At 41.1% G+C, this 246733-nt stretch overlaps 1 protein-coding gene across 2 annotated transcripts; it reads right to left on the bottom strand.

Moving 5' to 3' along the window:
* Nucleotides 1-7701: 7701 nt before the first annotated feature.
* Nucleotides 7702-189394, bottom strand: mboat2b (membrane bound O-acyltransferase domain containing 2b). 2 transcript variants are annotated; one of them, XM_063038088.1, is made up of 14 exons: nt 188176-189394; nt 141588-141733; nt 116645-116722; nt 79345-79440; nt 73918-73973; nt 57851-57905; nt 32467-32650; nt 25497-25689; nt 21750-21853; nt 21189-21253; nt 20142-20274; nt 18372-18523; nt 16538-16742; nt 7702-10140 (listed from the first exon to the last, which is right to left on the bottom strand). In XM_063038088.1, the coding sequence occupies exons 1-13, from the start codon at nt 188257-188259 to the stop codon at nt 16562-16564; spliced, it is 1527 nt and encodes a 508-aa protein (XP_062894158.1). In that variant the 5' UTR covers nt 188260-189394; the 3' UTR covers nt 7702-10140; nt 16538-16561. The 2 variants fall into 2 exon arrangements, with proteins under 2 accessions (XP_062894158.1, XP_062894165.1); XM_063038095.1 differs by lacking the exon at nt 188176-189394 and adding an exon at nt 159120-159284.
* Nucleotides 189395-246733: the final 57339 nt, after the last annotated feature.

The raw sequence follows: 246733 nt of genomic DNA on the forward strand, positions 1-246733 counted from the left end.
GATACAACTATTTCCATGCTGAACACCATGAACTATGGTCCAACAGAGGACAAACAGGTGTTGGTGCCAACCTCTGTGCCTCTGGTTGGAAAGCATATTGGACATAGGCAGGACCATACTACTCAGAGAAATCATGAAAGTCACAAAAGCAGTGGTCTGACAACAGTTTTTGCCGGCAATATATCTGAGAAAGCTTCTGATATGTTAATTACTTGTGAAATGTGGCTTAATTTTTAGCTGGAAAAGAGTTCAGGGAGCTTCAGGAAGTTCGGCTTTTGTAAGTATAAACAACCAGAGCCTACTCTGTGTGCATTAAGGTTATTGCATGAATTTCAAGTGGGAGAAAAAAAGCTGTTTGTAAAAATAGATGTAAAGACCAAAGTCCAGCTGGATGAATGAATGGAAAGCCAGGAAGAAAGGAGTCAATGGAGACATCAGATGATGTTGTGGATGAAGAAATCAAAAGGAGAGGTCAGATCATAAAGGCAGCAATACAAGGATTAATAAGAGAGTACTCCAGTGAACTAAATGCACCTTCCAAAAGGAGAAGAAAGGTATCCAGAACTTCCTGCAGTCTCAGAGTCAGCTCCTGCAAATGTCATGAAGGAGCTCCAGAACCTGAGGTTGTTTCACAGCCACAAGTCTCATCTGCCAAGTAGAGTGATCCCTTTTGTCAGGAAAGATGTTATCCCACATGAGTAGGAAAGCCTCCTAAATCTTTAGGCCTGAATGGAACAATTTAAAATTTACGATGACTGTAAAGGAGTTGTATTATATAGTATACTATGTATATGGATGAGATGCATTATATATTGAGTTGGAGTTTATAGTAAAGCAGGGAGGAGTGTTGTGTATTTAATGTTTCAGAAGTATTTGAGTAATATTGAAATATCTTTTGATTAAGCATTCTTGTTTGTTTAAATAATTCATTATGTGTTATATGTAAAAATATATTAAATTGCACATGTCAATCACACTACCATGTGATATGTGCATTCCTTGCTTAAAAGTAAAATGCAAAGTTACCCACATTTTGGAATCCCATGTCTTCCTTTGAATTAGCTTAATGTTTTGAAGTTATAAAACAACTACACTTTTCAAAGCAAAAATTACCAGTCACAAGTGGGTCACATGAGCTATTAGTGTATAAAGCAGGTAATATTAAAACTGAAGTTTACAGTGAAATTTCAAGCAGAAGTTAATCTGATAATAGTTAGCCAAAATTTGGTCACTGTCAGTTTGTTAAACATAAAACAAGCTACAATTTAAAATAACATTCAAATTGTTTAGGGCAGCTATTGCAGTACCTTGAAAACAATGTACAACATTGCTAGAGGCTATACTAGATCAGCTCAGGAAGTCTCACACAAGTATTCTCCCTATTCCCCTCAACAGTTTTAATCCCTTGATGTTATAATTGCTTTTGGCAATATTGTAAAATTTCTACATGGAGGACTTTGAGGAGAGAGTTCTGAGTTCATCGCCCTTACACCCCAAATGCTTCTTCAGATATATCAATGATATCTCCGTATTGTGGCCTCATGGACTCCAGGCACTCTCACAGTTCTGTGACCATCTGAATAGCATACCTCCAAACGTTCAGTTTCCGATGGAGATGGAGAAGAATGGATGCTTCCCGTCCTTGGACATTCTAATACAACTGCAGCTGGACAATAGCCTTGGACATGGAATCTATTAGAAATCCACTCACCCGGACTTACACCTCAACAATAACAGCCACCATAATGCCTCCCAACATTGAGTGGTTCTTGCAGCAGGCCAGGCAGCATCTCTAGGAAGAGGTACAGTCGACATTTCAGGCCGAGACCCTTCGTCAGGACTGACGAAGGGTCTTGGCCTGAAGCATCGACTGTACCTCTTCCTAGAGATGCTGCCTGGCCTGCTGCGTTCACCAGCAACTTTGATGTGTGTTGCTTGAATTTCCAGCATCTGCAGAACTCCTGTTGTTTGATAGAGTGGTTCTTTCTACCTTGATTAACAGTGTGAAAACTATTTTGGACCCGGAGAGTCTCACTGAGGAAACAAAATGATTACGCACAACGTTCCTACAGAATGGCTACAAGGTGAAGGAAGTCAATCAGACCTTTAAAAGGGCTGAAAGAACAACCAGGAAACCTAAAAACAAGGAGGAACCCATAGCTACTGTCTATCTTCCTTATTCTTCCATGGTTTCTGGAAGGATCGCCAGGATCCTGAAGAAATACCAGATTAATACCATCCTCAAACCTGTATGGAAGTTCAGTTCACAGCTTATGTGGGTCAAAAATGACCTGGGACTCAGGTCGGCTGGTGTTTCTCGGATTCCCTATGAATCTGGAGCAGTGTATATCGGCCAGACAGGACACACAGTGGAAAACCTCATCAAGGAACACAGGAGGCGTCTCCATTTGGGTTACCCAGAGAAATCAGTGGTAACAGAACACTGCATTCGCAATGGCCATAGGATTGACTTTGACAGCACAAAACTACTGTACTCTGCCAATGGCTTTTGGGACCACCTGGTAAAGGAAGCCATTGAAATAAAACTGGAGGAAAAGAATTTTAACAAAGACGAAGTTCTCACTCTGAGAAAGAACTGAAATTCAATTGTAAACAAGGTGAGAGATAGGAAACTTTATTAGATGAGGACTAACTAATCAGGAGGGACAGACTACAGGGGTACAAATAACACAGGTCTAGACATGCCCAGGCATCGTCCCTGATGAAGATGGCTGAGTTTGTCATTGAAACGTCAATTATAATCGATACCTGTACTTGGCTGGAAATCCGAGAAGCATTTATTTGTAATATTGTAAAAAACTTGCAATTTTACTCAACTCTCTCATCACACACAAATAACAGTATATGTTTTCCTTTCACCAAGTTGTAACCTATTTACTAACATTTACTAAGATGGTTGTTAAGATGAGGAGATTACTAGGATAGATAAAGGGGATGCAGTGGATGTTGCATACTTGGACTTTCAGAAGGCCTTTAACAAGGTGCCACACATGAGGCTGCTGACCAAGTTAAGAGCCCATGGGGTTGACTGTGACTGCAGGTCAGGTTAGGAGACAGCTGGAGAGACTACATCAAGGAAAGGCTGCTGGACCGGACAATCTCAGTCCCAGGGTACTGAAGGCCTGTGCGAGCCAGATGTTTGGTATTTTGCAGCACATTTACAATCCCAATCTGAGTCAGGAAAAAGTCCTGATGAAGGGTCTCGGCCTGAAACGTCGACTGCGCCTCTTCCTATAGATGCTGCTTGGCCTGCTGCGTTCACCAGCAACTTTGATGTATGGTGCTATGGAAGACTTGGTTCCTGCTTGGTGCTTGTACCCAAGAGGCCAATCCCATCTGGACTTAATAACTACAGACTAACTGCCCTCACATCTCATGAGATGAATGTGCTGGAGAGGCTGATCGTTCTATGGTGGTTGGGTGCATCGGAGATGGACAGGAGTCAGAGTACAGAGGACTGGTAGGCAAGTTTGTGGAGTGGTGTGGGAGGAATCACCTGCTCTTGAATGTGGCCAAAACCGGGGAGGTGGTGATCGATTTTAGGAGGAAGAGGACTGTGACGTGTCCCGCACACGTTCTGGGAGAAGAGGTTGCGGTGGTGGAGGAGCACAAGTACTTGGGAGTTCACCTCGACAACGGATTTGACTGGCAAACCAACACCATGGCTGTTTATAAGAAGGGCACGAGCAGACTATTTTCTAAGGAAGCTGAGATCCTTCAATGTCTGCAGTGGGATGTTGGGAGATCTTTTACCAGTCTGTTATAGCAAGTGCAGTCTTCTTTGCTGCTTTATGTTGGGGGAGCAACATCGGTGCTGGTGATGCAAAAAGACTAAATAAACTCATCAAAAAGGCTGGATCCATCCTTTGCTACAACCTGGACTCATCTGAGATAGTGGTGGAAAGGAGGTCACTAAACAAACTGTTATCCATTATGGACAATCTGACACATCCTCTCCATGACCTACTGAATCAGCAGCAGAGCACCTTTTCAAATAGACTCATTCAGCTCTACTGTCACAAGGATTGTTACAGAAAATCTGTCCTACCAAATGCAATAAGCATATACAACAGTTCATCTCTCTGCGACAGGAGAACACACATCATAGTATGATAGTCTCTGCTTTATTATTTCATACATTGGTACATTAATATTGTGTATATTATTAATCTGTACATTATTATTAGTTAAGTCTGCACACTGCTAAATGTTTTTAAATGTTGCTGCTGTAATGAGAGGATTTTCCACTTGGGATCAATAAAGTACTTATTATTATTAATCAAACATGATGGGATGGCAGAGCAGACTCCATGGGCTGAATGGTCCAGTTCTACTCCTGTCTTATGGTCCAGACAAGTAACTTTACAGAATTACACATTTACAGTGATAGCACATCCCAACTAGCATAACTACTTTGAATATTCAAATACTGATAGGAGGTCCAAAGAGTTTGAGCAAACTCCATACACCCAAAATAGACCTCTTACTGTATTTTGGAATGGCTTCCAGAATATTAAGTGAAAACAGCATATCTGTCCTGAATGGCACATTAAATGGCAGGATATGTTTTAAATACTCCTAATATTGGAGATGGTTAATTTACACCTTCCATGAACTCACCTACGACCACCTCTTGAAATAATCTTCATCCATGTCCATGGCCTCCTCTACTGCCACAATGAAACTAGTTTGCAGCAGCAACATCTCATATTCCATCTGGGTAGCATCCAACCTGATGTCCTGAACATGGACTTCTCTAACTTCTGGTAATATCTCTCCCCTCCCCGTTCTCTTTACCATTCTCTATTTTGGCTCCCCTCTTATCTCTTTCTCTTCTCCTCACCTGTCTATCGCCTTCCTCTGGTACCGCAACTCCTTCTCTCTCTGTCATGGTCCATGGTCCTCTGTCCAATTCCTCCTTTTTCAGTTTTATCTTTTCCTCCTATCAACTTCCAACTTCCCACTTCATCCCCCCCTCTCCCAGTCACCTTACCCTTCACCTGGATTTACCTATAACATGCCAGTCTGTACTCCTTCCTCTCCCCCCCCCCACCTTATTCCGGCTCTTCCTTTCCTTTTTGGTCCTGATGATGGGTTGTGACCCACACCATTAACTATTTATTTCTCTCTGTAGATGCTGCCTGACCTGCTGAGTTTCTCCAGCATTTTGCGTGTGTTGCTCTGGATTTCCAGCAAGTACAGAACCTCTTGCGCTTATAAATCTCCAACCGTTGTGTTTGTCTGTGTAGTTTCAATGGTTTTAGAATCATTTCTGAAGATTGGTTTTGATAAACTTAAAGGATCAGTTAAACTGTGAACAGTATTTCCTGAGGACTGTTTCTCATTTTAATTAACACCCACCATAACTCCAGAATAAACTACAACAAGCTAGAAGTTTGCTGGAGAGGGGTGTGAAATACAGTTCATTTTAGCTACACCTGGGGCTCTCCATCTCCACACCATGTCCACCGCCAAACATACTTCCATGGTTTGTTTCTGTTGCAGTGTTTTACATACACAACTCCAAGTCCTATTTTTCCATTACTAAAGGTTTGAGTGTCCTCACATCTATCTATCTCAGTATTGTCTTCCTTAACCCATATATCCCACACACAAAACACCATTTCTGGCCTTCTGAGGTCTCACTTCACACTTTTGTAGTAGTTTCAACAGGCAGGATTCATAGAACATAGAACATAGAATAGTACAGCACAGTACAGGCCCTTCGGCCCTCAATGTTGTGCTGACCCTCAAACCCTGCCTCCCATATAAGCCTCCACCTTAGATTCCTTCATATACCTGTCTAGTAGTCTCTTAAACTTCACTAGTGTATCTGCCTCCACCACTGACTCAGGAAGTGCATTCCACTCACCAACCACTCTCTGAGTAAAAAAACTTCCTCTAATATCCCCCTTGAACTTCCCACCCCTTACCTTAAAGCCATGTCCTCTTGTATTGAGCAGTGGTGCCCTGGGGAAGAGGCGCTGGCTATCCACTCTATTTATTCCTCTTATTATCTTGTACACCTCTTTCATGTCTCCTCTCATCCTCCTTCTCTCCAAAGAGTAAAGCCCCAGCTCCCTCTGTTGAAATTTCTTATTGCTTTCTGAGAAGCTTTTAAACTACATCAAATCACATCTATCTATCCAAATAGGTTTTAGCTGTCCATTCAGATGTCTATAAATCTTTATCTCAACAGTTCATTTCCTTCACATCTTTGTGAGGAAACTTCTGGCATTTCTCCCCAGTGCAGTGTTTTATATAATGCAATATTTTAGAAAACAAAGCTTATGTATAGCCAATATTTTACCACTTAATACAATGTAGTCAGATTGGAGTGGGGAGGGGTTGGTTGAATGCACATGAATTACTTTTCTACATTCTGGGGCACATTCTCCATGCAAAGAAAGTCCGCTGAGATTTTATTTTATTATTTGTCTTGTTATACAATATTTTGTACAGTATTTTGCTATACAGTAGATTCTGATTAATTGGGTCATCGGTTAGTCGGGGCAGGCGCTTATTTGGGTCAACACTTAAAAAATCAAGAAAATAGCTGGAATTCTGTTTGTTTGTTTGGGACATTCTACCGCTTAATTGGGACAGGAGACTGTTGCCAAACAGTTTCTAACTATCACATGAAGTTGTGAGTTTGTTAGACACTACACCATGCTTAGAGCAAACAGTTTTTAAATAGTGTCAGTTGTGTGTGTTTGTGTTCAAAATGATTTTTGTCACTGATGGTGAGAAATAAGCAGTTTAGACAATGTAGAACTGTTTTGCTCACTGTGGTTTAAAGCATTGAGGCTTGTAGGTGCTAGAAACAGCTTGGAGTGAAAGTGAAATGATTTCATTACTTCAACAATTTAGGAATACTAAGGATTTGAAGGTATCGACAATCATCTTGAATGTTACAATGAATATGAAGATTTGGAGGATGCAATTGTCAAAAGCATTATATGAAGGCAGTCCATTATCTGCACTAGCTGTCTGCACTGATTTTGTTCTTACAGTCAATCAAAAGAACACAGCAGCATACACTGGATGAATTCTTCCATCGATAAGTATTAAGAATGATGAAGTTTTATAGTATAACAGTAGTACTGGTCGTGTTCTAATTTGTTTTGTATTTCACTTAAAGACATACTGTAATTTGTTACTCAGTTAAATGCTATGTTTTTAAAAAAAAATACATTTTTAACTATTTCCATGAAACTTCATCTCATTAGAGCAGCCACTTAATTGGGCTAAAATATACTGGTCACAATTTGTTCCAATTAACTGGAATCTACTGCATTTTATAGAAAACTCACTTTGCCATAATTATCATCAGCCATAACTACATTATGATTTCTAACAATATTATTCCAATAAATCTGCCCATTCTGTTCTTTCCTAGCTTGTATCGTTCCTCACACATTCCAATTAAAAATCCATTTGGGAGTTAAGGTGCTATGGCACACAATCCATTGAGTAGCACAAGTTTCTTATAAACTCTACAATTCTATAAATAACATCAGTGAGAATAAAAAAAAGCTCCCCATATTATCAGTATAATGGATCTAGAAGATTTTGACAATCATTCGGCAAGACTATACAACTCTGGAAGCAAGCTAACATCCCTCATTCAGTATGCATCCATCTCTTCCAACAGCTATCCATTAGATAAAATTAAATCAGGCTCCCAAATTATTTTGCAGAAACAAATTCTTAGCAATTATTTTAATCAAATTTTGATCTCACAAATTAAACATTACATATGATTATACAATCACTTCAACAATCACTTAACAGCTGGCATTATGTATCAAAACAATCAAATATAGCTTCTACAAAAGGTGAAGAAGAATCTCTGAAATGACATCAGTGCAGCTCTTTAAGAGTAATCTTTTTCCCTGCAAATTACAGGTAGAAAATACTTTACATATTTTGATAAACAAAAAATAGTTCAAAATATTGTATTATAATTTTGCTACAAGAATTAAAAATAGACAACATTGTGAGAATTGGAAAGGCATATTTTGGTGATTTCTATTCTGTTTAATCTTGTAAGGTTTTGAAAGCCCACAGCCACTGAACACTTTTTCATAATGGGAAAATAAACTAATTTATGTTCAATGTAGCATTAATAGAAAAATAAAATTGTTTGCAAAGTCAGTATTAAGAGGAATTTCCCCTTATGTAAAACATTTTGGAAGCCAATCCAAATTCATTTATAGTGGTTAAATTCAGAAACAAATCACAACAGGTTGAACAGCTGATGTTTAAAAATCTATAAAAACATCTAATATTTCATTTTTTGACATTAAAAGTTTTTTTCAACCATTCTCCTGAAATGAATTGCACTAGGATAAATTTTAATACAATTCATCACTGTGCAGATAATACAAATTTAATTAAACGTTTCCACATTGTAAACTTGATACAGCTAATATACCATTAATTACAGTGCAATGTTACAAATACATGGAATAAAAATGCTATCATCACTCTACTTTAAATATTCTAATATTCATATCAACCATGGATAAATGGCCATGCCTAGAATTGTTGAAACTGAGGTTGATTAAAAAGAACAAAACCATAGTCTTAAGTTAAGCTTAGCCTTCTGGAAACTAAAATTATAATGAGCATTGAACATTTAATCATTTTTATTTTATTTATTTAGAGATACAGCGTGGAATGGGCCCTTCAGGCCCTTCGAGCCATGCTGCCTAGCAACCCCTGACAACCCCTACTTAACCCTAACCTACACTGGACAACTTACAAAGACCAATTAACCTACCTGGTATGTCTTTGGACTGTGGGAGGAAACCAGAGCACCCAGAGAAAACCCATGCATTCCATGGGGAGGATATAGAAAGACTCCTTACAGAGGACACCAGAAGTGAACTCCGATATCCCAAGCTGTAATAGTGCTGCGCTAACCGCTACACTACCGTGGCCCCCACATACAACTAACAAGATTTATGACAGATGTGATTTTCTTGTCTTTCTTCACAGAAAAAGATAATTGTTGTTATGATTTGCTACATACCAATCTCATTCCATTCTTTGAATCTGTCATTTAAAAATTTAGACAGCAGTTGTATAGAAAAATTTAGTGTAAAGGTGGTTAAGGATTTGAATAAAAATTATACTTGAGGTTATTTAAATAAAACAACGTACAACATGAATGCATTTTTAATCAATTATTGCTATATTTTTCAGATGAGTCAAATTATTTTATTTTTTCTCCAAATAGCAATAATATTCTTATTTAGAGCCTGATAAATTGGAAGTTTTATTTGAAGTATAAATATATTGTGCTTGGTATTTATTCACATTAAAAATTTGTAAACATCGCTGATTTTACAGTGGACACCCTCAAAGAATGATTAAGAATATTTTGTCACAACCATGCACCACCTTTGTTAAATGACCAGTTGTTGATCGCAGGAGCCTCAAAATTTTCATGATCTTTAGTAGCATAAGCTCCAGTTTTGGCATTATTAACACTAGTACAATTTCAAGTACTTCTACAGTTCCTTATTGATTAACTATAAAACTATTTCTATTTCTTTTAAAAGCTTCAAATTTGACACATAGAAATTCAAGTTAGAAAAAAAATTAGTGCCCAATATCTACATATAAACCACTCTACTCAAAACAGAAAAAAAAATCCAAAACTGAATGCAGTCTATCATTAGGATTGGCATCGTGGTCATTGATACTTTTTGCTACAAACAAGATATTATCCCAATTCGAGTGACTACAGAAAAAAAGTCAGAATTCTTGCACTAAAATTCTGAAAACAATAAGTTATAACTTACATATTACCAACCATCTTAAAGCATAAAAATAAGTATTCAGCGTTTCAAAATGTAGATGATCATGTTTGAGGTTTTCAGAATATCCTTTCTTTCTCTGTCTACAAGTGAGTAGTATGGAAATAACTATTTCCTGTGTAGAAAACAAGAGGTTCCCCTCTCAATATCATAAGTCTTTGTCGTTCACATCTGTCGTTTATGGTTGCATTGTTGCTAGAAAATTAGAAGTTCTGAAATCAGCCCTTCAGATGAATCTCCAGGAAGTCAAAGGTCAAATTTATCCCCTGCAGATCTTGCATTAATAGTGTATCTGCAATTGAAATGAAGCACAGGATAACACTTAACTACAGGTTTCTGAAGCTATTTCATTGACAGCACAAACAGCGGTTAGACTAGTGACATGAGAATTCCATTGTACGTCTACAATTGCACAACATGGTAATACCACTTTATTCAGGGCTCAAATGACGAGGAAATGTGGATACATGAACAAATAAGATAATCACCAGAATCAGCTTTGCCTCAATTTTTAAATGGGAATAACTTTAGCTGAACTCCAGTCTTCAGAATCAGAATCAGGTTTATCATCACCGGCATGTGTCGTGAAATTTGTTAACTTAGCAGCAGCAGTTCAATGCAATACATAATATAGAAGAAAAATAACTAAGCAAATCAATTACAGTGTATGTATATTGGAAAGATTAAAAATTGTGCAAAACATTAATATATATTTATAATATTAATAATATATAACACACACAAAGACTGGAGTTCAGCTAACATTATTTCCATTTAAAAATTGAGGCAAAGCTAATTTTGGTAATTACCCCATTTGTTCATGTATCCACACCTTTCCTAGTCAAGAGAAAAATAGTTGGAGATGAACCGTAAACACTCCAAATGCCAAACCACAAATAAACCAGCCAAAATTAAGTAGATGTAATCAATATAGATCTCAGTAAAGCTGTTGTACAACTCATCATCAGGTTAATAAATACAGTTAGATGTCTTAAATTAAAAGAGAATTTCAAACTGGATTAAACAGTGCCAAAGAGCAAGAAATGAGGATATGGGTTTTAGAACGGCGGGAAACAGATAGTGGTGATATCTCAAGCTTTGGATATAGACCAATTATGAACAATGTATCTCAATGAGTTGATATAAACCTAGAAAGGAAAGAAGTGGGTGAAAGGGATTGATGGGATTGTTCTGAGACCAACGTAGACTTGATAGACCAATGGCCTTCTCCTCCTTTGTAGAAGATATGTAAACATCTGAATCACAACACAGGAGAACAAATTGGCATACCAGTGAAAGACACACAAAATTCTTACTGCAAATTTCATCACAATTGAGTTAGCATTCAGAGTTTAATGCTGCTTGTGGGTCTAACATAAACAAATCCAGAGTCTTGGGGAGAGGTTAACAACAGTTAGTTTGAGTCAACATTGATCAAATACACTTAAAGTGGAGGTGGCTTGAGGTTTCCTAAAGGTTAGTGATAGTCATTCCACAAAAATAATAAGGAATCAGCCTTATTTCTGTGATACATCCTTTGAGGTCTCTGTGGATGATAGACATTTCCCTCTCACAGGTGGGAAGGAGGCAGGAAGCTTGTTCAAGGATATGGAAAATCACAGTCAGAATCTAGATCTTGCACCGTAAGTATTTTAATGTCCTCAGTGCCAAGGACCATGAACCATCTTCTTTCTTCCCTACATGTGGCATAGGTCCACGTGCAGTTCACTTCAATGCACCCCCTGAAGCAAATACATTTTCACTTCCAGAACTTCATGTATGCTACCACAATTTCATATATTCATAAGAACACTGCATCTAGTTACAGCATATTGTCCTTCTTTAATCATGCAGACACACTGGAACACTGGGCAACAACAATGTTCCTCCAACGTTATATGATGATATGGCCAAAGAGAGCAGGAGTCTTACAGAGATCAAGTCCTGATCCAACAGATCATAGAGGAGAGAGTACCTTCTACAGTTGGAGCTTATTTCAGAAGCCACTGCTGCAGGTAATGTTGACCATGTAAGATGACTATATTCTCTGCCTAGTTTTCCTCCCCACTCATTGCATTTCCTTTCACTACATAAGCTTTCTTCAATTCTACACCCAGTGGTCACTTCATTAGGTATAGGAGGTACCTAATAAAGTAGACACCAAGTGTGTGTATGAGCCTTCTGCAGCCCATCCATTTCAAGGCTTGATGTGTTGTACATTCAGAAATACTCTTCTGCACCACTGTTGTAACTTTGCCATCTTCATCAGGGATGATGCTGAGGCATGTCTAGTCCGGTGGTAAATCATCTGAGCTCCTGATAGGTTTAGGACTAAGCAATCAGGTTTCTGCTGTCCTACCTTGTGTAAAATCATATTCCAGTTTTATTTTGAGCATACATTCATCTTTGTTAAAACTCTTATTCTTTAATCTTATTTCAATAGCTTCCTTCACTAGGCGGTCCTAAAAAACCATTGGTGCAGCACAGTAGTTTTATGCCGTCAAAGTCAATCCTGTGGTTATTGTGTATGCTATGTTCTGCTACCGCTGATTTCTCCAGGTGACCAAACTGGATACACCTCTGATGTTCCTGACGTGGGTTTCCACTGCACCCCTTCTGGCCGACATACACTGCTCCACATTCACAGGGAATCCTCTGATTTCCTTCTTCTGAAGTCAATAATCAGATCCTTGGTCTTGCTGACATTAAGAGGCTGTTGTTATGGCACCACTCAGCCAGATTTTCAACCTCCCTCCTACATGCTCATTCATCACCACCCGTGATTTGGACTATGACAGTGGTGTCATCAACAAACTTGAATATGGCATTGGAGCTGGGCTTAGCAACACAGTCGTAAGTGTACAGATGTAAAGCAAGGGGCACATAGCCTTGTGTGCACCTGTGCTAATGAAGGCCATGAACGAAATGTCATTGCCAATCCAAACTGACGGGGTCTGCAAGTGAGGCAATTCAGGATTCTCTTGCACAAGGAGGCATTGAGGCTCAGGTCTTGGAGCTTACTGATTAGTTTTGAGGGGATGATGGTATTGAGTGTTGAGCTGTAGTCAATAAAGAGCATCCTGATGTATGCATCTTTGCTGACCAGTTGTTCCAGAGTTGGTGAAAAGCCAATCTCAGGAAGGATTGATATGTTTCATCACCAACCTCTCAGAACACTCATCATAAGACCATAAGACCACAAGGTATGGGAGCAGAATTAGGCCATTTGGCCCATGGAATCTGCTCCACCATTTTCCTCTCGGATGATCCAGTTTTCCTCTCAGCCACTGTGGATGTAAGTGCTACTGGGTGATGGTCATTAAGCAGGTCACCACATTGTTCTCAGGCACTGGTATAACTGAAGCCTGTTTGAAGCAGGATAGTACCACACACTGGCGAAGTGAGAAGTTAAAGATCTCAGTGAACACTCCAGTCACTTGATCAGCACAGGTCTTTAGTACTTGACCTGGTACCCCATCTGGGCCGGATGCTTTTTGTGGGTTCATCCTTATGAAAACTGCTTGTATGTTGGCTTCAGAGACTGAAATCATAGGATTATCAGGGGTTGTGGGAGTTTGTGATGGTTCCTCCATGTTGTGACAGTCAAAGTGAGCATAGAAGTCATTGAGCTCACCTGGAAGCCCACAGAATTGCTGCTCACTGGATGCTTCTTTTTTGTCTTTTTTGCACCATTCTCTGTAAATTCTAGAGACTTGTGAGTGAAAATCTCAGGAAATCAACAGTTTCTGAGATAATCAAACAATCCCATCTGGGACCAAAAACTATTCCAAGCTCAAAGGTAATTAGATCACTTTTCTTCCCAATTCTGATGTATGGTCTGAACAACAAATGAAGCTCTTGACCATGTTTGCATGCCTTCATGCATTATGTTACTGTCAAAATCAGATTTATTTTCACCGGCATTTGTTGTGAAATTTGATTGATGATCACATGAATGACTGTTTAAATATTTGTATTAATGAGCAGGTGTACAGGCATACCTAATAAAGTGGCCACTGAGTTCAATTTCCAACTCCACCATCCTCCTGAATCCTGTGATTCTCTCTTTATGACTAATTCTAATACAGGTCAGGTCTGAGATTTGCTTTAATTTGATTGTCTTTTAGAAGTAGGATTGGCACATAATGTCAGCATGGATAAAATGGCTGCCGTCCAGAATGGTTGACCAGGAGTATTAAGTCATGCACAAGTTCAGCTACAAAAGGCTTAGTCAAGGCTTTCTACAGCAAAACCTAAAGAGCAACATTAATGTAAACGTGCAGGTGGCATTGGAGGCAGTCATTAGTCTTACTTGAAGCAGAGCTTGATAGGTTTTTGATTAGAAAGGGCATTGAAAATTATGAGGAGATGAAGGGAGAATGGCATTGAGAGGGAAAATAAATCAGCCATGATCAGATGGCAGAGAAGACTCAAAGAGCTGAATAGTCGAATTCTGTTCCTTTGTCTTACGGTCCTAATGCTGGGAATGTTGGCCTCAGATGGATGCTGACATTTAGTTTGCTTATCCTTCAAATGGACTTGCATGGATGGCAAGCAGCACAGGATATCCTCCAGTGCCCCACGTTGCTTTGTTGAGGGAAATCCACGTCTAAGCAGCATCTGAGGGTTGGATGACACTACATGATGGACCATGATTCTTGTGCCAGCTTTGAGGCATTGATATTCAAACACCCTTCTCCTTTGAAGGTCAAAGGTTGTGCTGGTGCATTAAATGTGATGCTGAATTTCATAATTGATTATCTGCCTTCACGAGGGGTGGCTCACTGGATGTAGAAAGTGGTTCACATTTTAGCTTGCCCACAGAAGGCAAAAAGTGGTTGTAGACGGGTCATATTCTGCATGGAGGTTGGTCACCAGTGGTGTGCCTCAGGGATCTGTTCTGGGACCCCTACTCTTCGTGATTTTTATAAATGACCTGGATGAAGAAGTGAAGGGATGAGTTAGTAAATTTGCTGATGACACAAAGGTTGAAGATGTGGATAGCATGGAGGGCTGTCAGAGGTTATAGGAGGACACTGATATAATGCAAAACTGGGCTGAGAAGTGGCAGGTAAAGTTCAACCCAGATAAGTGTGAGGTGGTTCATTTTGGTAGGTCAAATATGATGACTGAATATAGCATTAATGGTAAAACTCTTGGCAGTGTGGAGGATCAGAGGGATCTTGGGGTCTGAGTCCACAGGACACTCAAGGCTGCTGCGTAGATTGACTCTGTGGTTAAGAAAGCATACGATGCATTGGCCTTCACCAATTGCAGGATTGAGTTTAGGAGCCGAGAGGTAATGTTGAAGCTACATAGGACCCTGGTCAGACCCCACTTGGAGTACTGTGCTCAGTTCTGGTCGCCTCACTACAGGAAGGATGTGGAAACCATAGAAAGGGTGCAGAGGAGATTTACAAGGATGGTGCCTGGATTGGGGAGCATGCCTTATGAAAACAGGTTGAGTGAACTCGGCCTTTTCTCCTTGGAGTGACGGAGGATGAGAGGTGACCTGATAGAGGTGTATAAGATGATGAGAGGCATTGATCGTGTGGATAGTCAGAGGCTTTTTCTCATGGCTGAAATGGTTAGCATGAGAGGGCACAGTTTTAAGGTGCTTGGAAGTAGGTACAGAGGAGATATCAGGGGTAAGTTTTTTTTAAAAACTCAGACATTGATGAGTGCGTGGAATGGGCTGCTGGCAACAGTGGTGGAGGCGGATACAATAGGGTCTTTTAAGAGACTTCTGGACAGGTATACGGAGCTCAGAAAAATAGAGGGCTATGGGTAACCCCAAGTAATTTCTCAGGTAAGGACATGTTCAGCACAGCTTTGTGGGCCGAAGGGCCTGTATTGTGCTGTAAGTTTTCTATGATTCTATGATATTAAACAGTGGAAAAATGAAAGGGAAATTATACTTCAGAATTGCACTCGGCCATGAAAACTGCTATAAAATACAAATCTTAATCAATATGAACTATCTTGCAAACTTTGCTGTGAAACTCAGCAGTGCAGACTGAAATCCCTTATTTCAAACTGTATTCTTTCAAAATTTCCTAAATGAGTGCAGGAAGTAGTTATCTTTAGTAAAATGAACTATATAACCAAGGCTGTCAAACATGGCTTTATTTCCCTATAAGCAATGTACAAAAATATCTTCATTTGTGTCATGTGATATATGAAATATTAGTACAAGTGCCCGTCATATTAACTCACAAGTTTGGCAGGATTAAAGAGAGTTGTGTGATATCACCATTACATGAGAATCAAGCTAATTTTTTACAAATCTCTATTTTGGGATTGGCCAAGACTAAGGTGTCCTTAATGTGCTCTGATATTTCATCATCTCCAGGATCAGATACAATTTTGCTTTGTTTCAAAGATCCTAATCGGCTGAACGTGGCTTTATTTCACAAAACGTCATGGTTCTTCATAAACTTATTTAATACAACTTCTCAAAAGCAATATTTTAATTGACAAGAAATCAAATCATCTCTGGACTGGGTCATACCTCATATAGAAGAATTCTAACCAGCTGACGTATAATGTGGCTGAAGATTTGTTAATTTCAATCTGTCTGCTTCTGTTTGGCGTTTTAAAAATATGTAATTTAAGCATAATTTGCACAAACTCTCATTAAATAACTCACACTTGTTAAAAACAGTAAAGAATTTATTTGCAGTCCTAACCTCCTATTCAAATGCACTTGGTGTTCACGATGGTCTTGGTATCTGGTCCAAGTTGTTGTTCAAAGCAGAATAATTGTTCGAGGTCAATCGTTCTACCAGTGATTTCTGTTTTGAATGGTTCTGTTCATTTTCCTTTCGTCTTGGTTTAATTGGCAATACCAATATGACCAACAGAGGAACGACATGGAAACAATAATACCAAGAACTAGGAAAGAAAATAATTAAATGTTAGACAAACATAAAATGATAGAATTGCAAATAAATGAATAAACAGTTAATTCACCTGAAGTTAAAAATATTTTTGGCACCCAGCAGCATGAAAGAAAAATATATTTCATGGTAACAGAGATGAGCGTCAAAAAGAGATAATATGAAATAACAAATGCATCTGATTAAGAATACTTGGGTCTTAATTGAAAACAAACAACTTAAAAAAAATTATCAGGTCCTGATGGAAGTCTTGGCCCGAGATGTCGACTGTTTACTCTTTTCCATTGATGCTGCCCGGTCTGCTGAGTTCCTCCAGTATTTTGTGAGAGTTGCTCTGGACTTCCAGCATCTGCAGATTTTCTCCTATTGAAGGTACTAGATTAGGTTCTCATGTAAAGTAGAATTTTTGCCAGTGGTGCATGCACCAACTGAAAATGCATTTCATCATCAGCAACACCACTCATGCCTAGACTTCCTATTTTTAAAAAAAATCTTTCCTTGATGGAAACCTGGAGGAATTTAATCAAGATAGTCAGAAATTATTTTCTACAGGTAGCAAATTTTAAATGATCAAAAGTGTTAGACCCATTCACTGATCATCTTCAGACAGAGAGAATCTGCTTGGCTTTTTGGAGCTTCTTTGCAGAGGATTAGTCGAAAATGACAATTCAGCCTTGGAACTGCTGCTGGTACATGTAGAGAGGGCTGTGTTCTGATTTCTACACTCAGGTAGCTCAGAGTTCAATTTGTGCTCTATGTAATTTGTGCATAAAATTCTCATATTCATGCTGTTTATAAACACATTAGGAAAATTACACCAAAAATTATGTAGCAGAAATTCTGTTTCCCTTTTTATCATGCTCACATATCTCATATATGATTGATCTATCACTGAACTGAAGTACTTGCTTTTCCAATCAAATACCATGGGTGTTCTAAATCGGCATCACTGCACAATATGGCAATGCAACAGCACTAGTTTGCATATATTGCTTGTGTATTAATTTAGGAATGAATTTTAGTTTCTGGTTACTTCCTGGTCCTTTTGCTCCCAGAAGATTAAACTGTTTTGCTCAGTAGATGGCAATATGATTCTCAACTGTTTCCCCTTCACACCCACTCCACCGAACTCCAAAGTAATGCATTAGGATTTTTAATATCCATTGTACAATCTCGCAGGCATAATTAGATTGACCACTTTTCATCTTGTAAAAGTAGGGTATTGGTTACGAGTCAAGAGGAAGTGTTCAAACCCAGTACCTACACCCAAATATTGATTGCATTACAATTAAATCTTATTCACCATAGTATATGATAGCATAATAGATCTAGTTTGTATATCGCATCAGAATGCCTTTGCGTCATTTTATATATTGAGCTCACAATCAGCTGGAAGATATGGATTTGATTAATAAAACTGTCCAATTCCTGCAGGTATTTTGCCTGCATCAGAAATAACAAAAACTAATATTGATAAAAACTTATTAATGTGGGTGGCAATATTATTCTCAAGATCTTTTAAAAGGCATATCTAGCAAGAAAAGGTTTTTTCTTGTAGCAAGAAAGTATTTTTCCCCATTTCACTAAAAAACTATCAGAAGATAATCAGATATTTTCAGCTTACCGGTAAAATTTTAGGGATGGCTCCACTGAGAGCAAAACAAATGGCGCAACTGTGTAGCTTATTGCTATCATGGTTGCAATCCAGGTGAAAATGTCATAAAATAATTTGAACGCTGGTGTCCTAATAAAAGAGTTTCTAAAGTTGTTTCTAATCTGAAAAAAAAACACACCAAGGCAGTTAATACTCTGACAAAACTTGCTTTGGAAGTAATCTAGTTTGTTACACTCATCCGCTAAGGATTTCTTAGTAATTCACTAATCAGAAAAGCATGGGAGCTGTAGCTGCATCTCAGCAGTGGGGAGAAATGACTCTGTTTTACCCACTGAGCACCCAATATATGCTTATTCTGCAAAGAACAATTGCGACTTTCCATCTGAATAGCTACCAGAAATTCTGACATCATTTGATTGTTTTGAAGGCTAAAACAAGGAGCTGATTATTGGTTTCGGGAGAAGGAAACCAGAGGTCCATGAGCCAATCTTCATTAGAAGATTAGATGTGGAGAGGGATAACACCTTTAAATTCCTAGGTGTTATTATTTCGGAGGACCTGTCCTGGGCCCAGCACACAAGTGCCATTACAAAGAAAGCATGGAAGTTCCTCAACTTCCTTAGAAGTTTGCAGAGATTCAGAATGATATCTAAAACTTTGACAAACTTCTATGGATGTATAGTGGACAGTATATTCGCTGACTGCATCACAGCCAGGCGTGGAAACACCAATGCCCTTGAACAGAAAATGCTACGAAAAGAATTGGATATGGCCCAGTCCATCACAGGTAAAGACCTCCCAATTATTGAGCACATCTACATGAAACGCTGTCGCAGGAAAACAGCATCCATCATCAGGGACCCCCATTACCTAGGACGTGCTCTCTTCTTGGTGCTGCCATCAGGAAGAAGTTACAGGAGCCTCAAGACTCACAACACCAGGCTCAGGACCAGCTACTACCCCTCAACCATCAGGCTCTTGAACCAAAGGGAATAACTTCACTTGTCCCATCACTGAAATGTTCCCACAACTAAAGGACTCATTTTCAAGGACTCTTCATCTCATGTTATTGATATTTATTGTTTATCTAATTATTATTTTTATTTCTTATTTTTCTATTTGTGTAGTTTGTTGTCTTCTGCACTCTGGTTGGTTTTTCGTTGGTTCTGTTATGGTTATTATTCTGAAGATTTACTGACAATGCCCAGAAGAAAATGAATCTCAGGGTTGTATCAGATGACATGCATGTACTTTGATAGTAAAATTAACTTTGAAAATCCAGTATCTTTGGATAAATTAAATCTAAAAATATTTCTAAATTCTATTGCTTTCTGCTATTTATAGACAGATGTTGCTTTTATCAGGTCAAAGAATGACCAAAAATTGTTTTTAAATGTTGCTTTGCTACCGTTACACCATATTGAAAAGGCGTAAAATGTACTGAAAGCCCATACTGTGTTTTTCTTGTCCATGTTGATTATCTATAGATTACTGTCTATGGTTAGACAGGGTACATTTATCAACCAACTGTACAGATCATGACAAAGATTATTCTGAAACTGTCAATTACATATGTAAATGGAGGCAATGAATTGAATTTGACAATGTATCAAAATGCAATTTCTATAAGAAAATGTATCACACACTTGGCTGCCTCACAAAACAGTGCAAGTTTAAGCACTTAAATAAATTTTTGTCAAGGCAAGGGAGAACATACAAGAATGTAAACTATACTGTTACAAAGGTTATATGAAAGGAGAAATCCAAATGATGACTTACTGCGCGAGCTGCTAATGTTATTGGTATTGCTGTAAGAAACGTCATGTAATAGCCTGGGTACACTCCATGCCACATTGCAGAGAGGATAAAAGTTGCTACTGTTGGATGATAATGGCAGCGGTCATAGCAAACTCTGAAAGGGAAAGGCACAGTTTAAAATTCATGAGCTTTCATAAACAACTTCCTTAACTCTATTAGACCAATATCCCCAAAGCATCAATTCCTTGCCGAGCTTCTTTCCACAGGGATCAAACTTATACTTTTCACATTATTCTTATAAAAATTAGTATTAATTAATTGATCTCAAATCATAGTCCCAAATTGTACTTGAGTTGGTCTGCGTCTTGATTATACTTCCCATGTTAGTCTTAAAGTTGCATTTATCCTTTATAGCCACATGACTTTCCATGTCCTGGAGATTTCTAGTATGCTATCACACAGCTGTTTTGTTGTCTCTAAATGGCTCTGACATTGTGATACTGCAATAGGCAGGCACAGAAGTCCTTAAAGCACACTGCAGATATCTGTCAATTCTCTGAAAGTTGGCTCGTCATCAATGCATACCTGGCCTTTAAGGATCAAAGTATTTTTACTGATACGATAACCTTGGTTACAGATTTCAGACTTTGGACTGTACCATTCACATTTGCCAAATACTTAAGTAAAACTATTCTAAGAATCAATTAATATTTTCTGAATGTTACAAAAGTTGGTGATCTGATGTAAACTGGGGTATTCAAACAATTATTTGATGACAAATTAGGCTCAATGTTCACAAAACAAGCCTTCAACAAGATTTGCACCTTACAATTGCAATCATGAGGATACAACATAACCTATATTGTTTTAATATACAAATTCCAAATCACAAAACCTAAAGACAACTCTATCTTAACTGCAAGCAAGAGAAAATCTGCAGATGCTGTTAATCCAAGCAACACACACACACACACAATACTGGAGGAACTCAGCAGGTCAGGCAACATCTATGGAAAAGAGTACAGTTGACAGCAATAAGGTTAAGAAAAAGTCAAACCAGATTTTTACCTTTTAAACCAGCGAGCTGTTTGTATGTTCCAGTTATCAATGAACATTTTAAAACTTGTTGCTGACTGCAAAAAGTAAGCATTGAAAAAAAAGTTACATTATCTGAAATTACTTTCACTTGAAGTAGGTTAATAAAAGGCAAGAAAGCTCCAAAGCACTGTGGGAAGTGGAGGTAGAGATTATATTTGTTTAAGATAATATCTCAAAGTCTGGAGCAGATAATCTGGTTCTTTTAGAACACACAAAATCTACACAAAATCTAAGCTAATTATAAGAATCAAATACAAACGTAGAACACAGTGTGAAAAGTAGAAGCTTAACTTTCTGTCACAGAAGAAAACAAGTTAAGTGCAAAGGACTGCATAAATCATTTTTTGCCATCTATACAAACTTTTCAGATTTAGATTTTATCCTCATCTTGTGCTTGAATATCTTAGTAAAATGTAAAGATCCCAGTGGATACAGTCTCAAGGAAACAAGCATTGCATTTCTTAGAGAAACTAGAATTGGGGATGGTGTCACATAAGTGTAGTTGTCATCAAGTTAAAGAAAAATTCTCACCTCAATGTTCACAATATTTAAATTTGAAATCAAGTCCCAACGTGCATTGCCTTGCTCATCATAACCATTGAAGCCAAATCCTGCAGCATTGTTGATAGCGTCAGCTATTGAAAATAAAATTTAATAATAATGATAAATTTTTAAATACATGAGTGTAGTTATTAGGTTTTTTTCACTGTTTACTCACAAATATTCACAATTACTTCTGTGAGATAAAGTTCCCCTGAAGTTAGAATTCTATGCCCTCTAGTTTTTGATTTCCCAACGGTGCGAAAAAGACTGAGTTCTGTTATTGCTTTTCCCTTGTCCTGATGAAATAAAATTATCTGTAGGGAGGGAATGCTTAAAATTTTTTTTGCTGTAACACAGCACGTGACAATAATAAACCAATCACCAAATGTAAATACAAAAGTGGACACTAAGAGACAATTGATTTTGACCTTTCAAGCAGACATCAGATTCAAAGACAAAGTTATTTAAATATTTGATAACTACAGCTCTCACATTGCTGTGTGTTATCACCTACCACCACAGGAATAATGAAGGCAAAATTAAACAAATCAGCCCATCCAACATGTTGAACAAGCCCAAGACTCCCCACATTTGCCCTGATCCCACATGGTTCTCCAGCTTCTGGCCCATCTCTATTCACGCTACTTCTGAATTCATAGTGCACTCAAGATCTTTTTCCTCAGAATTTTACCAACCAGAAGTGCTGTTGATAAAGCTTCCTGAGTCTCATCTACTGTTCTCTACCTTCAGTCCTATCAAATCAATCATAAATGCTTCAATCAAAAAAAAACTTGACTTCTATAACCATACAAAATACTCCTTCACTGAAGCCACTCCTTTACACTTCAGTTTATTGTTCCTTTCAGATAAATACTTAGATTTTTGGTTTCTTGCTCTTTACAGTACCTAAATAAACCCGAATTATAGCTACTACAACTCTAACAAAAGGAAAATCATCCTTCTAGCTTCTCCAGATTATCTCATTGAAGCTCAAAGAATTCTTAAGATTCTGCAGATTTGAGTTTTTCCCTGGCTGGAAAATATAGAACCAGAGTATCACAGTTGCGAAATGAGGGGTTAGCCAGGACATCAACACGGAGATAGCAGTAATAACGGTAAGATCTTGGACCATATAGGAAACTGAAATTTGGGATGGAAAATGTTGATTAAAGACAAGGTACAGAGTATGGTGCTGTAAGGAAACAAATAAGGGAAGGGATACAAGAATAAGGCAAATGCACCCACACATGCATGCAGAGCAACGCATTACCTTTCTTGCAACTAGATTTCCTGACAAAGTTACACCTGTATCATTGTATATTGCTAATGCATGTCACCAACTCCTGAAAACAACAGCAGCATCCACCTTGCCCTCAAATTTACTTGGTCCAACTCTGACACCTCCCTTCCTTTTCTTGATCAGAATCAGAATCAGGTTTATTATCACTGGTGTGTGTCGTGAAATTTGTTAACTTAGCAGCAACAGTTCAATGCAATACATAATATAGAAGAGGAAAAAACAAGTAAATCATTTACAGCATACATATATTGAATAGATTAAAAGTTGTGCAAAAAACAGGAATAATATATATAAAAAACATGAGGTAGTGCTCACAGGTTCAATGTCCATTTAGGAATCGGATGGCAGAGGGGAAGAAGCTGTTCCTGAATTACTACGTGCGCCTTCAGGCTTCTGTACCTCCTACCTGATGGTAACAGTGAGAAAGGGCATGCCCTGGCTGATGGGGTTCCTTAATAATGGATGCTGCCTTTCTGAGACACCACTCCTTGAAGATGTCCTGGATACTTTGTAGGCTAGTACCCAAGATGGAGCCGACTAAATATACAACCCTCTGCAGCTTCTTTCGATCCTGTGCAGTAGTGTCCCCCCTACCACCCCATACCAGACAGTGATGCAGCCTATCAGAATGCTCTCCATGGTACACCTATGGATGCTTGTATCTGTTAACATGCCAAATCTCTTCAAGCTCCTAATGAAGTATAGCTACTCTGTCTCCATCTCTGAAGACAAACTATCTACCAATATCTTTTACAAACCTACTGACTCAGTTATCTTGACTTCTTCTTCCTACTGTGTCACTTGTAAAGATGCTATTCCATTCTCTCAGTTCTTTTGTCTCCTTTGCATCTGTTCTCAGGATGAGAATTTCCATTCTGGAATATCCTCCTTTTACAACAAACGGGTTTTCCCTTCCACCATCGTTGATGCTGCCCTCGATTCTTATCTTCTCTATTTTCCACAATCTGCCCTCACCAATTCTCCCACTGACATAACAGGGATAATGCTCCCCATGTCCTTACATACCACCCCACAAGCCACTGTATCCAGCACATCATCTTCTGCAATGCCCGCCATTTCCAATGGGATCTAGGCACATCTTTCTTTCTCCCTCGCACCATACTTTCCATAGGGATCACCCCTATGTGACTCCCTTGTCCACTCATCCCTCCTTACTGATAACCTTGCTGGCACTTAGCCTCTGCAAGCATATCAAGTGCTACATCTGTCCCTACACTTCCGCCTTCACCATCATTCAGGTCCCCAAAGAGTCCTTCCAGGCAAGCTGATACTTCACCTGCGAGTCTGTCGGGGTTAGCTATTCTATCCAGTGCTCCCGACAGAGACTGAGGGACCGCTTCATCGAGCACCTTGTTCCATGTGCAACAAAAGGCAGGATTTCCCAGTGGCCACCCACTTCAATTCAACTTCCCATTCTGACATGTCAATCCATAGCCTCATCTACTACCACGACGAGGCACACTCAGATTGTAAAAGCAACACCTTATGTTTCAGCTGGGTAGCATCCAACCTGATGGCATGAGTATCTTTTTTCCATTTCTACTCCTTACCCTTCTCTTTTTTTCATTCCCCATTCTGGTTTCCAAATCCTTCCTCTTCTCCTAACCTGCCTATCACCTCCCTCTGGTGTACCCCATCCCCCCACTCACACTCCTTCCCTTTCATCCATGGCCAACTGTCCTCCCCTATCAGATGCCATCTTCTTCAGCCTTTTACCTCTTCCCCTATCATCTCCCTGCTTCTAACTTCATCCACCCTCTCCCACCCATCTTCCCCCCCCACCTGGCTCCACCTATCAGCTGCCAGCTTGTACTCCTCCCCTCCCCCACCTTCAAGTGCAATACCCCTTCTTCTCCAGTTCCGATGAAGGGTCTGGGCTTGAAACGTTGACTGATTATTCCACTCCATAGATATTGCCTGGCTTGCTGACTTCCTCCAGCATTTTGTGTATGATGCTGAAGATTTCCAGTATCTGCAGAACCTCTTGTGTTTATGATCAATTGAGTTTATTTTTAAGTAGCTAAAAATACCAGTACAGGAATTTGTAATTGCTCATGATATTACCAAACTACTTTTTTCTCTCACAATCTTGTAACAGGGTTCCACTTTATTTATTGTAAATATGCATTCAATCACAGCTCAGCTTTTAAGTATACAGTTTCTTTATTCACTCATTACAACTGCTATCAATCTCAAGTATAGGGATTATACATGAATTCAGATGATGAAAAATACAAATTGAATCAAATTCATGTTTTGAACCACTTGAACTTATCATTGTACTTGTTGAGAAATAAAAACATCCATTAACATGCAATTCCAAGGCATTTGACAAGTAGAAATTAGAAAGTTTCAAATGTTTATAACACTATGTCAATGCTTCTGTTTTAGACAGAAAGCATTTGAACACTCACCAAGACTCCAAGCAAAGTAGTATTTTGGCCGGGCAGCCATTAATGAAAAATAAAGGTAGAACACTCGGCTAAGCAAGCTAGCTGTCATCACAAATGTTTCATCAATATTGTATGCAACAGGGAACATATTTGTGACCGTCAGGTGAAAAGCCAAAGAAATCCCGCAGACGAGAAGCTTACACAGTACAGCTGGCTGAAAAGTAAGCAGAAGGAATTTAAACATTAAAGTGTTATGAAACTAAAATAACAAATACCTCAGGTTTACTGAAAATATTTTCCTGGTTCATCATTCATGCTTACTATATTTCTTGTTATAGACCATAAGACAAAGGAGCAGAAGTAGGCCATTCGGCCCATTGAGTCTGCTCTGCCATTTTATCATGAGCTGATCCATTCTCCCATTTAGTCCCACTCCCCCGCCTTCTCACCATAACCTTTGATGCCCTGGCTACTCAGATACCTATCAATCTCTGCCTTAAATACATCCAATGACTTGGCCTCCACTGCTGCCCGTGGCAACAAATTCCATAGATTCACCACCCTCTGACTAAAAAAATTTCTTCGCATTTCTGTTCTGAAAGGGCGCCCTTCAATCCTTAAGTCATGCCCTCTCGTACTAGACTCGCCCATCATGGGAAACAACTTTGCCACATCCACTCTGTCCATGCCTTTTAACATTCGAAATGTTTCTATGAGGTCTCCTCTCATTCTTCTAAACTCCAAGGAATACAGTCCAAGAGCGGACAAACGTTCCTCATATGTTAACCCTCTCATTCCTGGAATCATTCTAGTGAATCTTCTCTGTACCCTCTCCAATGTCAGCACATCCTTTCTTAAATAAGGAGACCAAAACTGCCCACAGTACTCCAAGTGAGGTCTCACCAGCGCCTTATAGAGACTCAACATCACATCCCTGCTCCTATACTCTATCTCTCTAGAAATGAATGCCAACACTGCATTCGCCTTCTTCACTACTGACTCAACCTGGAGGTTAACTTTAAGGGTATCCTGTATGAGGACTCCCAAGTCCCGTTGCATCTCAGAACTTTGAATTCTTTCCCCATTTAAATAATAGTCTGCCCGTTTATTTTTTCTGCCAAAGTGCATAACAATACACTTTCCAACATTGTACTTCATTTGCCACTTCTCTGCTCATTCTTCCAATCTATCCAAGTCTCTCTGCAGACTCTCCGTTTCCTCAGCACTACTGGCCCCTCCACCTATCTTCGTATCGTCAGCAAACTTAGCCACAAAGCCATCTATTCCATAATCTAAATCGTTGATGTGCGATGTAAAAAGAAGCGGCCCCAACACTGATCCCTGCGGAATACCACTGGTAACCGGCAGCCAACCAGAATAGGATCCCTTTATTCCCACTCTCTGTTTCCTGCCAATCAGCCAACGCTCTGTCCATGTATGTAACTTTCCTGTAATTCCATGGGCTCTTATCTTGTTAAGTAGCCTCATGTGTGGCACCTTGTCAAAGGCCTTCTGAAAATCCAAATATACAACATCCACTGCATCTCCCTTGTCTAGCCTACTGGTAATTTCCTCAAAAAATTGTAATAGGTTTGTTAGGCAGGATTTTCCTTTAAGGAATCCATGCTGAGTTCTGCCTGTCTTGTCATATGCCTCCAGGTACTCTGTAACCTCATTTTATAATATGTAACTTATAACTAAAAGTCATTGACTTCAAAATATTTCATAATTCTTCTGAACTACTGTATTGCCAATGTCCATGAATGTTGCTGAGTTCAACCTACTGGCAAGTAAAAGAAGTGGTAAGATTGTTTAGAATGGAAACAAGTACAGGGGGAAAATGCAAAAACTGGGCAACAAAACTCCTTGTAGAATTTTCTTTCTATTTCTGCACAAAGAAGACTTACCAACATTTATAGACACAGGAGACTGCAGATACTGGAATCTGGAACAACACACAAGACAACAAAGGAATGGAGCACGTCAGACAGCTGAGGTCTACACCTGAAATGTGGACTCTCCTTTCCTTCTGCAGATGCTGTCTGACCTGCTGAGTGGCTCTGCTGCTTTGTGCAATACTTAACAATATTTGTTTGATTGAAAATAATAATTTTGTCTTTTTTTGTATACTATCTTCCTTGCTGCAAGATTATTGTGAAAGCACTCAAGAAAAACTCTTTACTGTTTGTGCAGTACCACATGATGGTTACACTACGGAAGGAGTCTTGCCAGCTCTGTACAAGCATAACCTGGCTGATCCCATTCATCCTTCCTCTATTACTGTAATTTTTCTCTGTTTCAATACCTCTGTGCATCTCCATTACCACCATCTCTGATGTATTCCAGACCCCGTCCACTTGTAAAATAAGTTTTTCCCTTATGTCACTTTTGATTCATTTCACCAATTATCTCCATTCTGTTACTTCTTGTTCTTAAATTCACCACCAATGGGAAGAGTTAGTCTATATGCACTCTGTCCATACTCATTATGATTTTAAATACCTCTTTTAATACCCTTCATAACCCTCTGTTCTACTGAGAACTGTTGAGTGTGATTAAAGTCACTGGAGAGACACTATAGAAGTCTTTATTCATCACAACAAGCTGGTATCATTCTGGCGACACACAGTAGAGACTCACAAGCTCAAAAGTACATCACATTTTTATACCCTTAAGATCATCAGCAACATCAGGTGATTTGATACAATTTCAATCATTAAAATGACATAGTTCACTTCAATATTTTGCTTTGACAATGCTTCCTTTGAATTATATATCTACAGTGAGAGACACCTCTGACTGATGAAACACCTTTCAAAGTAATTCACACAAATAACTACAAGTTTCTGAAGACAGAGTCAGATACCCAACATTTATGCTGTTAGGGCTGTCTCTGAATACACAAATGCATAAAAAGCTCTTGATTACCTAATCTTGCGACCATGTTTGATACACTAAGTGACAACATCTGCCTGGTCTGCCAGCTTGAATTCAAGTCTCTGTGGTGACTTGGCCCATGTTACCTGGTTTGTTTTAGCATTTGACTCATGCATATGCAAACATCTCATGTCCACTACTTTGCAAACTACATCTCGTAGTCTCTAGGCTTTTTACTTCAGTGTACTACTTGCAATTTACAATAAAAACTGAAAACTGGTTCTTGCTTGAATTATTATCTACTATATTCACATAACTTCAGAATACTCTCTAAAAAGAACAGCACCAGCTTTTCTAGTTTATTCCCACGAAGAAACCATTAAACACAAAATCATTTTAGTCCATTTCTTTTGTACCCTCTTCAAAGCCTTCACACTTTTTCTAATGTGTGGTGCCCAGAACAAGGTAGAATTCTCTATTTGCTGCCTAAATAGTGTTTATTGAAAGTTCAGCCTGACTTTTTTGGCTTTGTACTCTACCGTTCTCTTTACTGAGGTCAGGATCGCATGTACATTATTTTAGACCATACTGCATGGGAGCAGAATTAGGCCATTTGGCCCATCGAGCCTGCTCCACCATTCAATCATGCCTGGCCCTTTTTTCCCCTCCTGAACCCCATTCCTCAGCCTTCTTCCAGTAACCTTTGATGCCATGTCCAATCAACCTCTGCCTTAAATACACCCAATGACCTGGCCTCCACAGCTGCCTGTGATAACAAATTCCACAAATTCACCACCCTCTGGCTAAAGAAATTTCTCCACATCTCTGTTTTAAATGGATGCCCCTCTATCCTGAGGCTGTGCCCTCTTGTCCTAGACTCGCCCACCACAGGAAACATCCTTTCCGCATCTACTCTGTCTAGGCCTTTCAACATTCGAAAGATTTCAATGAGATCCCTCCCTCATCCTTCAAAATTCCAGTGAATACAGACCCAGAGCTATCAAAGGTTCCTCATACAAAAACCATTTCATTCCCGGAATCATCCTTGTAAACCACCTCTGGAATGTCTCCAATGCCAGCATATCTTTTCTTAGATAAGGAGTCCAAAACTGCTCACAATACTCAAGGTCAGGCCTCACCAGTGCATTGTAAAGCCTCAGCATCACATCCTTGCTCTAGTATTCAAGAACTCTTGAAATGAAAGCTAACTTTGCAGTTGCCTTCCTCACCACCGGCTCTACCTGCAAGTTAACCTTCAGAGTGTTCTACACAAGGACTCATATGTCACTTTGCATCTCAGATTTTTGGATTTTATCCCCGTTTAGAAAACAGTCTGCACATTTATTTGTACTACTAAAGTGTATGACCATGCTTTTTCCAACATTGTATTTCATTAGCCACATTCTTGCCCATTCTTTTAATCTGTCTAAGTCCTTCTGCAGCGTACCTTTTTCCTCAATACTACCTGCTCCTCCACCAACCTTCATATCATCTGCAAATTTGGCAACAAAGCCATCTATTCCATTATCTAAATCATTGTTATCCAGCATGAAAAGAAGTGGTCCCAACACCAACCCCTGCGGAACATCACTACTCACTGGCAGCCAACCAGAAAAGAATCCTTTTATTCCCACTTGCTGCCTCCTACCAAATCAGTCAATGTCCTAACCATGCCAGTAACTTTCCTTTAATACCATGGGCTCTTAACTTGGTAAATAGACTCATGTATGGCACCTTGTCAAAGGCCTTCCGAAAATCCAAATATACAACATCCACCCCATACTCTTTACTATCCTTCGTGTAATCTCCTGAAAGAATTTGAATAGGTTTGTCAAGCAAGATTTTCTCTGAAGGAAACCATGCTGAATTTGCCCCATCTTGTCCTGTGTCACCATCATCTATAATATCATCCTTAACAATTGACTTCAACATCTTACCAGCCAATTGAGGTCAGGCTAACTGGTCTATAATTTCCTTTCTGCTGCTTTCCTCCTTTCTTAAAGAGTGGAGTGACATTTGCAATCCTCATGATTTTTTAAAGGTCCTTGCTAATGGCTCCACAATCTCCAATGCTACCTCTTTCAGAACCCTAGTGTGCAGTTCATCTGGTCCAGGTGACTTATGTACCCTTAGGGCTTTCAGCTTTTTGAGCACCTTCTCCCTTGTAATAGTAACTGCACTCACTTTTGTTCCTTCATACACTACAATGTCTGGCACACTGTTAGTGTCTTCCACAGTGAAGACTGATGCAAAATACTCATTAGTTCATCTGCCATCTCCTTGCCCCTTATTTCTCCAGCCTCTTTTTCTAGCAGTCCTATATCTACTCTCATTTCTCTTTTATTTTTATCTACTTGAGAAAGCTTTAACTGTCCACTTTGGTATTGTTTGCTAGCTTGTTTTCATATTTCATCTTTTCTCTTCTTATGATTCTTTTAGTTTCTCTCCGTAGGTTTTTAAAAACTTCCCAATCCTCCATCTTCCCATTAATTTTTGCTTTGTTGTATGCCGTCTCTTTTGTTTTGACATTAGCTTTGACTTCCCTTGTCAGCCATGGTGTACTATTTTGCCACTTGACTATTTCTTTGTTTTTGGAATTCATCTGTCCTGCACCTTCCTCATTTTTCCAAGAAGCTCACGCCATTGCTGCTCTGCTGCCATCCCTGCCAGCATCTCCTTCCAATTTATTTTGGCCAACTCCTCTCTCATACCACTGTAATTTCCTTTACTCCACGAAAGAAAAACTGCTACATCAGACTTTCCTTTCTCCCTATCAAATTTCAAGTTGAACTCAATCATGTTGTAATCACTGGCTCCTAAGAGCTCTTTTACCTTAAGCTCCCTCATTGCCACTGGTTCATTACATAACACCCAATTGAGTTTTGCTGATTCCCTAGTAGGCTCAATGACAATCTGCTCTAAAAAGCCATCTTGTAGGCATTCAACAAATTCATTTTCTTGAGATCCAGTACCAACCTGGTTTTCCCCAATTGATCTGCATGTTAAAATCTCCCATGGCCATCGTAACATTGCCCATTTGACACACCTTTTCTATTTCCTGTTTTAAACATTTAAGATACCTGGTCTGTTATGTAGCAGTTTATCAAATCTTTTTGAAGTATACATCAACCCTTCTGGTATTTCATCACAAAATTGTAAATAAATAATCGGGTTCGATTAACTTTTAACAAATCCTGCAGGCTTTCACAGATTGACTCACAGTTTTAGTCTGTGAGTGATTATCATTTCCAGAACATTCCTCACAACCAAGGTTAAACTGACAAGTTTGTAGCTATTGGGTTGAACATTCCAGCTGTGCTCCTTACCATTACCCCCTGCCATCTGTTCAAAATAATGCTTTCATTCCCTTCTGAAACTTATGCAGTAATTTTCTTAGGTGTCAGTACCCTGTGGTCTGCTTGCAGAATATCATTCACCACAGTTTACAGCTAACATAGGCAGATCACATCTGTATAATAACTTTTCTATGTAGCAGCAGCTCAAATTTCATGTCATTTTGGTTTCTTCTGGGATCCAAAAACAATTAAATTAGCTTCAAAGCAGAATTTCATCAAGGTGATCGCCAATGTTTCCGATGCTTTAAATTCAAGCACAGATTACTGTGTTGCCTCTTGGCCATGAAAGATCCTCAGTGCTTAGATGTTGAAAATTATGACAAATTATTCAATTAGCTCAGTTTTAAAATGTCTGGTAATTTAAATTCAAAATTAACTATGTGGGGATTGACAATTCAGTCTAAGTCAGACCTAATTCTTAATAACTTAAAATTTCTCTTAAACTTTTGGTAATCACTAGGTTACTATTAACTGCAGTAAAACAAACTAGTATGATGACAGGAAAACTGGGAAATAATGTGGAATAGTACTTATTTGCAATTTTTAATATAATTGCAAGGCATGTCACTTCCCCAAAACATTGTTAACCATAGTGCTGCTTCTGGAGGTTATCAACTGAAGAATTAATTTAGACTAAGTTATATTCTGTGGTCTATAACACACAACATTAAATGTCAAATTAATTCAATAGATCCCTATATTTCAAAATAGCTTAACTCCAGGTTTAAGCAAGATTGCCATTGAGAAAAAAATCTCACCACAGGTGAAGGTTCTACATTATCATATTGTTCATCCCCTTTTCCATTTACTGCAGTACTCTTCCTGTGCAACGTTCTGCCTTCAATGAAAGCAATGTAGTCTTTATATGTGTAGAAGGGTCCGGCTAGGATAGCCATGAAATTACAGTTGTAGCTTAAATATTCCAATATACTTGGCATGGTCCTGAAAGTCAAATCACAGAAAAGATTAATTGCAGCAAGCACATCATTTGCAATACTTCTAACAGCCTTGGTATCAGGTGGATTAATATTTTTTGTGACTTCAGATGAATAAAAATAATTCCCAAAAAAAAGTGAGTGGAAAGGAAACATCAGTAAAATCTCCTGCTTAAGAATTACTGCACAAAATGTATTAAGAATGCAAAGTCTTCACTATTATGTTTCATTAAAATGTTAAATATTTTTAATTATAATTTCAGTGCTAATCTCCTTGTGCCACATGAAGTGAGCTTTGCGATTTATGGACAGACAGACTAATCTGAAATAATCAGGGACAGCTAAGCCAGCAGAATTTGTTTAAGGGCCAAATGATAATCATTCCTGCGGTGAGAAAATATAAAACAAAAGAATAACAGGAGCGTGCAATGAAGTAAATATGACAATCGAGGGGAAGAAATATGTATTGATTGGACAAATACATTTTCATGGAGTTTATTCAGGTCATTTTCCTGGAAGAATACGTACTTCAACTGACCGATGTGTGTTCTATAATGCAAAGATTAGTGACTTTATGATAAAGGATCCTTTGGGCAGTGCTCTATTGATAGAATTTCAAGTTGAGTTCTCTGATGACATTGAGTCCTACGCTTAAGTGATGCCAAGGACACTGGTATGAAGGAAAACTACCTGAAGTGTCTGGGAAATCATATTAAAATCTAGCACAGAGAATAATAATAGACATTTGGAAAAATACATGAAAGTTTGCCAAGTTGTACCCCATTGAGAAATATATGGCTAAAAGGACAGCAATTGATTAAATAAAGGAAACAGGCAGCTGTCTGACAGTCAAACTTACTGAGAGGGAAATCAATTTTACAAATTTATCAGAGATTGAACTGTGGAGGTAGAGTTACAAACCATTGAAACTAGGAAAGTTAAAGTCCCCCACTATAACAACCCTGTTGTTCTTCCTCCTTTCCATAATCTGTCAACATATCTGTTCCTCTACCTCTTGGTGGCTATTGGATGGGGGGGGGGGTGGTGGTTTAGTATAAACCCATCAGCCCCTTTCTTATTTTCGAACTCCATCCAAATTGCCTCTGTGAATGTGCCCTTTCTGAATACTGCTGTGATATTCTTCCTTATCAGTGTCACCTTCCCTCGCTCCAGCATTATGTCTAAAACAACCAAACCCATGAACACAGAACTAGCATTCCCATCCCTCACACAACCAAGTCTCTGTAATTCCGTGTTCAGCTCCAAGCTCTAAGTTAATCTTCCGTACCTGTAATACTCCTCGTGCTGAAATAAAATCATACAGCCCATCGGTCCCACCATATTTATTAGCCTGTCCTTTACAGTCCTTGCTTTCAATCTTACTTGTCATACTATCTTTCTTTCCCTCAACTCTATCAATTCTCACCCTGTTGCTGTAGTTTCCATCCCACTGTCATTCTAATTTGACTTCCCCCAAGTAGCACTAGCAAGCCTCCCGGTTCTACTGGACGAACTACAAGATAAGGATGTAAGGGTTATTTATTTATTCACAGCTGCTGTCCATGCCTGACATACAGTATTGTGCAAAAGTATTAGGCACCCTAGGCATTTTATATAAATTTAGTTTTAGATGTTCTATGTTTATCTTCTGGATTGGTGTGTTAGTAGAAAAGGGCAAATTTTAGATTTCCAAACATCCATTTTGCAAAAAAATTATACAGAATATTTTGTATTCTGTTAAAGTAGCACATTAAGTAATAGACACAAAATGCTGGAGGAACTCAGCAGGTCAGGCAGCATCAATGGAAAAAAGTACAGTCGAAGTTTTGGGCCGAGACCCTTCAGCAGGACTGGAGAGAAAGAAGTGAGGAGTAGAGTTAAAAAGTGGGGGAGAGGGGGAGGGGAGGGAAAAACACAAGGTGATTGGTGAAACCAGGAGGGTGAGGGATGAAGTAAGAGCTGGGAAGTTGATTGGTGAAAGAGGTACAGGGCTGGAGAAGGGAGAGTCTGATAGGAGAGAACAGATGGCCATGGAAGAAAGAAAAGGGGATAGGACCACCAGAGCGAGGCAAAATGCATGGCAAGGAGATAAAGTGAGAGAGGAAAAAGGGGATGGGGAATGGTGAAATTGGGGGAGGGTGGGCAGTTACCAGAAGTTTGTGAAATCGATGTTTATACCAGCAGGTGGGAGGCTACCCAAATGGAATAAAAGGTGTTGTTCCTCCAACCTGAATGTGGCCTCATTGCAACAGCAGAAGAGATCATGGTTTGATATATTGGAATGGGAATGGGAATGGGAAGTGGAACCCCAACAGTAGGGTCATATACTGTATCCAGTGCTCCCAATGTATATCCTATGTATCAGTAAACCCGACATAGATTGGGAGACCGTTTTGCCAAGCACCTACCCTCTGTCTGTGAAAGAAGGGGTATCTCCCAGTGGCCACCCATTTTAATTCGATTTCCCATTCCTATTTACTTTTCAAGTAAAATGTTGATTACTTTGTAAGTATATAGTCCAGTGCATGATTAAACAAAGAAAACAAACGGGTGCTGATGATCAATGACAAAATGAGTTGAATGAACTGAAACAGAAATGGGTGTAGAAGGAATACAACTGGGTGAATTAAAAGGTTAGGGTGTGGCAGATGTGACAGTTTAATCTTCAAATCATCAATTCTTATGCTATGGCAAGAGTGAGCATAGCAACAAGACACCAGGTGGTCATCCTGCATCAACAAGATCTTTTCCAAGCAGAAATTTCATGGCAGACATGAGTTTCAAGATGTGCTGCCTAAGCTCTTCTGAAGGAACACAAAGGACCAGACAAGGTTGAGGAATAGAAACACAGTGGTCACTCATGGAAATAGTGCAGTGGATGAAAGATACATCAAAATGATACTCCCTTCAAATCAGAAGTAATCCAGCACTGATATCAGCTCTGAACTCTTAGAAACCACTGGAACTCAAGTATACCCCTCTATGCTCCAATGAAGTCTTGTCAGAGGTGGTCCTCATGGAAGAGTTGCTGCCAAAAAGCCATTCCTCTAAAGTGGAAAGAAAGCCCAGAGACTCACCTACACACAAGACACAGGGACTGGGCTGCTGAACGATGGCAGCAAGTGCTCTGGACCGACGAGTCAAAATTTAGGGTGTACAAGATGATGAAAGGCATTGATCGTGTGGATCGTGTGGAGAGTCAGAGGCTTTTTCCCAGGGCTGAAATGTCTAACATGAGAGGGCACAGTTTTAAGGTGCTTGGAAGTAGGTACAGAGGGGATGTCAGGGGTAAGTTTTTTTACACAGAGAGTGGAGAGTGCGTGGAATGGGTTGCCAGCAACAGTGGTGAAGGCGGATATGATAGGGTCGTTTAAGAGACTTCTGGATAGGTATATGGAGCTTAGGAAAATAGAGGGCTATGGGTAACCCTAGGTAAATTCTAAGGTAAGGACATGTGTGGCACAGCTTTGTGGGCCCAAGGGTCTGTATTGTGCTGTAGGCTTTCTATGTTTCTAAAATTTGAAATTTTTGGCTCAAACAGGAGGCAGTTTGTCCAGAGAAGAGCTGGAGAGCGCTACATGGATGAGAGTCTGCACCCAACAGTGAAGCACAGAGGAGATTCCTTCCAGGTTTGGGGCTGCATTTAGACCATACGACCATAAGACAAAGGAGCAGAAGTCAGCCATTTGGCCCATCGAGTCTGCTCTGCCATTTTATCATGAGCTGATCCATTCTCCCATTTAGTCCCACTCCCCCGCCTTCTCACCATAACCTTTGATGCCCTGGCTACTCTGATATCTATCAATCTCTGCTTTAAATACACCCAATGACTTGGCCTCCACTGCCGCCCGTGGCAACAAATTCCACAGACTCACTACCCTCTGGCTAAAAAAATTTCTTCACATCTTTGTTCTGAATGGGCGTACTTCAATCCTTAAGTCATGCCCTCTCGTACTAGACTCCCCCACCATGGGAAACAACTTTGCCACATCCACTCTGTCCATGCAAATGGAGTTGGTAATCTTGTCAGAATTAATGGAATCCTCAAATGCTGAGAAGTGCAAGCAGATTCTCATCCATCATGCAATACCATCAGGCCCAACTTCATTCTGTAGCAGGACACTGACCCTAAAAAACATGGCCAAGGTCATAAAGAACTATCTTCAGCAAAAATAAGAACACAGAGTACTGCAACGGATGATATAACCTCCACAGAGCCCTGATCTCAACATCACTGAGGCTGCCTGGGATTACCTGGAAAGACACAGGCAAGCAGGACAACCAAAGTCAGTAGAAGACCTGTGGCAAGTTCACCAAGATTCTTGGAACAACCTACCAGTTGATTTTCTTGTAAAACTGCACAATAGTGTACCTAAGAGAATTGATGCAGTTTTAAAGATAAAGGATGGTCACACAACATATTGATTTTATTTAGTTTTTTACTGCTTACTGCTCTTTCTGTTCTCCCAGACTCTCTGTCAGCCTGGCGAATGTTGAGGCTGCTCGTCCGATCCGTTTGTTGATCTCGGGGTCTAGGGAGAGGCTGTCCGTGATGGTGGAGCCAAGGTATGTAAACTCGTGAACTACCTCCAGCTGGTAGTTGTTGATGGTAATGGCAGGGGGGTGCTCAACGCCTTGGCCCAACATGTTGGTTTTCCTCAGGCTGATGGTCAAGCTGGAGTCCCGGCAAGCTCTTGAGAAGCTGTCCATGAGGCGTTGCAGTTGCTCTTTAGAGTGTGTTGCCAGTGCTGCATCGTCTGCAACATGTCCCTGATGAGTACTTCACGAACCTTGGTTTTCGCCCTCAGCCGGGACAGACTGAACAAAGTTGCAGTCTACAGGGCCTGCGTCCTCAGCACACTGCTTTACAGCAGCGAGACCTGGAGCCTCTACTCCAGACAAGAGCGGCGTCTCAATGCCTTCCGCCTTCACAGCCTGAGGCGCATTCTGGACATCAAGTGGACTGACCAATTCACCAACAATGAGGTCCTGGCCCGTGCCCAGATACCCAGCCTCTTCACCCTGCTCCAACAATGCCGTCTCCGCTGGCTGGGCCACGTACACCGCATGTCAGACGGGAGGATCCCGAAGGACCTGCTGTACGGGGAACTGGCCTCCGGCAAGAGAGCACAAGGCGGCCCCATCTTCGTTTCAAAGACGTTTGCAAGACAGACAAGAAGTCACTGAACACGAACGTCGAGAGGTAAGAGAACATTGCAAGCGATCGTTCTCACTGGAGACTGGAACTACGCAGAGATTTGAAAAGAGGAGAAGAGAAGCTGAGGCTTGCTGCTGAGGAAACAGCATCAAGACTACACTGGAGGACAGTGCCTTCAAGTGCAGTCGCTGCAGCCGAGACTGTCACTCCCGTGTGGGCCTCTACAGCCACAACAGACGCTGCTTTAACACAGACTGAAGCAAGACTTTCCAGGCGCAGATCCATAGTCTTGTGAGACTAATGGATGCCACCACCACTGCTCTTCATCGTAATTTTTGTTGATACTTAGAAACTTTTCACTTGTTATTTTTAAAAGCATCTTCGCTTTACAGAATTTTTTTTACATGTGCTCAAGACTTTTGCCCAGCACTGTATGGGAGCCTTTTAAAAAAAAAAATCAGCTGATCAGAGTTCAGGATCTGCCTATTCCAAGGGAAGGGGATCTTGGTTGACCCGAGAAGTCTTAAATTTAGTCAGGAAGGAGAAGGAAGCACAAGTAAAGTTTAAAGCTAAAATCAGACTAGACCTTTGTAGAACATAAGCAGGAAAGTGCTGAAGCAGGTGATTAGGATGGCCAAAATGAGTCATGAAATGTCCTTGGCAAACAGGATCAAGGAAGGTCACAAGGCATTTTATACTTGAGGCCCTCTGTTGGTCAGAGTCAATCATGGATGTTGCCTCCCAGCTGTCTGTGTGATATGCATCCCAGGGCAGTACGATATGGAGAGCAAGCTATTGCCCATGTAGCAGGCTCCCCTTCACCATGCAGGTGATGAACCCAAAGGAACAGCAGGGACCGATACAGTTTGGCACCAACGGCGTCGCAGGATTTGCCAGTCAGCATTGAACTCAGTGTAGGACTGCCTTAGGGACTCCAGCTCCAGATTTTTCCTTGGGATTTACTCCAAAAGCCTTCCCGTGATTGGGTATAACTGCAAGGCAGCAGAAGTTTGAGATAAGAATTTTCCTTCTCCTAGCTGACCAACCACTGCTGACAAGCCCCATCTGCCCGAAGCGACCGGTTTTAAGGTGCCAATAACCTGCCTTTGTCCCATCTCCTGTCAGTAGAGACAGTTCTGGAGAGGACAATGAGGTATAAAATTTATGAACTTTCGAAAGGCATGGCCTGTTTAAGGACTGTCAGCATAGTTTTGATCCAGGCAGATTGTGCCTTACAGAATTGATTGAATTTTTTTGAGGAGGTGACGAAGGATCTTGATGAGGGCAAGGCAGTGGAGATCATCTACAGGTATTTGATAATGCCCATTATGGTATGTTGATTCAGAGGATAAAGACGCAGGGGATACAGGGTGAACTGGAAGTTTGGGTTCACAACTTGTTCACTCAGAAGACAGAAAGAAGGCTGTTATTCTGGCCGAAGGGCTGTGTCCACGTGGATCAGTGCTGGGATCTTTGTTTTCTATGATATAACTTAATGATTTGGATGAAAATGTAGATGGATGGATTAGCAATTTGCAGCTGATACCAAGATTGGTAGAGCTATAGACAATGTAAAGGACTTCCAAATAATACAGCGGGATATAGATGAGTTACAGTTATGGACAGAGGAGTGGCAGATATGGTTTCACACAGGCTAAAATGGTGTTGCACTTTGGGAGGTCAAATAAAAGGAGAAGGTATATAGTTAATGGTGGACACCTTAATAGTATTGAGGGATCTAGGGGTCCATAAATCACTGGAAGGGGCTACTCAAGTGGATAAGGCGATAAAGAAAGTGAATTCCACGCTAGTCTTCATTTGATAGGAGTGCTGAGTATGAGAGAAGGGAGTTTTAAATGCTAAAAGCTATACAACACTTTAGTCAGACCACAACTGGAGCATTATGTGCAGTTCTGGTCACCTCGGAATGCACCCTGCAGTTTGAGAGGGCGAAGTTAAAATCAAATGCATCAGAATCAGAATCTGGTTTATTATCACCGGCATGTCACGTGAAATTTGTTAACTTAGCAGCAGCAGTTCAATGCAATACATAATATAGCAGAGAGAGAAAAAAAACATAATAATAAATAAACAAGTAAATCAATTACGTATATTGAATAATTATTTAAAAATGTGCAAAAACAGAAATACTGTCACAGTGGAGTAAAGAGAATTACAGAGGCATGAGAGAGGAGCTGGCCAAGATTCATTGGAAGGGGACACTAGTAGGGATGATGGGAGAAAAGCAATGGCTGGAGTTTCTGGTAGCAATTCGGAAAACACATGACAGATACATTCCAAAGATGAAAAAGTATTCTAAGGCAACTGTGGCTGACAAGAGAAGTCAAAGACAGCAAAAAGCATATAATATAGCAAAAATTAGTGGGAAGTTAGAGGCAAGAGAAAATCTGCAGATGCTGGAAATTCAAGCAACACACACAAAATGATGGAGGAGCTCAGCAGGCCAGGCAGCTTCCGTGGGTAACATTGATTGTACTTTTTTCCATAGATGCTGCCTGATCTGCTGAGTTCCTCCAGCATTTTGTGGGAAGTTCGGGAATTGGAAAGCTCTTAAAATCCAACTGAAGGCAACTAAAAAAACAATAAGGAGAGAAAAGACGAAATATGAAAGTAAGCTACCCAGTAACATGATCATTTCTCCTCTTTTCAAGTCTGTAATAAAACCATTTCCTTTCTGGATCTACCCAAGTCTTCGCAATCCACATTCTTCACTCTCCACATTATTATAAATCCATTTTCAACCCTTACTCTCTACCTCCCTTCCTGCCTGTTCTGATAATTATAAATCTGAATTTATACTCCTGTTTGAGTACTGTTGGGGGGGACAGCTTACCCGGGGGAAGCGACAGTGGCCCTGCCTCCGGCACAGAGTCTGGCCCTGTAGCTCAGAAGGGTAGGGCAAGGAAGAGGAGGGCAGTTGTGATAGGGGACTCGATAGTAAGGGGGTCAGATAGGCGATTCTGTGGACGTAGTCCAGAGACTCGGATGGTAGTTTGCCTCCCTGGTGCCAGGGTCCGGGATATTTCTGATCGTGTCCAAGATATCCTGAAGTGGGAGGGTGAAGAGCCAGAGGTCCTGGTACATATAGGTACCAATGACATAGGTAGGAAAAGGGATGAGGTGGTGGGGAAACTGCTGGAGTCAGTTATCAAGGATGTGATAACAGCACATTTGGAAAGCGGTGAAATGATCGGACAAAGTCAGCATGGATTTGTGAAAGGAAAATCATGTCTGACGAATCTCATAGAATTTTTTGAGGATGTAACTAGTAGAGTGGATAGGGGAGAACCAGTGGATGTGGTATATTTGGATTTTCAAAAGGCTTTTGACAAGGTCCCACATAGGAGATTAGTGTGCAAACTTAAAGCACACGGTATTGGGGGTAAGGTATTGGTGTGGGTGGAGAATTGGTTAGCAGACAGGAAGCAAAGAGTGGGAATAAACGGGACCTTTTCAGAATGGCAGGCGGTGACTAGTGGGGTACCGCAAGGCTCAGTGCTGGGACCCCAGTTGTTTACAATATATATTAATGACTTGGATGAGGGAATTAAATGCAGCATCTCCAAGTTTGCGGATGACACGAAGCTGGGTGGCAGTGTTAGCAGTGAGGAGGATGCTAAGAGGATGCAGGGTGACTTGGATAGGTTGGGTGAGTGGGCAAACTCATGGCAGATGCAATTTAATGTGGATAAATGTGAAGTTATCCACTTTGGTGGCAAAAATAGGAAAACAGATTATTATCTGAATGGTGGCCGATTAGGAAAAGGGGAGGTGCAACGAGACCTGGGTGTCATTATACACCAGTCATTGAAAGTGGGCATGCAGGTACAGCAGGCGGTGAAAAAGGCGAACGGTATGCTGGCATTTATAGCGAGAGGATTCGAGTACAGGAGCAGGGAGGTACTACTGCAGTTGTACAAGGCCTTGGTGAGACCACACCTGGAGTATTGTGTGCAGTTTTGGTCCCCTAATCTGAGGAAAGACATCTTTGCCATAGAGGGAGTACAAAGAAGGTTCACCAGATTGATTCCTGGGATGGCAGGTCTTTCATATGAAGAAAGACTGGATGAACTGGGCTTGTACTCGTTGGAATTTAGAAGATTGAGGGGGGATCTGATTGAAACGTATAAGATCCTAAAGGGATTGGACAGGCTAGATGCAGGAAGATTGTTCCCGATGTTGGGGAGGTCTAGAACGAGGGGTCACAGTTTGAGGATAGAGGGGAAGCCTTTTAGGACCGAGGTTAGGAAAAACTTCTTCACACAGAGAGTGGTGAATCTGTGGAATTCTCTGCCACAGCAAACTGTTGAGGCCAGTTCATTAGCTATGTTTAAAAGGAAGTTAGATATGGCCCTTGTGGCTACAGGGGTCAGGGGGTATGGAGGGAAGGCTGGGTTCTGAGTTGGATGATCAGCCATGATCATAATAAATGGCGGTGCAGGCTCGAAGGGCCGAATGGCCTACTCCTGCACCTATTTTCTATGTTTCTATGTTTCTATGTTTCTATGAATCATTAGATAGTTGTCAGCAGTTACCAGCATAGTCTCTACCTGTAAATGAAAATTGAAAGCTAAGCTGTCCAAATATGCAATCTAGTGAAATTCAACCAGGGAGATCACCAGAAGAAACAATAGTAGAGCCACAGAGGAACCTGCTGCTATTCTTAATCAAAAATTCATAATTCTCTTGCTTAATACCAACCCAGTTTTATGAAATTCACAATCAACATCCAAAAAAAAACAGATCTGTGTAGATTATTTGGACCTAACCCAACATTTTGTTTTTTTAAGGTTTCCACACAATAAAAGCCCATAAAACGAAAGATTGGGAGCTGGTCAATAATAACTGAATACTCTGCTGCAGAAATTAAATTCAGAGTAAATTCCAAGAAGCAGGTGAACTATTTAGAGCTGAATAATATGGGGGTCTGGTGTAGAATCTTAGGGAGGCAGAGATTTGCTGAAGAATAAATGCTGGATTTCCTTCAAAGTGATTACAGTAAATTATTAGAGCTACTTTCAACATTTGGCATCAATTTAAAAACCAGTTTTGCTAATTCACTGCAATAATCAGACTCAAAATATATTAATTTAATTTGAAAAGGCACATGGCTATCTTCAAACTTACAGGCCCAAATTCTAAACGAAGAAACATAAATCTATTTCCCTTCAATATATCATTGTGTACCATTTGTATATTAAGGATACTCAAATGTATTTCACCATCAATTCTCAATACAGCTCTATAATCAATACTCTCATCAATTAAGACACAAGCAATGCCCCATATTTCACTTGGGTAGCCTACAACCCAATGGTGTGAACATCAATAAGTTTTCCCTGTTTTGTGTGTCCACACCCCTTCTGCCTGTTCCTTTTCCACACCACAGCTCTACTTAGGTTCTCTCTCCCTTTGTTCACCTTTTTCATCCCTTTCCTCCCCTCTTGTTATCAAGACTCATTCGCTCCTGGTTCCAACTGCCCATTGTCCCTGTCTTGTCCAATTCTGTCTTTCACCAGTTTCCATCCCACCCCTCTATTGGATCCGATTATTTAATTCTTAGATTAGACTTAATTGTTATTTTCTTTGCAGTTTAACAATTATCTGTTTGTATTTTAAGTAGTTCTTATAAGCATATAAGAACTACTTAAAATGCAAGCAGATAATTGTTAAACTGCAAAGTTTAATATACTTCCAGTGGTTACACAAAGTATAATTCTGGAAAGCTCTGAAACCTTCTGACTTTGTCATTGGTTAACTCTTATCTATAAATTTGAATGGAATTCCTTATCTATGGATATAAAACAGCTAAACACAAAGCAGCACCATCTTAATCTTAGTTTCTTTGTCTCCATCTCTCTCTTGGTTTAGTAGACCTTTGTTCTATAATTCTTCACAAAATGATCATGAAGTAACAAGCTTTACATCTCTTTCCTGACACTGAAAGAAGCTTGGTTCAAAAACATCAGAATCCAACAAATGATGTGGTTGGCAGCATTTCAAAATTAAGCACCTGGAGCAATTGAGGTCAAAGGGAGAATTTTCGCAGCCTACACAAAAGGGGTAAGAACTTCTTCTGCTCCTCCATTGTTTGAGCAAAAAATGGATTCTACCTTCAGATATCAGATAGAAATTAGAATTAAAGAATGATGCATTGCTACTTAAATAGAAAAATAGTAGTGAATATATTATTTGCAATCTTTTCGGGTTGTAATCTATTTGGTTATGATCTATTTTGGTTGCACGATGATCTATTTTGCTACCTACTAGAAACATCGGTTGTACAATCTATTCAGTTGTAATCTATTTGGTTGCAATCTATTTGAATGCAGGATCAATCTATTCTGTTACAATCTACTAATATTTTGAGATTGTGGTCAAAGTGATCAGATGTCTGTACAAATTAAGATCAAATCTAAACAATAGCCAAAGTCGTAAAACTTCCTTGGAGCTCTATCTGAACATAACATTAATAAAAGAAGTCCAGGTGAAATATACCAACAATATAGAATAAGAAGGCAGAACTAGAAAATGCCTTCTACTGCTTTAGAGTTAAGACCACGTGGTCAGTTTGATCGAATGTGCAAGCGATTGAAAGAGTTAACAGGATGAGTAAAGCCTTTAGTAATTGGAAGAAACGTGAAACTTGCAATAAGCTACAAAAATAGCACAATAGAGACAGTAAAAAGTCTAAGGGGCAAATGTTTGCATTAACCAAACGAGCAAAAGAAGAACACGGTAATTCAATTGGAGCGCATTGTATGGAGACCAGAAGCAAACTAAAACAAAATGCAAACGTGCAGCTGCAACAACAAGTGGCTTTTTTGCTAACACTGTTTCCAGCGATGTTGCTAGTGACACTACTGTTGGTGCTCTGCCCTGGCAAACACCTATTTCTGAAGCTCCACCCAAGGAATTACAGCCTATCTCTGACAGTCCCTCCATGACAGTGATATCATCCGAACTCTAAGAAATTACAGGATGGACATGACATGGCCACTACAGTGGCCCCTAATGACTCAAGTGAGGATGGCAATGATGGAACAATAGAATTACCAGCTATGTTACAGCTTGCTCCAATAAAGACTAAGGGAGTGAAGACACAAGGGGAACCCATTGTTAATCAATGTATTGACTAGCTGGTAGATCCATCAACTATTTCAATGCCCAGAAGACACCACACAAGTGGTTTACAGTTATTGATATGGCCAGTGGATTCTGGTTCATACTACTGGCACCTGAATGTCAACTATAGTTGGCTTTTACAGTTGATTATCAACAATACCAATGGACAAGGCTACCACAAGGACACCACAACAGTTCCACTGTCCATCACATGGCTGTGAGACAAGACCTGAGAGACTTACCAGCCGTTGATCTGACAATTATACAATATGTGGATGATGTCCTGATTGCATCTTAAGCTACAGACCACCATGAACATGATGAGCTTTATTTGCTCGATTATATATCCTCCAAAGGTCACAAAGCAAATGAACACAAGTCACAATTGCAAAGTAAGTAGTTTAATTGGGGCAGAAAATTTCACAATAAATGGGAAATCACTGAGAATCATTCAAATGTTGTTAGGTCAGCAAAGCCTCCTACAACAGTTCAGCAACTTCAATTATTTCTGGGTTTAAGGAAATGCAACAGATCATGGATTAAATCATATGATGAAATTGCTCAATCACTCAACTATCCACTGAAAGGCAACAAGTACTCTGACAACCACATGACTCTTAATGAAGAAAATCTGAAGGCATTTAATACTTTAAAGGCAACATTATGTACAAAATCTGCATTAAGTATCCCTGATACGGGTAAGCCATCTACCCTGCAAATTAACAGGAAACAGATGGTGGCAGTATTAACTCAAGAACATGGAAACGGACAGTGGGTCCTGTTGGTTATTACTCTGTTAAAGATCCGATTCTGTACACTGATGGCTCCTGAACAATTGAGACAGGAAATTTGAAATGTTGCTTCTGGAACTGAAAGCCCTGATTGTAGTCTGTAAGTTGGCAGAAGGAAAATCAGCTGGTATCTACAATGATTCTCCATATGCTTTTGGAGTTGTTCATGATTTCGTAAACTTATGGGGACAAAGAGGATTTTGTAGAGCTGTAGGAGCCCAAATCAAGTACAAGACTAGTACAAGAACACATGAATGTCATACAATGGCCGAAGGTTGTTGTATTAAAAATATAAAAGACACTCAAAAGTTACTACATTGGAAAGCCGTGGAAATGCATTTGTGGATGAAATTGCAAAAAGGATAACATAGGAAGGAATGAGAGAAATAAAAGTACAGTAGTACTGAGAACAGAGGCAGTGAACCTAACAACTGGAAATATAGAAACAAATGAACTCTTTATTACAGATGAACATACAAGATATTGGAGAGATGCAAGCTCAATGCTGTACTCAGGAAAAGTAGTTCTGGGTGGAGAATGGTGCGTGGTTAAACAGTGCTGGAGTATGGAGATATGGCACTAGTCATCGACTTGTAGCCCCAACTACATTGTCTTCTAACTGGCACAGCAAATACACTCCCTAGGACACACTGGAGTTCAAATAATGATTGACAGATTCTCCAAATGATGGTGGTATCCAAAGTTCCAGAAACATGCTCAACAAATGTTTGAGAGATGCATGGCATGCCAGAAAGCACTAAGCGGGAGCACAAGAAATGAACCACCTTTTCATTTAGGTTCACACTCATGATTAAAAAGGCAGCTCTTTGTGGCAGTTTTTTTGGAGTTGGACTGTGACCAATCACTGGGCGGGATTCATTAGAAAGGAGGAATAAAAATAAGGCAGGTGCAAGCAGAGAGGCCATTCTGGTGAGTGTCTCAGTGCTGGAGGTTTTGGGTCATCAGGCTTCGGTGAGGCAAGTTTCTCTTTTTCTTCTTTATTCTTCTTTCCTTGTCTGTCAGGGCACAGTTAGTGCAGTGAGAATGGCTCCAGGGGGTGTGTTGTGTTCTTTGTGTGAGATGTGGGATTTCTGGGAGACCTCCAGCCATCCGGATGACCACATCTGCACCGGGTGCACTGAGCTGCATCTTCTCAGAGAAGCTGTTAAGGAACTGGAGCTGCAGCTCGATGATCTTTGGCTCATATGGGAGAATGAGGAAGTGATAGACAGGGGCTACAGGGAGGTAGTCACCCCTAGGTTGCAGGAGGCAGGTAACTGAGTGGTTGTCAGCAGAAGAGAGGGAAATGGGCTGCCAGTGCAGAGTACTCCTATGGCTGTTCCCCTCAATAGTAAGTATAACATTTTGGATACTGTTGAGAGGAACGACCAGTTGGGGGGAGGACACAGTGACTGGGTCTCTGGTAATGAGTCTGCTGCTGTGGCCCAGAAGAGAAGAGAAGTGAAGAGGACTGCAGTGGTAATAGGAGATTCCATAGTCAGAGGAACAGAGAGCAACATGAAGGGAAACTTCCTCACTCAGAGGATCGTAAGAGTGTGGAATGAGTTGCTAGCACAAGTGGTGCATGCAAGCTTGATTTTAACTTTTAAGAGATGTTTGAGTAGGTACATGGATGGTATGGGTATGGAGGGCTATGGTTCCGGTACAGGTTCATAGGAGTAGGTAGTTAAAATGGTTCCACATGGACTAGATGGGCTGAACGGCTTGATTCTGTGCTGTACTTTCCTATGACTCCATGAGATTCTGTGGGCATGATAGAGACACTCAGATGGTATGTTGCCACCCAGGTACCAGGGTCAGGGATGTCTCGAATTGGGTCCACAGTATTCTCAAGGAGGAGGGTGAGCAGCCAGAAGTCTTTGTACATATTGATACCAATGACATAGATACAAAAGATGAGGAGGTCCTGAAGAGACAGTTTAGGGATACAAGTGGAAAGCTGAACAACAAGACCTCCAGGGTAGTAATCCCTGGATTGCTGCCTCTGCCACGTGCCAGTGAAGGCAAGAGTAGGATGATTTTGCAGATGAATACATAGTTGAAGAACTGGTGCAGAGGTAGAGGTTCAGATTTCTGGATCACTGGGATCTCTTCTGGGAGGAGGTACAACCTGTACAAAAGGGATGGGTTGCACCTGAACCCAAGAGGGACCAATACCCTTGCGGGTTGCTTTGCTAGAGCTGTTAGGGAGGGTTCAAACTAATTTGGCAGAGGGATGAGAGCCGGACTGATAGTTGAGGAAGGGGCAGTTGGTTTACAAACACAAGCAGTGTGTAGTGAGACTGCTAGCAAGGACAGGCTGAAGATAGGGCAAAATTGCAGTCAAAAAGGTGAATACAGGATTGAAAGTGTTATATTTGAATGCACACAGTATACGGAATAAGGTAGATGAACTTGGCATGTATGATGTTGTGAGTGTCACTGAGGCATGGCTGAAAGAAGATTACAGTTGGGAGCTTAATGTCCAAGAACACACATTGTGTCAAAAGGACAGGCAGGTAGGTAGATGAACCAAATAAGTACTTTGCAACAGTCTTTACTGTGGAAGACACTAACAGAACGCCGGATGTTCCAGAGTATCAGGGAGCAGAAGTGACTGAAGTTGCTATTACTAGGGAGAAGGTGCTTGGGAAACTGAAAGGTCTGAAGGTAGATAAATCACCTGGACCAGATGGACTACACAGCAGGGTTCCGAAGGAGGTGGCTAAAAAGATTGTGGAGGCATTAGTACTGATCTTTCGAGAATCAGTAGATGCGGGCATGGTTCTGAAAGACTGGAAAATTGTAAATATCACTGTACTCTTCAAAAAGTGGGAGGCAGAAGAAAGGAAATTATAGGTCAGTTAGTCTAAATTCAGTGGTTAGGAAGATGTTTTGAGTCGACTGTTAAGGATGTGGTTTCGGGATACCTAGAACACATGATCACGTAGGCCAAAGTCAGCATGGTCTCCTTAAGGGAAAATCTTGTCTGACAAATCCGTTGGATTCTTTGAAGAAGTAACAAGCAGGATAGACAAAGGAGAATCGGTTGATGTTGTGTACTTGGATTTTCAGAAAGCCTTTGACAAGGTGCCACACATGAGGCTGCTGATCAAGTTAAGAGCCCATGATATTACAAGAAAAATACTACCGTGGATAGAGCATTGGCTGATTGGCAGGAGGCAAAGAGTGGGATTTAAGGGATCCTTTTCTGATTTGCTACCAATGACTAATGCTGTTCCACAGGGGTCTGTGTTGGAACCACCTCATTTGACAAGCCACTCAATGGCAATGTTGACATTATTCCTTTAATTCATTATTCTTAAGGAGACGTAAATATATAATAATCATGCTCTCCATGTACCATATGAAACTGGATCATCATTTATGTAAGTATAATCAGCATGACCTGGGGAATATCATACCTGACCCTATTCATGTCTTATCCTCTGATATAGCTATATCTAATGTTCATTAACAAAGCCATTACAGGTTTCCCCCGCCATCCGAAGGTACAGCGTTCCTATGAAAGGGTTCGTAAGCCGAAATGTCGTAAAACGAAGAAGCAATTACCATTTATTTATATGGGAAAATTTTGTGAGCGTTCGCAGACCCAAAAATAACCTACCAAATTATGCCAAATAACACATAAAACCTAAAATAACAGTAACATATAGTAAAAGCAGGAATGATATGATAAATACACAGCCTATATAAAGTAGAAATACTTTTCCACAATCATTGCTGGCACAGATCTCCGTAGCGAAAATCTCACGCAAGCGCCGTCAGCAGAAAATCTCGCACAAGCGCTGTTGGCAAAAACACAGAACAAGTGCTCTCCAGTAATCTTTAAACTATGAAGCTGCCAAATCATACCAAATAACATGTAAGAATACACAGCCGATATAATGTAGAAATAATGTATGTACAGTGTAGTATCACTTACCGGAATTGGGAAAACAGCGCCGAGCACACTGATGATGGTGTGTTAGACTGAGTCGTCGCAGGCTGGGTGGTGCAGTGACCCCCACCCTCCGGGCTACCAACCAATACATTACCGTGAAGCACGCAGGGGTCCAGCGGTAGCCGGGACGCACCCAGCACATCTTTAAGCAAAAAGCCGAAATAAACATGCTAATTAATTACGTGCTGCCCGACACGTAATTTTCGGCCCAGATCAGTGCTGATTGCATCGCCTCTGACCTGGGCCGACAATTACATGTGGGGCTGCACCTAATTAATTAGCATGTTTATTTCGGCTTTTTTCTTAAAGATGTGGTGTGTGCGTCCCAGCTACTGCTGCATTCTCTGCGAATCGGTACAGTATCTGTCCGCGGCCTGGGTGTTGGGGTGGTGGGACACTGGGGTGTCATCTCGTTGCCTGTTTCCATTAGAGCAGGCAGCTCATCTTCTCCTATGACTGCCCGCCTCGATGTCGAAGGTCGAGGTTCGTCGTCTGCTGTGGCTGATGTGGAAGGCTAACTTGACTGCTGAGCCTCGCGCATTTTTCTATCATACAGTTCTTTGTAAGGACTCAAAGAATCTTGCAAATATCCCATAAACCTACGTACCCTTTCAAAATTAAAGCTGTACTTTATCATTACTCATTCGGTTTCGATTGTTATCCTTTCCCCTTCCAATTGCATCAGCTCTTCATCTATCAGTTCTTGGTCATGGGATGCCAAAACCTCTTCAACATGATCTTCATCAGCTTCCATAAGCCAAACTCACTCTGTCCTTGCTTCGTTCACCACGATCGAAACGCTTAATTATGTCTAGTTTTACACTAAGCGTAACACCCTTACGAGCTCTTTCAGGCTTTTCCGACACCATAGAACTCATCTTGCAAACTACTGCTCACAGGCTCATGTTAAAGCAATGCTGGCGAGAATGCCGTTCCGAATCCGGGGAGAGCGGCTGCTCGGGGCGTGCGCTGCTTTTTATCGCGCGCTGAATTTTTTTCTTAACAGTGAAAACACCTTCTGAAAGCGAAAACAGGGTACTAATGTAGGACTTCCGTAACAGTGAGGTTTCATAAAGTGAACGTTCGAAAAGCGGGGGCAACCTGTAAATCTTTTCAGATGTTCACTATAACAGTTACTTTTTGCTTGAGTTCAGAATGTACCGTTCCTGTAGGGCATAGTTCATGGAATTATACTCTACATAGTCCTAAATGGGGTAATGACTCTGGAATTTTCATTGATAAGCAGAAACATTTTACAATTCAACAAATCTCCTGTCTAGTAATAAGAAATGGTCTAAGTTCATAGAACAATATATACTTTATGTGTGGAAATGGAGCACACAACTCTCTTCCACGTAATTGGTTAGGATCTTGTTATTTAGGGCATGTTTATCCTGCCACAGGACTCACACCTTACCTTTACACCCAGAGTCTGGAAGCAAATGAGACATTTAAAAAGGAGATCATTTTGCATGAATTTTATTCCCATTTTATGGTGTTGCATGGGGCATGAGAGGGATTAAAAGTGTTGCTGAAGCCTTACAAAAAGCAAGCAATGACACTACTGATGCCTTGGGAAAAGTAACGACAGAAATGGTCACCATGCATAAGATGGTTCTTCGAAATTGTATGGCATTAGATCTTCTTTTAGCAGTTAAAGCGGCAGGCAGAGGCAAGGAGTGCTGTATTAAATTGTAATGTAACTGGTGGAAATGTATACAGTTCACAGCCATTGACATTGATTTGGGGTTCACTTTAAGAGGCTGGTCTAACACGATGACATAATTACTTTAAGTCCTTTTCCCACGCTTTGTGTTCAGTGCTTGGAGAACAATCAGTTGCAACAGTTTATCATAATTTACATCTCTTTTACTTGTTTAAAGGTGATCATTAATAGAATGGTTCAAACTTGCATAAATGTGCCTACTAATCTGCCCAATCATGACATAATCCTATGAATATGTTGATTAATATGTACTTTGATATTTCATAATTCTAGTTTATTGATTCTTTTATACATAATGTATGTAACAAGTTTTCATGCATCTGAATTTTCATATGTACTGATTCTAAATTTGTGATTTACAATAATAAGGGAGGAGGGCGAAAATTGTTGGATCGGACTGTTTAATTCTTAGATTTGATTATTTAATTGTTATTTTCCTTGTAGTTTAACCATTATTATCTGCTTGAAATTTAAGTACGTCTTCGTATGCATGTGACAGTTTAATATGCCCCCAGTAATTTTCAAAGTATAATTCTGGAAAGCTCTGGAAGATTCTGTGCACTGCATTATTTGGATAATGATGTTCTCATTGGCCATCACATCTATAAATTTGAATGAAATTTTCCCTATTTATGAGTATAAAATAGCTAAACACAAAGCCACGCTATCATAATCTTTGTTCCTTTGTCTCCCTCTTTGCTTAGTAGACCTCTATCACTGCTTCTTCAACTTTCCTTTGTTCTATAGACTTTTCGTAAAATGATTGTGGAGGAACAAATGTTGTGCCTCTTTCCTGATTTGAGAAAGAACCTTGGATTAAACATATCAGGATCCTGGTTATATTCCCCCCGAGCTCTTGGTCTTGGTGCAAAAGGTCAACTCAAAACATAGACTTTCCCTCCATAATGATGCTACGTTCATTCACCAGTGCATTCTTTTTAAGCTTTCAACGAAACTTTATTGACATTCACGAGTGATCATGAGGTCAGAATACAGGTATCTCCGTTAAAGTGTCTGTAGAGATTACCAGATATGAAAACACAAAACAAGTTATTTCAAAGTCAAAGTAATGCTTAAACAGACCTCAACATTGATTTACAAGCGGCTTAATATGAATGAGGAAACAAACACAGGTCGCTGAAGACCGTGTGTATAGAGATGAGGAACGTGGGAAGATATCCAGTCATATTAGAATCGATAAATTTGGAGAGAAAGGCTTCTGCAGGGAATGAGCTGAAACAAGACCGAACTTCAGCCATCTTATGGAGATGGAAATAGGCTGTCATAGTAACTGCATAAATTGGAGATTTGAAGTTAAACTCAACTGCATCAAAATTGTAATCTAGTTCAGTTTTAGACAACTAGCAGAGATAGTTGGAATTGATGACTAAAGGACAGATGTGGGCTTTAGATGGCTTTATATCTACTCAATGGAAATTCTTGCTCATCCTACACTGGATATTGAACAACCATTTAGAATCAATAGAAGAGTCAAGAGAGGTGATGATGAGAAAGCTGGCGATGGCAGTGTACACACCATTATGTTTTTCGATTACGTTGCTAAGAGACACATGTTGAGAAGCAGGCTGTGATTAAGGATAGTTGAGTTATATTTCATACATTACCCTGGCAACTAATAGATAAATAAGATAAACAAATGTGTGTAGTCTCAAATTAAATGGCAATATTCATGACATCTGGCATAATTAACCATGCTTTTCACATCGCAAAGACAAATAGATGTGGGAGAACAACAGGGTAGCTTCAAATGCCAGTTCAGAAATCTACTCAAGAATTATTCTTTTATTTTAATCTATGGTTGCTACTTTGGATTTTTGGCAATAATTTGCAATTTTATTAAAATTATGGTCTTATAAACTAAGTGAGTGATCCATGAGCAGAGAGTTAAGGCGCAGGAATACAGATTCACTTAGAGACCTAATGCAATCCCTCAATAAAATGGAAAAGTAAATATTTTCACTAACTTACCTCAAATTATGATAATTTTCCATCATATTCCAGCAATTTAAATAGATGCTCTCAAATTATTTTTCTTATAAAAGGACGTGGGAACTATTGGGAAAAGTGTATTGATAACTGATATTACTGATTTTAGTCTCCAGATAGTATTTTACAAATTATATGCTACAACTCTAACTTTCATCAGCTTACAAGAGGAAATCTGCAGATGCTGAAATTTCAAGCAACACACTGCTGGTGAACGCAGCAGGCCAGGCAGCATCTCTAGGAAGAGGTACAGTCGACGTTTCAGGCCGAGACCCTTCGTCAGGACTAACTGAAGGAAGAGTGAGTAAGGGATTTGAAAGTGGGAGAGGGAGGGGGAGATCCAAAATGATAGGGGAAGACAGGAGGGGGAGGGATGGAGCCAAGAGCTGGACAGTTGATTGGCAAAAGGGATATGAGAGGATCATGGGACAGAAGGCCCAGGGAGAAAGATATGTGGGGGGGGGGGAAACCAAGAGGATGGTCAAGGGGTATAGTGAGAGGGACAGAGGGAGAAAAAGGAGAGAGAGAAAAAGAAAGTGTGTATATAAATAAATAAATAACAGATGGGGTACGAGGGGGAGGTGGGGCATTAGCGGAAGTTTGAGAAGTCAAGGTTCATGCCATCAGGTTGGGGGCTACCCAGATGGAATATAAGGTGTTGTTCCTCCAACCTGAGTGTGGCTTCATCTTTACAGCAGAGGAGGCCGTGGATAGACATATCACAATGAGAATGGGACATGGAATTAAAAAGTGTGGCCACTGGGAGATCCTGCTTTCTCTGGTGGACAGAGTGTGGGTGTTCAGCGAAACGATCTCCCAGTCTGCATCGGGTCTCGCCAATATATAGAAGGTCACATCGGGAGCACCGGATGCAGTATATCACCCCAGCCGACTCATAGGTGAAGTGTCACCTCACCTGGAAGGACTGTCTGGGGTCCTGAACGGTAGTGAGGGAGGAAGTGTAAGGGCATGTGTAGCACTTGTTCCCCTTACAAGGATAAGTGCCAGGAGGGAGATTGGTGGGGAGAGATGGGGGGGGACGAACGGACAAGGGAGTCGCGTAGGGAGCGATCCCTGCGGAAAGCAGAGGGGGTGGAGGGAAAGATGTGTTTAGTGGTGGGATCCTATTGGAGGTGGCGGAAGTTACAGAGAATTATATGTTGGACCCGGAGGCTGGTGGGGTGGTAGATGAGGACAAGGGGAACCCTATTCCTAGTGGGGTGGCAGGAGGATGGAGTGAGAGCAGATGTGCGTGAAATGGGGGAGATGCATTTGAGAGCAGAGTTGATGGTGGAGGAAGGGAAGCCCCTTTCTTTAAAAAAGGAGGACATCTCCCTCGTCCTGGAATGAAAAGCCTCATCCTGAGAGCAGATGCGGTGGAGATGGAGGAATTGCGAGAAGGGAATGGCATTTTTGCAGGAGACAGGGTGAGAAGAGGAATAGTCCAGATAGCTGTGAGAGTCAGTAGGCTTATAGTAGACATCACTAGGTAAGCTGTCTCCAGAGATAGAGACAGAAAGATCTAGAAAGGGGAGGGAGGTGTTGGAAATGGACCAGGTATACTTGAGGGCAGGGTGAAAATTGGAGGCAAAGTTAATAAAGTCAACGAGCTCAGCATGCGTGCAGGAAGCAGCGCCAATGCAGTCATCGATGTAGCGAAGGAAAAGTGGGGGACAGATACCAGAGTAGGTTTGGAACATAGATTGTTCCACAAAGCCAACAAAAAGGCAGGCATAGCTAGGACACATAGGGTGCCCATGGCTACACCTTTAGTTTGGAGGAAGTGGGAGTAGCCAAAGGAGAAATTATTAAGAGTAAGGACTAATTCTGCTAGACAGAGCAGAGTGGTGGTAGAGGGGAACTGGTTAGGTCTGGAATCCAAAAAGAAGCGGAGAGCTTTGAGTCCTTCCTGATGGGGGATGGAAGTATATAGGGACTGGACATCCATGGTGAAAATAAAGCGATGGGGGCCAGGGAACTTAAAATCATCGAAAAGTTTAAGAGCATGAGAAGTGTCACAAACATAGGTAGGAAGGGATTGAACAAGGGGGGATAAAACAGTGTCAAGGTATGCAGAAATGAGTTTGGTGGGGTAGGAGCAAGCTGGGACAATAGGTCTACCAAGACAGGCAGGTTTGTGGATCTTGGGTAGGAGGTAGAAACGGGAAGTGCGGGGTGTGGGAACTATAAGGTTGGTAGCAGTGGATGGGAGATCCCCTGAGCGGATAAAGTCGGTGATAGTGTGGGAGACAATGGCCTGGTGCTCCTTAGTGGGGTCACAATCGAAGAGTAAATAAAGAGGAGGTATCTGCGAGTTGTTGCTGTGCCTTGGCAAGGTAGAGGTCAGTACGCCAGACTACAACAGCACCCCCCCCCCCCATTGGCGTGTTTTATAGTAAGGTTAGGATTAGTGCGGAGGGAGTGGAGAGCAGAGCGTTCCGAAGGAGTGAGGTTGGAATGGGAACAAGGTCGGTGAAGTCGAAACAGTTGATGTCCCGTCGGCAGTTAGCAATAAAGAGATCCCGAGCAAGCAGAAGACCAGGGCGGGGCGTCCATGAAGAGCAGGAGGGTTGAAGATGGGAGAAGGGGTCATTGGTGGGGGTGGGAGAGTCATTGCCGAAGAAGTAGGCTCGGAGACCGAGCCGGCGGAAGAAGAGTTCCGTATCATGGCAAACGCAGAATTCGCTGAGATGTGGGCGAAGGGGGACAAAGGTGAGGCCCTTACTGAGGACAGAGCGTTCTGCCTCAGACAGTTGAAGGTCGGAGGGGATGGTAAAGACCCGGCACGGATGAGAGCTGGGATCAGAGGGGGGAGGGGGGAGGCTGGGGGTGTCAGTGGAGAGGGGTGGGTTGGGGTGAGAGGAAGATGGAGCCTCTGAGGACCCAGGAGCTGACGGTGGGATCTGAGGGAGACGAGGTTGCAGAGTGGTGGTGGGGGAAGGAGAGACGGGAGTCACAATAGCAGCACATAAAGACCCGGCCTGGAGTTCAAGGCTGGCGTCGCAGTTGGTGGTTGCCCAATCACTCTGAAGGTGTTCATGGTTGTTGCTGGAATCCGGGTTTTGAATATGCCCTGGGGTGTTGGAGCCGGCATGATGAATGGTAGGGGCTGCAATCTGAAGTTCATGCCTGCTAGCGTCGGGGCCAGCAGGCTCTGACGTCTGCAGATGTAAGATCTTGCGATCCTTGCCTAACATGACAAAGTAAAAAAAAACAGCAATTGCAGGCATGGATCCGACGGAGGATGAAATAATGGGCAGGTCCATTACAGACGATGAAGAAAGTGTCCCGAAGATGTGGAAGGGTCTGGGATAGGGACACCAAGTACCTCCTCATGGCGGAGAGGGTCACCTTCAGAGCTTGACGGGAGAAGCGACGGGAGGCAGAGTCAATAAAATGTGAGTACCTGGGATCCTCAGAAGGTCCAAATTGAGAGGCTTGAAAACGAATCCTAAAGCCAACTGGAGTAAGTTGGCGGCGGAGACACATTCCAAGAAAGAATATATGGCTGTGATAGCGAGTCTGAGTCAAAATGTGGTCAAAAAGTTGAAGAACCGAAGAAATTACAGATGGGGAGCAGTGAGAGGTGGTTTCACTGAACTCCCGTCGAAGAGAAGAAACAGCTTGACTGTTTTGAATGAATTTATCAAAAAAGATTTTCTTAAAATGTTTTTGAAGTAAGAACCTGGGAGTATTTCTATTTTTAAATTCTCTCTCTCAAGTTTTGGCACATGATATACATTTAATTCTCAACTTGTCATTATCTTTAAAGTGATCAACATTGAGCAGTGAACTTGCTTTTTATGCATATTTGCTTCACTCATAGAAAAGTGATAGAATGAAAGGTATGGTATTGAAATGCAATTGCAATAAAAAGTCAAAACCACAAATCCCACTGCCCAGTTGATCGCAAATATGGGGGAAATGAGAGAAGAAAAAAAAGGTGTTAAAGGAATATAGATACTATGGTTAGTAATTACACTGCTGAGAGAGCATTTGTTATTTTCACAATGAAGCAAACTTATTTCTACAGTTAAAACTCAGTGAAACAGAATACTACACACTTGCCTCCCACTGTCAGTCCTCAACATGTGCACAACTCCATCCTTTCTGCAATAATTGAAGAAGATCATTGATTTGACCTGCTGCTGTGCTAGGGCAATGAACATTATAGGGCGGATTTTCATGCTGTACAACATGGTGGACAACTGACTGCATAATACCCATGTCCCTGTACTTAATTCATCCCTGATCCTCAAGGCACCACTTCAGAAAATACATGTCCAATATGACCCTTAGTACCGTAATCTGTAATTTTCTTTGCTGTGCTGAAGCAATTGAGACACAAATATATCTTTATAAATGAAATCAACCTTATTATGAAATATGGAATTATTTATAAACTAGCAACTTACCAGACAGCTAAAGATTTCTGTGCTGGAGTCAGATGCTCTTCTTTACGTGCCATACCTAAAATAATTATATACATGTATAAATAGAATATAGATTGATAGACACACACACACACACACACACCATACAAAGCTACATATTACAGGCCAACCTCGGGTATCAGACTGGTTCCATTTTTACGTAAGTCAATAAATCGATTTTGTCCACTAGTTGGAAAATCGGAAAAATACTTGATATGGTGACTTTATCCTCCACAGTACCGCAACGAATGGCATCAAAAGCACAAAAAGACTGATACATGAAAACAATTGCTAGAAGTAGAGAGAAGAAACGAATTCTATAGTTTGTAGGAACAAAGATACACGCACATGTCAGCAATGATTTAATAATATTATGAGAAGTTGCTTGTACATAGGAGTGTCAACAGTTGGGTGATTGTAACCCAGAGGTGGCCTCTGCAAGGACCTGTAGACGTTATATATCCTATTATTTGCATATCTTTCCTTTATCTTTCTTGCTGTGATATATAAAAGTTCTAAGCAGACACTGCCCAAGAATTTCCTAGATCATAGCTACACCAAAGTTATGTAGAAACCTATGTTGGTTTCTATTCGCTTTACCAGCCAAATTACTCCAGGTAGTATGAACCTACAGAAGAACATGAAAATCTGATAAGAAAAATAAGCAAATTAGCATAAATGTGAGGGCTTCTTTAAGTTACTTTATTATGTTAATGTTATTAAAACTAAAATTTGAAACCATCAAAAATCATTTATTCAGATTGTGCAGAGCAAAGACAAATTTCTGCTTTGGTTGAAACAAAAACAAAAAATTAGGTCAAATTTGCTTACATCTTATTTAGAGGAATTTCTTGGGCCAGGATAAACAGATTGTATGACAGATTATAGATGTCTTTCCTTATGTTAAAGAATTCAGAAATTTGAGTTGCATTTTTTCCTGTAATACACCTAAAAAACAATTTATCACTGAAATAAATGTTTTCAAAAACATCTTGTATCCATCATTTGAGAATCATTTAATTTTTTTAAAATCACTTAAAATGATAATTACTGGTTTCATTGTTTCCCTTTAAATTAAATCTCAAAACTTTTGAAATGTATGACTACAAGAGTAAATTTGAAGATGTTTGCTAAATGGCACAATTCAGCAGAAATTGCTTCCTTTGTTATTTCATTCTGAGGCCATTGCCAATACTTTGGTCCAGGGATTTAGGCTCTATTTGTATATATTGCCAACTTGAAATATACATATGCAGCTCCAACAGAAGGATTACTGTTGAGATGATTGCCATTAATTACCAGGGGCATGCACAAAGGAGAATGCAAAGCATTTTAGCCGCCTGGAAGCGTAATGGCATCAGCGCTGGACTTCAGGGCGAGAAGTCCTGAGTTCGGTTCCAGCCTGCATCACTGCACACTCTCTATCCGGGCTGGCTTAAGAGCTGGTGATCTCCTTATATAAAAAAACACTCACCCAGCAGAAGGCAATGGCAAACCACTGCTGTAACTTGCCTTATACACGATTTCCCAATACGTCAGAGCAGCGTGGAAGGAAATCGCCCGCTAAGCGGAAAATTCCGGGTGCGGCATACCTTTTTTTTAAAAAGCATTTTAATAGACAGTACTTAATCCAACATCTCTCTTAGCTGACAATGAGTAACAATCAGGAACAGTTATTATTCCTCAACCACTAGGCTCTTGAACCAAAGGGGTTGCCCCATCACTGAAATGTTCCCTCAATGTTTGGATTCACCTTCACTGGTTAAACATCTAGGTCTTTCATCGATTCTATTTTGGCTATTATTCTGTTATAGACTTATAGAGAATGCCCACAAGAAAATGACTCTCAGGTGTGCATTTGGTGACATATATGTACTGCTATAATAAATTTACTTTGAACAAGTCATTGTCGCGGGGTTATCTCAGAAAGGAGATAGCATCAGTACTCCTACCACCCTGGCCATGCTCTTCTCTCAATGCTGCTATCAGGCAGGAGGTGCAGAGGTTTGGAGACCCATAACTCAAAATTCAGTAATAGCATCTTCCCCATTTTTATTAGGTACTTGAACTAACATACGTGCACGCGCATGCGTATGTGCGTGATTGTTTATTTTGTCAATGGAAGCTCTATATTGTGCATATATGCCTTTGGCAACTAACTTGAACTTTTTCTTGCTGTTCTACTGCTGTTTGAGGTTGGACAAGATTACGTGGACCTTCTTAATATAAAAATAATAATTCAACACTGGAAATTATCAAATGACATCCAATTTAAAATAAAAAGGTACTATGCTGATCTACCTCAAATAGTCACCTGGAGAATGGGAGTGCTGAATTATGACATTTTGCTGGATGTAACCTTGGTCTGCAAAAGGAATTTCAATATGACACACAGATGAGCTGATCAGTACTGGCTCCTACATTAGAAAGGAATAGGACAGAGGATGGACAGGCAATTCTTTCCTTAGCATCTGTAGGCCCAGAAATGTTTTTTTTTAGGTTAGTAGTCCATGTCTGGGTGGGTGCTATAAAGATCTGTGCTTGCGTCCCAGCAATTCACAAACTATATCAACAATTGCCCAAGGATATCAACTATACCTTTAATAAATTGTTCATGATAAAATCTACATAGGATTGACTAGTGATGAGAGCTGAAAGAAGCTTCAACAGGAAACATCCAAGTTTGTTGAGTAGGCAAAGCAGACAGAGAACAACGTGGAAAACAACAAGCTGACTGTTGGTATATTACTGAACATGGATTTGGGTATGATTGTAATGTATCTAGCCAGTAACATTGATATTAGAAGAGAAGTAGTCATTTGGCATAACCCTTATTATAAAAGAATGCATGTAATATACTATAAAATGAATACCAAACTAAAATTATTTATTTTGTTAACATGAACGTCAATGTTGGTCAGAAATTCCTAGATTTATGGAGACATCATTAGATAATTTTGAATTCCATTTTTTTTTATATAAGCAACTTGGGACTAAAATGACCTACTAAGTGTGAAGTGGAAACCTGTATTATCATTTTGGAGGACCTGTCTTGGGCCAAGCATGCAAGTGCAATTATGAAGAAAGCATAGCAGTGCCTCTATTCCTTAAGAGTTTGTGAATATTCGACATGACATCAAAAACTTTGACAAACATCTATAGATGTTTAGTGGAGAGTATATTGATTTGTTGCATCACAGCCTGGTCTGCAAACACCAATGCCCTTGAATGGAAAATCCTTCAAAAGTAGTGGATATTGCCCAGCCCATCACGGTTAAAGCCCTCCCACCATTGAGCACATCTACATGGAGTGTTGTTGTTGGAAAGCAGCATCCATCATCAAGGAGCCCCATCAGGTTATACTCTCTTCTTACTGCTGCCATCAGGGAGAAGGCCCAGGAGCCTCAGGACTCACACCACCAGATTCAGTAACTGTTATTACCCCTGAACCATCAGGCTGTTGAACCAAGGAAAGTAACTTCACTCAACTTTACTTGCCCAATCAATGAACTGTTCCCACAACCTATGAACTCACCCTCAAGGACTCTTCATCTCATGTTCTCAATTTATTGCTTATTTATTTATTATTGCTATTATTATTTCTTTCTTTTTGTATTTGCACAGTTTATAAACATTAAAAAAATTCTGCAGATGCTAGAAATCCAAAGCAACACACACAAAATGCTGGAGGAACTCAGCAGGTCAGGCAGCATCTATGGAAAAGAATGAACAGTCGACGTTTCGAACTGAGGTCCGTCTTTAGGACTTTGTAGAGTTTATTTTCTTTTGCACACTGTCTGCCCTGTTGGAGTCGTCTTTCATTGACTCTACTATGGTTATGGGATTTATTGAGTATGCCCACAAGAAAATGAATCTCAGGGTTGTTTATTGTGACATATATGTACTTTGACAAAAAATTTACTTTGAACTTTGAAGATAAGCTATGAAAGAGGGAACATCCCAAGGATACAACCCAAAACGAAGACAGAGTTAAATGACAAAACAAGAGAAAATCTGCAGATGCTGGAAATCCAAGCTACACACACACACACACAAAATGCTGGAGGAACTCAGCAGGCCAGGCAGCATCTATGGAAAAGTGTAAACAGTTGATGTTTCAGGCAGAGACCCTTCAGCAGGACTGGAGAAAAAAGATGAGGAGTAGATTTAAAAAATGGAGGTAGATGAGAGAGAAATACATGGTGATAGGTGAAGACAGAAGGTCACAGAAGAAAGAAAAGGAGGAAGGAGCACCAGAGGAAAGTGATGGGCTGGCAAGGAGATAAGATGAGAGAGGGAAACAAGGATGAGGAATGGTGAAGGGGGGGATGGGGGCAGGAGTTAAATAACTTCATCATATTTCCATACAAGTTAAATGTTTCAGAAGACAAATAAATATTTTTGAAACTAAAAGAACTGAAAAGTGGTATTAACTGTTTTATGAAAAAAGTTATTTCAATAATTATACAAATATTTTGGTTATAAAGTATTCTTAAGAAATTAACTTTTACAATGCATTTTGTCTCAGTATGAGTACAGCAGTTAATCATTTTAATTTTCAGAACTTTTCTTCTTGTTCTCTCAGTATATAAAACTTCTGTACCTTGTTCCTCGCTTCAACAATTCCCAGTAAAATTTTGTATTTTGGTATTGTAAGAAAATCAAAGGAAGTAAATGGTATTTGCTCAAGAGCACAAGGAAAAAGGTGACTGAGCTTTAGGGTGAAAATTTCAATGCAGCTGAAAAGAACCTCTACAGTGAATGCACACTGCCCAAGTCAAACGGTATACAGAAATATCAAAGGCTTGAAGAAGTGGAGGAGGTTAGAGGGGCTGGGAGGGCAAGACCATAACACTGGTTGAAACAAGAAAAAAATGTTTAAACTGACAAGCTATGTACCACAAAGTTATCCAGAAACAGAAAAGTAGTGTCTTATTTATATAGAGTGATTGGAAAGTAATGAAATACAATCACAACTGTGTTTTTTTGTACCAGTCTCTGAAAACAAAGATGCAGCAAACAGTTAAAAAGAGGGATGGTATGCTATCCTTTATTGAAGGAGAATATTAGCACAGTAGCAAGGATTGCTACAATAATAAAGGCTTCATTTCACCTTATGAGGTAGTATGTCTGTTCTTTTTATTTACAGGCTTTTTTTAATTTCAAGAGAGTTGTAGTGTAAAAGAAGGGAAGTTTTGCTTCAACTGTATAAGACACAAGTACTATATACAGCTTTGCTCCCCCTCGTTTAAGATGCATCATCACTGGAGACAGTTCACCTAATGAAGGTTCATTAGCCAGGTAAGACTTATGAAGCATGGTTGAACAGATTGGGTGTGTATTATTTCAGTTGAAAAGAATGAGAGATGAGCACTTCTAACATCTTTTTTCCAAGGTTTCCAGCACCTTCAGCTTTTTGATTTTCAAAACAGACATCACTCTTCAACCCCAATCAAAAATTATATCTTTGCAAACTCAATAGCTTTAATATTTTTCCCACAACCTGCAGATTTTTAAAATTCTTGGCTCACCAGGTTGTACAACTGGTTTTGACTCAGAAGGTATGGACCCTTCTCCCAAAACTTAAGCTGATGTGAGCTGGATTTTGCTGTCTGAATTGACTGCCCTCAGGGATGAACGCAGATGGCCAAACATCTGACTTCATCCCCACAATCTGGCCAGGCGTAGCAAGAGCTCAGCAGCAAGTAGACAACAGGCATCCTACCACAAATCATGTTCTAGTTCACCCTCAGGACAAACTGACAGGTTTACACAGGAGGCAAGGGCTGTCAAAATGTATGAAAGACAAAGATAGTAAAATTTTATTAAATAATTATATTTAAAGAAATAAACACAAGAAGATGAAGAAATAATAAAAAGAATTTGCTCTGCTGTTGCATTCAATAGTTATCCCACAGTAGGGCAAATTCTTTTCTTTACAGCCCTCCAGTAGCATCAATGCAAAGAGAAACAGTTAATGTTTCAGACTGGGACCCTGCAACAGGATGAGGAAAAAAACAAAAGAGGAGAGCATGTGAGAGGGATAGGGCAAAACAAAATTACTTAGACTACGTCCACACTACGCCGGATAATCTTGAAAACGCCAATTTCGAGTAAAAACGATAGGCGTCCACACTAAGCGTTTTTCAAAATATCTCTGTCCACATTAGACGGATATTTGGGCGAATCTCCTCCTACTGGGCATGCGCAGGACACACAGAAAACAAGCGAAGAGGAAGCGATATACTTTGTGCGCATTTGTCCAGTTACAGAGCAGAAAAACTTAAAAGGAATTGTTCTTGGCTCTCGCGCAGGAGGACTTAAAACTAAAAAAAACAAATACTGGAGCGTATGGAGGCAACCGACAGGGAGTTCACAGACAGTATGACCCGGCTGACGACGAACATTGAAAAATTGACTAACTCTGTTGCATTAATAAAGCACCTTGTTAAATGTATAAAACATGTCTGCATCAGCGTTATTGTGTATTTCCATACAATGTTACATTAGGCTGTTACACATCTATTGTCAGAGAAGTACTTGCATAAATAGGTAAAGCACCTTCATACAAGCAAGGACAGAAAACAGGGCAAAGTGAGTATACTTATTTATTCAGTAAGCTATGGGTCAAAGTATTTGGTGAGCACATTTCTAACTGTTCTGGCTTCAGTTTCGTTGCCGTCTGTTCTGAAATTGTTAGGTTCTGCGAAGCGCAGAATCAAATATCGCTGTGATGATTGTACACTCTAGTATCAATTCTTTGGCGACAATGAAGTAGTAATAATAATAAGAAGAAGAAGAAAACAATGAAATGCCGTGCTGTCGCCATCTGTTGCGGCATGTCATGACAGCAGTTTTAGAAAGCTCTGGTTACCTCGTACACACTGCAACGGATATTAGGCGTTTTCAGATTTATTCACTCTGGAGACCATTTCTGAATTCTCCGTTTTCGGGGGTGGAAACCCCATTTCAGTGTGGACGGAAGGTCAAAACGAAGAGAAAAAGCTTCGTTTTCAAAATTATCCGGTGTAGTGCAGACGTAGCCTTAGTGTGGCAGTCAAATAACAGATTTTGCTTCTTTGTCTGTATAATGTGTTGTTAACAGTTGGGTTAAGTGTCATCAATTGAATGCATCAATAGAGAAGCTTGTGCATGCCACACTCAAAGCCAAATGGGAGATTAGAGATCTAATATATTTTTAGCCCATTGTTTAGAATAGGAGATTATTCTACTGGCAAGGATTGTTTTAATCTACAGTCTGCATTTATCAGCTGTTTATCATTCAGAAACCAAATAAAACCATCGCTCAATGGCAGTAACGTGGTAGTTAACTTTTAAAACCAGTATGAAGAGAGGTAAACTTTACATGAATAACTAAATAAAGATTAGTTTTCTTGATCACCTGATGAAAAGAGTACCCCAATCCATTCTGGAATAAAACAGATAGTCAGAATTTGGGCTATTCTATGCATATTCCTGACATAATTGTTCTTTTCATCAAAATTTTAATGATCTAGAACATCACTATATTACTGTATCTGATTACCAGCAGTCCAAAATACTAAAAATAAACAACCACTTGTCATTTCCAAATATCACATCATGCCAAACGTCTACATGAAACACTGTTTACGAACTTTCAATAATAGTATTCTTTCCATGATAAGACTTTATATTGTAGAGGGTATCCCTAAGCTTATAGTGTCCATGTAGATATTTGGTTTACTCTCACCTCCAGCTCTTGATACACAGCACTTGGGTAGTTTCAAGTGCTCATCAGGTGCCATCATATTTTTAAGTAATGAGGGCCAAACCCTCACACTCTTTTCTCGAACACCCTGTAATCCATCCATTGATTAAATTGACCTCGTGTTTCCTAAACCTGTTATTTTTACCTTTTATTCTAACAAGCACATACAGTACAAGCTTTGTATTCAAAAATTCACTTTTAAAGGCTTCCCACTTACCAAATACACCTTTGCCAGAAAACAGCCCATCCCAATCCACGCTTGCCAGATCCTTTCTGATACCATCAAAATTGGCCTTTCTCCAATTTAGAATCTCAATCCACAGACAAGACCTATCTTTTTCCATATTTACTTTTCATCTATTGATCATAATGCCATTAGTTTCAAAGTATTTCCCTACAAAAACTTCTGTCACCTGCCCTGTTTCATTCCCTAATAGCAGATCAAGTATCGCACATTCTCTCGGGACTTCTACGTACTGATTAAGGAAGTTTTCCTGAACACACTTGACAAACTCCATTTCATCTAGTTCTTTACAGTATGGGAGTCCTAGTCAATATGTGAAAAGTTAAAAATCACAAACTATAACAACCTTATGTTTCTTGTGATCTCCTTCAAATTTGTTCCCCTAAATCCCACGGACTGTTGGGTGGTCCGTCATTTAACCCTATTAACGTGCCATACCTTTTTTACTCCTTACTGAATGAATCCTCCAGTTTGTCCTGACTGAGCAATTCCATGACATTTTCCCTGACTTGTAACACCCCCCCCACCTTTAATCCCTCCCACGCTGTCATATCTAAAACAACGGAACCGCAGAATATTGAGTTGCTAGTCCTGCCCCTCCTACAATATCCTAATTCCAGGTATTGATCCATGCCCTGAGCTTACCTGCCTTGATACTTGCATTGAAATATACACAGCCCAGGACATTAGTTGCACTAAACCCAAACTTTTGATTCCCGACTTTGTCTGAAGTCTTAACAACATCCGCTTCCACAACCTCTCCACTAACTGTTCTGGCACTCTGGTTCCCATCCCCCCGCAACTCTAGCTTAAGACCTCCCGAGGAGAACTAGCAAACCTTCCTGCTAGGATATTAGTGCCCCTCTAGTTCAGATGCAAGTTGTCTATTTTGTACAAGTCCCACTTTCCCAATCATCCAAAAATCTGAAGCCCTCCCTCCTACACAAACTCTTTAGCATATCACACGTCAAACTGTGTAACCTTACTATTTCTGGCCTCACTAGCACTTGGTATGGGCAGCAATCCTGGCATCATAAACCTGGAAGTCCTGCCTTTTAATTTAACACCCAAATCCCTGAACTCACTTTGCAGAACCTCGTCACTCTTCCAACCCATTTCACTGGTACCTACATGGATCACGACTATGTTCACCTTGCCACTTAAGGATGCTGAGGGCTCAATCTGAAATGTCCCGGACTCTGGCACCTGGAGGGCAACATACCATCTGGGAATCTTGTTCTCATCCACAGAACCTCCTTTATGTTCTGCTACTGAAGAATCTCCTATCACCAGAGCTCACCTCTTCTTACCACCCGCCCCCCCAACCCACTTCCCTTCTGAGTCACAGAGCCAGACTCAATGCCAGAGTCCTGACTGCTGTGACTTTCCTCTGATAGGTCATCCCCCCAACAGTATCCAACATGATATACCCATTGTTGAGGGTTGGCCACAGGGGTACTCTGCCCTGGCTGTTAACCCCTTTCCACTTCCTGAGCCCTGCACCTTGGTGCAACCACCTCTCTATATGCCCTGTCTATCACTCCCTCAGCTTCTTGAATGATCCAGAGTTCATCCAGTTCCAGCTCCAACTCGTTTACACAGAGTGTTAGGAGCTGAAGCCGGATGAACTTCTTATAGGTATAGGCATCAGGGACACTGGAGGTCTCCCTGCTTCTCACATCCTGCAAGAGGAGTATTCAACTATCAACTATCCTGCCTGGCATTCCCACCGTTCTAATTGGGAGGGGGGGGGGAGAAACAACTTACAGCTTTTATGCCTTCTAGCTAAAGCATTAAAAAGCTAAAGCCTCAAATGTCGAAGAGAAATTCTCAAAGGATAGTATATGGCCACAAAAATTAGCTTAATGAGATGTTTCAGCTTAATAATTAGTATTTTAGGCAATAATTCTCACTGGCCTTGGTAGAGTAATGTGGATTCAATTTAACATATTCATTATGGGGGCAATTTGAAAAGCATCAGCAGTTGCTTAAAATGTAAGAGTCCACGATCAGGCAGTAAATAGCAATGAAATAAAAATTTGCAAGTAGAATTAAATGGAAAAAGTAAAATTTTCCAAAAGTTAACATAATGTGAGCTGTGTAAATAGACTTGTAGATACTTATCACATTATCCAAGAGAAACTAGATAACAACTGGATGATCAGTTTTAACCTAGTAATAAAAGTAGTAACCAAAATTAGAAATAGAAACAGCTTATAAATTAGAAGGGCATGGATTCAGAGATAGTGGAAAAAACATGTGAAAGGCAAATTATATATGAAGAATTTGACACTTTTGAAAGTATTTCACATCAGAAGATCAAATGTAATCTTGATAAAATTGCAAAAGGCACATCTATACTTCACTCCTATTTTAAAGTAATGAAATAATGCATTTAAAATATTTTGCATTATAAAATGGCAATTGCTATATTTGGTTTTAATGGAACTTGACTTGCAAACTTGTGACACTAATTACAATCTCTTGAAAGTGGTGGCACTGCAGCTTGTCCCCTGACAGAAAGGTATAATTACAAAGTGGCAAGTTTACACAGGCAATTTTCTTTATAAGCGAGAAGTTTACAAGTAGAAAAACTTGACTGGAAAATTGAACAGATTTGATCATCTTAATATTTTTAACAAATTCTTTATGATGTTGCATTTGGAGAATCAAGGTCAAATATGGTGCACAAAAGTAACTAAATAATAGGAAATAATTATGAATTCAAGACCACACACAAAAAGACACAGGCCACCTTGTGCAGCAGGAACAAGAGATCATTCAATATATCATGGTTATTTATTTTGCTTCAGTGTTGTTTTCCCACTCTCTCTCTATATCCCCTAATTCCAATAACATGTAAAACTAAGCAATTTTTTGTATTGAATACATCCAGTGACTGACTCTTCTTGTGTAATGAAATGCAAACACTTACTATTCCATAACTTAGGCAAAGCCAGGATTTTGCATTCATTCACGTTTGAATATCACTAGTTACTTTTTTTTAACCGTTTATCTCCCATGATGCTTTGAGTAATTCATTCATTACGTGCCATGTTGTATGACGTGGGCAGTCATGGTCTTTGACCCTGATTGTTCTTGGCAAAGTCTTCTACAGAAGTGGTTTGCCATTGCCGCCTTCTGGGCAGTTTCTTTACAAGACAGGTGACCTCAGCCATTATTAATACTCTTCAGAGATTGTCTGCCTGCTGTCAGAGGTTGCACAGTGCTTGCTGCTCATATGACCATTCACCACCTGCTCCCGTGGCTTCACATGACCCTGATTTTGGGGGGGAGGGGGTTAAGCAGGTGCGACAGCTTGCCCAAGGGTAATCTACAGGCTAGTGGAAGGATGGGGTGCCTTACGTTCCGTTTACTAGAGACGTAGCTCCACCCTGCCACCCAATAATTGGCTAGGTCAAACATAGAAACATAGAAAACATACAGCACAATACAGGCCCTTCGGCCCACATAGCTGTGCTGAACATGTCCCTACCTTAGGATTACCTCGGCTTTACCCATAGCCATCTATTTTTCTAAGCTCCATGTAGCCAACCAGGAGTCTTTCAAAAGACCCTATCGTATCCGCCTCCACCAGCGCCACCGGCAGCCCATTCCACGCACTCACCACTCTCTGCGTAAAAAAACTTACCCCTGACATCTCCTCTGTACCTACTTCCAAGCACCTTAAAACTATGCCCTCTCGTGCTAGCCATTTCAGCCCTGGGGAAAAGCCTCTGACTATCCACACAATCAATGCCTCTCATTATCTTGTACACTTCTATCAAGTCACCTCTCATCCTCCGTCGCTCCAAGGAGAAAAGGCCGAGTTCACTCAACCTATTCTCATAAGGCACGTTCCCCAATCCAGGCAACATCTTTGTAAATCTCCTCTGCATCCTTTCTATGGTTTCCACGTCCTTCCTGTAGTGAGGCGACCAGAACTGAGCACAGTACTCCAAGTGGGGTCTGAACAGGGTCCTATATAGCTGTAACATTACCTCTCAGCTCTTGAACTCAATCCCACGATTGATGAAGGACAATGCACCATATGCCTTCTTAACCACAGAGTCAACCTGCATAGCAGCTTTGAGTGTCCTATGGACTCAGACCCCAAGATCCCTCTGATCCTCCACACTACCAAGAGTCTTACCATTAATACTATATTCTGCCATCATATTTGACCGACCAAAATGAACCACCTCACACTTATCTGGGTTGAACTCCATCTGCCACTTCTCAGCCCAGTTTTGCATCCTATCAATGTCCTGTTGTAACCTCTGACAGCCCTCCACACTATCCACAACACCCCCAATCTTTGTGTCATCAACAAATTTACTAACCCATCCCTCCATTTCCTCATCCAAGTCATTTATAAAAATCACAGAGTAGGGGTCCCAGAACAGATCCCTGAGGCACACCACTGGTCACCGATCTCCATGCAGAATATGACCCCTCTACAACCACTCTTTACCTTCTGTGGGCAAGCCTGTTCTGGATCCACAAAGCAATGTCCCCATGCCTCCTTAATTTCTCAATAAGCCTTGCATGGGGTACCTTATCAAATGCCTTGCTGAAATCCATATACACTACATCTACAGCTCTACCTTCATCAATGTGCTTAGTCACATCCTTAAAAAATTCAATCAGGCTCGTAATGTACGACCTGCCTTTGACAAAGCCATGCTGACTATTCCCAGTCATATTATGCCTTTCCAAATGTTCATAAATCCTGCCTCTCAGGATTTTCTCCATCAACTTACCAACCACTGAAGTAAGACTCACTGGTCTATAATTTCCTGGGCTATCCCTACTCCCTTTCTTGAATAAGGGAACAATATCCGCAAACCTCCAATCCTCCGGAACCTCTCCCGTCCTCACTGATGATGCAAAGATTATCGCCAGAGGCTCAGCGATCTCCACCCTTGCTTCCCACAGTGGCCTGGGGTACATCCCATCCAGTCCCGGTGACTTATCCAACTTGATGCTTTCCAAAAGCTCCAGCACATCCTCTATCTTAATATCCACATTCTCAAACTTTTCAGTGCACTGCAAGCCATCCCTACAATTGCTAAGATCCTTTTCCGTAGTGAATACTGAAGTATTCATTAAGTACCTCTGCTATTTCCTCCAGTTCCATACACACTTTTTCATTGTCACACTTGATTCATGTACCTAGAAGCCCAGTCCATGTGTTGACAAATTCTGAAAAAAAAATCCAGAACCATTCATTTTCTTCAGAAACAAAAATGTTGTAAAATACAACCTACAGAAGAGGAATGAGCTACCCTGATGTGGCCTCACCTATATGTTGCGTGGGTCCACTAATGTGTTTGACCCTGAATTGCCAGTTCAGTTCACAGATAACTGGGGATAAATAAATACAGGCATTGCCAGTGACATCAACATCAAGGAAAAATGTTAAAAAAAATAAATCACAGGAGCATTCTTTATAAAGACGACTATAATTTCTTTGGGTCAAGTTAAAACTCCTGGTTTAAAACTGCTGACTTGGATTTGCATGTTAGTCTTGTGACTAATGAGTAACCCTTGCCTCAGAGTCCATAAGTTATAGGTTCAAATCATTCTCCAGAGACTGTGTATCTAAGCTGAAACGCAGATCAGGGTCAAGGGATGCTGCACTGAGAGACAGGTAGACGATGTGGTTGACAGAATCCCTTCACGCCACAGCAAACTTCTCCTTTACCAATCTCTTTCCTAACAGTATCAAACTATTTAAGTTTTTTAAAAAATAAGATACAGTGCAGAATAGGCTCTTCTGGTACTTTGAGCCACACCGCCCAACAATCCCCCAGTTTAATCCTAAACTAATCACGGGACAATCTACAATGACCAATTAACCTACCAACCGTTACATCTTTGGACTGTGGGAGGAAACCAGAGCACCCAGAGGAAATCCACGCAGTCACAGGGAGAACGTAGAAACTCCGTACAGCCAGCAGCAGGAATTTAAAATCATTTCCTTAGCTACTCGCAAGTTCCATCCATTCAGAAACCCAGTCCATATTAACAAATTCTGAAAAGCATCTTCTCCAACATCTGCATTAATATTTCGACTTGTTGGCCTGAACCTTTGTCCCATTGTTGGTGTTTAACTTGAGGTTATGCTCTGGATTTATCTTTTCTGCACATTTATGGTTACTTCTTGTAATAAAGTTTGTTCTTATCTGCCTCTTTTCAACAGAAAAATGCTGAAGAACCTGTCATTTCTTATTAAACTTTCCTGTAATCCTAGAATTCAGTCTCATGGCTCTTCACTGTTTTCATCAGTTAAATGAAAGCCATGTATACTGATGGTTTCAGCTGGATAATACTCAAGGTATACAATCATTAGACCGTTGTACACATTATGCACAACTTCCAGACTTGCACTTGTTGGCTCTGGTTACGTTGTTCAATGACAATATTGTTTCAATTCCAAAAGAAACTTTTTCCTGTCTTCTCCCTTCAGTATCATTCAAGAAGTACTTCTAATGGCATTACAAGAGAAAATAATAACATCATAATCCATTTTGTTTGCTCCTCTTGCCCCTCCACCTGAAAGGAGTGGTTTGCAGATCAAACTGAATCCTTAAGGCCCTAAGATATAGGAGCAGAATTAAGCCATTTGGCCTTTGGCGTCTACTCTGATCAAATTTTCCAATCAGCCCTAATCTCTTCCCGTCTTCCCGTATCCCTTCACGGCTTGACCAATCAAGATTCTATCAACCGCCATCTTAAATACACAAAGACTTGGCCTCCACAGCTGCCTGTCGCAAAGAGTGCAGAATTCACCACTCTCTGGCTAAAGAAATCCCTCATCACCATTCTAAAAGGACACCCCTCTATTCTGAGGCTGTGTCATCCGGTATTACACTCTCCTACCAGAGGAAATATCCTCTCCACATCCACTCTATTAAGGCATTTCACCAATCAATGGGTTTCAATGAGATCACTCCTCATTCTTCTGAATTCCAGTGAATACAGGCCCAGACCCATCAAAAGCTCTTCATATGACAAGCCATTTAATCCTGCAATAATTTTCATGAACCTCCTTTGAATCTTCTTCAGTTTCAGCACATTCTTTCTCACAATACTCCAAGTGAGGCCTCACCAGTGCTTTATAAAGTCTCCATATTACATCCTTGCTTTTATATTCTAGTCCTCTTGAAATGAATGGTAACATCACACTTGCCTTCTTCACCACAAACTCAACCTGCAAATTAACCTTTAGGGAATCTTGCACAATGCCTCCCAAGACCCTTTGCACCTCAGTTTTTTGTATTTTCTTTCCATTTAGAAAATAGTCAACCCTTTCATTTTTTCTATCAAAGTGCATGACCATACATTTCTCAACACTGGATTCCATCTGTCATTTCATTGCCTATTCTCCAAATCTGTCTAAGTCCTTCTGTAGCCTCTCTACTTCCTCAAAACTACCTGCCAATCCACCAATCTTCACATCATCTGCAAACGTTGCAACAAAGTCATCAATTTGATCACCCAAATCATTGTAACGTAAAAGGAACTGGTCCCAACACAGACCCCTGTGGAACACCACTAGTCACCGGCAGCCAACCAGAAATGGTGCCCTTTATTCCCACTCTTTGTATTCCTGCCAATCAGCCACTATTTTATCCATGCTAGAATCTTTCCTGAAATATCATGAGCTCATCGCTTGTTAAGCAGCCTCATGTGTGGCACCTTGTTAAAAGCCTTCTGAAAATCCAAGCTTCTGAAATTCCAAGAACACAACAACCACTAATTCTCCTTTGTTTATCCTGTTTGTTATTTATTCAGAGAATTCCAACAAGTTTGTCAGGCAAGATTTTTCCTTGAGAAAACCATGTTGAGTACGGCCTATTTTATCATGTGCCCCCAAGTACCCTGAGACCTCATCCTTAATAATCAACTCCAACATCTTCCCATCCACTGTGTTTATGAAAGTATTAAAGCAAAAAGTGAAAGTACATTTTTAAAGAAGTAAACCCTGTTCATTGGACTTGTATCTCATTTTGATTGTATATATTATACAAATAGTTGATCTTTGCTTACCATCATGAATTTCAAAAGCCAAGCTGGTTATCTTCTGTGTTATTATCATCATTGGACTACAGAACAGAAATAGAAGAGAAAAACAAAACCACTTGAGCTATTTTTAAAAAAAGTTCAGAATTTAATCTGTAGCTGGATTAAATTGGTACCTATTAAGGTGCAGGCTAATGAAGAGGGTTAAACAATGGCCTTTCATCCAGAAAAGGCTGTAAAATTTATTGTTTGGTCTTCTCCATTTGCTGTCTATTGTGGTATTGTCAAAAGCTATATATATATAGCATTTACTCCATGCAATTCATTGGGAATCCATGATAGGCAGGCTATATTTATGATCAGTGAAAATAAAGTAAGACATACACAACATGCAATTTCAATTTTTAGAACAGATGCACAAGAAAGTTACATGCGTAACTGGTAATTGATCATATTCACTGACACATGGTAGATTCCAAAGATGCTGGAAATCTTAGGCAGCACACACAAAATGCCAGAGAAACTCACCAGGTCAGGCAGCACCCACAGAGGGAAATGAACAACCAATATTTTGGACCAAACCTGTCAGGCCCATGCAGACAGCCAAGCACCTCCCAATCTCCTGTCTCCACTCAGCTAACAGGAGCCACTTGCCATTTATTTCCAAAATATCACCTGCAGTCTATTTAAACACAGCTGTCATCCACAGTCCTTGTTCACTCATTATGAACTAACCAGTTGCTCTTGCCTTCTGTTACCTAGTTGAGTGTTCTCTTGCATTCTGGTCCATGCGGCTTGTTTTTTTGCAGTTATTAGTAAAATACTGTTTACTGCTAAATTGTCTCCAGTGCTCTGCTTTTGGGTCAAGCCTCCTCTACATTTCCTGACAGGATGAGTGAACCAATTGACAGATGATCACCTAAAGGAAGTCATCTGTCAACAGGAACATGTGATCCTGAAGCAGCAGGAAACCACTGCCCATCTGCTTGCCACTGCGCCAGAGTGCAGTTGGAATGTGGAAGTGCTGCTGGCCCATTACTATCACAGCCTCTTGGAGTGCTTGAAGAATGAGTTATCTACCTGGGAGATGCCCACTGACCTCAAGAGCCTCATCACTCTGGCCCTCTGAAATGACAAGCATCTTATGGAATGGCCCTCCAGATCACCAGCCAGAACCATTTCAGGGTGCAGGATCCTCATCATCGATGCCTCCAGAGCCCATGCAGGTAGGGAGGGCTCCTTAAGCACACCACTGCCCCCAAGAGCACAAGTGTCAGTGGAGAAACAACATGTGTGCTTACTGTGGAGACAACAATCACCCACACATCAAATGCCCACTGCGTACTGAAAAACGGCACCAAAGGGGCATTCTATTTGGTAAGCTCCCTTACCCTCTCATTCCAGAGCCATTGCCCAATTTCACACTCTTTGTCCTCCTCCATACCCCAATGGCTCTATGCACACAGGAAGTTCTGGCGGATTCTGGCGCAGCAGGCAACTTTCTGGACTGGACTCCACGTGCAAAGCTTGAACTCCTTACTGAACCTATTTCTCACCCCTTCTCCATCACGTGATTGAGGGACGTCCCTTGGGGTCAGCAACGGTCAGTGCATGCAATTGAGTACTGAGGAGCACTGTAAGTGGACTGACCACCAGCATCTCATATCCATTCAAAAGACTCATCACTTAACCCACGCAAGTCCATCCAATTCTTCCTTATGAACTTACTCAACACCCCTCTCAAATTGGGATATCCCTGGCTCACCACTCACGACCCTCACTTTGCCTGGTCATCTGACTCATTACCGAGTTGGGGAGCCACTTGTCGGCCACCTGCCTGCAACCTCAGCTGCCTTCAGCCTTTAAGTCCATGGAAATTGAGGAAACTCTTGACCTCACCAAACTTCCACAGGAATACCACGATTTAGCCATCGCATTCAAAAAAGGGAAGCCAGCGCCCTGCCACCTCACAGCCCATAGGCATCCGTTAGTCTCGTGAGACCATGGATTTGCACCTTGGAAGGTTTCCAGGGCACAGGCCTGGGCAAGGTTGTATGGAAGACCAGCAGTTGCCCACGCTGCAAGTCTCCCCTCTCCATGCCACTGATGTTGTCCAAGGGAAGGGCACTAGGGCCCATACAGCTGGGCACCGGTGTCGTCGCAGAGCAATGTGTGGTTAAGTGCCTTGCTCAAGGACACAACACGCTGCCTCAGCTGAGGCTCGAACTAGCAACCTTCAGATCACTAGACCGACACCTTAACCACTTGGCCACGCCACACGCCAGCACAACTCACAGCCCATACGACAATATGATCAACCTCCCTCCCAAGGTCATCTGTTCTCCCTCTCTCCCTGAGACACAAGCCAGGAATGACTACATTGCCAAAGCACTGCAGCACCTCTTCATTTGACCGTCCCAGTCCCCAGCCAGTACAGGATTCTTCTTCATCAAAAAGATAAATGGGGGTCTTTGTCCCAACATCGACTACTGTGGGCGCAAAAAAATCACCAAGAACTGCTACCCTCTCCACTTGATGGAAATCACATTCAAAGCACTCTGCAGAGCCCAGATCTTCACCAAACTGATCTGCATCTGCCAGGGGACTGAGTGGAAGACCCTGTTCATAACACCCACAGGGCATTATGAATACCTGGTGATGCCTTTCAGACTTTCCAACAATCCAGCCATTTTCTAAGTCTTTGTCAATGAAATTCCCTAAGGTGTGTTATACAGGTATGTGTTCATCTACCTCAATATATTCTCATCTTCTCCAAGACCCCCAAAACCATTTTGGTTCAGTCCTTCAGCATCTCCTCAAAAACCCGCTCTACTGCAAGTTGGAGAAATGCCAGATGCACACCCCACGGTTGTTGTTTAGCCCTGACTGTGCTCCCTCAAACAGCTACAGTACTTCTTGGGCTTCTCCAACTTCCACGGCTACTTCACCAGGAACTGCAGTTAGTGGCACTCCTCTCTTCTCTCTCCACTCTCCAAATCACCTATTTCACTGATAACCTGGTCTGCTGCTGTGACCACATTTTCAAGGAGTTCAAGAGACACTTCACCACCTCGCCTATTCTCTGGTCCTTTTGTGGTAGAGGTGGACACATCTGACATGAGCGTTGGGGCCACCATTTCCCAGCAGGGACTGGAAGTGAAGACACACCCTTAAGCCACCCACTTCTGCAAGTTCAACTCTACACATCACTGTTATGGAAGAGGAAATGGAGATCTACATGCCATCATTGGGCCTTGGAGGAATGAAGATGTTGCTTGCTGGGAAACACTGAGCCTTTGTAATCTGGACTGACCACCAGCATCTCATATCCATTATTCATTCACTAGACTCGCCTATTTAACCCACGTTTGGCTCACTGGGCCGCCTTCTATCAGCAATTCAACTTTACTACCTCCTAGTGACTTGGGCTCCAAAAACACTAAGGTGGATGCCCTGTCACAACAGTTCAATCCAGCTGAAACAGAGATACATCCTCGCCCTGATCAGACCATGACAACTGGATCTGCCAGGCATTACAGTACAAGCCTACCCCAGCCGACACACCTGACAACTACGTGCATGTGCCGGTGACCATGTGCTCTGAAGCATTCCAGTGTGCCCGTTCCTCCCCTCTCTCCGGCTATCCAAACACACAATGGAGTCTGCATTTTCTACAACGCTGGTTCTGCTGGCCCACCATGATCGCAGGTGTACATTCAGTCCATCACTGCCTGTCCTCTGTGCCCAGTCCAACTCCTCCATCCAGTGCCTCCCGGCTCCTGCAGCCCCTGTCGGCTCCTTGATGCCTGTGGTCCCACATTGCCAAGGATTTCATTGTGGGTTTTCCACCTTCTGATGGGCCACAGTGATCATGACAGTGGTAGACCGGTTCTCCAAGGCGGCCCATTTCATTGCCCTCCCTAAACTGCTGTCAGCCATTGAGATGACAGACCTCGTTCTCCAACATGTAGTACATCTCCACTGCTTCCCCCAGACCAATAGACACTCAAGAGCCAAACAGCAACTGGAGAAATTTCTGCAATGCTTTGCCACTTCTACACCTTCCGAATGGAGGTAGCATCCACTCTCGGCCAAACTATCCCACAATCTGCACAGCTGCATCACCTTTTGTGAAGTGCTTCATAGCTACTAACCTCCATGGTTTCCCACAGTGGAGGTCCCGTCTGTCAAGCCCACCGCATCAATCCAGTCAATTACCATCTTCAGCTGCCACAGACCCCCCGGATCACACCTACTTTCCGTGTGTCTGGTCTCAAGCCCGTTGTCCACGGACCACTCAATCCACCTGACCTGCACCTCCGGAACCTAGGATGGTGGAAGGTGATCGAGTGTATGCAGTTTGCCAGTTGATGGATTCGTGTTGTCGTGGATACGGTGTCCAGTACCTGGTGGAAAGGTACAGCCCAGAGGACAGGTCTTGGGGTGCCATCCACTTTTATCTTGGATTCGTCGCTCAGAGGAATTCCACTGGATTCATCCGGATCATCCTGAGGTATTGGATGCTGGTGGGGTGGAGGCAGGGGGGGAAGGATCCTGTAAGGCCTGCACAGGCAGGCTCCACCCAGTTAACAGAAGTCAGAAAGCATCACCTCCAGACCATTTAAACCCAGCTCTCATCCACAATCCTTGTTCACTCATACAAACCAGACAGCTTCAACCAGTTGCTCCTAGCCTTCAGTTACCTTACTGTGTTAAGTATCTGTGCTTTCTTGCTTTGTGGCCTGTTATTTTACAGTTTATTAGGAAAATATCGTTTACTGCCAAATTGTCTCTGCTGCTCTACTTTAGGGTCAAACCTCCTCTATACATCCTGCTAAAAACCCAAAAAACCATGGAATAAAGTCACCTCACCTGTTCACACCAATCACCTCCTCCAGCCTCACCACCTTATTCAGACCATTCCTTCCTTTGCAGTTGTAATCAAGGGCCTTAGCCTGAAACATCACGTTTATTTCCTTTGTTAGATAGTACCTGACCTGCTGAGTTCCTCCAGCATTGTGTGCGCTGTTGAATTGTTCATATTGATGCCTTCCTTGTTGAGTGGTCAATTGTATATTTACTCAATGAACAAGTACATTAGCCTGAAGTGATTGTATGCAAAAACAGCATGGCTAAAACAGTACAGTGCACCCACACCAGGCCAAGCAAGCAATTTCTATCGTGCAGCGCTTATATTTGGAAACACTGCAGGAACCTCATTTATCTAAATTCAGCATCTTCTGGAAATTGTTAACACTAGTAAATTTTACAGAACCGGCACTGAAAATATCGGCTCAAATGTTGGCTGTTGCATACAGAATTTAAAAAGCAAACTCCCATTTTGAAAACTGAATATAATAATCTTCCTAAACATAAAACAGAATTCCAGTAATGTCTACTTTTTCCTCAGAATTCATTTAACTTGGTTTCAAATAGTGTGAGCAATACACTTACCCGGTAAAGTCAGCTGAATATCGTCCGTAATCAAAGAGGTATACTCTGCTAACTTGGCAGAGGGTGAGGTATCCAAAAGCAAAGACAAAACAGAACCTTTTTTAAAAAAAAGGAAAGTTTTTAAACAGTTGCATACATTCAAAATTAGCTTCCAGTAACTGCTTTCTTGTATATTTCATCTTACAATGTTTCTAGAGAGAAGGTAGCTTAATAATTTTTCAAATTTATGGACATTTATTGCCCATTCTACCTGTCCTTAACAAGATGCTGCTGAAATACCACCTTGAAACTATGCATTCCTTCTGATGAGGTACTTTCTTGAAGCTACTAAACAGGCAGTTCCAGGATTTGGTTACAATTAGAATGCAGGAGCAGTGATATAAACCCAATTCATGATGATGCAGGAACTTGGGAAGGAAAAATGCAAGTAGTGATTTTCCCACATGCCCCTCTTTTCTTGATCTTAGTAGATCACATGTTTGGGAAACACTCTGAGAAACCTAGGTGAATAACTGCAGTGCCTGATATGAAGTACACATCCTACAGCATCATGTACCAGTGGTGAAAAGAGTGAATAGTTTACATTGGATGGGATGAATACTGAATCAAAGTTAATATTGGATATTTTAGAGTACCAGTAATATTAACTAAAATCCTTGCATTATACTCATGTTTTCTCGCACCAACTATTGTCTTCAGGGAACCTCGCTAAGTTTACAGATATTGACATCACTGCCCTCTACTGCTACAATACCGCCGCCTGTCCTACTAGTTTTTCATTATTACCCTGGTTCCTACTGGAGTGTTTCACTCCTGACCCAAAGTACTTAAAGTTGATACCCTGCCACGTTTTTCCTGTGTCCGAACTAATTCCCCAACTTTAATATTTATTCAATTCCACAGAAAAATGCAAGTGTAACCCTGAATATCTTCCACTCAAACAGCTTCGTGATCACCATTCACTAACCTAGGAATGCCAACCTTGTATTTTATACATAATGGGCAGCTTGTGAAAAGGGCTCATTCTACCTCACATGAAAAGATCCTATTGGTTTTCAGAAACATCTGCTGGGAGAACCATTCCAAGCCAAGTTGCAATTAATTCAGTACTGGATCAGCAAATTTGTGGATGACACCAAGATTGGGGGTGTAGTGGACAGCGAGGAAAGCTGTCATGGCTTGCAGTGGGATCTGGACCACTTGCAAAAAAAAAAAACAGGCTGAAAAACTGCAGATGGAATTTAATATAGACAAGGGCAAGGTGTTGCACTTTAGTAGGACCAACCAGGATAGGTTACTGAGGAGTGGGAATACAGGTCCATAGTTCATTGAATGTGGATGATAGATGGACAGGGTCATAAGGAAAGCTTTTGGCATATTGGCCTTCAACATATCCCAACTCTTGTACTCATTGCTTTGATTTATGAAGTTGTACATGACATTGGTAAGGCCTAATTTGCAGTATTATGTGCAGTTTCGGTCACCTACCTACAAGGAAAGGTGTAAACAGGGTTGAAAGAGTACAGAGAAAAGAGCCCAGTGGCTCTAAGATCTACTATCATGAAGCGCTTTGAGAGGCTGGTTATGGAACACATTAATGCCAGCACGTGGGCATGTGGCCAAGTGGTTAAGGCATTGGACTAGCTACCTGAAGGTTGTGAGTTCGAGCTCCAGCTGAGGGAACGTGTTGTGTCCTTGAGCAAGGCACTTTTAATCACACATTGCTCTGCGACGACACTGGTCCCAAGCTGTATGGGTCCTAATGCCCTTCCCTTGGACAACATTGGTGTCGTGGAGAGGGGAGACTTGCAGCATGGGCAACTGCTGGTCTTCCATACAACCTTGCCCAGGCCTGCGACCTGGAGAGTGAAGACTTTCCAAGCGCAGATCCATGGTCTCGCAAGACTAACGGATGCCTTTATTATAATGCCGGCCTCCGAGACAACCTTGACCCATTGCAATTCTCCTACCATTGAAACAGGTTTCATGGCAGACACCATCTCCCTACCCACACACTCATCTCTGAATGACACCTATATCAGACCGTTGGTTATTGACTACAATTCCAACTTGAATACAATAATTCCAAGCAAACTCATCACCAAACTCCAGACCCTGGGAGTCTACACCACTCTCTGCAAATAGATCCTTGACTTCCAGTCTAACAGTCCACAATCAATAAGGACAGGTAGCAACACCTCAGCCATACTTATTCTAAACACTGATGGTCCACAAGGCTGCAACCTCCGTGCGCCACTGTACTCCCTGTGCAGTCGTGACCACTCTAATTCCAGTTACAAGCTTGCAGAGGATACCGCTGCAGTGGGTCGCATCTCAAATAACAATGTGTCAGAGTACAGGAAGGAGGTGGGCAGCTTAGTAACATGGTATCATGACAACAACATTTCCCAAGAAATCTTACCAACATCTCTACTTCCTCAGGAGGCTATGGAAATTTGACATGTTCCCAGTGACCGTACCCAATTACTTTTAGAAATCTACCATAGAAAGCAATCCTACCTGGATCATAACTGCTTTGGTTATGCAACTGCCCTATATTTGATTGCAAGAAACTGCTCAGAGTTGTGGACACAGCTCAGCACATCACAGAAACCAGTTCCAAGGAGTATATACTTCTCACTGCCTCGTAAAATGACCAGTATAATCAAATACATCACCCATTCTGGAATTGTTCTCTTCTCCCCTTTTCCATCAGACAGGAGGTACGAAATCTTGAAAGCACATGCCACCAGGCTCAAGGACAGCTTCTAGCCTGTTGTTATAAGACAATGAAATGGTTCCCTAGAATGATAAGATGGATCATTCTGGGTGGCGAAAGGGGAAGTTGGGGCCCCAGCAGATGGGATGTGATGCCCAAACAACTGACTAGGGTGCAAGGTTGGATCACTCTGTACGTAAAGCTGATTTGAAGAGCTTGAGAGTAGTTTTGGGCAGGGCAATGAAATCTGGGCCCAGATCGAGTCGCTAGGTGGCGAAATCTGGGCCCAGATCGAGTCGCTAGGTGGCGAAATCTGGGCCCGGAGGCTTTCAGAGCAGCAATGCCCAGGTCCGAGTGCGAGGTACAATCCGCTGTTTAGACAATTTAAATTCCTGCCAGATCGCAGGAGAGAGCCAATTTTGCTCACTCTCCACGATCTTCATTTCCTCTCTCCAGGGTGTCAGAGCCTTTTACTGTTCTGTTTGGTCAATTTAAACACGGTCCAGACAGACTGAAAAGACGGTGTCGGTTGGGACAAGAGCCAATTTCACTCATTCTCCGCAATGGTCATCTCCATGGTGTTGAGGCTATGAAGACTGCCCTGGCTGCTCTGCTCTATGCTCGCTAATATGATGAACTGATAAGTGAGGCTTTGGGCCTATTCCAAGGTTTGGATCTGAGGACTCAATTTTAGTTTGGAATGCTGTTGTTCGCTTTAATTGTTTTTATGATTTGTATTTCTTTTTCTTTCTTTCTCTTGCGCATCCAGAGTTGGTCTCTTATTTTTCTTTTTTTCTTTAATTGAGTTCTTTCAGGTTTCTTGCTTTGTGACTATCAGCAAGCAAGCAAGTCTCAAGGTTATGTAATTTATTCTTTGATCATAAATGTACTTGAATCCTGAATCTTGACCCTTGAGCTCACAATCGACCATGTTATGATCTTTCACATTGTTCACCTGCACTGCCCTTTATATCTGTTACCATATTTTTCCTTCATTGTTATTGTTTTACCTTGCTCTACCTCAGAGCACTGCATGAACTGCATGCAAGACAAACTTTTCACTGCATCGTGGTACATGTGAGAATAATAAACCAATTTCTAATTCAATACTAATAGCAATCCAAATCCTTGTTGTGCTGTTCATCAATTCATAGCAGTTAAAGGTCAGATTTTCATCACGAGCTCTGCAACATCTTAAATATTAATTCCTTCTCCCACCAGCACATTATGTACCGTTGCTGAAAAGCATGTTTAAAGCACTCTAACTGCAATTCATCCCCTATGAAATCTACCACCAGAAAAGTTTGAAAAGAACAGGTCTGAGAATGGTTTCCAAGTCAGGAACCAAAGATTGCTCATTACTTATTTTTCTGTCAGTCTCTAAGGTGGAGTTATTTCATATAGAATATAACTACAATGCACTGGAGCAGCAGAAGGGATACTAAAGCGAGGGCTCTCTGGATGATAAAGACAATCAAAAACTTTAAAAGTTTTAAAACTTTAAAAGACCTGGAACAATTCCAGAATGGGTGATGTATTTGATTATACTGGTCATTTTACGAGGCAGTGAGAAGTATATACTCCTTGGAACTGGTTTCTGTGATGTGCTGAGCTGTGTCCACAACTCTGAGCAGTTTCTTGCAATCAAAAAGTGAGAATAGGAGACAAAAAAAAATCCCAAAATCTCTCCTAGCATGTCAATAATAACCAAGTAATAAGAGGTAGGGAAGAATAATGTTATCTGAAGAGGTGAAGGGCAAAATCAGAATATAAATAATTACTTTCTATCGGTGTTTAATAAGGAAGCGTTTTCTACAAGTGGTGATAATACTCAGGAGTATTTAAACGAGTTTGACAGGCAAATAGGAACCAGAGCATTCAGGTCAGAAAATAAAGTTTGAGAGGAAGGTAAATGTCATGGCCATTAAGTTTGTAAGGAAGGAAGGGCAGGGACAACATAATAAACACACTTCAATGTCCCATCTTGTCTATTGTAATGATAGGAATATTAAGAATAGGGAGGTGAACCTACAGCATGATTCATTGCATGGATTTATGAATTTGTGGCTATTACAGAGACTTGATTCAATGAGAGATAGGACCTCATGCTTAATGTTCTACGGTTTCAATGTTTTAGAAAAGATAAAGAAGGAAGTAGAAGCAACAAACACAAAGTACTGGAGGAACTCAGCAGGCCAGGTAGCATTTAGGAAAAGAGTACAGTCGAGGTTTCAACCCAAAACGTCAACCGTACATTTTTCCTAGATTTTTTCCTTCAGCATTTTGAGTGTGTTGCTCAGAATTCCAGCATCTGCAGGTTTTCTCTCGTTTGTGAGGGAAGTAGAAGGGCAAGAGTGTTGCACTGTTAATCAGAGACAACACAGTTGCACTCAGAGGGTATATAATAGAGCTCACCTCAAGTCTAAATATATGAGGGGTGATTGATAAGTTCGTGGCCTAAGGTAGGAGGAGTCAATTTTAGAAAACCTAGCCCATTTATTTTTCAACATAGTCCCTCCTACATTTACACACTTAGTTCAGCAGTCGTGGAGCATACGGATCCCCTCTTTGTAGAAGTCGGCGCCTTGAACCTCCAGAAAGTGGTCCACAGGAGATGAGTTATACAGCTCTCGTTACATGCACATGCAGGTCAACTCTTTGAGTGATTATACAGAAAGTTTGAAGTTAATAACTCACCTCCTTCTACCTTAGGCCACAAACTTATCAATCACCTCTGAGTTATTAACTGCTGAGTTATTAACTTCAAACTTTCTGCATAATCACTCAAAGAGCTGAACTGCACTGCATGTGCATGTAACGAGAGCTTGGCCAGGTGACTAACCTTTTCGTTGGAGAACATTGAGTAAACAGTGATCAAAACTCCTTTCAATCATCAATCTTATGAGAGCTTAGCCACGAACCAGGGAGAGTTTAATGGGAACAAATTAAGATTTATGCAAACAGCTGTTATTGGGCAAATGTGCATCTGATATATGGTGGCTTTCAAAAGATCAACTGCATAGAGTACAGGACAGGTATGTCCCAGTAAAGAGGAAGAACAAAGGATGGCAAGGTATGGAATCCTTGGATTACAAGACAGGTGGTGAATTTAGTCAAGAAATGAAAAGAAGGGTATGTATGTTTTAGGAGGCTGAAATCAATCAGGGCCACTGAGGATCATTAATATCATCATCACGTGCTGTGTCATATAACGTGGGCTCTTGTGGTCTTTGCCCATGATTGTCCTTGGCAATTTTTCTACAGATGTACTTTACCATTGCCTTCTTCTGGGCAGGGTCTTTACAAGATGGGTGACATCAGCCATAATCAATACTCTTCAGAGATTTTCTGCCTGGCATCATTGGTCGCATAGCCAGGACTTGTGATATGCACCAGCTGCTCATACGACCATCCACCACTGCTCCCAAGGCTTCACATGACCCTGATCAAGGGCGGGTGGTCTAAGGAGGTGCTACACTTTGCTCAAGGGTGACCTGCAGACTAACAGAGGGTAGGAGCGCCTTACACTTCCTCTGGTAGAGATGCATCTCCACCTGGCCATCCATGAGGATTAGAAAGAAGCTAAAAACAAACCCAAGAAGGCAATTCAAGAAGGCCAAGAGGGCCCATGAAACGTGCTTAGCAAATAGGATTAAAGAGAATCCCCTGGAATCTTACACCTGCTTGAAGAACAAAAGGATAACTATGGAGAGGGATGACCATTTAACGATAAAAGAGGGAACATATACTTGGAGGCAGGGGACAGGTAAAGGTCCTAAGGGAGTACTTTGCATCAGTATTTACAAAGGAGAAGAACATTCAGGAGATTGAAATCAGTATCAGGCATGTTGATATGCTAAGGTATTTTGCAATTAAGGAAGAGGTAGTATTGGGTCTCTTGAAGAACTTTGAAATGGCTAAGTCCCCAGGACCAGTTGGGATAACCTCAGTCTATTGAGAAATGCAAGAGATGAGATCACTGGGGCTTCGACTAAGATCTTTATGTCCTTTCTAGCTAGTGGTGAGATCCCAGAAGTCAAGTGAATAGCAAATATTGTTCTGTTATTGAAAGGAAATAAGGATAATACAATGAAAGGAAATTACAGTGGTATGAGAGACGATTTGGCAAAAGTAAATTGGAAGGAGATGCTGGCAGGGATGACAGCAGAGCAGCAATGGTGTGAGCTTCTGGGAAAATGAGGAAGGCGCAGGACAGATGAATTTCAAAAACGAAGAAATGTTCAAATGGCCGAATAGTTCAAGCATGGCTGACAAGGGAAGTGAAAGCTAATGTAAAAGCAAAAGAGAAAGCATACAATAAAGCAAAAATTAGTGGGAAGACAGAGGATTGGGAAGCTTTTAAAACCTGCAGAAAGAAACTAAAAGAATCACTGGAAGGGAAAAGATGAAATATAAAAGCAAGCTAGCAAACAATATCAAAATGGATAGTAAAAGCTTTTTGTATGTAAAAATAAAAGAGAGAGAGTGGAGATAGGACTGCTAGAAAATGAGACGAGATAAATAATAATGGGGCCAGATGAACTAAATGAGTATTTTGCATCAGTTTTCACTGTGGGAGACACAGCAGTGTGCCAGATGTTGAAGGTGCGAGGGAAAAGAAGTGAGTGCAGTTACTGTTACAAGGGAGACGGTGTTCAAAAGGCTGGAAGAGCTAAGGGTACACAAGTCATCTGGGCCAGATGAACTGCACCCTCGGGTTCAGAAAGAGGTAGTGGTAGAGATTATGGAGTGATTAGCAAAGAGCTTTGAAAAATTATTGAACTTCAGAGGGACTTGGACCAGCTGGAAAAATGGGCTGAAAAATGGCAGATGGAGTTTAATACAGGCAAGTGTGAGGTATTGCACGTTGGAAGGACAAACCAAGGTAGAACATACAGGGTTAATGGTAAGGCACTGAGGAGTGCAGTAGAACAGAGGGATCTGGGAATACAGATACAAAATTCCCTAAAAGTGGCGTCACAGGTAGATAGGGTCGTAAAGAGAGCTTTTGGTACATTGGCCTTTATTAATCAAAGTATTGAGTATAAGAGCTGGAATGTTATGATGAGGTTGTATAAGGCATTGGTGAGGCCGAATCTGGAGTATTGTCTTCAGTTTTGGTCACCAAATTACAGGAAGGATATAAATAAGGTTGAAGGAGTGCAGAGAAGGTTTACAAGGATGTTGCCGGGACTTGAGAAACTGAATTACAGAGAAAGGTTGAATAGGTTAGGACTTTATTCCCTGGAGTGTAGAAGAATAAGGGGAGATTTGATAGAGGTACATAAAATTATGATGGGTATAGATAGAGTGAATGCAAGCAGGCTTTTTCCACTGAGGCAAGGGGAGAAAAAAACCAGAGGACATGGGTTAAGGGTGAAGGGGGGAAAGTTTAAAGGGAACATTAGGGGGGGCTTCTTCACACAGAGAGTGGTGGGAGTATGGAATGAGCTGCCAGACGAGGTGGTAAATGTGGGTTCTTTTTTAACATTTAAGAATAAATTGGACAGATACATGGATGGGAGGTGTATGGAGGGATATGGTCCGTGTGCAGGTCAGTGGGACTAGGCAGAAAATGGTTCAGCACAGCCAAGAAGAGCCAAAAGGCCTGTTTCAGTGCTGTAGTTTCTATGGTTCTATGGTTCTGGTATGGTGCCAGAGGACTGGAAAATTGCAGATATCCCTCCACTCTTTAAGAAAGCAGGAAGGCAGCAGAAAGGAATTATAGACCAGTTAACCTGACCTCAGTGGTTGGGAACATGTTGAAGTCAATTATTAAAGACGAGATTATGGGTATTGCAGAGTACTTGGTGACACAGGACAAGTCAGAACAAAGTCAGCATGGTTTCCTTCAGGGGAAAATCTTACCTGACAAACCTGTTGGAATTCTTTGAGGAGATGACAAGTAGGATAGATAAAGGGGATGCAGAGGATGTTGTATATTTGGACTTTCAGAAGGCCTTTGTCAAGGTGTCACACATGAAGCTGCTTACCAAGTTAAGAGCCCATGGTGTTACAGGAAAGTTACTTGCATGGTTAGAGCATTGGTTGATTGGTAGGGGACAGCCAATGGGAATAAAAGGATCCTTTTCTGGTTGGCTGACAGTGGCTAGTGGTGTACAGCAGAGGTCGGTGTTGGGACTGCTTCTTTTTATGTTGTACATCAATAATATAGATGATGGAATAAATGGCCTTGTTGCCAAATTTGCAGATGATACAAAGATTGGTGGAAGGGCAGGTGGTGTTGAGGAAACAGGTAGGCTTCAGAAAGACTTAAGACAGATTAGGAGAATGGGCAAGAAAGTGGCAAATGAAATACATTGTTGGAAAGTGCATGGTCATGCACTTTGGTAGTAGAAATAAATGTGCAGACTATTTTCTAAATGGGGAGAAACTCCAAAAATCTGAGATGAAAAGGGACTTGGGAGTCCTTGAGCAGAACACCCTAAAGGTTAACTTGCAGGTGGAGTCAGTGGTGAGGAAGGCAAATGCAATGTCAGCATTGATTTCAAGAGGTCTAGAATACAAGAGCAGAGATGCGATGCTGAGTCTTTATAAGGCACTGGTGAGGCCTCACCTTGAGTATTATGAACAGTTTTAGGCCCCTCTTCTGGCACTGGAGAGGGTCCAAAGGAGGTTCACAAGGATGATTCCAGGAATGAAAGGGTTATCATACGAGGAATGTTTGATGGATCTGAGTCTGTACTCGCTAAATTTAGAAGGATAAGGGGGGATCTCATTGAAATCTTTCGAATATTGAAAGGCCTGGACAGAGTAGATTTGGAAAGGATGTTTCCCTTGGTGGAGGAGTCTAGAACAAGAGGACACAGCCTCAGGATAGAGAGGGGTCCATTTAAAAGATGCAGAGAAATTTCTTTGGCCAGAGGGTGGTGAACTTGTGGGATTTGTTACCACAGGCACTGTGGAGGCCAAGTCATTGGCTGTATTTAAGGCAGAGCTTGATAGGTTCTTGATTGGACATGGCACCAAAGGTTATGGGGAGAAGGGTGGGGAGTAGGGCTCAGGAGGGGGAAGAAAGGATTATGATTGAATGGCAGAGCAGACTCGATGAGCCAAATGGCCTAATTCTGCTCCTATGTCTTATGGTATTATAATCGTTACTATTGACCAATGAGTCTTATGTCAATGGTAACAAGGCTTCTTGGGAATAAGATTTATGAGTAATTGGAGAGCCACAGTTTAATTAAAACAGTCAGCATGGCTTTGTACAAGGCAAGTCATGTATTACTGACTCAAGTGAACTTTCAGGAAGTGACAAAGACGACTGATGAAGGCAGAGCTGTGGATATTAACTACACTGATTTTTAGTAAAGCATTTGACAGTCTCTCATGGTAGGCTCATCCAGAAGACTGTGATGCATGGGATCTAAGATGACTTGCCTGTTTGGATTCAGAATTAGCATGATGGAGTAGCAGCGCTTTTACTGCTTCCAACTTGTTTTGAAAAATTACTTTTAAACACAATATTGCTTTATGATGAGTTGTGCTAAAGCTACTAAAAAAGAAAAGGACCCTCCTGTAACTTTGGAATCTATTATGGAGACACTTCGGAAGCATAAAATTGAACTTTGGGAGGAGTTCCAACAACTCAGTGCTGAATTTAAACGAATGGATGTAAAATTGGATTCTATTCAAAAAACTTTAAGTGAACACGATAAACAAATAAAAGAGAAAGGAGACACTTTGACGATGTTCGACGCGAAGATTTACGACCTGGAACAGATCTGTGATAAACAGTTAAAGGTTAATGAAACATTAAGACAGAAGATTACCAACTTAGAAAATAGAAACAGAAGAAATAATTTACGTATTCTGGGTTTTAAAGAGTCATTGGAAGGCAATCAGCCTTCAGAATTTTGTGCAAACCTTTTGGCTAATTTGCTTCTGAATATTTTAAAATCTCCACCTAAAATAGACCGAGCTCACAGATTGCCTATACCAAGACCTCCTCCAGGAGGATGACCCCGTTCAGTGATAATTTGTCTTCCCGACTTTCAAACAAAGGAAGCTTTAATTCGTGAATCTTGTCGGAAAGGTATGATTGATTATGAAGAGCAGAAGTTCAGAATTGTGGAAGATTTTTCACCTGAGATGTTGAATGAACGCTTAAAGTTTAAAAAAGTCATGTCAGAGCTGTATAATAAAGGTTTTAAACCCTCTCTTCGCTACCCCACTCGTCTTAGAATCATTTTGAAAAATGGCTCTCAGAAATAGTTCCGTTTGACTCAAGAGGTGCAGGATTTCTTGAGTGCCGAATCAATTTCAGAAGTTTAACTATTCAATAACTCTTTACACAAATTTATGTTGCGTCTGCCTGATGGATCCTTTTTTTTTAAGAATCAGCAGTCTAACCTTTCATTACTTTCCTTTATGAACAAATGTTCTTTTTTTACTTTTGGTATACCTTCGTATCTAATTTTTTTGTACTTTTATTTCCTTGTTTAGAAAATTAAGGATTTAATATTAGTAAGTTTTCTTTGAGTTAATACTTTCTAAGTTAATATGTTTCGAACTTTCATACTTCTAATATTTTATACTATATTTTTATGAGGTTTTTAAAAATATGATTAATTTTGCTCTGTTTTTTGTTGTGTCTTGTTGGAATGCAGTTTTGCCTTGAATCTTTTTTTTTTGGAGCTCAGCCAGTAGATTGTTTTGGGAGGGAAATGGTAGGTTTAGCTGTCGACTGCCCTTTGGTCGACTTTCTCTCTTTGGTCGGGGGGTGGGGGTTGGTTTTCTTTTTTACTATCAGCTGTTTGGACCTCTTAGCTTCTTTTGTTGCTTGGTTACTTTATCTTAAAGTTCATTGTTTGGATTTAATATGTATTCCAGTGGTTTTTATTCAAACATCTCCTTTAAGCAATATTTAAAATGGACCATATTTTTAATTTACTTAGTTTTAATGTGAAAGGATTAAACCATCCTGTGAAATGTAATAAGATATTTAATTATATTAAGAAATTGAATGTCTCAATTTTTTTTAAAACAAGAAACACATGTTCGTAAATGTGATAATTTACATCTTTTCAGCCGTTGTAAGGGTTTATCTTTCCATTCCTCCTTTTAGGCTAAGGCAAGAGGAGTTTTGATTCTTATAGACAATTCAGTTTCTTTCGTTCAACATAATGTAATGTCGGATACCAACGGGCGTTTTGTTATAGTGTCAGGGAAATTAGATAATAAATTAATGGTTTTTGCTAATTTGTATGCCCTGAATATAGATGATCCAGGCTTTTATGAACTTTTTTTCACTTTTACCAGATTTAAGTTTATATTCTTTGGTTTTAGGAGGAGACTTCAACTGTTGTTTAGATCCTGTTTTAGATCATTCTTCTTCTAAACGATTGACTTATAGTAGATCTGCCTCCTTTATCCAATCTTTTCTAATGAAATGTGATATTGTTGATGTTTGGCGTTTATCCTAAAGGTATCCTAAAGATAAAGAGTACTCATTTTTTTCCTCATGTTCATCATACGTATTCCAGGATTGACTTTTTTTTTTGTTGATAACCAATTGATTCCATTGGTTCGATCCTGTGAAAATAAAGAAATTGCTGTTTCAGATCATACTCCTGTGTTTTTATCTTTAACTCTTCCGGGTGTCTCCCAAATAAACAGATTCTGGCGTTTTCATCCAACTTTGTTATCAGATAAAGATTTTTTTTAAAATTTTTGGAGAGACAAATTATTCTCTTTTGAAGAGAATACACTAGAAGAGGCTTCTAGTCTTATTTTATGGGATGATTTTAAGGCTTATATTAGCGGTCCAATTATTTCTTTTACTGCAAGTCTTAAGAAAAAAGCTAAGAAGGAGAGAATTGAATTAGCCAATCAGTTGAAACAATTAGACCAAAAATACGCTTTGGCTCCATATCCTATTTTATATAAAAGACGTGTTGAAATTAAAACTAAATATGATCTGCTCTTAACTTATCCAATTGAAATGCAAATTTTAAAAGCTACAAGTCAGTTTTATGTTCATGGAGATTAGCTAACCAATTAAAGACCTTTATAGTTAAACGTCAAATTAAAGAAATTTGTAAAGCTAATGGTGATAAAACATTTGATCATTTAGAAATAAACGATGCTTTCAGAGAATTCTACTCTAAACTTTATAGTTCTGATCCTCCTAAAGATAATACTCTATTGAATAATTTTTTAGATCGATTAAACATTTCTACATTTTCTGATGATATTCGAAAATTGTTGGATCAACCTATTTCTTATGAGGAAATTGCTGCGGTTGTTCACTCTTGGCGCTCGGGGAAGGCTCCAGGTTCTGATGGATTTTCTGGAGAGTTTTATAAGGCTTTTTCCTCTTTGCTTATACATCGTTTATATTCAGTCCTTTCCAACTCTTTTAAATTAGGTAAGTTGCCACTATCTTTTTATGAAGCCTCTATTTTGCTTATTCTTAAAAAGAATAAGGACGCCATTGAATGCTCTTCTTATAGACCTATTTCCTTACTTAATGTTGATACTAAAATTTTATCTAAACTTTTGGCTCGTAGGATTGAAAATATTTTGCCATTTATTATCTCTGATGATCAGACTAGATTTATCAAAAATCAATACCCCCACTTTAATATTCATTTATTGAATGTTATTTATTCTCCTTCTAAAGAGATTTCAGAATGTGCGATATCCTTAGATGCTGAAAAAGCCTTTGATCGGGTTGAATGGAATTATTTATTTAAAACTTTAGAAAAATTTAACTTCGGGCCCGATTTTATTCAATGGATTAAATTACTTTATCTCCCTTTGCTCAGGTTCTTACTAACTCTTAGTACTCTAAACCATTTAAACTTCATCATGGAACTAGATAAGGTTGTCCTTTGAGTCCTTAGCTTCATAATTTGGTCTTAGAACCTTTAGCTATTGCTTTCCGGAAATTTAATGATATCACTGGTATTTTAAGGAGGGGTATTTTCCACAAAGTTTCGCTTTATGCTGATGACCTTCTGCTCTACATTTCTAATGTGGAGTCTTCTTTACCTTCTCTACTTTCTTTACTCTCCTGCTTTAGTCAGTTTTCAGGATATAAACTTAACTTTCATAAGAGTAAACTTTTTCCTTTGAATAATTTGGTATTAGTTAATACTAACCTTCCTTTTAAAATTGTAAGAAAATTTACTTATTTGGGCATAACAATTATGAGGAATTATAAATTCCTTTTTAATGAAATTTTTTTTACACTTCTGAATTATGTTAAGAAGGCACTATCAAATTGGTCACCCCTCTCTTTATCATTGATTGGTCGACTCAATTCAATTAAAATTAAAATTTTGCCTACATTTTTATATTTCATTTAAGGCCATACCTGTTTTTATTCCTAAATCCTTTTTTGATTCTTTGGATTCTATTATATCTTCTTATATATGGAAAAATAAAATTTCTTGATTAAATAAAGTTCATTTTCAAAAAGCTAAAAAAGAATGGAGGTTTAGCCTTACCCAATTTTAGGCTTTATTACTGGGCAGTCAATATATGGAATCTTACGTTATGGTTATATTATATTAATCGAGAGGACTGTCCGGTCTGGGTTTCTTTAGAAGCTAACTCTGTTAATAAATTTTCTATAATTTCTCTTCTTGGATCCTCAATTCCTTTATCTTTAAGTAATTTAACTGATAATTTTGTAGTTAAACACACTTTGAGGATTTGGGTACAATTTAGAAAATATTTTGGTTTATTGAGTTTTTCACTTTCCTGTCCCATTTTTTCTAACTATTTTTTTAAACCTTCTATGTCTAATGTAGTTTTTAAAGAGTGGAATAGATTGGGTATTAAATGTTTTCATGATTTGCTTGTTGGGAGATAGTCTCTCTTCATTTGAACAACTGTCAGTTAAGTATAGCCTACCGAGAACTCGCTTTTTTCAATATTTACAAATTAGAGACTTCTTGAGTTCCCAAGTACATACATTTCCTAAAAGTCCAGATAAAAATTTAACATGATATAACTTTTAATTTGAAACCCTTCCATAATGCATCTATATCTAATGTTTATTATGTTGTTGGGAATGAGAAATATTCCTGTAGATAAAATTAAAAATCTTTGGGAAGAAGATTTACAGATTTCAATTTCTGAGGACACTTGGAATGAAATTTTTAAATTAGTTAATATCTCATCGTTATGCCCTCATCATTCCCTTCTACAATTTAAAGTGGTTCTTAGAGCCCACATGACTAAAGATAAGCTGTCTTGTTTTTATTCGGATATATCTCCCTATTGTGATAGATGTAATAATGGAGAAGCTTCACTAATCCATATGTTTTGGACTTGACTGAGTCTTGAAAAATATTGGAAGAAAGTATTTCAAACTTCTTCGGTGCTTTTTAAAGTAAAGTTTAAACCTAATCCTTTGACTACCTTATTTGGTATTGTTGGAGGAAATGATATTATTTTGGAGACACATGATCTGCATATTTTGGCCTTTGTTTCTCTTATAGCCAGGAGGGCATTGTTGCTTCAGTGGGAGGATGCCACTCCGCCTAATCATACTCATTGGTTACATGATGTTATGTCATGCTTAAATTTAGAGAAGATTCACTGTTCAATTTCTGAACATAGACAAGATTTTTTAACATTGTGGGGACCTTTTTTGAATTATTTTCAAAATCTTAGATTTGCTATTAAGCACAGGGGTTGGCTAATAATATGTTTTAATATATGTTAAGGATATTTTCCTTTTCTTTTTTTTAAAGCAAACAGCTTTTTTTTCCTGGTAGTGGGTTTAGATTTTTTGTATAATAAAATTATCTCTTTTCAATATTACGGTTAAATTTAATTTATATGGATATGGGGTAATTACACTTCATCTGTGATTTCAATATATTGTAATCGATATATATTATATATCCGACTGTACTCTATTCTTTTATGCAAGAAATTAATAAAAATATTAAAAAAGAAAAGAATTAGCATGGTCATAGAAGAGAGAAGGTTGTGGTCGAGTGATGTATTCTGCCTAGAGGACCATGGCGCGCGTGAACACACACACACACACACACACACACACACACACACACACACACGTAACCCTCTCACTGTTGGCTTGTAATCATCTAGCTATTACTGTGAATTCGACCTAATTGCAACATAACTTTGCAATGCATGGGAACAAAGATGAAAAGGCCTTTTCCAATAAATAAACATATCTTGGCTGGATATGATTCGACTAAACACAACAGTCTGAGTGTTTCTTCTAAGGAAAAATAAAACAAATTACCTGTATGAATACTGACACACCCATGCAAATTTATCCTTAACCAGGAAGCAATAATTTAGCTCACACCAGTATAAGCTTGGATCAAAATTGTATTGACAAAATAAAACTATAACAAGTAAAATAATACTATATAATACAAAATAAAAAGGCCCATTACATATACAGCAGGTTACATAATTACATATATAGCAGGTTACATACAGAACACATGCAATTGTTGAATGACTTCAGTGTCAACTTTTCCAATACAGAAGACAGTTTCTCTTTTTTTTGCTCCACCTGAAAACTAGAAACCATTACCACAAGAAAGAGATGCACAATCTGCATGCCATGTCTGAGAGTCACATCTTTTCCTGAGGTGTTCCTGATAATCACTGTTAGAATAGACAGCTGAAGATTTCTGTAGCTCCGGTCTCAGTAGCACTCCTGCAGGTATGACTGTCGTTTCTTCCTAATTATCAGGCACATCCACAAGAATAGCTGGGACACTGGGCACTCCTGAAAATTTTGGTGTTCCAACCACTCTAATTCCTCCGCCAGGATGTAAAGTGACTGGTTTAGAGCAGTGGTCCCCAACCACCGGGCCGCAGACCGGTACCGGAACATGTGCTACCGGGCCGCGAGGAAATGATATGAGTCAGCTGCACCTTTCCTCATTCCCTGTCACGCACTGTTGAATTTGAACATAGGGTTGCCAACTGTCCTGTATTAGCCGGGACAACCCGTATATTGGGCTAAATTAGTTTGTCCCATACAGGACCGCCCTTGTCCCGTTTTCCCCCCCGCTAAGGTAGAGTGTTCCTATGAAACCTTTCGTGCCGAAATGGCGTGAAGCAAAGAAGCAATTACCATTAATTTATATGGGAAAAATTTTTCAGCGTTCCCAGACCCAAAAAATAACCTACCAAATAACACATAAAACTGAAGATAATTCTAACATATAGTAAAAGCATTAATGATATGATAAATACACAGCCTATATAAAGTAGAAATAATGAATGTACAGTGTAGTCGGGAAGATTAAGCCAAAACCGATTTGTGGGAAAAAAATTGGCACGCATGCAAACACAGGTGCCCCCGCAAGGCTTCATGGTCATGGTAGTCTGTCTCGGGGTAAACAAGTGTCCCGTCAACACACACAAAAAATGCTGGTGAACGCAGCAGGCCAGGCAGCATCGATAGGAAGAGGTACAGTCGACGTTTCGGGCCAGGACCCTTTGTCAGGATTTGACTGCTACTTTTGTCCCTTATTTGGGAGTGAGAAAGTTGGCAACCCTAACTGTAAAAGACATGTTGCGGTGAGTTTAACCCTACTTGAACACCCACCCCCCACCCCCCCCGGGTCGGCTGGTCCGCAAGAATATTGTCAATATTAAACCAGTCCGTGGTGCAAAAAAGGCTGGGGACTCCTGGTTTAGAGCGAGTATACCACACTGTTCCTCTTTTATTCTCATCATCTTGCATAAGAGAAACTTGCACATTCTCAAAAGCTTCTCTGAATACAGGGTGATTAGACAGGGTTCTCAGAAAGTTCTTTCCGTTTCTCTCTTTACACATGCTCCCATGAGTCTTCTCACAATGCTCGCTCCCACAACGATAGAAGTTTGACCTTTTACGACCGGATCTAGACAGATCAACATTGGTGTATCAAGTCTCAGTTACTCTAACATTTGCTTCTAAGCACTCTAGTTTCAACAACAAATCACCATCACAAGGGTACTCATCAGCACTAAGCCCCCAGATCTCAAGAGCACTGATAGCAGTCAATGGTAAATATGTCAAATGCATATTATAAAAGAACCTGTTGAGTAAAGCAACTTGAGAACTTATGTCAAGTATGGCTCCAGCGTAAATGCCTTCAGCCTGTACGGATACATCAGAGCTTGGCCCCACTACACCTTCAGGAATAGTGATCTGTATTTTAGTATTTCTGTAGATACACTGATTTGGAAGTATTTGCTCTGGGGCGTCAGGCTGTTCCTTTACTGGGTCCCTTGTAGCTTCCCATCCTTTTCTCTTTGATTTACTGCTATTTTACTTTCCAAAGATTTTCCTGTCCCTCACAATGAAATGTCCAGTCTTCTCCACATTTTCAACAGTAAATCCCAGGCCTATCCTCAGTCAAGAAACCCTTTGTAGCAGCATTCCTCTGCTCTATGATTTTCACAGGTGGGTGGGTTTTCCAGCGAATATGTCGCGTTGAGCTGCATCATTAGCAGATATTAACCGAGTCATCTCAGTGTGAATATTCTTCAGAACTTGCTCCACTCTCAAGACAGTTGAAAGGCCCCTTTGGTGCACAAGCAATGCAGGAGTTTATCCAACCGAAATGTTTGCAGAGAACTTCTCTCCTTCCTCTTGGAATGTGCATCTGAACTTCACTACGAGATCAGCTGAACTTTCAGCAAGACAAAAAGCATTTTCCACAGCCTGCATATAATTATTTGACATGGCTAAAGGATTTTCTTCTTTAGGAACGTCACTACGTCAGTGGCAGGAGCATTTAAACTCTCTACAAGTCTCTGCTTCTTTATGTTGTTCGAGCACTGTCATTCATCTAGTAAATGAGATGTCTGCTCAGACCAAGTCCCAGACTCTTCTTCTCTATTCGGTGTGGGCTTGACTCCAGAAAACTTTCTCAGTTTACCACAACCCTGGACCTCAGCAGGTACGCTTTGGCATTTCTCAATCAGTGATGTGATAGCAGAAACCAGGTCAGAATTTAGATCAATAGCTGAAGGACGCAGTGGATTTTTAACGTCTGTCAGTTTTCCCTTCATTCCTCAGAAAAGTGAGCAACTTAAACTGAAAATCTTCACCCTCAGCAGCATCCATACCACATTACCTTAATTATGACACAACTGAAACTGAACTTTTAAAAAGACACTGGTGTAACAATGGCTTGAACACAAACAGGCTAGTCAATCATTACACAGCCATAGCACTGCATTAGATCATATGAGTATCCATCGCACACAATGCCCCAGAAATATAATTCTATCATAGGCTCATAATGAGTTAGCTATTACTGCAATTTCAAACCAACAGCAACATAACTTTACAACGTTTACTTAGAGAATTTAGAATGTTTACTTAGAATTTATTTAAATCTTACACCCATCCCACAACATGAGGGAGTAAAAATCTTTGTGTTATGATGACTCTGTTGCAATGTACAGACATGTTAATTTAAAAGTCTAATGGCTTGTAGAAAGAAGCTGTCCCGTTGCCTGTTGGTCCTGGCTTTAATGCTGCAGTAGCGTTTGCCAGACGGAAGCAGCTGAAACAGTTTATGGTTGGGGTGACTGGTGTCTCTGATGATCTTCCAGGCTTTTTTTCTGCACCTGCTGCTATAATTATCCTCAGTGGAGGGAAGCTCACAGCCACAGATGTGCAGGGCTGTCCGTACCACTCTCTCGGTGCCCAGTGATCAAGGTTGGTGCAGTTCCTGCACCAGATTCTGAATCAGCCAATCAGTACGCTCTCAATGGTGCCCTGTAAAAGGTCTTGAGGATTTGGGGACCCATGCCAAACTTCTTCAGTCACCTGAAGGCTGATTTATACTTCTGCGTCAACTCGACGCCTTAAGTACGGCATCGTCGCGAACCCTACGCAGAGCCTACGCAGATCCCTACGCCATAGCCTGACGTTCACCTCTCCCAAAATTTAACTACGCATCGCGGCAACGCAGACCGAACAACTGTGATTGGTCCGCTTGGTAGCATCGCATTTCCTCCTACACTGCAATAGCTTCCCATTCGACTGAAGGGAAGGAACTCTGGCTGCAATGCTTTCCATAAAGCTTCATAGACCTCCGAAATTATGGAGGACACATTTCACTTTTACGAAAAAAGACGCTCGTTTTAAACTTGTTTACCCCGAGAAAGACTATCATGACCATGAAGCCTTGAGCGGGCAGGTGTGTGCGCATGCGCGATGTGCCCGCATTGCAGAGCGACGCAGACACACCAACGCACAAGTATAAATGCTCAAAACTTGCATTGGCCACGTGTAAGTTATGGCGTCGAGTTGATACAGAAGTATAAATCAGCCTTGAGGTGGAAGAGACGCTGTTGTGCTTTTTCAATGCATGGGAATAAGACGAAAAGGCCAGTTCCGATAAATTAAAATATGATTCGGGTAAACACTAAAGTCTGAATGTTTCTTCTAAGGGAAAATAAGCCAATAACCTGTATGAATACTGACACACCCATGCAAATTTACCCTTCTCTAGGAAGCAATAACTTAGGTCACACTAGTATGAGCTTACATCATAATTGTATTGACAAACTATTTCAAACTATACTATATCATACAAAGTAAAAAAAGCCTATCACACACACACACACACGTATATATAATATGTGAAACCATATTCTGCATGAGGATTTTCTGACATCTGTATCTGACCTCCCAAATTTATTTCTCTGAGCATTTTAGCATGTTCTTCTGTTGTGTCCACTGTTCGGTTTCTTTTCCTTCGTCTTTCTCCTCCTTTCTCCTGCGCACACCATGGAAAAAAAAATAGCTCCCCCTCTTTTCCCACACTCTCTAGAAAAAATGTTGACAAGCCAAATCGTATTGGCTAATTACAACAAACCTAACTTAATCAAACTGAATTTTTATTTTAAACAGCAAAAATGAAATATTCAATTGTATAATGCAATTAAAGGAACACTTTTTTAAAAAAAAATATAGACTAGCATTTTGAGAAAATCTGCAGATAATAAAATGTCCAACTGCTTAACTGTATTAATCAGAATCAGGTTTATTATCATCGGCATGTGACATGAAATTTGTTAACAGCAGCAGCAGTGGAATGCAATATAATATAGAAGAAAAAAACAAATAACTATATCCATTACAGTATATGTATATTGAATAGATTTTTAAAAATCATACAAAAAACAGAAATACAATATAATAAAAAAGTGAGGTAGTGTCCAAGGGTTCAATGTTCATTTAGGAATCGGATGGCAGAGGGGAAGAAGCTGTTCTTGAATCGCTGAGTGTGTGCCTTCAGGCTTCTGTACCTCCTACCCGATGGCAACAGTGAGAAAAGGTCGTGCCCTGGGTGCTGGAGGTCCTTAATAATGGACGCTGCCTAAAGATGTCCTGGGTACTTTCTAGGCTAGCACTCAAGATGGAGCCGACTAAAAATGAAATCCTCTGCAGCTTCTTTTGGTCCTGTGCATTAGCTCCCCATACCAGACAGTGACGCAGCCTGTCAGAATGCTCTCCACAGTACATCTATAAAAGTTTTTGAGTGTATTTGTTGACATGCCAAATCTCTTCAAACCCTAATGAAGTATAGCCACTGTCTTGCCTTCTTTATAACTGCATCGATATGTTGGGACCAGGTTAGATCCTTAGAGATCTTGACACCCAGGAACTTGAAGCTGCTCACTCTCTCCACTTCTGATCCCTCTATGAGGATTGGTATGTGTTCCTTCGTCTTACCCTTCCTGAAGTCCACAATCAGCTCTTTCGTCTTACTGACATTGAGTGCTCCGGATGGCTCTTGACATGAGTTGGCAACAGCAAATGACGAACATCAAGCTCTATGACGACCTACCGATGCTCACCACTAAAATCGAGGCGAGAAGACTGCAACTAGCGGGGCACTGTCTATGCTCCCCCCAGCTACCTGCCAGCCTAGTCATCATATGGGAGCCCAAGCATGGGAGGATGAACCCTGAGCGCCCTCCCAAGACTATGGTCAACACGCTCCTAGTAGAGCAGTGGGCTAGGCACACACTCCTGAGGTGCACCAGTGTTGATCATCAGCAAGGAGGAGATAATAAAACAAAGCATGGTTTTAAACATACTCTCACACACATTTATGTGTGTGACCTGGATGAAACTGTGGATGGCTTGGTAGGTTTGCAGACTATGTAAAAGATTGCTGGTATTGGGGATGGTGTTGAAGATTACCACAAGATATAGCTGAATATAGATCAGTTACAGATATGGGTGTAGAAAGGGCAGCTGGAATTGAATCCAGTCAAGTGTGAGCTATTGCACTTTGGACGATCAAAAGTAAAGATATACGACACTGTTAATGGCAGGATCCTTAGCACGGGATCCAAATCCATAGCTCCCTGCTAGTGGGCGCACAAGCTTTACTTTATTACTTTATATACTTTATTGTCGTCAATCAATTGATACTAGAGTGTACAATCATCACAGTGATATTTGATACTGCGCTTCGCACTCCCTGGAGTACAAATCGATAGTAAATATTAAAAATTTAAATTATCAGTCATAAATAGAAAATAGAAAAGGGAAAGTAAGGTAGTGCAAAAAAACCAAGAGGCAGGTCCGGATATTTGGAGGGTACGGCCCAGATCCGGGTCAGGATCTGTTCAGCAGTCTCATCACAGTTGGAAAGAAGCTGTTCCCAAATCCGGCTGTACGAGTCTTCAAGCTCCTGAGCCTTCTCCCAGAGGGAAGAGGGACGAAAAGTGGGTGGGTCGTGTCCTTGATTATCCTGGCAGCATTGCTCCGACAGCATGTGGTGTAAAGTGAGTCCAAGGACGGAAGATTGGTTTGTGTGATATGCTGTGCTGTGTTCACAATCTTCAGCTTCTTTCGGTCTTGGACAGGACAACTTCCACACCAGGTTGTGATGCACCCTAGAAGAATGCTTTCTACGGTGCATCTATAAAAATTAGTGAGGGTTTTAGGGGACAGGCCAAATTTCTTTAGTTTTCTCAGCAAGTAAAGGTGCTGTTGGGCCTTCTTGGCAGTGGACTCTGCTTGGTTGGACCAAGTCAGGTCATTTGTGATACTGACCCTGAGGAACTTAAAGCTTTTGACCTGTTCCACTTGCGTACCACCGATGTAAATAGATAGATAGGTATACTTTATTGATCCCGAGGGAAAATGGGTTTCGTTACAGCTGCACCAACCAAGAATAGAGCATAAATATAGCAATACAAAAACCACAAACAATCAAACAACAATATGCAGACTATGCCAGATGGAAATAAGTCCAGGACCAGCCTATTGGCTCAGGGTGTCTGACCCTCCACGGGAGGAGCTGCAAAATTCGATGGCCACAGGCAGGAACAACCTCTCGTGATGCCCAGTGTTGCATCTCGGTGGAATATGGCCGGAGTTCAACAGCAAAAAGTTCAATATCCAGTCTACAAACACGTTCCTCGATCGTAATATGACCAGGATTGCACCATCCGTTGTTAACCAGAACAGCAAGCCCCCAACTCCTTTATGCTTACCCCCCGCTCTCAGTGCACTTCCAGTCAGCCCGAATGGTCTGGAAGCCATCCATGGAAAAGTTTTGATCGGGTATGTCCTCGTGCAGCCCCGTTTCAGTAAAACACATAACACTGCACTCCCAAAATGTTCTCTGACTCCTGGCTAGCACAATCAACTCCTCCATTTTATTACCCACCGAACTCCTCTTCTCCATAAGTCTCTGTTGTCTCGACCCAGTCCTCTTTCCTCGCCTTTGTGATCCTTCTCTGCATCCTCTGTGTGTTTTCCTCCAGATTTCAGCAGGGGTGTCCGCCGCTCTGTTCGCTAAACCAGCCGGCATAAGCACAATCAGCTGGACCCTGGAATAAACAATGCCACCATACTGCTGCCCCGCTAATGAGATGTGTCCGAATGTAACTATTTCCAGCGCTAAAAACCCAAATAAAACTCTCTCCACCAGCATGTTAGAGAGGGTGCAGCTTCAACGTGTTACCATGAAAAAAATACAACAAATAACGTAAGTTAAAAAAGTAAGAAGAAAAAAGTAAGAAAACTCGTCAGAACGGCTGTCAGGCTACATGCATGACCGGCGCATGCTCACTTTCTGGGGTCGTGCGGTCCGCTACTCCTTCTGAAGTCAACAATAGTATAGTGAAAAAAGCTGTTTAGTATGCTTACCTTTATCAGTTAAGGCACTGAGTTCAAGAGTCAAGAAGTTACATTGCAGCTTTATAAAACTCTGGTTAGGCCACATCTGGAGTATTGCATTCAATTCTGATCACTGCATTAGGCTTTGGAGAAGGTACAGAAGAGGTTTACCAGAATTGTGCCTGGATTTTATAAGATTATGAGGAGCATAGATATCTTTCTCTAGGGTTGAAAGTGGAGAATCTGTCATCGTGCCCGATGCCAGCCTGAGTTAACGACGTAGTAGTAGTAGTAGTGACATGCCTAATACTAAAGGATATGCATTTAAGGTGACATGGGTAAGTTTCAAAGAGATGTGCGGGGCAGATTTTTTTTTTTTTTTTTTTTTTTTTTTTTAGAAGTGTGGTAGCCTGGAAGGCACTGATGAGTGGTCTGTCTGTCTAGGTACCATATCCAATGTGGACTTTGGTGACCATGGTTTTCCATATAGATCTAGATGGGTGGTAGTGGGAACAAATATGATAGCTGTATGCAGGAGGCTCTTAGATACTTAGATGGGTACATGAATATGCAGAGAGAATGGAGGTATTTATACTGGAATGGCAAATAAAACTTAAGAGTGAAGAAGTTGCTGAGTCCTGGCTTACAGATAGGTTGCTGAGAAAACTTAATGCCATAATCTTTCAGTCGTCTCTGGATATGGACGACATGTTAGAAGATTGAAAAGAGACAAACGCAAGGCCATTAGTTAAGCGAGTATTCACAGACCAGTCAATTTAACTGGTATGGTGGGTAAAGAATTACAAACTAGAATGGGGTGAAGAGCAGGAATTTGTAGAGATTAAATTTAACTAAAGAGAGCCAATTTGTATTGGCAGACATACCTTGATTACATAAATCATTCATGCTGTCAGGAATTCAATAGGGTACACCTTAGGTCTTTTTTAAACAAATGTTTCAGACTATTCATGTCTGTGTGAAAGAATCACAAAAAAAATGACAGCCAGATCTATAAATTCCATTGATTAAGACAACTAGATCCTGAGTGAAAGGGGGTGGGGGGGGGATGATGAGAAGGGGGAGATAGTTACAACTACAAATTCCTGGTGCTATTTTGGGACTTTAGATCATTTTTAAAATCTTTTATAGAATTTTGGCATGACGTTTGTTGAATTTTACTGCAATAGCTAAAAAGGCTTGATGTGCTGAGTGTCCTATTCTTCTGCCAGTCGTGAATCAGTTAGGTCCTTACAGATAATGAATCATTTTGAGACAAGACTATTCCCAGAAATTTCAGTGAACTGGTCTGGAATGAAACAAGCCAACAGAATCTCACTATATGGTTGGATACAAACTGTGTTGATAACTCAGAAATTGCGGGGGCCCTGGCAGAAATATTTAAAATGTCGCTGTCTACGGGTGAGGTGCCGGAGGATTGGAGAGTGGCTCATGTTGTTCCATTGTTTAAAAAAGAATCGAAAAGTAATCCAGGAAATTATAGGCCAGTAAGTTTAACATCAGTAGTAGGTAAGTTATTGGAGGGAGTACTAAGAGACAGAGTCTATAAGTATTTGGATAGACAGGGACTTATTAGGGAGAGTCAACATGGCTTTGTGCGTGGTAGGTCATGTTTGACCAATCTATTGGAGTTTTTCGAGGAGGTTACCAGGAAAGTGGATTTAAGGGAAGACAGTGGATATTGTTTACATGGATTTCAGTAAGGCCTTTGACAAGGTCCCGCATGGGAGGTTAGTTAGGAAAATTCAGTCGCTAGGTATACATGGAGAGGTGGTAAACTGGATTAGACATTGGCTCAGTGGAAGAAGCCAAAGAGTGGTAGTAGAGAATTGCTTCTCTGAGTGGAGGCCTGTGACTAGTGGTGTGCCACAGGGATCAGTGCTGGGTCCATTGTTATTTGTCATCTATATCAATGATCTGGATGATAATGTGGTAAATTGGATCAGCAAATTTGCTGATGATACAAAGATTAGAGGTGTAGTAGACAGTGAGGAAGGTTTTCAGAGCCTGCAGAGGGACTTGGACCAGCTGGAAAAATGGGCTGAAAAATGGCAGATGGAGTTTAATATAGACAAGTGTGAGGTATTGCACGTTGGAAGGACAAACCAAGGTAGAACATACAGGGTTAATGGTAAGGCACTGAGGAGTGCAGTAGAACAGAGGGATCTGGGAATACAGATACAAAATTCCCTAAAAGTGGCGTCACAAGTAGATAGGGTCGTAAAGAGAGCTTTTGGTACATTGGCCTTTATTAATCAAAGTACTGAGTATAAGAGCTGGAATGTTATGATGAGGTTGTATAAGGCATTGGTGAGGCCGAATCTGGAGTATTGCGTTCAGTTTTGGTCACCAAATTACAGGAAGGATATAAATAAGGTTGAAAGAGTGCAGAGAAGGTTTACAAGGATGTTGCCGGGACTTGAGAAACTGAGTTACAGAGAAAGGTTGAATAGGTTAGGACTTTATTCCCTGGAGCGTAGAAAAACGAGGGGAGATTTGATAGAGGTATATAAAATTATGATGGGTATAGATAGAGTGAATGCAAGCAGGCTTTTTCCACTGAGGCAAGGGGAGAAAAAAACCAGAGGATATGGGTTAAGGGTGAGGGGGGAAAAGTTTAAAGGGAACATTAGGGGGGGCTTCTTCACACAGAGAGTGGTGGGAGTATTGAATGAGCTGCCAGACGAGGTGGTAAATGCGGGTTCTTTTTTAACATTTAAGAATAAATTGGACAGATACATGGATGGGAGATGTATGGAGGGATATGGTCCGTGTGCAGGTCAGTGGGACTAGGCAGAAAATGGTTTGGCACAGCCAAGAAGGGCCAAAAGGCCTGTTTCTGTGCTGTAGTTTCTATATATATATATGGCTATAGTTTTAAATATTTTCAATTGTTTCAGTTTTTTTCCCTCATATGATGATTATTCAATTCTGTAGTACAATAAAACAAAAGATACTCCAAAATAATCCCTATTTGGATACAATAGGGTCTTTTAAAAGCCTCTTAGATAGATATATGGAGCTTAGAATAATAGAGGACTATGCGCTAGGGAAATTCTAGGCAGTTTCTAGAGTAGGTTGCATGGTCAGCACAACACTGTGGGCCAAAGGGCCTGTAATGTGCTGTAGATTTTTATGTTCTATGTTCTAAAATTCCGTGCAGCTCTTTTCAGTTGAGTAACCTCCTCAAAATATTATGCTAGCAGAAAGACAGTCACATTGGATTTGGAGACAGGCCATCATCTCAGCTGGTAAAGATGTCATGTGCTATTATGCAGACCAGCCAGTCCACATTTGGCCTCACTCTACTTCTGAAGTTCTGCGATTGGTTCAATGGCTCCTATGCACTCCTGGATATTTGGACAAAACTGCTACTCAGAATAGTAATCAGAGGTATCTGTTCTTGGATGCAATATTGGAAAATCACAAGCAGACAGAATACTTCTTTGTTTGATTAGCGCCCACACCTCCAAAAATAAATACATGCAATACTAATGAATGCGATAATGGCATTGTGCCAATGGCTAATGATCAATGATGGGCTCATGGAATTACTGCCCACCCTTTCCAGAATACTCGTGGATTAGAGTACAGATAATCTGAATGTTGATACAAAAAGGTAATTGGAAAGGAAATAAAAGATCATTTGGGATGGTTATGGGAAAATTATGGCATTACAGGGCTGAACAGTAGACAAATGGTTTCCTTGCACGCTGTAAATTGTATCATTCCATGAAGTTTCTTTTAGCAAATCTAGTATCCAGCATGAAGTGGTTTAGAAATAGTGTCAACCTGCTTGCGAAAATAAATTTTGTGTAATCTATCTGGCACATGTCAACATGTTCTGGTTTTGTCCTATGAAATTAAAGTAGAAATTTGTTTTCGCCTTCAGACAAATCCAGAGAAAAACCTCAGATCAACAAGTTCCAAAGAACGATGGGACACAGAAACCCCAGATACTGGAACCTAGAGCAAAAATCAAGCTGCTGGAAGAACACAGCATTGTCAGGCATCATCAGTAGAGGGAAATAGACCGTTGATGATTGGGGTCAAAGCCCATCATGTGGGTGAAATATGAGAGGAGACAGCCAGTAAAACCATTGGGGAAGGGGTGGAGCAAGAACGAGCAAGTGACAGGTGGATCCCAAATAAGGAGGTGTGATAGCAGATGGAGAAGGAAGGACTGACAGAGGCTGGGAGGTCATAAGTCAGGGAGACAAAGGCCTGCAGATAATGGAATTCCTCCACCATATTGTTTATTACCTCAAGGGCACCTTGCAGCATCAGCCTGCAAGCTTGAAGTCTTCAACAAGGAGCAGAGCCCATAGACACTTGCAATATTCTCCAAGGACAGTTCTAACGGAAGCATCTTTTGGCACTGTACATGAAAGTGTATAGCCACAACTTGGCAGCAAATTGGAACAACTGTGTCTTGCTCCTATTGCCCAGAATGGGGTGATTTTTCCCCCTGCATATTCTTTGAGTGCCAAGCAAACATTTAGCTTTTGCTGAAATAAAAAAAACCAAGAATAATCTTTACATATTGTATTTCAAACATTACTGCAAGTTTGTCAAAAGTCAATGTCAGAAATGGAGAATGATTCTGTCTTCATACTTGCTCCTTAATCTGCAGTGAATTTCCAACTTTTAGTGCTTTCTTATGACTATTTGTGCGGGGTGCAGCTTTGCACTACACCCATGACTATTACACCACTGTGAAGACAAAAGCTGCCTTTGTGCTCCACAAACCAAATTCTGCTTTGAACTAAATAGGACAGGGTTTACATAATGATAATTTTGACTATTTATGAATAATTGCACAAGCTGTCATGCTTCTCACAATAAGTTTTCACACTTTGGTAGGGATTTGTGAAATATAGTTGCAAGGTAACAAAAGTTTTATTTTCCAGAATTAAATACCTTGTGGCTAAAATACATACTGGGGTGCCTCGATACAAAGCCTTAAAATTTGCACAAGATTGAACAGTAACCACAGAAATATGCAGCTTCAGGCATTGTTTTAGTTTGACCTCTAATAATATGGCACAATAATTACAATACAGGAATAGAGGAAACCAGCTTTATTTTATTCCTGACACACTTAAGGAACAGTAATACAAAGCTTCGGAAGTATCACATCCATAACTAGAAGACTGTTTACAGTATTGACATTCACAACAGATGCTTTAAAAAAACAGGTAAGGACAATGGATAAATTCCAAAGATATCATAAGCAGGTCAGGTTTTAATAACATTTATTAAAAGTTAAAGTTATTAGAGTAATGTTGCTTGAATTTCCAGCATCTGCAGAATTCCTGTTGTTTGAGAGTAATGTTTTGAGTTTAATCCTCAAACATCAGGCTAATGCCCATATTATTTTTGTTACATATTTAAGAAAAAGATCGATTAAAGGAATATACATTCTCCCACCACCCCTCACAAGTGGATTTCAGTAGTGACTTGAAGCCAATTAATCACATTAAACTTTTAAACAAAGCATTCAGAAATCACATGAATAAATATGGCTGCTTGAAAAGTTAATGAATGCATACACAAATGTCAATGCAAACTCATTCCACAACTCCACAGCAAGATCCCAATCCTGGCAATCACTAATTACTACACAGACGTCAGACCAATCCAAACATAAGAACCAATTGAAAATCAAATTAAATTCATGCATATCTACATCTAAAGCAAAGGTGATACTGGTTCACGCACTAGAAACAGTACACCCATACTGGTTCCACGAAATTACAAGACAGATAATAACATAAGAAATAGAAACAAAGGCAAGCTATTCAGTCCTCTGTCATTCAATAAGATGTTTAATAATATTTTTACCTCAATACCATTTTCAATATTTTCCCCATTCCTCCTCCTCCTTAATATTCAAAAATCTATTGATCTGTCTTGAATATACTCAGTGACTGAGCCTCCTTAGCTCGATTTAGTAATGAATTTCATAGCTTCACTATAGTATGGGTGAAGAATTTTCTACTTTTCTTTGCCCTAAATGCCAGCCGTTTATCTTGTGACCTCTGGTTCTAGATAACCCTTGCACCCCATTTGTCAAGATTACCCCTCATTTTCCTAAACTCAAAACATATGGTCTGCTTTCTCTCCTGATATGGCAAACCCAACAATTCCAGGCATCAGTCCAGTGAACCAATCTTTCACATACAGGATAGCCAGGAAGAAGCTGAAGAATACTTAGGAGAGCTAGAACAAATTGGTGCTAAGAAAGAAGATAGCACTTTTGAAAAACATTAGATAGGTCTCCGGGGCCAGAAGGCAGAGGCTGGTAGTAGGCAGGAGTGTATTCTGCCTGGAGGGAGGTGATCAGTGGCATTCCACAGTGACCTACTCTGAGACCCCTGCTCTCTGTGATTTTTATAAATAGCTTGGATGAGTAAGTGGAAGTGCAGGTTAGTAAGTTTACAGATGACACTAAGGTTAGTGGAGTTGTGGATGATGTGGAGCTGTTGCTGTAGATTGCAACAGGGTATCGACAGAATGCAGAGCTGAACTGAGAAGTGGCAGGCGGAATTCATCACAGAACAGTGTGACGTGAATCATTCTGGAAGGTTGAATTTGAAAGCAGAATACAGGGGTAATGGCAGAATTCTTAGCAGTGTGGAGGAACAGAGGGATTTTGGGGTCCACATCCATAGATCCCTCAAAGTTGCCAAAATTCAAAGTAAAATTTATTATCAGAATACATAACGTCAGCACAAACAACCGTGAGATTCTTTTTCTGCAGGCATGCTTAGCAAATCTATTGAACAGTGACTGTAAACAACAGGAATTATTAACTAAACAAACTGCAAATGCAGACATAAATAAATAGCAATAAATAATGAGCATGAAGTAACAATATAACAGAGTCCTTAAATGAGTGTAGCTATCCTCTTTTGTTCAAGGGCCTGATGGCTGAGGGGTAGTAACTGTTCTTGAACCTGGTGGTGTGAGTCCTGAGGCTCCTGTACCTTCTATCTGACGGCAGCAGCAAGAAAAGATCATGACCTGGGTGGTGAGGATCTTTGACGATGGATGCTACTTTTCTACAGCAATGTTTCATGTAGATGGGCTCATTCGTTGGGAGAGTTTTACCTGTGATGTACTGGGCTGAATCTACTACCTTTTGAAGGATTTTCCACTCAAAGGCATTGGTGTTCCCATACCAGGCTGTAATGCAGCCAGTCAGCACACTTTCCACCACATATCTACAGAAGTTTGCCAAGATTTTCGCTGGCATGCCGAATCTCCGCAGAATCCTGAGGAAGTAGAAGTGCTTCGCAATAGTATTAATATGATGGGTCCAGGACAGGTCCTCTGAGATAATGCCACCCAGGAATTTAAGGTTACTAACCCTCTCCACCTCTGATCCTCCTATGAATACTGGCTTATAGAACCTCTGATTTCCCTCTCCGGAAGTCTACTATCAGTATCAATTCTATCAAATTGCCGTGCAAGTTGATGGAGTTGTTAAGAACATGTATGATGTGTTGGCCATCATTAGTTGGGGGACTGAGTTCAAGTGCCCCAGGGTAATGTTACAGCTCTATAAAACCCTGGTTAGACCTCATTTGAAATAATTCTGGTTGCTTCATTATAGGAAGGATATGGAAGCTTTAGAGATGGTGCAGGTAAGATTTATCAGGACGCTGACTGGACAAGGGGGCATGTCTTATGATGCAAGCTATGGCTTTTCTCTCTGGAGTGATGGAGGGTGAGAGGTGTCTTGATATAGGTGTACAAGATGATAAGAGGCATAAGTAGACAGCCAGAGACTTTTTCCAAGGGCAGAAATGGCTAATACAAGGCAGCATAATTGTAAGGTGATTGGAAGAAAGTGTAAGGGGGTTATTAGAGGTTAGTTCTTCATAAAGAGAGCGGTGGGTGTGGAATGTCCTGCCAGGGGTAGTGGTAGAGACAGATATATTAGGGACATTTTTGAAAATCTTAGATGGACATGGATGATAGAAAAATGGAAGGTAATGTAGGAGGAAAGAGTTAGTTTGATCTTAGAGTAGGTTCAAAGGTTGGCACAGCATAGTGGGACAAAGGGCCTTTACTATGCTGTAGTGTTCTATGTTCTGTGTTAACACTGAACCAGCCTTGAACCATCTAGTAATGGGAACAATGGTCTCATTTTTTGTCTTGTCTAAACCAGTCATGTTCTGGATGTTCCATTAAACACCTGCCAAGGAAAGCAACCACACTACATCCAGTCTCCACAAAGTTAGCCTTTCCCTGTTCTCAAACCTTTCTGAATAGATCACGAATCCCTAACTTAACCAAATAATTCTTTCATTATCTGTGTGTTCTAATCCATTCACTTGCTACTCATCAGCTCAGCATCCACCTCCAGCCCAACAAACTGCAGAACTCAGGTGACTCTCCAGTTCCTGCGTATTGTGTATCTTCTTGCCTTAAGCAATTTGGGGCTTACAATTTCTCTACATTGTTACTTCCTTCAAGACAATACCCGACATCTGTTCTCCTGCTCCAATGTTCTGCATTCCAAAGAAATAGCTTTCCTTTTTGTCTCACATTTTGACTGTTTATACTCCTGCATTGAAAATCCATTTGGCATACACTTTTTGTTGGTCTTGTGAGTAACCACAGTCTCCCTATTTTTGTGTCATTTCTGAAATCTTGTTTTCTACACACAAAAAACTAGATTATTTGTACACTCATAGTTATGGTTTTAGCAGAGATACCATTGTTTACATCCTCTCATCTTGAAATATATACAAGTCATCTGGCAGCAAGTCAATGCATAAAGCATGCAGACATGATCAAGAGATTCAGTTGTTGTTCAGACCAAACATCAGAAAGGGGAAGAAATGTGACCGAAGTGACTTTGACCATGGAATGCTTGTTGGCGTCAGACAGTGTGGTTTGAGTATCTCAGAAACTGCTGCTCTCCTGGGATTTTCACAACAGTCTAAAGTTTACAGAACAAAAAAAACCACTGAGCAGCAGTTCTGTGGGCAAGAATGCCTTGTTAATGAGAGAGGCCAGAGGAGAATGGCCAGACAGGTCAAGCTGACAGGAAGGCAACTTTACGACAGTGGTGAGCAAAAGAGTATCTCTGAATGCACAACAGAATGAACCTTGAGGTGGATGGGCTACAGCAGAAGACTACAAATGTACACTTTATTAGGTACAGGAGGTAACTAATAAGGTGGCCTCCAATTGTATCTCATCACATTCTTTTTTAGTAACCTACTTTGTCTCTACTTTGATTCTACTACATACTCAAAGAACACGATACCTTATTCAGATAATACACTTTCTTCTCATCTACAATGAATCAAGATATTTAATCATGCAGATGATGGAAATGTGAAGTCTTAATGAAAGAAATAGCAAGAGGTTTCACAGCCCATTGTGCTACCGTTCTATAATTTATGAGCTGATTTTGTGTCTGGTCCACTTCTCAGCCCAATCCCCATTTCCTCAGTTTCTTAAACTTATCACTTCTGACCCCAAACATTATTCCTGACTCCCATCAGGCAAAAGATATTAAAGCCTGGAAGTGCACAACAGAAGGCTCAAGGACAGCTTCTATCCGAATGGTATAAGACTACTGAAAGTCTGTTTGTATGATAATATGGACTCTGGATCCCACAATCTACCTTGTTACGGTCTTGTGTCTTATTGTCTGTCTGCATTGCACCTTATCTGTAACATTTTATTATGCATTTGATTATTGTTTTTCCCTTGTACTACCTCCATGTGCCAGATGTTATGCAGTGATATGTACAATATCGATGGCATGCAGAACAATTTTTCTCTGTACCTCAGTAGGTAACACTAAACCAAGAAGTTTAGAAGTTTCTCATTTTAGACTTCCATGGTTTGTCTATTCTCTTATGGCCTGGTCTTGTTTTGGAGCTTACAACTAGAAGAAGTATCTACCCTGTAGCTGCTCTCAGAATTCTTCATGCCTCCCCCAGTCTCAAACTCCAGCAAGTGTAGCCTTCACACTTCATAAGAATCCCTCATTTTACATTCCAGGAATCAAGATGGTGAATTGTATCTTCCCTAGATACAAACTCCAAATTGCACATTGTACTCAAAGTGAGATCTGACCAAAGCCCTGTATTATCTCAGCAAAACTTCACTAGCAACAAAAATGCTGTTTGTCTTCCGTTCCTGATGGTACAACTTTTGGATCCTGTGAATGAGCATACTGTTATCCCCTTACATCTCTACTCAGAAGTTTTTCTTTAAAATCCTCATTACCAAAATGTGTAATTTCACATTTGACCACATTATACGCCACCTGCCACCTTCCTGTCCACTAACATAACATTAATGTTTTCAATTTTGCAGATCATTTTCTTTTATCTTCCTCAAAGCTCACTTTCTGAAATAGATCAGTAAACTGAATCATTAAGTGTATTACATGCAAGCCTTTAATATAATCTGAAAACAATCAAAGGTCCCATCCCAATCTCTGTTGCACACCATAAAAACTGACTGTAAAAGCTTTTATAGATATGTGAAAAGAAAAAGATTGGTTAAGACAAATGTAGGTCCCCTACAGACAGAAATAGGTGAATTGATTATGGGGAGCAAGGACATGGCAGACCAATTGAATAACTACTTTGGTTCTGTCTTCACTAAGGAGGACATAAATAATCTTCTGGAAATAGTGGGGGACAGAGGGTCCAGTGAGATGGAGGAACTGAGGGAAATACATGTTAGTAGGGAAGTGGTGTTAGGTAAATTGAAGGGATTAAAGGCAGATAAATCCCCAGGGCCAGATGGTCTGCATCCCAGAGTGCTTAAGGAAGTAGCACAAGAAATAGTGGATGCATTTGTGATAATTTTTCAAAACTCTTTAGATTCTGGACTAGTTCCTGAGGATTGGAGGGTGGCTAATGTAACCCCATTTTTTAAAAAAGGAGGGAGAGAGAAACCTGGGAATTATAGACCGGTTAGCCTGACATCAGTGGTGGGGAAAATGCTGAGTCAGTTATCAAAGATGTGATAACAGCACATTTGGAAAGCGGTGAAATCATCAGACAATGTCAGCATGAATTTGTGAAAGGAAAATCATGTCTGATGAATCTCATAGAATTTTTTGAGGATGTAACTAGTAGAGTGGATAGGGGAGAACCAGTAGATGTGGTATATTTGGATTTTCAAAAGGCTTTTGACAAGGTCCCACACAGGAGATTGGTGTGCAAACTTAAAGCACATGGTATTGGGGGTAAGGTATTGATGTGGATAGAGAATTGGTTGGCAGACAGGAAGCAAAGAGTGGGAATAAATGGGACCTTTTCAGAATGGCAGGCAGTGACTAGTGGGGTACCGCAAGGCTCAGTGCTGGGACCCCAGTTGTTTACAATATATATTAATGACTTAGACAAGGGAATTAAATGCAGCATCTCCAAGTTTGCGGATGACACGAAGCTGGGCGGCAGTGTTAGCTGTGAGGAGGATGCTAAGAGGATGCAGGGTGACTTGGATAGGTTAGGTGAGTGGGCAAATTCATGGCAGATGCAATTTAATGTGGATAAATATGAGGTTATCCACTTTGGCGGCAAAAACAGGAAAACAGATTATTATCTGAATGGTGGCCAATTAGGAAAAGGGGAGGTGCCACGAGACCTGGGTGTCATTATACACCAGTCATTGAAAGTGAGCATGCAGGTACAGCAAGCGGTGAAAAAGGCGAATGGTATGCTGGCATTCATAGCAAGAGGATTCGAGTACAGGAGCAGGGAAGTACGACTGCAGTTGTACAAGGCCTTGGTGAAACCACACCTGGAGTATTGTGTGCAGTTTTGGTCCCCTAATCTGAGGAAAGACATCCTTGCCATAGAGGGAGTACAAAGAAGGTTCACCAGATTGAAAGACTGGATCGACTAGGCTTATACTCATTGGAATTTAGAAGATTGAGGGGGGATCTTATTGAAACATATAAAATCCTAAAGGGATTGGACAGGCTAGATGCAGGAAGATTGTTCCCGATGTTGGGGAAGTCCAGAATGAGGGGTCACAGTTTGAGGATAAAGGGGAAGCCTTTTAGGACCGAGATGAGGAAAAACTTCTTCATGCAGAGAGTGGTGAATCTGTGGAATTCTCTGCCACAAGAAACAGTTGAGGCCAGTTCATTGGCTATATTTAAGAGGGAGTTAGATATGGCCCTTGTGGCTAAAGGGATCAGAGGGTATAGGGGGAAGGCTGGTACAGGGTTCTGAGTTGGATGATCAGCCATGATCGTACTGAATGGTGGTGCAGGCTCGAAGGGCCAAATGGCCTACTCCTGCACCTATTTTCTATGTTTCTATGTTTACCATCAGTTACAGAACAAAACTGACAACAGTTCATTCTTTCTTTCTGTCCTTAATAAACCTTGTTCCAAATGTGATCAACAATCCCATGATTCTTTCTTTTGAGGTAGCTTTAAATGCCTTTTGAAAACCTAGACATGCTACATCCACTGGTTCCCCTTTATCAAGCATGCCGGGACTTCTCTCAATAAATTATAAGATTATTAAAAGCAACTTTCCTTTCATGAAACAGTGCAAAATGTTTCCAATCACATTAATCACAAGAGATAACTGCAAATACTTCTATTTGTATTTTCCAGCATCCACGCTTCCCGATAAAAATCAGTGTCTTGGACTGCACTTAAATTAAGACGACTGAGTAGCTACTGTACTTCCCTCCCTTTTCTGAGGAGGCTGAGCCTGCAGTGGGATACATGTAAACCATCTGAGTTAAGATCAGCTAACTCATCACTGCACTCATGACCATGCCTTTAACTATCTCTTTATGAGCATCTTCATAAAGAAGGAAATACTTTGCCTCCCTAACTTGTATAGGGAACTACACGTCAGTCTTGTGATCAATGCACTAATTTACCTTTTTAAAAAAAAAAGACCAAGAGAAGCACTTTTAAATGTCCTACTTTCCAAATACGAAGGCTATACTGAATATAACCTTAATTTCATCTTTCACAACCCACATAAGCAATTCCATGGCTTAAGGCTATTCATCAGATGCAGGCATGGGGAACCCAGTAACCTTCTTCTAGATTTTAGCCTGCAATCATGCAAGTACATTGCAAGGCAGCATGCAAAAGGAGCAATTTTCTGAGCATTCAAATGAACGAATACAAGTCCACCCAATTCAGAAAGGGATCTTTGTTATAATTTTAAAAGCATGTATTTAATGAAATGAATAGATCTTGTCTAAAAGTACTACATCAAAGCTGACCCTTCTCACCACCTGGTACTGCAGTCCAAAACAATCTTTGTTCCTTGCTGACATGTAATGCTGTTTCAAGGCAGTAGCAGGCACCGCATCATAACATTTTTAATACTTTTTTTTCAGCTATTCATATGGAACTTTAAAGAATTTTTGGATTCAGCTGGATGAAAAACAATAATTGATGAACTTTCATAGAAGATACTTACTTATGCATGTGGCCTGCCCCAACAATGACCATAATGTAGTAAGAAATTCCAGTCTGAAGAATAAAATGCAAAGCATACCTGAAGGAAAAATACATCATAATGATTATGGATGAACAATACAACATGGAGTCAGAACAAAACAAAGTGACACTTAGGATAATCAAATAGTTAGCTACATACAAAATTAAATAATTCAATATACAGTATTTAATTGTTAAAACAAGTGCAGAGAAGCACCAACATTTATGAGACTTGAGAAAGAGCATGATATGGTGAAGGCCGTCAAGAAAACATTGTCAACATTTTCCCTCATTATTACCCGTCCACCTCTGGCTTGGATTCATTATAAAATTACCATTGTTTTCTTTCTTCTCTCCATCCTCTTAAGTTTTATATGCTGAAACAGTATGCTGTTTTTAGTGGCTAACATTGGATGTGATTCTGAATAATCTAATCAAAAATCAAATCAGTAGCTTAATATTTCAGCAATGGGTCTAGCCAAGGGATAGATTATTTTGTTCACCTACCTGATCATGATGCAATTTTGTTAGCACTTTTTATGAAAATCATTTCGTTTTGTTAATAGTCTCACTTTATCCTTTCAGGGGTGGTAGTGGGGATAAACTCCAACTACCTATTAAATGCTCCCAATGCCTTGCATGACAAATAGCCTCTGACAAACAAGTCCAGCTCCTGGCCTTCACGTGTGGCTTAGGTACTAAGCCTGGCAGAACTATTTCTACTGAAAGGAAAAACGGCAAGTATGCGGGTTACTGGCGCCTTAAAACCAGTCGCTTCGGGCAGATAGGGTTCACTAGTTGTGGTTGGCAGCTCAGCGAGAAGAAGAAAAACTCTGATCTCAAATCTCTGCTGCCTTGTGCCTATCCCCATTTACGGGGAAGGCTTTGGGAGTAAACCCCAAGGAAATATCCGAAGCTGGAGTCCTTAATGCAGTCCTACGTTGAGATCAATGCTGACGGGCGACACCTGTGATGCAGCTGGTGCCAAAGTGTCTCAGTTTCTGCCTTTCCTTTGGATTCATCAGCCGCAGGGAGAGGGGAGCCAGTTACGTGGGTAACAGCTTGCTCTCCATATCTCACTGACGGAGCTTGTGTATCATGTAGACAGATGGGACATAACATCCTTGGTCAATCCCAACCAACAGGATATTCCAATGTTGGATAAGGATGAAAGCATCCCAAATACTCAATACATTTAAGTCAAATACTAATTTTGGAGATGTCTTATTACAATGCCACCATTTACAAAACACAACGCAGCACTTCAGAAATCTGTGTCGGGTTAGTCAACAGCATGTAAAAGATCATGCGTCCCCTTTAGGTAGGAGGAAGGCAGGGAAAATTGTTTGACATATTACACCCAGATTCCACGCTTGCTCATAGCACCTCAACGGTGAAGAAAGTATGATGATTCATTTCATTAATTGAATATTTATTTCAAAGAAATGCAGAACCAATCTGCCAGAAGCAATTAAAGGGCTCAACAGTAAACTGCATTATTCAATTATCATTTGGAAAAGGTTAACTTTAAAGATTAGCTTTCCTTGTCATACGTACATTGAACCAGACAATGAAATGCATTGCTTGCGTCAAATCATCAGAGTATGTTGAGTGTGGCCACGGATCGGGCACTGACATAGCATGCCCACAGTTTACTAACCCTAATCAAACGTCTTTAGGAATGCGGCAGAAAACCTGAGCTCCTGGAAGAAACCCACATGGTTACGGGAAGCACGTACAAATTCCATACAGACAAAGGCGGTAATCAAACTTTGATCTTACAGCTAGCACTGTAAAGTACTACGCTAGCTGCAATGCTACCATACCATCCCCCTTTGCTACTGTGCCCCCATATACACATGTAAATATTATAAAACCCCAATGCAAAACACTGCAACTCAGTGGGAGAAAGGAAATTATAGGATCAGTATAAACTTCTCATGCATCATAAGGGTGATGGAAAAAGTGTTTGCTAAATTTATTCTATTTTTCACTTGAAAACACCAGTAATTCTTAATAGTGTAATAATTATCACTCCAGCCCATTAAAAATCACTGAATTTAGCAAAGTTTTAATTTATCTAAGTGGTTGGCTACGTCGATTATCTGCTCATTACATAGCCTCACCGAATCATAACATCAAATACAGCAGGCTTTCCAAAAGCTACCTTACCAAAGCCTACCAGGCAAACTGTATTTTGATCATGTAACGCAAAATTGAGCAAGTGATCTGTTTCACGGACATAATATCTGCACTCCCTTTACATTAACCTCTGCTGTCACAAGGGCAGGAATGGCTGCTGCATGATCCAGGGTTTAGATATTTCAAAAGGTTCAGGGAGGGAGGTAAAAGAGGTGTAGAAATGGCTTTGCTAATCAGGGATAGTATTACAGTTGCAGGAATGGAGTATACCATGGTGGGATTGTTAACTGCGTTACTGTGGGTGGAAGTCAGAAAAAGGAATAAGACCATAAGACATACAAGCAGAATTAGGCCATTTGGCCCATCGAGTCTGCTCCACCATTTCATCATGGCTGATCCAATTTTCCTCTTAGCCCCAATCTCCTTCCTTCTTCCCATATCACTTCAGGCCCTGACCAATCAAGAATCTATCAACCTCTGCTTTAAATACACATTAAAAACTAGGCCTTCACAGCTGTCTGTGGCAAAGAAATCCACAGATTCACCACTCTCTGGTGAAAGAGATTCCTCACTTTCATTCTAAAAACACACCCTTCTATTCGGAGGCTGTGTCCTCTGGCCTTTAACTCTCTCACCAGAGGAAACATCCTCTCCACATCTACTCTATCAAGGCCTTTCACCATTCGATGGGTTTCAATGAGGTCACCCCTCATTCTTCAGAATTCCAGCGAATACAGGCCTAGACTCATCAAACATTCTTCATATGACAAACCATTCAATCCTTCAATCATTTTTGTGAAACCCCATTGAAACACCTCCAGTTTCAGTACATCCTTTCTAAGATGAAGGGCCTAAAACTGCTCACAGTAATCCAAGTGAGGCCTCACCAGTGCTTTATAAAGTCTCAACATTACATCCTTGCTTTTACATTCTAGTCCTCTTGAAATGAATGCTAACATCACATTTGCTTTCCTCACCACAAACTCAGCCTACAAATTAACCTTTAGGGAATCCTGCGCAAAGACTCCCAAGTTCCTTCGCACCTCAGATTTTGTATTTTCTCTCCATTTAGAAAATTGTCAACCCTTTCATTTCTTCTACCAAAGTGCATGACCATACACTTTCCGACACTGTATTCCACCTGCCATTTCTTTGCCCATTCTCCTGATCTGTCCAAGTCCTTCTGTAGCCTCTTTGCTTCCTCAAAACTACCTGCCCCTCCACCCATCTTCATATCATCTGCAAACTTTGCAACAAAGCCATCAGTTCCATCATTCAAATCATTAACATATAACATTAAAAAAAACAGTCCCAACACAGACATCTGTGGAACACCACTAGTCACCGGCAGCCAACCAGAAATGGCGCCCTTTATTCCCACTCTTTGTATTTCTGCCAATCAGCCACTGCTTTATCATTGCCAGAATCTTTCCTGTAATACCATAGGCTCGTAGGTTGTTAGAAGGGTAACTCTGCAGGTATGAGACATAAATTAGCTAAGATAGACTGGCAAATGATACTTAAAGGGTTGACAGTGGATATGCAATGGCAAGAATTTAAAGATCGCATGGATGAACTACAACAATTGTTCATCCCAGTTTGGTAAAAGAATAAACCAGGGAAGGTAGTGCACCTTTGGCTGACGAGGGAAATTAGGGATAGTACCAATTCCAAAGAAGAAACATACAAATTAGCCAGAAAAAGCGGCACACCTGAGGACTGGGAGAAATTCAGATTCCAGCAGAGGAGGACAAAGGGCTTAATTAGGAAAGGGAAAAAAGATTATGAGAGAAAGTTGGCAAGGAACATAAAAACTGACTGTAAAAGCTTTTATAGATATGTGAAAAGAAAAAGATTGGTTAAGACAAATGTAGGTTCCTTACAGTCAGAAACAGGTGAATTGATCATGGGGAACAAGGGCATGGCAGACCAATTGAATAACTACTTTGGTTCTGTCTTCACTAAGGAGGACATAGATAATCTTCCGGAAATAGTAAGGGACAGAAGGTCCAGTGAGATGGAGGAACTGAGGGAAATACATGTTAGTAGGGAAGTGGTGTTAGGTAAATTGAAGGGATTAAAGGCAGATAAATCCCCAGGGCCAGATGGTCTGCATCCCAGAGTGCTTAAGGAAGTAGCCCAAGAAATAGTGGATGCATTTGTGATAATTTTTCAAAACTCATTAGATTCTGGATTAGATCCTGAGGATTGGCTAATGTAACCCCGCTTTTTAAAAAAAAGAGGGAGAGAGAAACTGGGGAATTATAGACCAGTGAGCCTGACATCGGTGGTGTGGAAAATGCCAGAGTCAGTTATCAAAGATGTGATAACAGCACACTTGGAAAGCGGTGAAATCATCGGACAAAGTCAGCATGGATTTGTGAAAGGAAAATCATGTCTGACGAATCTCAGAATTTTTTGAGGATGTAACTAGTAGAGTGGATAGGGGAGAACCAGTGGATGTGGTATATTTGGATTTTCAAACGGCTTTCGACAAGGTCCCACACGGGAGATTAGTGTGCAAACTTAAAGCACACGGTATTTGGGGTATGGTATTGATGTGAATAGAGTATTGGTTGGCAGACAGGAAGCAAAGAGTGGGAATAAATGGGACCTTTTCAGAATGGCAGGCAGTGACGAGTGGGGTACCGCAAGGCTCAGTGCTGGGACCCCAGTTGTTTACAATATATATTAATGACTTAGACGAGGGAATTAACTGCAGCATCTCCAGGTTTGCGGATGACACGAAGCTGGGCGGCAGTGTTAGCTGTGAGGAGGATGCTAAGAGGATGCAGGGTGACTTGGATAGGTTAGGTGAGTGGGCAAATTCATGGCAGATGCAATTTAATGTGGATAAATGTGAGGTTATCCACTTTGGTGGCAAGAACAGGAAAACAGATTATTATCTGAATGGTGGCCAATTAGGAAAAGGGGAGGTGCAACGAGACCTGGGTGTCATTGTACACCAGTCATTGAAAGTTGGCATGCAGGTACAGCAGGAGGTGAAAAAGGCGAATGGTATGCTGGCATTCATAGCAAGAGGATTCGAGTACAGGAGCAGGGAGGTACTACTGCAGTTGCACAAGGCCTTGGTGAGACCACACCTAGAGTATTGTGTGCAGTTTTGGTCCCCTAATCTGAGGAAAGACATTCTTGCCATAGAGGGGGTACAAAGAAGGTTCACTAGATTGATTCCTGGGATGGCAGGACTTTCATATGATGAAAGGCTGGATCGACTAGGCTTATACTCTCTGGAATTTAGAAGATTGAGGGGGGATCTGATTGAAACGTATAAAATTCTAAAGGGATTGGACAGGCTAGATGCAGGAAGATTGTTCCCGATGTTGGGGAAGTCCAGAACGAGGGGTCACAGTTTGAGGATAAAGGGGAAGCCTTTTAGGACCGAGATGAGGAATAACTTCTTCACACAGAGAGTGGTGAATCTGTGCAATTCTCTGCCACAGGAAACAGTTGAGGCCAGTTCATTGGCTATATTTAAGAGGGGGTTAGATAAGGCCCTTGTGGTTAGAGGGATCAGGGGGTATGGAGAGAAGGCAGGTATAGGGTTCTGAGGTGGATGATCAGCCATGATCGTAATGAATGGCGGTGCAGGCTCGAAGGGCCGAAAGGCCTACTCCTGCACCTATTTTCTATGTTAAGCAGTCTCAGGTGTGGCACTTTGTCAAAGGCCTTCTGAAAATCCAAGTACACAAGGTCAACTGACGCTTTTTCGTCTATCCTGCTTATTTCTTCAAAGAATTTCAACAGATTTGTCAGGCAAGATTTTCCCCATGAAGAAACCATGATGACTACAGCCTATTTTATCATGTGCCTCCAAGTACCCCGAGATCTCACCCTTAATAATCAATTCCAACATCATCCCAACATCTAAGGTCAAACTAACTGGCCTATAGTTTCCTTTCTTCTGCCTCTCTCCCTTCTTGAAGAATGGAGTGATATTTGCAATTTATCAGTCTTCCAGAACCACTCCAGAATCTAGTGATTCTTTAAAGATCATTACAAATGCATCCTGATCTCTTCAACTACCCATTTCAGAACATTGGGGTATACACCATCTGGTCCAGGTGACTTATCTGCCTTCAGATCTTTCAGTTTCCTGAGAACCTTCTCCCTAGTTATGGTAACATCACACACTTCATGACCCCTGACACCTGGAACTTCCACCATACTGTTTTCCACTGTGGACACTGATGTAAAATACTTATTCAGTTCATCAGCAATTTCATTGTCCCCCATTATTACCTCGCCAGCATAACTTTCCAGTGGTCTCGCCTCTCTTTTACATTTTATTTATCTGAATAGGCTTTTGGTATCTTCTTTATGAAGCAATCACTCTGTTGAGGTTATTCTAGACACCCTCCCTCCAATAGCAACAGAGACACTGACAAACAGCTCAGGAGGCAGGGTAACCATAAAATAAATGGTAGGGTTGTTAGTATAGTGGACTTCAACTTCCCTGATATTGATTGGCAACTCCTTAGTGCAAAAGATTTAGATGAGGTGATATTTGTTAGGTATACGCAGGAAGAATTCCTGGTACAAGATGTAGACAGATCAATTGAAGGAGAGGCCATACTGGACCTGGTGCTCGACAACGAACTAAATTAGGCATCGGATCTCTCTGTGGGTAAGCATTTCAGTGACAATGATCACAACTCCCTGACCTTTACCATAGCCCTGGAGAGAGATAGGAGCAGATGGCATGGGAGAGTATTTAATTGGGGAGAGGGGATTTTGATGATCTTAGGCAGGAACTTGAGAATGTAAATTGGGAATAGACCTACTCAGGGAGAAGTGCAGAAATGTGGAGGTTGTTTAGGGCCCACTTGTTGGGGATTCTGGATAGGTTTGTCCCAATGATGCAGAGAAAGGATGGTAATGTGTAGGAACTATGCTTGACCAAAAATGTGGAAAATCTTATCACGAGAAATAAGGAAGTTTACTTAAGGTTTGGGAAGCAGAGATCAAACAGGGCACTGGAAAGTTACCAGATAGCTAGGAACAAACTGAAGAATGGACTTAGGAGAGCTAGAGGTAGCATGAAAAGGCTTTGGCGAGTAGGATTAAGGAAAATTTCTGTAGAAGGCAGAGGGTAGTTGTAGATGAAGCATATTCTGCCTGGAAGTTGATGAACAGTGGTGTTCTGCAAGGACCTGTTCTGGGATGCCTGCTCTTTATGACTTTTACAATTGACTTGGATGAGGAAGTGGAAGGGTGGGTTAGCAAGTTTGTAGATGACACAAGGTTGGTAGAGTTGTGGATAGTGTTACAATAGGACATTGACAGAATGCAGAGCTGGGCTGAGAAGTGGTAGATCGAGTTTAACCTGGAAAAGTATGAAGTGCTTCATTTTGGAAGGGCAAATTTGAAGGGGGACTACAAGGTTAATGGCAAGATTCTTAACAGTGTAGATCTTGGGGTACACATCCATAGATTCTCTCAAAGTTGCCATGGAATTTGATAGGGTTATTAAGAAGGTGTATGGTGTGTTGGTCTTCATTAGTCAGAGCAATGAGTTCATGAGCTGCAAGGTAATGCTGCAGCTCTATAAAACCCTGGTTAGACCACCCTAGGAATATTGTCTTCAGTTCTGGTCACCTCGTTACAGGAGCCGAATTTGTCACAGGATTCCTTCTTCCAATGCCAAACTCCAAATCAGCAACATTATCCCCATTTCACTTCAAGGAGTTTTGTATGGAGTGTTGGCCTTCATTATTCGGGGGATTGCTGCAGATTTATAAAATCCTGCTCAGACCATACTTGGAATATTGTGGTCAGTGTTGGTTGCCTGATAGGAAAGATGTGGAAACTTTACGGATAGTACAGAGGAGATTTACAAGAATGCTGCCAAAATTTGAGAGCATGTCTTATAAGGCTAGGTTGAACAAGCTAGGGCATTTCTCTCTGGAGCAAAGGAAGATGAGATACGACTTGGTTGAGGTATACAAGATGATAAAAGTGGATAGCAAGACTTTTTCCCAGGGCAGAGATATCTAATATGAGGAGGCATACTTTTAAGGTGATTGGAGGAAAGTGTAGGGAGAGATGTCTGATGTAAGGTTTTTTAAAAATACAAAGAGGTGCTGAGTGCGTGGAACACCCTGCTGGGGGTATTGTTAGAAGCAGATACATTGGGGCATTTTTAAGAAATTCTTAGATAGGCACATGGATGGCAGAAAAATTGAAGTCTATGAAGGAGAGAAGGGTTAAATTGATTGTTCAAAGAAAGGTCAGCACAACATCATGGGCCAAAGGGACTGTACTATGCTGTAATGTTCTATGTTTTAACTCTGGAACGATTGTAGAGTCAGTGTTAATTGGGGCTTTTAGAGTATCAAGTCAGTCTAGCAGTCTGACCTTTCCAGATCCATAGGAATACTTGGATACAGAACCAGCTTTGACCTTGTAGCAAAGAAACTTGCTCAGTCATTGGGACAACATTCCTGGACTTCTGGATGTCCTAGCTCAAGTAATGCAATGACTCTAGGCGATAGAGGTAATGCAGTAGACTTAGTTCATAAAGCACAACTATATCTTATCCCGCTCCACAGGCATGGTTGAATTACTAACGATTAAATAAAATAGGCACGTGAAAGTTAACCATGCCAGTTCAATGGAAGAGAAGTTGAATTTACTGGGTAATTGATAATTACCCTAGGAGTCCAGTATCCACAAGCTAGGAAGGATTTAAGGTTAAAGAATTTCTCCAAGCAATCTGCAAAGGCAGAGTGCAAGTTGAGTAATCATATTGGCACCAAAAGCTAAAGCAAACAGGGAGGGGATCCTAAAGGATAAATAAGGTTAAATTATAAAACTGTGGAAGTGGAGGTGGTGGTGGATTTGAGAGGCAAAAGCTTTGATGATTCAAGAAAGGCGTGTTCAGTTGAATAAATGTTTTGGATTTCTAAGCATCTAAATGCTTGGGTGGAGAATAAATAGAGCTATCAGAGTTTAGCAACTGATACTGAGTGATGAAGGAGCTGTATGCACCAGTGATAAGCTCTACAGCAGAAAGGATAAACAGGGCTGTAGAAAGGACTTTAAACTAAAAAATGGGATGGGTTTAATGTGGAAAAATAGTGTTCATAATGGCTGCAAGATAAGTTAGAAAGGAATGATAGAAAATGCTAAGTCATAACAAACGATAAAAATGAATACTTCATATTCAGAAAAAGGCATTGAAAGACCGATGTATCCAATATACTTTTGCTTCAATTTACAAAAAAGTGTGTTGTCCAAAGAGTGAGTGAAGCACCATTAAGAAACCATTGCTGATTGCTACATGAACAAGAGGACTACCACCAGAAACTGACCATAAAATACAAGACACTGCAGCTATTAGACCTGGTAAAGAGTTGATCATGACTGGGAGAACAATATTCCCAAGGGTCTCGGCCCAAAATATTGACTGTTAATAGGACTACCTATTAAGAAAAGCAGCCAGTGCAAACACCTTGAATGGAATTAAGAAACAACAGCAAATGCAAACATCCTTCAAAACTTCTTGACACGGTAACTCAACAGCATGATGCATAAATACAGATCATGGAAGCATGTAACAAAAAAAAGAGGCATCCACATTAAGTCACAGGGTAAGGGATATAAATTAAGTGGAATCACGATCCCAATCAAGGGCTAAGAGCAGAATTGGGTCACTCAGCCCTGCCATTCTCCCTATAACCACTAACCCCCTTACCAATTGAGGACCTATCACGCTCTGCCTTAAATACACTCAAAGACTTGGTCTCCACAGATTCTCTACCCACTAGCTAAAGAAATTCATCCTTATCTCAGCATTAAAGAGATATCCCCTTTTTCCCCCTGAGACTGTCCCATTACAGGAACTCTGCTGGCCATTAGCAACAGGATTGGGCAAAATTGACAGGTTGCAAATCAATTGTAAAGCATCCAACTTCATAAATATCCTTCTAAGCTTAAAACCTTTGTAAAATTTTCTAGTGAATGTGTTATACATCATATGCATGAAGGGTTAAAATCAATATGATGGGTCCTTCAAGGATGGAAGTGTCACAGATGTAGGTGGGAAGTGACTGAACCAAGAGGAATAAATTGTCCGCCAACCTCAACTTCATTTTATCCCCCTTAGTTCAGTCCCTTCCCACCTTCACATAACACTCCACATGTTCTCAATCTCTTCAACAACTTTCAATTCCCTGGCCCTGAATGCCTCATTTTCACCATGGATGTCCAGTTCCTATATACTTCTATCCCCCACTAAAGTGGCCTTAAAGCTCCCTGCTTCTTTCTTCACAAAAGACCCAACCAGTTCCCTTTCACCCGCACTCTCTCCTAACTGGTAGAAATAGTTCTCACCCTCAATAACTTCTCCTTCGGCTCCTCCCACTTTCTACAAACTCAAAGTGTAGCCATGAGCACCTGCATGGGCCCCAGCTATGTTTGCCTTTTTACTGGGCTATATGGAACAATTCCTGCTCCAAGCCTTCTCTGGTAATGCTCCCCAACCCTTTCTGTGCTACATTGACAACTTCCACGCAACTCTTAAATTTACTTGGGTCATTTCTGACACCTTTCTCCCATTTTTCTTTCTCTCCATCTCCATCTCTAGAAACAAACCATCTACCGATATCTTTTATAAACCCGCCAATTCCCATGGCTATTTTGACTATACCTCTTCCCACACCATCTCCTATAAAAATGCCATTCCCTTTTCTAAGTTCCTTTGTCTCCATTGAATATGTTCCCAGGATGAGGCTTTCCTTTCCAAGACAGCAGAGATCTCCTTCTGCAAAAGACGGGGTTTCCCTTCCTCTGCCCTCACCCGCATCTCCTCCATTTCTCAGACATTCATACTCACCCCATATTCCCATTGCCTCAACAGTGATAGAGTTCCTCTTGTCCTCACCTGCCATCCCATGAGCTTCAACATTCAACACATTATTCTCTGCAATTCCACCATCATCAATGATATGGTGATTCATTACCACCAAACATATCTTCACATCCTCCCACCTACTCTGGTTTCCAGTGATTGTTCCCTCTGTGATTCTCTTGTCCATTCATCCTTCCCCACCAATCTCCCTCCTGGAACTTACCCCTGCAAGCGGAAGAAGTGCTACACCTGTTCATTCACCTCCTCACCATTCAAAACCCCAAACACTTTTTCCGGGCAAGACAAAACTTCACTTGTAAATCCGTTAGGTCATCTCCTGTATCCAATGCTTCCAATGCAGACTCCGCTACAATGATGAGATCTGATGTAGTTTGGGACGCTGCTTTGTCAAGTACCTCTGCTCCATCCACAAAAAGCGGAATTTTCCGGTGGCCAACCAATTTAATTCCTGTCCCCACTCCCAATCCGACACGTCATTCCATGGCCTCCTCTTCTGCCATGATGAGGTCACTCTCAGGTAGGAGAAGCAACACCACATATTCTGTCCAGGTGGTCCCTAACCCGATGGCATGGACATAGATTTCTCCAACTTCCGGTAATTTGTCCCCCCCTCTCCTTTCCCTCTTCTTCAATCTCCCAGTCTGGTCTCCTACCTCTTCTCCCCACCCATCTATCACCTCTCCCATAGTCTGCTCTACCTTCCCATCAGATTTTTTCTTCCCCAGCCCTTTACCTTTCCCACCCATCACCTTCCAGCTTCTTACTTCATCCCTACTCCTCCCACCCACCTTGCTTCACCTACCACCTTCTAGCTTATCCTCCTTCCCCTACCCCTTCTTATTCCGGCATCATCCACCTTCCTTTCCAGTCCTGATGAAGGGTCTAAGCCAGAAACTTTGAGAGATTATTCATTTCCATAGATGCTGCCTGACTTGAAAAGTGAAATTTGTCTTAAACAGTTGTGAAAGAAATTCAGCCAGTATGGTACCAGTATGTTTTGTTAATCTTTCCCTGGGAGGGACTGGTTGGTAATCTGCCTGGTTAGATGTAAAAGTGTCTTGACTTCAGCTCATGGAGGAAGAAAGAAGAGGTTAGGTTTTGGTTACATTCACCAGGGACAAAATGGCATGAATATCACTCAGCAATGGGAAGAAAACAAAATAGCTAATATTTTGTCTTGTAAACAAGCACTTCCTCATGTCCACAGATTTATTTTAGGCCCTCAGTATTTAAATCCATTACCACTTAGAGAACATTCCACCCATAGTCTCCTCCATGAAAGGGGCTCATAAGAAAATGAGGGAAAAAAAACAGGATTAGATTATTCACCCTCTCTGCTGATTTTTACCTTATCATTGGGTTCCTGCACATACCCAGTACCATTCGATCTTCTAATTATCCAAAAATCTATTAAAAAGTGTCTTGACTGTACAGTATGCCCCACTATACTGCATAGGTGGTGTTGGACTACCAAGTTTTCCAGCGATCAGATGAACCACGTAGATATCACAGTGAAGAAAGCTCACAAACTTCTTTCTACCTCCTCAGAAGGCTACAGAAATTTGGCATGCCCCTGTCACTGCCTCAGTGAAGTAGCCAGCAAAATCAAATACCTCATCCATTCCATATATTCTCTCTTCTCCCCTCTTCTATTGGACAGAAGATACAAAAGCCTGAAAGCATGTACTATCAGGATCAAGGACAGCTTCTACTCTGCTGTTATAAGACCACTCAATGGTTCATTACAACAAGGTAGATCCTTGATCTCTCAATCTACCTCATTATGATCTTGCACCTTATTATTTACAATACTGCACATTCTCTGTAGCTGTTACACTTCATTCTGCATTCTTTTATTGTTTTACCTTGTTCCTCAATGGACTGTGTAATTTGACTTATATTAACTGTGCAGGATGAGCTTTTCGATGTACACATGACAATAATAAACCTATTACAATTCTGGCAGTGATGATAGAAGCCATTCTTGGGTTGGGAGGCTCAGTAGTTGAATGACACAGAATTCAATGCTAATTCAGAATCAATCAATGATTTCTATAAGGGACCTTAATATCCAAAAATCAATCTTGAATATTTTAGCCTGTTTTGTAAATAAATTTCTTCATGGTGGTCCTGATACCTTATCTTAATATTTTATCCCTGCTTCTAAGTACCCCAGTCGGAATAAACATCCCTACAGTTCAATACAAGAATATTGGATGGTTTCAATTATATCATATTCTTCCGAATTCCAGCCAGTGTAATTTTAATATGCTGAATCACTTCTTGAAGAGTTCAAAAATAAATTACACCAAGTCTGTACCTCGCAAGACAAAACCTACAGAATTCTCAAAATAAAATGAAACATTGGTATGATAAGCAAGCTTGAGAAAGGACATATCACGAGGGAGACAAAGTGTTGGTGTTATTTCCAATGTTGACGAATCCACTCCAAGCAAAGTTTAGCGGGAGGTACGAAATAACCTCTAAAATTGATTCTTTGAATTCTGTTATTAAAACACCCGATCGATGAAAACCCACACAGGTGGTACATGTAAATATGATAAAGCGTTATTTTGATCCGGAAACGCCATCTGCGAGCGTGGTGGGAACATGTGAAACTAGGGGGCCAGAGAATCGGATAATTGACTCATCTGAGAATTTTAACAAGCCAAACATAGTCTCAGTGAGGCTTATGAACTCAGTTATTTTGGAAAACATTGATAACACATTGGTGCATTTGCAGCCAAAGCAACGACAACAACTGAAAGAATGGAATTCTAAAGTTTGAAGATTTGTTTCCCAATGTACCCAAACAAACTTTGGTCACTGCTCATGATGCAGATGTTGGTCAAGCTGACCCCATTAAGCAGCACCCCTATCACATGAACGCCGAAAAGAGTAAATTGGCTGAGCAGGAGATTGAATAGATGCTGAAAAATGGTATTATCAGGCCGTCAATATCAAATTGGGCCTCACCCTGTGTTATTGTGCCCAAACTTGATGGTAGTGTTAGATTTTGTACTGATTATAGGAAGGTAAATGCAGTAACAAAGACAGATGCTTACCCTATCCCTACGGTGGATGATTGCATTGATAAGGTTGGAAAAGCTAAATTCCTTACTAAGATTGATCTGTTAAAAGGGTATTGGTGTGTTCCATTGACGGAGAGAGGCAGAGAAATTTCTGCATTTGTGACACCTTCTGGATTGTACGAATATGATGTTTTGCTGTTTGGAATGAAAAATGCTCCAGGGACATTCCAAAGAGTGCTTAACTCTGTAATTCGAGGGTTAGAAAATACAGGTGACTATATTGACGACTTAGTCAAAAGGAGTGACACTTGGGAAGGACATGTCTCAGCAGTAGAAAAACTGTTTAACAGGCTTTCCAAGGCCAACCTTACAGTCAACTTAGCTAAGAGTGAATTTGGCCATGTCACTGTGACCTATCTTGGCTATGCAGTAGGTCAAGGCAAGCTGGCTCCTGTTCAGGCAAAAGTCCAAGCAATTGCTGAGGTTCCTGTTCCAACGGGTAAGAAAGCTCTGAGAAGGTTTTTGGGAATGGTTGGACATTAACGTAAGTTTTGTAAGAACTTTGCTGATATCGCTCTTCCCCTAACAAATCTCCTATGGAAGGGTGAGAAGTCTGATTGGACCGAACCTTGTCAGGAGGCATTTGATCGATTAAAAACTATTCTATGTCATCAACCTATGCTCAGGGCATCTGATTTTACAAAGCCACTTTCTACAGCTGTGGATGCCAGTGACGAAGCTGCCGGGGCAGTGTTATTACAAAAAGATGAAGATGGCGTTGAACATCCTGTAGCTTACTTTTCGAGGAAATTTAATGAACATCAAAGAAATTATTCCACTATAGAGAAAGAGTTGTTGTCACTCATTTTGGCTTTACAACATTTTGATGTCTATGTTTGTCCTGCACAGAAACCACTTGCGGTTTACACTGATCATAATTCGTTACTGTTTCTGTGTAAGGTAAAGGACAAAAACAGAAGGTTGTTAAACTGGAGTCTGATTTTGCAGGAATATGATATGGTAATAAAAGCATGTGAAAGGCGCAGACAATATCATTGCAGGTTGTCTGTCCAGATGCTAAGCTAAGTTCAAGAAAAAAAAAACTGGTATTTGTATACGCTTCTGCAATGTGTTACATGATAATCACAAATATATTGTTTTACATTCTATAGTTTGCAGTTAAAATTTTGCTCTTCGATCAAAATTTTCTTTTTTTTGGGGGGGGGGGGAAGTGTGATAAACCCCTAGGTTTATCTTGTTGTGGACTGTCATTTTTAAGAGAAAGTGCCTGAGTGACGTCAGCCGCCGGCTTTCTTGTCTCCTGTTTGATTCTTACTAAGAGAGAGAGAGGCGGCGCTATGGACTCTGCAGCATGTTTTGATTTAAGCAAGGACACTCACTCACATACAGTCCGTCGCAGTTGGAGTTGGACAACGGAAGGAAGCCAGTGACTGAGGGGTCACTAGCTGGAACTTTCGAGTGCCCACAAGGGTGAGTGGAGTATCAATCCAGCACATCGATAAGCGGCTACCACATTGTGTGATTGGGGCAACCTTGTGGAATCTACCTATGTGTTAACCCTTGCCTGGGTGGTAGTTCCCTTTGAAGACGGTACCCCTGTGATAAGCTACTATCGGTGATCATTTGTAAGTGGATTTGGAACGACGATGGGTAAAACCTACGGCGATTGTTATCCTGTTTACCACCGTGGAACCTGGAGAATATGACATAAATGCCTTCTCTTGACATTCACCTTGGATTACAAATCTCTCTCTCACATCCTTAATCCGTGGATGAACTGAACTTTCATACCTTACCATCTCAAGATTTTAAGCCTGGTGCCCCCACCCCACCCCAAGCTCAATAGTTTGGGAGTTACATTTACACATATGTATACTCGTAACACTGTTAACTTTTGATTATTCTTGTTTAAGTTGTTATATTAAGTAGATACTAATAAAGATGGTGGTTTTAACATCAAATCCAGACTCCAGGTGTGGTCGGTTGCTGCCGGTTCATTTTAAACCGTTACAGGTACGTAACATGGTTTCCTCCCACAGTCCAAAATGTACTGATCAGTAAGTTGATTGGTCAATGTAAATTGTAGATTGCGCTAGGGTTAAATCAGGGATTGCAAGGCGGTATGGCTCAAAGGGCCAAAAGGACCTATTCCGCTCTTTATCCAAATAAGTAAATAAATGTTGATCACTTATCTTTGTACTTCTATATAACTTGCAGCAAAATTGTTTGGAAAATGTATCTGTGAAGCTCTTTGATACATTTTCATTGTCATTGTGGACTTCAGGCATGCTTGGAGCCACATGCACGTCCCCATCTACATCAACAGAGCTGTACTGGAGCATGCATCAAGTTTCAAATTCCTTAGTGTCCACATTTCGTGACATATTGGCGGGAGGAGAAGATGGCGGCGCGACGCAGCTCGCAGCAGTCACTCCGGTGGTGATATCTGTTATCTGTCAAGTAGGGTGCCGTGCACAATCCTGATCTGAGGGAGACGGACGTGAGAGCACGGAGGAACATCTGGTGAAACTTCTGAAAAGCCTGCTTCACTGCCGCTGCTACTGTGTGATCCAGAATCTCCGGAGGGGAAGGCCCCGAGTCCTCGGCTTTGCTTGTTGCTCGGCAGCTGGGGCAGGGTCGAAGCGCTTGGCAGAGGATGGTGCGCGGTGTCGGAGGCTCGAAATTTTCAGGCAGACTCAGAGTCTGCTGCGGTCAGGTGCTTCCAATGGTGCTGCATCAGCAAGTTTGCAGCGCTTGGAGGTTCATGGCAGGGAGAGTTTCTCCCTTCTACCGTCTGCGTGAGATAATGGGGCTATCGGGACTTAAGACTTCTTTTTTACCGTGCCCATGGTCTGCTCTTTATCAAATTACAGTATTGATTTGCACTGTTGTAACTATATGTTATAATTATGCGGTTTTGTCAGTTTTAGTCTTGGTTTGTCCTGAGTTTCTGTGATATCTTTCTGGAGGAACACTGTATCATTTTTTAATGCATGCATTTCTAAATGACAATAAACGAAGACTGAGTGTCCTCATAATCTAATAATCTAATTTCCGAGGATCTCACCTGGTCCCTGAGCTCCTCCATCCTGAACAAAAAGGCACAATAGTACCTTTATTTCCTGCGGAGCATCAAGAAAGCTCACCTCTATCCCAGGATACTGACAGACTTTTACCACTGTACCACTGAGAGCATACTCACTAAGTCCATCTCAGTGTGGTATGGCAATTGTCCCGTTTCAGACCGCAAAGCAGTCCAGCGTGTGGTGAAAACTGCCCAGCGGATTATCAGCACCCAATTGCCCACCACTGAGAACATCTACCATAAACGCTGCCTGGGCAGGGTGAAAAGCATTATCAAGGATGCATCTCACCCTAACCACAGACTTTTTACTCTTCTCCCAGTCGGTAGGCGCTACAGGAGCCTCCGCTCCTGCACCAGCAGGCACAGGAAGAGCTTCTTCCCTGAGGCTGTGACACTGCTGAACCTCACATCACAGCGCTAAGCAGTATTGCACCCATATTGTACTGTCTCAGTACTTTTATATTTGTGTGCTGTATCACTTCCTTTTTATTCGCAGTTATTTTGTAAATAACACTATTCTTTGCATTTCTGGTCAGATGCTAAATGCATTTCATTTGCTTTGTATCTGTACTCGGCACAATGACAATAAAGTTGAATCTAATCTAATGTAATAATAGAGGAAATACAGCAAAAACCAAGAATCTTTCATGAGCAACTAGAGGGTTTTGAGTGTCCAAAACTCTCATTTTAACTTTGTGTTCTTGAGCAGGTTCAATTTTAAACTTCCTCTTTGCATTGGGGATATTTAAGGGTGGCAATATTGTTCACTTTCAGTGTATGATGTTGAGTAAGCTGTCATAATCATAAACCTCACCCACATATTGCTAAGGTATATTATACTTTGTGTTTATAGTGCTGTAAATGCATGACTAATAAATTGTACTCTGGCCATACCTTGTGCAATAGTGATAGTTATTTCTAGCCTTTTAAACCATTGATTTCTGTTTTAACGGGGCCTGACAAATCTGGCGTAATCACTCAAGTTGTGTAAAATGAAACAGAAAATGTCAGAAGAACTCAGCTGGTCAAGCCATATCTGTGGTAAGAGAAACCAGTTAATATTTTGGATTAGTGAGCCTTTCTCAGAATATGATGAGGGTGGAGAGTTTACTCTTTTTCAAATCTAAGTTGAGGGTAGGAGTGAAGTGTAAGCAAAGACTACAAAGGGATCAGTTAACACCAAAGAGATGATGAGGATAATTCTGACAATAGGAAGGCATTTTAGAGAAAACAGGTGATGAAAGGATATAAACAGAACAACAAGTGAGCAACTTATTGTAAGTTCAATCATTCAGAGTTTATTCCAGATGTTTGCAATGTGCCCAGACAGATTTTAAGGAGCAGAAAGGCAAAGCAATTTGGGGAGTATTCCAGAGCTTGTGGCCTATGCATCAAGAAATGGAGAAATAATTAATATCAGAAATATTCAAGGCAGCAGAGTTAGAAGAATGAATAAATTTGAAATTTTAAAGATAGATATGTCTTGGGAGGCTAATGGTTCAAGAATCCATTCATGGCATCCTTCAATATTTGCTTCAAAACTTCTTCCTTTTATGCAGTTACTTATCCAAGTTATTTTTTCGCAATGTTGTTATTAACTGCTTCCATCACTTTTCAGGTGCTCCATTCTAGACCACAGCAATTCATGCCATACCTAGTTCTATTCTCCAATCATCTTAAATCTGTGCTTATCAGCTAATCTGCCATTGGAAATAGTTTTGTTTTATTTGCTCTCTGTAACCATGCATAATTTTGCACTCCTCCAAAATCTCAACCACCAGGACTATAATAACAAAAGGAGACCATAAAAGCCCTTAGGCCAATTCTACAATTCGATGATATCATGCCTGATCAATATCCCCACCTTTGGCACCAGATAAGATTTAAAATTAACAAATGACTTAGCATCAATTTGCATCTACAGAAGGAAGTTCCAAATATCCACCATGTTTTGAGTCTAATATACTTCTTAACTTTAATTCTGAAAGTCATGGCTAGATTTTCTAGATCTCCCGAACAACAGTTTTTATTCTCTATTGATTTGCAGACCCCACCCAAAGCCATTATGTCTTTCCTAAATGTGGTGCCAGAACTATTCACATCACTCCTGGTATGGTCTTATCAGAACTTTGATGAATTGCAGAAAACTTTTTTTCTGTGTTAATTTTCATCATCTAGATTCAAAAGCCAACACCTTATAAGCCTGTCTAAGTTTGTTTTAAACCACTACATGACTTTAAAATAATGCTGCATGTACAAGGAACTGATTCTGTTCAGATCAGATCTCCACCGTTTCGAGCTTTTCACTATTTGGAACAAACTGCACCCTGTAATGTACAGAGAACTTTGCAAATGAATATTGTATATTGAAATAAGCTAATAGTTACATGATCTAATCACCTCTACAAACTAAACCTCATAGATTTAATCACGATAATTAATATTTAATCAAAGTTGCATGCATCTATTCATTGTGTTGGGGGTGTATATTCCCATCCCTTGCCATGTTCACAGAATATATTGTTGTACATCTTACTTAATCAATTACATACTGGTTAATCTGGAAAAATTAGGAAGGAAGGTTAATGAAAAGTAAAACCTCAGTCTACTTCCTGCTTTGGCCAAATCAAATCAGTAGCATTGCTGCAGCATAGGGACAGCAGTTATTCTTGGAATCAAAGGAAGATGAATTTAATGGATTTAAAGAAGAAAAAAAAGATAGAGATTAAGGATGGACCATTAATTAAAGAGATTATGCTGCTTAGTGCAAAAAGATGCTTGTGTACATAATACTGTCACATTCCAAAAAGTCTGACCAAAAAAAGGCCAAGTGGCCATTTTGTGGAATAAACTATTTGAAATGCAAGTGATAATTTATGTGCAGCATGCAAGAATGAGAAGACTAGAAGCTGAGCTAAAAGTTTGCCATATAGCTGAGCTTCCACTAATTTGCTCACTGATACAAAACATTGAAAAGCAAAAAAGTACAGGTAGTCACTGAACTACACAAGGGATCTGGTTCCCAATACATTCCATAAGCAGATTTCTCCCTCAAAGTACATTTATTATCAAAATATGTATACATTATACAGCTTGAGATCCGTCTCCTTACAGGTAGCCACAAAAGAAAACCAAAAGAACCTATTTTAAAAAAACACTTTCAAACACCCAATGTGCAGAGAGAGAAAAACAAAAGGTATCGTACAAACAATGACAGTAAGCCAATAGGATTCAGATCAAAAGTGAGTACATCGACACAAAGTGGAGCAGCCAGAGCAGGCCACAGCTTCAGCCTCCGTTCAGCAGAGAGCCAAGAAAATGTCATCGAGCCCTTAGACGGAGCCCGGAGCAGGCCACATCTTCAGCTCAGCCCAGAGTGGAACAAACATCATGAAACAGCAAGCAGGACTGGCCCGACCCTCGCCTCTGGTCCCGACACCCTGCCTTTCAATCCACCCGACCCGGCATTTAAATCTCTAAATCAGCAATATCAGCTTTCCATGGCTGCCCATATCATATCAATCTGCACAGATTGCAAAATTATTTCATTTCACTGAATACCCATAATTAAACTAATGGAATATATACTGTATCCACTCATAAATAAATATCACAAAACATTTTATTATTGTCCTGAAAAATGCATGGCAGAAATTGCACAAAGTTGTATTTCTGCAAGCAGGTCATTTGTAACATGGGATGCACCTGTACATACAGTAATATAGCTCAGACATCACACACATCTTCTAAGCCTCAAGCTCTCAACTTCTCCATGATAAATGGACAACAGGCAGTATGGAAGGTTTTAGTTTAATGCTCCAATAAGTTCACCACCTATTAGAACAGGATGCAAGCACCATGAGCGTGTAGAACAAGTAATGAAGAACTACAATTTATTCAACTACGAACTGTGTTTCACTTAATAGCATTCAGGACTTGAAGAAGTGAGAACAAAAGCATTTATGTGATTTGTTATGGGACTTGCTTGCGAGTTTCACCTTACAGGAATATAAAAAATGCAAGTTGGCTAATGGCTAGTTAATAATTGACTAGCTAATTAGCTCATTAATAGCAGTCAATAAAAAGTATGTAGGATTAAACAGAATGGCTATTGTGAGAGGGGGCCAATGTAGGAATGGGGCGATGTGGCTACATGTGCGTACTGGCAATTCCAGACCAAATTTGAATCACTGAAGATATGGCAGGGCTTGAATGCTATTACCTCTTACAAAATAAAATTAGGCAACATAGGTGACAATAAGGCTTTGCTGCCAGATGAGAATGCCTTCTACGCTGCTTTGACCATCAAAACATAAGAGTAACCTTCCATGAACTCCCATAGCCCCTAATGACTCTGATTTCAGTCTCTGAGGCAGAAGTAAAAGCATCATTCAGGAGGGTGAACCAACAGAAAACATCTGGCTGAGACGAAATACCTGCCAGAGTACCAAAAGCCTGCGCAGATCAACAGGTTGGAATGTTTACTGAGATCTTTAACCTCTTGCTTCGGCAGCCTGGAGGTACCCACCTGCTTCACAAGCAGGTTTCAATTATAATGGTGCACTTGACGAACATGGTGACCTGCCTCAATGACTATTGTCCAGCAGCACTTACATCCACAGTGATGAAGTGTTGGAGAGGTTAGTGATGATACACATCAACTCCTGCCTGAGAAGGAACATGGATCCACTCCAATTTGTCTACCAGCACAACAGATCCACAGCACATAATATTTCATTGGCTCTTCACTCAAATCTGGAACATCTGGACAGCAAAGAAGGATACATCAGGATGCTCTTTATCAATTCCAGCTCAACATTCAGTACTATCTTCCACCAAAACTAATCAATAAGCTTCAAGACCTTAGCCTCAATACCTCCCCTCCCTATGCTATTGGATCCTCCATTTCCTTGCTTGCAGACCCCAGTAAATTCAGATTGGCAACACCTCCACAATCTCCATCAGCACAGGGGCACCACAAGGATATGTGCTTAGCCCCTGCTCTACTCGCTTTACAGTTGGAGCACATCTCAGCTCCAATGTCATATTCAAGTTTGCTGCCAACACCACTGTCTTAGACCGAATCAAAGGAGGTGATGCGTTAGCAAATAGGAAAGAGATCAAAAATCTGGCTGAGTGGTGCTACAACAACAACAACTTCCTCAATGTCAGCAAGACAAAGGAGTGATTATTAACTTCAGAAAGGGAAAAGCAGAGGTCCATGAGCCAATCCTCATCAGAGGATCAGAGGACAAGAGGTTCAGCAACTTTAAATTCCGTAGTGTTATCATTTCAGATGACCTGTTCTGGGCCCAACACATAAGTGCAATTACAAAGAAAGCATGGCAACAACTCTATTTCCTTAGGAGTTTGCTTAGATTCAGCATGACATCTAAAACTTGACAAACTATAGATAAGTAGTTGAGAGCATACTGACTATCTGTATCACAGCCTGGTATGGAAACACCAATGCCCTTGAACGAAAGATCCTACAAAAACTAATTAATATTAGTCCATCTCAGGTAAAGCCCTCCCCATCACTGAGCACATCTACATGAGAGTTGCTACAGGAAAGCAGAATCCATCATCAGAGTATCCACCATCCAAGACATGCTCTCTTCTCACTGTTGCCATCAGGAATGTGGTACAGGATCCTCGAAACTCGCACCACCAGGTTCGGGAACAGTCATTACCCCTCAACCATCAGGTTCCTGAACCAAAAGGGATAACTTCACTTGCCCCATCACTGAAATATTCCCACAACTTATAGACTCAGTTTCAAGGACTCTTCATCTCAAGCTCTTGATAGTTGTTATTGATTTTTTTTTGTATTTGTAGCTTGTTGTCTTTTGCACATTAGTTGAATGTCCATATTGGTATGGTCTTTCAATGATTTTATTATATTATTATTCTATTATGAATTTATTGAGTATGCCTGCAAGAAAATTAATCTTAGGATTGTATATAATAACTTTGATTATAAATTTTCTTTGAATTTTTGAGTTTATTTCTATGCATGATGTTTTAAGGTAAGATGTGACTCATACCCTGGGAGTCAATAGCGATGTGATCACTAAGATCACACTTTTTTCCCCATTCTGATGTCTGGCCTGAACAACAACTGAACCTCTTGACCAGGATTTTATGCTTTGAGTTACTGCCACAGAATTGGCTGATTAAATAATTGCATTAATGAGCAGATGCCAGACATCCCACCTCTCCTGGAAGCTCCGGAGTCTCCCGCATATTAATAGTGGCTCCCTGATGTGCGCAAATTATATACAATATCATGGAAATCAATTTTTTTTGAGAGCGAGTGAGCGAGAGAGCACGAGAGAGAAAGCGAGAGCGCGCGAGCGAGTGAGAAAGCGAGAGCGCGCGAGCAAGAGAGAAAGTGAGAGCACGAGAGCGAAAGAGAGAGAGCGAGAATGCGCGCGCCATGGGAGAGGGTTCCAAAAAAAGAAAATATAAAACGTACGTCACCCCAGACTACACTAAGGTGTACCCCTGCCTAATAGGGGTCAAAATAATGACAGTGTTGCTCGCTGCGCTGTTTGCAACAGTGACTTTTCTATTGCCCATGGTGGGTTAAAATGTAAAAGACATGTTGAGGTGAGTTTAACAGGTGCCATTCGTTCATTAGCATAGCTAACGTTATTTAAACTAGCTGGCCAGCTGCGAAGGAGCTACTCTATTGCAAACATCCCACCTCTCCCGGAAGTTCTGGGAGTCTCCTGCAAATTGATGGTGCAAATGCGTTTTTGTAGGGTGGGATGTCTGAGATGCACAGGCAGTCTCTTAGTGTATATCATTCCTTTTGCTCACAAGATTTAAAAGACACGAAATTTTCTTTTGCATACATTCCATATCTAGGAAAGAGTTTACACACAGGTTTGAGCTGCAAACTGATAAAGGCTCTGATATATGGCCTTTCCACTACATCTCTTGAGGCAGCTACAAGAAGCTTCAACACTGCAATAAAGCTGCAGCACCTGGACCTGGACCTCAGAATATGACAATCGGCAACAATAGGTTATGTAGTGATCCTTCCACTGCAAGTGTAACATGGTTTAGACAGACCAAAATATTTCTTTCACAGAGATAATATTCCAGCAGCAGGTGCTGCTTGTCTTAACACGTGCTCCAGGGAACAGCCCATAATTACAAAGTCTTGTGTTACACAAATGTGTGGGATAAACCTTGATTATGAAAACCGCATTTCTTACAAGACCTGGGGAAGTGAGCAGAAAGACCAGAAAGAGACAACAAGTGCTATTATGGACAAGTTTTAACCATATCCTAAATTGTAAATGGTGTCCTCTCATAGTTGTACCCTCATATTTGTGAAAAGTGGTTGACATAACAGGTCAAAAATGCAGGCATTAGATAAATATGAAATCCAATCTTTGTTCATTCGCTTTAGGTAAACTTGCCAATCTCAGAAATCATACTGGGTATCAGAATTAACGAGAGAAAGTCACAAAGGTCCTTCTCTGACTAAAAATAAGCATAAGGAACTGAATAAAAAAAGGCTCAGGTTGAGGCAAGATGGTGAACAAGTGTCAAGGGCAATGAATACTATCCAGGTTCACATGCTGCTATTTGATACAAGGTCCAGACTGGCTGTTAACCACCACAAAACCAAAACTAGCACAAGCAATCAAAATGGGGAAGGGTAGGTGGGCATGTAAATTCTACTTTCTCTTCAGGGGCAACATATTGAAATTGTTAAGTTTAATGCAATACTTACCATCCAAAGCAGAACACTGCAAGATAAAGTCCCAGAAGAGTGGCAACAGCATGCCTGACAAAGCTGCTTGTTTTACTTGGATGAAGATAAAGTCGAAACCACACACTTGCTAGCAGAGCAAACAACTGACATACTACAAAATTCACCTAGAAAGAGAAAACGTAGATTGTATAATGCTATGCATATTAAAATCAGAATTAAATGTGGAATTAAAGATAACTTTAAGTATGCTGTTATTAATTGTACTTGCAACCGATTCCACTGACTTAAATGAAAGTTCCCAAAACAATGACTATTAGATATCTTGAGGAAGCTAAAGGATATCAGATTTATGATTTTTTCTTGCCTTTATTTAATGTGTAGTAATGAAAAATATTTTAGCAATGATTTGACACAAATGTGCAAACATGTTTTTGGAAGCTAGAAGGGTCCCCACAAAGAATTTTTAAAAATTAATGGAAGGGAGGAAAAAAGAAAAAAATTGGCACCAACAGCATTCCAGGAAGTCTAATTTTACAGTGAAATTTTAAGGCCTTTAGAGTGATTCTCCACAGGAACCTGAAGCAATTTACAAACACAATAGCAAGTCTCCTGACTAGATTCACCTATATCACATTTTGATTAAATTCTCAAATCAACATTTCTATTTACCCTCAGAATGATTAATTTGGATATCATCTATTGTCATCTAGATAGTGGACATTTTCTTGTGCATTAGTTATCACGCAGAGTGCTGGGAGGTATGGAAGCTGGGGGTGGGGGAGAAATCAAGCAACAAACATAACTCACACTGGTACAGCTCATGTTACTAAACAATTACTTTAGTTCCATATCATATCCAGGTAATCTACTGCCTGAACTAAATCCAAAATGATAAAAAGGTTTCAATGCTCAATTTTGCCAGTCCCACAACAAAGAATGCACTGATCCTAAAGTTTTTTCTCCCCTCACTTCAATGATTACTAAAAACAGAAGACAAACATTTAGAATCTGAGGGAAAACCCAAGATTCCTTGCTCTTTATAAACCTTTTGCCTAGTTCCTAGATGTCCTGGTGCACAAAATACATCTTGTAGTGCTGAGCTTAACTGAATGAATAATTCAGATTGATCTCCTCGCAGTGTGTAATAAAATTCTTCTGTCTGTGACTGCAGTAGTTTTGCTGTGATTTGGCTCTATATCTATACAGTGGAGAAGTGACTTTGGAACTGATAATTGGAAAGTTTAACAGTAGAGTGTTTCCAATAGTGATTATACACATTAATCTGATAGTATATCTGACTGTACATTGTATCTGACTGTACACACATGCATACAAAACAATTATGTATACAATCTTAATGTTTGGGCAATATCCTCCCACATTTCCCTTCCTTATTGCTCATACATAGCGGTGGAGATGCAACATAAAGATATTTATTCCCTCAACACACATCAAAGTTGCTGGTGAACGCAGCAGGCCAGGCAGCATCTCTAGGAAGAGGTACAGTCGACGTTTCAGGCCGAGACCCTTCGTCAGGACTAATTGAAGGAAGAAGAGTTAGTAAGAGATTTGAAAGTGGGAGGGGGAGGGGGGAGATCCAAAATCCTGTTGTTTGATATTTATTCCCTAACGTTGTGAGATGGACCGAAGAAATAAAATTTTACATTCTAAATCTAAATCTAATTTTATATCTCCTGCTTCAAGAAGTATCCTGCAGCCAATTCAATATCTACCTTAAAAAGAACTTATCTGCTCTATATTCACGCAAGAATGGCAACAGTCTACACCTCCAGGATGTGTAATTTCTTATGCAAAGAAAAGTTTTGAATCTGTTGGTGCCCCCAAATCCCATGTCCCACACTCACCCAATACTTTACCTGCAACTGGGCAAAACTTCTTCTGTACAAATTAATCCTTCCACTCATGATTGTAGACTCTGCCAGAAGATCAGCTATCATCTCCCCTCTCCAAAACACCCATCCACGTAGGAACAAAGCCTTTTCTACCCAAGATCTTATTGTAGATGACTGCATGAACATAACCTTGACACAAATCCGGCTGGTGGTCAATATCTTGCCCTAAAATGGAATCTCCCTGATCATATTTTCCACTGGTAGTTCCACCATAGGGACAATGTGATCCTAATCAACAATTCACAGGTTATTCTATCGTTCTATTGCTTTGCTAATTTGACCTCCTTCAAACATCTTTCAACAAAATTTGAGCACCCATCCTGGTCTTTCCACGAATGCACCATCACCGCTTTTCAGTCTTGGCCTCTACACTGGACAACTAACTGTCATTGTCGATTTAGACTTCAATTTCTCTTGCCAGCTCTAAATTCAGCAGCACACAACTGCCCTTAATCTATCCCTCCAAATAAAATGTCTCCAGTCATTTTAATTGGCTTCGTCACCTGACAATGTACAGGCAATCCCCAGTTTATGACGAGTTCTGTCCTGAGAACTGTTCTCAAGTTGGAAATGAACAAAAAGTGTTTGCGGGAGGATCAGAGAAACGGCTGTGACAGGAGAGTGGTGATCCAGCCTCACTGACTCACTGAGCTCAAGCCGCTCAGTGCTCCCAGTTCTACTTGGCTCAGGATAGGGAGAAAGTGACGGCACGTGTTAGTACCCGACTCCCACCCAGCAGATGTCTGTAGCCCTGCAGCAGCTGGCAAATCCCTCTGGTTTCCTTAATGATCATTCATAAGTACGGGGCTGGCTACATGTCAGGCGTTTGTAATCCAGGGAGGACCAGTAATCTGTTTAAATCTCTAATCACTTTCTTCTAATGATCTCCAGTTAAAGCCTCTTTCACCTCCATGTCCTGCGTCCTTCTTTTTCCACCCAGCATGAATCCTCTGGAAAAACAAAAAAAAACTTAAAATGGGCACTCTCAGGACTCCCAAATGTCCTCTCCAGCCTGCACACCTGTCCTAGTTTCAGCTTCCAAGTAATGTTACCACAGATGTTACCTTCCCACCCGCTTTTGAGAGGAACCATTTCTACTGAGATGCTCCGGTTCACTGTTCCAATTCCACCAATGCCTCCACTGCTTCTGATTGCAGCTACCGGTAGAACTGCAGATGCAGCAAAAGCTCCTCCATTCATAACAATGTGACTTTTACCACTTCTGTAAACCCCCCCGCCCCATAGCTTAAGGCCTCTACCAAATTGCACATTTCCACTTTTATTTTCTCCATTACTTCCCGATCCTGCATCCCACCAATGGGTATTTTTCACAGCACAGATACTGTCTGTAATTTAGTATTCAACACCTGAAATAGGAACGTTGCCAGGTCTGGAAGTTTGGCCAGAATGTGAATGGAAGTTGTGGAAACAAATTCATGGGCACACTTAAGAATTGGATAGGAATATAAAGTGTTTCTCCTCCATCCAGAGGGTCACCTCATCAAAGCACATGAGGTGGCTGTGGACAAACATGTCAGAACAGGAATGGGAATTGGGAACTAAAATGTCATCGGGAAGTTCCACTTTTGGCAAATGGAGCAGAAGTGCTTGATGAAGCAGTCCTCCAATTTACAACTGGTCTCACCAATGTAGAGGGGGCCTCATCGGCAGCAGCAGATACAAAAGACAACCCCAGCAGATTCGCAGGTGAAATGTTGCCTCACCTGGCAGGACTGTTTTGGGCCCTGAATGGAGGTGATAGAGGAGGTGAATGGAGGTGACAGAGGAGGAGAATGGAGGGGGGGGGATGAATGCCGACAAGCACTGTGGCTGCTTGCACGGATAAGTGCCAGGGAGGAGATTAGCGAGGAGGAATGAATGGACAAGTGAATCACAGAGACAGCAATCCCTGCGGAAAACAGGAAGTGTGGAGAGGGTGGAGGCAAAGGTGTGTTTAGTGGTAGGATCTCTTTGGCAACGGCGGAAATTGTAGAAAATAGAGGCTCATGAAGTGGCAGGTAAGGCCACCAGGAACTCTATCATTATTAAGGCAGCAGGAAGATAGGGTGATCTCGGTTGTCTAGAAAATGGAGAAATGCAGGTGAAATCACTATCAATGCTGGAGGAAGAGAAACCTTGTTCTTTGAAGAGGGAAGAACTCTCTAATGTTCTGGAAAGGAAACCTTTACTGGGAACAGATGCTGTTGAGATGAAGGAACTGAGAAAAGAGAATAGCATTTTTATAGGAGAGAGGGTGGGAAAGGGTAGACAATATAGCCGTGGGAATTGGTAAAAGATGTCAGTAGATGGTTTGTGTCCAGAGATAGAGACAGAGAGATCAAGTAGGGGGTGGGAGGTGTCAGAAATAGATCAAGTGAATTTTAAGGGCAGGTTGAAGTTGGAGACTAAGTTGATGAAATTAGCAAGCTCAGCATGAGTGCATGAAGCCACACCAATGCAGTCGTCAATGTTACAGAGGAAGAGTTGGGGAGCATGACTAGTGAATGCATTGTTCTATGTACCCAACAGAAAGACAGTCGTAGCTGGGGCCCCATGTGGGTGCCCATGACTACACCGAGTATGGAAAAATTGGAAGGAGCCAAAGGAGAAATTGTTGAGAGAAAATATGTACAGCCTGCTTTCAGGCCAACTGTTGAAAGTTTGAATCCTAATCAACCTGTGTATGAACACACATTAAATTTGACACAGGGCAAAAGATGTACTGACTATTTTATAGTAACAAACTTCACAACCTTGCATTAATTATACTTTGGCATCATCATCCCTTACCCTTATATTAGGAATGCAAGTTTATTTCCAGCTAGCAGTTGTACAAGACACAAGCTCATAGAAATACAGCAACATTCTTCTACCTTGTTAGGAGGCAAGATGAAAAATCTTCCAGCAACAACCTCCTTAAACATTAATCAATGTTTATTTCACATGAAATATGAAAAGCTGCTGCCTTTAGGCTCCAGTAATCAGAGCCCAATTTTAACCTCCATACCATCTGTGACCACATAGGGTTCTTCCAAGGCCTCCAATTTCTGCCCACATCTCAAGAATGTGTAAATTGCAAGTTAATTGGTCACTGTGTGTAATTAAGTGATAAAGTCTGAGGGGCATTGATGGAAATATGGAACAAATAAAGTGCAATTAGTGCAGGAGTGCAAATGGGTGTTTGATAATTATAATTGATGTGAATCCATTGGGCCACAGGACCTGTTTCTATGTTGTATGATTCTTATGTATATGAGTGAATGCAGTTTTCCAGTTAAGCACTAGCCACTATAGCTTACAGCAAAATCATGCAAATTTACTTCTATTGGAGGCTAAATTCATCATTTGCCCAAAACTATTCTCTATGGCTATCCATGTGCCTATCTAACAGCCTCTGAATTATCCTATTGAATCAATTTCTAATACCATCCCAGTAGTACATTCCAATCACCTACAGCTCTGAAAAACCTACCCTAAACTTTCATCCACTCACCTATATAGCATATAGTAGCCTAAACTCTGGTGCAGCGAAAGGTTTAGACTCTACATAATCCTAGGTGGTGCATTTGAAGTGAAGACAAACATCCTGGACACATACATAGTCAGATCCCAAGAAGCTCATTTCTACCATTATAACTGTCCAATTCTATACCTGCCTCAGCTCAATTTCTATTAAAACTCCATGTCTTTGTCCCCTCCAGACTTGACTGTCCTGTGCCTTTTCTGGTGAGCCTACATCCTATGCCCTGCAAATGTCCGAGAACACCAAAATCTAGCCTACTCCAAGTCAGCCCAGAGATCCGTGCCTTCTTCCAGGCTTCATAAGAGTGCAAATTTTAATTGATTTCATACTGCCAATCTAGCCGCTCTACTTAACAAGGTGCTCCAAAAGCTGCCTCCCCTTCTTCATTTAGGCCAAGCATAGTCATATGTCCTAACATCTTTGTTTGCTTTGTCAAATTTAATTTCACAATATCCACCTGAAGTGCCTTGGGGCATTATTACAATAGCACAGCATTACATTAAAAATGTGTTGCTGTTCATCCAGATTCTTTCATTCCTTATTTTTTTCTCTTCTTATCCCCGTACCCAAAGCAATATTTATACAGAAAGACCTCGAAATGAACTCGTCAACTGGATTTTGCAGATAATACCTTGCATGTCAGAAGGTCATATAAACAAGAAAATATAATAAAAATTTACAAAAATACAAAAGCTAAAAGTCTGAAATAAAATGCTGGAGACTCTCAGCAGGTCAAGCACAGTTGATGTTTCAAGTCCAACTCAATGCCAGGGCCGTGTCAGAGTACAAGTTGGTTGTAATTATTGTACAAGAACATATTAGCAGTTATCCATTACAAATTCCACATTAAATTGTTCAAGAAGCAAACACACACGCACACACACACACACACCCACCCCTCACAGCAATCCAAAGTTCAAATGATGGCAGTGTTCTTGTATAGCTTGTTGGGTTAGTTTTATTTCTTCTCTCTCTGCTAATGGCAAAGGAGAAACAACTTACCAGTGAAATTGGAATGGTATCAAATCATCAGAATTTACTTGTCGCTGACATAAATTGCAATTTTTTTTATTTCATGGTTGCAGCATGACTACAAGTTCCAATAGTGAGGCTCCTGCACCTCCTCCCTCGTGATACTAATAAGAGGAGAAGTTCCCTGACGGTAAGGGTCCTTAATTATGGATGTCGCCTTCCTGAGGCACCACCTTTGTAAGGTGTCCTCAGTCATGGAAAGGCTTGTACCCGTGGTGGAACTGATGAGTCTACGACCCTCTGAAACCCCTTACGATCCTGTGCATTGCCACATCCATACCTGACCTTGATGCAAACTCCTAATGAAGTATAGCCACTGGCATAACTTCACCGTGATTGTATCGATATGTTGGGCCTAGGATGGATCCTCTGAGATGTTGATGCCCAGGAACTTGAAACTGCTCATTCTTTCCACCGCTGACCCCTCAGTAAGGATTGGCGTGTGTTCTCCGAACTTCCCTTTCCTGAAATTCACCATCAATCGTTTGGTCTTGCAGATATTGAGTGGAAAGCTATTGTTACAACACCATTTGATCCGCAATCTATTTCGCTCCAGTACCCCTCCTCGTCACCAGCTGAGATTCTGCAAGTGGTGTCATCAGCAAATTCATAAATGGTGTTTGATCAGTGCCTACTAAACACAGTCATGAGTGTAGAGAGAGTAGAGCAGAGGGGTGAGCACATGTCCTTGAAGTGTGTCTGTGTTGACTGTCAGCAAGGAGGAATTTGTTGGGCATCAGAACTTTTTCTTCACTTTAAACAAAGACTTGCTTAATACTGCAGGATTTTAATAAGGTTATTTGCATTCTGAATCCCTGTCACCCAGGAAATATGCAAGCAAACTCACAGATACATTTTACATGCTGCACTGTTGGACATCTAGTTCTTTATTTAGCACAAGTACAGTCTAAATAAATAAAGGGATACATAAAGCTATCATCTTCAATCCTCACCTCAAATTGATGGGCAAGTTTGCAATGGCAAGCATATGCAGCAGCAGATGAATGCTGTCAATGCAATGCACTACCAGGTTTTCACATTGAGAGCAAGAGTGTGCAGAACTTAAATAGTAAAACACAACCTTTGGATTTTTTGTTCCTTTAATCAATAATCTGTCAACCATTTCAGCCCATCTGAAAATCAGAAACATCATCCCCATTTCTCCTTCAACAGACACTACCCATGGTTCTGAGTGTTCTAGTCTTTAACTTCTTTTAACATCTTATTCCCAAGTCTTGAAGATCTTTGATTTTTACTTTGTCCTTTTACCAAATAAAATGTATAAATTACTATTCCAACTACTAGATTCTAGCATCAAGATTGCAAAATTGTAAGATTTGGCTACTGAGGTTTTCTAGTTTGTGGGTTCAGCCCAGTTCATCATGGGTAAAACCCTCCAAACTATTGAGCTCACGTACAGGAAACATTGCCGTAGAAAAGCAGCATCCATCAAGGATCCTCACAACCCAGGCCATGCTCTTTTCTCGCTGCTGCCATCAGGTAGAAGTTAAAGGCGCCTCAGGAACTCCACCACCAGGTTCAAGAATACTCCTCAACCATCAGGCTCTTGAACAAAAGGGGATAACTATACTCATGTAAGGACTCTTTTATCTCATCATTTCATGCTTATTATTTATTGCTATTAATTTATATCTACGTTTGCACAATTTGTTTACAGTCCTAATGTTTACAGTTTACAGATCCTGCTTACAGTTACTGTTCTACAGATTTACTAAGTATGCCCATAGAAAAAGAATCTCAGGGTTGTACATGGTACGTTTGTACTCTGAGAGTAAATCTTACTTTAAACTTTAAAACCATAACAATTACTGCACAGAAACAGGCCATCTCGGCCCTTCTAGTCCGTGCTGAACTCTTACTCTCACCTAGTCCCAACGACCTGCACTCAGCCCATAACCCTCCATTCCTTTCCTGTCCATATATCTATCCAATTTAACCTTAAATGACAACATCGAACCTGCCTCAACCACTTCTGCTGGAAGCTCGTTCCACACAGCTACCACTCTCTGAGTAAAGAAGTTCCCCCTCATGTCACCCCTAAACTTTTGCCCTTTAACTCAGAACTCATGTCCCCTTGTTTTAATCTCCCCCGACTCACAATGGAAAAGGCCTATCCACGTCAACTTTATCTATTCCCCTAATAATTTTAAATATCTCTATCAAGTCCCCCCTCAACCTTCTACGCTCCAAAGAATAAAGACCTAACTTGTTCAACCTTTCTCTGTAACTTAGGAGATGAAACCCAGGCAACATTTTAGTAAACCTCTGTACTCTCTCAATTTTGTTGACATCTTTCCTATAATTCGGTGACCAGAACTGTACACAATACTCCAAATTTGGCCTTACAATGCCTTGTACAATTTCAACATTACACCCCAACTCCTATACTCAATACTCTGATTTATAAAGGCCAGCATACCAAAAGCTTTCTTTATCACCCTATCCACATGAGATTCCACCTTCAGGGAAATATGCACCATTATTCCTAGATCCCTCTGTTCTACTGCATTCTTCAATGCCCTACCATTTACCATGTATGTCCTATTTTGATTAGTCCTACCAAAATGTAGCACCTCACATTTATCAGCATTAAACTCCATCTGCCATCTTTCAGCCCACTCTTCTAACTGGCCTAAATCTCTCCGCAAGCTTTGAAAACCTACTTCATTGTCCACAACTCCACCTATTTTACAAACCCCATTTCCAGAAAAGTTGGGATATTTTCCAAAATGCAATAAAAACAAAAATCTGTGATATGTTAATTCATGTGAACCTTTATTTAACTGACAAAAGTACAAAGAAAAGATTTTCAATAGTTTTACTGACCAACTTAATTGTATTTTGTAAACGTACACAAACTTAGAATTTGATGGCTGCAACACACTCAACAAAAGTTGGGACAGAGGCATGTTTACCATTGTGTTACATCACCTTTCCTTTTAATAGCACTGATTAATTGTTTTGGAACTGAGGATACTAATTGTAGTAGATTTGCAATTGGAAAATTTTGTCCATTCTTGCTTGATATAAGACTTCAGCTGCACAACAGTCCGTCGTCTCTGTTGTCTGATTCTCCTCTTCATGATGCGCCATACATTTTCAATAGGAGATAGATCTGGACTGGCAGCAGGCCAGTCAAGCACACACACTCTGTGTCTACAAAGCCATGCTGTTGTAGCCCGTGCAGAATGTGGTCTGGCATTGTCCTGCTGAAATAAGCATGGACGTCCCAGGAAGAGACGTCGCCTTGATGGCAACATATGTCTCTCTAAAATCCTAATATACGCCTCAGAGTCAGTGGTACCTTCACATACATGCAACTCACCCATGCCGTGGGCACTGATGTACCCCCATACCATCACAGATGCTGGCTTTTGCACCTTTCGCTGATAACAATCTGGATGGTCCTTTTCATCTTTGGCACGGAGAACTCGACGCCCGTTTTTTCCGAAAACTAGCTGAAATGTGGACTCATCTGACCACAGCACAAGGTTCCACAGAGTTTTGGTCTATCTGAGATGAGCGCGGGCCCAGAGAACTCGCCAGCATTTCTGCGTAGAGTTGATGTATGACTTCCTCCTTGCGTAATACAGTTTCAAGCTGTATTTCTGGATACAGCGACAGACTGTGTTGAGTGACAATGGTTTTCCAAAGTACTCACGAGCCCAGGTGGCTATAATTGTCACAGTACCATGACGGTTTCTTAGGCAGTGCCGCCTGAGGGCTCGAAGATCACGTGCATTCAATGGTGGTTTCCGACCTCGCCCTTTACGCATGGAGATGTCTCTGAATTCTCTGAATCTTTTCACAATATTATGTACTGTAGATGTTGAAAGACCTGAATTCTCTGCAACCTTGTGTTGAGGAATGTTCCTTTTGAACTGATTAACAATTCTCTCACGAATTTTAGCACAAAGGGGTGAGCCACGACCCATCCTCGCTTACAAAGACTGTGCCTTTGATGGACGCTACTTTTATACCCAGTCATGATACCTCACCTGCTACCAATTAGCCTGCTTAATGTGGAGTCTTCCAAACTGGTGTTACTTGAATATTCTGTGCACTTTTCAATCTTATTTCAACTCTGTCCCAATTTTTGCTGAGTGTGTTGCAGCCATCAAATTCTAAATTTGTGTATATTTACAAAATACAATTAAGTTGGTCAGTAAAACTATTGAAAATATTTTATTTGTACTTTTGTCAGTTAAATAAAAGTTCACATGAATTAACATATTACAGATTTTTGTTTTTATTGCATTTTGGAAAATATCCCAACTTTTCTGGAAATGGGGTTTGTAGATCATCTGCATACTTACTAATCCAATTTACCACCCCATCATCCATATCATTAATATATATGACAAACAACACTGGACCCAGTACAGATCCCGGAGGCACACCACTAGTCACCGGCCTCCAATCTGACAAACAGTTATCCACCATTACTCTCTGGCGTCTCCAATCCAGCCACTGCTGAATCCATTTTACTACTTCAATATTAATACCTAACGTGTGGAATCTTGTCAAAGGCCTTACTGGAGTCCATATAGACAACATCCACCGCTTTACTCTTGTCAACTTTCCAAGTAACCTCTTCAAAAAATTCAATAAGATTTGTCAAACATGACCTTCCACGCACAAATCCATGTTGACTATTCCTAATCAGATCCTGTCTATCCAGATAATTATATATACCATCTCTAAGAATACTTTCCATCAATTTACCCACCACTGACGTCAAACTCACAGGCCGATAATTGCTAGGTTTACTCTTAGAACCCTTTTTAAACAATGGAACAACATGAGCAATACGCCAATCTTCCGGCACCATCCCCGTTTCTAATGACATTTGAAATATTTCTGTCAGAGCCCCTGCTATTTCCACACTAACTTCCCTCAAGGTCCTAGGAAATATCCTGTTAGGACCCGGAGACTTATGCACTTTTATATTCCTTAAAAGCGCCAGTACTTCCTCTTCTTTAATCATCATAGTTTCCATAACTACCCTTCGTGTTTCCCTTACCTTACACAATTCAACATCCTTCTCCTTAGTGAATACCGAAGAAAAGAAATTGTTCAAAATCTCCCCCATCTCTTTTGGCTCCGCACATAGCCATCCACTCTGATTCTCTAAGGGACCAATTTTATCCCTCACTATCCTTTTGCTATTAATATAACCGTAGAAACCCTTTGGATTTATTTTCACCTTACTTGCCAAAGCAAACTCATATCTTCTTTTAGCTTTTCTAATTTCTTCCTTAAAATCCTTTTTACATTCTTTATATTCCTCGAGCACCTCATTTACTCCAAGCTGCCTATAATTATTGTAGATCTCTCTTTTTCCAAACTAAGTTTCCAATATCCCTTGAAAATCATGGCTCTCTCAAACATTTAACTTTTCCTTTCAACCTAACAGGAACATAAAGATTCTGTACCCTCAAAATTTCACCTTTAAATGACCTCCATTTCTCTGTTACATCCTTCCTATAAAACAAATTGAGTTTTATGAGTTTAATGTATAACAAATAAGAGTTTAATGTATCCTCCCTTAAATGATAAATTCTAGTTCACTTAACATTTTAAATTAACATTTGAATACAGGAAGTTCAGATCCAAAAATTACTCTGACTTTCTGAATTCAGTAATTTCAAATCATCACTATTTCTCACATCACGTTTTTTTTTGTCTATTCTTGTGTTTTCAGGTCTTACTTGTTTTTTCCTTTGTCTTACAGGATTTGGCCGAGGCTGAAAAACCAGCCGCACCAGGTTCTTAATCAAAGGCTATAATACATTAAAAATGTACCAATGATTATAAGTTTGAATTGCCTTGAATATTGCTAAGTCCTCAAATCCGAAACTAGTTAGTCTGGTTCTTCAGTTTCAGCCAAGTTGTAATTCCTGACTCTGGTTTCATGATTCTTAATAGAAGTAATATTTCTTCAAAGGCTCATTTATTATCAAAGTATACAACTCTGAAATTCGTCTTCTCCAGATAGCCACAAAATCAGTAAAGAAAAGAACAGCAGCACGATCATCAATCCTCAAATCCCCCCTCCCTGCATGCATTAACAAAAAAAGATTGGGTGAAAAACACCACATAAAAGAAGTCCATATTCCAAGTCCATATCCAAAACACAAAGTCTGGGTAACATTCTTCGGGCACAACGGCAGCCTCTCCCCTCTCTGGTAGCAGAGTGATTCCACCAATGTTCACCTTCATCATTTGCCTCCATGTTTCAATCTCCCTTGACACGTTAATCAGCAAACAAAGGAAGCTTTAATCGGTGAAATGGTGTCAAACATTAGCTCAACTCCTGTCCCGCAGTCTTCTTGCTACAAGGTTTGCACACGCTGCCTCTGTCTCCTGAAATCCTCTCAGAAACTGCAGAGCACTGAAACACCCAAATGATCTTCGAACTGCAAATCACAGGTTCCAACATTTCCAAAATCACATTCAAGATGAAAAACAAATGTAAAAGACATAAAATAAGTGAAATATATGGTTTCATGGTCTATGCAGAAGATGTCGACCATAGGAGCTTTGTACACCGGTGCCATCTTGACCAAAAGATGCTGATTGTTGTTCATTTGGGGCATTCCAATGTTTCCCATAACCAAACTAACTCCGCAGCACCCCATAAAGATCTCACAGTATTTCTTCCTACTCACCCTTCTCCTCCTACTCCTACCCAGAGCAAAATATGATGTCATTAAAGATCCCAGAAATGTTGACTACAGATTTCCAAGTAGATCTGACCTATAATTAGCTTTATCCCAAACAAGAAAACTAAAGCTGTACTTTTATTTTAACGACTTCTCAACTTATCTGTGAAGTAAAAGCAACTTAATAAGTTTCCAACCTCATCCTTCAGTACTTCTGCTCCTCTACTCTCCTCCACCTGGACTCAGACTCAATTCACCCACAAACAGTCTATAGCTTTCTCTGTTCCTCCTTTAACATTTCCTGAATCAGATCATCAATGCACTTCTAACACCAAATACCGCATCCCATCTGAAAGCAAAATGCTCCATATGCTGGAAATATGAAATAGTGCCCAACTCTATACTTTGGCTTCTTATCACGACACACAATGTCCAGAGAACTTTTCATTATCATCCCTCTCCACGTCCTGCAAATGTCCATTCAAAATGAGGCACAACATTCCATTCTGCAAATATATGAAGTTTTACCAAGGGAAAAGGGAAACTTATTCAAGTTATCATTCTAAATAAATAATTTGAATAACCTCCAAGAGTAATGAAATCAAAATACTACAAGTTATAAGCTCTGAACTAAAACAGGTACATGTTCAAAAACACAGTGGGGTCATACCCAAACAGCAGATTAGTTACAGCATTTTATTTTATACTTTATTGTTGCCAAGCAATTGATATTAAAACATACAATCATCACAGCGATATTTGATTCTGCGCTCCACACTCCCTGGATTACAAATACTAAATATTAAAAATATTAAAAATTGGTGAATATTAAAAAAATTAACTTATAAATCATAAATAGAAAATAGAAAAATGGAAAGTAAGGTAGTGCAAAAAAACTGAGAGGCAGGTCCAGATATTTGGAGGGTACGGCCCAGATCTGGATCGGGATCAGTTCAGCAGTCTTATCACAGTTGGAAAGAAGCTGTTCCCAAATCTGACCATACGAGTCTTCAAGCTCCTGAGCCTTCTCCCGGAGGGAAGTGGGACGAAGTGTGTTGGCTGGGTGGGTAGTGTCCTTGATTATCCTGGCAGCACTGCTCCGACAGCGTGCGGTGTAAAGTGAGTCCAAGGACGGAAGATTGGTTCGTGTGATGTGCTGCGCCGTGTCACGATCTTCTGCAGCATCTTTCAGTCTTGGACAGGACAACTTCCACACCAGGTTGTGACGCACCCTAGAAGAATGCTTTCTATGGTGCATCTATAAAAATTAGCGAGGATTTTAGGGGACAGGCCAAATTTCTTTAGTTTTCTCAGGAAGTAAAGGTGCTGGTGGGCCTTCTTGGCAGTGAACTCTGCTTGGCTGGACCAAGTCAGGTCATTTGTGATATTGACCCCAAGGAACTTAAAGCTTTTGACCTGTTCCACTTGCACACCACCGATGTAAATTGGGTCGTGCGGTCCGCTACTCCTTCTGAAGTCAACAACCAATTCCTTCATCTTGCTGACGTTGAGGGATAGGTTATTTAATTTCACTGGTAGCTTTATAATGACGATGATGCCATGCAATAGACAATATAGAACTAAAACTCCTGATAATTACTTTGGCAAATGATATCTGTAATTTTAATGCACGTTGCTGTCATTATTAATCAAGAGTACACAATTTCCGTATTACTTCCCTTTTACACAACCCTGTAATTAGTTAATAAAATTTTGTTAAACATTGCTAAGCTTCCATAGCATTCTCACAAACTAAACTGTACCCTATTGTAGGTGCTAGAAATCTTAAACAGAAGATAAATGCAACACCTTCCCTTTCATCTCTGCCCTTCCTGTTGTCTAGATACTTCCCCCCAACCCAGGTAAAGCAGCAACATACCTGTAATTCATAGAACATAGAATAGTACAGGACAGTACAGGCCCTTCGGCCCACAATGTGCCGACCCTCAAACCCTGCCTCCCATATAAGCCCCCACCTTAGATTCCTCCATATACCTGTCTAGTAGTCTCTTAAACTTCACTAGTGTATCTGCCTCCACCACTGTCTCAGGCAGTGCATTCCACACACCAACCACTCTCTGAGTAAAAAACCTTCCTCTAATATCCCCCTTGAACCCCTTACCTTAAAGCCATGTCCTCTTGTATTGCCCTGGGGAAGAGGCGCTGGCTATCCACTCTATCTATTCCTCTTAATATCTTGTATACCTCTATCATGTCTCCTCTCATCCTCCTTCTCTCCAAAGAGTAAAGCTCTAGCTCCCTTAATCTCTGATCATAATGCATACTTTCTAAACCAGGCAGCATCCTGGTAAATCTCCTCTGTACCCTTTCCAATGCTTCCACATCCTTCCTATAGTGAGGTGACCAGAACTGGACACAGTACTCCAAGTGTAGCCTAACCAGGGCTGCATCATTACATCGCAACTCTTAAACTCTATCCCTCGACTTATGAAAGCTAACATCCCATAAGCTTTCTTAACTACCCTATCCACCTGTGAAGCAACTTTCAGGGATCTGTGGACGTGTACCCCGAGATCCCTCTGCTCCTCCACACTACCAAGTATCCTGCCATTTACTTTGTACTCTGCCTTGGAGTTTGTCCTTCCAAAGTGTACCACCTCACACTTCTCCGGGTTGAACTCCATCTGCCACTTCTCAGCCCACTTCTGTATCCTATCAATGTCTCTCTGCAATCTTTGACAATCCTCTACACTATCTACAACACCACCAACCTTTGTGTCATCTGCAAACTTGCCAACCCACCCCTCTACCCCAACATCCAGGTCGTTAATAAAAATCACGAAAAGTAGAGGTCCCAGAACAGGTCCTTGTGGGACACCACTAATCACAATCCTCCAATCTGAATGTGCTCCCTCCACCACCACCCTCTGCCTTCTGCAGGCAAGCCAATTCTGAATCCACCAGGCCAAACTTCCCTGGATCCCATGCCTTCTAACTTTCTGAATAAGCCTACCGTGTGGAACCTTGTCAAATGCCTTACTGAAATCCATATAGATCACATCCACTGCACTACCCTCATCTATATGCCTGGTCACCTCCTCAAAGAACTCTATCAGGCTTGTTAGACACGATCTGCCCTTCACAAAGCCATGCTGACTGTCCCTGATCAGACCATGATTCTCTAAATGCCTATAGATCCTATCTCTAAGAATCTTTTCCAACAGCTTTCCCACCACAGACGTATGGCTCACTGGTCTATAATTACCCGGACTATCCCTACTACCTTTTTTGAACAAGGGAACAACATTCGCCTCCCTCCAATCCTCGGGTACCATTCCCGTCGACAACGAGGACATAAAGATCCTAGCCAGAGGCTCAGCAATCTCTTCTCGCCTCGTGGAGCAGCCTGGGGAATATTCCGTCAGGCCCCGGGGACTTATCTGTCCTAATGTATTTTAACAACTCCAACACCTCCTCTCCCTTAATATCAACATGCTCCAGAACATCACCCTCACTCATATTGTCCTCACCATCATCAAGTTCCCTCTCATTGGTGAATACCGAAGAGAAGTATTCATTGAGGACCTCGCTCATTTCCACAGCCTCCACGCACATCTTCCCACCTTTATCTCTAATCAGTCCTACCTTCACTCCTGTCATCCTTTTTTCTTCACATAATTGAAGAATGTCTTGGGGTTTTCCTTTACCCTACTCGCCAAGGCCTTCTCATGCCCCCTTCTTGCTCTTCTCACCCCTTCTTAAGCTCCTTTCTTGCTTCCCTATATTCCTCAATAGACCCATCTGATCCTTGCTTCCTAAACCTCATGTATGCTGCCTTCTTCCACCTGACTAGATTTTCCACCTCACTTGTCACCCATGGTTCCTTCACCCTACCATTCTTTATCTTCCTCACCGGGACAAATTTATCCCTAACATCTTGCAAGAGATCTCTAAACATCGACCACATACATTTCCCTGCAAAAACATCAGCCCAATTCACACCGGCAAGTTCTAGCCTTATAACCTCATAATTTGCCTTTCCCCAATTAAAAATTCTTCCAGTTTGAAGTAATTCTTCCAGTTTGAAGTTGTATCACAGACAAGGGAGCACATAGATCTTGCAAGCTTCAGGCTTGGTTCATGTCTATAAAGCAGTAAGAATTTTACACCTGAAGCTTATGGAAGATATCTCTCCATCAGCTAGTAGCCAGTCAGATGTACTGCATGCAGGAAGTCTTGTTGATAAATGTAGGAAATACATTTCTAAGATTATGAGGACACTCAGTCCTCATTTATTATTATTTAGAAATGCATGCATTAAAAATGATACAATGTTCCTCCAGTCTGACATTGCAGAAACACAGGACAGACCAAGACTAAAACTGACAAAAACCACATAATTACAACATATAGTTACAACAGTGCAAAGCAATACCATAATTTGATAAAGAGCAGACCATGGGCACGGTAAAAAAAGTCTCAAAGTCCCGATAGCCTCAACATCTCATGCAGACGGTAGAAAGGAGAAACTCTCCCTGCCATGAGCCTCCAGTTCCATCATGGGCACTAGTCTCCATTGTATCCAGAGCATCTTCAAGGAGCGGTGCCTCAAAACAGGTAGCATCCATCATTAAGGACGCCCTACCCAGGTTATTCCCTCTTCTCATTGCTACCATAAGGAAGGAGGTACAGAAGCATGAAGGTACACACTCAATGATTCAGAAACAGCTCTTTTGCCTCTGCCATCCAATTTCTGAATGGACATTGAACCCATGAACACCACCTCACTACCATTTTAATTTATTTTTATTTTGCACTACTTATTTTACTATTATATATTTCGCATACGTTGTAATTCAGTTTTTTTTCTCTCTGTGTTACATTTTGCATTCTACTGCTGCTGCAAAGATAACAACTTTTACAGCATTTGTTGGTGATATTAAATATGACTCTGGATTCAGGTGAGGAAGGGTGAGGAGCAGATGAAGGAGGGATGTGTGGACATTTACGAAGTTTGAGACTACGATATAAATTAGTGACACATCAGCAAATGACATTTCCAAACAAAAAAATCTTTAAACCCAACAGTTAAATTTCAACTTAGAACACTGTGAGAACTAAAGTTAGATCTTTTAAAGTTGAACTTTTACTAAAAGCAAGTTGCAGCTCACCTCCCAATCCAATTAAACTTAAGCAGAGTTCAACAGTCAGTACACGAAGGGAACAAAAGTCTTCAACATTCGTTATTGACATAATAAGGGTTAAAAATAACAACGCTCTACAAAGGAGTTAACGTTTTCTTGTTTTTCTTCTTGGTTCAGAAGGAATCTAACATTTATCAGATTCTTAATGTTACTGTTTATAGATCACTATCAATTAAGAAGTAATTAAGACATTTTAATTCTCCATCCCCTCCCTATACCTACAACAATTGGTTTGGCCTCAGCCTCCACCGCTGCTAAGGTGAAGCCTACACAAGAGGTACAGCATCCCAAATCCCATCTGGACGGTCTACAATCCAAAGGTGTCAATCCAATGGTGTGAATCCAATTTCAGATTACCTGGGTCCTCTGCCTGACTATTTCTCTATGCTCTGTTTACCCAATTTCTCCTACACCCACTCCAATATTCTATTTCTTTCCCCTCCTCACCTACTCATCCCCCACAATGCCCACTCAATCTAGAACCTCTCCTCCACACCATTTCTATCCGTCTACTTCTCCTTCCCAATTTGATTCTATTCCCTTTACCTTTCCTATCATATTCCATCTTCTGCCGTCCTTTGTAGCCTTCACCTATCACCTCACAGACTCTCACTATTTCCACACTTCCTTCCTCCATCTGCCCCTCATCCTTCCTCACCTGGATTCATCCATCTTGCTCACTCTTTCCCCTCACTGACCACTTCTCCTCTATTCCTTCAGTCTCGGGGAAGAGTCTCAACCTGAAACACTGACTGTCCATTTACCTCTACAGATCAAAGTTGCTGGTGAACGCAGCAGGCCAGGCAGCATCTCTAGGAAGAGGTACAGACGACATTTCGGGCTGACACCCTTCGTCAGGACCTCGGCCCGAAACGTTGACTGTACCTCTTCCTAGAGATGCTGCCTGGCCTGCTGCATTCACCAGCAACTTTGATGTGTGTTGCTTGAATTTCCAGCATTTGCAGAATTCCTCGTGTTTACCTCTACAGATGCTGCCTGATCCACTGAGTTCCTTCAATAGTTATTATTTTTACACTAGATTTCAGCATCTGCCGTCTCTTGTGTCTGCTATATTTGTTAGTCAAAAAGACTAATGTTCATATTGAAAGATAACTATGATTATTGTAAAAAAGCTGCTGTTGAGTGCTGAAGGGGTATACTTTTCTGCATCTCCCTGCTTTCAGTAAGTAAAAGGTTGCCCTCAACAATACCAAAATTAATGTTGATACAATATCCAGGAAAACCATTTTACTCCATCATATTCACAAGGTTGTGGGAAAAACAACTTTCCCTGAAAGTGTATGTTCTTTTCTGAAATGATACATTTTATTTCAAACTAAAAAAAGTGTTTATTAAGCTCTTCAAAGTGCTCACTGCAAAATAATGTAGTTCAAAGCAGAATCAACCAGCTTGAATTGCCTTTTGTTAAAATGCAATTGAGTTAAACTAAAGTCATTTGTTTGTCTCTTTTAAAGCCCAATGGGATTTTAAAATATACAACAAAAGCCTGATAACCCAGCACCCTTGGACTTGTGTGCCAGATTGTCAGATTTTCTGGACTATTGATATTTCACTTCAATTAATACATCAATATTTTTATTGCCTTTTATTCCACCCCCCAAGATTTTATATAGTATAATAAATTTTCCAGTGTGTCAAGTGAAGAGTGAGTTGGAACAGGGCTCCAGAGAAGCATAGAAACCAGAGCCAGCCAGGACGGATACTAACCCAGTATTTCAAATAGCACAAAGGCAGATTATTAGGGTTTTACTGTTATGCAATTTGTATTTCTATAAGTACAAGCCACTTACATTAAAACAGTTGCATTTATAACAATTCTACTGTCAATTATTAAAATTACTGTCTCATTCACAATGCTTTGTTCAAATCACAGCTTGGATATTCCAGTTAATTGGGCCATTGATTAATCAGAGCCGCCACTTATTTGGGACAAATCTCAAGGAAGAGAAACTAACTGAGAAAATGGGCAAGATTCTTTTCATCTATTTAGGACACTTTGCCCCTTAATTGGGACAGGAGACTGCTGCTGTACAGGTTCTAACGTGCACTTGTGTGGCTATTAGATGCTACACTGTGCTTAGAGTGAACAGTTTTTAAAATGGCATTAGTTGCGTGGTTTTGTTTTCAAAAAGCAGGGATTTCTGTCACTGATAGTTGACAAGAAATAAGTAGTGAGACAATTCAGAACCCACTGCTTTGCACTCTGTGGTTTCAAACATTCAGGCTTGGAATGCCAGAAACAACCAGGAATGAAAATTAAATAATTTACTTCAACAAGTTAGGAATTACGAAGAATTTGAATGCACTGACAATCATCCTTGATGTTACAGTGAAAAGATTTGGAGGATGTAATCATCAATTGCATTGCGTGAAGGAAGTCCATTATCTGCACTAGATGTCTGCACTGATTTTGTTCATTTGCAGTCAATCAAAAGAACATGGCAGCGCTGAATTCCTTTGTTAATAAGTTGATAGGAACTAATACAGTTTTATAATACTGTAGTGAATGGTAGTATTCTAATGGTAAACCTAGCCAAGTACAAAAGACCTGTGCTGATCAACTAACTGGAGTGTTCACTGAGATATATAACCTTGAGGTCATAGGTCTCAGAGGCTGATGATAAAACACATCAACTTCTGCTTGAGAAGTGACTTGGATCCATTCCAAATTGCCTACCGGCACAAGAGATCCACAGCAGGTGACATTTCATTGACTTTTCACTCAACCCTGGAACTTTTGGACAGCAAAGATGCATACACAAGGATGCTCTTTATCGACTATAGATCAGCATTCAATACTATCATCTCCTCAAAATTTATCAATAAGCTTCAAGACCTTAGCCTCAATAGTACCTTGTAAAAGTGGATCCACAATTTCCTCAGTTGCAGACCCCAGTCATTTCGGATTGGCAATAACATCTAAACAATCTCCCTCAGCACAGGTGCAGCCCAAAGTTGTGACCTTAGCCCCCATCTCTACTTGCTTTACCCTCTTGGCTCCATGGTGAAGCACAGCTCCAATGCCGCATTCAAGTTTGCTGCCAACACCAATGTCGTAGACCGAATCAAAGGTGGTGATGAATCAGTATATAGGAGGGAAATTGAAAATCTGGCTGAATGCTGCCACAACTTCTTACTCAAAGTTAGCAAGACCCAGGAGGTGATAATTGACTTTCAGGAGCAGAAAACCAGAGGTCCATGAGCCAGTCCTCATCAGGGAATCACAGGTGGAGAGGGTCAATTATACAGAAAGCATGGCAGCACCCCTACTTCCTTAGGAACTTGTAAAGATTCAGCATGACATCTAAAACTTTGACAAACTTCTACAAATGTATGGTGGAGATTGACTAGCTGCATCAAAGCCTGGTATGGAAACACTAGTGCCCTTGAATGGAACATCCTATTAAACTAGTGGATACAGCCCAAACCATTACGGTAAAGCCCTCCCACCACTGAGCGAGCGTACATGCGCGCACACAGTTGTCACAGGAAAGCAGGATCCATCAGTAGAAACCCCCACCACCCTGGACATGCTGGACATGCTCTCTTCTTTTTGCTGCAATCAAGAAGTAAAGGAGCTCCAGGACCCACACCACCAAGTTCAAGAACAGTTATTACTCCTCAATCATCAGGCTCTTGAACCAGAGGGATAACTTCACTTGCCTCATCACCGAACTATTCCCACAATCTATGGACTCACTTTCAAGGACCCTTCACCTCATCTACATCCTACTAAAATTCTCATGCTCTGTTTGTGACCTCCAGTTAGCCCAAACAGTGCATTATAGTGGCACTTTTTTTGATTAAGTCGACTTAAAATGTGCTAACTTACAGAATGCATGCAAAAAATGCGGGCCAGGCAGCATTTATAGGAGGAAGTACAGTCTACATTTTGGGCCAAGACCCTTCGTCAGGACTAACTGAAAGAAGAGATAGTAAGAGATTTGAAAGTGGGAGGGGGAGGGGGAGATCTGAAATGATAGGAGAAGACAGGAGGGAGAGGGATGAAGCTAAGAGCTGGGAAGTTGATTGGCAAAAGGGATACAAGGCTAGAGAAGGGAGAAGATCATGGTATGAGAGGCAGAGGGAAAAAGAAGCGGGGATGCGAGCACCAGAGGAAGATGGAGAGCAGGCAAGGAGTTATTGTGAGAGGGACAGAGAGAGAAGAAAGAGAGAGAGAGAGAGAAAAAAAAGGGAAAAATAATAAATAATAAACAAACAAACAAATAAATAAATAAATAAGGGATGGGGTAAGAAGGAGAGGAGGGGCATTAACAGAAGTTAGAGAAGTCAATGTTCATGCCATCAGGTTGGAGGCTACCCAGACGGAATATAAGGTGTCCATTTCTCTAACTTCCATTAATGCCCCTCCTCCCTTTCTTACCCCATCCTTTATTTATTTATTTTCCCTTTTTCTCCCCCCTTCTCTTTCTGTCCTTCTCACAATAACTCCTTGCCTTCTGTCCATCTTCCTCTGGTTCTCCTCTCCCCCTTTCTTTCTCCCTCGGCCTCCCGTCCCATGATCCTCTCCCTTCTCCAGCCTTGTATCCCTTTTGCCAATCAACTTTCCAGCTCTTTCCCTCCTCTCCTGTCTTCTCTTATCATTTCAGATCTCCCCCTCCCCCTTTCAAATCTCTTACTATCTCTTCTTTCAGTTAGTCCTGACGAAGGGTCTCGGCCCGAAAAGTCGACTGTACTTCTTCCTATAGATGCTGCCTGGCCTTTTGCATTCCACTAGTATTTTGTGTGTGTTGCTTGAATTTCCAGCATCTGCAGATTTCCTCATGAACGCAAGCAAAGCTCAGGGTTATATATTCGTATAAAATTGCTCACTGGTCAATCAACAGGCCCTACTTTCCACAACCCGAGCCGATTCCACCTTCCATGGAAACCGCGACGTGACGCTACGACGCATGCCCACGGCCAGCCTCAGCAGCACTTCACAATGCTCACAGCAGCCACAACAACCGCAGCAAAAGGGCAGGGATATCACGTCCATTTAGGAGAGCTTCAACCACATCATCAAGAAAAATCAGCATCCTGGAGGCTTTGGTGTTACTGCTTTGTATCTTCTATCAAGCATTAGGGTAAAAAAATATGACAGCCTAATTATGCCGTGTGGAAAGAGAAGGGGGGCATTATAGTCAAGAGATGACACCAAACACTGTCAGGAAGCAGCAAGGAGAGGGAGAAAGTAAGAATCGGATGAGGCCAGGGCCACACAACTCCAGGATCAAACAGTCAGGACAAAAAAGATGAGTGAAGAAGAGTTAGAGGAGGAGAGGCATGCATGTCTCCAAAATGATAATAATAGGCACAGAAGGAGGAGAGAACAAGAATCGGTCTTCGTGGTGTATGTGGCAAGAATAAGGCCTTCGGGGGTATTTTAACCATTTGCTGTGGCGATTTCCTTCAGCTTCTAGCATTGTGAAATGTGGAAATGATGCTGATGTGGAGAATTCATGCATAAAAAAGTCCTACTTATGGAGAAGCTTCATCAAGTTTCAATTGAAGAGAGACATACAATTGAGTGAGGAAGAAGGACGATATTCTGAGCTCTTATTGGATGTTGAAGAAGACAAGATTGAGAAAAATGAAAATGATGATATTGAATTACCTGAAGATATGATTCTGCCAGCAAAAACTATGGAAGAATGCATTGATTTCATATTCCCGACATTCGACAATCCTGCAGAACTGTTCTCAAGGAATTCTATCTTGGTTCCTTTCAATGAAATGATGTGAAAAATAAACCTCACATGCATCAGATGCTTCTCTGGAACCATGAAAGAATACTGTTCCTTCAATGCTGTAAGTGAAGGAGCTAACACCACTCATTTTCCAACAGAATTCCTTGATTAGGTCAAACTCTCTGGATTGCCACCGCATGAACTGGAATTGAAGAGGGGATCTCCCATTATTTCAATGAGGAACTTGGATCCACCAAGGCTTTGCAATGGAATGCGAATGATGGTGGAAGAACTGCACAACAATCTCATCGTAGCAAAGATAAACATTGGTGCGTTCAAAAATGACACTGTCACGATCCCAAGAATTACCCTCAATTTATCAGAAGGGGAGGATGACCCTCTTCAGTGGAGCCAGTTGCCGATACAGTCATGCTTTGCTATGACTATACATAAGGCGCAAGGCCAAACCATGGAGAATATGTTCATTTATTTGGAGAAACTGGTATTACAGCATGGTCAGCTGTATGTGGCTTTAAGCCGGGGAAAAAGAAATGAAAACGTTGGAGTATCCTTGAAGGGTGGCAGATAAACCAGAAATGTTGTCATCAAAAGTGTCCTTCATTAAACGAGAAGGAGCTATATTTGTCTTGTTATGCGTCTTTCTTTTTTAATAAACTGAGTTTTTCTTCTTTAATTTCCAAAGCACATCACATCAAACTGCACTACCTTTCTCTCAAAGGGTGCCCCAATGGGAAACTGGGTTGTCTAGTGTTCCTTATATTTATTGTTTATGTATTATTATTACTTCTGATTTCTTTTTGTATTTGTACTATTGTCTTTTGCACACTGGTTGTCCACCCCGTTGGGTGCGGTCTTTCAATGATTCTGTTATGGTTACTGGACTTATTGAGTATGTACACAAGAAAATGAATCTCAGGGTTGTATATGGTGACGTAAGTACTTTGATAATAAACTTACTTTGTACTTTAATTTGTTCTGCATTTAATTTAAATGCATAATCTGTTGCTCAGTTTGTCTTTTGTAATAGCTTTTTAAACCATTTCCATGAAATTTCAGCTAATAGGGGCAGCTGCAAAATTAAGCCAAAAGGTACTGGTCCTGATGTGTCCCGATTAACCAGAATCCACTGTATTAGTTAACTTAGTACTGACACACTTTAACTCTTTAAATAAAAAAAATCTACTTTCCAATCAAAGGTCAATTGTAAATCATTGCAATAATGGAAGATGCATAGGCTTGATATCTCTGGGGGTGCAGGTCATTACTACTGGTTTCCCTTCTCTTCCATTCCAATTACTGAAGAAATAATGTACCCTTAATAATCCAATTTCCTCACTCCCCAGCAGATGAAAAATATTCCTTTCTGTACTTGTGGTACACGTGGACAAATCACTTACCTACAGATGAAATTACAACACAACACAGTAAGTTGGCGGCACACTTAGTCACGGTGGCCTCTCCGGGTCCAATCAATGGTGTAAGTGTTTATCCTTTACATCTTTCTTACGATTGCAATACACTGCTGGATATTAAGAACACCAAGTACTGCAGTCTATCTCACTAGTAAGTGGTTGGGTAACAGTGCACAGCATAGGCTTGAGTACCGTATTGTCGCCAAGAAGGTGGTGTCAGAGATGGTGCACAGTCCAACAAATGGTGCAAATAATAGTCTTGGACATTTTTGCAGTGATTGCAAGGCACCGTTGGACATTGATAATGCAGAATGCTGCAAGTCTGATTTATTGGAAAGACTGACGGCGGGGGAGCTGCCTGACCTCAGTTGTTGCACGGACCAGGACCTGTTGCAGCTGCCTAGGGAAGGAGACGCTGGAGGTGGTGTGTGAGAGAACAGAGGCGTGGCAGGAACTCTAGAGTCTGCGCTGGTTTGGGGGCTAGCCCCTCCCATTGGACTGCTCTCTAGTGTTTGCTTCTGGAAAGGCAACTTGGACTGTGTTCACCTGTGGCTGTGCTAGCGCGTGACGAGGAATTGTTTGCGTACTTATTCCTGCAGAAACGTTGCTCTAGGACAGGGGTTCTCAACCTGGGGTGCACGGATCCCTTGCTTGTTGTTATTGATTTGCTCTAGGACACCATCAATCTGCAGGGCATGCCACCGAGGGAGCTGGCTAATTTTTTTTTAATGACTGTATGTATGTGCTGTGTGCAACTGTATGTACTGTGTTTTGTACATTGACCCCACAGGAACATTGTTTCATTTAGTTGTATACATGTGTAAGGTAGAATAACAATTAAACTTGAACAAATACTACTTTCCAGCTCAGTGCTGAGTGCTCTATTGGAATAGGGCTCTTCTCCACTCCCCCACCCCCCCCCCACATGAATACAAGGTCTAAATGTGACCTCTCCCTGTTGTCGCTACTGAATATCCAAGAATTCTGTTCAGCGAATATCATTTAAATGATTTTGTCAGAAAAGCATAGCTCCTGACATGCAAGTTCCTTCAGGAAATATTGAAAAGCAATCAAGATGCAGCTTTTGGAGTTCCAAGGAAAACAAGCGTAGATGACCAAGATTAACCTCCATTGAGCAATGAGTCATACAGAATAACTAATCTGGAATTTTTGTGGGAGAAATGCAACCTGTTTTAAAAGGAGCACTATTCACAGTAGTGGTTATTGATAGATAAGGGATAAATGTAAGAGGATCCTAGACAAAAGCTTACTCTTGTAATTAAATCTATGGAATGGATACAAAAATATATATGCAGCACAAGAACTGCAGTTGATCACAGCACTGTTCCATAACCAAGAGCAGGTCTCCTCTTAACATTGTGTGACAGCAAGCTCCACTCATCCTACCCTTACAGAAAATTGAAAATGACATCTCCTCATTATTTTCATGAGCCCTTGGGTAAATGACTCTTGAAGCAAAATAACAAACTGTGCCCAACCAATAAAAGATGAAACAATAGATAGTAGAAGTCAGCTACAAAGCATGAAGCCAGAAGGAGTGAACCACTTTTAAATGCCCTTTAGTTTCCCCAAAACAGACAAATCTCAACCTGGGACTTCCTGTATGCAACAGGGGTTGGTTCCTGAGCAACCCGACCTGTTCATAAGGTGAAATTGAACAGAAAGAGTCATGACAGGAGAGAGAGCAAGCACAGGAAGGTTGGCTGTCAGCCAGTCTTTGATTCAGAGGACATGAATCTGCTCTGCCCATCCAGCTCCGCTTGGATTGACTGCACCCAATTGATGTGAGTGGGGAGGGAGCAGTGTAAAAAAGGTCCCATTTCCACCTGCTGTAAGATGTAGCAGCTGGCAGGTCTATCCCCATCCACCCTGCTGGACTCCCAATTGCTCATTTGCTAGTCCAGGGTGTTCACAGACTGTGGAGGATCTATACAGTGGACTCTGGTTAATTGGGCCATCAGTTAATCGGGCTGGCAGCTTACTTGGGACAACACTTAAAGGAGAAAACTAATCGAGAAAATAGCCAGGATTCCCCTTGTTTATTTGGGACATTATGTCGTTTAATAGGGACAAAAGATTTGCCAAACAGTTTCTAACTTGTACCAGTCACATGCACGTCATGTGGCAGTTGGACCGCGACACTGTGCATACAGCGACTAGTTTTTAAATCATGTCATTTATGTGTGTTTGTACTCAAAAAGCAATGATTTGCATCACTGATATTTAGCAAGAAAAAGTTAAAAGCATTCAGGCATAGATGCCAGAAATAGCTGGGCCAGGAAATGAAACAATTTTGTTACTTCTACATGTTAGGAACTACAAAGAATTTAAAGGTATCGACAATCATCTTCAAAGTTACAATGGAAATGAAGATTTAGAGGATGAGGGCAGATCATTATGTGCACTAGGTATCTGTGCTGATTTTGCTCTTTACAATCAATCAAAAGACTACAGCAGCGTATATTGCATTTTGACCACAAGACCCTAAAATACAAGAACAGATGTAGAACTTCTGGCCCATTGAGTCTGCTCCGCCATTTCATCATGGCTGATTCATTATTCCTTTCAGCCCCAATCTCCTGCCTTCACCCTCTATCACCTCATGCCCTGAACAACCAAGAATCGGTCAACCTCTGCCTTAAATATTCATAAAGACTTGGCCTCCACAGTTGCTGTTGGCAATAAATTCCATAGATTCACTACTCTCTAGCTAAAGAAATTCATTGTCATCTCGTTCCAAAATGACACTCTCTATTCTGAGGCTGCGTCCTCTCTACATTCATTCTATCAAGACCTTTCACCACTTAATAGTTATCAATGAGGTCAGCCCTCATTTTTCTGAATTCTAGTGAATACAAGCCCAGAGCCATCAAATAACAAGCCATTCAAACTTGGAATCATTTTTGTGAACCTCCTTTGAATTCTCTCCAGTGACAGCATATCCTTTCTAAGATAAGGCACCCAAAATTGCCCACAATACTCCAAGTGAGGGTTCACCTGTGCTTTATATCCCTCAACATTACATCTTTGCTTTTATATTCTAGTCCACTTGAAACGAATACTAACATTGCATTTCCCTTCCTCACCACTGACTCAACCTGCAAATTAACCTTTAGGAAATCCTGCACAATGACTTGCATGTCCCCTTGTACCTCAGATTTTTAAATTTTCTCTCCACTTAGTTATTAATCTACTCTTTTATTTCTTCTACCAAAGTGCATGACCATACACTTCCTGACACTGTATTTCACTGGCCACTTCTTTGCCCATTCTCCTAATTTGTCTAAGTTTTTCTATAGCCTCCCTACTTCCTCAAAACTACATACCCCTCCACTTAACCTTGTACCATCAGCAAACTTTGCAACAAAGCCATCAATTCCATCATCCAAGTCATTAACATATAATGTAAAAATAATCAATCCCAACACAGACCCCTGTGGAACACTACTAGTCACCGGCGGACAACTCCTTGCCTCCTACCAGAAGCCACTGCTTTATCCATGTTAGTATCTTTCCTGTAATACCAAGGGCTTGTAGCTTGTTCAGCAGCCTCGCGTGTGGCACCTAGTCAAAGGCCTTCTGAAAATCCAAGTACACAACATCAACCGATTCTCCTTTATTTTCCTGCTTGTTTTTTCTTCAAAGAATTCTAGCGAATTTTTCAGGGAAGATTTTCCCTTGAGGAAACTATGCTGACTATGGCCTATCTTATCATGTGCCTCCAAGTACCCAAAACCATATTCTTAACGATCAATTCCAACATAGAAACATAGAAAACCTACTGCACAATACAGGCCCTTTGGCCCACAATACTGTGCCGAACATATACTTGCTTTAGAAATTACCTCGGGTTACCCTTAGCCCTCTATTTTTCTAAGCTCCATGTACCTATCCAACAGTCTCTTAAAAGACCCTATCATATCCGCTTAAAATACCCTATTGTATCCGCAATGCATCTTCCCAACCACTGAGGTCAGCCTATAATTTCCTTCTTCTGCCTCTCTCCTTTCTTGAAGAGTGGAGTGACATTTGCAGTTTTCAGACTTCCAGAAACATTTTTGAAAGATCATTACCAATGCCTCCACAGTCTCTTCATCCATCTCCTTCAGAACCTTGGGATATACACCCTCTTGTCTTGGTGGTTTACCTATGTTTAGGCCTTTCATTTTCCCCAAGAACTGTCTCCCGAGTAAAGGCAACTTCACACACTTTCGACCCCTGACACTCTTGAACTTCCACCATACTGCTAGTGTCTTCCACAGTGAAATCTGTGGGAAAATACTTATACAGTTCATCCGCCATTTCCTTGTCTCCCATCACTACCTCTCCAGCATCGTTTTCCAGTGGCCCGATGTCCACTTTCATACTTTATGTATCTCAAGAAACTTTTGGTATCCTCTTTAATACTATTGGCTAGCTTACTTTCATATTCCATCTTTCCTTCTTAATGACCTTATTTAGTTGCTTTCTGTTGGTTTTTGAAAGCTTCCCAATCTTCTAATTTCCCAATTTTTTTCTCTATTACATGCCTTCTTTAGCTTTTATGTTGGCTTTGACTTCTCATTAGCTACAGTTGTGTCATCTTGCCTTTAGAATACTTCTTCCTATTTGAGATGCATGTATCCTGTGCCTTCTGAATTGCTTCCAGAAATTTCAACTGTTGCTGCTCTGCCGTCAACCCTGCCAGTGTTCCTTTCCAATAAATTCTGGCCAACAACTCTCTCATGCCTCTGTAATTCCCTTTACTCTACTGTATTACTGATACATTTGACTTTTGTTTCTCCTTCTCAGATTTCACAGTGAATTCAATCATACTATGATCACTTTGCCCCAAGAGTTCTTTTACCTCAAGCTCTCTGATCAATTCCGGTTCATTGCATAACACCCAATCAAGAATAGCTGATCCTCAAGTCGTCTCAACTACAAGCTGCTCTAAAAAGCCATCTTGTAGGCATTCTGGAAATTTCCCCTCTTTGGATCCAGCACCAACCTGATTTTCCCAATCTACCTGCATATTAAAATCCTCATGACTATTGTAACATTAACCTTTTGGAATGCATTTCATACCTCCCATTGTAACTTGTAGACCACATGCTTACTACTGTTTGAGAGTCTATATATAACTCCCATCAGGGTCTCTTTACCCTCACAGTTCCTTAGCACTAGCCACAACGATTCAACACCTTCCAATCCCATATCACCTCTTTCTAATGACTTGATTTCATATTTTACCAATAGGGCCATGACACACCCTCTGCCTACCTGCCAGTCCTTTCGATACAATGTGTATCCTTGGACATTAAGCTCCCAGCTATAACCTTCTTTCACCCTGATTCAGTGATGCCTGCAACGTCATACATGCCAATCGGAAACCGTGCTACAGGTTCACCTACCTCTGTATACGGCACACATTCAAATGTAACACCTTCAGTCTTGTATTCACCCTTTTTGATGTTGTCTGCCTTTTACATTGCAACTCATCCTGTTGACTGTAATTTTGCCCTAACATCAGCCCCTTCTTGCTCGGTATCTCATTACAGATTGCCTTTGTTTGTAAGCCAACCACCTCTTCCTCAGCCCTAGCACTCCAGTTCCCATACCCGTGCCAAATTAGTTTAAACCTTCCCGAACAACTCTGGCAAACCTACCCACAAGGATATTGGACACCGCTCTGTTTTAGGTGTAACTTTTGTACTGATCATACCTGCCTTAGAAGAGATCCCAATTATCCATAAATCTGAACCCCTGCCCCTACACTAGTTCCTCAGCCACCTGCCAAATCATCCTATTCTTACTCTCACTGGTGCATGGCACAGGCAGCAACCCAGAGATTACTACTCCAGAGATCCTGTTTTTCAGTTTCTTACCTAGCTCCTTAAAATCTCTCTTCAGGGCCACCTCACCTTGTCTACCTATGTCATTGGTGCCAGTGTGCACCAAGACTTCTGGCTGCTCACCCATCTCCTTTAGAATACCATGGATCCAATCTGAGACATCTCTGATCCTGGCACAAGGGAGGCAGCATACCATCCGGATGTCTCTATCACATCCACAGAACCTCATCTCTGTTCTCAGACTACTGACTCTCCTATCAACACTCAGTCCCCTCTGGTCTTCTAAGCCACAGCCCCAGACTCAGCGCCAGAGACCCAGTCACTGTGACTCCCTCCTTGTAGGTTATCTCTCTCAACAGTATCTGAAGTTGTATTATTATTAATTATTATTATTATTATTGTTGAGGGAAACAGCCACAGGTGTATTCTGCACTGGGTGTGCATCTCCCTTCCTTCTCCAACAGTCACCTGTCTCTTACAATCTAGGGGTGAGTATCTCCTTGCAACTCCTCTCTTCCACCTCCTCATTCTCCTGTACGAGTTGGAGATCATCGAGCTGCAGCTCCTGTTCTTTAATATGCTCTCTCAGAAGCTGCAACTTGGTGCAGATGTGTTTATCTGGGAGACTGGCGGTCTCCCAGATTTCCCACATCCCACACTGCCTCTCTAGCCATTCTCAACATGCTCCTAGGCCTAAACAGATGAGGAATGAAGAAATAAGAACAAAAAAGAGCAAGTTGTTAGATACTTTATCTTGCCCATGTGTGATGAGCCGAAGCCACTCTAAAGACTGGCACACTCAAAGAATTGCTACTCCACTTGCACCCATGTTACTTTTATTCGCCCTTTCCAATGAATCCCGCTTTGTTGATTGGTCGCCACACAACTCAGAGAAACTGCTGCAAAGCTCTGTCTTTTAAACCTTGATTGTGCAGACTTCATTGAAAAGGTAGCTCTTTTTACACACTCCCTCTCTGATAAATGGTCACCGCAAAACTCTTAATTCTTCTGTCAATAACTATTAGGAACTAATGCACAATTTTACAGCACTGTAGTAGTTTTGGAAGTGTTCTAATTTGTTCTGAATTTCATTTAAATACATAATTTATAACTCATTTAAATGGTAGTTAGTCTTTCTTATACCTTTTTAACTATTTCCATGAAACTTCACCAAATTGGGGAAGCCGCTTAATTGGGTCAAAATGTACTGGTCCCGAGGTGTCCCAATTAACCAGAATCCACTGTATTTCTGAACTACCTGAACATATAGCATCACACAAAAACAAAACATCTATTAATTTAAAGATTCTGCAGTACATAAAAGCATTTTTCATAGGTGTACGTTTTGAAATCTTTGGATGATTGCCACCAAAACCCTACTCATGTGCATCAGGGTGAGCAACAGCAAAAAGAAAATGAGTCATGTGCATCTGGGAATTTAAAATCTCTTAATAATAAGAAACATTATACATGAACCATCCAATTGAGAAACAATAAACATAAATTATCCTTAACCCCCTAATTCACTGACCATATCAATGCCCTCTTCCACTTCACAGCACCTAGTCCTCTGCTCTACATTGTGTCTGAGAGCCAGGATCATTCCTTGACTTGAATAAAAGGTATATGGTCCCATGATCCACTGCACTAAAAACCGAGGGTGAAAACAGAGGATATTTACAAAGAAATTCTTGCAATAGGGAACTCTGGTGCCTGGGATATAGACAACTAAAAGGAATCACCACAATGGAGTGTTGAATGTTCCGATAGATCAGAAAGAACCCAACTCTTAAGGCTGTAAAACAAAGAACAAAGCCTGCTCTGCAATTCTATGGACCAAGGGCAGATCTGATCTTAGCCTCAACTCCACTGCCCTGCTCAATTAAAGCAACACTCAACTCCCTTTTACCCAAAAATGAACTGATGCCTTGAAAATATTTAATCTCCACAGCTCTCTTGAAAGTGAACTCCTCACCTCTATCTTTCACAGAGGACCCCTTACTCTAAAACTGTGGAGGAACAGAGGGGTCTTGGGGCCCACATCCATAGACCCCTCAAAGTTGCAGTGCAAGTTGATAGGATTGTTAAGAAGACATATGGTGTGTTGGTCTTCTTTAGCCAGGGGATTGAGTTAAAGAGCAGGGAGGTAAAGTTGCAGCTCTGTAAAACTCTGGTTAGATCAGACTTGGAATACTGCGTGTCCTGCCTTCCAGTGTCCTCATCACAGGGAGGGTATGGAAGTTTTACAGAGGGTGCAGAAGAGATTTAACAGGTCGCTGCCTGGATTAGTGAGCATGTCTATGTTGAATGAGCTAAGGTTTTTCTCTGGTGTGGAAGAGGATAGGAAGTGACTTGAAAGAGATGTACAAGATAATACAAGACATAGATTGAGTGGATAGCCAGAGAGTTCCTGGCAAGTAAGAGGGGGCATAATTTTAAGGTGATTGGAGGAGAGTATAGCAGAGAATGTCAGAGGCAAGTTTTTTTTTAAATCACAGAGCGTGGTGGGTGCATGCAAAGGGTGGCGGTAGACGCCGATTCGTAAAGGACATTTAAGAAACTCTTAGATGGGCACATAGATAATAGAAAAATGGAGGGCTATGCAAGATGAATGGGTTAGATTGATTAAAAGGGCAGCAAAACATCGTGGGGTGAAGGGCCTGTACTTTGTTGTACTGCGTACATCTGAAGGGAAACATGCTCTCAAGATCTGCTCTACCAAACCTCACAATTATACGTTTTAGTAAGACTCTCCCTCAGTTTCATTCCTCTACATTTCAAAGAGTCAAAGCCCAATATCCTCACCCATACCTACTCAGCCCAGGAATCAACCAGATCAGCCTTCCCTGATAGCCATCCTTAAATAAGGAAATTAAATCTTTGTTGTATTCTAGGAGTTCCCAATAATTTGCTACTTTTAAAAAACTGACTCAATTAACCCTTTACTCAGGGCCAAGATTCAATTTACCTGAGCACCCATGTATGCATACTAGCAGCAATGTTTAATGTTCTAGGACAGTTAATTCCTCTGGCAGCATTCCCTTGCCATTTATAGAGTATTTGGCTTGTCTATTCTGATGAAATTTCTCCACATTTTACAGCATTGACTAAATATCTGCCTATTTGTTTAACTTACATCATTCTGCATCTTACAACTCAATTGTCTGCCTGTTTGGAATATCAATAAATCTGACAACAATACACAAAGATCAGTGTTATGGCCTACGTTAAGGATTTAGTATAGCTGTAAATAGTTACTGCAATAATATTGATCCGCGTGGCACTCTATTGGTTGCAAATTGCAACCTGAAAATGACCCAGTTCTCCTGATCTTGTTCGTTAACTAACATTAGTAGCATACTAGCATATTACCAACTTGATGGAATTGATGGCTTTGTGGCAAAGTTTGCAGATGATGTGAAGATAGGTGGAGGAGTAGGTAGTGCTGAGGAAGCAATGCGATTGTAGCACGACTTAGACAAATTGGAAGAATGGGCAAAAAGTGGCAGATGGACCACAGTGTTAGGAAATGAATGCTAAGACATTTTGGTACAAGGAACAATAGTGCGGACTATTATCTAAATGGGTAGAAGGTTCAAACACGAGAGCTGCAGAGGGACTTAGGGACTCATGCAAGACTCACAGAAGGTTGAGTCAGTAGTAAAGAAGGCAAATGCAATGTTGGCATTGATTTCAAGGGGAATAGAATATAAAGGTAAGGAGATAATACTGAGCCTTTATAAGACACTAGTCAGGCCACACTTAGGAGTATTGTCAACAGTTTTGGGCCCTATATCTCAGAAAGGATGTGTTGTCCTTGGAGAGAGTCCAGAGCAGGTTCACAAGGATGATTTCAGGAATGAAGGGGTTAACATATGAGGAGCATTTGGCAGCTTTAAGGCCTGTACTCACCCCGGAATTTACAAGAATGTGTGGGTATCTTATTGAAAACTACAGAATGTTGAAAGGACTAGATAGGGTGGATGTGGAGAGGATGCTATCTATGATGGGGGTATCCAGAACTAGATGGGACAGCCTCAAAATTGAGGTATGACCCTTTAGAACAGAGGTAAGGAGGAATCTTTTTTAGCCAGAAAGTAGTGAATCTGTGGAATGCTCTGCCACAGACAGAGGTGGAGACCAAGTTCAAGAGTATATTTAAGGCGGAAGTGTATTGTTTCCTGATCGATCAGGGCATCAAAGGATATGGTGAGAAGACAGGTGTATGGGGTTGAGTGGGATCCGGGATCAGCCATGATGGAATGGCAGAGCAGACTCGATAGGCTGAATGGCCTAATTCTGCTCCGATGTATTATTATGATCTAACTTCATATATTATTAGTAACCTGAATGAATGCCTCTTGTAAAACCAAATACTTCCTATCTACTATCTCTCTCTTAATTCATTAAATTCCCCAGTCCCCGAGTACAAACAAAAGGTACTGCTTTACTATCATATCAGGGCAGATTTTCAGTTTCTGGCTATAGCCTTGTGAGTGAGAGCCACACAAAATAAAATACGCAGTCTTATGAATTTTGGCCCACTGTGTAGGCAAACCTATGCAATTCACCATCCAGCCATTCAACACAAGGTCCAAGTAATATTTCTGAAAACAGAAATAATGGGGTGATCAAAATTTTTTTTAAAGTTCATTGTGAGGAAATCATAAAGTGGATCACAGTGGATTCTGGTTAATTGGGCCATTGGCTAATCAGGGTAGCAGCTTATTTGGGACAACTCTTAAAGAACAAAAAACAAATCAATAAAATTGCCGGGATTCCCTTCATCTACGCTGCTTAATTGGGACAGACTTGCCAAACAGGTTCTAACTAGTGTCATATTGTCTAGACAATTTAGAACCGTTCTGCTCAATATGGTTTTCACCACTGAGGCCTGGAGGTGACAGAGACCGCCAGGAGTGAAAATGAAATTATTTCACCATTTCAAAAAGTTAGGAATACCAAGGATTTAAAGGTATCCACAAGATATTGATAAATCATTTTGAATGTTGCAATGAAATGAAGAAAAGCAACTAATACACAGCTTTACAGTACTGTAGCAGTTTTGGCAGTGTTCTAATTTGTTCTGTATTTCATTTAAATACATAATTTGTTACTCAGTTTGTCTTTTTTGTACCCTTTCGACCATTTCCATGAAAGTATGGCTAAAAGAGGCAGCTGTGTAATTGGGCCAAAATGTACTGGGCCCCAATGTGTCCTAATTGACAGGAATCTACTGTATTTTAATTACACACAAGGCTTTGAAACAGACGGACTCAAACCAACTTGTGAAATGCAAGCATGGTAACCAACTCCTGTCACCCTTAGATGGGAGTCAAGTTTTTTTTTAAATTCAGAGGCAAATTAAACTAACTAAAATTGTTCCTGCTTTCTAGTGATGAAAACCATGCAAATAATTAAAATCAACATTTTGCAGAAACAAACAAGAAACGTAACCATCACAAAACGCCCAACATCTGACTTCCAACACTGTAAAAGAAAAAAAAACTTGCTTTAGTTGAGCAACTGAATTTAATTAGAGATGGAATTGATTCTTTGCCAACAAGTTAAAAGTAAAATGTAACTGAATAGATTTTGTAGTACACTGCAAATATCAGGCTCTTGTTACTATACTGTAGCAGTTTTAAACAATTCTCAGATGATACAATATTACATTTTAAAACGCTTAAGATTTCCACCTCTTAAGCTAAATGTTCCACACATTAATTTCTTTTTTCACTATCCTGGATGAGATATTCTCCCAGAGCCCACCTATTTTTTCCCCATATCAAGTAGGAATTTCCTTTCCAGGAGTGCGGTGGGGATAGCTTGATGGGAAATAGTTTAAGAATGCATACCAAAAGAGGAATAAAATCAGATCAAATTAATCTGCAACTATTAATGTTTATTGTACTTCAGAAGTAAATGAAGGGCTGCCTCCACACATTGAACCGTATCTAATCACAATGTGTTGCCTTCCGGTTAGAAACTGAAATATTTCCCAAGTGTAACTCCTCCAGTGACAGCATTTCGCAATGTGTATGGCAAGCAGAATTTAAACTATGTAATTGAGAAGCTTAAAACAAAATTAAGAGTTATTGCTTTCAGTCAAGTGCTCTGATAATTATAGGCACCATATTCAGAGGGGACAACAATTGACAAATATTGACAAAAAATACAACTGTGATTATGTAAAAAAGGATGTAAGGAAAATAATGTTTTATCTGTCACATGCATAGAAGTGCAGAGTTGCTCAAGTTTAAAACTGAATCAAATACACATACGAGATATTCAGAATTCATTGCGAACCCATAAAACAAATTTAATGTGTTTTGGTGAACTTGGCTGCAAGTTATAGATTGATATCTCAGAGCACTGAGTCACCCACCTCACTACAGATATCGTTTTGCTTTGATCCCCACTACAAGACATTCAACAATTATTTAGATCTTGACTACTTTAGATCAAATTAATTTTTGAAATAGTAATACAATCTCTTTACTGGATACAACCTTCTAAAATTTTTTTTTTTATTTTGTATTTCAGACAAAACATGAAACGTGAATCTCAACTCTTCATACAAGCATTCATTCAGACACCAAGAATCAATACCAAAGATTTCTTTCAACCAGCATACCCAACACATTTATCTACTTTGCTATTTATAGAACCTTCTTTTGGTAATCAGCTACAGTGTTTGCTTGCATTTTAATAGCTCTTCAAAAAGGATTGTTTTGTCTACCAAACAAGAAAAAGCATTATAGACTCAAGTAAAGTTTCACAGTGGTTACTTTTGTGGTCTATCAAGGAGGGCTAGATTAGAGATGCAAGTACAAATCTAAATTCTATGCTGGAATGCAGTGACGGTATTTTGTTTCAGGAGGAGATGGAATAAAATGTTGGCATCAGTACTAGCAATTGTGAAGCAACCACAGTGCTAATAAATTGTGAATTGGTTCACTATGTCATTAGGAAAGGAAACCTAATTTATTCAGTCTGATCTACAACCAAATTCAGATCTAACTCAGAGCCCCTGAAGTGAGGTTCAAACCACATCAAAATACAATAAGAACCACTGAGCATCAATTTCCTGATATAAGAAGCAAATCTAACCAGTCTATCCTACTAAATTTATTTCTTATTAATAACCAGGGGTTGTGGTAAGATTGAGAGTTATTCCACAGACCAGGCAAGCTCAAGCCTGGCAATGGGCAGGGCAGACCCACCAGCCAATATCCCAACAACACTGTGTCCCACTCACAGTAAAATAGTACACCTTTAGAGTAGGTAGTTTTCAGTGAATGTAGCACAAAATCTCATGAACACAAAAAAGCAGTAAGAGACACTAAAAGACAAGATGCAAGAATCTGGAGCTTCTGCTTTGCTCTAGGGAAAAGCTTTCATTATAATCTACCACTCCCTCTCAGCTATGAGATCTCACCCCTCAATAACTTCCTCATTAACCGGGGAAGCCCTACATCAGGAAAAGTGGGGGGTGGGGAGGGGAAAGATTATAACAGGAAAGGGAAACAAGGCATCAATGGATTTATTGAGGAATAATATCAATGAGGGCTCAGTGGCAGAACTACTGACCAAACACACCGATTGTGAAGGGCATTACTGCCAAGCCAAGTTTGTGGCGGATGATCAAAGCACTGAGTTAAAAATGGGAAACAAACCATTTCCCCAAATTCTTAGGAATGCACCTGTCACCTGTGTTTGTCCGCAACTGAAATGGGAGATGCCACGGTATACTTAGTGCCCTGTATATTTCATGAGTCAGTCAAGGATGCTTTCCATTGTGTAGTCTACCAGCACCAGCATGCCAATTCTTTTGATTCACAGCAGATTTGATAGCACAACACAAGGCATCTTTGAGACATGGTGGGTCATCAGAAACAGAGTCAGAACTATATTCCACCAACAACCTTAAGAATCATGAAAGGCCTATCCTTTACTCAACCATTATCACTAACTCACTAACTATCCTTTACTCAACCATTATCACTTACTCAGTTGATTTAATGCCTATTAAAGAGTATACCAGGAACAAAATAGTCAAAACTAAAAAGGTGCAAAACTAGTAACACTGCAACAGTAATCCACAGCTACGGAAGCAACACAGGTTGGAGAATTTTTAAAAATCCGTAGCAACAGATTAAAGATCCATGGTTTGCAGGATACAATCATGAATGGTGATGAACAATTAATCCACAAGCTGAGGTGAGTCAAATATTCCTATCCTCTGCAATAAAGAAGCCAAACATAGTGTCAATATTAGGTTTAAGGATTCACATTTATCCTCAGACAAATGCTGAACAGAAAATCAGAGCCTCTTCCGAGTGTTCCACAAGACATTCTTCATCCAATTCAACTGACCACAGCAACATCAAGGAAATGGTGACATGCATTTGAAAAAGGGAGCACCACAAACCACATGAACAGTTCTAGTGTAATTACCAAACCGGATTGGAAAATGCCCTAGTACATCAGGTCGACAAAACAAACAAACCAAACCAGCTGGATGCCCAAACAGCCCATGATCAAATCAACAAAGTGATGCAAAGCATCTTTCACAGGCTACACAGCTGCAATCATGAAACTTCAAGCTACATTTACCAATGCTCAGTCTGAGTTCAGATTGGCTAACTTAGTTTCAATAGTTCCATTAATATCAGAGAATATATACAATATACAACCTGAAATTCTCGTTCTTTGCAGACATCCAAGAAAACAGTGCCCCAAAGAATGAGTGACAGTAAAGACTTGAGCCCCAAAGCCCCCGACATCCCCCATGCACGAGCAGCAGCAAAGCAACACACTCCACCCACCAAGCAAGCAATAGCAAAGCCCCCCAAGAATGAGCATGATCTGCAGTCCAACATAAACTAATCATTCACCTGACAATTCGACACGGCACAGGCTCTCTCTATCTCCCTAATAAAGGGACAGAGATGTATCACCCTTCCACAACAAGAGGGAAGACTTCAGCAAAACAACTTGCAGATTTATGGTGTTAAAGTCTGCTGCGTCACTCCCTTCCCCAGCCCCGAGTTCTCCGACTCGAGAATCAGCAACAAACTCTTCCCCCAAAGACAGAGCCTGTGTGATTCACAGAGTACAGAACTGTTGCTCGAGATATTCCTTTTTCTTATACAAACTACATACAACGAAAGAGATAAATTTGTAGGCAATACATGGGTAGCACCAAGGAATCAAAATCAATTTGAAAAGGGGGTGGTGCAGGTGGTTCAACATAGAACAACACTCTCTCCACTGGTGTTCCATGTACAGTTCCTCAGGTTGTAAAGCATTCTGTACCCACGAGCTGCAAAAAATATCCAGAGATGAAATAATAATACTAAATAACAAAGAACGCCTGTGACACACAAATGCCAGGAAAGGCCACTGACAAACTGCCAATGATCAACAACATCCCATGAAGTTCAATGGCATCATTAACATGCTGGAGAAAATATAATGTACTAACTAGAAAGGTATCTGGTTCAGTCATAAATGTTGTCGTATGGGAGCAGGTATTGCCCCTTGTATTCTATAGTAATTGATTAAGGTTTTTCACAATCAACAAAGTAAGGAGTGTATTGTAACACTCTCCACTTTCCTGACTGTGTTCAGCTCCTCCAGCACAAGACAAGAGTACCCTTCAGGACAAATATCTACAGTGATGAAGTACTTTGAGAGGTTAGTTATGGCTGGAATTAACTCCTGTCTAAGCAAGGACCTGGACCCACTGCAATTTGCCTGTCACCATAGTAGGTCTACAGCAGATGTGATCATATTGGATCACCCGGACAGTGCTAATACTTTGGTCAGGCTGCTGTTTATTAACTACAGCTCAGCAATTAACGCCAATCATTCCTACAGTTCTGATCAAACAGTTCCAAAACCTGGGCCTCCGCAACTGGATCCTCATTGAAAGATTACAGTATGTGCAGATCGGAAATAACTTATCTACCTCACTGACTATCAACAGCAGCACTCCTCAAGGATGTGTGCTGAGGCCACGCCTCTACTCTCTCTACACCCACGAATGTGTGGTTAGGCGTAGCTGAAATGCCATCTATGAATTTGCAGATGACAAATTACAGTTGGCAGAATTTCAAATGGTGATGAAATACAGGAGCGAGATAGATCAGCTAGTTGAGTGGAGTCACAGCAACAACCTTGCACTCAAGATAAGACCAAAAAAAAATTTCTAGACTTCTGGAAGGATAAGACAAGGAACTCATCAAGGGATCCAAAGTGGAGAGGGTGAGCAATTTCAAGTTCCTGGGTGTCGACCTCTCTGAGGATCAATCCTGCGCCCAACATATCGATGCAGTTACATAGAAGGTGTGACAGCAGCTAAATTTCATGAGGAGTTTGTGGAGATTTGGTATGTCACCAAAGACACTCGAAATTTCTACAGATGTACCCTGGAGAGCATTCTAACTGGCTACATATCTGTCTGATATTGGGGGGGGGGGGAGGGAGAGGGGGAGCACTGCAGAGGATCGAAATAAGCTGCAGAAAGTTGTAAACTTAGTTAGCTCCATCATGGGCACTACCTCCGTCGTATCCAGGACATCTTCAAGGATTGATGCTCAAAGAGACAGCATCCATTATTAAGGATCCCCATCATCCAGGACACGCTCTGTTCTCATTGCTACCATCAGGGAGGAGGTACAGGAGACTGAAGGTACACACTTAATGATTCAGGCATAGTTACTTCCCCTCTACCCTCAGATTTCTGAATAGACTTTGAACCCACGAACACTCTCAGTACTTTTTCCCCCTTTTTGCACTAATTAATTTAATTTTTATATATTTAATGTAATTTAGTTTTTAATGTGCTGCTGCCACATAACAAATTTCACGACATACACTAGTGATATTAAACCCCATAATGCATCAAATCCACTTTGACAGGTTCTCCCAAATCCATTAATTCTACTACCTGGTATGAATTGGCAGGATGATTCATAAAAATATCATCTTTTCCACACCACCCTGACTTTGAAGTGCATCCTCTCTGCTCTATTGTTGCAGTTTTAAAAATCTTGAACTTTCTATCTAATAGCATTGCGGAAGTATGTTCACCATAAGGTCTGCAACAGTTCAAGATTATAGCTTCCAACCACTTTGTGAAGTGCATTTAGGGATCATCAGTTACCAAAGCAACCAATTTACATGCACAAATTAAATCGTAAAAAAGTGAGCACAAGGAGTCTTTACATATTGTTTATCCCATCCTTATTTGATGAAAGCTTCCAATACAATAGCAAGGTTAAAATACCTTGTAAAATTAGTTTGTGAAAATTAATTTACAAAAATTGAGGTGCAGCAGTAGTATTTACATGGTAAAGACTTGCACATAACTGATTGTGTCCATACTCACATACCATGCATTACAGACATGACCAAGTTATTTTTGTAATTAAATATTAATCACAAATTAGAACAGATGGCCTGGTTGGGATTGGATGAAAAAGAATGTAGCAAATATGTCAAAAATGTGGTTACAGACATATACAAAGATCATTCTTCAACTAAAAGGACAGCCACTTTACTAATAATAAAAGTACATTTGTGAGTATGTATCACTGTGTTTGACTACAGGCATAATCTTTAGAGTAGTGGTTTCCAAGTGGGCAATGTCCCCTTGCCTGGGGGCAGTGAGAGTTACAACAAGAGGGCAGTAAAGATAAAGGGGTTGGTGAGGGCTACCTCATAGCAAGAGGGCAGCTGAAGGATTACAGTCTTAATTTAATAAATGAGTTACTTATTATTAGCATTTGATCCTCAGTGCCTCATAAGTGATTTCAATGATCACGTAATCACCTCATCTCTTGCTAACGCACCGTTCTCTTAGCTTTCGCTTGAAGCAGGTTATAGCTGTTGATAAGCAATCTGACACTTTGGTACTTGGCATATCATGAGAAATCTGAACTGAAGAAATTGTGTTATTTCTGATCCTGGCCTGGCCCACACATTATTGCCATTCATTACCATAGTACAGTGTTAGCTAGCATGATTCCCATACTCTAATCATGTAGTAGCACATTTCCTGTATGACATTCAATGGGGTAAAGTACAGAATCTGCCCTTTTGAATGGTCTTGACTGCATTTTTCTAGCCCATGGTCCAACTGAGATATTGCTGCCCCATCTTACGTACCCTCAGGCAGAGAGTCAGGTTTCATCTGAGCTATAATAATATCATAACTTTCCCCTTTATTGATCGCAGAGCTTGAGGTTGGACGTAAACAGACAACTGACTGTGGCCGTTAATCCAAGATGAAAATGGCAGAAGCGGACCAAACGAGAAAGAAGTGTAGACAGTATAGTGTGGAGAATCTGAAATATGGATTTACAACAGCACCAAGCAACCAACAGCAGTTAACGTGCCTGTTGTGTGCAAATGTTTTTTTTTCCCAAATGAGGCAATGTTTCCCAGTATTTCCCAACAAAATGATGATGGTTTGAGTGATTCATACAACATTTCATTGTTCATTGTTAAATCTGGAAGGCCCCAATACAATCAGAGAAGTTCTGATTCTGCCAGCAGTAAGGGAGGCTCTGAGTATGGTATTGTATAAGTCTCCAGACCAAATAGTTAAAGGGATTCTGCTCAGCGACAACTCTGTTCAAAGAGGAATAAATGAAATGCCTGAGAATGTGGAAGACACATTGTGCAACATATCTAGGACAATAGGATTTGCCCTCCAGTTGGATGAGTCAATTTTGTCCGGCGATGAATCTTTGCTTCTTGGTTATGAGCAATTCATAAAAGATGAAAGCATGGTTCAAGAGCTGTTATTTGTAAAGGCTCTAGAGACAGTTACGAAGCCGGAATCTATATTTTGAATTGTTGAGCTGCTTTCCAAAGAGAAGGACATTCCGTTCACCAACTTTCTTGCTTGTGCAACAGATGGGGCACCTCTGTGGGGTTATTTCTTTCTTGAAAAAAGCTGTACCTAACTTATTTACCATTCATTGTATCATTCACAGACATCATCTTGTCCCAAAAAAGCTAAGTGCTCAGCTGTACAGTAATTAAATACTATCACAGCAGTAAATAAAATCAAGTCCCACAACCCTAACTTGACTATGTCCAGGGCTTGGTGTTGAGAATGATGAACAGCCTGAATGCTTGCTGTTACACACAGAAGTCAGATGGCTCTCAAAAGGAACTGCCCGAGATGCTTATAATGTGATTTTTGAAACTGATAAAATTCTTTGACAATTTGAATGCTTCATTCAATAATTAAGTCAAGAATATTAGGCATGACATTGCTTATTTGCCAGCATTATTTGCAAAGTTTAATGAAATCAAGATTCAATTACAAGGAATCTTATTAAAGTCAAATCAGTCATCTCCACATTTTTATCCAAGTTAACCCTATTTAACTGTACACCAGCCATTGCAACCTTTTCCAATTTCTGAGCCTCTCTGAGTCGGAAGAGCAAGAAAGAATACTAGATGATGATCATCAAGTATACTGTGCCCACCTGGGTGAGCTGAATGAAGACACAGACAGATTTCAGGATCTTCCCTCAATTCAAATTCCAGATTGAGTAATAAATCCATTCCTGTACAATTGTAATGAGGAATTGACAGGAAGGATGGAGGAAGAACTGATCTCACTACAAGATGACTCCACTGAAGCACAGGTTCAGAAAAACAATCACATCAAGACTTTTGGTTTGCTGAAAAGGTATCCTGCACTGTGGAAAGAGGTCAAAATGTTCTTTACTGCATTTTCAAGATCATACTTAGTGGAGGACAGCTTCAATGCAATTTTCCAACTTCTTTCAAAGCAATGAAATAGACTACAAATTACTGAAGGTGAGGATCTGAGACTTCTGAGTGACATTCAGCCTGATGTTGAGAAGCTGATATCACTGCACCAAACCAATTCATTGAAAGGTGAAACAGCACTGAAGTTGTGAAGAGTTGGCCTACTGTACACTAAAACTTGCTGAGAATTGTTTTTATACTTAAATAAAGAAATAGCTATCTTTGCAGATTTGAATAATTTTTGTAATTATTTGCCACTGCTTTTCCTATTTTCTTTCACTGTTTTTCGTAAATCAAAATTCTTTATAGTTCTTTATGTAATGACCAGAAAGGGAGTGGAGAACACTGGGGATGTGGTCGAGAGCCAAGGGAATGGTAACCCAAAAAAGTTTGGAAACCACTGTCTTGGGCATTATTGCGTCTGGTGTGCATAATAAGCCTTGGAATACACAATTCCAACAATGGATTGAGGGGAGGAGTGTGGTATTCTTATACTGAATGAATCACCTACATGTATAAATAATTTTAAACTATTGCCAAAAAATACACATCATACAGAACAGTAATTAAATATGATTCTGAAATTCGTTACTTGAAAGTCTATTTCAAAAATACCATTCAGTAATTTTGTTCAACACGGAAACAATTTCAAAAACATTAAAGAATAAAACATCTCAGTCCATTTGGGTTTGCCACATTTCAAAACTTTCCCGATCTGATAATTGTGTAATTCAATGTTAGCAAGTATTTGCTTTAAGTAAAGACGTCTTAAACCAGAGGTTACGATTAATCTTTGAGAGTACTCGTTACAAAAAGGCACAATAAGCCAACGAAGCTAAACATTGAGTCTACATGTAGCTAATGAATGATAGGCACAATTGCTCAACAACTTTATGGATTATATTTATTTTAATTAACTACAATTATGGCATATTTTCTAACTTGACAATATGCTGAAACTGCTGACAGAATGTAAATAACCCACAGCCAAAGCTCCAATACCTCCCCTCCACTCCCAAGGAAAATAAACTATGCAGCCGTACACAATCTCCTAACAAAACAAAGGCACGTTGCACACTTAGCAAACTGAAGGTGAAGTGGAAGAGCAAGTGACGACCCCAAGCTCGATGCGATATTTAAATACAAAGCAAAATCTCCCGCCTCGCACTAGTTTTTAAAAGAGGGGAGGGGCTGCAAAGTGGATCAAAACATCATAAAACATCGAATCAGCAACTGTAACCGGGGAGACCTGAATGCATTAAAATGGAAGCAGATTTAACTCTTGGGCTGTTGTGGTAGTGCAAGGTTGCCCGGTCCTGGCTGCCGCCACCGCTACTGCTGCCGTTACTGTAGCTACTGCCACTACTTCTCCCGGGGCCGAGCACACAACTTGAACCGGGCTGCCCTGCAAACTTCTCAAGGTCGGGGCAGTGAGCGCGGCGATGAAGTGTAATGGTCATCCATCCAAATGCACCGAGCTTCACCTACCTGGTCGACGGATAGGTTAATGGCCTCGCTGAAGGGCTGCAGCAGAGTGGAACCCGTGTTGCCGCTATTGCTACTCGAAGCCATGTTTGACAAGCTAACGCCGCCTGCTCAAAGCCATAGCAGCTGAACCCACCCCTCGTGCCCCACGCCAACGCTCATTGGTCCAGTGCAGGAGAGGGCGGGACCCTTCTGTGGGCATTGACGGGAGCGCCACCGCTTCCCCATTGGCTAACAAGGCTGTTAATCGCTTCATGACATCGAACGGAGCCGTGGATCTCACCGAGGCTGGTACATTCCCGGTCTTCAGAATTGCATGAATGAAGAGAGCTATAACGAGTGGCTTGTAAGAGCTGGTGACCCATATGGGATCTTGGAAAAGCTGGGAATTTAAATTCTCTCCATTGGGCAATTTCCGTTCTTTCTTCTACTAGATATTTTGTTTGAATATTCGTAATGTTGTGAATGTTCGAATAAGGTTGGGAAGAAAATTATGAAAACGATAAATTAAGGTGATTCGGTTTAAACGTTTAAATAATATGTTTATGTTTATGATTTACTTATTAAACATTTCATTGTATTTTCACTTGAATGTTCAATTGCCTTTAACTAATTTCTTCCGAACCACTCGCCTGGAATCTGCAGAAGAGTGGCACCCTGTGTTGTGCTAATTTGGCAGATTTCCCCCCTCCCCGCCACCACCACCCATTTCCCCCTTAGCTTGAAAATTTCAAAGCTACGTTTTGTGGATGACAGGATCAAAAGAACTTCTGAAACGCCTTTGAACGCCACTTCGGGGAATACATACATCGAAACATACAATGAAATGCGTCGTTTGCGTTAACAACCAAAACGCCCAAGGATGTTCTGAGGGCAGCCCGCAAGTGTCGCCGCACATTCCAGTGCCAAAATAGAACCGAACATCGGACGAACCAGGTTCAAATAAGGCGGAGGAATAAGAATTCAAGAAAACAAACAATGCGGAAAAGAGATTTTAAAAAACACTGATCTTGGAAAGCTCTGAGAATTTGCTAAATGTAGGAATAAATCTCAACTGACTTCAACTGTCCATCCCTAGACTGACGTGATACATGTTTCAACAAAATAAACCTTATTCATAATAAAAATATTTCCAAGAATAAACCGTATAATTAATGCCTTTTCATACTTTACATTCGAAGTCAATACTCTCAGTACATTCCTACACATCTATAACACTGCTGGCACTCACGTGGCCCCCTTAGTGGTATACTACAATAATATCCGAGGGCTTCCTCCCCAACCACGCCCCTCCCTCTCCAGTAACAGAAGAACCCTGCACTAGGGTCCTTCCCCACCTAGCCCTTGCGGTGGCTGCTCCAAGCTTTAGTGTGTCCTTCCGCACGTACTCTTGCAGCCTGGAACATGCCAGTCGGCAGCATTCCTCCACGCCGGCAGGGGTTCCAAACCTGGGGGTCCACCGATTCCCTTGTTTAATGTGATTGGTCCATGGCATAAAAAAGGTTGGGAAAACCTGCTCCACGGACATCCTGATGTGCTGGCAGACCAACAACCTTCGGGCAGACCAAAGGGCGTCTTTCACCAAGTTGATGATCCGCCAGCAGCACTTGAAATTCATCTCCGTGTCTATCTCTGGGAAAAGAGACTCTTCTGTCACGCAGCTGCCCAGGATGAACAGCGACACGGAACCATTGCAGTATTCTCCACGCACTCTGCGCAAACAGCGAAGTGAGCCACGGTCGCTTCCCCACTATAGTCATCCCGCGGGCAGCGCCCTGCAGAAACGATACTCTGGGTATGCAGGGAGAGCTCCTCTCACGGCCAGCTAGGCAAAGTCTTGGTGCCTGAGGGTGAGGTCTGGCGATGAGGTATTCCGCCTGATGATCTGGGCAGTCTGCTCAGGGAACCACCAAAGTCCGTCTAATCCTTCTCCTGCAGTGTCGGCAGGACGTTCCATATTGACCACAGCTTGTTAGACTTGTAGTTAAAGCCGTTGGTCGGTGACAACTTCTTCCACGTTGAACAGGATGTTCCGCGTTGATCTCAGCGTGATAGGCTTGTAGTTAAAGCTGTTGGTCGGCGAGAACCTTTTTCCTCATTGGACAGGGCGTTCCGTGATGACCATAGCTTAATAGACTTGTAGTTAAAGCTGTTGGTCGGTGAGAACTTTTTTCACAATGGACAGGTAGAGCGGCAACGTCCCGCTGACCGTGACGCTGCGCGGCAACAGGACCAGACCCATCCTTCACAACATTGGGGGCAGTTAGAGTCTTGGCACGTGATCGTACTTGGTCCCCATGTATTTTGGTTCCACACAGTCCGATGCAGCTACACACGAAGGTGGTCATCAGGAGGGCAAGGACGACATTGCGTTCGTTTTTGCCCCCGTTATCCTGGGACTTGTGACCCGTCTGATCCACTCCATCTTGGATCCCTAGATGAACCTGAAGACGGTTCGGGCGATTCCCCCGCCCTCTAGGCTGTTACATGTCTGACTGTGGCAGGAATCTCTGCTCTCTGCTGGCGCTTTCACTGGAAAGAATTTTGAGACATGGGACTCAGATTGCTTCCTGGCCGGTGTAGTTTGTCAGCGATTGTCGGGAAGAAGCAGCGGCCACTGCGTAAACTGACGGACTGCCCAGACACTGTGATCTCAAATCCTCCATGTAGCAATGGGGAGGGCAGAGGTTGGGTTAGCGTCCTCGCGCAGTTGGACCGACATTAACACACCTCTCGATATAATGCTATAATGGCCCTTCTTGGAGGTGACAGAAATTGCTGCCTCCCAATGCCCTCGTCTATCTGTTGTGCCCTCCCGAGCCAAAGTGAGCACTGCCCTGGGAAATTTCCAGACTGTGAAGCGTTTTGCAGCGGAATACGGTGGAGAGATGGAAAGACGGCAGTTTCCAGCATATCCAGTTGGTGGTGATGGTGAACACTATCGGATTCAGGCAGCCCATCAATACGTGGAACGAGTACGTCCCTCAGCCCCCACCTCAGCATTAAGTTGCTGTTCCGCTCCCTCGGCTCGCCCAACACCAGAATTCACAGACAGCCTCTGCACGCCAGTGAGGTGTGGGCCCTTCATCACAGGATTTCCAGCGAATTCCTAACCCAGCAGCAAACAGCAATTGGAGTGTTGGGGTTCACGCTGTTCCTGTCATGGCAAGCCTGTGCGGCGAGTCCTAGTGTATTGGGTTCCGTGGTTTCTAGAGCACCAATAGTTGTTAATTGTTGTCTTAACTGGAGTCGTTAAGTCCCTGTGTTTTCTGTTTAATCTTGTCAAGTTTATTTTGACTGGCACCGGTTTTCCACATACCGTGATCATTTAAAACAGACTCCTGATTAGCTCTTATCATGGGGTCCTTGTTCTGAGAATGATTTGACTCATGGAGTCGCTCGGTCGTGCCACCAATGTACTGTTGGAATTCCTATGAATAAGCCCTTGCTTTGGTCTCTACAAGGGAGTCTGTCATTCCTCCATGCCTGGGTCCAGTCATTGTCAGTGACAACCGTGAACATTCCTTGCTCCCAGGCTCCTGCAATTATAGCAACAGGAAGCCAGAAGTTTGTCCCAGATTCCCAATCCAGCAGTGCTGTTGGGAGAACATATTTCTCCCTCTGCATCAGGGGTTCCCAGCATTTTTTTTGTGCCCTGGACCAGTACCATTAAGTAAGGGGTCTGTGCAACCCAGGATGGGAACCCCTTACTACAGCTGATTCCATTACTGCTCTTGTTCCTGGGAGTGCAATCTGGGAACTAAGATGCAAGTGTGTTTATGATCTGATGTTGAACTTATGCCCTGTCTCCTTTCTCAGATGGATGCAGAAAAAATCCTACTGTATTGTTTTAAAGGATGGAGCAGTATCTCTTGTTAATACAAGTACAGTACTGAATAACTTTTTAATCCCTTGAATATGTCAATAAAACCACAAGAATTCAAAGTACTATAAGTAGTCTTCAAGTCAAGTGGTATCTTTGAAGATAGAGGAACAGGAGTTAATGTTGCTTTTCATCTATAGATAATTTGGTTACAATCATTTTACTCTCTGTGGGAAGTGACTGTGTATAACTAAGCTGCCAGGTTTCGTATTTAACAGTATTGTGAAAAAGAGTCCCTTCATTTGCTGTACAGTAGTTTGAAACTTCCTGAAGTCTTGAACAGTGCTCCATAAATGAAAATAAGAATTCTTGCATCAGAAAGACCCAAACTTCTACAATGAAATTATGCAGTACAACACCATAATTCAACAATCCCATATCCTGGGCTTCAGGCAGGACACATGGAAGGTCGGTGTAATCCAGAGTGACAGTGGCAGCTGGAAATGGTAAGTGACAGAGTTGATGTGATAGCTAATCTTAGAGGGACCAATGAACCAGGGCATCAGCTTGCAGGTGTCAGTGCACAAGGGCAGATCTCAGGTGGACAGCCAGATACAGTCTCCTAGCCAGAGTAATCTGGATACCAACAGTGGTGGTTGTAGGTGTGGTTGGCAGCTAGGATGGCCCTCCATGCCCTCTTGCAAGCATTCCTGCATTGGCAAACCAGGGTCCTGGTGGTTAGGACCTCCTCCTTTGGCTCCTCTGAAAGGAACAATGGGCTTGTGAGCTGTTGATCAGAGGGTGACATAGCCATGGCAGTAGTGTGTAGATTGTGAGATGGTTCAGTCCAGAGCAGATATTTCTTCCCTATGGAAGGGATAGAGGCAACAAAGCATCACAGAAACTCCTCCACTTGCTGATTGGCTCATTCTGACTGTCCATTGATCTACAGATGATAGCCAAAGAACAAACTCACTGAGGCATGGAGGAGGGAGCAGAAAGCTTAGCAGAAGTGGGAGATGAATTCTGGGCTCTGATCCGACACAGTGTCAAAGACAGCACAACTTTCTCTGGAGCCATGGCTATGCCTTGCATTGAAAGGACGTAACCCAGGAAGGAAATGACTGGGATGTGGAAATGGCATCTCTTTGACTTGCAGTAGAGTTTGTCTTTGAGGAGACACTGAAGGACTGAATGCACGTGACAGACATGGTCTTGGAAAAGATGGAAATGTCATCGAGGTAGATGAACACATACCTATGTTGCAAGTCTCTGAGGATTGCATTGATGAAGTCTTGTAAAACTGCTGCACTGTTAAAAAGTGTGAAATGCATCGCCAGGTATTTGTAGTAGACAGCATGTGTCATGAACTGTCTTCCACTTTTCACCCTGGCAGATGTGAATCAGAAGTATGTGCTCTGCAGATCCAGTTTGGTGAAGATCCATGTCCCGCAGACTGCTTTGAACGTACTATCCAAGAGGAGAGAGTAGCAGTTGTTAATGGTGATTTTGCTGAATTCATGGTAGTTGATGCAAGGATGACAATCCCCATCTTTCTTTTTAACATGGAAGAATCCTGCACCAGCTGGAGCCCAGGATGGTTGAATGAAGCTGTGCTGTAGCACTTTGATGATGTAGTCATTCATGGCTTAGTTCTCGAGAGGGGAGAGGGAGAACAGATGACCTCGGGGAAAACTGGTGCCCGGGAGGAAGTCAATTGCAGTTATATGGTCTGTGATGTGGCTGGGTGCTGGCTTCCGTTTCACTGTAGTCAATGGTTAAGCTCTTGGTATTCCAGTGGGAGTTTGGTGAGATCAAGAGTTTCTCCTTCTCCATGAATTTATGAGTGAAGTAAACTAATGTTGCAGGCAGGTAGGGCCCCAATGCAACTGAACTAGATGACCAGATGAAATGAGGATCTATGAGTGGAGGGCCAGGGGTAACCCAAGATAAGAGGAATGTTTGGTCCTCCCTGATGCTCATGTACACAGAGAGTGTGTGCTCTCTGACCATTCCAGGCTCCAGGGAACATCCATCAATGGCCATGATAAAGAAGGGGCAAGAGGTTGGCTCAAAAGGGAGTCCAAGCTGCACACAGGGTCCAGTCCAGAAAGTTCCCTACTGCGCAGAAATCCATCAGAATCTCCTGTGTGCATAGAGCTGTCAGGGTGTGGAGGAGGACAGAAAGTGCATCAGGGTATGCTACTGGAACAAGAGGCTGGAGGGAGCTTACCAGGTAGAAAGCCCCTTGTGTCTACCTGGTGGTGCCATTTTCCCAGATACAGTGGCCATTTGATGTGTGGGTAATCGCCGGCTCTGCTGTAAGTGCTCAAGTTGTTTCTCCACTGATGATCACACACTTGGGTGTTTAAGGGAGCTTTCCCTAACTGCGTGGGTTGTGGAGGCATTGATGGTGAGAGTCCTTCAGTCTGAAATGGTTCCCAGAATGGAGCTGGGGTTCTGGCTGATGATCTGGAGGGTCGTTCCATAAGACACTAGTCAATTCGGAGGTCCAGAGTGATGATGCTTGAGGTTGGTGAGCATCTCCTGGGTAGACAGCTTGTCTTTCAAGCACTCCAAGAGGCCATGATGGTAATGGATTAGCAGACCTTCCGCATTCCAGCTGCACTCCTCTGAGAGGGACCCGAGTTCCACCATGTAATCCAGCACTGAGCACGAGCCTTGTCACAGGCAAAGTATTTGATCTATTGCCTCCCTTCCACTTTCTAGTTGATCTAAAATCTGGCACACCCCAGTAGTAAAACTTTTGTATTGGTTGCAAGTGGAGAATTTATTGTCTCAGTTAGTGATGGCCCAGGTCAGAGCTTGCCCATTCAAGAGAAAAATGACAAAGGCAACCTTGGCCTGGTCTGTGCTTGGTCTGTAACATACAGAGGTGTAAGGCGCACTGGGACAGGAAGCTGTAGATCCATGGAAGTATTCAGGCACAGGAATCTGGGGCTCTGAGGAAGGAGTTTAACTGGTGCGGGGTTGATGTATCAAGGCAGAGAATTGATTGAGTGGCTGCAGATGGTCAGTGTTTTCCTGCTGCTTCTGGATCATGTGCTCATGTCGACAGACAACTTCCTTTAGGCATGCAGACTGCTGGGTCAGTCGCTGGTTCACTTATCCTGTCAGGAAATATAGAGGAGACTTGACCCAAACGAATAACTGCAGAGTGGATTTAGTGGTTAGTGGTGATTTTAATAATAAACAGCAAAATAACAAGCCATAAGGAACCACAAAATAGGCAAAAAGAGACACTAAACTCATAGGCAACAAGCAGAGGAGCAACTGGTTGGCCTAAAGAGTGAACAAGTATTGCAGATGAGCGGTGTGTTTAAATAGGCTGCAGGTGTTGAATTGGAAACATGGCAGGTGAATCCTGTTAGCTGGGTGGAGACTGGGAGGTGCCTGCCTGTGGAGGCCTGACACCATAGTTCTCTTATATATTGCAACTGGCTAGCATTTAACACTTCTGCTGGCAGTTTGTTCCACACTTACACCACCAAGTGATGAAGTTCCCCTCAGATTCCCATAAGTATTTAAGTTCCCTTCCCCTCACTTTCTGCTTTCTGCAGGGATCACTCCCTACACAACTCCTTGTCCAGTCATCCCTGCCTACTGATCTCCCTCCTGGCACTTACCCTTGCAAGCAGAACAAGTGCTACACCTGCCCTTACACCTCCTCCCTCACTACCATTCAGGACACAAGCAGTCTTTCCAGGTGAGGTGACACATCACCTGTGAGTCTGTTAGGGTCATATACCATATCTGATGCTCCCAGTGTGGCCTCTTGTATATCAGTGAGACCCAGCAGAGATTGGGAGTCCACCAGAAAAGTGGGATCTCTCAGTGGCCACCCATTTTAATTCCACTTCCCATTCCCATTCTGACATATCCATCCATGGCCTCCTCCAATGTTGCAATAGGTTACACTCAGTTTGGAGGAGCAACATCTTGTATTGCATCTGGGTAGCCTCCAACCAGATGGCACCAACACCGATTTCTCGAACTTCCGGTAATGTACTCACTCTTCTGCGTTCCCCATCCCCTTTTCCATCTCATCTTATCTCCTTGCCTGCCCATCACCTCTCTCTGGGGCTCCTCCCCCTTGTTCCTTCTTCCATGGGCTGCTGTCCTCTCCTATTAGATTTCCCTTTTCTCCAGCACTGTATCTCTTTCACCAATATTCTCAGTTCTTTACCACTCCTTCCCCCCCCTTGTGTTTCTTCCTCCCCTCCCTTCTAACTCTGACTTCTCATCATTTTTTCCCCTCCAGTTCTGCTGAAGGGTCTCGGCTCAAAATGTCAGCTGTACTCTGTTCCATGGATGCTGCCTGGCCTACTGAGTTCATCCAGCATTTTGTGTGTCTTGCTTGGATTTCCAACATCTGCAGATTTTCTCTCGTTTATGGTCCTTTTACTTAATTTTTAAAAAATTTTCCCTGGAAGTTCCAGGACATTATTTCACTCACGTTGTCAAATTTTTAGTTTATCAATCCCTAAAACTAAGTTATCCAGATTCTGCTGCCAGTGTCATAATACTAATGATGTTTGCTGACCTACGTTACATCACAGCTGAGCAACATCTTAATTGTAACATTTGCATCTGAATGTTCAATTCATTCCATAGTTTCACTCTATCTCTTTGAGCCGTTCCACACCTCCTGATATCTCAGTCCTTCCCTGAGTGAAGAAATTTCTTTTAATCTCTGTCTTGAATGAGTAACCTTCCATTTTGAGATTGTGATTCATGGCTCTAAACATCTAACCATGGAAATATCAGCTCTGCACTCACTTTGCCAAGCCCTATTAAAAATGTTCATTAAGGTCATCTATCATTTTTTCGTTTAAAGACTTAAAGCAAGAAGTCTCTATTCTTGTACTCAAGTGTTAAAAGCCAACATACCACTTACTTAATTATGTATTTTGTTGTACCTGCATATTAACTTCCAGTGATTCCTTTAGATAGACACAACAGATTCATTCAAACACCAGTACCTTTCAATCTTTCACCATTGAATAAAATATATTTTTGCTTTTACTACCAAAGTGGTGACCCCATTTGTACCCCAAGTATCATGTACCCCAAACCCATTAACCCATTAACCCATTATGAAGGTGCCCCGAAGCCTCTTGGCATTTTATTTCCTCATCCAAATGGCAGGGAAAGAACAATATTCATTTTATTTGGTGCTTTTTCCAGCATTTTTGAAGTATCTTCTGAATTAAAAAGATTGGATTCCAGGAGGATGTCTGCCTTTCATGATAGACAAAGTCTTTTATATCATCACCTTCAGTGCCTATCCATGACTAAGATCACAACATCTGGGAGCTTGTCTAGGATACGTTCATGGGTCACAGCATGGCCAATGCCTTCAGCAGCATAGATCTGTTTAGATTGACAACCACAGGATCATAAATTAACAGAAGGTGGTGAGGATCTGAAATGATAAATACGTGTGTGTGTGTGTGTGTGTGTGTGTGTGTGTGTGTGTGTGTGTGTGTGTGTGTGTAAAGAGCCATCTATCGGACAGTATTGGGTAGATTGATGCAGTAGGGCCAGCAGCTCCAAGGGGTAGTTACTGTCTGTTCAGGACACCCAAGAGGTGTGTGTATACTCATTCATGATACAATATAGCAGTGTGTTTGTGAGTATGTTTGCATGTGTTTGAAACTGTTGTAACACAGTTTTTATGGGAGGGAATACAGCAGGAATCATGAGTTCAGAGGCACTGAAGGGGGAGATAGCAGAATACAAATTCTCTGGTTTTAAGTTTGTGCTGTTTTATTTTTGTCTATCTCTTGTCTTTTGTTTAATATGGGAACTAGCATGGAAATACTTGCAGCAGAGAAATAAGTGTCAGGTGAAGCATGAAGCGGAAATGGGGAAGGAAAGGGACAGGTACAGAGAAGAACCGCGCACACAAAATACTGGAGGAACTCAGCAAGTCAGTGAGCATCCATGGAGAGGAAAAAACAATCAATCTTTTGGATTGAGACCCTTCATCAAGACTGGAAAGGAAGTGTGAGAACCCCCTTCCCTTCCCCATCCTGATGGATTCCCTTCTTTTCCAGTCCTGATGATGGGTCTTGGCCCGAAATGTTGACAGCTTATTCCACTCCATAGATAATGCCTGATCTGCTGAGATCCTCCAGAAATTTGTGTGTGTTGCTCAAGATATGCAGCATTTGCAGAATCTTTTGTGTTTACAGAGAAGAGTTAGAAAGGCTGCAAGAAGAGTGCATTGGATGTAAGGAACAGTTAGAGCACATGCAGAAAGAGAGAGGAAGGGACAAAAAGCAGATAGAGGAACGAGAATAATACATGGACCAATTAGTCAGGGAACATGAATGCAGAGGACACAGAGTGTGCATCAGCAAGCCACAATGAAGTGTTAAAGTATAATGATAACATTAATGAAAGCCGGTTGTGGGAGGTAGCTGTAAGTATCAACCCTCTCAATTATATGGGATCAGAATAGAAAGATACTGGGAAAATTGATGAGAAGAGTTTTTTTTGGCAGAGACATCAAGTTCCACAACCTCGAAGGCCTGTCAGATCAAGCAAGCTGAAAAAGAGATTTGAGATTCAGACAGACAGACAGGTGAGGGAGGGAGGGAGGGGAAGGGGGAGAGAGAGAGAGAGGAGAGAAAGGGGGGGGGAGAGAGAGAGAGAGAGAACGAGAGAGAACGAACCAAATGAGCTAGGCCCTTTCAGTGGCTGGGCCAGACAACAAAAGGACACTTCAAGAGGTATGGTCTTACAGCCATTCAAATAGAGGTCACCCAAATCCTCCTGTAGATGGATTACTGGACTGATACAGTTGTGATAATTCTGTTAATCTTCTGCCATTGCATAGTACATGAACTGTTGCCTGTGCCTTCCTGAACCAGAAACCAGGATAAGCCACAAGTCTCAATCATCCGAGGGTTAGATTGGACATCAATGACTTGTGATCCAAACCCTACAAGAAGCCCAGGTATAACCTGTGGAAGTCTATTGTGAGAGTAAAAGAAATTCTGTGTGAAGTTAGAGACAAAATTGGATGCAAGACAGTTGTATCAGGTTTGCATGCTATTACTTCCTATAAGGCAAAGCCTAGTGAAATAAATGACAATGATGCATCAGTCCCCAATGAGCTGGGTATAGAACCCCTGTGCCAAACAATTGGCTGGAGTGTTCAAGAATGTTTTCAGCCTCTCAATGCTGCTTTTGGAGGTTCCCACCTGCTTCAAAAGGGCATTGATCATACTGTTGCTCAAGAAGAGCAGGATGAGCTGCCTCAATGACTATTGCCCAGTAGCTCTCACATATACTGTGATAAAATGCTTTGCAAGGTTTGTCATGGCTGGAAGTAACTCCTGCCTGATCAAGGATCGGGCCCACTACAATTTGCCTACTGCCACAACAAGCCGAGAGCAGATGCAATCTTACTGGTTCTCCACTCACTTTGGAGCTCCTAGACAACAGCAAAACATACATCAGGATGCTATTTATCGACTACATCTCAACGTTCAATACCATTATCCCGATTACGAATCAACAAGCTTCAAAACATGAACTGCTTTCCCTCCCTCTGCAATTGGATCTTTGATTTCCTTACCATGAGACCACAGTCAGTGCTGATGGTTAATGGAATCTCCTCTTGCTGACAATCAACACAGGCACACCTCATGGATACATGTTTAGTACACTGCTCTATTTTCTCTGCACTTATGACGGCACAATTAGGCACATCTAAACACCATTTATAAATTCACCAATTACACCATTGTTGATGGTAAAATCTTAGATGGTGATGAGGAAGTGTAGAGAAGTGAGAGAGATTGGCTGGTTGAGCGATATTGCAACAACAACCTGAACATCTACAATACCATGGAATTAATTGTGGACTTCAGAAAGGGGAAGCTAGGAGAACACACACCAGTCCTCACTGAGAGAAAGGGTGAGCAACTTCAAGTTCCAGGTTGTCAACATCTCAGAGTAACATTTGGCCTAGCATATTGATGCAATCATGAAGAACGTACACCAGCAGCTTCCATTTCATTAGGAGTGTGAGAAGATTTGGTATGTCACCAAAGACTCTTGAAATTTTCTACAGGTTTATGCTGGAGAGCATTCTGACTGGCATGGTGGCTCCAATTTGCAGATCAAGAGTCTCCAGAAGAATGCCTGCATGTAGTAATGTTTAAAGACTTCTATATTACTAGCGTCAGTGTCTCTCTGGTGACTAAAATCATAGTCACTACAAGGAGTTTAACTCCAGTCAGCTTTAGTAACTTATAACTGTCTCGGCAAAGTAATTTTTATTGGATATCTGTATCAATGTGAGAAGTACCTGACCGGGATTAATACATGTTCCACTTTTCCATTCGCATACAGTGGAACCCTCTCCTTCTGACTCTTTGGAGAATGGAAGGAACATAGCGAGGGAGAAGCAGATGATTGGCTTTTAATTTGTAACTTATTGTGAAAGAGATCCATCTTTTATCGCCTGAAATGTGAAAAAGGTTGCAGAAATGTAGGATATGCAGAGATTTGTGTAAAAATTGCAGAAAGGTTGTTCTGTTGATAATATCTTTCAGAAGATACAATCTGCAATATTTCCTTTAATATATTTTAATATATTCCTCTTTATTGAACCATGTTCTCATCAATGTAGACACCATTGTTCCTGTTAATGATGCATATTGCTAGTTAATCTTAAATTAATCATTTTGTAGTCACTAATCCCCAATGGCTCCACTACATGTAGATTAAAGATGTAATTAATTTTAAATAAGGTCCAGATATGAATTACACATAACTATATAACTGGGTCAAAGAGAAATCTGATGCCAATAAATGATTTGTTCAAGAGACGTGTTTGTAATAATTTAGACAAACAAATTCTTGTTCTAGCTAAATTAACAAAACCAGATAATGCCTTCAGTCAAATGATCAAACACAAACATTATCCTCTTCTCCTTGTATACCATAATGAAGTTGGGAAACATTCTATTGTTCTTAACTTTTAGAAAGAATGCACCACCTAGTAGTTGATTCGAATGTAATTTTGCCAAATAGGATTAATGAAACTTTGTTTTTCAGACAATTCTCAAAATGGTAACTGATATTTAATAGAATGTTGCAATAATTTACAGGTAATCTCTGAAGAAAAGGACAATTCATATAACAGCAGGATGCTAAGCTTTTATACAAAAATAACTGTAGTCAGAAGTAGCAGAGGAAATTACAGGTGATTTAGTCATAAAGTCATAATCAGAATCATATGACTAAGTCACCTGTAATTTCCTCACAGCGCCTATAAAAAGTATTCACCTTCCTTGGAAGTTTTCATGTTTTATTGTTTTACAACATTGAATCACAATGGATTTAAGTTGTCTTTTTTGACACTGATCAACAGAAGAAGACTCCTTCATGTCAAAGTGAAAACAGATCTCTACAAAGTGATCTAAATTAATTACAAATACAAAACACAAAGCAATTGATTGTATAAATATTCCCCCCCCCCTTTAATATGACACACCAAATCATTGCTGGTGCAGCCAATTGGTTTTAGAATCACATAACTAGTTAAATAGAGATCTGTTTTTGGAGACCGGTGTGTAGTCAAGGTATTTCAATTGATTGGGGTAAGAATACTTCTGAATCTGGAAGGTCCAAATGCTGGTGAGTCAGTATCCTGGCAAAAACCACTCCATGAAGACAAAAGGACATTTCAAACAACTCCGTGAAAGGTTATTGAAAGGCACAAGTCAGGAAATGGGTACAAGAACATTTCCAAGTCACTGAATATCTCGGACTACTGTTAAGTCAATCATCAAGAAATGGAAAGAACATGGCACAGCTAGAGCAGCCCATCTTCAAAATCTGAGTGACTGTGCAGAAAACAGACTACTGAGGGAGGCCACCACGAGACCTATGACAACTCTGGAGGAGTTCCAAGCTTCAGTGGCTGAGATGGGAGAGACTGTGCATACATCAACTGTTGCCCAGGTGCTTGACCAGTCACAGCTCTATGGGAGAGGGCCAAAGAGAAGGCCACTGTTGAAAAAACCTCAAACAAGAGAAATCCAAGCAACACACACAAAATGCTGGAAGAACTCAGCAGGACAGGCAGCATCTACAGAAAAAAGTACAGTCAATTTTTCAGGCCAAGACTTTTCGGCAGGACTGCAGAACGCGATATAGATTCCCTGAAAATTACAGCCATCATTTTGGGAGATTAGGCATTAGGTTTCCTGTTGCTAAAGGTCTACCTCTCTGGTGCATTATATGTTATATGAAAACTTCTGTGCAGTGATCGAAACATCATTCACACCCATCTCTCCAAAAGACTTCATTATCTACCAGAATTTCTGCAGCATCTGGGAACTTGGTGGTGGGGAGATTAGGGGGAGTGTGAGTGTGGAGGTAGGGGAAGAGGGATAAGGTGCTGTCCAAGTCGAGGCACTGGAGTTCCAATCAGGCTGAGGGTGGGAAATCAGCCAGATCTGGGAGCAGCATCGGGGGAAATGTGATGAGCAGAGGGATTACCAACAATCAGCCAACAAAAGAGTGTACGAACCTGGAATAAACAGCAGTGAGGTAATAATAAGCCTGAGACCAAAGATTGAAAGGACTAAGGGGAAAGAGAAATAAACAATAAGTTGTAGCATCATACAAGTGGCTTTCCATTTCAGATAGCTTCCGGAACATCATTTGAAATGAATCCAAGAGCATGACACTGCAGATGCTGGAATCTGAAATAATACTCAGCTGGGGTGCTACTGTAGTGTAGCATTTAATGCTTGCTATTACAGCACAGGGTGCTGGAGTTCAGAATTCAGCTTCGGCACTGTCAGTATGGAATTTGTATTCTCCCCATGACTGCATGGGTTTCCTCTGGGTGCACTCGTTTTCCCCCACAATCCAGGAGTAACAGGTAGTAGGTTAATTTATCATTGTAGATTGCCCTCTGATTAGGCTAGTGTTAAAAAGATGAGTTGCTGGGCGGTGCATCTTGTTGGGCTGAAAGGTCCTTTTCCTCACTGTATCTCTAAATAAACAAATACACAGACAAACATATAAATATATAAATAAAGGATCATGCAGCATCTGTAGAGAGAAACAGAGTTATCATTTCAAATTGATGATATTTCACCAGACCATGAAAGGGTTAAAAGCAAAGTTATTTGTAAATTGTGGAGGTTTGGGGTGGAGTGAGCTAAAGGGAAGGCCTTGAGTAGGGGAGAATCTAACAGAGGTACAAGTAGTGGAGCTAAAGGAGTAAAGGTATGTCTGGAGGAGATATAAGTAAAAGGTGATATAAGGTAGATAAAAAATTTGAAAAATATGAAAGACAGAGGGAGAAATAAATATAGGAAATGTACTGGCATGGGTGATAATCTGAAATTAATGATTCCACGTTAAATCCTGAAAGCCACAATGAGTTTATTTGGAAAACAAGGTTTGGTTCCAAGAGCAAATATTGAGATTGCAGAATAGTGTAGGAGGGTACAAAACAGAGATTAGAGTGGAACTGAGAGAAATAAACTGACAAGGAAATGGAAGTACAGGGTCACACTAGTGTACTGAATGGGGGTGTTCTATAAAGCAGGCAATCAAGCTGTGTGTTATTGTAGTGGTTAGCATATCACTGTACAGGGCCAGTGACTGAGGTTCAATTCCCACCACTGTCTGTAAGGAGTTTTCTCTCCATGTCCATGTGTGTCTCCTCCAGGTACTCCAGTTCTATCCCATATTCCAAAGATGTAAGGGTTAGGGTTAGTAAATTCTAGGCTGGAAGCATGCGACACATTTGACTGGCACCACTGTATCCACAGACTGTGTTGGTCATTGACATGAACGATGCATTTCACAGCATGTTTTGAGGTACATGTGACAAACAAAGCTAAACTAATCTTTAATTTTCCAATGTGAAATAAGCACACTGTGAGCACCAAAAGAGTTAACAAAATTGGAAAAATTACAATTAAGTTTGTGAAATAATTTACAAGAAAACAAATCAATAATCAACTGCAATTTACATAAAAGAATCTGCGCAGAAGGATTAAGGAGGAGAGAGCAGAAAAAATTCAATTATTCAGTATTGCAAGGGGAGCAGTTATTGAGTGAAGTTATAAGATAAGACCGTAAGACATAGGAGCAGAATTAAGCCATTTGGCCTTTCGAATCTGCTCCGCCATTTCATCATGGCTGATCCATTTCCCTCTCAATCCCATTCACCTGCCTTCTCCCTGTAACCTTTCATGCACTGACCAACCAAGAGCATATCAACTATCACCTTAAATACACACAATGACTTGGCCTCCATGTCTGCCTGTGGTAACGAATTCCACAGATTCACTCTCTGGCTAAAGAAATTTCTCATCATCCCCATTCTAAATGAACGTCCCTTTATTCTGAGGCTGAACACCACCATAGGAAACACCCTCTTCACAGCCACTCTATTTAGGCCTTTCAACATTCAATAGATTTCAATTAGATCCCCCCTCATTCTTCTAAATTTCAGTGAGTAAAGGCTCAGAGCCATCAATTACTCCTCATCTGATAAGCCTTTCATTCCCAGTACCATTCCCGTGAACCTTCTTTGGATCCTTTCCAATGTAAACACATCCTTTCTTAAATAGGGGACCCAAAACTGCTCACAATACTCCAACTTGGGCCTTAACAGTGCCTTATAAAGCCTCAGCAGTACAATCTTGCTTTTATATTTTCAAAATGAATGCTAACATTGCATTTGCCTTCTTCAACACCAACTCAACCTGCAAATTAACCTTTAGGGAATCCTGCACGAGGACTCCCAAGTCCCTTTGCACGTCAGATTTTTGATTTTTCTCCCCACTTAGAAAATAATCTATACATTTATTCCTTTGACCAAAGTATACAACCCCATACTTCCCGACACTGTAATCCATTTGCCACTTCTTTGCCCATTGGAGGATTGGAGGGTGGCTAATGTAACCCCACTTCTTAAAAAAGGAGGGAGAGAGAAACCGGGGGATTATAGACCGGTTAGCCTAGCGTCGGTGGTGGGGAAACTGCTGGAGTCAGTTATCAAAGATGTGATAACAGCACATTTGGAAAGCGGTGAAATCATCGGACAAAGTCAGCATGGATTTTGTGAAAGGAAAACCATGTCTGACGAATCTCATAGAATTTTTTGAGGATGTAACTAGTAGAGTGAATAGGGGAGAACCAGTGGATGTGGTATATTTGGATTTTCAAAAGGCTTTTGACAAGATCCCACACAGGAGATTAGTGTGCAAACTTAAAGCACACGGTATTGGGGGTAAGGTATTGATGTGGATAGAGAATTGGTTAGCAGACAGGAAGCAAAGAGTGGGAATAAACGGGACCTTTTCAGAATGGCAGGCAGTGACTTGTGGGGTACTGCAAGGCTCAGTGCTGGGACCCCAGTTGTTTACAATATATAATAATGACTTGGATGAGGGAATTAAATGCAGCATCTCCAAGTTTGCGGATGACACGAAGCTGGGTGGCAGTGTTAGCTGTGAGGAAGATGCTAAGAGGATGCAGGGTGACTTGGATAGGTTGGGTGAGTGGGCAAATTCATGGCAGATGCAATTTAATGTGGATAAATGTGAAGTTATCCACTTTGGTGGCAAAAATAGGAAAACAGATTATTATCTGAATGGTGGCCGATTAGGAAAAGGGGAGGTGCAACGAGACCTGGGTGTCATTATACACCAGTCATTGAAAGTGGGCATGCAGGTACAGCAGGCGGTGAAAAAGGCGAATGGTATGCTGGCATTTATAGCAAGAGGATTCGAGTACAGGAGAAGGGAGGTACTACTGCAGTTGTACAAGGCCTTGGTGAGACCACACCTGGAGTATTGTGTGCAGTTTTGGTCCCCTAATCTGAGGAAAGACATCCTTGCCATAGAGGGAGTACAAAGAAGGTTCACCAGATTGATTCCTGGGATGGCAGGACTTTCATATGAAGAAAGACTGGATGAACTGGGCTTGTACTCTTTGGAATTTAGAAGATTGAGGGGGGATCTGATTGAAATGTGTAAAATCCTAAAGGGATTGGACAGGCTAGATGCAGGAAGATTGTTCCCGATGTTGAGGAAGTCCAGAACGAGGGGTCACAGTTTGAGGATAAAGGGGAAGCCTTTTAGGACCGAGATTAGGAAAAACTTCTTCACACAGAGAGTGGTGAATCTGTGGAATTCTCTGCCACAGGAAACAGTTGAGGCCAGTTCATTGGCTATATTTAAGAGGGAGTTAGATATGGCCCTTGTGGCTACGGGGATCAGGGGGTATGGAGGGAAGGCTGGTGCAGGGTTCTGAGTTGGATGATCAGCCATGATCATAATAAATGGCGGTGCAGGCTCGAAGGGCCGAATGGCCTACTCCTGCACCTATTTTCTATGTTTCTATTCCACTAATCCATCTAGGTCCTTCTGTAGCCTCTTTGCTTCCTCAAGACTACCTGCCTCTCCATCTATCTTCATATTGTCTGCAAACTTGGCCACAAAGCCATCAATTCTGTCTTCCAAATCATTGACATGTAACGTAAAAAGCAGCAGCCTCAACATAGACCCCTGTGGAACACCACTAGTCACGGGCAGCCAACCAGAAATGACGCCCTTTACTCCCACTCTCTGCTTCCCGCCAATCAGTCAATGCTCTATTTACACTAGTCTCTTTCCTGTAATACCATGGGCTCTTATCTTGTTAAGGTGCCTTATGTGTGGCAGCTTGTCAAAGGTCCTCTGAAAATCCGAGCACACAACATCAGCTGATTCTCCTTTATCTATCTTGATTGTAATTCTGCAAAGAATTCCAACAGAATTGTCAGGCAAGATTTCCCCTTGAGGAAACCCTACTGACAATGGCCTACATTATCGTGTGCCTCTGTGCTCCAAAACCACATCCTTAACATCCTAAATGGCCTATAATTTCCTTTCTTTTGCCTGCCTCTCTCCCTTCTTGAAGAGTGGAGTGACATTTGTAATTTTCAAGTCCTCCAGAACCATTCCAGAATCTAGTCATTCTTGAAAGATCATTACTAATGCCTCCACAATCTCTTCACTCATCTCTTTTAGAACCCTTGGGTGTAGTCTATTTGGCCAGCTGACTTATCTATCTTCAGTCATTTCATTTTCCCAAGCACCTTCACTTTAGTAATAACAACTGCCCTCACTTCTGCCCGACACTCTTGAACTTCCAGAATACTTCTAGTGCCTTCCACAGTGAAGACTGATGCAAATACTTATTCAGTGTGTCCACCATTTCCTTGTCCCCCATTATTAGCTCTCTAGTGTCATTTTCCAGTGGTCCGATATCTACTCTTACCTCTCTTTTACTCTTTATATATCTGAAAAAACTTTTAGTATCCTCTTTGATGTTGTGGCTAGTTTACCTTCATATTTCATACCCCCCCCCCACCCCAAGGCTTTTTAGTTGGCTTCTGTTGTTTTTAAAAGTTTCCATTCTTTAACTTTCCACTATTTTTTGCTCTATTATATGCCCTTTCTTTTGCTTTTATGGTGGCTTTGACTTCCCTTATCGGCCATGGTTGCATCATTCTGCCTTTAGAATATTTCTTTTTCTTTGGGATGTATTAATCCTGTGCCTTCTGAATTGTTCCCTGAAACTCCAGTCATTGCTACTCCGTCATCATCAATGCTGTCTTCCAACAACTTTGGCCAAATCCTCTCTCATGCCTCTGTAATTCCCTTTGCTCCACAATACCTATTTCCCTTCCCTCTTCCGACAGTTACCCATTTTCCTGCCTCCTACAACTTAGGGGTGACTACCTCCCTGTAGCTTTTATCTATCATCTCCTCAGTTTCTTGTATGAGCTGAAAATCGCTGCAGTTCTGATTCATTATCACTTTCTCCGAAGAGCTGCAGCTCTGTGCACCTGGTGCAGATGTGGTATTCCAGGAGGCTGGAGGTCTCCTGGAATTCCCACCTCTCACATAAAGAACAGAACACAGCCCCTGGAACCATTCTCACTGCCTAAATACATTAACAGATGAAGAATAAAGAAGATGAAGAAACATATCTCGCCCAAGCCTGTTCTCGTCAAAACCGCCCCATTCTAACACCAGTCCACTCCAACAATGGTGGCTCTGCTTGTCCCTGTCTTATGATTATTTGCCTTTGCTAATGTGTGAGGCTTCCTGACTAACCTGACTGCAACTACACTGCCGAAAAGTGTTCATTATCTATTCAGCAGAAAAAAACATCAGTTCTGAATAACATCAGGGAGACCCAACATAGATTGCAGGAATGCTTCATTGATTACAATCACTGTCCTCCGCACTAGGTAGGATTTCCATCTTAATTTTAGTTCCTCTTCCCATTCTGACATGAAAGTCCATGGCCTCCTCTATGACCCTTGTGGGGTCACCATCAGGATGGAGGTGCAACACCTCATATTCCACTTCAGCAGCTTCCAATCTGATGGCATGAACATCAATTTCTTTTAACTGCCGGTAATTTCTCACCCTCCACCTTTCTCTTTTATCATTCCCCATTCCAGCTCTCCTCTTTCCCCTTCTCTTCTCACCTGCTCATCACTTTCCTCTGGTGCTTTTCTCCCATGGTCCTCTGTTCTCTTTTACGAGATTCCTTCTTTTTCAGCACTTTACATCTGACATCTATCATCTCATTTCGTCCTACTCCCCCACCCACTCATCCACCCACCTTCCCCTCTCCTGGCCACCCCCCCCCCCGACACATTCTTATTCTGGCTTCTTCTCCCCTTCCTTTCAGTCCTAAAGGTCTCGCCCTGATTTATTGACTGCTTCTTCCTGTCCATAGATGCTGCCTGACCTGCTGATTTCATCCAGCATTTTGTGTGCATTCCTCTGGATTTCCAGAAACTGCAGAATCTCTTATGTTTTTAATACCAAGTATTTTTAGAAATGTGAGAGGTTGAGAAGTCTTTACATTTCAAAAGGAGCTGGAGGTCCTTGTATAGAAGACACTGAAAGCTAATGTGGTGCAAAAAAAAATAAATAAATGAGAAGGCAAATGGAATGCCGGCCCTGTTGTAAGAGGATTTGAAGACAAGATTAAGGATGTGTTACTACAATTACATAGTGCCCACACCTGGAATACTATGTATAATTTTAGTCATAAACACGAGAAAGTCTGCAGATGCTAGAAATCTCCAAAGCAACACACACAAAACGCTGGAGGAACTCAGCAGGTCAGGCAGCATCTATGGAATGAATAAACAGCCGACGTTTCGGGGACCCTCCTTCAGGACATTTGTCTCCTTTTCTAGAAATACTTTATGGAGATGCACCATATGATATGGGACTGAATATACTTCTATTCTGTGGAGTTAGAAGAATGAGAGGCAACTTCAATGAAGCGTTCAAAGTTCTTAGGAGAGCTAGAAAGGTTGGTTACAGGAGTATATGTTTTCCCTCTCTAAGAAGTCTGGAGATAGGAGTCAAGTCTCAAAATACACACTAGGCCGTTTAGAGACTATTGGGGCAGCGAATATTTGGAATTCAACATCTAAGAAGGATAGAGAGACTCAGCTATTCGTTGCATTCAAAGTAATCTAGTTTTTATTTTATTTTGGTATCTCCTGTTAATGATAATGATTGTCATCTCAGAATTTAAAATGCAATTATCTTCTAACCTTCTGGTAAAACAAAATTAACTACCTAAATTAACCTAACATTTCAAGCAGATGGATCATGAATTGTAGTGCGATCACCCCCTTGTGTTTAGTGCCCATATAATATCCGTATTCGGCAGTATTTTCACTGCAATAAAGACAGTGATCAGTAGGTAGCAGTAGCATCAACACATTTTAAATTCGTCAACTGAGTCAGTTCCACGAATTTTGAAAGTCATTTTTAAATAACTCAGAAAATTAAACTCGTGAAAAGAGTTCTCTATGTTCTCTAATAGTAAATTGAAATAATATAATTTTAAAAAGAGACTGTGTCTCACTGTGTTGACCAGGCTGCGCTGCAGCGTCTATTCACAGGCGCGATCCGACTACTGATGGGCACGGGGGCTTTGACCTGCTCCGTTTCCGACCTGGGCCGATTCACCCCTCTTTACACAACCTGGTGATTCCGGACTCCTCCGGAAACACCATATCGATGCCCAACTTAGTGAGGACACCCGATCGGCACAGCCCGCGGCAGCCCAGAACTCCTGGCCTCAAGTAATCCGACAGCCTCAGCCTCCGAGTAGCCGGATTACAGGCGCGCGCCACCGCGCCCGGCGACAGCCAGCCTCGCTCAGCCGCTACTTCAACCTGGCGTCACACGCCATTTGCATATACGTCATTTGCTCCTCCCATTCTGCAACTCTTCCGCTGGGAGTCTGGAGTTACTTTTGCTTGGGATGAGTGAGGTGAAGTATTGCGGGAAGCCGCGGTCAATAAACAATAATTTAACGTCCTTTACGACCGGATGCTGTATAAATAAATGAGCCAGGGGGATAGTGTCTGACCTGTTTCAATGGTAGCTAGCTGCTGGAGTTTTGCTTGGTTTGCACTTGGTTTACCTTGTAGCATCGCTAAGTAGTTCCACTGCAGCCAGAAAGGTGAGTCTGCTGGAAGATCCACCTGCACATGATAAATATGTAATTCTGAAAACTTACTTATTACAGACTCTTGAGCTGTTTGTGCCTGAGCGTGTCAAACAGTTGCTCTTGCACGGCCTGGGTGATGCTGGGTCTTCAGAACTAAGGGACCACATGCTATCTCTCCTGGGCAGTCGCCATCCTTGTTTTATTTTTAAAGAACACTTTATGCAACAAATGTCTGATCAAGTCACGTTCGCACAGCCTTCGCTAATACACCCATGAAGGACTATAGGGAGCCAGGCAGAAGTGCATCACTCCTCCTTTCTCTGTCTCAGTAAGACCATGATATAGGAGCAGGAGTAGGCCACTTGGCCCAAGTCCTGTCAGCGGAGCCTCCAGCAGACTCACACCCGCGGCTCCAAACCAGACAATGCCAGGTCTACGTTTCCACCATGCACACTTCAGCATGAATGCTAATGAGTGCCTACTGCCATGCAGTTTCATCAGCATCAGGACATCGAAGGTCTGCCCTGTGGCTCCAGTGGGTTCCCATTGCCAGGGGGTCGTCTGTTGTTCACTACTGTGACACCTTTTCAGAGTGACACTTCCTGTGTGACACGGGTGCTCGAGTGAGTGAGTGTGCTGCCAGCACTGTTGATTGATTATAAGGCAGAGAATGATGGGTCCTCGCTGCAGGCTGTGAATGGCAGCTGTATCCTGACTTGTGGGACACAGCTCTGCTGAAGTGGACGACGCTACACACGGGACTTTGTCTTGACTAAAGTTGCTAGGTCGCTTCTCGGCCCATCGCAGATTTCCTGTACGCCAAAAGATAGAAATATAGAAAATAGGTGCAGGAGTAGGTCATTCGGCCTTTCGAGCCTGCACCGCCATTTATTATGATCATGGCTGATCATCCAACTCAGAACCCTGCACCAGCCTTCCCTCCATACCTCCTGATCCCCGTAGCCACAAGGGCCATATCTAACTCCCTCTTAAATATAGCCAATGAATTGGCCTCAACTGTTTCCTGTGGCAGAGAATTCCACAGATTCACCACTCTCTGTGTGAAGAAGTTTTTCCTAATCTCGGTCCTAAAAGGCTTCCCCTTTATCCTCAAACCGTGACCCCTCGTTCTGGACTTCCCCAACATCGGGAACAATCTTCCTGCATCTAGCCTGTCCAATCCCTTTAGGATTTTACACATTTCAATCAGATCCCCCCTCAATCTTCTAAATTCCAAAGAGTACAAGCCCAGTTCATCCAGTCTTTCTTCATATGAAAGTCCTGCCATCCCAGGAATCAATCTGGTGAACCTTCGTTGTACTCCCTCTATGGCAAGGATGTCTTTCCTCAGATTAGGGGACCAAAACTGCACACAATACTCCAGGTAAAGTGGAGTACATCTTAAGAACTACTGGCTTGTGGATGCAAAGGACTTTGGATCATTACCTTGTACCCCCAATGAATTCCCCATGCCAACTCTGTCTAGTGCAAACACCACCATTCACTCGCCCTGCTGGGTGAATTCCCAAATCTCACCAAGTCCACATTTTCTACTACAGTCACAAAGCATGGGGTCGAGCACCACAACTCCACATCTGGCTTGCTGGTCAATGCCTGTGGTGCGTAGACTGGACTCGGAAAAACCGACCAGCTTTTGGTTTGCTAATGTGGAAATACTTGGTGTTGTATGCAAGTCGAATAGCCTGTGGACTTCACCCCTCCGCGTGGTCCCTAAACCAGATGTTGGTGGCGGTCTATGTGGCGATTACCATTGCCTAAGGCCACCACCCCAATCATTATCGGGTCCCACCTATTCAAGACTTTTCTGCATGTTTAGTCAGAATGATAATCTTTTCTAAAGTGGACTTAGGCAGGAGCTACCATCAGGTGCTTGTGTGTGCTGAGAATATTCCCAAACCTGCTGTTATAACCCTATTTGGCCTATTTGAGTTTCTGTGCATGTCGTAGGGGCTGAAAAAATGCAGCACAGACTTTCCATCAACTAATGGGCTCTGTGTTAAACTTTCCAGTGACTAATGGACGCTGTGTTAACAGACTTACATATTCTTTTTATTTACCTGGATGACATACTTGTTGGCAGCACATTCAAAACCGAACACTTAGCGCATCTCCATATACTTTTCAAGTGCTTATGCCAACATTGGCTGATTAATAACCCTGCTAAATGCCAGTTTTTGTCCACTACTGACCTTCTCAGCCACTGCATCTCTGCAAAAAGGTGTAACACCCACCCCAGCGTGAAAAGTCGCCACTATTATGGACTTTCCACTGCCCCGCACTACGAAACCACTGCAAAAGTTTTCAGATATGGTGAATTTATCTCACTGTTTCATCCCACGAGCTGCTGAGCTTACACTTCCCCTGTATAGTGCTCTTAATCACATGCTTGAGTGGTCAGCAGACATGACCAGAGCCATTGATGACATCAAATGAGCTCTTTTGAATGAAACCCTACTTGCATCCGCTCCGCTCAGACTATACTGTGCATGACTAGTTGGTTGGAGGCGTATTGCAGTCTGCTCACTCTCTTCAGCTGGTAGCTCCACCCCACCCATAGAGGAAGTACCGCACATTTTTACTGCAAATTCCTCAGTCTGTATATGACCGTCGGCCATTTTACTTTTCTACTGGAGGGCCAGTATTTCACCATTCCACCAGGTGACCTTCACGGGTAAAGACCTCCCTACCGTTGAGCACATCTACATGGAGTGCTGTTTCAGGAAAGCAGCATTCATGTCAAGGACCCCCATCATTCAGACCATGATCTCTCACTGCTGCCATCAGGAAGAAGGTACAGGAGCCTCAGGACTCACACCACCCGTTAGAAGAACAGTTATGACCCCTCAACCATCAGGCTCTTGAACCAGAGAGGAGGGAGGAGAAGATGGTGCGACACAGTGCGCGTAGCCTCTCTGGTGAAATGATATTGTATCTGTTAAATAGGGGCCGTGCACAATTCTGATTTGATGGAGACAGCCGTGAGAGCACGGAGGAACATCTGGAGTAACTTCTGAAATGCCCGGTTCACTGCTGCTGCTACTGTGCGATCGAGAATCTCCGGAGGGAAGGCCCCAAAATCCTCGGCTTTGCCTGCTGCTGGTGACTGGGGCTGGGGTCAAGGCGTTCGGCAGAGATGGTGCTCGGTGTCGGAGGGCTGGTCGGAGGCTCGAAGTTTTCGGACGACTTAGAGTCGGACTGTGGTTGGGCATGGCAGGGCAAGTTTTCTTCCTTCTCCCGTCTGCATGAGATGTGGGACATTTGAGAGACTTTGAACTTTTTTACTGTGCTCACGGCCTCTTCATCAAGTTATGGTATTGCTTGCACTGTTGTAACTATATGTTATAATTATGTGGTTTTTGTCAGTTTTTCAGTCTTGGTCTGTCCTGTGTTCTGTGATATCACACCGGAGGAATATTGTATCATTTTTTAATGCATGCATTACTAAATGACAATAAAAGAGAACTGTGCATCCTCATAATCTTTAAAAAAAAACTTCACTCACCCCATCGTTGATTGGGTGTTGTGCGATGAATTGGAATTGATCAGACAGCTTAAGGTAAATTAACCTTTAGGAGTAAGGGAACAGTTCTGAGCCTGTGGTGGTGAAGGCAAATGCAATGTTTCCATCCATTTCAAGAGGACTAGAATATAAAAGCAAGGATGTAATGTTGAGACTTTGCAAAGCACTGGTGAGGCCTCACCTGGAGTATGTGAGCAGTCTGGGCCTCTTATCTTAGAGAGGATGTGCTGAAACTGAAGAAGGTTCGAAGAAGGTTCATGAAAATTATTCCAGGATTGAATGGCTTGTCATATGAAGAGCGTCTGATGGCTCTAGGCCTGTATTCACTATAATTCAGAAGAATGAGGGGTGACCTCATTGAAACCTATGGAATGGTGAATGATCTTGGTAGAATGGCTGTGGTGGGGATGTTTCGTACGTTGAGAGAGTCTAAGACCAGAGGACGCAGCCTCAGAATAGAGGGATGTTTTTAGAACAGAGATGAGGAGGAATTTCTTTAGCCAGAGATTGGTGAATCTATAGAATTCCTTTGCCACAGGTAGCTGTTGAAGCAAAGTCTTTATGAATACTTAAGGCAGAGTTTGATAGATTCTTGTTGGTCAGGGCATAAAGGGATACAGGAAGAAGGCAGGAGATTGTGGCTGAGAGGAAAATTCAATCAGCCATGGTGAAATGGTGGAGCAGACTCAATGAGCAGAATAGCCTAGTTCTGCTCCTACATTATATCTTATGCTCATCAGGTCTAAATATTATTAGAATAAGCATCATAAAGTCCAGTAGCTGTTGACTTTGTTCAAAGTCTTCTGGCTGGCTGGTTAGTGATTTGCTCACTGTAGCCCAGCAGCATAGGCACTGAGGCAGAGGTTATTTAGCACATTGACCACAGTGCTTGTTCATTTTCTACCTTCACCGACATCTTAGTAATTAACAGCACTCGATAAGGACCTTCCCATCAAGATCCTAGTTATTCATCAATGGTTCATCATGTGGTTTCTCAATCAGGTCCCAGTCACCAAGAATCAGAGCATGTCCTCCCTCTGTTGGACCACTCCTTGCAGCAGAAACCTGTTGAGAAACTGACTGGACAGTTTGGATTGATTTCACACAATAGTTAAGTAAACTGTCTGCCATAATGTGTTTATCAGCCTCTCTGAGATCAAGGGCTTCCTACAGTGACATATGATGCCCTGTTACCTCGAATTGACTAAATTTAGCTTTCTCGTTTGGAGTTGCTCTGATGCTCATAAGGCCAGAGGAAGAGCTGTATGCCATTGTACACCTTCCTCATGATACAGAGTCAGCCGTTGTTTGAAGATGCTATTCATTTGTTTGACTTGTCCTGGTGACTCTGGGTGATGTGGACAAGGAAAAGACCATTGAATGTTCATTACTCAACTTAATTCCTGACAAATACACACAGTGAAAAGTGTTCCTTGGTCAGAGTTGATGTGACATGGTGGTCCCCACCTAGGGATATATCCTTGGAGTATCAGAGTTTTTGCTCTCTGTGTGTGGCAATGGCTTTCCTTGCTGGAATAGCTTCCACCTATCTTGAAAACTTATCCAGTATTACCAGTCTGTCAGAGTATCCTTGACACTTCGGCAAAGTAATGTAGTCCACTTGTAAGTGTTAAAATGGACCAGGTGGGGCAGGAGAACTTAGTGTCAGGAAATGTAGTGCAGGCTTGACCCAAATGCAGAGCAGCAGAGACGATTCAGCAGTGAGCAATAACTTTAGTAATAAACTGCAAAATAACAAGCCACCAAGGACCACAAAACATGAGAGAAGAGATACTTAACACGACAAGGCAACAAGGTAACTGAAGGCTAGGAGCAACTGATTGAGACTGCATGGAAAATCATAAAACATGACTTTCCATGCATAAAGCCAAGCTGTCTCTATCTAATCAGTCTTTGCATCCCAAATTCAATTAAATCCTGTCTTTCAGAATCCTTCCAATAACTATCCCACAACTAATGTAAGGCTCACTTATTTATAATTTGCTGCAGAACTTCTTAAATAAAGGCAGTCAATTAGATAATATCCAATCTTCTGGTGTTTCACAAAGATTCTGCGAGAGCCCCATCAATCTTCTCCCTTGCTTTGTATAACATCCGAAGGGACACCTGGTCAGGGATTATGTCTTTTTTTCTATGAGTATAATTGGGCAAAGTGTGCCAAGATTAAGGTACAGCAATGTACGTTTCATAAGGCATTAACACTGTCATCATATTGCCAATCATGTCATCATGCTTACATCTGCTTACTTAACAATACAGAATTTGCATGGCAAGTTATCAAATGAAAAGGTGTTTTTTATAATGTACATGCATTTTTAATTAAATATCAAATTGTAAAATGGTATGTCTGGACAATCAAACACTTTCATATTTCTGCAACAGTGTCATCACCAAGCAATCCAGGTTAGCTTAATCACAACCTTGTCCCAATAATACACATTAATGTTGCTGTTGAAATTGACTGCTTAAGTTAACTTTCCATTTCCAAATGGTGTTATAGTTCAAAGTATAAGAAAGGTAATTTGTTCTCTGCTTAAGATCAATGTGGAATTCTCTTATGGTTGTCGAGAATAATGTGAAACACGATTATTTTTAACTCTCCAAGCCTGCTTTGAACTTTCATATCTTGGATGATGCTTTGACTCAGGTTATGCCTTCTCTAAAAACAGAAGTAACTTTCATCTTAGAAAAAATAGAACATAAAATAAATTGATTTAATTGTACTTGGCCAGGTAAGATGGATAATTATGAAAAACTTGATGGCTTCTTGTCAGAGTTGTATTATGAAGAGAACATAAATGTGTGTTTTTACACAAATGTTAAAAATTCTAATGTGATAGTAGGGAAAATCATATTCATTTATTATCTAAAAAGAGGCCATTTGACTCAACAAGTACTCATGAAGATCATGATGTAGAAAATGAGTAATTAATCCCAATCTTTTCTTTGTTCCCTATGCCATTTAAAATTATTTTTCTAAATATCCATCAATTTTTTTCCTTGAATAAGTTATGGTTGTAAATCAGCTTTGGCTTGTGGTATATATTTTGCCATGCTAACCTCAGTGATAAAACAGAGAGGCTGTCCTTTTTTTGTAATTGTTTCAGGCCTCTTTAATGTGATATATCATAACATTTTTCTATAAAATTGTCTAGGTTATCACATGGCATAAGAAATATATTTGGTTATGAAGCTTGTTTTACCCAAAGGCCATTCAGACTTTTCCTGGAATATGATCACCTAATCACCCAACCAGGTCAAAGGGCATTCTTCTTTCTGGTTACTTAGTCTACCCTAGACTTAGATGACTTTATTCATGTGAGATCATTACTAAATGTGACTGCTTAAAATATATTTTAATATTTTATATTATTAAAAATAATACATAAGCACTACACTTTGACAGTGGGGTAGTGTTGTATTCACCAAAAACTGTTGGTATCATGATTTTCATAACACAAAGCCACATATCTGTGCACACATTAAAAAGAGGAGCTGAAAATAAAAGTTGACGTGAATTTCACAAGAGCGGATTTTTGCTCTGTATCTCAGATTTTATGCTAGCGATTTGTGAATTCCATAAGGATGAATTCCCATTACGTACTTGAACTACTGTAACATGCAGGTCTCTTGTTCTATTTTATGCTTAGAAGAATTACAGCAATATAGAGACATTCATGACTGTGTAGTAAACATTGAAACCTTTGATTTGCAAACCTCACCTAAACTCTAAAATTGTGATAACCTTATCTACAGCACAGTGTATGTCTGTCATTAATTATATTACTAAATGAAATTATTTGTGAGTATAAAAAGAACTGTTTACCAATAAATTCAAGAGAACAGCATTTACTTCACTTTTCCTCAATTCTTTTTTCCTCTTGTTCTTCCCTGACTCCATCAATACAGCTGCTTCCTGTAATCTCCAATCCAACTTTAACAATCAATGATGACATTTCAATTCTTTCTTTCCTCTTGCACCATAGGTATGCAATTTTTATTCTCTAACCCCTCTACATATTTTGCCGGCCGGCGGTATAGTGACATCCCCACCAGACTGGGAGGCGACTGGTCCTGGATTCGAATCCGGCTGAATCCTTGCACACTTTCCATCCATGCTGGGTTGAACGTCAAGCTAGAAACTCAGCCTCATAAAAACAGACAAACATTTAAAGAAAAGGCAAGGCTGCCATCTGATGCATCATAAGGCATGGAAAGGAACACACACCTCTACATGTTCTTAGCCTTTTCCTTTCTTCTGTTCACATGAACTCAGACGACCTTTTTCAACCACTTGTTGCCTTCTATTTATTGGATTCAATCTCAGCCAAGGTCATATTGTTTTCTGGCAATTTGTAACTTGGTTTATTCTAGGGTGGATTGCCAGAGAATGATAATGGCTGATCTTCCACTCCCAACCAAGATCTTATGTGCTCTTCTGTACCAGATCCACAGAGTCCTCAGTTCACCAGTCTTTCAAGACATACAGTACCTAGCTTCTCTTTAACTACCTCCACTAAACTAGAACCGAACATTAATACTTGTGATAGGTAAAGTGATAAATTGGTTTATTATTGTTGCAGAGAGAAAACATTTCTTGTATTCGTGTGGATTTTTTCCTCACATCCCTATAATGAGATAATTCAAGGGAGAAGCAATAACAGAATGCAGAATAAAGTGTTACAGTTACAGAGAAAATACAGTGCAGGCAGACAATAGGATGCTCGGCCATGATGAGGTAGATTATGAGGTGAAGAGTTCATTTTATTGTAAAAGAGTCCATTCAATAATCTTATAGTAATGGCATAGAAGTTGCCAAACCCGGTGGTACTGCTTCCAGTCTTTTGTATTTTCTACTCGATGGAGCACAGAGAAGAGAGTATGTTTAAGTGGGAGGGTTATTTTGATTATGTTAATTGCTTTACTGACGCACCAAGAAGGGTAGACAGAGTCCATGAAGGAGAGGCTGGCTTTCATGATGTCAGGCACTGTGTCCATAATTCTCTGCAGTTAGGATGAAGACAGTAACTTCATCCCAAGAGTTAGCCTAGTGAATCTTATCTGGACTGTCTCCAATGCGAGTATATCCTTGCTTAAATAAGGGGACCAAGACTGTTCATAGAACTCCTGATATGACAATACATTATACAGCTGTAACATTGCTGCTTTTTTCTTAAAACACCAATCTTCTCAAAGCAACGTTCAGTATTCCATTCATGTCCCTTACTGCTTGATGTACCTTCACATTAACCTTTTCTGTTTTCTTGTACAAGAACACCTGGATCCTTCTGTATTCCACCCAAGTGCAGTTTTTCTCCTTTTAGGTGGCAGTCCACCTCTTGATTCCTCCCAGCGAAGTGCATTACCTCTTGCTTTCCAGTATTAAACCCCATTTTCCAAGTTTCCAACACACGCAAAATACCGGAGGAACTCAGCAGGCCAGGCAGCATCTCGGAAAAGAGTACAGTTGACATTTCGGGCCAGAACCCTTCGGCAGGACTGGAGAAAAGAAGCTGAGGAGTAGATTGTAGGTGGGGGGAGGGGAGAGAGAACCACAAGGTGATAGGTGAAACCTGAAAGGGGAGGGATGAAGTAAGGAGCTGGGAAGTTAATTGGTAAAAGAGACAGAAGGCCATGCAAGAAAGAAAAGGGGAGAGGAGCAGCAGAGGGAGACGATAGTCGGGCCAGGAGATAAGGTGAGAGAGGGAAAAGGGGATGAGAAATGATGAAGTGGGGGGTGGGAGGCATTACTGGAAGTTCGAGAAATTGATGTTCATGCCATCAGATTGGAGGTTATCCAGAAAGAATATATGGTGTTGTTCCTGTAACCTAAGTCTGGCCTCATCAGACCATGGATAGGCATATCAGAAGGGGAATGGGAATGGGAAGTGGTATTAAAATGGGTGGGCACTGGGAGATCCTGCTTTTTCAGGTGGATGGAGCATAGGTGCTCGGTGAAGTGGTCTCCCAATCTACGTCAGATTATATTGCTTTACTTTTCTGAGAAGGCTTATACAATGAATTAGGTAAACCTGACAGAAAGTGGTGTAGGCTAGTAAAACTACTTTCTGCCTGACTTTACCTAGGGCATTGCATTGATGAGTAAATACATTGACTAATAGCAAATAACAAGAATACTAGACAACTCCTTTATCTTGCTCTCAGTCTTGCTGTAAAAATCCAAAAGCCTTCAATGTGATGACGGACTAATGCCGCCTGCTTCTTCTAATGTGATCTCAGCTACCATTCTAAAGGAAATGTTAATTCCCAGTGTTTGTTTCTGGCCAGCATGGTTTAACTCCCATAATGCAATGAAGGTCAAAATCTATTTATCTTTAAACTCTCAAGTTGTTTAATTTCTGATTTAAAAATTAGAATATAAAATTATAAGTGGCAGCAAGATGTACATTGATTAAATACTTCACTGTAGTTTCCTTTATTTTCATTCTGTGTGATTTATGCAGTGACTGCTGAATGATTCTATTACATTGGACATTTTAAATAAACTGCAAAAATGAAAACATTAATGCTGCTAATATGGGAAATGTTTAACATAATTTAAGAGATTTAGCTGGAATGGGAAGAGATGAACAGATACAAAGTTTTATTAATTTCCAGCTTGACTGAAGAAATACACAGGCCAGCTGATCTCCCGTGGCCTCCTTCACAGGTGGTTTGGAGTGTAATTATAATGTTTAACAATGAAGACAAGCTATGTTTTACTGGCCGCCTTCTGTAACACCTCTGCTCAGGCACTTTCTATGGGGAAGTGGCTAAGTCAGCAATACCTCACAATTGACAATTGTGGTTTCTGATGTTTGGAGGTTTAACTCTATTCATGTAGTTCAGATTCTAATTTTGTCTGATACCTCTCTTGTCAAATGTGTTGAAGCATTTTAGGACGATAAAGGTGCAAACTAAGGCTTTTCTTCCATCTGCTCACTCTCCAGTCAGAACTGTTTCTGTGATTCATTCCCACACACTGTTTTTGTTCATTCTGACTTGTGAACAGTTTTGAGGAATAGAACACTGTCTAATCTCTAATCTGCCTGTGCAAACTAGACAGCTCATTATTCCTTGCAAGGGTACAGTGCATATTGATCACGAAGCTTCAGCAGGGACTATTACCATGGTACAATTTTACAGAAGAATTTTCTAGTTCTTATAACACAATAGAAATCTTATGTCTACCTAAAACACAACTGATGCAAATGATCTTGATGTTACTAATGACTTTTAGCAACACAACACAGCGATTCAGTTGGTAGAACTGCTGCCTCACAATTTCAATGACTTGGGTTCAATATGACCTCTGGTGCCATCTGGGTGGAGTTCAGCTGTTTGCATGGTGCTCCAATTTCCTCCCACGTCCAAGGATATGCAAGTTGGTAAGTTAGTTAACTAATGTAAGTTGCCATTCACCAGCCTAGGTTAAAAAAAAACAAATGTTTGGGTGAAGTAGAAATCTCATAAATTTGTTAAAATATGTAATCTATAATGTCATTGAGCTCAGAAAAACTATTTTGCATTCACACTCAATTTCAGCAGTGTTATTTGGCCTCATAAGCATCTCCAACTTACACCCTTGTCACTACCTTGGGTATTTAGTTGCACTTTGAGCACTGGGTGTGCGGCTGCGCAGTAACTGAAAAGCACCCACGTACATAGCCTTTGTTGCCATGCAGCTGGTATTTTCTCTTATATGATGTTAATATAATTTTGAAATCATGCTAATATAATTTTGTATTCTCTTAACATAATTGTGAAATACTATGTAATTAATTGCTTTAATGAATATAATCCATAGGTTTTCTAAATAATGAACATACCACAACCTTTACTTTGAAACATTTTAGAGCTTCAAGGTATTCACATTGAGAGTGTTTCAAAGTACAACTGTTACAAATTGTGGCAATAAACACAGAATGGAATTTGGTAGCTCATTGTTAGTAAACTGATGGCGTCTATATTTTACTTTTACCATTGTGCCTGTAAGTTGTTTTGATTGCCTGACATCATTTACATGTGATTTGAATTGGGGGTTGTGTTTGTTTGATATTACAAAAAAAACATACAAAGTGCCACACAATTTTCAGGATGTGTAAACATTTTCTTGGTTGGTTTGTGCAGAAGTAAAGCAAATTTGGGGCAACATTAACTTACAGTCACAAAGTCACCGAGTTACTACAGCACAGAAACAGGCCCCTTTGGCTCAAGTGGTCCATGCCAACCACAGTATCCTCCTTGCTAGTCCCAGATGCCCTTGTTTGGCCATAACCCTCCAAGCGGTTTCCATCCATGTACCTATCCAAATGCCCCTTAAATGTTGTAACTGTGCCCACCTAGACCATTTCCTCTTACAGCTCATTCCAGGTACTCAATAGCCTCTGTATAAAGACCATATGACCATTAGACATAGGAGCAGAATTGGGCCACTCGGCCCATCAAGCCTACTCCACCATTCCATCATTATTATCTTCCTTAATCCCATTTTCCTGCCTTCTCCCCATAACCTTGGTGTCCACATTTCCGAGGATCTCACCTGGTCCCTGAACTCCTCCATCCTGATTAAAAAGGCGCAACAGCACCTTTATTTCCTGCAGGGCATCAAGAAAGCTCACCTCTGTCCCAGGATACTGACAGACTTTTACCGCTGTACCATTCAGAGCATACTCACCAACTGCATCTCAGTGTGGCATGACAATTGTCCCGTATCGGACCGCAAAGCACTCCAGCGTGTGGTGAAAACTGCCCAGTGGATCATTGAGAACATCTACCATAAGTGCTGCCTGGAGAGGACGAAAAGCATTATCAAGGATGCATCTCACTCTAACCATGGACTTTTTACTCTTCTCCCAGTCGGTAGGCGCTACAGGAGCCTCCGCTCCCGCACCAGCACAGGAAGAGCTTCTTCCCTAAGGCTGTGACCCTGCTGAACCTCACATCACAGCGCTAAGCAGTATTGCACCCATATTGTACTGTCTCAGTACTTTTATATTTGTGTGCTGTAGCACTTACTTTTTATTCGCAGTTATTTTGTAAATAACACTATTCTTTGCATTTGTGGTCAGATGCTAACTACATTTCATTGGCTTTGTATCTGTACTCGGCACAATAACAATAAAGTTGAATCTAATCTAATCCTACCTTTGGTGACCTGCCTGATCAAGAACCTATCAGCCTCTGTTTTAAATATACTCAATGCCTCAGCTGTCCGTGGCACACACATTCACCACACTCTGACTAAAGAAAGTCCTTTTCCTCTCCGTTTTAAATGGATGTCCCTCTATTCTGGGGCTGTACCCTTCGGTTCAAGATTCACCCACTATAGGAAACATCCTCTCTGACTAGGCCTTTCAATATTCAATAGATTTCAATGAGATCCCAGCTCATTCTTCTAAACTCCAATGAGTACACGTCTGGAGCTGCTAAATGCTCCCCAAACTGCGCATTAACCCTTTCATTCCCAGAATAATTCTTGTGATCCTCCTCTGGACCCTCTCCATGATAGAACTTCTTTTCTTAGATAAGGGACCCAAAGCTGTTCACAATGCTCCAGGTGTGGTCTAATCAATGCCTTGTAAAGCTTCAGCATCACATCCTTGGTCTTATATTCTAGTCCTCTTGAAATGAATGGTTACACTGCACTTGCCTTCTTTCTCACTGACCCAACCTGCAAGTTAACCTTTAAGGAGTCCTGCACAAGGACGCCCAAGTCCTTCTGCACCTCTGATTTTTGAATTTTCTCCCCATTTAGGAAGTGGTCTATGCCTTTTTTCCTTCTACCAAAGTGCATGACCACACACTTCCCTACACTATATTCCACACAAGGCATTAATGAGTAGGTATCTGTCGATAGCATTATCGGCAGCTTCCATTGTTTTACTGATGATAGAGCATAGACTGATTCTGGATTGGACTTGTGCTATATTTTGTGGACAGGACAAATTCATTATTTCAAGTTTTAGGCAGATGCTCGTGTTGTAATGTACTAGAATAGCTTGGACAGAGGCACATCTTGTTCTGGAATGAGATTTTGTTCAGAGGTTGACAAGTATCATTTATTTGGCACCATAAGCTAATTATTGTTGCAATACTTCCTTTGATTTTCTCCATGTGTTCATATGTTATTGTGGCTACTGCAGACAGAAGCTTCATCTACAACACGCCACTTCCCCCATCATGTCTACCATACCTAGCAGTTATTTTTTAACCAGATGCTTATAATTCAGTCTCATTAACAATTATGTATAGCTATACAATTTATGCTTTGAATTACTATTTAAATAAGAACCTTTTAGACATGAAAAAGTTATACCACGCCAGCCAGTTACTCTCTCCTGCCTGTAATATCACATTGGATTTGTTTCCCTACTCTTTCAACATTTGATTGGGTTGTCACCATCAGTGCTTCTTATTAATTCAACCCCGTTTTTATTTAAATACGAACAAGTCACCTTTTTCCTGCACCTCACTTAATTCTCTCACTTCACCCTAGCTCTAACCTCTGCATTCTGATGAAATACAGTCTGGTGAAATGCAGAGGCTCTGCATTTGCAAGTAAACATTAATTATATCCACCCTGTAATTACTAGATATCCAGTTCTATCTGGTGATGTAATTATTTGATAAAATGCCACTGAAAGAGTTTGCTTACCATATCAATATTGGAAAAAGAAACTGGAAGCTACGATTGAAGTTACTTAAAATTCTAAATGCAAAAATTAATCCACCTTTCAATGACCTTACCTACCTTTGCTCTGCATTCTGTTGAAAATACACTCAGTTGGTGCCAGAATGTGGCAACTCTTTGTGAGACCCTTGAGTCATCTTCCATAATAAAGATGAACTCTTCAATGCTCAGTCCACTTTGTCATGGCCCTTGCACCTTATTTCTCTACCTGCACTTAACATTATATTCTGTATTCTCTTATTCTTTTGCTTTTTACCACATCAATGTACTTGTGAATGGAATGATCTATCTGCATGCAAACAACAGCTTTTTATTGAATCTTGGTATCTTTATGCAGTGCAAGAAGCAGACATCACTCTGGAGACACTCTCAACAGAGGCTCACAAATCCAAAGGTACATCACATTTTTAAGATCAAAGTTAACAGTAGCTGATACAAAATAATTTCAATAGTTACAATGAGATCTTAAGTATTTTGGGTTGATAATACTTCCTTTGAATTACATATCTACATTGACAGACATCTCTGAATATTCAAACACGTTTGTCACAAAGTAATTCACACAAATAGTCTAAAAGCTTCTTATGAGCAGAAATCCCAGACACCCAAAATTAACGCTGCCAGGTCTGTCTCTGAGTACTCAAGTAGGGTATAACTATTGATTGCCTATTCTGATGACCATGTCTGATGTGTTAAGTGACAACATCCATCTGGTCTGGCAGCTTGAACACAAGTTCCAATGCTGCAAATAACTTAGCGACGTTGCCTGGTTTGATGCTGACCAATTAACACAACCTCATTGTTTTAATGTTTGGCTCATTCATATACAGTCTCCTATACTTTTAACTTCAATTTACTGCTTGTAATCACCAAAAACAAAACCAAAGGCTCATTGCAAGCTTCCTGAACTTATTTACATTTACAATAAGGACTGACGCCTAGTTCTTGCTTGAATTAATATCTGCTATATTCACATAACTCCAGAATTTTCCCTAACATACCCTCCTCAGAAATCTGTCCCAGAAAGGCCAAACTTTAAGCAGGATCTGATTAAGTGGAGCAGTGAAAATGCCTTTCGCTTTGGATCTCTTCCCCAATTAATCTATATGTACCTACATCTGTACTGTCTAACATCCCAAAATGGCTATCTACAAGACTGCACAGAGATGGCAATAAAATGTTCCAGAAATTTGATCACATCCTCTTCACCGCTTCAATCTCTGATAGCTAAAACGATCAGTAATGTCTGTCAGTAGTTCCTCTGTGGGCAAGGAAACTTTGTTTTAGGTTCACAGGCACAGTTCACATTCCATGCCATGACAGAAGATTATCAGAATTACCTTGACAACCAGTCTTTTAATTGATTTGTGGGAGGGTTTGGGGTGGTATCTATTTGATTAGCTGAAGGGACCTTGTCCCAATGGAACCCCTTCCCAGACTGTCCTTCTGGCCCAATCACTGAAAGGGTCTGGTTTATTTGTGTTCACTTCCCGTGCAGCTGGGGTGGCTGCCTTCCAACACTGTGTGTGATTTGTTTCTCGCTACCTCAGTCTGCCTTGCCATCAAGGTTGTGGAACTTGATGCCTTTGCCTCAATATTTTTCTACTCCAATCTATGCAACCATCATCAACCTCCAAGATCCAGCCTTCATTACAAAGTATAGTTACCGTTATACATTAAACTTAATTCATGTTTGGCTGACACACTCTCTCTGCCTTCTGCATTCGTGTTTCCATTCTTTTACTTCTTTGGGTCTACATCCATCAGGTGTGGTCAGATGTGACGCAGCAGGCTAGTGTTCATCACTCAGATTCTCGGTAATGACATTGTAAATAGGTGGGCTTCATCCCTTGTTCTGTCTGTGAGGGTGTTAAGAAGGCGAGTCACACAGTTTAACCTGAGTCCAGTATTTCCACTGGCTGCCTTGCCTGGTCTGTACACCAACATAGGTGTCATTTGTTTAGAGCACCACCTGTGGTCCCTAAGACCATAAGATATAGGAGCAGAAGTAGACCATTCAGCCCAATGAGTCTGCTCCACCATTCCATCATGGCTGATATTGGATTCCACTCAACTCCATACACCTGTCTTCTCGCCATATCCTTTGATGCCCTGACCGATCAGGAAACTCTCAACTTCCGCCTTAAATATACCCACAAACTTGGCCCCCACTGCAATCTGTGGCTTTATCCGCCTGTCCTTTCAGGCAGCTCCCATATCATGACTTGGTCACCCAGCTGTAGGAGGGCTATCCTCAGGCTCTCTCTGATCAGTAATATGTTGCTGCTGTTTTCTTCGATCCCTCAATGCGTTACCCTGGTTACAGTGGTCCTTCACATTCCCATGTAATCTTACTAAATTGGTTCTAGTAGTTTCTTCCTCCACATTTGCAATTTCTGTCATCTCATTTTCATCTGCTGCTCTCTTTGCCCCATGACCTGTACCCTCTCCCCTTTCTGATGTGTCTTTACTTTAATCACTGCTACTTCTGCAGACAGCTGCACTACTTGTAATAATTCTTCAGTGTGTTTGGCTCATATCACTGGGGCCTCCTGAGATGATTCACGATCATTGTCCTGTCTCTGTCCCCTGCATGGAGCTGCTATCTCTGTGAGCCATGGTATCTTCCCTGGGGGTCACACATGTTTGCTGTCCCTGCCTTGTCCATGTTATTTCTCCCTTTCCTGAGTCACTGATGGCACCCGCCTTACTCAGTGTGTTTGTCCCCAGGACAGTACCCTCATTGTTTGGGTACACCCAGAAAGCTGACCTCCATCAATCTCAATAACTTGAGGCTCACTCTGCCCTCATAGTTTCACCTCCAGCACTGGTTATAAAGATTGCCTTTCCATTCGTGGGCAAGGATAGATCAGTTATTGATACTAATGACCTTATGTCCACTAACGTTTTGCATTGCCTGCTCCCTAAAAAACCTTTTGTATACATCTGTGGTTGGCCACCACCGACAATAGAGAAGGTTGCAGAGTATTGTACATACTCTGCGATTTTCAGTATGGACTGTTTAATTTTTATTTATCCTTTATATTTTGCTTAGCACAGGAATTAGTGTGGAGATATTTGAGGGAGAAGTTACATGCAGATATTTCTCTAGGGGTGGCACCTATCTCTTGGGTCAGACAACCTCAGGTCGAGAATCGTGATGACCCAAGCCAGCCCTTGATGCTGATTTCTACTATTCACAAGCCCTTCACCCCCAGGGAGAAGCAGATCATGTTGTTTGAGATGCCCTAACTTAAATTCACATGTGGAAGCTACAACCATAAGTCATGGGTTAAGACTGAAAGGTGAAGTGTTAAAGGGGAACAGGAGGGGGATCTTTTTCCCTCAGAGGGTGGTGGGAGTGTGGAACGGGCTGCCAGCGCAGGTGGTGGATGTGGGGTTGATTTCGACATTTGAAAGAAATTTGGATAGGTTCATGGACAGGAGGGGTATGGAGGACTACAGTCCAGGTGCATGTCGGCATGGACAAGATGGGCCAAAGGGCCTGCTTCTATGCTGTGGTGTTCTATATGACGATGACGTATGACTGTGTGGCAACAATAAGCCAGTCACTAATTACCTCATGCAGACACCACTCTGTGACAAGTGCATGATTCCCTGGGAACAGTTGCATCTTTTTCACCTTGTAGCACTCCATCTTATTCATGTTCCATTACATTTCAGTGGAAGTTGTTCTGTCAGCCAACAGTTGCATCACATCTTACTTTGCCCTTCATCGTCAGTCATTTTCTATATTGTGCTCCAAGATTTACTTCTTCTGACCCTGAGTGATGCATCATATATAAGTTAATCACATAAGTTACCAGCTTCAACTCTCAGTGTTTAGGCTACTGACAACAGATTTGGGGTTGCCTTCTCAATCACTGCTTGGGTAGGAGGAGATCCCTAACTAATGAGGGAAGAAAATTGTAAGGACAACGATTAGTGTTTACCATTAAATATTCACCTTTGCGCCATTTTAAGTTTGTAAGTCAGAAGCTTCTGGGTGACAAGGAAAGGTGTGGGATGTGAGAAACCTGTGGATGATGATGAAACCGCTGATGATGACAGTGTATTCATTGGTAGTCTCCTTCCACAGGTTCTGTGGTGGCTGCTCTGAGAATGGCTGTGGTGGTGACAATGAGTCACCAGGCCTGCATTGACCCCCGCTGGTCTGTCAGTACTGCTTCAACCCAGAAGAGAGTGGCAAGTGTGCAAGTGATTGTGTTGCATTGGAGAGAAGGGTCGGTCATGGTGGAGCAGGCAACTGTGAATCTGAGAGCAGTGATAAATGTTAGGGCTTAGTGACATGCATTAGGACCCATTCTTGATTAATAGAAATTGTTGTGCAATTAATGCAAAATGAGATTTGATTATTCTAGGGATTCCCAGCTCGAGCTGCTGATAATGTTAGTCTCCATCTGCAGTTCACTGACAAAGCAGAGTTACTGGTTCATCACCATCTATCACTCAAGTATTCCTGGATTTAAGTGAGTCCCTGTGAGTCTGGCATTCACTCACCTGGGAGCAGCCAAACACCAGCACAACTTGTCCTAGTTGTCCAGGGGATACCACGATCTTGTCCTTCATGTGATGTATCCCTGCCAGCCACATACTGAAATATTTCTGTAGCAATGCATGCAAGAATTCACTATAAATTCATGTAGTGTGAAAGGAAACAAATTCAACCTTGCATATGTCTAATCCTAGGGTGTAAATGTCAACTACCAAGAAGCAGAGTAGGAAACGCTCAGCTGAAGAACAGACTCATGAAAGTCCACCGAAGAGGTTTGATACTAGCTTTAAATTTTGGGTAACATTGAAAGACTGAGAGTCATCTTAAATATATTCAATTTTATTATTTGCACATACATATAGCAATTGTTTTACTTAAATCAGAATATGATGAATTACTGAACAATAAAAACTGTTTAGTAGAATTCAAATTGTACATTCTCTTGAGGTTATCATGGAATCAATGTCAAATCTGCATTTATTATCAATGTTGGAAAGAACTTACCTCAGAATCTTAGTTAATGTTATGATCTTAGTTAATAATTTTAGTCATGATTTCAGTTTGTTGTTTGCCTTTCTGTAGACTGATACAAAATGCCAAATGACACTGAAACACCCTCTGAATTCTGTGCAATAGCACTTTTCAATCAACGTCTATTGTCAAGTTGATTCATGTACTTATTGTTAACGTGGTAGGAATTTATTGTAACAGGTTTACCATAAAAGTTTTTTGAAGTTCATTTTGTCAGGGGAAGTACAACTGTGAATCCTACTGTTAATCATTTATTATTTAATTATAAATGTACACAGACCAATAGGTGCTTTGAAAGTTTCAATAATATTGTGTCTGCTTTGAGAATGACACAAGATTTGATTGTTTCTGGAAATGTTTTCACAGAAAGATGAATCTTCTGTTCACTTGCAGGCCTGCACACTCTGTGAGTTCCGGCTCCACATACAGGATAATGAGGAAGCCAGTATCATGCAGGATGAACGCCGGTCATTTCTCAGCTTGGGGTGCAGAAGATGGTCACATTTTATACTACATGCAGGTATTATGGACAATAGCAGCTGAATTTGCGCTTGACTGTGGTTTAAGTCACAGGACTAATAAATCAGGACCTGGACTGTCATTCAGGGACCTGAAATCAAATCTGACCACGGCAACTGTGGCATTTAAATTCAGTCAATAATTTGGAACAGCATCTAATCTAGCTAACAATCATTGTCATAGATTTTGAATTGTTGAATAAACACATCTACTTCACTAATATCATCCAGTGGTGGAAATGTGAAATCCTTAACTGGATATGACTGCAGACACATATTATTTGGTAGACCCCTAAATGACATCTGAGTTAACATGGGTCTCACTGTTATGTCACCACCACCTTCTCAAAGGGCAATTGGGAATGGGAAATAAACTCTGGCATTGCCTGGGATATTCAGAATCTGGGAAAAGAATAAATTAAATTTTCAAAGACAAGAGGAAATCTGCAGATGCTGGAAATCAAAGTAATACATACAAAATGCTGGAGAAACTCAGCAGGCCAGGCAGCAGTCTCAGCCTGAAATGTTAACTGTTTACTCATTTCCATAGATGCTGCCTGGCCTGCTAGGTTTCTCCAGCATTTGTGTGTATTAATTAAATTAAAATGGTCTTTTTGCTTTTACTGGTGGAACCTATTCATAAGCAGATCAATAGATTATTGAAGCAATTAATGAAAATAAAAATCTCAGTTACTCCTCAAGTGTTGAAAACTATTCTAATGTCATCCCGAAGGCTTGGATACATAAGATAAGCACAGCTTTAACTAAAGGTGGCCAAAGAATCCAATATTTAATCAGCAATCTGCATTCTATGATCCAATCTTATCTTGTACAGTGGTAAGAATACCATAACAACAAACTGTCAATCAAGGCTTCCACTTTTGACTGTGGGAGAATCTGCCCTTCAGATCTTGAGCCAACTAGTATTTGCTGTCAAAGCTGATTTAGGAATAAAATGAGATTCACTGGAGGATCCACCATTGGCGAGGGGGATATAACTGGAAAAGAGGGAACAAAATGTTTGGAAATATTTATTTCCTTTCATCTGTAGTTTTCTTTCCAAATTTGAAGTAATGCAATGCTTCAAATCCCTTACTGTCCACATCTAACAATGTTACAAAATTTATAATGGTAACAATTTCCCTAACTAGCTGAAATTCAAACACTAGAGATAGTAGGATATTAGACTGTCATCCTTTACCTCAAAAGGCTTATAGTAGAGAAGCACTCGAAGCAAGAGGTAAAGACTAATCATGATATCCTAGCAAGGATTGAATAATGCCTTCTCAGGTCAAAGGTAAACCTTGGATGATTGATTCAAAGTTCTGTGTGTCTTGGAATTCAATTTCTCTTTAAAACAACATATCTATAGGCGTATCTAGATTTCTGACTGTCAGCTTCCTGTAATTGTAATGCTACAGTTATTGGTGAAGTTCAGTCATTGGGCTTGTCAAACTTCACAAAACTCTGCACAAGGCAGCAAAGTGATGGCATGTTCTCCTCCACCCAGTATGTGTGCCACTGCAAATGACTATGTACCATGCTTGACTGGCACGTCACCCACCGGCTTGCCAATTACTCTCTTCACCACTGACGTTCCATGGTTGTAGTGTGTATTAGTGAATGAGGAGGAAACCGGTGGTCTAATACTCACTGGGGGATCAGAGTTGGACAGGATCAGCAACTTTAAATTCCTTGGTGTTATCATTTCAAAGGATTTATCCAGGGCCCAGTATATTAGTGCCATTATGAAGAAAGCACAGCAGTGCCTCTACTTCCTGAGGAGTTTGCGAAGTTTTGTCATGGTATCTAAAACTTTGAGAAACTTCTACAGATGTGTGTTGGTTGCATCACAACCTGGTATGAAAACACTAATGTCCTTGAACAGAAAAGCCTACAAAAATAGTGGATACTGTCCAGTTCATTGTGGGTAAAGCCCTTAACACCGTTGAGCACATCCACATGGAATACTGTGGCAGGAAAGTTGCATTTAGCATCAAGAAGCCCCACCACTCAAGCCATGCTCTCTTCTCGCAGCTGCCATCAGGATGAAGGTGCAGGAGCCTCAGGACTCACACTACCAGTTTGAGGGACAGTTATTACCCCTCAACCATCAGGCTTTTGAACCAGTGGGGATAACTTCACTCAACTTCACTTACCCCATCACTGAACTGTTCCCACAACCTATGGACTCATTTTCAAGAACTTACCATCTCATATTCTTGATGTTTATTGCTTATTTATTATTATTATTTGCATACTTAGTTGTTTTAGCACACTGTTTGTACTCCCTGTTGGTGCAGTCTTTCATTGATTATATTATGGTTGTTATTCCACTATGGATTGATCACGTATATATGCCCACAAGAAAATGAATCTCAGATTTGTATATGATGACATAGATGTACTTTGATAATAAATTTACTTAGAACTTTGAAAGTTACTCTTGAGTTACAGGTCAAAATGTAAGATAGAAACATAGAAACATAGAAAATAGGTGCAGGAGTAGGCCATTCGGCCCTTCAAGCCTGCACCGCCATTTATTATGATCATGGCTGATCATCCAACTCAGAACCCTGCCCCAGCCTTCCCTCCATACCCCCTGACCCCTGTAGCCACAAGGGCCATATCTAACTCCCTCTTAAACATAGCCAATGAACTGGCCTCAACAGTTTGCTGTGGCAGAGAATTCCACAGATTCACCACTCTCTGTGTGAAGAAGTTTTTCCTAATCTCGGTCCTAAAAGGCTTCCCCTCTATCCTCAAACTGTGACCCCTCGTTCTGGACTTCCCCAACATCGGGAACAATCTTCCTGCATCTAGCCTGTCCAATCCCTTTAGGATCTTATACGTTTCAATCAGATCCCCCCTCAATCTTCTAAATTCCAACGAGTACAAGCCCAGTTCATCCAGTCTTTCTTCATATGAAAGTCCTGCCATCCCAGGAATCAATCTAGTGAACCTTCTTTGTACTCCCTCTATGGCAAAGATGTCTTTCCTCAGATTAGGGGACCAAAGCTTCACACAATACTCCAGGTGTGGTCTCACCAAGGCCTTGTACAACTGCAGTAGTACCTCCCTGCTCCTGTACTCGAATCCTCTTGCTATAAATGCCAGCATACCATTCGCCTTTTTCACCGCCTGCTGTACCTGCATGCCCACTTATGGTTTTACGGTGCATGGAATGAAAACTTTTGAATACGTACGGCACAGTCCATTCTAGAACCCTTTTAATTTTTTTCAATATACATAATATCAGTTAAAATTTATTCTAGCAGAATGTTCAAATGGGTACTTACTAATTCTTAAATAAGAAAGCTGGGTGGTGTTACAAATACTCAATTATATTAAATTTTTCAAAAGACGGGATTTCCAGCAGTTAGCTTTCAGACCAAAAATCAGATGTCGCAAATGTAAGTCAGATCTGAAGAGCTGAAGGTAAATCTCAACAGTTTCCAACAGCTGAGGAAGCCAAGATGTGACGGAAAGGCAGTCATTCTGTTCTGTTTCTCGTTAACAGAAGACTAGTGACAGTCCATCGGGGGGTTCTGCAATTGCTTCAACACCCTGGCAAAGAGGTAACATTTTCTCACTATCATTATGAAATGTCAGCGTGTTTATAAACTGCTTATAATTCTTCAAATATGTTGGAGATAAGGGCACAGCAACTTTCAGTGTTGATTTGTGCATCTACTCTGAGAGCAAATTTGAATTATCTGGGCTGAGAGCTAACGACACATCAAAATATATCACTGCATACTTTGTACAAGGACAGTTACTCTGAAATGAGTCTTAACTTGTAGCCTTGGCTGCACTGTAGGGTCTATCTATCTATCTATACGCATGAGAACTGTCATTCAGTGAAGATCTGAACGATTCCAGGAATGGAAACCTCAACAGATGAGAAATGCTTGATGTCTCTGGGTCTGGACTTGATGGAGTTCAGAAGGATCAGGGAGATCTCAATGAAACTTAATGATATGGAATGCCCTTGATAGAGTGGGTATGATCAGATGTTTCAATTATTAGGAGCATCTAGGATCTGAGGGCATAATAAGGCATCTGTTAGTCTTGTGAGACCATGGATCTGCACCTAGAAAGCCTTCACTCTCCAGGGCGCAGGCCTGGGCAAGGTTGTATGGAAGACCAGCAGTTGCCCATTCTGCAAGTCTCCCCTCTCCACGACACCGATGTTGTCCAAGGGAAGGGCATTAGGACCCATACAGCTTGGCACTGGTGTTGTCGCAGAGCGCTGTATGATTAAGTGCCTTGCTCAAAGACACAACACGCTGCCTCGGCTGGGCTCAAACTCATGACCTTCAGGTCGCTAGTCGAATGCCTTAACCACTTGGCCACGTGCCCACCCTCAGATTAAGGGGACTTCTTTTAAAATTAAGATAAAGAGGAATTTTTTTCAGCTGGTGAATGGTGAATTTATGGAATTTGTGGCCATAGAGTCTGTGGAGGTCAAGCCATTGTGTGTACTTAAGTCAGAGCTGGCTGAGTTCTTGACTGGTAAGGGTTACGGGGAGAAGAAAGGATATTGGGGTTAAAAATGATGAATATGATTGAATAGCAGAGCAGATTTGATGGGCTGAATGGCTTAATTTTGCTCCTATATCTTATTGTCTTATGGTTGTCTTGGACTGTTTGGTCAAAGGCCCTTTCTAAATGTTAATATAACACTGTTCAACTTTTATTCCTGGTGGTTTTTATTTAATGATAATCCTGAATGGTTGGGAATCCACTTGGCTGCAGAGCTCATTGGGTGGTCTGTATCACAACAGGTATTATTAACATTAGCGTTGATATTAGTGGCCATCTCTCCTAATGGGTAGCAGACCCATTGTGGGTGTGGGTGTAGGGGTGGGGCATGGTGGCTCTTGCTATCATCTCTATCATTACCTAGTTTTTTGAAGCTTTTGTAAGCTTTTCTTTTCTTCTTGACTAGATTTACAACAGCCTTTGTACACCGCGGTTTCTGCACGTTACCGTCCTTTCTTTATCTTATTGGAACGTACCTATTCAGAACTCCATGCAAATATCCCCTGAACATTTGTCACATTTCTTCCATACGTTTCCCTGAGAACATCTGCTACCAATTTATGCTTCCAAGTTCTTTCCTGATAGCCTCATATTTCCCCTTACTCCAATTAAACACTTACCTAACTTTCTGTTCCTGTCCCTCTCCAATGCTATGGTAATTAGTAGGAAGATATAGGATTGGGAAGTTTTTAAAATCTACAGAGAGCTACTAAAAGAATCATTAGAAGGGAAAAGATGAAATATGAGAGCAAGCTAGCAAATAATATCAAAGTGGACATTAAAAAGCTTTTTCAAGTATGTAAAATGTAAAAGAGAGAAGAGAGTGAATATGGGACTGCTAGAAAATGAGGCAGGAGAAATAATAATGGGGGACGAGGAGTTGGCAGATGAACTAAATGCGTATTTTGCATCCATCTTCTCCGTGGAAGACACTAGCAGTGTATCAGATGTTGTACTGTGAGAAGGAAGGGAAGTGGGTGCAGTTACTATTACAAGGGAGAAGGTGTGCAAAAAGCTGAAAGACCTAAAAGTACAAAAGTCACTTGGACCAGATGAGCTGCAACCTAGGGTTCTGAAAGAGGTAGCATTAGAGATTATGGCGGCATTAGAAATTATCTTCTAAAAATTATTGGACTCTGGCATGGTGCCAGAGGACTGGAAAATCGTAAATGTCAGCATCTTTTCATATTTTTGCCCCTTTTATTCCTATACTTTGAATTACTTCATGGCAGAGGTGCATTGTCATTTATTTCTTTGTTTCCAGCCCAGAGGGCAGGAGGAAACCAGTGGTAGGTGATGGAGTATTTGGTGACACTGGACAAGATAGGTCATAGTCAGCATGGTTTCCTTAAGGGAAAGTCCTGCCTGACAAACCTGTTGGAATTCTTTGAGGAGATTACAAGAAGGGTAGATAAAGAGGATGCAGTGGATATATACAACAGGAATTCTGCAGATGCTGGAAATTCAAACAACACACATCAAAGTTGCTGGTGAACGCAGCAGGCCAGGCAGCATCTCTAGGAAGAGGTACAGTCGACGTTTCAGGCCGAGACCCTTCGTCAGGACTAACTAACTCTTCCTTCAGTTAGACCTGACGAAGGGTCTCGGCCTGAAACGTCGACTGTACCTCTTCCTAGAGATGCTGCCTGGCCTGCTGTGTTCACCAGCAACTTTGATGTGTGTTGCAGTAGATGTATATTTGGACTTTCAGAAGGCATTTGACGAGATGCCACACATAAGGCTACTTACCAAGTTAGGAGCCCATGGTATTACAGGAAAGTTATAAGATGGCCAGAGCATTGGCTGATTGGAAGAAGGCAGCAAGTGGGAATAAAAGGATCCTTGTCTGGTTGGCTGCCAGTGACTAGTGGTGTTCCGCAGGGGTTGGTGTTGGGACCACTTCTTTTTCTGCTGAAAATAAATGATTTAGATGATGAAATAGATGGCTTTGTTACTAAGTTTGCAGATGAAACGAAGATTGGTGGAGGGGCAGGTAGTGTTGAGCAAACAGGTAGGATGCAGAAGGACTTAGATAGATTAGGAGAATGGGCAAGAAAGTGGCAAATGAAATAAAATGTTGGAAAATGCACGGTCGTGCATTTAGGTAGTAGAAATAAATGTGTGGACTGCTTTCTAAATGGGGAGAAACTCAAAAAATCTGAGATGCAAAGGGACTTGGGAGTCCTTGTGCAGAACACCCTAAGGTTAACTTGCAGATTAAGTCAGTGATGAGGAAAGCAAATGCAATATTAGCATTTTATAAGGCATTGGTGAGGCCTCATCTTGAGTATTGTGTACAGTTTTGGGCTCCTCATCTTAGAAGAGATGTGCTGGCGTTGGAGAGGGTCCAGAGGAGATTCACAATGATGATTCCAGGAATGAAAGGGTTATCATAGGAGAAATGTTTGATGGATCTGAGTCTGTACTCACTAAATTTAGAAGGATAAGCGGGATCTCATTGAAACCTTTCAAATGTTGAAAGGCCTGGACAGAGCAGATGTTGGAAGGGATGTTTTCCATGGTGGGAGAGTCTACGCCAAGGGGGAACAGCCTCAGGATAGAGTGGCCTCCATTCACAACAGAGATGCAGAGAAATTTCTTTAGCTAGAGGGTGGTGAATTTGTGGTATTTGTTGCCACATGCAGCTGTGGAGGCCAGGTCATTGGGTGTATTTAAGGTAGAGATTGATAGGTTCTTGATTGGATATAGCATCAAAGGTTATGGGGAGAAGGCCAGGAAATGGGGTTGAGGAGGAGAAAAAAAGGATCAGCCATGATTGAATGGTGAATTGATGGGCCAAATGGCCTAATTCTGCTCCTATGTCTTATTGTCTTATGGTCCAATGGTCTTGAAGCTTCTTGGAAACACAGATTCAAGAATCTCACAATTAATGCTGTTAACCTAACTTCCAAGAGTCCATATACCTTTCAAATAATTAATAGATCAGTTATTGATGTGCTAAGTGATTGCCTCCATCTGGTCTGCTAGCTTCCATGAACTAAACAACTTAGCCGTGTTGTCTATTTTTAAACATGTCAAATTAGGTTACCTATTGTCTTGTACTCACCTCTTCAGCAGTAAGACTGGAGCTATGGCCAGCAACCTGTGCTATAAACAAATCTTTCTTGCACAATTGTGTTTTTTCAGCTTCAAGTTGGTTACTGCTTTTCATTTACATTAAGAACTGAAGACTGCTTTCCACTTACAATCTGAAACAAAACAAAGAGTATTAGTTGGAATTATATCTTATTCAAAAACAACCCTTTGATACCCAGACATGTCAGCTATTTTGTTTAGAAAGCCAAGCTTGGCAAAACAGAAGAGGCTCTCTGGCCCAGGAAGCGAATACCCATCACAAAATCAGAGTCATACAGCACAGAAGAATGTTGGTTTGCCCGCATTACCCGTGCTTCCCATCAAGTCCACATTTATATTAATCACATTTTCCGAGTTCTTGCTTCATAGCCTTTTATGCCATACGTTTCCAGTGTTCATCTGGACACTTGTGAGAGTAACTGCCTCCACCATCCCTTCAGGTAGTAGAGTCCAAGTTCTAACCATCTTCTAGGTGAGAAACAAATTCTTCCTCAAACCCTCTAAAACTCTCTTATCCTTATCCTTACACCCTTTGGTCATGGGCATCATTGGTAATGAAATATATTTTTTATTTTCTACTCTAGCTAAACCCCTTATCAATTTTTGTACCTCTATCAGCTTCCTCCACTCAACACAAATATGAAAAGAAACCCAGCCTCTCAAGCCTGTCGTAGTTAAAACACTCATTCCAGGCAACATCCTGGTGAATCTCAAATGCATCTAGTCTCCACTGCAATCATATTTCTAAATTTGTGAGCTAATTTTGTAGTTGAGAATAACTCTGTGTTTTTGGATGCATACTTGTTTTCTTAAGTCATTCAGCAGCTTTTCAAAACTTAGCATGGCTTGTAACCTGGCACACAACACACTATTGGCCCTATAGTCTGTTGGTGGCAGTGACTGAAGGAGAAAAGGAAAGGGCGGGGGAGTCTGGGGGTTGATGGTGGTTATATATTTGTGCCTTGACAGTGAACAAATTAAACTACTTATTAATGCTCATGATAGACCCTTTTGTTTAGCATTGAACAGAAATTGCTTTGAAAGCTACCATTATCTATCCTTTTTTAGCATCCAAGTCACCACAAAGCCACCAGAACTCCAGAAAAAACTGTGCTAAGCAAAAAAATAAAAAGATAATTTCCACAAATAAGATGATCCAGACCAAGAAAAAGCCTGAGCCCTGTTCAAGATGGACAATAGCCAATTCAAAGAAGAACCCAAAGGCAATGTTTTGCTTCCATTTTAGTAAGAGGCTCATTAACATGCCTGAAGTCAGCTTTCCCGGTGGACCTGATGACTGTGATGGGAAGAATGACCCCGATTCACTGGACACATGGACTTGTGACACATGCTTGTTGCTGAACAAAGATCCAGCGATGAGGTGTCGGGGCTGTGAAACACTGAAATATGGAATTGGACTGAAGAGACAGTGGATTCCAGCAACTGACATGAGCATTGACCCAGGCTGTAAAGAGATTCAGACGAATGGTAAACATTCTTACAATAAATCTATTAGTCGATAGCTTTCTAAAGAGATGCGGTCTTGTGGTTTTCAAGTTTACAAGAGTACCTAAAGGATGAATGGAAGAAAATGGGCTGCACAGTAGCAGAGCTGCTGTTCCAAGGCTCCAGCCACCTGGGCTCATTCCTGTCGCCTGGTTTTGTCTGTATGATATTTACTTGGTCTCTATGTTACTGTGTGGGGTTCATTTGGATACTCCAGCTTCCGCTCACAATCCAAAGACATGCAGGTTGGCACTGTAGGTTAATTGACTCTATAAATTGCCTATAATATGTGGTTTGGTAGTAGAATCTGTAGGGATTTGATTAGAATGAGAGGGGCATTAAAATAAAAATAGAATTAGTGTAAATGAATGCTGGATGGTTGGTGCGTACTTGATCAGCCAACGAGCCCATTTCTGCACTGAATACTGTAAATTTATTCAGTCTGAGAATTCATGATGGTGTGGGATGCATTCTCATAGCTACTGTATAATCAGGAGAGGAATTTGGAAATATTCCTACGTGAATAGGTATTATACATTGGAGATCTATGCAAATAATATTTGGCATTAGGTGAAATGATCATTTAAAATCTGAGACTTAAAGTTTTTTTGTTTAATCACTGGATTAAATGATATTGCTTAAAAGCAATTTTTGGTGCTAGATCACTCATTGATTACAAAACTGAATGACAGGACAGTACCAAACAGCTAAGTGCCTTACACTTTTTCCTATCTTATTAGGTTCCTAAATTAATTATGGTTGTCAATAATGGCAGATGAAGCGAACATTGATAATGGTTGCCTTCCTGGATAGAGTAATAATTTTGGTAGAAGAGAAAGGGAATTGGTGATATGACAAAAACAATTGGAAAGGCAAGAGACATTGGTACAGTATCTGTATAAGTAGAAGCTTTTGAAGTAGAGGGAGGTGGAAGGAGCAAATCCTTGCCAGGACGGAATAAGATTGGAGTTACTGACAGAGCAAATCTCCAGGGGACGGATGGGGGTTGGGGAGAGTGTTCAGTCATTAACTTGGGAAACCAACAAGAGAGGGAAAGCAGAGTTAATGGAAGTAGAACTTTTGAACAAAGGATGATTCATAGTAGGATAAACAGGATAGAATAATGGACTACATCTTTGGTATCACAAAGCTTACTGAAAATTAGACTTCCACATTTGAAAATGGAGAATCAAACATAGATGAAATAGTGACAGTCTTACCTTGGTACTTGAAAATTAACTAAAGTATGACAACTTGTTTACAGAATTAAGAAGTGACACATGTACAGCAGCTGCACCTCAGGTCACTGATGGATCCAAAGATCCTACACCCTGTAATTCTCTCATGACTGATGACACTTGCCCTCGTCCACAAGTGGCGTATTCAGACAATACCTCTGACGTTAATACAGAAGAGAAAAAGACAATGGAAACTCTTACAGCCGGAGCTATTCTCCCCACTGCTCAAATAAATCATGGTGCTTGCTTGCCACTTGCATGCACTGGAACTGAAAAGAACAATTTGTCTGAGGTTATATCATCTCCTTCAAAGTCAACACAACAGGCTATCCCATCAGGCAGTGGGGAACAACAAAAATGTGAAAAAGGAGAAGGCAAGTCTTTATATCAAGGTGTGTCAAGACAATATTTTGGAAACAGTTTATTTAAGTGGATGAAAATGATAATCAAATAGCCTCTAATTTATAGGAGTTTCCTATTAAAAAGCAATTCAGTAATTCCTTCCATTGCAGAATATGATGATGGTAGCAGTCAGACATGAACAAAGAATAAGACAGCATTAAAATATTCACTAAAAGGTGATTCTGCTACAAAAGCCACTGGCTCACAACATCAGAAACCTGAGTTTAGTTATGATCTCAGGTGTTACCTGCATGGAGTTTGCATGCTCTCCTGTAACCAGGTGGATTTCTTTTTGGTTCTCAGGTTTCCCACATATCCCACAGATGAATGGTTTTTTAGATTAATTGGTCACTGTAAATTTGCCCTAGTGTGTATCTGGGGGAGTTGCTGAGGATGTGAGGAGAACAGTGTAAGATGGCCAGAATGGATTCAGTAGGCCAAAGGCCCATATCCATGCTGAATCTCTCTCTGATTCTATGATTCTCTTACCGTTATTCAGAACTGAAGTTTAATAATTTTCATGCAATAAAGGTGCCATTGACCAATTTATGTGAATTTTATCTGCTGCCACCTTGGTTACTAACAAATTGACTGAATACTGTAGCTTTTATTTTAAGTCAGAAGTTATAAACCTTTGACAATAATTCTCACAGCATTTGCTACTCTTGACTTTCAATGTTAACACTCTAAAGCCCTATAAAATGAAAGGATATGAAATAAAGCCAATATACTTTTCTCCCTGTTTTCTCTGCCTGCCCTCCACCTGCACCAATTTCACTGGTGAGCTTCAGAGGTACTTTCTGCAGGTGTAGTTGGTATCCAATGACTTGAACAGCCTACGGATGTAGTTTTAGTTTTAAGCAGCGTGCGTTTCATCTGTTGCAAAATCTTTCAAAAATGGTTGGCAGCAAAGAGGTTCTAGAATGTCAAATGCCCCAGAAAAATAAGTTTTTCTTTTGTTACTTTGCTTGTGGTTTACTTAAGGAACAGAAATGCACCTTCATATGTACTCACTGTTCTGGCGCATCACCTTTGGAATAATTATAAAGATTTCTTGACACTTTGCTCTGCAATATATTAATCCAGGTTCCACTGAGTTTGTGCTGTCCTGTGCCATAAAATCTCAGGCAAACAACCCTCTGCCTGGTCTTACAAGCTACACTCAATTCACCTGGGTATGAAGGGTAGTTCTTGGACTGAAGCCAGTCCTAACTGGACTGCTGAGAATTGATGAGAATTGGTCTGGCAGAAATAATTTATATTAATTAAATTATCCAATTGTGAATGAGGAAACATTTTGAAGCAGATTGGAATCCCAATTTGTAACTTCGCCATCCAATTGTTTTGAAACTTCTATTGAGTATTATAAAGCAGTTTATGATAAAAGTTTTAGAAATAATTATTTCATCTATAAATATCAATTTATCATAATCATTTGTGTTTTCTCCTTCTATATACAGATGAATCCAAAAGAAGTGGACTCTTCAGCTTCCAGGCTTCATTGACCTGCATAACTTTTCCATATGTTTTTGGCCCTCCGCCGATCTACACAACATGCAGCTCTGCAGTGCCACTTACACTTAACGTCGCCGCATTAACCCAGACCAGCCTGCCGCCTGTGATAGTACCCAGCCCTCCATTTCAGATCCCACCATTTCTCCCCAGAAGTTCTGATGAAATGAGCATCAGCAACCCTAGTTCTGTGATGTCTGACTCCTGTAACACCTTCCCTTCCAGTTTTAGACAGACAAGCTCAGAGCTCTTCCCAGCTAACACTGAAGGGGCGAATTCTGGAATCACTGTGAATCCACTGTTTCCATCTACTGGTATGAGTTGTGCTGTAGTACCATAGATAATCTTGTAGCAAGTAGGTTTTCCTAAACACTGTGAAGTAGAAGCAACGAGTGATTCGTACAATTTTCTGCCATAAATTTGGCCTCAAATCACAATAACAGCAAAAGTTTAAAGGAATGCGCAAATCAGGAGGCTGAAGCTTAACTTTATGAATTACATTTAGATTATGATTAATTGCCAGCTGCTGAAACAAATCATTCAACAATATCACTATGTAAGCTTATGTATAAAAACTGGCTGTTGATAAATCAACTCAGATTAGTTTTTTACTGTAATATCATCTTTAACCCATAGGGATGATAACTCCTGCTTATTAAATGCTCAATATATCATCTAATGAAATTCAGATGATCCAAAAACATCTCATGTTTTGAAAATGAATATGTAGCAAGTTAATTTTACGCAATGAGATATTTCTGATATACGGAAATAAGGCAATATTTGTTCTTAATCTTATTCCAGGCCCCGGTTTCCAATTTTCTGGCAATTTGGTTCCAGATTATAATTTTGGTTGTTCAGCCAATAACACCGTCTTTCGATTTCAAGCAAATAGCACTAATCAATCAATTTCCCATGGACGGTTAGATGTCACCACCGGGTAAGTGCATGAACCTAACACTTTAGTGTCATAGAATCATAGAAGAATGCATCACTGAATCAGGCCCTTAGACCTAACTATTTCATGCTGAAATCATTTAAACTGCCTACTCCAATCAACCTGCACTGGAACCATAGCCCTCCGTACCCCTACCATCCATGTACCTATCCAAACTTTGCTTAAGCATTGAAATCCAGCTTGCATGTGCCATTTGTGCTGGCAGCTCATTCCACACTCTCACAACCATCTGTGTGAAGAAGTTCCCCCTCATATTCCCCTTAAACTTTTCACCTTTCACCCTTAACCCATAATCTCCGGTTGTAGTCCCACCCAACCTCAGTGAAAAATGCCTGCTTGCATTTACCCTATCTATACCTCTCATAATTTTGCATACCTCTATCAAATCTCCTCTAGATCTTCGACATTCTAAGGAATAAAGTCCTAACCTATTCAGTTTTTCCTCATAACTTGGGTCCTCCAGACCCAGCAAAATCCTTGTAAATTTTCTCTGTACTCTTTCAACCTTGTTTATATCTTTCCTGTAGGTAAGTAACGACTGTTTGTGATTTTGCCTTTGGATTTTGTTTGTGTTGTCTTGTTTATTTTGAGTCAGAGTTAATTCTAGACCTTCTTTACACTCGGGTTCACCACCATCCATAGCTCCCTTATTACAACTGCAATTGATTTGCTTCAGGTATTTTTCCAATTCTATTTTGAAAGGCAGAAACAGAACAATTCAGCTTTCATGAACCTAGCAGAGCATGAATGTCTGCAAACTGCACGGGCATACCAGGGAGCAACTGTAGGCAGACATGACAACATGCTTCAGGAACCCCTCACTGCTCTCCAGAAACTCTCCTACTCCGATAGGCAGGATCCGAGTTCAGCTGGACTGGTTGCCATTGCCGGGCTTGTTCAAACTGGAGGCTCCATCAATATTCATGAGGGATCACTGCACCTACTGGATTCTGAGCAGCACAATGGTAACCCTGAAGTATGCCGAGGATTCCTGGTACTGCAGGGTAACGTAATTCGGAGAAATGTACATAATTCACATCCACTGACATTGAATTGGGGTTTCACTTCAAGAAGCTGGTCTGATGTAATGACATTATTGTCTCAAAGGTTTTTAGTGTGCTTTTGTCGTGTAGCTTAGGGAAGTCAGTAAAATGTGTTACGGATTTTATTAAACATAAAATGCTTCACTTTGTTTTACTTGCGGAAACGTACATTGGTGACCCTGATGCTTTGGAACGATTCTGGAGTTATTAATTATGTTGACCAATGCAGTCACTTTGAAACTGCCAGAGCTTTGGGAGCAAAATGCCATTGCTTGGTTTGTACAAGCTGATGCCCAGTTCGCTCTGTGAGAAAACTCTGCTGACAACACCAAACATGCGGTAGTGTCGCTCAGCAATTCCATGGCTTGAGAGTGGTGAGTCTATTAGAACAACCACCCAAGTTCTTAAGAACTGCCGGCTTCTGGATATCAAGGACTTTACTCTGCTCCTCCAGTAAGTTCCCCACAATAACTCTGTCAGGCACATTTAACACCACATGCGAGTTTACTCGACTCCAGACCTCACCAAACTCACATTCTCTACTACAGATGATAAACATGGGATCGGACCCCACATTCCCACAACTAGCCCGACAGTCCATGCCTGCGAGTGGAGACTGGACCCAGGAAAGCTGGCAACTGAGAAGGCTGAGTTTGCCAACATGGAAAAACTCAAGGATTGTATGCCCGTCAAATAGTCTCTGACCTTCACCCCTCCACATGGTCCCTTAGTCCGATGGTGGTTGCTGCTCATGTGGCGATTATTGAGGCCACTCTCCCACTTCCCCACCCCCCCCCCATCATTACTTGGTCCCACACATTGAAATTTTTTTGGCACATTTAGCTGGAAAGTTAATTTTTTTCAAAGTCGATCGATCCAGTTAAGGAATGCCTGTGTGCTCAGAGGACATTCCCAAATCAACTGTAATAACCTGTTTGGCCTTTTTGGGTTTATGCACATGCTGTCTAGATTAAAAAAATGCAGCATAGACTTTCCAATGGCTGATGCAGTCTGTATCAAAAGACTTAGATTTTCTTTTTGTTTACCTGGATGCCAGCGTGTCGAAATACATACACGTATCTCATCTCTGCACACTTTTCAAATGCTTAAGCCAACACGGGTTGATTATTAACCCTGCTAATTACCAGTTTGGCTTGTCAGCCATTGACTCGCTCAACCATTGCATCTCCGCAAAAGATACAAAACCCTCCTTCAAAAGTAGCCGTTATTATGGATTTCCTACTGCCCCACACTACAAAAAACTAAAGAAGTTTTTAGGCATGGTGAATTTCTATCACTGCTTCATTCCGCGAGCTGCTGAACCTATGCTCCCCTCTGTATAGTGTGCTTAAAGGCAATCCCCCTAATCATGTGCTTGACTGGTCAGCAGACATGACCAGGACATTTGATGGTACCAAACAAGCTCTTTCTAACGTGATCCTTCTGGCACAGTCACTCCCCAATGCACCCAAAGCTGTTACTACTGATGCCTCAGACTATGCTGTGGGTGCTGTCGGTTGGAGGCATGTGGCAGCAACTCGCCTCTTCAGCAGGCAGCTCTGTCCTCTCCGAAAGGAAGTGCAACGCGTTTTACCGTGAACTTTTCCATTTCTGCCATTTTTGATTTCTTCTGGAGGATCACCATTTCACAGTGTTCGTTGACCACAAACCCCTCGTGCACGCGATGGCCAAAGTGTCAGACCCTTGGTCTGCACGGCAGCAGCACCACCTGGCCTACGTATCAAAGTTCACAACGGATATACAACATTTCAAAGGGAAAGATAATACTGTGCCTGATTGCCTCTCATGGCCAGCCATTAAGGCTGTACGCATAAGGACCGATTATGCTAGCATGGCAGCCGACCAAATTACTGACCCAGAGGTCCACCAGTCACAGGCCTGTGGTGGGTTGACATTAAGATCAGGGAAGCTGGGGACATAGTAGGTGGAGCTTAGGAGGACAGTGGCACCTAATGATGATGCCTTTGCTTGCATCTTTGGAAACAGCTCTATTTCTATCTCTAATATCTCTATTTTTCCCTTTGAAGACCCTGACCTGGAGT

This window comes from Mobula hypostoma, chromosome 2 (assembly GCF_963921235.1).
Source record: "Mobula hypostoma chromosome 2, sMobHyp1.1, whole genome shotgun sequence".
In the NCBI taxonomy this organism is placed as follows: Eukaryota; Metazoa; Chordata; class Chondrichthyes; order Myliobatiformes; family Myliobatidae; genus Mobula; species Mobula hypostoma.

Bases quoted from the DNA above. Each gene is read 5' to 3' on its own strand.
- mboat2b (XM_063038088.1), bottom strand. From the start codon at position 188,259: ATGGCTTCGAGTAGCAATAGCGGCAACACGGGTTCCACTCTGCTGCAG. The intron at 25,690-32,466 runs GTGAGATTTTTT...CTTACTTTTCAG, and splicing joins ATGTAGAACCTTCACCTGTG to CCAGCTGTACTGTGTAAGCT. The intron at 16,743-18,371 runs GTAAGCTGAAAA...TTTCTTTCCTAG, and splicing joins CCATCCCTAAAATTTTACCG to TTCTTGGTATTATTGTTTCC.